Genomic DNA, 288,358 nt, shown 5'->3' with positions numbered 1-288,358 from the left:
CGCAACAACTGCCTTTTCCAGATTGATGTCTAACCCAAAAGTCAGATACTACAAGCATCGAGAGCCATCCTTTCGAATTCCAGCTGCAGTGCAATATAAACAATACGCTCCTTTCATTTCCGTTTCTTCCGGAAAAAGTGTATAGCTTGCACATTGCCGATACTCAGCGCGAGGTATACGAACCTTGGTGACTAATGCCATAACCACTGTGGTGGGGAATTTCGGGCTAGCAAGAAGGTTTTCAATGAAGGCACTTTTACGCAGCGAAAAAAAGATTTATTGTTTGAATCTCAAATGTGCAAACATATTGTTTTGCTCCAACACCAATTTGCACCCAACGTATGTTGTTGACATATCGGCACCGGCGATGGTAAGAACGTTCAGTTCACGCTCGTGTTCTGTATTCATACCTTGATACATCAGTTGTTATTTGAATGAATTTGTTTTTTAGGAATTTCAACTTGCTATTATTTGCCCTGTCGTGGTGGCAGTAAAAACGGAAATTCAACACAAAACTGAGATGGTTCTTGCTTCATTTATAATGACCACTAATTTTCGAGACTTTTGCTAATAATATGACGCGCTTCTGTTTGGGAATAATAAAATGGCTCATTTTCGCCAGAGAACAGTTTAAAGCAGTGGTTCTTGAACTGGGGCGTGAAGGCCCCTGAAGAAGGGGCGAGAAACTGCGGTCAACTGAAAATATTTCCGCTCTCTGCGCGATTTTCCTCCAAACCATGGTTATTGCTCTTCGTATAGTCCAGTGGTTCCCAACGTGGGCGATTTGGCGGCCTAGGGGGGCGAAAATAACGAAGGGGGAGATAGGAGAGCGATAACGGACGAAGGGGGCGAAAACAACGAAGGGGGCGATAGGGGGGTGATGGCGCGTCAAAACGGCTATATTGGAGTCGGGACCGTAACTACCGCACCCCAAACCCCCCAATTGGCGGTGGGGGGCCCGAAATCGAAAGAAGCCGAAAATTATTTCGTGAATTAACATGAATGATAGAGTAATTTTTCAGACATTCATGCGACTTTTTCAAAGATTTTTCGCGCTGCGTGGGATTTCATATTTTCATGTAACTTGTTGTTGGGGTCTCCGACACCCAACAAAAATAGGCATGATTTAGGGAAATGGGAGACTTCGGCGTCGGCCATTACTGCGTCACGACGCACCAAGACATATGAAGTTAGAGGCCATGTAGCATGCGACTCCGAGAAGTGTGCCAGAACGATCAGCAGCGAGAAGACCTTGGCCGAAAAAGAATGCAATTGTGCTGACCGAAAACTTCGATATATATACATATATGTTTAATTGCCCATAGGCGCCTCAATGGCCGGCGTCGAATGTTCCTGTCCTGGCGACCTTAACACTACAGGACAAATGCCATCCCGCAAGGAAAAAATTGTTTGCCAGTAAAGAAATATCAATATGAAATCATGTGCGTCTATTAGTTTGGTACGTTTTGACGATTTCCATATCTTCTGACATAGCAGATATAGGAGGTCACGAAATAGAATCATGTAAAAAAGTCAATATAACAAGATGTTTAATTATTATTTAGGGGTCCTACCTTTTCCAATATACCACATCGACCATATTCACCGATTCAAACATGAATTATATAAATTCGGCGTTTAGGCGAAATACGGTGACTCACCAAACAGTACATGCAATAGGGTATAGCTAATATGTAGCGACAAAAAGCCCACTGGCTGAGGGGGGTCTGGGGTTTGGTTTATCACCATATGGGACCAAAGACCAACATTTTTTTTCGGGGGGGGGGGGGGCGACGAAGTGCTGTTTTTCGGTTCCCAATATTTGGAGGGCGATGATCGGTGTGGATCTTCAAAAGGGGGCGATGAGTCGAAAAAGGTTGGGAACCACTGGTATACTCCTATTATCAGATTTGAGATTCATCTCATCAACAGTCATAATTTCCTTGCCATCAAACTATCCATTGGCTTTGCTAGAAATTTGGTTGCATTTCGTGATATGACGATATGGGGGGAGGGGGTTGAGTGCGCGAAATTTGCCACTATTACTCTGTCTTCCATGACTCCTTGAATTGGATATGTATATCTACTAGGGATGGTGTGAACGTGAGGTTCACGTTCGCGTTCTTTGTGTGAACCTCCGAAATTTAGAGGTTCACGTTCACAAACGAACCTTGGTACTGCACTGTGACCTCTTCCACGTTTCGACACTGAGTCGCGTCCAGCGTGGAGAAAATGTTCAATTAGCATAAATCTGCCCCAAAATAGTATTTTCAATGTTGATTTACAAAATAGATTTGAGCCTACTTAAAGCCGTAAAAATTCCGAACATTTCGAAAATCTGGGGTAGATTCAAATTATATCTTGGATGTCGTCGCACCGTCTTCCGCCACGCAGACATAATGCATTGGGGACGTTCGGACTGTTTTGCCACTCGGACATTATATCTGGTGTAAATTCTGACTGTGATGCGTCACGCGGAATCATTTGTGGTGTATATTCGTCCTGTAATGGCAACCTGGACATCATGACAGGTTATGTTCGGACTGTCTTGGCGCTGTGACATCATGTCTGGGCAGTGACGTGCGGTGAGCTTCATGGCTGGTGAGGCACGGACCCCCCACACACAGCACACACACAAACGCGCACGCACGTTAAGTACCTCTTAGTGTGACCCAAAATGTGAATACCAACAGCAGCGGTTATAGAGAGCATTTTCTTTGCACACTGATAGCCGTTGCAATTCCTTATCCTACAATACATGAAGGACTGGTCACTATTGTGCTAAATGGGCAAGTTCAGACGGATAATAATTCAAGTACCGGTATAAATTATTCGAAGCACATTAAACTAGCGTCCTCATTTATAAATATTTTTTCAGTCAAAAAAAAACACTAGGTTTGCCGAATTTCTAAATAAAATACACTATGTCAAGTCAAAATACACTAGACTAGTGTAAAAATACTGGGAGTGACACCACTGACCACAAACAACGACAACGCAGGTTGTGTAAGTATATTTATCACATACTACAATCAAGAGTTATAGGTAGGGTTAGTTCGGATATCAATAATTTTCACTATCCGGATAACGGATATATCCGTATATTTGGAATTTAGCTAACCGGTTAACCGGATAGTGAATCCTAAGTGAGATAATCGATTTCACGAGGTCTGCATGAAAAATGGATCGCAAAATCATTACACAGTGTAATTGCAGCTCCCTCCTTATAAAGCACACCGCATCAATAGTGGCATCCTGTAGCCGGGACCGAGTTTTGTAACAAAGAGTCCAGACGTATTAAATGCTCTTTCTGCTTCCACAAAATGGGCTGAATTATAGTAAGCAAGGCTGAATATAGTAAGTAGTGCTTGCTTTTTGCCCATTCTTCTGTTTAGGTGTCCAGTACTGGAAGGACGAGTAGCTGATATCGGAATAGAGGCCGACATGCTAGCTCGCTCTAATTCCTCCATGAGAAATTCACATGATCAGGCCCGTAGCCAGCCGAAAAATATGGGGGGTGTTTTAAATAAAACGAGGTGGTTTAGATTTTCTTCGAATTTAGTATCAGCGGAAAACAATTACGCTTGCACGCACGAACATGTTTCCGGAATTCGAACATTCGATGTCATTCAGTTTCGCAATGTCACTCATTAATCACGATCGCTGATCAAAATAATCTCAGCGGCATATTGTCTCCAAGCCACCAAGAGATGGGAGCCAACGCATGCCATGCGCGAGACTATGGTTACGCCAGCGATGATATCGTTCGTACCATGCCTATTGCAGATGCGATTGCGCGGGCCAGCGATAATATCGTGAGCACCAAGCCAATGCAGATGCGATTATGTAGGCCAGTGATGGTATAATGTCCACAGAGTCTATTGCAGATGTGATTCTGCCAGCAGAACTATAGGCTTGTTGAAGACACGAAAAATCAGGCTAGCAACGATAGCCGAGTTCGCGGCAATCAATGACCTAATTTGGGAATCTTCTCAGCGGGAGATTACACAGTGCATTGACGTATCCCGCTAATTGGCCGCACGAAACACTGATAATACGACTTATTGAAGCTTCCTAAAAGTTTAAAACACATTATTAATAATACTATTTTATCCGGTTAACCGGCAGATTTATATCCGGATATCGGATAATAAAAAAACCTGCGGTTTACCGGTTAACCGTTATCCGGATAATCCAACCCTAGTTATAGGTGTTTGCAGTTGAGCACAGCATAAAGACCACTAACAACGACAATGCAGCCTATGCAAGTAGCTATCACATACCACAATTTAACTTAGCTATGGATGGAAAATATGCATAACAGCTACATAAGTAAGGGAATGTCTTTGCTCCGCATTACGCATTGGCCGTCGTTACTATATAATTCCCACATGACTGTTGTATTCCGAAATCGATAGCGCGTTTCACTGTGCTGCGATTGACCAATTGTTAGCGAATAGTACATGAGGCAGATGCGTTTGAGCCTCACCTGGCCATTGTTTCTATGGGATAGCCTTGTCTGTAATAAAGCCGAATGTCACCTTCCTTGACGAATTTTGGGGGTTCTGGCGCTCTGACAATGGTAATATTTTGATTTTCGGAATCAGTGTGACGATAGCAGTTGATTGATACCAGTTATTATGAATTCCGAGCTATTTATGATTACTTGCATCGTCGCAGGTGAGGCACGACCTGCCCGTGCCCCACCTGGGCTCACCTTCATTTTCGCGCTGTATTTTTGAATAATATTTACGCAAATTAATAATGTTGGATGAAAAAAATGTTCAAAGTTAGTTATTCATGCGCATCGATGTAAAATATCAATATAATCATCGACTCATGGAGGGTTTCACAGTTTTCACTTACTCACCCTGACGACAGGTGAGGCAGTGCCTCACCTGCCTCATTGGACCGCACGTCACTGAGTCTGGGGTATGTTCGCACTGTGTTCCGCCACTCGGCCATCATGTGTGAGATGGATTCGGACAGAATTGCCATTCCGAAAGCATGCCAGTCCTAATCCACATCGGATATGATGTCCGAACGGTGGAACACTATAGTGCAAACATATAGTAATGCAGGGGCAGACAACTTCTCCAGTCGGCGGGCCGAAAATTAGGTACTTGGCGGGCCGGATTGCTGAATCGATACATTATTCGCCCATTTGTCCACATATAGACGGAATAATTCGTATTTAATGAATGTATTTTAACGACAGTAATGTCACTTCAAAGCTAATTCCCGCCGATAATGACGACGACGATGTGGATTTGAGAATCATAGTGTCCTATATGGCGTGGACACCAGAGATGAGCGGATTTGAAATTTCTATGTCCTAATCCAACCCAAATCCGAACCTTCAAATCCAAATCCAAAATCTAATCCATAACTTTTTCACATTCAAGTCCATGTCCAATCCTAATCCGATTCCAACTGGAAATTCAGAAAAAATAGTAATTTATGCAATGGAGGGATTCGAAAATTTTCTTTCACAACCAACGATTCACTTGATTCAAGATAACTGAGTAACCATAATTACATTGATAACTGATCTGAATAAAGTTTGTCGCCATTCGCCACACGACATTTCAATCTCCCAGAAAATAAGTAAATCCAATCCAAATCCTATTCCGTTCTGAAAAAAATGTCTAATCCAAATCCAATCCAAATCCGACAAAATTTCACAAATCCTGTTTTTTCAAAACCTAATCCTAATCCGTGCTCATCTCTGGTGGACACAAGCAAATCTCACGGTTCATTGAAATTCGTCTACGTCACACTTTCGATTCGGCTAAAGGTAATTTGACGGTAGTTTGTGACCAGCTTGCTGAGCTCGAAATTTGATAAAACGGATATCAATCGAAAGCTACCGCGGTCTTGGTTCCAAAAGCATAAATTTAATTCTGCTCGTGGCCCTGGAACCCTCCAGAATCATACTCGAATGTTTCATTGTAACGGAGTTTGGTATTTTGACGCAATCATTCCGTCTGGAAGCAAGTGAGAGCAGCGCAAACCGCAAGCGTTTAGGCCTGCTGCGCAACCAATTGAGAATTCACAGTCTCACTCTAGTGCGCACTTGCTGCTGAGATGCACAGACGGTTGCGCCAGAATGTCCAATATACGCTCGTGGTTTGTGATGCTCTTACTTGCTCCCAGACGGCATGGTTGCGTCACAATACCAAACTCCGTTACAATGCAACATTCGAGGCTGATTTTTGAAGGTTCCAGGGCAACGAGCAGAATCTAATTTATATTTTCGCAATCAGTACCGAGGTAGCGTTCGATTGATATCCGTTTTATCAAATTTAATGGTCGGCAAGTCAGTCAAAAACTGTCGCCTAATTTCCTTTATCCAAATAGAAAGTGTGACGTAGACCAATTTCACTGACCTGAGAGTTTTGCTCGTGTCCACACCATATATGACACCATGGTGCAATCCTTAATGAAGATTTCAAGGCGTTGGATAAGCCCGGTACTACAAATTTACCAAGATATGAATTCATTATGGTTGAGTAGGACTACATGGTAAATGCCGATGATGCAAGTCTTCTCGCTTCGACGAACTTACGCGTAAGCTCTACTCTCGCACGCTGCGCCCACACGTATATAATTTGACGTTTAATCAAGTAGTGGGGAATCTTGTCAGACTGGGGCCGTGAGCCACATTATCATGTAAGATGGAATACTGTCCGCGGACCGGACAAAATGCCGTCGCGGGCCGTATGCTGCCCGCGGACAGTTTTCCGCCTTACATGATAATGTGGCTCACGGCCCCAGTCTGACGAGATTCGCCACTTCTTGATTAAACGTCAAATTTTAGTGACTGAATGCAATTATATACGTGACTCCGACTAGCGAAACTCCGACTCCAACTCCGACTTCAACGACCATGACTCCGCAGCCTTGCATAGTCGTCGACAAATATTATGAATGCCACAAACAACAAACAACAACATCTGTTCCGGTGTCATTATAACTGACTTCAATAGGGACATCAACTACTGCAGTCATCCGCAAAATATGGAACTATTAGAAATCGACACCACAGGCTTAACAAATAAAAACATGCCTTTTGGACGATCCAGTCTCGGAGAGCATTGTATGCTTCCGGTTTTCCACAGCAAAATGTCACGATTCTCGCTATTATGGAGAGGATACGATTGTCTGGCAAACTCCACAATTTAGAATTTGCTCGATAAAATGGATTGTTCCGGAGGGTCTTGATCTTGAGACGCAAGATTGTTAGAGCTTCGTGCTAATAAACACATTCAACTCAAGCACCGAGACTACAAGCAGCAGTGTATGGTGAATGAGTAGTTATTGTGAATGAATTGTAACCAATTTGGGTGAGCAAAACCAGTGGTGTGAAAGTGCCTCGCGAAAATAGGAAATGTGTACCGCTTATTTTGAATAGAGCCTACGGTCAAACTTGCGACACATTCTGCGATTTTACACTCTAAAATACGAAGCGAAAATATTATCCATCGCCTTTGAAATTCATGTGGTAAATGAAAGCGCAGAAAAAAGATGAATCAAGGTATAGACCAGTGATTCCCAACCGCGGCCCCGAGGGCCGCATGCGGCCCCCAGCTAGCCTTCTTGCGGCCCCAACAAAAATATTGAAAAATCGATTTATGAAAAAAATTATACCTATAAAATACTCTTGCTTGGCTTGGAGTCTGTAGTTTTCAATTCGGATTGCAGGAAAGTTATGAGTAGACTGCTAAGATTACGTAACTACTGTTTCATGCAATGTGCCCTAACTTTCCAGTTGAACAGGCAGTACCTATAGATATAGGTATTGACAGGACCGTAACTGCCGCACCCCAAACCCCCCAATTCGGGGGAGCGAGCTCGAAGGGGGCCCAAAATTATTCAATGAATTAGCATAAGTCATAAAGTATTTTATGAAATTTTATGCAACTTTTTCAAAGATGTTTCGCGCAGCGTGCGATTTCAAGCTTCCAAGTGCCTTAATTATTGGTTACTCTTCGACCAAGATAAAATACGCAAGATTTATAGAAGTGGGCATATCGGCGTTGGCCATTACCGCGCCACGACGCACGAAGACATATAAAGTTTTAGGCCATGTAACATGCGACTCCAAGAAGTGTGCCAGAACGATCGGCAGCGTGAAAACCATGGCTGAAAAGGACTGCCCTTACGCTGACCGAAAACTTCGTTATGTAGCCTATATTCAAAATACATATTGGTATAATTGACCATAGGCGCCTAAATGACTGGCGCCAAATGTTCCTGTCTTGGCAATCTGAACGTCACGAGAAAAATAGGCTATCATCCCGCAGGGAAGAATTATATGCCAGTGAAGAACTACCAATTTGATATCGTGTGCATCTTTTAGTTTAGTACGTTTGGGCGATTCTATATTTTTTGATATAGCAGGCTGGAGGTCACGAAATAACAAATAACATCATGTAACGAAGTCGTACCAACGGGTCCGCCCGTACGAATATGTTTAATTATTGTTTACGGGCCTTACAGTTTCCAAGACACCTCACTCAGCTCTGCCGGTAAATCTGATTACGTGAGCAGAGAGTACAAGTAATTGATAGCAATGCAATTCCCATTCTTATTGACCTATTTTATTTTGAGTAATCGAAAGTTTTCGCGCTCCACGCTGGCTCACTAAACGGGGATCCTGATTTCGTAGCAGAAGCGAACAATGGCACGGGTGGTCGGTTTATCACTCTATGGGAGCTCAAGACCTAAGTGTTTTGGGGGGCCTGACGAAGTGCTGTTTCGTTCCTGCCAACGGGTATACGCCCGAAGATGTGTAATTAATATTGAGTGGTCCTACCTTTTCAAACACAACTCACTCGGCTCAACCGGTCAATCTGATTACGTGAGCAGAGAGAGGATAAAAATTGATACCAATATATATGCAATTCTCGATTATATTGACCGATTCAATCATGAATTATAGAAATTTTTCGCGCTTGGCGCGATTAGTCGAGAGAAGCTGCCTAAAACGGACACCCGATTTAGATGATAAATATCGGTAAACAGCCATCTAGCCTGAGGGGGTCTTGGGGCTTCGAAGTTCGGTTTATCACCCAATGAGGGGCCCAAGAGAAAGGTTTTTTTGGGGGGGGCTGACGAAGTGCTGTTATGGCTCTGGGTATTGATAACTAATTTACGGATCGATGTGCAACAAGTGACTCACGATTGAATACGCCGAGATGCGTACTGCTTATCCGGCAAAAAGCAGCATAATTGGTAGTCCTATAGCTCGCGACCCAAGCGTCCGAATAATTTGATATGTCGGTGTTTATCGAAAGCAAGTGTCGCACTGATTCCAAAAATACGAATTGAAATCTCGCCAGGGCAATAAAACTACTCCGAAATAGCCAGCAAGTGTTGATTGTTCTGAACAATGGGAGCGCGGCAACACAATGGCAAATGGCGTCAAGCGAATAATCGGAACAATGCCAATTTTTATATTTTGGTGACTATTTTGGGTTCCTTTCATTGCCCTGGTATTCGTGCGGCCCAGGCCGTACTCTGAAATTCTAAATTTGGCCCTGCCACCGAAAAAGGTTGGGAACCACTGGTGTAGACAATTAGATCAGAAGAAATTGTAACGCGGAAGTATAGGTTATGTCAGTGTAACTCGGCCCGAAGCTTTGGTTCAGGTCGGAAAAGTCCATCATGTAGATTCGCGATACGTGCAATAACTGTCGAATTTTATCCATGCTAATGCACTTCCTCATAACACGCAAGCGGTTCGGTATTTTCATAGATCTGTGGACCAAAAATGGTTTGTTTGAAGTCTGCATCGCACCTTTTTGCTTCGTATTCTGTATTCGGAGGAATCGCATGAAGCAGCAAGTTCGAACTGCATTACAAAATTTACAAGCGCACCGGCGTATTGTTCATTACCGCTTTTTAAAGTTTCGCTCTTCTTCACCGTTTCGGAATTGGAATGTATGTTATTTCTTCTTCGCAAACAAGATATAAAACAATACAGCATAGGAAGCAAATTATTACGATGATGGATACAAAGCAAGCAATCATGACACGTGATGGAGTTCCAGAATACAGAAAACGTAACGGATCGGAGACAGTTAATTGAGAGCATGATCGTTCCACTGGCACGTATGTTGTTACGCATATATTGTAATTACCGTAATCTGCTTCGCTTGTCTGTGGAAAAATTGGAATCAGATCAGTAATGCATTCCATTCAGGTCCGATACCGCGTGAATCACTGACAATACTCACAACTTTGATTTCAAATGTATAGATATGAATCGTGTCTGTGGTGTCAAGGTATCATTTCCTGGGAAGCAAAAACGTTATTTTCGCTGAAATGGTAGTTAGTCAAGTAACCAACCTTTGTCATCCTCGATATTCCACCGGAATATGCCGTCTAATGGACTAGCAAAGAATACGAAATGTAGAATGCTCGTATAATTGAGATGAACCGAAGCGAATTCTACCGATAAGAAAAACCTCACCGGCGGGTCTGCAATTGAGGGTTTGGTTAGTTATTGGCCATTTCCTATATTACCTTGTGAGTAGAGGATTGACTGTATTTATTTGTGTCTTGTGCGGTTACACAACTTTAAGCAGCTCACGAAAAATCTGTTGACGGGGATTTGAATTCATATTTAGGCCAGGTGGTAATTACTAGCGATGATGCAGACTTTCGTTTCGGTAACGTTCGTTATGTGAGCTGTGGTGCTTCAGAGCTTCGCGAGCGCAAAACAAATCTGGTTCATTCAATACTGCGAACATTTTACCAATTTTTTTCAAGTAGGTCTACTCATAACATAGTGTTCAGAATTCATGTGTTTACAACTCACTGGTACACTCTGTATCATGGTGAATGCGTGAAAGGAAATTCGACAGAAAACTAAGATTAACTTCTTTCGAATCTCGAGTATTCAGCTCAAAAGATCACGCTTATCTAGATGTGAATAATAATAATAATAATAATATTAATAAATATGATCATGATGTGACTCAGTCCCGTCACTGCTACGCGGTTGACTTGGAAAATGGCTAATATGATGAAATCATGAACCTTTATACATCCATGAAGCGATATGCGGAGTTAGCCACGTCTCATACAACCACGAACTATATTTGCATCAAGTGGTGCAAAATTGTTTGTGGGTTACGATGCCGTCAGCAGGTCTACATTAGTGGGTGCGAATGTGCGGTCCTCGCGGACCCTAAAGTCGGATACATAGATGGATTTTACCATAGACTCGTTATATAAGATCCGTCGTACGTTCGTGTTGAAAGCGAACATTCATAAAAGTTTTTGTTCATACGAACCTGGACCTCTCTGGCGTTCGCACCATCTCTATTAATTACAAATAGGCCTATGAGATGACATGTGTATCAAGTCTTAAAAAATTAGTTATGGGATAATGAAACTTATTACAGTATAGGTATTTTATTTCTCTCATCAAGCTGCTGAGCGAGCAACCAACAAAACGTTTTCATACGTATTGACCAATTACTTCCGTCTATTGGCGTGACATTCATCAGCAGAGGAAGTCATTTCAAAATACATTGACTACATCGCGAGGAAACCATTAGTAAGCACATATTGTAGATAAGCATTGTACATTGAATAGTGTACGATATACGGTATGAAGGGACAGCTTCGGTCATAAATAGCGATCGAACACAAAGAATCAAAAATTATTGCCAAAACAACCGAAGATACTGCTTCATTATATTGGGTATACCCACAGTGAACGATAATATCCTCTTATGGAGATGAAGCGTTTTCGTAGGTTGCCAATGAATAACTTGATATCACTTCACAAGAAAGAGATTTTCCATTGTCTGATGACTTCAATTTGTAATTGCGAGGTAAAGTCTGTAAAGAAAATGCATTATCTTCGGAACCAATATTTTAGAGATATTATCTAGATTCTAGACCACGGGCGTCTAACCCATGGCCCGCGGGCCACATGAAGGATTTGAGTGGCCCGAGAGGCAAGTTTCGAAATTAGTTATATTCTCGAAGATGAATTGCTCAGATTGTGACCTTGCAAGGCGAACCAAAAATTTAATTAGTCTGACCGCGACACTTGGCATGCTGATGACTAAAATATCAGTTCCGACACATTGGCAGATTCAGGGGGACATTATTTTGGGGGACAATATTTAGTAAATCGTCGCACGTTACAATAAAATGAATATTATTAAATTTTTTATTCAAGCTTCGCGTGATTTAATTGTCATTCGATTCCTTCGTTTTAACGTTGGCACCTCCTCCTGAAAATGAAAAAAACACGTCTAATTTACTCGATTAAGTCTAACTATATTTGCAATTATGAGAGAATCTCTCGCAGAAACCTAGGCGCAAAATGATTGTCGCATATCAGCGGAAACCTGCGATATCGATATGTCCAGATAATGAATAGTCCTGTCCTTGGAAACTGAGCCCAGCGGGCGGTATGTAGAAGATCCGCAACATACTCAAGTATTAATATTAGTGACCTGGTTCGTTTATAAACTTTGAAAAGTTTTCGCTCTCAGTGTGGCTAGTGGCTCGCGCACTGTTTTGTCAGTTGCATGTGGCCCTTCAGCCGAACAGGTTGGCCACCACTGTTTTAAAGGGTGAAAATGAATGTCCCCCGTAGATGGCTGGGAAATAAATACCCTGTTTTGGTAGTTAGTATATTGTCCTTACCGAAATTCAGACCACGTTAACGTTGGGACAAAACAATGTTAGGTCGCAAAAAAAAGTGACGTTGAACGGCAAAATCTTCAATATAATTTATGCCACGAATACATGCCTATGTAAAATGCTATCGCGACAGCAATTTAATCCGTTGTAGGCCTACATTCCTTTTATTTACATGTATCCGGCCAAGGCGGGCGTCCAATTGAAAGAGTGCTATTACAAGTTGTTTCGAATCCTCGCTATATTGTTATTCAGTCGCCATCTTGTGGTGTTTTGAGCTGATAAAAATTTTGTAAGACGAATGAATGGATAACTATAGTGATAAATTACTGATATAGGCTACTTCAGTATTCGAGGAGAGTAATATACTTCTTCCTATAGGTAGGACGGCAAAATGATGGTGTTGCGACATAATGTACACAGTGCAACCAACCCGAAAGTCGGTTCTACACGTAGCCTGTAACTAAACGGGCATCGTTGAGTTACAACATGTGATCTAATAACCATGGTTAGCCACGATATAGAGGTACTGATGCAACCGGCTTTTCTGTTCACAAATAAAATTCTGGGTCGATACGGTTTAGACCTCAATCGGTATCGGATTGTGCATGGGAAGCGAGTGCAATGTGCTTAGCGACACCGTCACGAAACAGCTCTTCATTGTTTTTATGTGTCGGCAGTTTCTCTAGGCTTCTCACCGGGGACCTCACTTCAATTGCACTGTCTCAGAATGCATAGAAATTGTTGTGGGTCACGCTATAGGTCGGCAGAAAAAATCCGATGAAGGGCACATGAAACGGTGGGAGACTGATTGAAAGAGTGAGTGAAAGAGAAAAACGTCCTGAAGAAAATTCATTTAACTGTTTCAGAAATGGCATGTTTTGGAGCGCAAAGCCTCGTAAGGCTGCAATCACCACTGTTGTTTCAGATATTATCAATAATAATGATAGTACCATATTGGGGGTCGGAACTTTGGGAATTTCGTAAAAAATATAAGTGCCCATGCCCTGCCCACGCATATTTGTACTTACCACATTATCAATTTTGTAGCTGATATCATGAGCTGCGGGAAAACCATCGGCGTAAGAACAATCGAACGGACTTTGCGATCCAACAGTTCGATTCAATTTAATAGTTGTTAAGTTACGAGGTGCTAAATAGACAATAATAAATGAGCAACTCCTATTTTCGAATTCATTGCTCCCAAATTATGTGATGTTAGTGAACAATGGCTACAGATCCAAGAGAAGTATATTGTTTTCGTCATATAAAAGAGCTTGTTCTGAAAATTTTCTGATCTAATTCAGCTATTCTAAATCCGTTGCCAGTCTGTGACAAGTTTCTTGTCGATCCGGTGCATATACTAGAATTTATTCCCAGTCTCAATTCCAAAATGCAAGAATTTGGGTGCTTGCCATTAATTCGACAAAGAAACATCTATTTGTAAATTTATTTAGAGGTGTGAAACGTATTTCTTACATGGTTTCGCATTAGAGACTTCATGCAGGTCTACTTTAGGCGTTCTTCATAACTGTTCATGTTCAAGTATCATAAGAAACTCTCGAAAAGTAGCCCACAACCCGTTTTTGACAAGTTATATGTGAAAGATACGGAGAATTTTAAATAAATCTAAATTAAGCGACTCTTGGCAGTTTAATAGAGCCTATAGCAAATAGAAAAGTCACATTTCTTTCAAAGGACACCTAACAATCATAATCAAGTTTGTGGTCTTTGACGGGACTTTGCAAACTTCGCTTTGCACAAGCATCAATAGAACCACGCATAAATATATAGTATCGAAAATACATCATTAAATAGCTTTTACAATATCACACTCAAGTGATCGTAATTAAATTTGTGGTGAATTTTCGTTTTGAAGGTTCACCGGTCCACATGACTTGCTTTGGAATTTTACCGGTCCGCGGGTTCAAAAACTTGGAAAACCACTGATCTATAGACTACCACAAGAGACCCGCGACTTATGTATTCTGTCCGTTTAAGTATATATTTGGCAAAACATCAGGGTAGTACGTCGACTTCAGAATCCCTACTAAGCTGTTGCTTCATTGGCTCTCAAGTTAATCGGAATGCTAGCGTTAGGCAGACTGCAATATGTCTATGAGCAATAAGGGATGCCTGCAGGGATGGTGTGAACGTAAGGTTCACGTTACCGTTCTGTGTGTGAACCTCGGAAATTTATAGGTTCACGTTCACAAACTAACCATGGAAGGTTCTAGACCAGGGGTTCTCAACCCTTTCTTGGCCGTGGCCCATTTTCCGGTTTGAAAATGTGCTGTGGCCCACCTCTTATCTTAGAGTCACAATCCTGTTCAATGCGTGGTAGTCGACGGCGCCGATATGCCTATTTATCCAAAATATGCGCATTTTCTCTTAGTTTACTGATGATATTTAAATCTACACCTCTAGAGACATGAAATCGCGCATAGCGCGACGAAAATTTTCGACTTGAATAAATATCCTCCAACAAACGACCAACGAAATAATGTTGGGCCCCTTCGAGCTCCCCCAATTGGGGGTGTGGGTGTGGCAGTTACGGCCCTCACAGATCATAGGCTAAAACTCCCGTGAATATTATGATCGTCCGCTGCTCCATTCGAGTCGCGAAACACAGTGATCAAGTCCCCGCATCCACTGTGTGATTAGGGTTTTAGTTCCACTATTGTGGGGAATAATAGAATCATTCTGGGCCAGCTTCAAACAATTCATTATTGAATGGGGTGCTAGTACTACAGAGAAGTGGAGAAATAGTTATTTAATATGCATGCTGTACAATGTACATGTACATTGCATGTCTTGTCCCAAACCAACTGAAATTGTAATGTCAGAATATTCAATCCAATGATACAATCAATTCATGCGACTCTCAATGATTCATGATTCATGCGACTCTCAATGATTTCCAGGCCGGACATTTTAAACCGACTCCAAAGATTAATGCGCTCCGCTAAATCCTCAATCCATTACGATTCGTAGTGGTGGTGCAGCACACCTTCACCAGAAGTTGCTAATAATTTTCAATTATGGCAATTTTTTGTCTTACAATAATACGACCTCCCGAAGTACAGTGAATCTATACATCATTTACACTTCATTCTGAGTTTATTGCACCCCCTTTCAACGGCATACGACATATGACCCTGCCGGAATACTCGGTAACTTCAACATTACTTTCTAGTTATCATTAACTCGGAATAACTTTAGTTGTTGTTAGCCGTAGGTTGTCATAGCCAGTGGAAAAAGCCGCCGTTTTTTCCTCCCGTTTTCGACTTGTACATGCTGACTCCATACGTGCCACTACGTCTCATCAAAGTCGGATGAAAAGTTTATGAATATATTTCTAGCGTTTAAGATAACAAATAAAACTAAACTTGCATTAATTCTAAAATTTTCCAAATAGCCTTGTGGCCCACCTGAAAATGCTCTGTGGCCCACCAGTGAGCCATGGCCCACCCTTTGAGAACCCCTGTTCTAGACTGTGATCCTTTTCATATATTACAATTCATCACGTCATTATGACGACATCTTTGGTTGAACTTCATTGCATTTCGGCTGCGGGCTACTCTTTGCAGGGTGTTGGCAGCAATAAAAAGCCATACTAAACGAGCATGCAGCTTGACAATCTCAAAAATACACCTGCTTCGTTACAAAAGCTCGCTCGAAATATATCCAGCTGTACCTTAGTAATTATTTCGTGACTCTCTGTTTTGAGTTTGAACCGCAATTACACAACATAAAGAGCAAAACACGCTACACGTAGGTATAGTCAGTGGAAGATACTTTGCTTATTCAACTAATCAATGTAATTGATATCGTTGTCTAATGTGAAAAATCCAGCATACGTACTGGATCCATATTTATTTGGTATGTTTATTGCTTCATAAAAAACAAATTTGTGCGATTTTGGTGTTGGCTACTGCTGTATTGTTGTATAACTTGTTATTGGGAGGCATTTCGGTACCATATGGAATCACGTTTTTGCACTCTGATCAATATATACGTAGCAAGCAATACGTAGTATCGTAGTAATAGTAAGATGCCGAATACATTGTCCGGTCTGACCGTTAAGGCGTAAGCATATGTTCCATTGCAAGTCCTCGTGGAAATTGTAGACAAAGCGACGGAAGATTTGAATTTTATGGGATTATTATATTATCTGATGCCGCAGTTGATACATTTGTGTAGGTACTTCAGCATTGTGGCATAATGTGGCTCGAGTGATCTCTATCGTGTACCTGTACATTAATATATCACTGAAATGTAGGGTTGGACGTAGCAATAAGACGCAACGTGACGTCATGAGGTTCACGATCGCGTTCACAAAAAACCTTTAAAAAAGGTTCGCGTTAATACGAACCTGAACCTTTCAGAGGCTCACACCATCCCTAGATGCCTGATATATGTGTGACGTTCAGGAATCAGTTAAATCATGTGATATTTTTATACGACGGTATACTTATCGAAAATGCGCATCACCTGACCAACATTGAATGTTTTCGCACCCTGACCAGACAGCATTATATGCGCATCGTGCTATTCCGTCGGCTCGAGTCCCATTTAAATGAAACACTATAGTTGACCTTCTGTAATGAACGATGATATGAAAGAGATGTCATGTTATAAACATGAATTGACGATATATAGTACCCACTAACTAACCATTAGCCTATACATTGATAATTACCTTTCAGTAGCAGTGATTGTGTATGTTGCGTTTTGACGGGATCCTACAACACATATGGACGGTTTGCATGCTGCAATAAAAGTAAAGACTGTGATCAATTGTATGACTGCATGATTTGAACATTTGTGTCATCTGGTTGGGTTTTGCGAAAAGATCAATGACGGCGTTGAAAATATGCTCTGCACTGGAGATGCATTAATACATATTTTCGTTGGTTCTTGTATGGATAGCGGCTAGCATAATCCATTTTCATCGATACCTACTGCAAACATATTTTGATGCTGCCTAACAAACAATAAATATTGTATTACTCCTATCTGAACGGCTTCAGCGATGTTGAAGACAAGTGACCGTCGCATTTCCACCCAAGTTTGCATGTTTTGTCGCAAATGGAGGGCCTTTGCTGAAATCCCTGTTATTTGGGATCCGAATTAAAAAAGTGATAAAACGGTTTGGAATTTATGATAAAATCAACCAGTATAGTAATGATGATAATGAATGTGATGTGAATCGAAGAATTATAATTTGATAGTACATACTCACAGGCGGGCAATGCGCATGAGTGAATTATTGCAAGATTTGTTGATTATTGATTATCGCAGATCATTGGGCCCCAAACTATCGCACTCTTACCACCACTGCTACGAGAGAGTTTCTCAGGTTGCACTCGATTACCGTTAACCAACAAGTATCAATCCGTAAATTTGTGAATTGGGTCCACCAAGATAAGTAATAAAATTCGACGTTTGACATGCAGGTATCACGAATAAAAATTAAAGCTATTCTTTACTTGATGATACCAATGTTGTATGGTTGATGATATCAGAATAAGAATGGTCTACTTGAAAAATTGAATTATGATAAAGCATAATCTGGCTGTATTATGTACTGGGAGTAACACACTGGTATCATTTTCAACTGGTATTAAATAGGCGATTTGCAACAGCTGTGATTTCTGATTATGATGACATCACTAGTTGCGCAATTTACTGATATCTGCTTGCCTAAATCGACGAAATCGTCTGCACAACAAGTCGGAGCAGTGACCCTCGAGGTCTTGTGCCTTTTTGGTATGCAAGTAAAGTAAGTTGAGATCCACTGCTTTATATAGTGAAAGATTGAATCAAATACATGATTCTATTTTTGGAAGAGCACGAGAAAATTGTTCAAGAACATAAATTGCCCTATAACATATAATAGGGAGTATGCTACAGTGTAAAAATTATTGCTGTTAATTTATAACAATAAGCCTGGTGATTTCCAATACAGGCTTACAACCATAAGCTTGCAAACTCATTACAGGCTAACAACCATAAGCCTGTAAGCCACGACAACCACAAGCCTGTATACAGCGGTTCTGATCTCGAGGCACCCAGCCGAAGGGATTAATCGTCCGCGACAACCTGGCACTTCAAGTACGCGGAATGGCGAGTGGCATAGCGATACTACGTTGCTAGTGGGCCAATCTATTAGTTGGCATTTCAGAATACATAACAAGCAATACCGGGCTGGTGTAAAATGACCACTTCATAATACCATGAACACTAAAAAACAACGAGTACACCGAGTAAAAGATTTACGAAGAAAACGACTAAAAATAAAATAGAAAAGAGGTCATCCAGCAACTTCATGACAATGTTCAGCTCTTGGTCCAGATATGGGTGACTAGAAAAAATGTTGACACGTTCGGCCAAACCTCAGCTTAACGGCCGAATTGCTTACGTAATGATCTTTTGTTTGGTATGATACTTGGGCGAGTTGCCTGCCATTGAAGGCTGAGGCGCCTGCCTTGGTCGCAATGTTAACAGTGTTGTTACAGAAAACGCCTGCAAAGAGACCCCAACAAGGAATAATTCAAGGAGGATAATGAAAAAGAGCGAAGAACCCCGAAAAAAGAAATATGATCATCGAACACCACTACACCGGACATAAGGCTGAATGGGACGCTGGATGAGACAGTATACTTGGTGATTTTATCATTCTCCTATTTGTTCATTACATCGCATTGTACTGTGTTTTGTCATCGACGGGTGCAAGTAATAGAACCACCGACAATGCCACAGTCATAATTTGGATTCTCTAATTTTTGGTATACGTCGACCTTATTTCCATTTTTTCAAGCCGCACCATTGTGCAATCCAATCGGTATACCGGTTGAGAACCACTGATTGAGAAATGCATACTCTGAAACGGCCACTACTATCTACGTAGAATTCTTGTAACGCTATAAGATTAGGACAGTATTACTCTTACCCAAGACAGTCCATGTTATAGTGTTTGTTATAGTTTCTACAGCTGTATAAAAGCGAGAAAACAACTGGAGTCCGTCGTAACTTTCCGGCAAGCTGCTGAAGTGCCACGTCACATGTCTTGTACGGGGGCCATCAATAACAACATTGCTGGAACGACATAACATAAAAAGTCGATAGCGACTGATATAAGTTTAGTACATTAACTAATTTACTATCTTCGATTTACAAGTACTCTCGGGTCATTGAACCTTTGACTCGTGTCAAGTTAGGTCAATCGATTTTCAAAGCAGACTCAAATCGAGTCAAATCCAGTCACGAGTCAAGTCAAGTCGAATTTTTAAAATACATGGCATGATTCAATGTCATTTTCACTGCTTTAAATACAGATTGAGCCGCGATATATTCCGGATCAAGGAACGAAGATAAAGTTGAAGATACACGGAAAAATGCGTTGAATCGCTTGATCATACGAAGAACTGGTAAACTACGTAAGTAACGGTATAGCCCAGAGATGGGAAAAATACGGCCCGCGGGCCGCATGCGGCCCGCAACACCGTTCTGTACGGCCCGTGAGAGTCTAAAGAAACTCACTAAAAATACTGATAAAATGCGTACTAAAATCGAATTAATGCAGGAACTTGATTAGACTTTTTCTTTACTATATTTCACCATGATAATTCTAAGACAGTGGTCCTCAAACGGTGAGGGGGCTTGAGGCGTGAAAGCATCTGAAGGGGAGCGCGAAGATGAGCTCAACTGAAATTATTTTGGCGCTATGCGCGATTTACCTCAAATTCATATCTATTGCTCTGCATTTAGTCTCAATTTCATATTTAAAAATCTTTCATTCAAAGTCGTAACCTTCCATGCCATCAAACTATCCGTTATAGGTTTGCTAGCCTCCTTGTTGCGTTTTGTGAATGACGATAAGGGGGGGGGGGGGAGAAATCTGTTACCATCATAGGGGGGGGGGGCATGTCCTAAAAAACATCATCAGTCCGAGGTAAGCATCATAGGTAGTTGTCTAAATCAGTGGTTCTCAACCTTTTTCATCACGCGAACCGGTAAAATTTCAAAAAATGTCTGGCGGACCGGTGAACTTTTAAAATTGAAATGAAAATAAAATGTAAAGCATGTATAGCCGTTTTTTTGCAATTACATGGTGCTAGTGAGTCACATTTAGACGGGTTTGATCGTAATTAATTCTCTTCATGATGTCATCCATGGGATTTTATGGTAGCCAGTCTTGAGTCGAGGTCAAATTGCCTTGTCCAGATTAAGGTGCTACCGCGGAGAGTCGTTTACAGTCTTTCGCGTCGAAGACCGTGGGTTTGAGGCAGTCTTTCCCAACCTTTTTCGGTGGCAGGGCCAAATTTAGAATTTCAGAGTACGCTCGGAGCCGTACAAATACCATGGCTATGAAAGGAACCCAAAATAGTCACCAAAATATGAAAATTCGCATTGTTCCGATCATTCGCTTGACGCCATTGGCCATTGTGTTGCCGCGATCCCGTTGTTCAGAACAATCAACCTTTGCTAGCCTCTATCGACTGATCGCTCGAAGCGCGATAAATTTCTATAATTCATGGTTGAATCGGTCAATATAATCGGGAATTGAAAATATATTGGTATCAATTTTTATCCTCTCTCTCCTCACGTAATCAGATTGACCGGTTGAGCCGAGTGAGTTGTGTTTGAATAAGTAGGAACACTCAATAATAATTAAACATCTTCGGGTGTATACCCGTTGGCAGGAACGAAACAGCACTTCGTCAGACCCCTCAAAACACATAGGTCTTGAGCTCCCATAGGGTGATAAACCGACCCCCGTCCCGTTTTTTGCTTCTGCCACGAAATCAGGATCACCGTTTAGTGAGCCAGCGTGGACCGCGAACATTTTCGATAATTCAAAATAAAATAGGGCAATAAGATCGGGAATTGCATATATATTGCCATCAATTACTTGTCCTCTCTGCTCACGTAATTAGATTTACCGGTAGAGCTGAGTAAGGTGTCATGGAAACTGTAGGACCGTAAATAATAATTAAACATTTTCGGACGGGCGGACCAGATGGTACGACTTCGTTACATGATGTTATTTCGTGACCTCCAGTCTGCTATATCAAAAAATATAGAATCGCCCAAACTTACTAAACTAAAAGATGCACACGATTTCAAATTGGTAGTTCTTCACTGGCATATAATTCTTCCCTGCGGGATGGTAGCCTATTTGTCTCGTGAGGTTCATATTGCCAAGACAGGAATATTCGGCGCCAGTCATTTAGGCGCCTATGGTCAATTATACCTATATGTATTTTGTATATACATAACAAAGTTTCCGGTCAGCGTAAGGGCAGTCCTTTTCGGCCAAGATTTTCTCGTTGTCGATCGTTATGGTACACTTCTTGAAGTTGCATGTTATATGGCCTAAAACTTTATATGTCTTCGTGCGTCGTGACGCGGTAATGGCCAACGCCGATATGCCCACTTCTCTAAATCTTGCGTATTTTATTTTGGTGGAAAAGTATCCAATAATGAAAGTAATCGGAAACTTGAAATCGAAAAATTTTTGAAAAAGTTGCATAAAATTTCATAAAATACGCTATAATTCATGCTAATTCACTAAATAATTTTGGGCCCCGTTCGAGCTCGTTCTCCCCAATTTGGGGTGCGGCAGTTACGGTCTTGTCAATACCTATATCTATACCTATATCTATAGGTAGGCTACTGCTCGTAATCCGGCACCGGTCCGCGGACCGACGGTTGAGAACCACTGGTCTAAATGATATAAATATGTGATATAAGTTTCCTAAAATCGTCTGGTTGAAAATAATGCCGAGTGAAGAACCAGCAGAAATAGTACATAGGTACTCCGTTCCCTGTGATCTTATCGCAGGATAATTTGATTAACATGGTCATTTTATTTGACCCATAAGGACAGTATGTGTGCATCGTACAGGGCAATACCGCGTATATAGTACAGGGAATCTGTCACTGTGTATTCATCCATGCATAACTGCATATTTCATCGTGTATAAATTCTTTCACTCGACACGTGACTGATAGACTATATTCAATCAAAATAATAAATTGAATACCATATATAGACATATAGGAATGGTGACAATTGATGGCATGTGGGCATTAAAGTGATTGGGGATTCGGGTAATAACGCCTTATCAAGAATCACCCGAAAGTCCATTTTTCCGGATGTGGTCCTGGATACTCTACATCCATCGGTTATTTAATAGAAATTCGATTGAGAGCATATGTTCTGGATCGACATCACGTCACCACTACCAGAATGATGTAACGCAAAGTTAGTAATTGAGTAAATAAAAAATTATCAAGTTGTTTGAGTTGAAATATTGCCATCTCTTTTTTTAGGCGATAACAAAAGCTAGTTGAGGACGTTAAATCTAGCGGTAGGGATAGTGCGAACGTGAGGTTCACGTTCGCGTTCTGTGTGTGAACCTCGGATATTTAGAGGTTCACGTTCACAAACGAACCTTGGTAGGTTCTGGACTATGAACCTTTTTCATATATTACAACTTTTCATGTCATTATAACATCTTTGGTTTATATTATTTGCATTTCAACTTCGAACAACTCTATGCATGGCACTGGCAGCATAAAAAAAGCAACATTCAACGAGCAGGCACCTTGCCAATCTCAAATATATTTTACTTGCTGTGTTACTAAAGTTCGCTCGAAATATTCAGCTTTCCGTTTGTGGATATTTAGAGAATCTCTGCTGTGAGCTACACCCGCAATAACACAGCATCAAGAACGAAATACACTGCATTTGGGAAGTCAGCCAATGATGGTTATTCAAGCAATCAGGGAAAAGATATAAAAGATAAATCGTTGTCTAACGTAAAAAAAGTCTAGCAGGCGTACGGGATACATCTTGATTCGATATGTTTATTGTATCATAAAAACCGAATCTGCGATTGGGGTGTTGGCTACTGTATAACTTGTTTATTGGGCAAAATCAGTTGCTAGTATATAAACCCGTTTTACACTCTGTTTAACGCCAATGTAGCAATAGTCAGACGCTGAATATATTGTCCGGTCAGGCCAAGGCCGTCAGGGCGTAAGCTTATGCTCCCTTGCAATCGCAAGTCCTCGTCGAAATTGTTGGCAAAGCGAATGAAGATGTTGATTTTAATATAGCATTTGATTACTACAGTTGATACATTTGGTGACGTGTAAAACGTCAGCAAGTACTTAATTAGACATTAAGGCTTATGAGGCCTGAAATGTCGGGCTGTAATTGGCAATATGACGTCACGTGACATTCATTATGTCGAAATGTCGAAAAAGACTTCTGCTGCTCCTATTGATATTTACCGAGTTGTAGTATTTCACGAAGAATTCTAAACCCAATCGTGCACATGGCGCTGTGATCGTTACATTAGACACAATCGTAACGTTAGATCCAATGGAACGAGGCCCTTCATCGACTTGGTAAAAATTGACGCGATGATTTTCTGCCAATACATGAATGCGTTATGAGGTGTCGGTATTGCAACACATGATACAGCAAAATCTGGGAATATCAGCAAATTTAACTACATCAAATAATTTCGCATCCATTTCCTCGACTTCGTCAAAATCATACACGCGTTCTGTGATAGTACTCCTATAGTAACCCAATATCAATATTTATATTGTATGTTTTCGGCACACGCCGCCAAAACTCAATGGTGTGAGTGTTGCCATTGCAGTCCGCAGACTCAGGTATAAATCCGATACCAGGTCCAGGTGAGGTTGCGTCAGGAATGGCATCGGGCCACCTAAAATCGCCAATCAAAGATGTAGAGTCTGTAGCTTATCCGCCCTTTCAATTCTTAATCGGGAAAAGGCGAATGGAAACTAATAAGATTACCTCACAATTTCACTATAAAACAGTGACTTTGCAGTCTAGGCGTTGTGTGTGACGGACTTGCTGCAAGACAGAGCGCAGCGGACCGCGCAACACTGCAACCAATCGTGGTTCTCAATCTCTCATGACGGTACATCGCAGGGCTGTCTCAAATTGGTTTAAATTATTACTAAGCCAAAAACCTGGATGAGCATTGCGTCCTCGTTGATATTGTCAGCCACAATACTAGTTACGCTCTATGTATGATACCGAAAAGTTTCTAAATGATGATGCTGTCGGTGGAAGTTCCCTGCGTTCTGCTGATTCCCCATTCTTGAAATAGCTTCGCCAGCAGAGTTACACGTATTGTGTATGCATATGATAGTTACCGGAAGCAAGATTTATCAAGGGGAATATGTTTTGCTATCTATTTATTATACCAGTTTTTTTCAACCTGTGTGACGATTTGCACTAGTGCGAATGAAAAAATTGCAGTGCGAATGACGCAGGTGGTGAGAATGGTGCGGATGAAAAATCCGGATGACTGCGAATGAAAATCGTGAATAATTGTTAATTTTTTTGACGTGGAATAATTCAAATAAACCTAATAGGAAATTCAAGGGCAGTTGTAGTAGAGACGCAATGGTAAAAACTTGTTTAACTAACGACGCACCACTAATCGTAGCTCTCACAAACCGCAGTGAATAAATATTTTCGCACTATAATAATTACGTAATCAAAAGCATGGTTTAGAAGCTGGTGTAGTGGCAAATATACACTATATCAGCCCCTCTGAGCCTGCGACAGGCTTGACTAATGACGTCAAATTGACTTTCTGTGTTTTTTCGCTAAACAATCATCATACTTTCTTAATAACTGTTCGATTAGCGCGAGGCACGAGTATAGTCGTAAAATACTGTCATCATTACAGACTCACATTTGCAAGTTACCGTAACGCAAATTCTTACACCTTCAAGGTTTATTAAAGTATGGACGGCAAAGGGTATAATTTTGGGTCGGTCGACACGGTTCTAGAGCTATATGTAATATTTGTTGAATTTATTTCGAAAAATCATGCGATAGTTTTTAGATATCCAAGGTCACTGTTTTGGGTACAGTATAGGCCATGATCGAGACACGCAGAAAATATGGCTTTATCATGAGAATTCGTGATAAGTAGGGTGATTTTCATGACATGAAAAACGGAAGATTCCGACCTAAAAAATTCAAAATTTTGACATTTTTTGACCTAAAAAAATCCTAATTTTGCCCAAATTTGACCTAACGTATGCAAATTAGGTGTTTTCCAACATAATGTAATATTAGTACTACTTATCTTCTTCTCTGGTTGGAACTGTCTGTCCTTACGAAGTAGTTTGACCTGAAAAAAACTTTTGTGTCTCACAAACTGACAGATTTTCACATGAAAAAACTTTATTTCAACGAAATCAGGCCCTATAAAGAATTCCAGTATTTACATTACGCATTATGGTGGAAATAATCAAAGAAAATTGTAGTACAACGAAATATACTTTCCTACATTCTCAGGTAGAAAGTGTCTGTCCTTATCAGAATGCCAAGAATGGAGAAAGAGCGTTCAACAGCAGCAGTTGTTGGCTTACAACACTGAAATTGCGCGTACATTGCTGGTGACAAACCGTGTTGCTTTATTCTGGCAATGGTGTCAACTTACAAATTTTCATCATGCGTTTCTTGATATAAGAACTATGCAATGCCCACGCAGTCTTGCTTTAGTTGAGACATTGCGGTACGATGAGCATAACACCACGTCAACCTATTTGTGTGATTTGAATGTTTATGATTCACAATGAGCAGGCAATGGGTCGTCTACGACGGTAGGCCTATAAAGTAGGTTACAAGCTGTAAAGTGTCAAATGATCAGCTCACCAACAGTGCAAAATCGACGGTACAAACGAAATGCAGGCGGCAAAAAAGCTTTAACTTTGTAAACAAGTTTGACATTTTTTGACCCAACGCCACAATTTTGATGTAATTTTGACTTTTTTTGACATGTCAAAAAAAATCGTCCTATTGATAAGATTTGTTCGATTGTTTTTTTCTTTCTGGAAAACATGGTCGAAGACCTTTGAGATGACCTAGTGTAGGGGTGAGCAACGAACGAGTTCGGGCCTAAGACACTCATTCATTTCGAGGATATGCGCTTCTGCGTCGGGGCACATGAAGACGTAACGTTTTGGCCAACAAAGCACTGATAAAATGTGGTCATAAAAACATAATCGGCGATAAAAACCTTAGCCAAAAAATGACCAATGCTGGATGGCCTAATGGAGATGGTCTGTTTTCGGCACGGAATAGACCCGTTCTTGCAATCCGAGTAGACAGCAGTTACAGTAGTACAACTGCGACACGCAGTGGAATTCCACTCACCATAATTTGCGTCAGACATGTTTTGTAGGGCTGTGTTGGGTATAGAATTGTGGTGTGCGCGTTCTGTAGGCCTATGTCATACATGTCCGTAAAATCGCAGGATACTACTGTAATATTAAAAATGAATTCTTTTTCATGGGTGAGACTCAGGTCGTGACATGCCACAAAAACTAAGATTTTGGTGGTAATCTAAAAGCTGCTTTACCGTTATCAAACTGCTATTAATTCTGAAGTTAGAATGAGCTAAAGAGCAGAACACACAGGTTCGTGAGATTATTTGCTCTTCTCATTTACTCGCAAGAAAGAAAATGGAAATCGAATAATAAAAAAAACAGAATATAAGTTGAAGCTACGTATCATAAGGTCGCGAGCTCTAATGTACCTACGCTTCTTGTTCGTTTTGGACCTTATTTTCCAAGACATAGGGCAAAAGTCTCAGAACAAACATGTGACTGTTCCACCTTTTCGACAAACTAGAGCCTTCGGGACCTTTGTGTCAGCTCTCAAAAACGATTTCTGCCAGCAGGCATTATTCACTCGCGAAAAATACGCTGTGTTTTGGATAGGAGTGTAGAACAGATTTTAAGACCTGACCATCCAAGCACTATAGTAGCCGAGAAGGGGTTTAGTGGAATAGTTGAAATCAAAATGAACGAAAAAAGTTTCCTTTTTAATGGGACACTTGATAGCTTTACCTATATAGTAGCCATTTTGTTGCACATCCGAACAAAACGTTGTTAGGTATATTCATCTTCTTTTTGTACAACAATATTCGGTTAGATTGTGCGAATGAAATTTGTTTTCCCAAAAAAGTGCGAATGGAGCTCAGAAAGGTTGAAAAGCACTCTGTTATATGATATGGCAGTGGTTCTTAAACTTTTTAGACCGCGACTCAAATATAAGTTTTATTGGCATCTCACGACTCAAGTTTCGCAGACTAAAGATTCATTTTCAATATTAGTATGATACGATTTTAGGGGGATGTATGACATTGATAACGCGCAGACGACAGTTGTAGGCAACAGAACTCTACTTTTCAAGTCTGATGGACGCGATTTAGAATTGCAAAATTTTCCTCAGTGCTTCGTATTTGTAGTGCATATACTGTCTACTCAGATTGCAAGGGCGTGACTATTCCGTGACGACTAATTAGACCAGTGGTTCTTAACCTTGTCTGCAGGGCCCCCAGTGGGCGATTTGGATTTTGAAGGGGTGGAAACGCTCAGGGGCGAAATGGGGGGCGCTGAAGAAAAATGGCCTCGCAGTATATGGTTAGTAAGAACATATCGTCATATAGTAGACCAATAGTGCTATATATTCCTGAGTTCTCTTTGCAAATTAACATTCGACAAAATCTGTCAAATCATGTTTTTCATTGCGCTCATTGCGAAATATCCATCGACGATATTTCCGTGAATGCAGTGGTTTATTTTAAGTCATGTAAAATGAATCTGGAGTACTTTTGGATTGCTCATTCCCCATTAAAACTCTCCCGTCACGCTAGCTACTCAAAGTCGTTACGACACCTGCCTATCTTCTCATTGTATCGCAGTCTTGTGGTGTTTTGAAATGATGAAAATATTAATAAACTGATGCTTATACTGCTAGATCTGAATATTTTCCACAGAATGTTTGAACTAGATGTTGTATCCTGCAGCGCACTGCGTGTCGATATCGAAAAGACACTGTACTGTACAACTTTTGAGTGTGATGCCCTTTGCACATCGAACATGTTTTGCAGCTTTTTGACCAAAATGATTAACTAAATATGCTTGTATTCGCGAGCTACAAAATTCAATCGTCAGAACATTTCTTCATCGTATCATAAAGGATGATACCAGTGGCGGCTCGTGACAATATCTGGTGGTGGGGCAAGGGCTGCGAGCGACTTTTATCAACATTACGTCACAATGGCGTTTTCCAACGTAAAAAAGTAAGTTTATGATGGTCACATGAATTTCCCGACAACAGTGATTTTAACGTAGGTGCCGCGAGAGGTTTGCCGGTGAGCCGTGACTTGAAGTGTGGTAACAAATGTTTTATTCATTTTTTTCAATCAAAGGATTATTTTACAAAATGTACGTGAACTAAGAATCGTCCCTATGCCACGAATCAATTATCAGGTCATCCTTACGGTCATTTTGTCTAACGATTCCCATCCATGCCAATCAATTACACAGGAATCATGGCATGAAATCTTTCCTGACTCCGAAAATTTTATTACATGTAACATGCTTACGAAACGTGCTCCTATATTTCAGAATTTCGGTATAGCGAAACGAAATCTCCCGCCAGCGCCACGATGGAAAGCAATGAGGTGCTCGATTGACTTGAAAATCGAATCATTGATTAGAAACATAATATATTCCGAAATCGTCAAACGACAGTGCGAACAGTATATTGACGATCATTACGCTGACTCTATAAAAATCTAAACAGACGGGTCAAAGAACGATAACCAATGTGGAGCTGCCTTCTACGTGGACGAGGAAAATCACTCCTGGAACCAGAAACTAATGGGCGCATTGTCGATATATTCAGCAGAGCTTATTGCAATAAGAGCTGCGTTGGACTGGGTTACGGTAAATTGCTTGCCAAATTCTAACATCACGATTTTTTCAGACAGCAAAAGCGCTCCGACAGCAATTAACACGACCAGTACAACAGATAACATCGTCATCGATATACAAGAACGCAACAACGCCTTGGCCTTCAATAAGAAAGCAGTGTCGATGGTATGGATACCTGGACACAAGAACGTTGGTTTCAACGAGAGAGCTGATCAACTGGCGCGAGACGCAGCGAACGATCTACCAAGCAACATAGAAAAACAGGACATATCTACGAACGAAGCAAGAACCCTGATCCACGAATTCTGCAAAACCAAATGGGATAATCACTGGACTCAAATCGACATTGAATCGCAATAACGACGAATTTTTTCAAGCATCGATGATCATACGAACATGCCGCGGCTCTCCCGTAGAGAATCGTCCATTCTCATTAGGATGCAAACGGGGCATTGTCCATCTGTATGGACTTGGACTTCATGAAACGGGACTGTGCGACACGTGTAATCAACTAGAGACGCTTGAGCATTTTGTTACTTCATGCAATCGCTACGATCCAGCCAGGGTCCATCTAATCCAGTGGTTCCCAAATGGTGGGGAATTCCCCACTGGTGGGGAATTCAGTGGCTTCTAGTGGGGAATAGACGCGTTTGTTCAAAATTATCTACAGGACAGTCTTCATATTAACGGAGACACATGCGCATATGCCGTTACAAGTTAACTGTTCGGGAATGTATGTATCGTAAATTATATTGCGTGTTGTTCACAAAACCTCATTTTCAACTCTGGATGGCCAATGATGGCGTCACAAACGCATCCAGCACAACTAGTGAGACGTCTTCTGTAGTCAAACAAGCAAATAGCTGCTCTATGCTGACAAAAGTGTTGAGTAGTGGAGAACAGGACCTTAACTGCCGCATCCCAAATCGAGCTCGAAGGGGCCCAAAATGATTTCGTGAATTAACATGAATTATGCAGTATTTTTTTCGGAAATTTATGTCACTTTTTCAATTATCTTTTTGCCCTGGGCGCGCAATTTAATATTGCCAAATATCTTGATTATTGGGTACCCTTTCCCCCACGAAAATACATAGATTTTATAGAAATGGAGACTTCGGCGTCGGTCATTACTGCGCCACGACGCTTCAAGACATATGGAGTTATAGGGCATGTAACATGCGACTTCAAGAAGTGTGCCAGCAGCGAGAAGACCTTGGCCGAGAAGGAATGCCCTTGTGGTGACAGAAAACTATATATATACAATATACATATATGTTTATTTGTCCATATGTGGCTAAATGGCTGGCGCTGAATGTTCATGCCCTGGCGATCTGAACCCCACAGGACAAATGCCATCCCGCAGGTAAAAATTATTTGCCAATTTGAAATCGTGTGTGCCTTCTAGTTTTGGCGATTTCCATATCTTTTGACATATAAGCAGATATAGGAGGTCACGAAATATGAACGGGTCTGCCCGAAGATGTTCAATTCATATTTAGGGGTCCTACCTTTTCCAACACACCTCACTCAGCTCTACCGGTAAATCTGTTTGCGTGAGCAGAGAGGGGATAAAAAATTGATAGCAAAATATATGCAATTCCGGATTATATTGACCGATTCAAACATGGATTATATAAATTTTTCGCGCTTGGCGCGTTTACGGTCCTGGTGGGGAATGAAGGGTCGGAATAAATCTGAAGTGGGGAATGAAGACAAAAAGGTTGGGAACCACTGATCTAATCTAATTCAATCCGCACATAGACACAATATTCCACTTTCGCTTATTTCACTATTGAAAAGTCCTCACACGCTACAATCACTGTTGGACTTTGTTAAATTGTCCACTAGAGACTTATAGTTGTATTAATGAACAAAAAATGCATGGTGCAAAAGGCCTCAGTTAGCCGAGAAGCACCCCCCTCCCCCCTATACAATACAATACAAGTCATCCTTAGTAGCATGCGTTATGATTTCATGGTTGAGTTAGACATTACGCAAATCGATAGGCCCTAATTTTTCTAAGCCCGTCCGAAAGTGTTTTGTACACGATCCTGGTGTGTTACGATCACTGAGCTGGTGGCCACGCTTACGACCAGGTGATAGGTAACCAAAGCGGAGGTACCCGGCCTACGATTGGATCAATGGACTGGACAATTTCTAGACCTCTAATTTTCGCACTAAAGGCAACTGCGTAAACTACGTACGGAGCAAAGATTCAATACGATTCATGTTCGCACTTGACTTGACCAGACTAATTCCAATGACTAGAGCTCGAGAGATTGCGTAAGCCTAACTGCAAAGGTCAACGAGTTCGGACACATACGCAATTGTTATCTCACAGATTGGGCCTGTCATATTGAATCCAGAACATCAATTTGAACGGTCTTTGAAGAAGTAAGGACGGCAGCCTCGGAACTTCGGTTTCGGAACAACATAGTACATTTTGGCCTTGAAACTGGAGACTTGTGACACAACACATACGGCTTACTGTCTATAAGTCTGCTGCGAAATCGCCGTTGGAAAATATATTAATCAATAAATACATGAATGAAAGCCGTAAACTTAGTATACTGTTACATGAAATCATCGAGAAGTAGCATTCGCAATCTCATAACCCATTCCGGCATGGTACACTGTCAAAATCAATACAAAAAGACGAACACGGAACTTTGAGTAAAATAGATCGAGGAATAGGCTGATCGAATGATCAGCTGTTAGCAGACATCGGAAATGAAATAGCTATCGCATTTGACAGGGGATTGTAAGCAAATGGTTCGAAGGCCACAATTTCACAGTGAAATGGACATTGGCTAACATAAAATTATGTGAATATTTGAATGCAAACCGAGAATATTAGTTAGCTGTTTCATGCGATCATCGAGATGTACCATTGGAAATATCATCACCGATCTCGTTATGGAACGCAGACTAGACTAGCACAGACAGACACCGGCTTTTGCGTGAGATCCGCAATGTTATAGGTAGGCTAAGTATCAGATCAGCGCGCATCTCTGCCATACTCGACCTCGAAAACGAAATAACTGCCTCAATCATTAAGTGTCAACTTTAAGACTTGGCACCGCGTTCGATACTAAAATCAAGACATACCGTGCAAAAGCTCGCGACAGATCTAGGTATGGAACATCGTTAAAATCAATAGAGACCAATAACGGCTTTTGCGTAAATCTGTATGCTGTACAATGTACATGATTGATCAGCACAAACTGAACTTCGGAAACGAAATTACTACCCTTATCTTTAAGTAGCAAGCCTGAAACTTGGAGCAGTGCTAAATACTACCTTCACGACATATCATACCAAGTTTCAAGAATTATCATGGTGCGAAACACCGTCAAAATCGACCTATACAAGCAAAGGTCGACTCAACGCATATTACGGTAACCGAGTTCAGACAAAGATACGATTGTTACATCACATCTCAGGGGCAACCAGGCATAGTTGCCCCACTTGCTCGGCCATTTTACGAATAGGAGCGGGGATATCACCGTTTCCTTATTGTGCGCGGCTTTGAGAGAATAGATAATAAAAGCTTGTTATGAGCGCTACCGGGGCAAGCCCCGGCTAGGCATTCCCAAAGCGAAAACACAGAAGAGAATTCGATTTTCGCAGAGACTTCGTTATGTATGGGCATTTGCAAGCGAAAGCACAAGAAGAACGCGGGTTTCGCTGTGATCTCGGTATATATTGATTGCTGTGCGTCTATAAATGGTTAAATTGTTATTGAACAGAATTTTAGGTGGGGCAATGCCCCAGTTCTTTTACAGGCCGAGCGGCCACTGGATGGTACTGTTTAGTGTTGTTACCCCCATTCATGTTAAAGTTAGGAACTTGGTGCAGTAGGACTGATAAATTTGATATCAGCAAATCTCTACCACATTCTCACTAGATTTAGTAGTCACACAAATCAATAAAACAAAACCCAATACAATTAACTTACCCGTATTGCCAATCGCAGTGAAGAATCGATCCAACTGCAATGAGCCCGTAGGCCTTACCCGATAGTTTTTGTAACAACCTGGATTTGATCCCGAAAATAACACGTACAATTATAGTATACCGTTAAATAGTCGAGTGGTCTAATAGTGAAGTTCCAACCCAGAGTTGCAACAAAGTCACAGGGCTCCGAGTCACAAGTCCATCTCACTTTTGTAGTTTTGTTTCCAGTCAAGTCGAGTCATTTTCAATTCACCACCGAGTCAGGTAGGAGTCCAAGTCAGCGAGCAGAGCACCGAGTCCGAGTCATGGTATTATGACTCGAGTCCGAGTCCAAGTCATTGTTCTGCTCAGTTTCCAGTAAAAGTCTTGTTAAACCTAGCGTTCGGACCCCGGAAAATCCCGATCCCGGGATCCCGGGATTTGAAGCAATCCCGATCCCGGGATCAATCCCGATGAAATCCCGGGATTTGTAAACAGCATCTACCAAGGCTTACGTAGCGTCGTATCTCTTATTTTGGTAATAAAGCAGTGTCACAAACTCGGCTGATTGTCTAAAACGGTGGTCTCAAACATGCGACCCGCGAGAACATTTTCTGCAGCCTGCGTCACAGCGTCAGCATTTTGAAATTTCAAGTATTCGCCAATATTTACCTGGAAATTTCTTATTTCACTCTAAAGCCACTCCAAACACCCGAATCGCTCTCACGTGTCAAATGTCCGATAGCTGCGAAGTTTAGGCGCAACAGTTTTTACTTTGATATGATGCAATTGTCGTCTCGTATGGTGTCTAACAGTGTTGGGATCAAGTCACTACCTTCGAGTCACGAGTCATTGCACATTTCGACTCAAGTCAAGTCAATCGATTTTCAAAGGTGACTCGAGTCAAGTCAACTCACTCGATTTTTGGAGGTCATTCGAGTCAAGTCGAGTCAAGTCGAGTCAAGTTAAGCCAAGTCAAGTCACAATTCAAGTTAAGATGCCTTTTCGAAGTATGAAGCATGATAACGTCATTGCATTTTGCTATCTGTCTGAAATACAGATCGAGTTGTCATTGATATTGAACCGATGAACGAATATAGAGTTATATATAGCCTACACGCAAGAAGGCGCTGTATCGCTAACTATAAACCTCAGTTTATAGTTACCAGCCAAGATAGTGAATAGATACCAATTGATAAGATGCAATACATTACGGTACGCATTTACAAATCGATATGATACAATTCGAGCCTGCGCCAATGGTTGAGGACTATATAAACTATATTCGAATTCAGTTCCAATAAAACAATAGGTTTGGTTAAGGTAAAAACAGAGAACAGAGTTTATGATGTAAGCTTCGATCACTTCGTCTGCGGTCAATTTATTTGTGAGAGAACAATGGAGGCTCAGTATAACGAACGATCAATAAATGATTGGTCGCTCTCACGGGTTACACCATCGTTTGGCGAACAATCCGAATATAGGTAATATACAGCGATTACTTGATGACTTGAAAGTCGACTCGTGCATTTTGCTCCGAGTCACGATTCAATCCACATTTGTGATAGGCCGAGTAAGGTCAAGTCAAGTCATTTTAGCAAAGTGACTCGAGTCAAGTCAAGTCATGACTCGAGTCATCCCAACACTGGTGTCTAACTGTCTATAACTCATTATTTCGACAACTTTTGCCAAGCACAAAAATATTTTTTAATAAAATATTTAAAAATATGACTTTTTCGTGGCAAACGGGAATATTACAATAGTGAACCACATTTTCACAATGTGTATGGACTGCCAGTCTGTGCAAGGTCCGTCAAATAAGGCCTATACTTGGAAATACATATTGTACCTCTATTTTATGCTGCGGCCCGCCGCGTCATCAGAAACTACGGAATTGGCCCGCGATCAAGTTTGTGTTTGAGACCCGTGGCCGAGACGATGATACTCTTGCTGCTCTTATGTTTTGGGTCAATAATACAAGGAATAAATGTTGTTTGTGTAGCTTGTATGTGTATTTTAATACTTTTCCAATCCCTGCAAATCCCGGGATTGAGAAGCGAGAATCCCGGGAAATCCCGATCCCGGGATTTCAAATTTGATCCCGAAGTCCTAACGCTAGCTTAAACCCACTTTTTATAACTCTGTTTTTGAAATAGAATAGTTCGCATTTATTTTACACTGATTTTCCTTACTTTTTGCAGTTTTAGGTCACAATTTCAAATACCAGTACCAACAGACGAAATCCCAGTAGTGTGGCCACTTCACCATTCTCCAAAATTACAATGAAATGTTGATCTTGGCCGTTTCAGTCTCGAGTCATTTCCGTATTTTGAAAAAAATGACTCTAGTCAAGTCGAGTGTTCAGAAAATCGTGACTCGAATCAGTACAGCCCCGTCCCAAACCAAACCAGGACAACGACCACTTACCGATTGTTCTTTTACTAGAGTCCTCAAAATAAGGGGGCGCCAGACCCAGGCAATTTCATTCGAGTGTTGAACGTCGTCGAGGAAGGACGTCCAATCCTAATCAACGGAACGTACGACTGCTGCGACATCGACCAGGGATTTACGTCTCTAAAACCAGGTGTAGTCGTTATATTTGTTGATATAACAGTAGTGAATATAGAAATAGTTCGTCAACTGATATATTTGGCATCAGATGCCTAGCGTAAGCGGCGGACAAAAGCGATCCGCCAGCGATGTTTTAGAAGGTCCTGCGTCTAAAGGGATGGCTAGTGATACTGTAGTCGCGGATGTAAATTTGGCTGCAGTGGTCAAAGGAATAACGAAACCTTTACGTCAGTATAACCCGATTACCATTAACAACGGGCTTCATCGTGTGCTTGGAGGGTCCTATAGTGAAGTCAAAGTTTTGCCATCGGGTGATTTGTGGGTCAAGTGCAGCAATGCCAAACAGCTATCTAATCTCCTGGCTTGCAATAATCTTGGAGATAACGACAACAAAGTAGAAGTTCGCGCCGAACTCCATAAAGTGAGAGCACCAGAGGCTCGTGGAGTTATTGCTAATGTACCCTTGGATATGTCAGACGACGATTTGAAACAGATCTTGAGTGATCAACGCGTAGTGTACGTGCGCCGGTTTTCGTATAGATCCGACGGAGAATCAAAGCCTAGCAGATCTGTGTTGCTTTGCTTTGGTTCAACCATACTATCACTTATAGTCAATATCGGATTTCCTGGATTTAGGACACGTCCGTATAACCCACCCCCGACCCGTTGCTTCAATTGTAATCGTTATGGTCATAAGTCCAAACACTGTCGTAGTGCGCAGCGATGTGCCAAATGTGGGATGAGGCATGTAGATAAGAAATGTTCAAATGAACCTCATTGCGTCAATAGACACTTGGATGACCTTTGACACGAACCAATCAAGTTGCAGCAGAATCTAAACAAAGAACAAGGCCGGGCAAGCTTACTATGAGCTCTTATGGAAAAAGGTTGAAAAATTAAGGTTTTGAGCAAATTTACGTTGAATTGGGGATGACTGGCCTTAATAAATAGTAATAGCGAAGAGCTAGTAAGTAGTTGCAGCTTTTAGTCTAGGATGAACATGAATGGTGGTAAGTACGCATCAGCGTGCTGTGTCCAAATGCATGGTTTTTTGACAACTTTTCGGATTAAGCGATGATTGTTGTATACTATATTATAGGATTGTTGTAATGCATATTTTGTCGATTTCATAGGCTGCCGGTCTCGAGCGAAATTTTCAAACATATCTCATGTTCAGAAATATATGCTATAAAATACAGCTGCTGCCACACATCACCATTTTGGTGTATTGATTATGAAACTTGAAAGCTATGGAGATTCTATCGAATTTCTGGATTTGAGTGGAACAGCATCTTCTTCTAACACCGCGGAGAAAGCTACGAAATATTTCATGGAGCTCTCCGTACACGACATAGGGACAAAGATTGAGGAGACAATCCACTCTTTGTGGAAGCAATATTCTAGTGAACAGCCAATGTTATCGCAACTTGCGGAAAAAAGAGATATCATACTCAATGGAAATACACGTTCTCAGAAAATCCATTATTGATTCGGCTTGCACTTGTAAGACAGGGTAAGTAAGGAAAAAGACATTTCTTCAGAGACTCCTGCAATAGATATTGTAACCGTGATTTATTTTCACATTAGGTTCTGATATATGATCTCATGCATATATGCATTGATTAAGACAATCCAGCACCTGAAGCTACAAGGACTACATTGTGACTTGCATCAGCATCAGTGAGCTCGATCGTGATTGACAATCAATCTCTCGACCGTACGCGCAACCGATCAACTCCTGCCTCAAGGTAGATTTTGATGTATCTGGTGTCTTCAGTTTTATAACATTCCACCAAACACAAATAGTCCTGGAACATTTTCACCTGGAGAATTGTTCATTCAATAAATTGGGCCTCTAAATGAGCTTCAATGCACACCACTGGAGTATAGTATGAATAGACATGCACTCTTGGTACACATTGACCATGTCACCGTGCAATTACGATCCGTAGCATGCTATTAGGCATTACAATATTCACCATGAAACTGAATTTGCACAATTGCCGAATATGTTACGTCGGTCATTTTTAATTTTCAATCTTGAATTAGAGTAAGCAATTAGTCCATATTTGGTTAGTTGATACACTATGCTGCATAGTATGACACCAGACAAAATTTTATACTCCTTGATTCTTCCGATCAGCTGTTCAATATGAATACGTTTTCTCGCCATCTTTCTTGTTGTGGAACAGTCTGGCTCAGGCATTTGACGGTGTGCCAAATCATGTGCAGGAATATTTAAATCTAGATTCAATTTCTTGATTTCAGACTCAATGGTGAATCTCTTTTCTGCCATGATAGCATTTCCTGGTTCACCATAGCTGAACTCCATCATTGTCTTACATTTCTTGTCGAATCCACATATTTCACTAATATTTCGATCTGAAATGGTCCCTGTGAACAGTTCCTGCACAAAAGTAAGTGCACCACAATCCATCAATCCTTTCGAAGTTGTATGTGATTTATTGACAGTCAATAATCATTCTAGTTTTGAGAAATCATGAATGAATGCAAATGGTGTCTTTTTAAGAACCACATATCTACATGGCCAAATCGAAATCTAATGAAGCAGTTATATACGGTTGACCCAATGGTTTAATACTATGCTTACAGCAATACTATAAATTTGACGTCAGTAGGATAAGTCGGGCAATTCAGAAAGAATTAATGTAGTCTAGTGTAACCGCTTGGCTCCGGAGCCATATTGACTCCGGACTATCTGGTTGCAAGACCAGTCATGCGTAGGGTAACATGCGGTATTGAAAAGAGGAAGTGATTGGAGTTAGTCTTTTGTATGTAGTTGGATTGGAGTTGGGTTCGGTATGGAGTTGGTCTTGGATTATCTTTGTGTGGAGTTGTTACTGTGTTAAGTCTTGGATTGGATTGGAAGTATTGATGTGTTTATTGTGCCTGCCTTCGTTGTAATATATCCGTCGAATCTGCAATGTGTCTCTGGATCCAGTCGAACCTGAAGTAATATAGCCGCATTCAGTTAGATAGCGAAGACTACGACCGAATGGCCACAAATGGCGAGCACGCAGCCTGATGCTGGATCCGGTAGAGAGATGCCGCTTGCAGTAGAAGACGGATGCGGTGGACTTGAAGCAAGGCAGTTATTAAAGAGGAAAGAAGAAGTTGCACTTGCACGGTTTTTTAACAAGTTAGCAAAAGGAATGCTTGGGAAGGAAGCACGACAAATTGTGAAGTTATTGGACACTCGTGCTGTTGGAAATATGGATAATGTGGCACGTGGTGGCTTGGAACATGTGTCGGTATGCTCGTCTGTTGGAAACTCTGTTGTTGATGTGACCTTGGAAGAGAAGGATTTTGAAAAACCGCATGTTCAGGAAATCGGTCATAATATGTTGACATGTGAAAGTAAAATGGATTCGGTTTCTGAAGAGACTATTACTGCGCCGGCTGTTGAAGATACTGGATCAGGGATGGTAGTCATGGTACCATTGAAGTCGTGTGACGAGACAAATGATAATGATGTTCATGGGGAAGAAAGAAGCGTGATGGATGACTCTAAGATGGAGGAACAATCGGCTGAGGATTGTGGAGGTGAAAGTGCTACAGTGGCTTCGTCAATTGGAAACAAGGGCTTGGTTGGTAGAGAAGTAAACGTATCTGATATACTTGGAACTTTAAAGCCGTTGGTGATCTGTAAGCTGGCCATTGAGCGTGTCAATGTGAATGTGAAGGAGCCCTCGCACCGTAAAACTTTTACTTCGAGAGATATTTGAGCGATATGATGGGTCATTGGGATTTGTCAGCGGATTTGGACTACGCCCCTGATATTGAGATGTTTGAACTGTTATATTGATTTGATAATGAACTGCGATTGTTGATGGGTATTGACACCTCGTGTTTTTGTTTGTTGTTGGCTTGGTTTTGGCGCACGGTGTTATGTTGTAGGAAACTGTCTGTCGCAAATAGTTGCTTTTACGTTGTTGGTGGATTGAGTATGTTGTTTTGTATTTTGACAGTTGAGTGAACTTTTGAAGATATTGGGATGGCTGTCTTTACGTTGTTGGAGGATATTATGAAATTTTGTATTACTGGCGGTTGTAGGACGTTGTAACTGGTTTTGCATGATCATATTTCTTTGTACATATTCTTGCCACTTTTATACTTATTTTTTATTTGTGCTCCCTCTTGTCGCTTGTGAGTGATCTTTACTACTAGATCACTCAACTTGGGAACGGGGATGTGTAACCGCTTGGCTCCGGAGCCATATTGACTCCGGACTATCTGGTTGCAAGACCAGCCATGCGTAGGGTAACATGCGGTATTGAAAAGAGGATGTGATTGGAGTTAGTCTTTTGTATGTAGTTGGATTGGAGTTGGGTTCGGTATGGAGTTGGTCTTGGATTATCTTTGTGTGGAGTTGTTACTGTGTTAAGTTTTGGATTGGATTGGAAGTATTGATGTGTTTATTGTGCCTGCCTTCGTTGTAATATATCCGTCGAATCTGCAATGTGTCTCTGGATCCAGTCGAACCTGGAGTAATATAGCCGCATTCAGTTAGATAGCGAAGACTACGACCGAACGGCCACACTAGCATAAAATTTCAGCTTCTCCGCATCTTTTGACATTATGATGCTCCTCTGAGAACTGAACTTCACTAGCAATAATTGTCCGACAATGTCCCTGGACGGGTTTCCTGTTTTGCGCTTCTACTTCCAGAAATTTGATTTTCATCAAGCCTGCACAAAATATATAATATGTTTATTTTACAGAGCAACACTGCTGTGCAGGCACCTATCAAGGCGTACTCGTCCGACTCATGCAACATATCACCGCTACCAATTTCAACTATTTATCTCATTATTGAATATATTGCTCTCAACAATTTCAATCCATTACACACCATCAAGCCACAAAACTGGAGTGGAATAAAACGAGACACACACCAAGTCGATTGTGGCATCAAGTGTGACTGCATTTCAGATTGGACTCATTTTGAAACACAGAATTGTTTCATCTGAATTATGTCACGATTCCGTATTTTTGGTAGGCCTACAATAATAGATATGTCATTTTATTAATAAAATGAGAATTCAGATGACTACAAGAAAGTCCACATGCCTTTATCCAGATTTTACATTCTTCCATGCATGTTATTGGCTCTGGGAAGGGTACAAGCGCACACTAGGAACGGACTGGGTAGTCATCTCCAAGTTACACAGGCTATTAGCGCAGTGGTTATCCGGCATTTGTCCTGATTGATTCACTACATTAGCTAGAACAAAAAAATGACGATTTCAGCTGAGAACGGATCATGTTGCCTAACATATATCATATTAATATGATCATTGAATATGCAGACAAATGTCCAGTGTAACAGTAATTTGCTAGATAATGATGCAGACTGTAGACTGTACTATATACGATTTCATAAATAGAACGCTTATAACGCCAAGCCCACATAATGAATACCCCACATATCGTGACTCAAGATTAATCTAATACATGCTTTCGGTACGACAATCCTATTGTGTACGACTAAGGATAATACAGCAATAGTTGCTTCATCCGAAAAGTTGTCAGAAATCCATTCATTTGGACATACCATGCTGATGAGTGCTTGCCACCATTCATGTTTATTGTAGATTAGAACACTGCAAATACATACTAGCTCTACATTATTACCATTCACATAAACCAGCTATTACTAATTCAATGTAATTTTGCGAAAAACCTTCACTTTTCAACCCTTTTCCATAAGCGCTCATAGTAAGCTTGCCCGGCCTTGTTCTTTGTTTACATCCTGCTGCAACCTGATTGGTTCGTGTCAAAGGTCACGCAAGTGTCTATTGCGGCGCGGCTCATTCGGCGAGTTACAGCGGATGTAAACGGTACAAACAAGAGGCGAAGATAAACGCAATAATGACTGATAAAAAAATCAATTATTGCCAGGCGAGACAGCTGTATCTGCGAGAAACACAGGCTCCTGATATCCAATCGCATTCCGAATTTCCCACTTTGCCTGGTTCAGTGTATGAACCTAATAAATACTTTCATCGCGCGAGTGCTTCAACCTCGAACATATCGAACGTTCCGAAATCGCCCCATACTGTCATGAATGAAAGCTCCGCACCTTCACCTCTCACGGTCACTAGTGACGGAAACATCACGATTCCCTTGGCAACATTTTTCAACTTTATAGCCGAGGTTATGAAGAACACGCTACTATCTATAGTGGATGGAAAAGCTCCGCAAATTGACGCAATCATCGCTCAGTCCGCCGCAAAAAATTCGGTATACCGATGCCCACGCCAGTCCACAATGTCGATAAGGGACAAACCAATAATACTACCATATTGTCAGCTGCTAGCCCGCAAATTGCAATGCGACAGCCTCAAGAAGTAGAGAGATTTGTTCCTAGTGAGGCCACGTCATCGCAAACAACGTTCATGCACTCTGCAACTGCAGAAGAAACAAATAATGAATGCATGGACCTCAGTACGAGCAACAGGACAGAAATCACTGCGAGTACCAGTCAGCGTACGCCCTCTTATCTTTAATACAATGGAATTGTAGCGGAATATACCGCAAAATCAACGAGTTCAAGCATTTCATCGAAACTACGAACCCGAAACCAGATATCATTGCGTTACAAGAGACAACCTTGTATCCAAATACACGCCGAAGATTACTAATTATCGAGGAAAGACCGTAATATCCACGGTGGAGGAATCTGTTTCTTTATAAAATGTGGGATAAATTTCAGCGAGATAAACATAGGAGACATTGATCCAGAAGAAGCGTTAGCTATCCCAGTAGGCGTAATTTCCATTATGAACGTCTACATTCCTCCGAATCGAGTTGTATCACGACCGGTCATGCAACGTTGTTTCTCGGGACATAGCGCCAAAAGGATTATCGTTGGCGATTCCAACGCGCTCCACACGCTATGGAGCGCCTCTTCTTCAAACCGGAACGGACGACATCTATATTATATCATAGATGATATGGAACTTGTTGTTAACAATACGACGATGCCTACGCGATTGAACCTATCGAGACGGAACCCTGGTTCCACGTCTCTACTAGATCTTACCATATGCTCAAAAGACGTCAGTCACAAGATATCAACCTCTGTGACGGATAAACTACTGGGAAGCGATCATTTTATAATAACTAGTGAATCCAACTTTCACGTGGAGTGACAAGAGACCCACGTATTGTCTTGGTCATTCCGAAATGCAAATTGGGTCAAATTTAAAGATAATGCACACAAATATTTTTCATCCGCTTCTGACGGGCCTGATGCATTGTCTATTAACGCAGTAACTAAAGCGATCATTAAAACGGCCACTGAAACTATCCCGCTGACTAAACCGTCATCTAAAAGGACATGCGTTCCTTGGTGGAATAAGGAATGTTCAAAAGCTACGCGCCTCAAAAGGGTGGCGTACTTGAAAATGAAATGAACTTTCCGCGACACAGAAATAATTGATTTCCGAAGGAAACGGGCCTTAGCAAGGAAGACGATACTCTCAGCCAAACGAGACTTCTGGCGGAAGTTTTGCGACGGACTCACGAACAACTCGAAGTTATCAGAAGTCTGGAGGACCATTCGATCAATGTCTGGCTCGAAAACATGGAGTCACATTCAATCACTTGACTCCACCAATGGAATACTGACTGTAGACATCGACAAAGCAAATGAGCTCGCTCGCCACTTTGCATCAGCCAGTAGCAACCGTAACCTTGATCCTTCACACATTATCAGAAGGTGCGCGGTTGCATTCCATATAATCGTTCCTCTGCCAAAACAGGGTAAACCAACCTACGCTGCGTCGTCCTACCGACCAATCTCCCTTAGCAGCAACCTTTGCAAAATTATGGAAAGACTAGTAAGAAATGGGTTAAATTGGTGGCTCACAGATAGACATTTTTTCAACATCAACCAAAGTGGTTTCCGACCAGGAAGATCCACCACTGACTGTAATATATCTCTTCACGATGAGGTATACAAGTCAATTTGGAACAAGAGATCAGTATTAGCTGTCTTTGTCGACTTTGAGAAGGCGTACGGTATGGTTTGGAGGGAAGGAGTGATTTTCAAAATGCTTGGGCTATCTGGTAACATAGTTAATTGGATACACTCGTTCGTTAGCAGACGCACTTTCCAAGTTCGCGTTGGTACCTCGTTGTCTGACACGTTTGAATTAGAAAATGGCACAGCTCAAGGAAGCGTCATTAGTCCGTTGCTGTTCACAATCATGATAAATGATCTTCCTGACGTTATAGCATCGAGTGTCAACTTGTTTGCTGACGACGTCTGTTTATGGGAGTCGGATTTACAAATCTCGGAACTCACTAGTAAAATTCAAAATTCACTTGACAGCGTTTCGGAATAGTGCATACGGTGGGGTTTCAAAGTTAACATCAAGAAATCAGCGGCAGTCCTTTTCACCCTGCGGAGAAAAAACCTTGAAATAAATTTACGGCTCTGCGACTCTCCCGCACAAGTTAAAGCGGAATATAAATACTTGGGGGTAATCTTTGACTCCAAACTTAATTACCGAAGCCATTCCCGAATGGTGGTCGAAAAATGCGCTAAGCGTCTAAACCAGTGGTTCTCAACCTTTTTTTAGACACGCCCCCCTTTTTGATAGTGAAAAATTTCGCGCCCCCTTATCGTCATATCACAAAATCCAACTGGGATGCTAGCAACCTCAACAGATTGTTTGATGGTATTGACGGTATTGAATGTTGATGAGAGAATAAAAATATATGAAATTGGGTCCATATAGAGAGAAACACGCGTGCACTGGAGGTAAATCGCGCGGAGCGCGAAATTTTTTTTTAGGTGACCGCTTCTTCGCGCCCCCCTTCAGATGTTTCACGCCCCCCAGGTTGAGAACCCCTGGTCTAAACCTTCTTCGCTCTTTAGCAGGTACGTCCTTGGGTGCTTCAAAGCAGTGCCTGTTAGCTCTTTACAGGTCATTGATTATAGATCAGTTATTAAATACGGACAGGAAGCTTATTTGTTTTCTCCAAATTACGTAATGAGGTCCCTACAAACGATCAAGAATGCTGCGCTCAGGATATGCAGCGGTGCTACGCATAGTACCAGGGCATGGTATGGTATGGTATGGAAGTAGGGTATGGTATGGATCGGTATTTTGGTATGGAATATGGAACAATGCAAGTATGGTATGGAATAGAAGATTTCAATCTATGGTATGGAACGACATTTCCATACTTCCATACTTTACTATTTTATACAGTTTATCGTGATCTATGTGCAAGATTCATGAGGCGTACGTTGTCCGCTGTTCACGGAATACGATCGATTTTGTTATGTGTGAACATGGTGTGAACTATTGAACGATGTGTAGGAACAAGTACACGCTTGTGCAACGGTTTTAGGAGCACTTGGACTGACATGATTTTGTGATGCAATAATGACAACAGTAATGTTGATCCGATATTCTACCGAGTCTAAACACGACATCTCCGAGCATAGTCCATCATGTGACGCAATAATTGGTAATTTGGGCTACTCCAAGTACCTTACAAGCAATCATGCTAATAGCTCAATGTGATTGATAAATACATTTCATCTAAAACATTGATAACGCAATTCATCGCTAATAGCTTATAATTTAATATAACTGATATTAATTTTGAAATTAGTAATTGTGAATATCACGTCCACGGCAGTTCATTTGGCGCCGTAGAGCAGGATGACAATGTGTATTTGAAAACTGCGTTGTGATATGGGCTTCGCCATGTCTGCTATGCTCTTTGAATAAGCACAATCCAAGATTTCGAGTCGGGTACATACAATTCGCGAGTGATATTGACCGCCGGCGCGACAGTAACTCAAATTTGAGGATTTTGAAAAGAGGGGGTTCGAGCCCCTAAAGCTGAAGACGGCATTGTTTTTACCTCTCAAAGACATGTTTATACTGCCACGAGTATAATTATTCTGGCCGTGATGAAAATTGACTAAAACGTCGCTGCAATATTGATCAATTTAGTGCAAAAATATATTGGGCAAAGAGCCATATCTTATACCCAAAAGAGCCATTTATGGCTCGCGAGTCATAGGTTCCCGTCCACTGCCCTATATACGGTACTGAACAATGACATTCATCGTATCAACGATTTCTGTAACAGCGTGATCAAATGATCGGTCTTCCCTAGATGCCTGTTTGGTGTTAATATTCATGTGATGGTGCTGATGATGATGGTGTGATTTGAAGAAGTTCGTTTTTGATTTTGGGAACGAATTATAAAAATAAATCATCAAAAAAGTCATGTTTCAAACGCTCTCGCATTAGGATTATAGATCAGGGAGAGCGATGGGGTCGATATAGTTTGAACTTCTCGCCACGCTAACCCCAACCGAATACTGTACTAATAATCACGCATTTCGCTGCAGTATTTATTGATCGCCTGTAGCTGGGATATTTTGGGGTGCGCATATCTTATAAATTATTTTGCGAATAGTTACTTCAAACTTGCATGTGCCTCATCGAAATGTATCGGAAATGCGATAATATTATTGAGGGTCCTAGACAGACATGGGGTGATTACTTCACGAATGTAATCGATTGCGATTACGATTACTTCTGGATCACGCGATTACGATTACGATTAAGATTACAGCCAAATCATGAAGTAGTCGATTACGATTACGATGACATTGGAAAAGTAATCACGATTACTCACGATTACATATATTTTGCTTCTTAGAACTAATCTTACAAGATATATTGAAGACAATGTAAGGATTGCGTCGAAAAGGCCTAATGAGATAACAAGAACATTCTCACTAAATAATGCGCTATTTGCTTGTTACGTCATTATGTACCCATTGCCCAACTTAATAAGGGACGATTTATCGCATCCAACGATTTGCATTCTTGCCAGGTCCGTAACTGCCGCACCCCAAACTCCCAAGTAGAGTGGTGAGAGCGCGCGAAGGGGACTCGAAAGTATTTGGTAAAACCAACATAAATTATAGAGTTTTTCGTGAGATTTGATGAACTTGAACATTTTTTCGGGCTTCGCAATTTAAACGCCGCTTGATAGCTTGATTTTGAAATGCACACCTCTCACCCTCATGAAAAAAGTATGCATAATTTACAGGAATAAGCATTTCGGTGCCGGTCATTACCGAGCCACGACATATCAAAAGTCAAATGCAGTTTCGGCCAACATGCAACTCCAAGAAGGGTATTACTAATGAAGACCTTGGCCAAAACTTTTACCATATGTCCATTGTCAATAGCCGCGCTGGGTGTGCGTGACTAATAATCCTATCCTTAAAATCTGAGCTCACAATACAAATGCCACTCGGGACACCAACAGTGGAATAAAGACAGGGCACTTATTTGTGCGTGCGTCTCACGAAAGTTTTTCTTTTCGTCATGTACATTTGGGTGACTGCAATATCTTTTGATGTTATATATAACAGACCGGAGGTCACGAATAACAACATACAATAAAGTAATTACAACAACATACCAGATGTTATAATTATGAATTACATGCCCTCAGCTCCACAGGTAAATCTGACTATTGGGGGCTGAGAGAGGCTTAAAAATGAATCGCAGCCTAATATAATGCAATTACTAATATTACTGACGATAGTTTAACTATAAGCACAACCTTTAACCAAACATCAATACATAAGTTACCATTTGCAACTAGGCAGAATGGTGAATTATCCTGCCGCGAGGTAGTGGCGTCCGGCGTGTTGCGATAACCTTATACATCGCACGGCAGGTGTTCTTACAATCACGCTACAACAGGGGTTGCCAACTCAAAACGGGTCGCGGGCCACTTTTCAAATTTCGTAGCGGCCGCGGGTCGCATGACTTCAATATCGATATCAAGTGGGCAACCACGTTTTAAAACTTTACGTCAGTACAGCACTGTGTTACCTAACATATAGCCGATGGGCATAGTGATCATACAAAAAGTAACATTTTATTAAATGAATAAAAACACAACTGAAGATCACTGACATCAATTTCATTTTATTTTGAATTCTGAGCTCACGATACCTGGGAACGCTTTTTGGGGCTAGCGAGAACCTTTTTAGACATGTCCTTTTATGATACTGGAAATTTTCGTCCCCTTGTATTGTCACATCACAAAATGTATCCATAAAGCTAGCAATCGCAACAGATAAGTTTAATGCCACGGATGGTTATGAATGTTGATGAGATAATTCTATAATATGAATTCGGGACTGTACACAGAGCAATAACTATACCTATGAATTGTAGGTGAACCGCGCGGAGCGCGAAAATTTTTTCAGTTGACAGCAGCTCCGTGCCCCCTTTAGTTTAAGAACCACTGCCCTAAACCATTTTTTAAGCGTCTCGATCTTGGCAGTATTTCAAAATGTTTTATTAGCTTTCTTCCGAAATCTCAAATCAAGTCGCGGGCCGCAAAATATGACCACGCGGGCCGCGTGTTGGTGACCCCTGCACTACAATGTACGTCGATTATCTATTTACATACAATGTGTGGATACTTACTCAATCATGAGCGACGCTAATACTTCTGACGCAGTGGTGTTTGTAAATCATACGTTTGTGCTATCATTAACCTGGTATAATATATTTTCCTTGTTCGCGAATGTTGAGTTTATGCCGTAGTCCTTGTACAAATAAAAAGTAATCGCTCTTTCACAAAGAAATCGATTAGATAAGGGAAGTAGTCGATTACGATCACGATTACTTCTTAATTTTTTCGAATGTAATCGATTGCGATTACGATTACTTGAAAATGGTGTAATCGTCGTAATCGATTACGATTACTAATCGCGATTACCTCATGTCTGGTCCTAGATAACAATCCGATGTGGAGGGTCCTAGATAACAATCCGCTGACTATCTTATTTTGCTCGCGGAAGCTGTAGACGTACACGGCACCTCACCACCGTGAACTAAACCTCACCAAAACAGGCCCTGTAAAACTATTACAAGGAATTAGATTCGCATCATGGCTGGTTTAAGCAATAATTAGACCCGAAATATCAATACTACAGGTGCTAGAAAAGGTACTATGCTTATGATATTGAAGTACTTGAAAGTATGGAATATGTATCAAGTATGGTATGGAACAATGTTGGTATGTTATGGAAAAATGCAAGTATGGTATGGAGAGAGTAAGGCAAGTATGGAGTATAGAAAATCCTCGTTCCATACCACACCATGCCCTGCATAGTACCCCTATCTATGCGCTACAGCACCCCTGCAGAGAACAACCCTTAAAAATTCGACACTTGTATTCCTGCCTAAAATATCGGTGTAACATTAGAGCAAGAGACAATCACCCCTGTAGGAACTTGATAATTCAATCATGGCATGAAATTTTTCCGGACTCTAAGCGATTCATCACATTCAACATGTTGAGTAAACTTCGGTGGCTGGATGAGCTACATGTTCATCGCATACAATCCCCGCCTAATCCCCCGTGGGATGATATTTATATATGTGTGATCGACAGCTTGTATTCACAAATTGTCAATTTACACCACCCTATTGCCATTTAACTAACTTGTAACCAGTACATTAATGAAAAATATAGGAGCCACACAAGGATCTACAGTGACGGCTCTAAAAACGACCACGGATGTGGCGCAGGATTCTTTGTCGAGAATGTTAAGTACTCTTTTAATGTCGCTCTCACACAACAAGTGTCGGTATTTACTGCGGAGCTTGTCGGGATATTAAAGGGTCTTTTATGGGCTGAAAACAATCCTCGCTCACAGTGTGTATTAGCTATTTTTTCAGACAGTCTGAGTGCCATTTGGGCCATCGCCAATCGTCAGTATGACAATTTTTTAATCACTCAAATTATTCTGTCTTGCAGAAATCTGTCGCGGGGCAACATAATTACGCATATAATATGGATCCCTGGGCACAGGGGAGTGGGTCAAAACGAGCAGGCTGATCAGCTAGCCAGAAGCGCAGCGTGCCCAACGCCAGCTCGTGAGGTCGAACAAATCTCGCTGTCAATCAAGGAAGTACGATCGCGAATCGCCGGACACTGTGAGCAAAGATGGAATACTGAATTCAAGGAATCAGATGATTATTCGCAATATCGCGAAATATTTGCTTCGCAAACAATCATGCCAAGCTGCAGCATATCCTCACGAAAAATATCATCAATTCTGATAAGATTGCAAACGGGCCACTGTAGACTCCACTGGCACCTTCGCAGTATCGGATGTCACGAGACGGGTTTATGCGATACGCGCGGTATCGACGAGACGGTCGAACACTTTTTAATTGAATGCGAACACTATTCGACCCACCGTGATCACTTGAAGGCGAGAGCGGCTAATCATAGGCATACCGTTTCAGCCCACAAGACTTTTATCAGATGCATGGATTTTGCTGCAAGTGGCTGAATTCGTTGTACTCACCGGCAGACAGTTGTGACGCTGAAGGATTTGTAAGACTCTTGAGACATGGTGTAAAAGGCCATAGTAGCCGAACACGATGTGCACAATACTACTGACAACAACAACAACAATCGAAGCAATTTTTGAAAGGGGTGCCGGAGAAAAAAAGGTTTAAGAACCACTGAATTAGAAGATCACACATATCAATATTGAAGGTTTTTGCCAACCAGCGACGGTCAATTGTGGGCAAAGTTTTAACGCTGTCAATCGTTTTGGCACCGCACTTTGCCAGCCGTATATTTCTGCCAAAACTTCATGTCCACGTGTGTCGCGGCGTGGAAGGGGTTGGCCTTGAAATAACCCTGTTTCACAGCCCGACAACCACTCGTTGCAGACCTAGGCATCCCAGGTCTTCGACGATGTTTACCAGAGAAACCAATGCTAGACTAAACTTATCATGAATTCAGACCAATTGCTCAATACAAAGGTCGGCGGTCGGCACATTTTCATGATCAAGTCAAGTTGCAGTAACGAGTTTGGCGTATGCCTCGCTTATTGGCTATAGTAACCACAATAATGACCTCAGATACGGACAAACTATTCACAGAAAATCAATCGACGCGCGAATAAATTCATTTAATGCCGTCGCTACCCAAAATTACATCTTACACGACCCATACGTCAAGAACTCTTGTGATATAATATGCCACAAAATAGCTTATGACTTCGCGTTTCTGCCTCAAATTCAAAGTAAATTTATTATATTCTATCCCGCAGTCTTACTCAAATTCACGTATTTCCGAATTCTTCACTAAATGTTTGCAACGGATTACCCTAAGTCCAGTGTTGGGATGACTCGAGTCATGACTTGACTCGAGTCACCTTTTTCGTATGACTTGACTTGACTCGAGTCGCTTTGCTAAAATGACTTGACTTGACTCGGCGTATCAGAAATGTGGATTGACTCGTGACTCGGAGCAAAATTCACGAGTCAATTTCAAGTCATCAAGTAATCGGTGTCGATAAAAATCTGTATCTGTAATATGTTTGGATTTTCGCGAAACGCTTGTGTAACCCATGAGAGTGACCACGTTCAATAATCGTGCGTTTTACTGAGCCTCAATTGTTCTCTCACAAATAAATTGAACGCAAATGAAGGTATCGAAACTTATGGCTTACGTTGTCGTAAACTGTAGTAGCAAAGTAATTGAATGACAAAATGTATATTTATGTTCTCACCTTAACCAAACCTCTTGTATTATTGAAATTGAATTCGAATATATTTCATATAGTACCCAACCATTGGCGCAGGCTCGAATTGTATCATGGGTAATGTATTGCGTCTTATCAATTCGTTCTCAATCAATTCTCTATTCTCTATTTTGATTGGTAACTATCAACTGAGGCTATGTAATTACTTACGTAGTTTATCAGTTCTACATATATGTGAGTGATACAGCGCCTTCTTGCGTGTTATACAACTCTATATTCGTTTAGCGGTTCAGAATCAATGACCACTCAATATGTATTTCAGACAGCTAGGAAAATGCAATAACGTAATCATGCCTCATACTTCGAAAAGGCAATTTGACTTGAATTGTGACTTGACTCGTGACTTGACTTGACTTGACTCGACTTGACTCCAGTCACCTCCCAAAATCGAGTGATTTGACTTGACTCGAGTCACATTTGAAAATCGATTGACTTGACTTGACTCGAGTCATAATGTGCCATGACTCGTGACTCGAAGGTAGTGACGTGATCCCAACACTGCCTAAATCTCGCCAACAATACTGACCAAAGCATTCTAATATATTTTCAATATATACTAATGATTAACGCAGCTGTCAACAGATACCAGTCAATTCTGGCATATCTTACTTCCATTTTTTCTCGAGTATTAATACATGAAAAATTAAATATTGGTCGTAGTGTAAGTAGGCTATAGGATGATATGTTCTGCCGCCATAGAGTACGGTACGGCCGCAGCCAAAGAGTTGTAGGCTTTGGTAAAAATCCTCGCAGCCGTTGTTTTCACGTAAGCACTCTCTTGCAATAAGCATTTTTGGCTTTGCAGTTTTTCATTGAACTCAATTTAACACTGCAATGACAGAATTGTCTGTTTTGGTAGAATGTCTAAGTTACAACTTGTACCATGCACGATTTTATTTGGCAACCTATCATTAAGCCCATTTACATGGTCTTGGTCAAGTCGGCTTGAAGCCAAGTCGTCTTGGAGTGACGTCATGAGACGGCTTGCCGAAGTGCTGTAAATCCAACCGCGTTTACATGGTCATGTTTATCGCAACTCGTGTGATACACAGCACTTTGAGATTCAGCTCGAGAATATGCTATGACAGTTGAAATATCCAGAAATACTTTTACGCAATTTTAGAATGGCCAAATACACCTTTTAGTATACTTTCTGATACTGAGTTTTCCAAGTTAAATTGTTGGTTATACTCGCTTCATAAGTTGCGACGCTCAACAAATAACACACCGTGCATATTATAAAACCAGTATTAGGTACTGATAGAGCTTTCATTGTCACCAAGTTGAAATACGCACCGGTTACATGAAATAAGAAATGTTGGTAGATAGCAGAAATAGTCTGGTTTTATTTTCAAGTACCGGTACTGCTCAAGTCGTCTCCAAGCGACTCTGCGGAACGAATTGAGCACAAGACGGATTGAAGCAGTTTGCCTTTTTCTTTTTTAAAAACGTGAGTGTCGGATTGACGAGTCAGCTTCGAAGCTGACCCAAACGGCCATGTAAATGGGCTTAATGTTACAATCACGAAATTTACAATCTTTACCTTTTGGTAAACAAATGTGAGTTATCATAGTGATTTTCATATAAATGCCTCCATCCTGGAATTGATATTCATACGGATGGATGCATTAGGCCCATTTCAACATTAGTGTTTCTAAGACTTTATTAACTTTATTAGCGCGAACTGCTAATCTGTTTTCAGTCGTCGTAGACACAAAACTGCAAATTTATCAGTTCTGATTCATCAACCTTGGCATACATATTGATATTCCTACTACCATAGATATCGACCAAACCGTTATTCAAGACCAATCAATTAGATCATCCGTATAGCACAGCTTCTCTCCAAACTGCGAATACACTTTTTCGTTAGAGAGACTGCGTACCAATATTAAAATTAAAAAGTCGAGTGACACTAAAATACCGAAGAAAAATTACCAGTTAATCAGATCTTCCTACGAATATTCTACTTATTGTTCATTTACGAGGTAATTTCAGGCCCCTCACAAGTTGGTGGTCTTGTATGCTACTGTTACAGTTCTGATTACTGAACTACGCCCAAAACATTACTATTTAATATTGAAACAATTTCAAACTGTTACTGACACGTTTGGTTCATGGCCTTCACTGCCTCACCACTAGGGGCTTCAAGTTTCAATATATCATGAAAACATCCATTCGGCACATGACGTTTAAGAAAGGGTCTGAATCTGTTGAAATCTGTTAGAATGCTAAATATCGATATAATATGACTCTCATCAACGGATTCAAGGATATGCTGATTTCCATCGAATATGTACTTGCTAATCGATGGATAGAACAATCAAAGGATTCAGCGTAGACTCTGTAGCTGTATAGAATACGTATTTTAGCCTTCGATTTTGATCGCCTTCCACGGACCCCAGTTTAAGAGCCCCCGGTCTAGACGGAATCGATCTGAAAACGAAATTCCGTACAGGGAAGTGCGCGTTGATCAGCTGCATCTGCATCCTACTTCATCTACACCTTGCTCTGTGGTGTAAATCGGGAGTACGATTAGTTGTCCTACATTACTGTGTCACGCTACATAAGCTATCCTACATCAATCTGTCACGAAGGTCTTTTCAAACAGTGAAGGCACTACGTATAGTGGCGAGATAGCGTAGTGATATAATCCACAGCTGCACCACTGGTGGGTTGCGGGCTCGAGTCTGACCGTGGTGGACTCCAGAATTCCTACTTAAGTGTTGAAGGTTCATCTGGACTACTCCTTGCAATCTCTTTGGGTTAAGCGGAGTCTTATATAAGCTTAGAAGTCGGCAGTTACGGGATCAAATGTAGATAATTCACCTGGTGCAAATGACCATAGTAGTCGAGAAACACTATGAATAGGCTACCTCAAACAAACTAGGCACTATGTACGAAATCAAAAGTCCTACGCGGAATCAGTTGGACACATGTAATCATGACTTCACATTGCATTGCAGCCGTACGTGGATCACCAGCTACATCCGTCACCAAGTTTCTATTTGTTGCCTGTTTATACATTTATTGTTCTTGATAGTCCTGAAATCGATGGTAATCATCATCCATGCCTCGCTGAGGCATCGCGTGGTACAGGATATCGCAATCCATTATGATTTTATAATGTTCGAATCTAAATGGCGCGGTGTACCTTGCTGCAGTATAAGGAGTTAGGAGTATGTTGTTTCGTGGTGTTCGTGGTGTTTGTCGACTAATTTGATTACATACTTCAGGCCATTTTTTCTACATTGTTATTCAGTATCTGCCGACCTGTAGTACCGGCACGGCCCACTTCTCGTCTTTTTATGAGACACCACTTTCACGGATGAAATGGCGAGGAGGAGCCTGGATTAACCTAGCTGCAGTATAAGAAAGTAGGAATAGCTCGGGTGGCATTGTATATATACAAAGGAATGCAGTAAGAACGCACCTTATGCAAGAATAGAAATAACATTCAATGTCGCGAAAATCAAGAAAACTTTCTGGAATGCTCCTGATGTTTCCATTTGACGAATTATGAACCAGCCTCCCAGAAGTCGATGGTAAATATACGATGGTATCATATCATTTCCATCCAGTATCGATGCCTTAACATATTGTGAAAGCATCATTTTAATATTTCAATCACATGTATCATCATTCACAACCAGTGGCGGCTCGTGACAATATCGGGTGGTGGGGCCAGGGCTGCAAGCGACTTTTTATCAACATGACGTCACAATGGCGTTTTCCAACGTAAACAAGTAACTTAATGATGGTACGGTAACATGAATTTCCCGGCAACAGTGATTTTAACGTATGTGCCACGAGAGGTCCGCTGGTGAGCTGTGATTTGAAGTGTGGTAACTGCGTAAACGGCGTACGGAACAAAGATTCAACACTGTTCATGTTCGCATTAGACCTGACTAATTATCTGCAGAAATGGAAATGACTATAACTCGAGAGATAGCGTAAGCCTAATTGGAAAGGTCAACGAATTCGGACAGATACGCAATTGTTATCTCATAGATTGGGCCTGTCCTATTGAATCCAAAACATCATTGTAAAGGACTAAGAATAGCAGCCTCGGAAATTTGGTCTCGGTACAGCATAAGAGATTTTGGCCTTGAAACTGGAGACTGTAACACGACACATACGTTTTTATTACTGTCTTATAGGTCTGCTGCGAAATCGCCTTTGAAAAATATATTACCGAATAAATACGTGGATGAAAGCCCTAAACTTGGTACACTGTTACATGACATTATCGAGAAGTGGCCTCATGGCCCTTTTCGCTATGGTACACTGTCAAAATTAATGCGAACAGACCAACACCGAATTTTGCGTAAAATTTACTGAGGAATAGGCTGATCAAGTGACGGGGGGGTTGTACGCAAATGGCTTGAAGGCCACAATTTCACGGTGAAATTGACATTGGAGAATATACGATCAAAAAGTAAATATTTGAATGCAAACTGAGAATGATATCATCATCTCACTTAACGTTACCGCAGATACACCGGCTTTTGCGTGAAATCCGCAATGTGTTGTAGGCTAAAGTGTCAGATCGGAGCACATCTTTACCATACTCGACCTTGATAACGAAATTACTGTCCTAATCATTGAGTGTCAACCTTGAGACTTGGCACAGCGTTCGATACTAAAATCAAGACATACCGTGCAAAAGCTTATGACGGATCTAGGTAAGGAGCATCGTTAAAATCAATAGAGACCAATACCGGCTTTGCGTATAATCTGTTAGCCATAAATGACGAGTCAGCTCTCACTCGAATTAGGAAACGAAATTACCACTAACACAGTTCAGTGACAAACTTAAAACTTTGTACAGCGTTCGATACTAACATTAAGACTTACCGTGCCAAATGTCATAACCGATCTCAGTATTGAACACCGTCAAAACCAATGGATACCAATACCGGCTTTTGAGTAAAATCTGTTTGCGATACATGACGGATCAGCACACACTCAACTTCGGAAACGGAATTACTACCCTAAACTTTAAGTAGAAACCCTGAAACTTGGGGCAGTGTTAAATACCACCATCACGACATGACATAACAAGTTTCAAGAGTTTTCATGGTGTGAAACCCCATTAAAATCGACCTATACCAGCAAAGGTCGACTAAACGCATATGACGGTAACAGAGTTCAGCTATAGATACGATTGTTACATCACACCTTAAGGGCACAGAGCTATCGTGCCCCGGTTGCTCGGTAATTTTATGAATAGGAGAGAGTAAATCACCGTTTCTTTATTGTGCGCGGTTTTGAGAGAATAGACAGTGAAAGCTTGTTATGAGCGCTACCGGGGCAAGCCCCGGCTAACATTCGCAAAGCGAAAACACAGAAGAGAATTCGATTTTCGCATAGACTTCGCTATATATGGGCATTTACAAGCGAAAGGACAAGAAGTATACGATTTTCGCTGTGATTTCGGTTTATATAGATAGGTGTGCGTCTATAAATGGTAAAGAATTGTTATTGAACAGAATTTTAGGTGGGGCAATGCCCCAGTTGCCCTATAGGACGAGCCGCCACTGTTCACAACCAATCTCACCTTATCCAGCAAATTCAGGTATCGTTTATTACGCTAGAGCCGCGGAAACAGACAGAGGGCGTAGTGGATGCCAAAATAAACACAGACAAGATAAGGATTTGAATTAAGATAGAATCAATCCCCCGTCTGATATCATACTACATGCAACAATATCAAAATGCACATAGATTAGTCCTCTTGATTAACACAATGCATGGAAGCTGAATCTATCACTCGTATCGTGTCCCGCTATATCAGCGAGCCATATATGGCTCTTTTGGACATAAGATATGGCTCTTTGCGAAATTTTCATTTTTGTGCCTAATTTATCAATATCGCAGCAACTTGTTATTAAATCTTCAGCACGAGAAGTATAATTATTCTTGTGAATTATGAACATGTTCTTGATAGGTTAATACAGTGACGTATTGAGGGTTAGGGGCTCGGACCCCTTTTCAAAATCCTCAAATTTAAGTTGCTGTCTCGGCGGCGACCAATGTCACTCGCAGATTCGATATAGCCGATACGAAATCTTGAATTGCACGATGCATTAATTGATTGAATTGAAAGAGTAGGAGACATGGCAGCGCCTGCATCCCAATGCAGTTTTCAAATATACATTGTCTTTCTGATCTCCGACGAAAAATATACTGCGATTACATACTCATAGCACCCCTCCCCCCGTACGTCTCGCCCCCCCTCCCCACCCAATCTCAGGCCCACCACTCTCAGTGCGAAACCAATAAAATATATATTACTTGCAAAAAATCTATGTAGCTCAAGTTTTGCATACTCATAATTCAAATAAGGCAACCAGCATGATTTGTACGAGTTTTTACTGAGTAATACGGTGCAAATGCCGAATCCCATGTAATGATGTCGAATTTGCGCTACTATGACGTCACAATTTTTCAATTGTGATGTATTAGTAGATTGACATGTATGGCTCTTTGGGAGGTAAAATGCAAAATATCGGGTCAATATGGCTCTTCGGACGAAAAAGGTTCCCGACCACTGCGCTATATAGTGAAGTCTTATATTGTATCAACTTGCTCGCAACAACTGCAGATTCAAACTAGATATCCATTCCAAACGTCAGATAAAGAAAGCAATCATCGTTATGACTCCCAACTGCAATACCACATAAACAATAAATTGCTCTGATTTACCTTTCTTCCTGAAAGAACTGCCTAGCTTGCAATGGCAATTGCTCAGCGAATGTATACGCACGTTGGTGACTAAGGGAATATCCACTGTGGCGCAGAACGTATGTAGTACTTTTATTACTGTCTTCAATGAACACACTTTTACGTAACGAATATTTGATTTATAAAGGAATGTCAAATGAACACAGAGATTGTTTTACTCGAACACTACTTTGCACCTAATGTATGTTGCTCACATATAGGCGCCAGTGATGGTACCAACGAGCGGCTTACGTTCGTGTTCAGTATTCATACCTCGATATGTTAAGGATTTGCGTTAGAAGACATAATTTGAAACGTTCAACAGAGTCAAACGTTATTCCAAAAGTTATTCCAATTTATAGAGTCATTTTACCATCTTTAAATATCAATTATATCTCTCAGATTTATAATCTGATTTGTAAGGTATCACGCTGTTAAAAAAATGTTCTGAATTTTTATTAAAAATTAGGAGAATAGTTAGTTTACATTTGACACTTGCATGTTCAAGTTTTAGGTTTTTCAGTGTCCAGATATCTTGAAGGCTTTTTCTTTGAAATCCTGGTAATCATCGAGTACTATAAGGGTGGTCTTATTCTGAGAGATAGGGTTGCCAGTGAACTTTTGATAAAATACGCTAAGCACTGTCTAAAAAATCCCAATAACACTATTCAGTCTCAATTTCCGAAATACATATATTTGAATAACTAGCTTGATGGTGTATGTGCCAACTGCAAATGCTTCCAAAAAGAGCCAAATATTGAAAACAAATGGCCAAGGGGCTAAAAAGTAAGGGAGAACAACTGCCTCTAAAAACGGACAAATTAGTGAAATTCTGGCGCAAAAGAGCCCGTCTGGCATTCGTGACTAAGCTAGACAGTACTAAAATCACTGCAGTAGGAGAATCATAGATATCGCGCTCCTGTTGTTCTCAAGGTGTTCGTGGCTTTTTCCGGGGGTATCGTGCATTTTCCGAGGGTATCGTGCAGGGATTTTCTTCTCAGCTTGAAGGGGACCTCAAGAACAACATTCACTCGAAGCAATATTACTTTTCCACTAAATCGATAGGTTAAGTCATCGCGTTGTGAATATGTTCGCATTCCGAACGCACAAAATAAAGAGTGAAACTGCACGTTAATCGTAGCATCAATGTGGCGACTAGCACTTTTGGTTCATTTTCTGAAAACATTCGAAACTAAGGTATGTCCGCCAAATGGATTGTACGGTGGGCGTTAAAATCAGGAATGCATCGCTATACAAACCAACACAATCCGAGTAATTGATGACGGTTGTTTGTGGATAGGCTTAGCATAGGCTTTATTCACTTTATATCTATGCAATACAAAATTCAACATATCTTTCAAGAACAACTTTCTGTATCTATGTGGTTGTCAATGTCACCACTTACACCCTCTTCAATTATTATTATTATTTCTTACATAACATTTACGATTAACACACAGTTATATAAGTCAGGGTTGCCAACTGTGGGATGGCTCTTAGAACAATTCTACAATACTGGTAAACACTTGGAATAATGTCAAATTATCGATAATATCCTAAATATCCTAATACATAAAGAGTAATAAGTTTCTGCGGTCTTATTAGGCTGCAGCAGGATATCATAAGACATCCGTCTTGGTGGATTTGATTTTCCTCTGCAAAGAGTGCTCATCGGTAGAGTACGCATTATTACAAAGTTTGTACAATCTTAGCGAAAACAGTGTGTATATACACACCCCAGAAAGTGGTACACGAAAACAGAACCTATCCCACCCGCGGGTGTATATGGCCAGAACTCACCCTATTCGTTGGAGTTGGATATCGGATATATCACCCCAACTATTATAAATGATAAAGTTGTAATTTTCATATATACACCCCACTTGAAATCTTGTATATTCCGGCAAAGGACCTACTATTGCCAAAATATATTGAATGCAAATATTTGATATCAATTGAACCATAATAGCTTCTTCGATGTACAGAACTTCAATATACAATTGAATAGTATATTCATATTGAAATGAACCCGAATATTTTCGGTTGACACTCGTCAGGGGTAATCGTCAGCAACTAGTAGGGATTTGGAAAGAACATTGTGTACCAACAATCGCATCACGAAATATTACGTCAGCAGCATGGAATGAGATCTCAAATCTCAAATAAGAGAGCGTTCGATGTACTATTTTAAGATGGTACACGAACTCATTTTGTAGACAAGCCTTAGGCTGATGTATTTTGATAAAGGTCGACTCAAAGGGACACAGATGAAAGTGTGAGCGGCCACTCCCAATCACGCGAAATCTTTCGTCTCCATGATTTTTCGCGCAAGCTGGATTAAGCTGAGCGTTTAAATTTTATAAATTATGCGATTGGCAAGCATCTGTTGGGTAATCCAGCTTGTGCGAAAAATTATCGAGACGACAGATTTCGCACCAGTAAGGTGCAGACGAGTGCTTGACATTTTTTATTTAGGAAATTTGGCCTTATTTAGACCTCCTTTCGCCCGATTCAATGATTAGTCCGTGACATAACCTTGCGCCCCCTCTTAATTTAAATTCTTGATACGCCCATGGGGTAACCGACTGCGTACTACTTCTGTAACACTGTCGCTGAAATTTAACTCTTTCCAGTATCCCCACTTCTAAATACCCTGAACCTGGATGGTTGTGGTTAGTCTATACATATACACTGAAGCCTTGCAGAATAGGCAAGATTTATTTTGTATATGTACAAATGGGAATCACACGTGGCATGAGATACCTTATTACCTATTTTCGTGACAACTTCACAATGGAGCGTATTTCTCCGTACACTTGAGATACATCTGTCACAAGATAGAATTCATGGTGAAATTTCAGTCAAAGCACGAGTACCTCGTTGTACGATAAATGCGAAGTAAAATATGATCCGCGTTATTAGCTAATATTTATTTAATGTCGATGTAGCACACGAAATAATACAAAAAATGTCTATTTGTCACTGGAGCTATAGGTGTAGGCGAATTTTCATGATTCTAACGGGATTATATGCAAAAATCAATTTCCTTGATTTTTCTGTGATTCCGTATTTTGCATTTTCACAATCCGTGCGAAACTTCATCTCCGAGTAGCGCAGCAGTTTGAAGGATACGTCGTCAAACCACCAAATTCCCTTGTTCTGGGCTGTTTTGTGGAAGTTTCCATTCAGATTGCAGTGGGCGCAGTCCCTATACCACCAGGCTCCTTCGTGGTAAGAAGCGCAATTCCATGACGAATGAACATCGTTATCTGCGTCTTTCGTTGAAAATTGTTGATTGTTGTGCCATGAGAGAGCATCTCCAGCATTCCCGGATTAACCGGATACGTGCAGTCGGTACTTATCCGATTTCGACCCGACGCGGAAATTCCTGGAAATTATGAAAATTGACAGGTTTATAGCAATACGAATTAACTTGTAACCGAAGGTAAATCGGACAAAGACTAACTGCCTGCCACCATCCGATATGTATCTATGATATGCACCACAATCGCAATATATACAATTCATAATCACCTGTATCTAGCAACCCACTTCTTGCCAGTGGTTCTGGTCATTTTGATTTTCAACTTTATGTTCCCTTCCTTGGTCATTTGATGCAATGCTTCCAGTCCTGAAACGAAGTAGATTGTAACAAGGTATAACCTGAGATTAAATTGTATTGAAATTTCGATAGACGGATTAAGTTCCCGCGACTTCTACTTCGTCATTTCCAGTCACTTCCTGGCCTAGTATCCACCAGTTTCCATTTTTCAGGTAGAACTATTATGTTATTCAAATGGGAGGGAAGTTCTAGGAATGTTCACATTATGACGGATTTAGCTCTACCCAAAGTAGCGGGGTTATTCACCTGGTCACTACCACCACCGGGCAGATTGTGACAATAACTAATGGAAATACTCGATGTCGCTAGCAGAATATCGAACTATATAGTCCTCCGGAGTGTAGAGAATATGCAGCTAATAGATCCTTTTATTGAAACCATTGTTCTGCAGCAAAACTGTCGTTTGCACGATATGATACGGGACAAATCTTATACTGTTTAAAATTTATACCTGCTCGAATGTAGCATCACGAACCCATCTCTCTATGTCGCTCGCAAAGCGACAGTTTATGAGAGAGTATTAATGACTATTTCAAAGCTACTCACTTACTTGAGTACCAGTCAAACCTAGCCATGGTCAGTGGTCAGTGGTTACTACAGCAGTATATACCCAATTCAAAGTGCGATACATCAGTGACATGGGACCAGAGGAGGCAAGTCAGGCTGTGCCTCACCTGTAGTCTGGAATAGTGGACGAAAATTGTGAAACCTTCAATTACCAATAATATTTTTATCGATGTTCATGAATGACTGAATTTTGAACGTTTTCCTCCCAAAACTAGACGATTTGCATATTTATTATTTACGCCGTTATCTTCACCTCCCAATGACATGTTTATACGTTCATGAGAATAATTATTCTGGTCGTGATGGAAATTTACTAAGTTGATGCGATAACGATGATAAATCCAGCAGGCTACAAAAATAAATGTTTGGCAAAGAGCCGCATCTTACACCCAAAAGATCCGTATATGGCTCGCGAGCCATAGGTTGAGGTTTCCGACCACTGTTATATATTATATGTCCTCAATATGTAGGCCTACCACATATCAATATTGCGTTTTGGGTTTGTAATCCAAACTTTCCGTAGCGCAGGCCGCGCATGGATTCACACATCGATTCACACATAAAGACTAATACTGATATCATATCAGTTTATCTATTTTAACAGTGTCATAAATATCACAAAACTTCATTCAAGTATAAGACACTTATACCACAACACACGAACAAAACATGAGTCGGCTCAATGTAATTTTTATTTCCAATTTTTGTTTGTAGGGTTTTCATCTGATCGCGGTCATTCTGACTCTACTTTATTGTAATAGATTCTCAATTCCTTCCACGTTGAGCAAAAGTCCGCAAGCGCGGTTATCTCGAAGTCAGTAGTAGTAGTTTTGACCTGATTCGAACATCGTTACTTTTATTCGTACTTGAGTAGAATTTTACAGTTTAAATTATATTCGTTCGAATATAGGGAGATTAGTAATAAATGCCACGAAATATATTTCCTGCTTTTCAACCTGGTTTACCATTATATGTCGATTGGTGCAACTCTGGAGATAGATGCGACAACTAGAATTATATGCACCACATCATACCCAACCAATGATCGCCTAGTGAATTGCCGAATCCATTCACGTAATCATCCCAACCTCTGTAGAAATCGACGTCCCCTTTCACTCTTCGCTGGAAAACCTTAATCGAAGCCGAAAATTTCTCTCATTTTTTTTTCAACAGAAATCGTGGATTCAACTTACGGTCCAGTTTCCACCTTGGTCAGTTACGTCACAGAATACGTTCTTGAATCCAACTGCTGGTATGTACGAGTTGAAAACACCGCCAGAGTCTTTCCGTACAAATGCTGATTCCAAAGTAGCGCCATCACAAATTCTCACGTTGAACATTTGAAGAGCTAATAGTCATAAAATTCGAGTCATAAAACTCACTTTATGAGTGGTAACGATTGAAATCCCACCTTCCTTGATTTTTCTATCTATGCTTTGCTCGATAAGAGTCGAGGTAATTGCCCCTTGGGGGTCTGTAGCTCCAACTGGACCAATTCTACCACGGGATCCAAAGTCGGTGTTCTCACAGGATCGCCGGCACTGATTGCAGAAAAAATCTTTGTAAAGGGAGGGTTGAACGTTCATTGCCCACGCTGGTGATGTGTTGAAGGCAATTGAAAACAGCAAGCAGGGAATAAGGAATATCATCTAATATTGCAAAATACGCAAAACATCAGAAATTTAAAACTAAAAATTAGACAAAAACCACTTAGTCAGACAGTCGGGTGCTTCTGTTGAAGTCACCCAATTGTGCGAAATTGGCAACGCCTATGCGTCATAGTGTATACGCGGGCTGCTAGATCCGGATAGTGTCGCTCAATGACTTGAATCTTGTTCGGGCACTGACGCCCAAACTATCGAACGTGACATTTAGGCATCAGTCCCTCTTTGGTGTGTACAAAGCCGTGTAAGTAGCAGGGGTATCTGAGACACGTGAACTGATCCATATTTGTTTCATACAATACATTCAGACGTCGTCAGTAGCGTCTATTTCTTTGGAAAACTGAAGCTGGTTTTGCCTACTGACACTACTTTCGTGGTTTTCTGTTTACTACCTCATCTATTTTAACATTTTTTAGGAAAACTACTATTTTTATACACTCTGGATTTTGAAATTTATAAAGTGGTTTTAGAATAACTTCGATTCGCGGTTGAGTGACTGCGTGTGAAATCGTCTTAAAATCCGCCATCATAGTAACTGCGGGATACATTTCCGAAGTTTGTAGACTTATGTTTAATGACTTATTTTTAAAGTTATTTGCCCTCTTGAGTAGTTTTCAAAGACTGGCGGCTTCAGAAACCACTATTTGTTTACCCTACGTCATTCAGTAGACTTCTGAGATGCTATACTCTGCACTGATAGAATTGGTTTCACTTTCTCATTACGGACCTGGTACGATGACTTTCGACGCCCACAATAACCCCGGACGCTAGCGACATGGTCTCAAGCAATAACGGGACAATGTGAACAATATTATCGTGCAGAATTGAATTCAAGACCGGCAGACGCGATCGATACTGTGGTTGATTGGTTATCAAGCAAAAAAGATCCATATCCATCCAAGATCGATCCGTTTCCAATGATAATGGGGCATGTAATTTATCCCACGTTGTTCAATATTCAATGTGAAATCGGTTTACTATGTGCAACCCCCGATTTGCAAACGAATGGATTTGACAATGATCGCTACTGTCCGATGCTAGCTCGTCGATAGAACGCTTTCTAATTTCGATTGTCAGATTGCCTTTATATATACACACTTCTCATGTTTTATCTGTATGATATAGGTATAAGATTGGTGCTCAGACAGCGGAATTACCCAGAGTTATAACTATTTTTTTCGGGAGCCGCTATCGCGTGTCTATAAATATATCGTTCCAACGTTCGCTAGGAACATCGTTGTTCTGCGTATCGGCATCGGAACATCGATCACTTACGGAAAAACAATTGCGTATCGGTTTCGCATTACTGAAAAGAACTTCATACAGTCGATGCCAACTGTTCTGTTGTGAATCTCTAGTTGACCGCAGGCGCAACCGCGTATCGCAATCACAGCTTAACGTTGTAGGCAGTCTATATTTTTTACCTTTCGTATGGTATGACAATATCTAGTTACCTTGTACTGTAGCAAATATTCGTGTCAGTCCAGGACCTCATTTATTAAGTGATTACGTGCAATTTGCTTAGCAACCTAGATTATGATTCCTAATCATTTTATCGCGATCGCTACTTTGACGCAGAAATTTACCCATGGTCAAATTTGCACTGAAAAAGTGAATGAGTGTGCATGTTTTCTAGCACGACTTCCTTTCATACTATATTTGTAGGTGATCTATTTCAGTGACGACTTCGCACTAGTGACATAGCTCGTGTACGCTAAGCGTCGGTAAAAGCAGTGAGCGTTGCTACTCAAGTAGAAGTTGAAGTAAAGCGGTAAAGTTCTACCAAAGTACAAGTAAAACTAGCAATTTACAGCATAATTTATATGTGTGCTGTGCTCTATACTGTTCCTTATGTCTGTTGTGTTGTCAATGTTTAGTGTTGTAACTCCATCTTTTGCATCTGACAGCTTTGGCGGGCGGACGCGTGATAAAGTCTATGCAGCAATTTTCGAATCGTGACTGATCAACTACAGACGGAGGTCTTTTATATACACACCATACTTATGAAATTCAATGAGCATTTCGTCATGCATTATATATGTTTCGTTACATATACTGAAATAGACTATTTTTTACAAACATTTTGCATCGGCGGGGAGACAGCGTAATGGTGGCGATACACTCCTTTCTCCCAGGCGGTCCTAGTTAGTTCCACGTCTGAGATTTATAGTTGGACTCCTATTTCACCGTGTCACTGTTCTTACGGCGACTAGAATCCTAGAAAGAACACCCGATGAAATAAAGCACTAACAGTGAATAGAAAGGGCTGGAGAGAGCCGCGGTGGTAAGAGCAACATCAATACGAAGCGGGACATGGGGCACCAGGATGAGGCGGATGCAAGAGACCTAAATTGAGCGTCGTTCTGCATCCTCCTATCGGTTCATTACTTTGCATTGTACATTGTGTATGTCTTGTTCGGATGAAAATAGAAATATTACGATTATTGATTACTGTGTTCAGACTTGTAGAAAATACTGGATTTTCAAAAAGCGCAACTCAATTTTTAAAACTCGTAACTAGAACTACCCGATCCGCAACCAGAACGAAAACTAACCAATTTTCAGAAACCGCAACTAGAACTAGAACTAGTCAGTTTTCAAAATCAGAAACCAGGTCCAGAACTAGAACTATACTAAAAAAACGTTAGTTGGTTGACCATCCACTAACTGAATGGCTAGATAGTACAAGTTTGGCTGACTAACTTTAAAGGTATTTCAACAGAATACAACAAATATGGTATGCACACATGTGGTAGATTTTTGTTTTGTGAGTCACTGAAAATTTGGTATTCCCCAAAGGCTTGTAGATTAGCGTAGGGCAGACCTGGGCTTTTTACGGGTCGCGGACCAAATGAGAACTATACGCGGGAATTGCGGGGAAAATTCGGAAGAAAAATAAAATCTGTCCCAAAAGACCCTATAACATGTTGATTTACGAAATAATTTGGATTCACCTCCAAGCTTTTTTTTGAAAATTTCTGTTTCACTTTTTGCAATAACCGTGGTTATATTAATGCACATCAAATCATTTAGCGTCCAGACTGTCATATTTGATCAGCGGATCACTGGTTTAATCTATATTGAAAATAAAGTCGATATAACATGGCTTAATTTAAGTCTGGAATATAACTGCTCGGAATGGTGACCAAGCTGTAACATCCCATACATTTTATTTTCGTAATAGAAAGATGTGTCCAGGGGTTAGGGTGATTAAAAAGACTTACCAATATTTCTTGTTCACCATTGTTTTTATTAATTACGTGTGATAGCCTATATATTATTCTTGTACTTTCACTCCAAATTTATAATTGCCTTATAGTAACACATCCACCCAGAGCTTGTGTCAACCACGTAATTCATTGATTTAAATCTATAAATTAAAGAAATCAATACACCGCAGATAGTACAAACTTTTGAACTAGCTCGTCAACGTATTTTCTGCCTGTCGTTCTCAGAAAAATAGTTGTCCATATATGACGTATGGATTAACAAGTAAATAAAGGTTAAGAACCGTACAGAACTAGATTTCAATCTCCTGATAAACACATTAACTTTTATTTTATCGGAAATATCATATAGTGAATCGGCATTTCAAAAGAACGGGTTTCGAGTTTGAAAAGGAAGAGATTCGGACCCAACAAAACTACCAGCTCGCTACGCCACTGCTAGCAGTGATGGCTATGAGCGAGCGATGGCTGGACAGAGTACAAACATCATTCAAGAGAACACCGGCATCTCAATTCGCCCAAAACGACGACACATGTTTTTCAGTTGTTCGGAAACCAGCATTTTTTCAAATGCACAACTGGAACTAGACCTGGAACAACGAAATTTTCTAAATCAGCAACTAGAACTAAAGCTACTCAATTTTCAAAATCCGCAACTAGAAATAGAACAACCACTACTCAATTATTAAAACCCGCAACTAGAACTAAAGCTACGAGAACTCAATTTTCAGAATCAGCAGCTAGAACTAAAGGTAAAACTACTAAGAAATTGTTAGTTAGTTGACCATCAACTAACTAAATGGGTAGTTTGTGCAAGTCCGATTGTGTTAGTAGAATGCCAGAGACAGGGATCATTATGGTAATGTGTCGTTTATCACCGGTTAAGGGCACAGCTGGTAACGGCTGGTAAATGGAATTTTGGATTTTAAGGTCAAAAGGTTGGGTGTGATACCGTGGTTGCAGTAGGAGTAGGCCATGGATGAACTCTATATGTGCTGTTTTATATCTGACGAAATTATCGATGAGCTGAACTAAAGGTCGACGTCATATAAAATTTATCGCTTGTGATTTGGATTCGCTACAAGCGCTGTGCACTACATTCACTGATCACCTCGTAATAATAGCCACATACAGCTCGGGTAGTCGCGATATGTTATTGAGCAATGGCTGTGCAACCACGCAAGAACAAGGCATCCATCAGTCGTCGTGCCAGTCTCAGGCTACGGCTTTTAATTCGAGCGTACGACGTTGAAATACCAATGATCAAACGAGGATAGCAATATTTCTTGCGGATATCCTATTGACGCGATAATCATCGAGACCTTACAATGCATCCTCAGCTCTGAAATTCCAGTATCAAGACCAGTGTTGCCAACTCCGGATGGAAGAAAATCGCTAAAACTGGTGTCAAAAATCGCTAGATGTCGCTAAATATTAAGAAAAAAGCGCTAAAAAATAGCGCTAAATCTACATTAATTGATAAAGGTGTTAAATTGAACCAATATATCAATACATTCTTTTCAGCTATATTTCACACGTCTGGGGCCAAAGTCACTCATCATATTTCCAGTTCATAATACGAAATAGTCATCTCTAAGCGGGACAAAACGTGCAGTGCATTTCGATAAAGCAGATTGCTTTGCGCAATGATCGCTTTACGTGACCATTGACCAGGTTTGCAGGCATAACCGCTCACTATATAAGCGTGCCTTGCTCGATGCGTCCGTGAATACGTGATGCGATGTACCGTGGAAATGCGCTTGACTTCTTCTCTTAACTGTGTTGGAGTACTTGAACACGACAAGTGACTTGACACACGTGTACACGACATGCGACTTGACCCTACACAACACGACTTGAACCGGGTTTGCCAGCCACTATAAGTAGAGACATTATGAAAATAATCCGAGGACCAACCCGGGGTATGAAATGTAATTTATCTGGTCTTAAAAGAAAGCTAGTGTCACACTGATTCCGACAATACGAATTAAATTCTTGTCAAGATAATGGAACGACCTCAAAACATCCCCCAAAGTCTGAAAATCGGCATTGTTAGGAACAATACCTGGACGAAATTGGTCATTGTTATGTTCATTGTGTTGCAGCGGTGCCATTGCTGGAGCAATGCCGGCTTTCAAAATTTGAGGGCTGTTTCGGGGTACATGGTTCCATTGTCCGGACGAGATTTTATTTTGTATTTTCGAAATCACTGCGACACTATCTTTCGATCATGGCCAATTATATTAAATTTCAGCGCTCAGGTCGCCAGATGTAGCACTGCCAATTATGCTACTCAGCAAGAAGAGACACTGTTTGCCAATGCGTAACCGCCAGGAGTTGCGTATCTACTATCCAAAGTCATTCAATATGACAAGTCGTCCGAACGTATTTTCACGGAGCGAGAAATGTTGCACAATTTGATGTTATGTCAGCCAGAACTGATCTTTACTGGTTATTTCCGTTAAAAAAGCGCTAAATAATCGCTAAATACTTTTTCAAAAATCGCTAGATTTATCGCTAGGCGCTAGATCCATATTTTTTGGCGCTAAACCGGATGAAAAATCGCTAGATCTAGCGCGAAAATCGCTAAATTGGCAACACTGATCAAGACCGGTAATCGCGTAAGGCCTATAAATAGGAGAGAACATGACATGACCATAAAGTGAATAGTAGGCCTATACATTGTGCTGAAGAACAGCTCAAACGGTTCGGCAATTTCTCCACTCAGAAACAAATTGTACAGATGTTGTCTTGCCAGCTCCATTCGATTGTCGTTCAGTTTCGTTGTGACGAATTCCTTTAATTCCTCTCTCGTCAAATTCCGGACATGCAATGCGCTACAAAACTCTTGAACATCACTGCACAATTTTATTATGCAGACACAGCGATAGGCCCACACTGTGAATGGAGAGAAAAATTTTCTGATTTCACTGCGTTTAGCGTCGTCATGGTGAGCTCCTATATTATTGAAAGGCACGTGAATTCCTCATGAGGACACGAGGATAGGAATTTTTCAGCGCGTTGCAACAGTACTACTTACATGGCGTCTTAATGATCATTGCTGAAATCAGTATTAGAGTGAATGCAAATGGTAAAAAACTGACCGTAATATCATCTATATAAATCTTATTTGAAAAAACATATAATGTTTGGCTCTATACTTCGAATTACCGCAATTACTATAACCTTACCATATTTTAAAAACGAAAAAGGAGGACACTTTTACAGATATCAAAGTGCAGCGGTTAAACTCAGAAATGTCGTCGATTACTATACGTCGCTTACTACGCGTAATAAGTGTGTTATGTGGTCTGTGATGTACGAGTTGCGACTAGACATTAAAAGGGAGTACCACGACAAAAAAGGTTGAAGAGCACTATATGTGGAATTGTTATTAAATGATATTTACTTGGTCCACCCAACTACGGGTCAAATGAGAAATTCCCAAGTAGGTGAATGAGCTTGTTTTTTTTCTTTTCGAATTTCTTTTAAAATTGAAACAGTTGAATACTAGTAAAAGTAGCCTAAAACCGTAGTTACTGTTCCCGGGGAGTAACTCGATAACGCATCACTTGTATATTTTAGAGTACTCAAGTAGGTTTTGCCTGCTTGCATCATACTTAATCAAGTGATTACCTACACTGGGCAACAATTTCGGACAAAAAATTTGTTGACTTTAATTTTGTACCTTATTTAGGCTAATTTTAGCGTGCTGATTCTAAAAATGCCGATGGTTTTATTTTATCACGCCAAGCTTTTGCGCTACGACAGATGCCCAAAATATGCAATTTTTCAGGAATTTGGCCATATTACTTTTCCATACCATATCGAAATCCACACTTATGTCATATAATAACTTATATAGCCAAGGGATCAGTTGAATTATTGGGAAAAAAGGTACCGGTATCAACCCAGGCCAATGCTTTCACCGATTTTTGGATAGAGGATCCAATCATCCAAGGATATTTCAGACACATATTTGATGTAGACTGCGGGATGTGGCAAGTAAAATAAACATTACATTTAGTATCAACTACATGTCCAATGCCCCATTAAGCTTATCCAGTGTAACTTGACACTCCTATCGATAATTTGGATCAAGATGAAGATCTTAGGGATGGCAGGCCTAATGATGAAGATTTTGAAATAGAAGATGATCCTTCAACACAAGTCCTTCAACACAAGGTAAATATCTGCAATAAGCTCTGGGACTTGGAAGAGAAATATTCGGAACTTTTAGCATCCTAGCGGATGGAAAACAAATTACTTGATAACAGACAGGATATAGGCTATCTCACTTTCGATCATGGGGAACGGCGTTGTCATCGTAGGGCTACATGTGACCCTGATACACACATGCCACTGCACTGCCATGCCATATGTTTATGTTGGACAGCAGAATCCCCCCAAAAATAATTAAATCTAAATAATGTACGGGAAAAACTTGGCATAGTCATGGGCAACGAGAAAGTATCCTCCAATATGTGGAGATGCTGGGGTAAGATACCAGAGTAGAATGGAGCTTACACATGTTAGCTGACTATTGTCCGAATATCAAACGAGACAACCCACATAATTATGAGTTATTAGTATAGGGCAAATTTTTGCTGCAGTCAAATCCCCTGAAAGCTGCACTTATTTTCTCACAAAAGTTGCATTAACATGTTGCATTTATTATTCACAAAAGGTACACCACAAAGTTGGATTTATCGACAAGTTCCTTGAAATTATGCGGGTATGAGATACTCATATCGATCCGTAGCCAAGGCACTGCAGGAAAACTCAGTGCTGGCGATTTCAACAAAATCAATAGCCTAGAAAAATTGAACCAGTGAAAATCTATTTTTTCGGCGGTCAAGCCTGATTATACGTTAAATCAGATAGGACCTCAAATTTAAACGACAGTGAAATAATGAAGAGATCTTTTTAAAAACAGTGCCGATTATTTCCAGTAAAAAGTAAGATGCATGAAAAATCGAAAAGAAGTGGCCTGAAATATCGATAATGTTGAAAACCATTGTCTGAAAAAATGGAGAAAAGTTGTATCCATTCGCAGGATTTCTCAAAACAGCTTAAAACACCATACTACATAACTTATGAGTAGGCCTATTTAGGAAGCTGGCGGAAGCTGTAAAAAAGTTGCAAAAGTTGCAAAAACTAGCCCGATGGTTATTAGCGTTAATTTGGAAACTGAAACTCGCACTTTAATTTTCCGGCAGAAGCAATAGCAGTTTGAATCGACCAAATAAAGGAGTACAAATTGTTATTGTTACAACGTCAAATTGAGAACAGAGCAATCACGAATTTCGCGTAATTCCTTTATGCGTTTAGCTACCAACTCCGAAAGCAAGCACAGTTTGTGGTATTTGTACATCATTAATATTTGCACAATTCGCACTTACCTTTTGTCGAAAACATGAAATACTTAGCAACATCTCGAGTCCCGGAGATGAATAATTTTTAAAAAACTCAAATATAGTGTAAGGGAACTTCATCATTAGTAGAAATGTAAGAGTTTAGTATAGGAGCATTTTTCTACATACTTTACGAAATTGGGTGTACTATCTCCAAAATCGGTATGTAACAACATCAAAATCATGACAAATCAATACCGACTTGTGCGTAAATTCTGTTATGCGTTTGACTAGACTTCAGAGCTCATAGGTCGTATGCAAACTATAGATAACTAAGGTAAACCGTAGATGCGACACTAACGGGCGTCACGTGATTTCGCGCTCTGATGACTGTCTACGCAGCTCGAGTTGTTTTGCTGGGCGCTTATGGAAGGGGATGTTAATTTCTGCATTTAAATAGGAATATCTATCCATGAGGTTAGTTTAGCGAGTAGCTACTCCGTGTGGTTACTAACCAAGATTATTGGGTTGATGCTACGTAATCAAAGCTAGCAAAACGAGGAAATGAATGTCGTAATCATTGAATGAATGTGGCTGTTTTAAGTGGTCAGTGGTCTGTGGTCTTCATTAAGCAATAGATCATCCAAGATGACATGACATGAGATGCATACAAATGCCTGCATTTGATTTACATGATGTTTATGTTTTCATAGGATTTCATATGGCATTTATATGTTTGCATATGTTTTTTACAGCAAATTTAGTTACTGCGCTGTCAACTATCAATTATATTATGCCAACGCACTGCGCTCTCCCTGGCTGTAACTGGTCTCGTTCCAGAAAAGAAAAGCGTAGTTTGTTTACTATTCATCGACCTGATTTGGCAAGAACTCCCGGCGAAAGAGCTCACCGGGAACAATTGACAAATTATATTTTATCTTTAAGAGATTACACCCGAGGAGATATTATTAAAGACATGTTGCACAAAGAAACGTAAGTAGTTCGTCTAGTTTACAAAAGTATGAGTGTCCGGTAACGTAAATTGGTAGCCAAACCATTTATGGTTAATCATGATCTTGTCGGCACAGTTATATAGTATGTGAAATGTGATATTGCAGGGCTGCCATTTGCGACCATCACTTTGCTCAAGATGATATCATCTGGACTGGTAAAAGATCGAAGCTTCGTCTTGGTGCTCTGCCGACTAAAAACATCTATAAGGGATCAAACTCCAGCTGCCTTCCCCAGAGAAAAACACCGGAAGTTAGAAAAGCTCTTCCTCCGGCGAAGGTTTACTCTTCTTTGTCAAGTGTAAAAACCGCTGCTAAACATTTGACCTATAATTACAAAGGTAAAATTTCTAGTTGTTCAGCTGTAGTTACTAAGCTCTGATAACTAATATAAGCTTGTATGCATTCTTAGAGTGCTGGCTCATAACCGAGGAGGATGAAAATTTGGTAATACAGAAAAGAAATGGAGTGTTTGATGATAGCATAGTACCCGAATTGAGGTTTGAATTACTATTAGGCTACATAGCCTAGTCTGAGATATTAGTGACATCACGAGTTGACATGAATTTTTATCTTGAAGAATTGTGAAAGGCAGCGATGTCACAATACAGTCTATTGCATGCTATGGCTGACAAGTGCAACCAGAAAATGTACAGCTTCCTCAAATATCATTTTGCTCTCTGACATCATTTTTAGGTAAGTAGACAGGGCCAGGGTTTATTATAGTGATTGGTACAACTGCGAAGTTTTCATTCAGGTGAACTGAACAGGATTGCTGTATGCAAGGGCCTTGCAGGTAATATGTCGGGCTGCGAGAAGCATGCAATTTTAAGTTGGGATGGGAGGAGATTAGTTGCCACGGATGTATTTATATCACCAGGATGTCATATAATAGGCAAGTAGCACAATTACTTTCAGATGATTTTTTTTATATATATAGGCCATCCCTAGCGTAATTTCAGTACATACACTTGCAGGAAAAAGTTTTGAGGCAGATGGCATTTGCATGGCTTGCAGCAATTTTATGCCAATTGACACGTTCCACAATGAAGAATTAGAAATTGAGGAGATAGAATGTGACGAGGAGGTGGTATTGCTGCATCCAGATCAGCTTTATTTATAAATAATGAAAAATTTCAGGAGTCAGTCAGTCAAGACAAATGGCAGAAAATGTTTTCTTCTACTCAGTCGAGCAACAGATCAGCCTATAAAAATACTCGTCGATACCCCACCAATGTAATTCAGTGGGCCGTGGAGCTTTTTTCCAGATCACCCGCGGCATACAAGTTCGTTCAGGAAAGTGGTCTCTTGACATTGCCAACAGCAAGGACGATTCAACGTTTTCGGTAACCTTTATTCCAGGGCCGGCCAACCCGTGGCCCGCGAGAAGGTTTTGAGTGGCCCGCGAGGTAATTTCCGAAATTAGTAATATTATCAAAAATGGATTGCACAGATTGTGAACTTGGAAGGCCTGCCGAAAATTTGATTAGTCTGGCCGCAACACTTGAAATGTGACGACTAAAATTTCAGTTCCGACGCATTGGCAGATCCATGAGCCAGTCACATTTTAGTAGATCTCCGTACCATAGCAATGTACAACGTAGCTACGTTGTAAATTGCTATGTTCGTACACTACAATAAAGCAGAATAATTTGCAATAGATTTATCAAAAGTAAAAAAAATTCTACACGCTTCGCGCAACATGTTGTCAGTCGATTTCTTGCTTTTAATATTCCTATCCCTTTGTGAAAATGAAAGAACGCCTAATGTATCAGATTGAGTCTAAATATATTCGCGATTACGAGACAAAGTGTCGTTCAACATGCGACCTTGCGTTTTGCACTTGCAGAAAGACCGTCGACTATGAAACCTAGACCGAAAATAATTGACGCATGTTGGTCGAAGCTTTTGATATCGATATGTCCAGGCGCCGAATAGCCAAGTCCTTGCAAACTGAGCCCAACGATATACAGCAGGCCCGCGATATAGTCAAATGGCAACATTATTGACCTTTGAACTTCGAAAAATTTTCGCGCTTGGCGCGGCTATTGGCCCGTGCAATAGTTCGTCAATCGAATGTGGCCCTTTGGCTGAAAAGGTTGGCCACCCCTGCTTTATTCATTCCGCTAAGTGCATAATTTTTTACCTGATTATAATTGATTATGATAGGAATAAGATCAAGCCTACTCCTGGTCTCAATATGATTGCAGTCAAGGAAATTGACACCGTGATGAAAAACCATAAGGCTCTTCCGGCATATATTACTCTCGATGAAATGAAAAGTTAGCATCAAGTTTTGTATGAAGATATTAATAATAAAGCTGAAATTGCAACACACATTTTAGGTGAGAAGTGACTATTCCAAGCAGTTTCAACTTGTATTCATGGTTTCTTTTTTCAGTTTTCTATGTCCGCTCCATTCGGAAAGAAATTTCGCTACCATTGGCATGGTATCCGACCCGGTCTCTTCCTCCTGGTGACCTTACGGTATATTTCTGGGAGCTGCTATATGCATGCGAAACCAGGGGGTTGAATATCCATGCTGTGGTAGCAGATGGATTATCCATTAATCGAAGCTTTTTCAAACTGATTTCGGGATAAAAAAAGATTCCACTAGATAAAGCGTTCACAGCACCGAACATTTATGCCCCGGACAGGCTCATATACCTGTGCTCTGATCCCCCGCATTTTCTCAAGGTGAGCATATTTTTTATGGGATAGTCTGAAACGTAAAATTTGTGACACTCTTATTTGCAGACTGCCAGGAATTCTCTGCTCTCGTCGAGGAGAGGGGGATCAAGATACATGAATATTGATGGCAAGAGCAAGTATATATTATGGAGTCATGTTTTAGACCTTTACAAAACTGAGTCTACCAGCCTTGTCCTGTACCAATCTGGACTAACTAGGGCACATGTAAAGTTGAATCCACGGTCAAAAGTATGTGACCGCTCAGTGTTGGATGAATTTCGTTTCGAGTGACCCATGTACCATATTTCGTTTGTAGATGAACGTGGCGCTGGCAATGGGTGTCCTATCTGAAAGAGTAGCTCATGGTCTGAGGCAAAAGGAGCATAATGGAACAGCTGATTTCATTTTAAAGATGTACCAGTATGATGAGTACACAAATTTATTGTGTTTTGTACTGTCAAAAGTAACTTGGATTTTTGACAGGTGGTTCCACATAGTAACATGCAGGGTCAACTATCCTATTTACAATATGGGGGATAGTAGGATAAGTGCCCTTCGTGAGTTTGCGGACAAACTCGAAAATTGGAAAGTAAACTAAATACACTATACCTGTTGATTGCGATTCCAACGTCAAGGATTTTGTTACAGAAGGACTCTGAAGCTCGTAAAGAGCCCAAGAGGATGATGGCCCTGCCAACAATGGAGGGTCTTATTTTCACCTCGCGTAGTTTGATAGGGCTGTGCGAGCAGTTGTTGCGGCAGATGCCTCGTGTGGCTCTTGGCACATTCCCCTAAGATGTTTTGGAAGCATTCTTCGGGAATTTGGTTTGGTTGGTAGCCAACTATGCAATAATATGTTAACAAAATCCTAATTTCTCAGAGGCAACGTGGCAGACGCTGTCAAAATCCCGATATTGGCCAGGCTGCCTATGGCATTATTCACCTTTCACAAAGCAAGGTGATTAAACGATCGGCTATCTTCAACAACAACAAAAAAAGCGAAGTTCTCGAAACGGTAGTCATATCTTGTTTGTTTTTTTATTCGTACCTCATATGAACAATTGAGCAATACAATGCGATTTACAAATATATCTTCTGTCCAATTTTATCCATTCTTGTAAAAGTTTGCGCTTGAGTGTTTAAGATAGGAAGGTGTCGTCATAACTTGTAGCAGTCTTTTCATCAGCAACCCACACTGTAAAAAATCTGGTAGATTTACTGGGAAATCTCTGTAAATTTTACCACAAATTACCGGTCACAGTCAATTACTGTGCGTAGCTTGTCATTTTACATTTTGATATGTAATATTACCTTAATATAGCTGTAAAGTAAGTTACCAAAATTTCTTCGCAAAATTACTGACAGTTACTCGTTACTGCAGTTTACCGGGCTATTGGCAAAATTGATTAGCTTCAAAATCGCTGCAGCCAATGTATACGTAGAACTGAATGTTACTGATATATCATTCTATAGAGGTGATTTGACCTGATTGAACCTCGTTTGCGAGACTGGGGTCTGTCATACCGAAATTGTTGGCCCTAGTATCAATTTAAGCTTAGTAGGGTACAAGAAATAACTGACGATCGTAGCTAATGTGGTACACCGTAGCCATATTATATTATAAGGCAATGGCTGTACGGCCAGTCTCGCTGGTTACATTCGTTGTCACGGATAAGGCTGATAAGTTAGAAAATTAGTTCAGGATGTATAATATTGCTCGGGGAAACTAGAAATATCAGCACCGCATGCTCAGCTAACCATTTGTTAATGGCGGACAAGGCGACCTGTAATAGGTTACATTAGGTGACTGCTTTTTCTGAGATTCGTAGTAAACAACCAACGCACAACTGTGACATCACAAGCAGCGTCTGGTTAGGTAAGTACAGTAAGTAGTGAACAACACATGGAATATACATCAATTTATACGAAATTAGATGAAAAAGGGGGCTATATGCAATGATAAATGTTTCTGTATGGAAAAAACGACCCAGATCAAACATTATAACGTGGCCAGTAAATATTATTGGTGTTATGTGTCAGCGGATGAATACCATTTATTTCGAAATCGTTCGAGTGTCGTCTGGCCAGTGGCCATTAGTGAGATTTGAGCAAAGGGTGGAGCGAAGCTTGTGCTTGAAGAAAGTGAACACGATCGTTGAAGATTCCTAGGAATGCTGAATGGCATACGCATCTTAAAAGGTAATACAGTACTACATAGTATTTGTTACCGTGAATATCTGACTCTACACCATGCAGCCCTCGATGACTTAGATTTCATGATTGATATATTTCATTCGCCGCATTCTCTGTTCTATTTTGGGATATTTGTCGACTTATATAGTGACCACATATACTCCGCTGCGGAGGAGTTGAAACTGTTGGCTTGGTAATGTCATTTTCGGGCCATAGCATAGATATGTTTTCATCCACTGCTGGATTTGTTTGCCACACATGCCACCTTAAATTAGGAACCTTTTGCTTCAATACAGAGATAAAGTCATGAATCTCTGCTATGTCATGTAAAAGGCGGAGCCGTCATCACACAATGTGCTAGTACCGGTACTTCAAAACATGTTATATTTTTGTTAGCCTATTTGTCTTAGTCTTTATAATGTCATGTTCACTGTCCAGGTTAGGAACTTTGCTTTATATAGCTACTTACGCACGAATTCTTTTTAGTGGAACTGCAAGATACTATTTACACAGAGGGAATGAGAACGAGAAAAAGAAACAATCGGAAGTTTGGCCGGTGGTGGAATTAATTCACGTTTTCTTGAGACCACTCGTGTTACTGCATGTCTCCCAAAGAAGAATTAGACCTCCAGCAGCAATATTTTTCCATCGATAACCACTTCATCGTGATATCATGAATGAATATACAGTTTATTCCAATGTCGTTTTGTGGATGTGAAGAAAATGTTGCGATATTTTTGCATCGGGTTGCTTTGCGATAGGTATGGATGTACGTGAATTTACAAGCTGGTATGTAATCCTGATTTACAGGAACAGCATGTAGGTAGGTAGGCGGTAAAATGACAGTCTCGATCGCAAATGTACAGGAGAACATGTAGATTAGATATACCGGAGGTGACTGTAACATTACAGTCTGGCGTGTAAAGTGAGATTACCGGACGAGTGTAAGTTAAATTTACATTGACTAACGGTAATGTTAGATTACCACGAAATGTGGCATTCGAGTGTTGATCGTCGTCGCGAGAGGACGCATTATCGTAGTACCTGTATCGGTAACGTCGATTCAGCCGTATTCGCGAAGACAAGTCAAAGTTTAGGGAAGTGTTTGCAGTTTATCGTCATATCGGTTTCTAGACACTATAGATTCAACAATAACCGCAGCTATACTAGGTAAAACCGTGAAATGCCAGGAAGTGGCGGAGCGCATAAGCGTTCCGCAAATTCGGAGTTGAAAGGGCCCGCGTCGAAGGAAATGGCTTCAGATTCAAATAGAGTTAATGGTGATCTTTCGGTAATCATCAAAGGAGTTAAGAAAACTATGCGGCAATGCAATCCATTAACTATTAATAAGGCTCTGTTCAAAGTGCTTGGTGGCAACTACAGTGATATCAGAATACTGCCTTCGGGGGACATTCTAGTCAAATGCGCGAACAGTGATCAGGTCAAGAAATTACTCGCTTGCGATAATTTAGGTACCACGTCGACACCAATCGAGGTTAAAACCGAACGCCATATAGTCAGACCTTCTGAGGTTAAAGGAGTGATAACGAATGTGCCGCTTGAAATGTCGGACGACGAGATTAGAGAAGCGCTAACAGAACAACACGTCACATTCGTGCGGCGATTCTCTTACAAATCCGATGACGAGGTTAAATATAACAAATCGGTCTTACTGTGTTTCGCGTCTACAATTCTGCCCACAGTAGTGAGGATTGGATACATGCAATTTCGAACACGGGTTTACAATCCGCCACCCGTGAGATGTTTTAATTGTAACAGATTTGGTCACAAGTCGAAGCATTGCCGCAGTGCTCAACGTTGTGCGAAATGTGGGAGTCGACATGACGCTGATAAATGCGATAATAATCCATGGTGTGTGAATTGTGGAGAGTCTCATTCGGCTCGTTACACGGGCTGCCCGAGATACCGCCAGGAAGCTAGAATCCAAGTAATCATGGCTAAAACGGGGGTCAATTATTGGAGCGCCAGACAGACACAGCAACAGAATACTGAAAGTCTTCAGCCCTTCTCGCCTACCGAATTTCCGCCCTTGCCTAAGTCACTCCATGTCAGTAGTGCAGGCAGCGCCGAACAAAGTAATTCCGATAACGCTAGTGCTGGTGTCGCACCTACCAATGAAAATAGTTCGCTCAGTCCTCGTCCAAGTTCCGATGGCAATCTGGTAACCATCCCTCTGGCATCATTATTCAATTTTATAGCGGAAGTCATCAAAAACACAATAGTCAGTTTTGGAGCAGGTCAAGAGGTACGCATAGACGAAATTATTGCAAAATCGGCCGGTGAAAAGCTAGGAATATCGGTGCCAAAAAATTGTTTTGGTGATCAGGCGACTCAAAACTATGAAATGTCGAGGGTATCATCGAACTGTGAAAACCCGATGGATCTATCGGCTGGTAAAGAGAGAACCAACAACCAATCCGCACATGATCATGATCATGGTGACAACATTGTCCTCGAGCATACACCGACATCTTCAATATAGTGCAATGGAACTGTCGAGGCTTGTATCGTAAACTCAACGAATTGAAACATTTTCTCGAAAATTGTATGTTGGAAGCGCCCGAGATCATAGCCTTACAGGAAACACACTTGATTAGCCGATATGTTCCGAAAATTCCTGGGTTTAATTTAATACGCAAAGACCGCAACATCCACGGCGGGGGAGTTTGTTTGTTCGTGAAAGAAAATATACGCCACCACGAAATCGAAGTTCCCAATATTTCCCCGATAGAGGCGCAACTCATAAAGTTGGATGAAATCGCCATCATGAATATCTACATACCACCCAATAAAGCAGTCTCTCTGCAGCTTATGAAAACGTGTTTCTCTTTCTGTGACTCTAAATTCGTGGCGGTGGGCGACTTCAATGCACATCACTCCTTGTGGGGTGCTAAGGATGGTAATCGGTATGGAAAACATCTGTATGAGGTATTAGACGACAAAGATTTGGTAGTCATAAACACCAATATAGGAACAAGACTAAACATATCGTATGACGCTGGCGCAACATCACTGCTTGATTTAACAATTGCTTCCAAAGACATAGGACACAAGATTGAGACAGTGGTCACGGATCATCTTCTAGGAAGTGACCATTTTTTGATCTTCAATCATATTTCGATCTCAGCAAATGTGACGGCGCAACATTGTAAATCTTGGGCTATACACAAAGCAAAGTGGTCCGAATTTCGATGGTCAGCTAATCGGAATCTCTCTCTGCTGTGCAATAAAGAGCACGTGACAATACAAGACATCACAGAAGCAATAATCGCAGCAGCTCGAATCAGTATTCCAGTCACGAAACCACATAGAAAATGTAGCATTCCCTGGTGGAATGAAGCGTGTGCCCGAGCTATCCGTCTGAAACGGGCTGCTTATTTGAAAATGAAGACCTCGTTTCACATTGACCTTGTTATAGCGTTCAAAAAGCAGAGAGCGGAAACTAGAAGAGTGATACAATCCGCTAAAAAGTCCAGCTGGGAATCATTTTGCTTATCTCTGAACAATACAACAAAGTTATCCAAGGTCTGGAGAGCCGTCCGATCGATGTCCGGATCCAGATCATGGAATACGATTAGTAGTCTTACATCTGGAAATCGCATACTTACAAGCAATAAGGACAAAGCAAATGCATTAGCGTGTAGATTCGCCTCATTCAGTAGCGATGATAACGTCGATTCTGAATCTGTGGCCAGACGGAAAGCATTCGAAAGAGAAACGCTTCAACCGATATTGGTACAAACCGATCAAGCTTCAGACATGAATAATCCCTTCACAATGAGGGAATTGAAGAAAGCGCTGAAAGCGAAAAAAAGTGCATCTCCGGGACCAGACGGCGTATGTTATCAGATGATCAACAATCTGGACGAACTCTGTCTCGACCGTATGCTTTCATCGTTCAATGCTACGTGGAGTAATGGAAACTGTCCTGCCAGCTGGCGTCACTCAACAGTCATACCGTTACTAAAAGGAAACAAAAAACCTAGTGATCCGGACTCTTATCGCCCAATATCCCTAACAAGTAATATGTGTAAAATAATGGAAAGGATGATATCTAATAGACTACGTTGGTGGTTAGAGAGTACAAAACAGATTTCGCCAGTTCAATGCGGCTATAGGACTAAACGCTCTACCACAGATTGTATTTTAGCCCTGCATGACGATATCTACAAAGGCATTTGGAACAAACGATCTACAGTTGGAGCTTTTCTAGACTTGGAAAAAGCTTACGACACCGTTTGGAGAGAAGGCGTCATCTTCAAGCTCCACAAACTGGGCATCTCTGGTAACATGCTGAGATGGATTTATTCATTCATCTGTAACCGTACTTTCCAAGTTCGGGTAGGTGACAGCTTATCCGATTCGTTTTCCTTAGATAATGGGATTCCACAAGGCAGTGTTCTCAGTCCGATAATTTTTACGGTTATGATGAATGACCTCCCCGATGTCATCGATACTAGTATCAATCTATTTGCGGATGACGCTTGCCTATGGGAAACTGGCTTAGATGTAATGACAATCTCGTCAAAATTGCAGAACTCGTTAATCAACCTTTATCAATGGTGTAAAAAATGGGGTTTGCGGGTCAATGTCAAGAAGTCTGCTGCAATAATATTCACTAAACGTAGAAAACTACCACCTGTTCAATTTTCAATAGGTATGACAGAACTACCAATAAAGAAAAGTTGTAAATACTTGGGAATTATTTTCGATTCTAAACTGACTTATCGTTTGCACAAAGATGCTGTTGTCGAAAAATGCCTAAAAAGAATGAACTTACTACGTATGCTCAGCGGCACAACATGGGGTGCCTCCACGCCTTGCCTGCTAGCGGTCTACAGATCTATGATCCGATCGGTAATCGAGTACGGATTCGAAGCGTATTTGTTTTCACCCTTATATGTTATGAATTCGATCCAAAAAATTCAGAATACCGCTCTACGGATATGCAACGGGGCAATGAAGAGTACTCCAGCCTTCGCTCTTCAACATTACTGCGCTGAACCACCCATACCAATAAGGCATCTGCAAGCATGCTACAATTATCGAACTGTTATAGCGTCATTGCCGAACCACCCGTGCGCAACAGTAATTGATGATTCTTGGCACGAAATTTTCCCGGACTCGACGCTATTTATGACCTTTAATATGAAAACTAGAAATGCGAATCTCATGCAAATTAATCTACAGAACCAAGTAGTAGTTCCTCTCCCGCCATGGCAGGAAATATGTTGTCGAATAGATTTGCACCTAAAATCAAGAAATGTAAAGTCTGACCTACCCACAATTGCCATGTCAAAGTGTAATCGTTACATCACAGAAATGTACTCGAACCATGTCAAAATATATACCGATGGGTCAAAAACTATTCATCAATGTGGTGCAGCCTTCGTAGTCGAAGAAATTCAGTTTTCTCACAGCGAATCTCTTAGTAAATATTCATCAGTATTCTCATCCGAATTAGTTGCAATTCTGCGTGGCTTAACCTGGGCAAAAGAAAATCTAGGTTCTCGAAAACTCGCCATCCTATCGGACAGTCAAAGTGCCCTTACAGCCATTAACGCCGGCTCTACTAATAACAAACTAATATATGATATTATTCAGTTGTGCGCAGATCTCGACAGAAAAGGAGTGGAGACAAATTTGATATGGATCCCTGGCCACATGGGAGTTGGGCAAAATGAAACGGCTGACGAACTAGCAAGAGCGGCTGCATCCACGGATCACGCAGATGACATTGGAGAATCGGTCGAACTGTCTGTTCCAGAAGTGAAAACGCTCATAGCATCCATATGCCGCGAGAAATGGATTGAATACTTCAACTCGTCACATGACGGGTCAGCATATTACAGAATACACGCACCCATCACAGAAATTCCTGCGCCGCTGAATTTTTCACGAAGGCACTCCTCGATAATCCTGAGGTTGAAATCGGGTCATTGTCGGCTGAATTCGCATCTTTATCGTATAAAGTGCCACGAAGATGGCCTGTGTCGCACGTGCATGGCCGAAGAGACCGTCGAACACTTTCTGATTGAGTGCCCAGTATATGCTTCTCAGAGACAATATTTGAAGAGTGCGGCAAGACGGAACCATGTCGACATGACAGTACGGGCCCTATTATCCAGTCCATATACAATTCAGACTGTTATTGAATTCGTATTAGCCACCCGATTAATCTAATTTTTGCGGATATAATATTTTCGACGTGGTCTGGTGCACAAGACCTTAGTAGTTAAGCACCATAAACCCCACATACAACAACAACAACCACGAAATGTCTGACTACCGTGCTTCCAAACATTTCGCGGTAAATCGAGGTTTTTATTTTTTACAGTGCACTTCGTCTAAAGCAGTGGTTCCCAAAGCGGGCGATATCGCCACCCAGGAGGTGCCAGGTCGAAAAATTTCAAGTGACTGTTCAGTTTCGAGTTTGTTCACTTTTTATAACTCTGTTTGGTGACATCGAATGATTCGCATTGATTTTCCTCACTTTCAGCAGCTTCTGGTAGCAAGTAGCAATTACCCAAAAGCGTGATTTGATTACTTAAATTACAATGTTATGTCGGTCTTGGCCGTCTGAGTCTCGAGTCATATGACAAGGTTCAGTCAACTTGAGTCACTACAAGCCCAGCGATGGCGCGTTAAAACGGCTATATTGGAGTCAAGTCGGAGAAATGACCTGACCTGAGTCTGAGAAATGACGAAAAAGCTTGGGAACCACTGGTCTAGAGCATGTAGCCTACTATTTCTTAATTGGAACTAATTGCATTTCGACTTGGAAAGTTGGGACTCATTGAAAGAAGTAGTACGATAGGCACAGTCTTATATTGCAAGGAAGTGCTACAACGCAAAACAAAATCTAGTCGGCATCTTTTGGAAGGAACAGTAGGCACAGTATCATGTTGCAAGGAAAGTGATACAAAGTCAATAAAATGATCTTGTCGTCAACTCAAAATGTAGAGATTGACCAAGTGTTGAACTTTGTAATGGAAATTTGTGAGAGAGATGCTACCTTCTCATCACCTATTGCGATAGCTGACTGCGGAGTGAAGTGAGTGAGCGGTATAGTCACTTTATCGTACAGACGTTCAAACAGTCTCATTGCGAAGCTGTGTGAAAAAACTCGGATCATCAATGACGTGACGTAAGTGACGAGCTGTCTTATATCCAACTCAGATGCATCCTCAACACACAGGTCGTAAACCCTATGAATAAAAGATTCATAGTACTGACCACTGAAAATGGCGATTTTGGCATTTTCGAAATTGATGAAAGATATGTGACGGTTGGCTTCTTTACAGAATGTCAGATAAACATGTTCCACATAAAACATATACTCTTCTGTAGGATACATTAAACACCCAGCCTTCCTCTCCATAAATGAAATAAAGAAGCTACGCGCTTGGTCGTTGCACAGCAGCTTCACAATGTCGAAACGAAAGCGCTCACGTCCAGGAGGTCCTCGTGCCTTGTTCAAAGTGTACCCAGCAATGTACTCAAGAGTTTCACTCTCAAATTGCTGAATTGAACCACCTTTAGTTTCATCTTCTTTGACCGAACCCTTCATTATCATTAATTTCATTGCGTCTAGAAGAAACTTTGACGCCTCAATCCTAGATGTATTTTCATTGAAGTAGTCCTGTGCGTGAACTGCTTCAGTTGGATAATGCCGTATCACAGTTGCTGATTCTGGTTTCGATACAAATTCGCGCCAAAATCCATCAATCTTCTGCTTTCCAAATTCAGAAAGTGTTAGTGCACTACTGACTTGCTGAATGAAGTCAGCAGGCAGACTAGAATCGGAAAGGATGGCTCTCGTGCGTTTCCCAATTTTGCTAGCTGGTGCTTCATTTCCTCCACCGTCCTCCATGTCATTGTACAACAGATCTTGGATCACATCGTCAGTCAGAAGTGATTCCCAATCAAATTCGCCTACATCAGCCATGTCCGAAAATTTACAACGATACCCACAATTATCCGAATCCCTGTAGAGAGTATATTGTATAACAACAATTCTCATGTAGTCATGTACCGTATAGCCATATTTAATGCTTTAAAATTGTATTCACTTGCCCAACTCTCTAGCACTGATTATGTAGCATCAACCAAATAACCTTGGTTAGTAACCACACGGAGTAGCTACTCGCTTAGCTAACCTCATGGATAGATATTCCTATTCAAATGCAGAAATTAACATCCTCTTCCACAAGCTCCCAGCAAAACAAATCGAGCGGCGTAGACAGTCATCAGAGCGTGACGCCCAGCAGTGTCGCATCTACGGTTTACCTTAGTTATCTATATGCAAACTTGACTTCCATAACTGATTTCTTGATCATCGAATGACAACCTTAAAATTTTGCTGAGTGTTTTGTTGATATGGTCATGCTATAGAATGCAAAATCTTGCTTCCTACTTCGATATCAAAATCAACATAGATCCATAGCAAAATCTGCGGAAAATTCGTTTTGTGGTATGCTAGTTCTAATTCATCTCGCACCTATACAATGTACAATATACATGTACATCATCGAATTAATGTATTTTGGTACATTGAAAAACGTAGATTTCTGACTGCTTCACAAAATTTAGTATACCAGTGCTCAGTGGTTTACTGAGCGTGGTTTTAATTTACAAAATCTATGATGTAAAGGTGTTCAGTAAACTGGAGTAGGTAGTGTTCCAAGGAATAACGTGTCTGCGGCTAATCTATTTCTTTTGTTACAACCGTTGATTCGCGTGCATGCGGTCAATTTCTTTGTAACCTTCGGGATTGCGTACATGCGGCGAATGTGTTTGCATCATTATAACCCTGACAGTCGTGCGCCTGCGTTTCAATTGCTTTATCCTTGGGATAGCGTATATGGGACTAATCTGTTTACGACTTGAGAATCGCGTACTTGCGACTGATTTGTTTCTATCGCTTCAACCTTAGGAATCGCTTGCCTGCATTTTATGAAAATGAATCGTCTAATATGGAGACTACATAGAAACCGGAACCACGATCTCTTCACGCTCAAAATCATAATTATAATAATTAATTAGTTATGATGTATTTTTCAGAGCGCTATCACAACCCTCGCGAACTCCATAGTCTTAATTACACATATAATCACGTTCATCAGATACAGACGGATGAGTTATCTCCGGCAATAGAGTGATATAACCGTGCATAGTTGAGTGGGGTATTGCTTCAGTATATATTCAAATAATCGTTCAGTTGCACTGCGAGCTGAAAATAAGTCGTAAATGTGGAGACTTTGGAAATTGAAACCGCGGTTTCTCTGCCCTCGAAATACCATTATATATTAAAAATTTGTGATGTCATTTCCCAATCGCTATCAGAGGTCTCGTGAACATACATAGTCTTAAATACACATCAAATTATGTCGCCATAAACACGCGCATAGCTCAACGTTGATGAGTGTATTGCTCTAGTGCAGGGGTGGGAAAATATTTTTCCGCGCGGGCCAAATGAAAAGCAGAAAATACGTTGGCGGGCTACGTCAATAATTTTATCTATATTCTGCAACGTATAAGTTGCCGCTGACGATTACCCCTGACAAGTGTCACCCGAAAATATTCGGGTTAATTTCAATATGAATATACTATTCAATCGTGATAATTGTATTTTAAAATTGTAAGCAGTGAATTGCATCGCTAATGTGGATGCATTGATGTTAGGCAATAAGAAAGTGACGGTTGATTAACAAAGAATAATATTTATTCACCGTCACAATATAAAACAATGATGGAAATAATGCATTTTAAACTCTTCTTAATTCCAAGACATGTTTATCTAGTAAGACATTAAAATTTCTTTAAGATACTATAAAGCTTGTCTTGGTCGCTGCCTCTCGAGTAGTGTGCTTGCGAAATTAGCTCTCTCTTTGCCGAATGTCTAACTTCTGGCTTTTTGCCATTATACCGGCTTGCATTATGCTTCACGGCTACCTACTCGCCACAATCTAAAGGGATGGGCGCCTCCCTGACTCCAGTAAAGAAATATCTGGTGCTTAAAATCTTTTTGGACTTTCGGCCTTCGGCCCTCACCGTTCCTTCGTTGGCATGCCCCCGCATGCCCCCGTAATCATGATCAATGATTGACTGGTTTTACGAATTGGGGATTGTACACGTATCACCTAACAATTAGAAGCACAGGGCATGTGAATGTGACAATGACAACGAAAAAGGTTTGAGTTAGGCTATACGAAAACGGTGATTTCTTGAGACTTTAGTTGTTACACTTTGCTACGTTGGCTTTATACTTTCAATATGGAATACTCATGCGACGTATACGTAGCCTACGTACGTACAACTCACATAAACACTCTTCATAGTGAACGAATGCCCGGTTCAGTTTATACAGCCTATAGTTATGGTACACGGATTAACATTCAAAAGTAGGTTTTATGTTCGTAATTTTTTCGTGGGCCACTCAAAAATCGCGTCACGGGCCGCACTTTGCCCAAGGACTGCTCTAGTGTTATCCGACAGCTGATATTATCCGCGAAAATACGTAGTCATAAGCAGAGGGGGTCAGTAACGAAGTACTTCTACTTTTTGGAAGTACTCAAGTAGTTTTCCTCTACTTCTGGTACTTACTCAAGTAGATCTGATTTTCTCTACTTCTACTTCTACTTCGTAATATTTTGTGATCTACTTACTTACTTTTCGCTATTTTCAGTTTGTCAAGTAGAAGTAGTTTAATCTCCCAATACGAAAGATAGCCTGAGGAATTTCGGGGCTGTTTTCATTGAGTACCAACATTTAATTTTCATAAAAGTCAAGTAAAACCCAGAACATTCGTTGCGCTTCGCGCATAGTAGTAATGGAGTGACAAATTTATTTTTATGAAAGTATCAGTGAATATAATTTAGGTATCGGATTTCTTGGTTCCTCTCACACCGCATTGTCGCCCCTATCAAATATTTCATCACAGTAAATATGACTCACCATAACGTTTGGAACTACGTTTCGCAATCTAGCAATTACCTATCATATCGTAATCCAGCTTTTTTGAACGTTACACCTGTTTTAGCAGATCACCTTTGATGTTTTATGGACAAAAGACATGAAATAGGTTTTCCGCTTTTTAGAAGTGGTAGTTGTATTTCACTTTCAATTGCGAGTATCATACTTTGAGTTCTAATTGCTTTCAGTTCTTTTATCTGCAGAACATACATGTTGAAGCTTAAAAGCAAGTGTAGTAATGCCTCTATTTTCCGAAAATAAAGCTACACTAAATATAACATGTCCGCATTCAAGTCGAAATACAAGCAATTTCTTCAAAATGAATACTAGCCAGTCTTCAGGATCACCTGGCCACGACCTAACTTCGACTACGCCCTCCGCCACACGTTACCTCATTTTGTCGCTTGCGTATTATATTCTCTGCATTACTTTTCATCCAGTGTGCATACAAGCCTCTTATTTACTTCGCCTAGGCTAAGGTGGGTGTCTGATCTTAAAAGCTACTCCAAGTTGTTTCGACACCTTCTGATATTTTCATTATATCGCAGTCTTGTGATGTTTTGAAACGATGAAAATATTAATAAACCTGATTGATTGATTGATAACTTTTACGATCCACAATATTTGTTATTAACGTATACTAATCGCGAAAAGTGATGAAACCATGTCCGATACAACTTTCACCTATTGCTCTTCGCCTAAACTTGGGGCCATATAATGTGGGGTAGGGCGCCATGCCATGAGCTTCTCAAAAACGGGGTCTTCTAGTAAACAAAGGGTTAGTATCGCATTTTCATATCAACACTATAATTTGCATCCCATGATGCGAAACAATGCTTATTCCGTCGAAAATTGATACCTCCTGGGATGCATCAATACGAATCAAGCTGTCTGCACCTTCCGCATAGCTCAATTCGCAGCTTTTGACAGTCCATGCGAACGAATTAAGACTGTTTACAAAACTACTTACGTACTTGAGTAGATTTAAAGTCAGTCAATTCTACTTCTACTTCAAGTAGTTTTAGGTAGCTTATTGAAGAAGTACTTATACTCGTACTTGAGTAGATTTTTTCGTCACTACTTCTACTTCTACTTGAGTAGCTTTCTTGACTACTTTCACCACCTCTGGTCATAAGTAGGCTATACAATATCGACATAATAGAATATCTCAGGAAAGTGTCAGCTAACGTATAATACGTGAAAAGTCCGTCTAGCACCGAATAGTTACGTTATGGAACAATGCAGAGACTGTGGGAATTGAATATATATTCTACTGCAAGATAGTCGCCTGAGCCAAGCTCCCTACCCACGTATGACGCCATAAACCGTACGTAGTTCAGCGTTGAACGTATCATGCGAGAGTTTATATTCTCAAAAACAGTACAGTAGAAAAAGTCTGCACGATAGTCTAGCGGGGATCACCGTGAAATTACACCCAGTCAAAGTTAGCTCAAATCCAACAAAGATAGCTTTTAGAAAATGTAACATTGGCGCGTGAAAATTGGCGTGGTAATTAGGATGACGTGGCGCAATTTGATTCGGTAGCAGCTATAAAGCGCTTCATATCACTACTTGTAGTTTCCTATATTTGCGAATCTTATTCCAGGGGAATCCGCATCCCAATCATTAATCTAACCCTGATTTGCCACAGTCTGAAAAAAGTTTTCATCAATTTGAATTTGATCTTAGTGAGTGACATATTCAGTTTTGCTGATACTGTTTCCAGTACAATCTTGTAAAAAAGAGATTTGACGAGCAAAGAACAATAGAGAATTTCCTTTCATCCTTTTCGCTGATAAATTTGTATTAAATAACTGAATATTTCACCACGGGAGAAATTGAAATACGTATTGTAAAATTGCTAAGGCCAACAGGATGCGAAGAAAATGGTCTCGCCCACTAGCTTTCTCTTTGCTGTTGTTTTTGATTCACATCTCTGTGTATCTTTATCATATACTTTACGTGTTTTTCTATTAAGTGCGTGTGGTGGGGGGCGGAGTGTATGTGTGTGTGTGGGGGGGGGGGGGAGGAGGGGGTTAGTGTTTCACAAGCCATGAACCTCACCGCACGTCACTGTTATGGTGCAAAAATCGTTATGTCACCACCAGGAGTGTGGAAGTTTGCCAAGATATTGGACCTCAAATTGATCTCACGTTGTCAAACCCTCAGTTCAGGATCACCGGACTACATAAACTTTGATATGAGCGACCAATATTTGAAATCAGTTAAATCTAAACGCAAACAAGTCGTACTGTCTCATGTGGGCTTCCCTAGACCTCGAAATCATGGTAGTAAATTCGTCAATTGGGGTATTGGAACATATGTTTTACCAGAAACGTTGAATTACCACAGCAATCCAGCCTATCTCCTTTGATGTATATGTGCAAAGTTTCACTTCGCTTATCAAGTTATCTTAGAACTCCTAATAACGGCAAATAACGCAGTTCCTATGCAACACCTTTGTTTTTACATAATGTAAGTTTAGCGGGCTACATTCGGGGCACTCGATATTTCAACTAAACATCGATTGTTAATATTCACTAACCTTTAGATTCCTTACCCTAATCTGTAAGTCTTATTTAGGCGAACACGAAGTTACACATTCGACGTATCATCTAATAGATTACTGGCGCACTAAATGGACTACGCATGAACAGCAATATTACAAGAACAAAACCGTCAAAACATTATTTTCACGCAAAAGGAAAAGATTGATATGAATATTTACAGCAAATGATTATGACTTATTCTGCAGTTCCTTTTGAGATATCAGCTTAGTATGAGAGGCTTCATCATGAAACTGCTATTGTGTTTCCGAATCGCAGCAGAGTGGTACAATTGTCAATTGTAAATTAGCTAGTAAATATTTGAGATAGAATTGGCATTTCAAAAGGATGTTAATATTGTGGGTGTGAATGTAGCCACGAAACAGAGAGGCTGCAAACGAGACGGCAGCGGATGAAGTAGAGTTTGTATTGCGGTAATATGACAAGTGTGTAGTTACTGTTTATGGTACGAACAATGGAAATGAGGATTTAAATTGTTATCTGGACAAAGAATCTCTTCGTAAAACGGACGTGTATCTGCATTGTGTTGGATCGTTTGTGCCGGTACAATTTCCCTGGGTGCCGTGTCACGATTATCCATTTCAAATTCTGAATGATAGAAAACTTCATTAGGGATACAGACATGTTTCCAAAGGAAACCACCCAACTGTTAATATGTTTATCGTTTTCTAGAGAAAATAAAATCTCAAACATTTATTGAAGTTTCGCAGTCATCAATTTTCTCCTAACCTGCGTATGTGGGCTGTTCATCAACGTTTTGATAAATCGGTCGTGCTGCTGTTTCATTTTCGTATATTCTGACACAAACTTTCATTTCTGAATTGAAGTGATCCCGTGAAGCGTACTAAGTCGCAATTGCACCAATAGAGTTATACCCTGATATCCGTCGTTGTGATCCACTGCAGTGTTGTTGGTATTTTCTTCGTTTTCTGTAGCAACATAAACAACGTATGAACTCATCAGTTAAGAACGTTTATAGAAAACAATCAGCTATCGGCATATCGTTCTGTGCCTAGATAACGGTGTTTAGAAATTTACAGCTGTATTCTCAGATATTGTGTCACAATTAGTATTTTCGTATTCTAAATAAAAGAATCATGCTGATTGTTCAGAACATGTAAAGGGTGATGTTGATATATTATCGCGCTTCTGTTATTGTTCGACTTTTCAGTAGCAAAAAATAATTAATGCGAGAAATTATTGTAACATGCTGCTGTTCAAATTTTAGTCACAATGTTGACCTCGCAAGGCTGTTGTTTGTGGTATTCATGGTGTTTGTCGATCACTATGGTCATTTATACCCGGCAATTCTCCATTTTTATTCCGTAGCAGCCAACTCGTAGCAGGGCCCACTTCTTGACATTTCTTAAAATCTAAGACACCGATGAAATGGCGAGGAGGATCCCAGGTAAACCTCCAACTTTTGAGTAGGAATTCTGGAATCAACCTTGGTCGAACTCGAACCCACAACCCGCTTGTGTTGCAGCTGTGGGTTATACCGCTATACGCTATCTCACGATCGAACCTTGCAAGGTTTGTTCGCGGACAAGGGACAACAAACTCGAACAGAGACTGTTCGCAACATCCTCACGAAAGAGTCCGTCGTGAAAGCGAACTGGAATCCGTAATGTCACGTTGCTCTTATTATAAATACCGTTTGTCGGAAACGTATCGTTAGAATCCATGATTCACACAAATCATGATGGTGTAACGGATTGTTGTAACAATTGAAAAATGACCAGGCCGCGGTTGATGGCATGACCGTCTTTACAGCAAAGTAGCCAACAAAACCTAGTATAGCAATTGAATATATAAAGAAAGAATGCGCGACTAACAATGATGATAATGATCATCGCGCAATAATTGAATTCAGATACACGAGAAACCCACGTAACAAGGTAATGCCGTACGCACGCGCTAACAACATAAGCAAGATCACGGAGTTTTAACGTCTCGAATGAATATTACCTTGAATCGTTTAGCAGAGCTGTAGATTAGAGCTAATGGCTAATATCATATTATAGCTTGAAATCTAACAAATGTCCGTGTTTAGTCGAATTGTTTTTTAGTTACTACTCAGTGCCAAATGGTACATTTAAACTTCATTGCTTCAATGATTCTCGAACTTTTTGAGCCTCATACGCACTTTTCTTGCAGAGAAATGTACCTCAATAAAAATTTAAAATCCGTTATTATGTCATATGAACTATATTTCTCTGGGCAACATAGCAACGTATCATGTCTGTCAATGATAAAAGAATTTCATTAATTTTTCTATCTCGCTCGACACGATAGGACGAACCACTCGCGGTTTCGAATAAAATTTGTATCGCGTACTATGAAAAATTGGTTGTGTCGCCTAGCATCTGTTTCCAACAGGAATGTCCAAATATTTGAGGCTCGAAATCCAAAAACGAATTATGGAACCTTAAGGTTGAGGAATCTTTCAGACCCTGCAATTCTCATAATATTTACCTTCGCATGGCGGACTTGGTTCTATATTTTGATAGGTCGGATTCGTTGCTGTTGTTTCTCCGTATCTTGGCCCACGATCATTCATTTCACATTCTAAATGGAGCTGGTTGTCTTATGCAAATTCGTTTTCACGAAAAATTGTTTCAATAAAGAAATAACAAAACCTGTACATTCGCCGTTGCTATCCATTGGGTTTTCATTATTATGTTTTGAATTTACTGTTTGATGTAAAGAAGTTGAATTCACATGGATCTGTTTTGATAATCCGAAACTTTCGCATTGACCTGCGCATCTCTTGATTTTCTTGCGTATCACCACCGACAAAACAACGCCACTTGCCACTACCATCACGACGCTAGCGACATAGATAGCGGTCCAATAAATCGATTGCCCTTGCTTCGGTGTTGGTGATTTGGAAGCTTCGTAAATAGTGAACTGAGTACAGGAACGTTGCTCGGGCTCGGAAGTAGCAGCGCACACAGTGTAATTTCCATAATCTGTAGTGTTGGTCTGCGTCGAAATTCAAATCACGACTCTATCTACTATTATGTTGACATGCCAAAAGTTGAAATCTTACGACGTGTACTTGGAATTCGCGAATATGATGGGTATTTTCCCGCACATAACATCCAGTCCAACTGAGCACGCCTTGTGGATCGGGATTATTTCCTGAAAAGCAGCAACGTTGATATGTTTCCATATTTCATTGAATATATACTTCCCTGTAAAACGCACTTGCATTACTTTCATATTGAAAACTGACGTCGACTTTGCGGTCTGCTGGATTTGCGTCGAAAGAGAAATTAACAGTCGTCGAACAATTGATATCCAATGAAACAGATTCGTTGGATAAATCGAGATCTTCCGGGGGGTCTAAATACGTAAGCATATTGAGTGCGATATCATTGGTAATTTATACCATCCCGATAACCATGTTACGGAATTCATATCCACGGGCCACGGAGCATTATTATTTAACGCGAAACAATAACTTCATATTGTTAATTTATTCGCTAAAAGCTTTTCGACTGACTCTCATCAGTATCGTTACTACCGTATCTTGCCCGTCTACTAGTTGTTTGTTTTTGTTATTATTACGTCATACAGACAAAATAGTTCTTCATTTCGAATTTGATTCACCCTATCACTGACGTTCGCTACTGATGAGAGTCAGTCGAAAAGCTTTTAGCGAATAAATTAACAATATGAAGTTATTGTTTCGCGGTATTCTGAAGTTCTGTGCCACAAATCACTTGTTCATTATTATTTAGGACACCACTGAGATTGAGTTTCAATACTTTTCTGTAGCCTTGGAAAAAGGCCAAGATTCTTTTAGGGACACCTGTGTGCGTGTATGTGTGTGCGACAACCTATTTCAAATGAGTAATATGGTACAGAGTTGGATCAATTGTAATTTGTAATTGAGCTGAATGTAATTAATTACATTTTTCAATGTAATTGTAATGTAATTGTAATTGTAACATTTTTATTTTGTGTAATTGTAATTGTAATTTGACAAAAAATTTGCTTAAATACAATTTCAATTACATTAAATTGCTATTGAGTCCTGACAAGCAAAACATAAAATAATTGACTTATAATGCATTCTCTTTAAATGTCGACAAGGAATTTGGTGGATCCATTCGCGGAAGCCCTTGACTGCGCCCTTGCGGGCGAAGTTTTTTATTTTTACCGCTATGCTGGCCTAGGCTGCCATTGTATACAATTATTAGATTACTAACCAACGGATGGATTCGCAACACGTGACTCACGATTGAATACGCCGAGAAGCGAACTGCTGAACCGGCTAAAAGCAGCAGAATTGATAGTCCCATAGCTGGCGATCCAAGCGTCGAAATTCGATATGTATGATCCTAATCGAAAGCTAGTGTCGCACTGATTCCGCAATAAAAGTATATTTCCAGGCAATGGTACCATCCCAAAATAGTCGTGAAAGTCTGGGAATCGGCATTTTTCTGAACAATCGCTGGGCGTAATTGGTCATTGTTGTGGTCATGCTGCTGCGGCGCTCTCACTTTTCAGAACAGTCGGCCTTAAACGGCTATTTTTGGAGCAGTTACATTGCCCTGACGAGATTTTAATTTGTATTTTCGGAATTATTGCATCAATAGCTTACGATAAAGACCAGATGCATCAAATTTGGACGCTTGGATCGCCAGCTCTAGGACTACAAAGTTTGCTGCTTTTAGCCGGTTCTGCAGTACGTTTGTCGGTGCATTCATCCGTGACTCACATCTTGCGCATCTATCCGTGGGTTGGCAATCTACAATACGATTTCAGTGCACGATGCTGCATCGTTACTTCGTCTGGCTAACTAACCAGACCACTGGATATTATATAACGTCTTATCTGACAAAGCACGGTTTTGTTTTTACTCCTCATACTAATTCCTACGTCCCTCGATAAAAATAATAATGTTTCTTTAATTATATACTATATACGCAAATCCAACACGTGCATATATTATAATACTTTTTTCAACGACATACTGCATACTGAAATAGCTCGAAAACGTTTTTTCTTTTAATTAAGTAACGTGTATTTGCGTATCATGAATGAAACATGAATATTTGAATTGTTGACGACGCTACGGTTGTCAAGGAGCACGGTTGAATTTAAGATTATTCATTTACATGTTCAACAGCAGCAATTGTAATTGTAATTGTAATGTAATTGAAGCATGCAAGGAGTAATTGTAATTGTAATTGTAATTTGATATTTTTAGCATGGAGTAATTGTAATTGTAATGTAATTGAAACATGCATGAAAGTAATTGTAATTGTAATTGTAATTGAACTGAAATAATGTAATTGATCCAACTCTGATATGGTACGTATATAAATGATACCTGAGTCTGAAAATCGACTTTGTTCGGAACAATCGGAGCATAATGACCTTTACAATGTCCAATGGCGTCTATTTCAGGGTGCGGTTCCGTTGACCTTACCAGGCTTAGTTTGTATTTTAGGAATAAGTGCGATCTTAGCTCTAGATTAGTGTCCAATGATTATTAAATTGTAGCGATTTGCCAAATATAGGACTATCAATTATGCTACATTTAACTGGGTCAGCAGTAGACCTCTCTGCACATAAAAGTGGGGATACTGGATTTGCGCATCTATCCGTACGTTAATAATGTATACGTAAACAGCCAATTGTTATTCAAGTGTGCCTAAAAGTTTTTGGTGGTCGCTACATAGAATTGACAGTTTGACGTCATATTGTTTGGATTGTCGCCGACTACACGGTCTTTTCAGTAAATTTGCAGTTCTATGGAACTACGAGCATTCAGGAATTCACCTCCTCGTGTCTGGTGAACGTGGGCATGTTGTTCAATTATAAAGACATTTACGAGAGTGTTTTCGAATGTGCTGAGTTTTGGAGAGAGGTATGGTACAGAATATGATGACATTGTATTATACACCCCTGAAGCAAATTAAGATTTACCTGATTCTTTCTCAGTATAATAGACAGACATGAATTACATATAGTAACACTTTATGTAGTTTAATGTGAGCTATATTTCATTTGCTTGCAGTGTCTATTCACCAGGAAGCTTAGGGAAGTGTTGTTATTAGATTTAACTAACAAATGACACTGTATATTACAGCATTCGCAACGCCTAAGGTAGCTACAATTTTGGTTGGAAAATGTAGTACATAATTGTTGTCAATTGTTGCATCACTGGTGAACAACAAATTCCACGCTACTTACAGTAAACGATGATTTCCTGTGGTGTAGACTCAGCAGTTTCGGCCATTGTCAAAGTGTAATTAGATATTATTTTGCATGAAAAATATTTTCCATTGTCCGCAGATTTCAATTCGTAGCTCCGATTAAGGTCTTTATTCTGCAAAATGAATTTTACTATTGCAGCCGGGCATCTCATGACCTCTTTCAAGGATATTTTCGGAATTTACAGTGATGCCGACCGATAAATACATGCAGTTGGGACATAGGAATATAGTATCGCAAAAGTTGCACTTTACTACAAATTAAATGCTAATTTGCACTCGGCTACCCTCACCAATTACACATACATATTAACGATAGGGTTAGCATATTTTGGAATCTTAAAAGAGGACATTTTTCCAAAATTTTCAGACTTACGATACCGGAGTAAAATCTTGAAGAATGGTACATTAAATTTCCCATACTTCGTGGTCGGTTAACTAAAAAAAATTGATTTTTCTGACTCAAAGCGTCCTCCGAAGACACTTTCAAAAGAGAGGACGTATATGGTATCCCTAATTAACAATAAAATATATAAAATTGTACAATATATTAGTTCTATAGGTAGCTGGATATGTCTAACCGCAGGCCTTGAAGCAAGAAACATGCTCCTGACTCCGCTTCGAAGACCTTCAAATAATAAATATATTGGCGATAACAAACAGAGGACGAGCCAACTTACGTCACTAATAATTTTATACTCGATGTCGTCAGGATCAGCGATGGGAAACCCGTCCGTATAAGAGCAATCAAACGGATACATCGATCCAACAGTTTTGTTCAACTGTATAGCAGTTACGTTGTGAGGCGCTAAATATAGATACTTACGTTAAAACTGTTGACGTCTTTTGATGCGCATATGAAACTGCCGCTGAACGGTGAAGCTAGTTTTTGAATATATCATGTTAACTGGCGGACTAATGTCAAGAAATTTGTCACGAACCAGCATTGGTCCGCCGACCAGAGATTGAGAAAAACTGATTTAAACCTTATTTGTAGGTGAAAAGGTACCAAATGCGTTGATTCATCACTGCTGATCCATAGAAAGAATAGCCATATGTATGCCGCGTGGATGAATAATCTCGAATCATATCAGAATAGCAGCAGTCAGCAGTTGACTTTTTACATACTCTCCGGACTATATGTTCGGGCGTTTTTCACGGGATTTATTGAATATTCAGCCTGATCCATCACGACGCTTGACCGAATTCGGCCATTCTAACAATACGAATTACGAATCATTTAATTATGCCCGCAGACAGCAAACTGGGACTTGGACGAGAAAAGTATTTATTCCTCGTCTCAGACATGGAAATGTGCTTGGACGTCCGATTGGTCGGCATCGCATGGTGATACGGTAGTTACCCCGACCGACCTGGTCACATCTTACGTATCATTTTTATGATTATTGTAACATTTCCCAATTCATGTTCGCAGATGTACGCTTCTATGCATTGTACATAGGCGGACACATTGCGGCCAAACATGAGGAAACCGACTGAAAAGTGATTATTTTATTTTTTAAATATAATCAGTGGTGATCAGTAACGAAGTATTTCTACTTTTCTAAAAAGAGAGAGAGAGCTACTTCTAGTCTTACTTGAGTAGCTTTCTTGAATACTTTGACCATCTCTGTATATAATATCGCTCAATAAAAGCCCGCACCCAGGCACTTCGCACACATCAACATAGAAAACATCTCAAATTTGAAAAAGTCGGTTAGTTTGCAACAGAAAACATAGTCCTATATCGGTACGGAATATACTTGGTGGTTGTCAGTTTTCCGCAATACACCTTGACTTCATCAGCAAAGTTGTCCTCATAAAAATATCGTCAAGACCAGTGTCATACCTGACCAACATTGGAGTTTTTCACAGCCTGACCAGTTTGCATTATACTCGCATATCGCTGTAGTGTTTGCTTCAGTACCATTGGTATGGAACAGAGTTTCATTCTTCCTTGAACAATGACATTCTCCTTTATGCCCCAAGTGCCCACTCTCGGAAGATGTAATATAGTAGGTTGAGTTTTGATGAAAAGTTGAATGTCTTGTGTACGACTTGCATGCTACAAAAACAATGCACATGCGGGTAAATCATAGGTATAGATTCTGGGCCTGTGAACGGATTATATTACTTCCATACAACAGACATTATATATTTTATATATATCGCCTGATCAATGCTGCTTTTGTACGGTACAAAACACAACAAAGTCGAAGTAAGTTCAGGAAATTTGTTTAGAATGGAGCCACGTTTTTTGGGTATTCGTCAACATATTTCGTTAACTACATTTCATTTTGTAGAGATGCAAAATCGAAAAACTCTATATTTCACCACGTCTTATTAGCACCAAGATATAATGAAAATATCGAGATGGAAGGAAAACCTATGCATTTACTGATATGTTTGCGTATTGCATGTACGCATTACATCAGCGTAAATTGCGAATTTTATTGGTCCGTTATTACCCATTCATAACTTGTGCAAAAAAATCGTGAACAGATACTACTCTATTCTTCACCTAGTAATAATTGCATGTGTTTTTGATGCTGCATACGTCACACCATCGCTACATTATGGCGATCATAATCCATTCAGCTACATCATTCTTTTTAATATTCACTCCGTTAATACTGAACGTAATTCTTGGACGTACAGAACTTCAATATACGATTGAATTGTATATGCAAATTGAAATAAGCCGAAATATTTCAGATGTCACTCGTCTGGCGTAATCGTCGGCAGCTCCTAGAGAATTGGAAATAACAATATCAACAATACTTTTGCCCAATATGACGTCATTGGCGTGAAATTTCGAATAATCAAGGCGAGGTAGGTTAGCGTATTTTGATAAAAATTTACTCCGACACTTACAAATAACAGTGTGAGCGGTCTGCATCGACGACTCACCTTGACTCACCCCCCCCCCCCGCCAAAGTTGGTATCAGACAGACAAATAACCATGAATATTACCACAGGGAAACAATTTCGCATAATTCTGTTTGTGCGAAAATTATCGAGAAGACCGATTTCGCGTCGTCGAGAGAGGCCGTTTACACTTTAACTTGTGTGCTTTGGAGTCAACTTTTCTCAAATACAACCGGGCTTCTCAAACTTGGAGTCGCTTGCCTATTCTCGGGGTCGCGGAGACGAAAATCCAATACTAATGACTATTTCAAGAATGCTAATTACGCGGATGATATCGGCCACTCATTTCTGAATATTTCAGTTCTTTTTTCAAAATAGAAGAAAGTGCGACTTCGGTCGAGAATGCGCATGCGCACCCAGTGAAAAATTAACAGATCAATCGAAGCGTGATTTTAAAGCGCCACCTATGTTAAGGTACGTATCTGACCATTACTAGGTAATAGGGACCATAATCAAATCAATATAATGGTAATTTTTCTTCTAGGTAAACTACAAGCTACCAACAGTGTTGGGATGACTCGAGTCAACTATCTCGTGTGACTCGACTTGACTGGTCTCGGCGTTTCAGAAATGTGGATTGACACGTGACTCGGAGCCAAATTCACGAGTCAATCTGAGCACTGCTTTCAAAAAGTACGCTCATGATAAACGTTTATTGAAGCTCGAAAAACTTTTTGAGTGCCACTTATCAAGAGCTACCGCTAAGGAAATTGCAACAGAGTTGCATTCCAATCAATTGAAGATTCAACACTTGTTAGAATTAAGTTAATAAATAAGTTCAAAATGGAGCCGAGCCAAGGAATGTGGATATAGATTGGGCATTTGTTTGGTCCAAATTTTATCAGTCGACTAAGTCGTCACATTTTGTACCCAATTGACAAGTCAATAATGCTATCAGGATAACCATTTTTCGAGGGAATGGATCTAATCCACTCCAATTCCTTAGTCAATTTTCTTTGGGGCAAATCATAGGGTCTCAATGAACAAGAGCGCTAATCAAATTTAATTTCCGATTCTTCGGACAGAAAGAGTTCCACCGGACATAATGTTTCTATACGCTGCATTATTGCTGTGTTCTGGCTCGATTGATGTTATTTATAAATTCGACATTATTGTGTCATTATTCTTCAATTGGATCAATTGGACAAATCTTATCATGAAATCGAACATTTTTTGTTATACAAATGTCCGCAATTACTCATGATCAAGCCATATAGTGTCGTAACCATTTTTTTGTGTTTCCCGTTTATTGGTGATGCTACCCAAAACAATGAATGGGCGTATAGACACCAGCGAAGTATCCACTCGAGACCGCGCGAAGCAGGAAGAAATTTTTGGTTGCGATAAATTCGGCAAATATTACATGCATATTAAATGATCGCTGTAGTGCAGGGGTTCTCAGCCCTTTCTTGGCCGTGGCCCATTTTCCGGTTTGAAAATGTGCTGTGGCCCACCTCTTATCTTAGATTCTTAATCCTGTTCAATGCGTGGTAGTCGATGGCGACGATATGCCTATTTGTCTAAAATATGCGCATTTATCTCTTAATTTACTGATTATAATTAAATCTACACCTCCAGGGACATGAAATCGCGCGAAGCGCGACGAAAATTTTCGAGTTGAATAATTATCCTCAACAAACGACCAACGAAATAATCTTGGGCCCCTTCGAGCTCCCCCAATCGGGGGTTTGGGTGCGGCAGTTACTGCCCTCGTAGATCATAGGCTAAAACTCCTGCGTATATTATGTTCGTCCGCTGCTCCATTCGCGTCGCGAAACACAATGATCAAATTCCCGCATCCACTTTGTGATGAGGGTTTTAGTTCCACTATTGTGGGGAAAAGTATAATCATTCTGGGCTAGCTTCAAACAATTCATTAATGAATGGGGTGCTACTACTACAGAGAAGTGGAGAAAGAGTTTTTTAATATGCATGCTGTACAATGCACATTGCAGGCTATGTCTTGTACCAAACCAACTGAAGTTGCAATGTCAGAATATTCAATCCAACGATGCAATCAATTCATGTGACTCTTACATTATGTTCCAATGATTTCCAGGCCGGACATTTTAAACCGGCTATAAAGATTAATGCGCTCCGCTAAATCTTCAATCCATTACGATTCGTTGCGGTGGTACAGTATACCTTCACCAGAAGTTGCTAATAATTTTCAATTATGGCAATGTTTGTCTTGCAATAATACGACCTGCCGAAGTACAGTAAATCTATACATCAATTACACTTCATTCCGAGTTTATTGCACACCCTCTTTCCACGGCATACGACATATGACCCTGGCGGAATACTTGGTTACTTCAGCATTACCTTCCAGTTATCATATACTCGAAATTACTTTAGTTGCTGTTAGCCGTAGGTTGTCATAGTCAAAAGCCGCCGTTTGTTCCTCCCGTTTTCGACTGGTACATACAGACTCCATGCGTGCCACTACGCCTCATCAAAGTCGGATGAAAAGTTTATGAATATATTTCTAGCGTTTAACATAACTAATAAAACTAAACTTGCATTAGTTCTAAAATTTTCTAAGTAGCCTCGTGGCCCACCTCAAAAGGCTCTGTGGCCCACCAGTGGGCCATGGCCCACCCTTTGAGAACCCCTGCTCTAGTGCTTTCGTGACCCAAGTTTATAACCCTCGCCACCCATATTTGGGTGGCGACCAATGTTGCCTCTAATTTTTGACGATTCTGCGCACACTCACCAACTCACTGCGCAGACCCTTGGACAACAGTGCGCAACGACTAAAAAAAAGGGCATCACATCGGATTTTATGTGCGCAACTGTGCCCAGAGACCGTGTCGGCACTGCGCATATGCGCAAGAGCGCAGCTTAGAGGGAACATTGGTGGCGACCTATACTGTGAGCATCACCCCTGGTATAGAACGTAAATACACTGCTTTGAATATAATACTATTATATTATGCTACCCGTCGTTTGTGGTCAATTTATTTGTGACATTTCGACAAAGGCTCGAAACCAGACTCCGCAATCATTTAATGTTTGGATGCTCACATGGACTTAGTCGTCACCGATTACTTGGTGACTCGAAATTGACTCGAAAAATGCTTCGAGTCACGAGTAAGCTACAAACGGCTGGTCTGAAAGTAGCCAAGTGCTAAATACTAAATACTTAGTACTAGATCACAAACGTAGTTAATAAATTTTATAGAGAACTACAATACTGACCCGAGACATTTAACGTCACTTTCTCCGTATCTTCAGCCTCTTGAATTTTCAATTCACTAATCAAGTCAAGTCCGTTATAATCTTCTGGCAGGTCGCTAAAATACCACGTGGCACTGACTTTTTTGATCATGTTGCTCTGATCCTCTGCGATGCTGAAATGTCATATTCTCAACATAGGACTGACAATCCAATTAATCACGTTTTACGATCACATGAAGAGCGCAGTCAGATTATAATCCATAGAGGTTCATAATTATCATCCACGTCCGTTTTTACGCATACCATCGATATGGTAAGATATAATAACACTTATGTGAACATGATATATTTATTACGATCAACTAGAGCTGCGATCAAAATTGGATCTTTTACCACATATGATGTATTAAAAAAGGGGTTATCAAAGTATGGGTAGTGACCAAAGAAAGAGTATAATTTTGGGACACGGCAGCACCAGTAAGTAATGTAATGATGTATGTGATATTTGTTGAATTTCTCGCAACAAAAATATTGGTCGTGTATCGCGCGATATTCGATGGTGGTTTGTGCATTTCCGAGGTCACTATGTAGGATTCTTTAACACTAGAACGAACAAGTGGTTTTTTGACGCATTTTCATTTTTGAAGAGCAGGCATTCAGTCAAATCCTATACGCTGTTCGGCTGAAACTTCTCGACTTTTATTTATTTTATGTAGCCCACCTTACCTATGATTTTCATCACTCATCTAGTAGAAATAAAAAAGTTATACACATAAGGCATCGCATACACACGTAAGGCATCGCAGTTTCATATTCTTGACAGTGGTTATGTAGGCTATCTGCTAAACGCAGAAAAGTCGTTTGTAACAACGGAACTTTGTTAATATCGACTTGGTCTAACTGTGCTAGCAACAACATCCCTTGTAATAGAAGGCCGTGGATCTTCCTCGTTCCGAGTCACCAAATCTTTGTAATATTATATTTCGGAAGCTCAGCGTGTTACAGGACATGACATTTGCAATGTACCATTAGACCAAGCCGACATCTGTATTGTCCATACTAATATAAGGGTTGTACAGGCAAAGGGCCTTTGCTCTGGTCTACGAGATGGATCTTCGGGGGGAGAGGGAGCTAGGTCTAGTAAATTGAATGCATATGAAGACTGAGGGCATGAGCGCATCATGTTTAGTCAGACCCTCAGACAAACAGGTTTATGGAAGTCATGAGATTTCTATTGACATAAGGAGTAAAAAAGGTGTTGACTCGATAAAGATAATATTGTTTTCGTTTATTACATGGTCGAAATGCCAGCAAATAATTGGGGTAAAATGTCAGATGGTGGACGCTGCTGCTACCAAGCATTTGTACAAGGGCGTCTCATATTTAGGCAAGGATAGGACATGATCCCTCTTCTATAATCCATATATTTGCCAAGCATAGTAATGTGAAGAGTCTGATGTAATCCATCTTGAAACAATGTTACGTGAATGTGGATGTATACGCTTGGAGAAGCAAATGAAGCCCCAATTCACACTATTGTCAAAAGTTGCTTGAAGCTACCCAGGACCAGAAGGAACACAGGCAGCTTCATGTAGCCACACTTTTCAAAACGATCATCTTGTTGATAAGCGTAACGGCGAGATGCCAGTGTAGAGATCGAAGTTGTACACATATAGGCTATATTGAGTTCACTCCAACCGGAGGTAACTGTTTCCGTCAGCAACAACACCAACAAAAAACCAGTGACGGTTAAATGTTATAACGAAACATAACCAGGGGGATATTATTGGCCAGGTTGTAAGGCAGTATTTTATAAGGGTACCAACAAGTCGACGATGGTCCGTGCATATTTTCTTAGAATGTGAATGATCTTCTACTTGCCAAAAGGCCGATACGACAAAAATATGCAAATCGAGGATTAGTTGCGAGATTGCATAATCTTATCTGATAGGCTTTGTGAACTGTCAGCAATAACCAAGAATGGTGATGTGGCTAAAGCGGATCTGGAACCTACTCCAAATTTTTAAAGAACGTGCTTAAATACCAAATGCGCACCAGAAAAACACTTATATGTTACACCAAAAAACGGCGATTTGTTATATAAGTGTTGCACAAAGGTGTGTCTGAAATATTGCAAGTAGCTGTGAGCGCAATAAACAATGGTTTCTGATGCCGCTTGCTGAGATTTGTGCTGATTTTTAGCTCCGTTGAATGCATTTAATCGAAGAAAATTCAACATGCGTCAAAAAGCCACGGTAGTTCTAGGTAGTTCGAAGCGAGAGACGTAGAAATTAGGGATGGTGTGAACCTCTAAAAGGTTCAGGTTCGTGTGAACGCGAACCTTTTTGAAAGGTTCTGTGTGAACACGAACGTGAACCTCATGACGTCACGGGACGTCATATTGCTAATTCCAACCTATCCTTCAATGAAATGATAGCCTATATTAATGTACACGATACCTAGCGACGACTCGGGCAACACTACGTCACAATGCTCAAATACATATTGACGTTTCAAACGTCGCCAAATGTATCAATTGGAGCAATCAAATGATGTAATAATCTCATAAAATCAATATCTTCCGTCGCTTTGCCAACAATTTTGACGAGGACTTACCATGAAATATAAGGGAAGGAAGGGACATAGTTTACTTTTGTCCTTGATGTTCTTGCGGCATATACACCGACTCATGAATACATACACACGATCTGCGTATATGCATACCATGAATAGGCTGCATGATGTGCATATGCCGTCGGGAAAGGAAGATGCAGGTTATAGCCTTGTAGCAGTGTTAGGATGACTCAAGTCAGACTCGGGTCACCTTTTTCGTATGACAGATCGAAAAATGTATTCGGCGTCTGAGTATTGCTACATTGATATTGAGCAGAGTGTGAAACGGGTTTCTATACTTGCTACCGATATTACCCCAATAACAAGTTATACGGTAGTAGCCAACACCTTTGGTTTTAATGATCCAGTAAGCATATGAAGTCAAGATTGACCCCATACGCCTCCTACATTGATTAGTTGAATAAGCATCATTCGCTGACTAGGTAGCTTATTTCGATCGTGATGTTTTGTGATTGTGGGTCAAGCTCGCAGCAGAGAGTCAATAAATATTTACAAACGGAAAGTTGGATATTTCGAGCAAACTTTTGCAACATAGCAAGTAAAACTTTTGAGATTGTCAAGGTACATGCTCGTTTAGTGTTGATTTTTTATGCCTATAGCGCCACACATAGAGTGGCCTGCAGTTGAAATGCAATAAATTTGAACCAACGATGTTGTAATGAAGTGAAAATTGTAATGTATGAAAAAGGTTCACAGTGCAGAACCTACCAAGGTTCTGTTGTGAACGCGAACCTCTAAATTTCCGAGGTTCACACACAAAACGCGAACGTGAACCTCACGTTCACACCATCCCTAGTAGAAATGTCGTTACTATAACATGGACTGATAATGAAAATGTGCCAACCTTTTTATTACACAAATTGGTTTCAATTAACGGTAGGATTGGCCCGGCATTGCTGAGCGGTGATAAAACCTTGATCAAAATTGATCGTCGCTGGCTGGCCAAAACCTCCAATATCGATATGTTAGATCGAAATGTTCGGCCCCAAATAGTCCCATCCTTGCAATCTGAGTAGACACGCAGTGCAAATGTGAGCTCCAGAGGAAACGAATGCACCCCAATATGAAATCGCATGGGTCAAGCACGCTTCATGGAGCTTTGTTTCGTACAACCATTGCCTTTACAAGTCGGTGGCACAACTATGCGCGTTCTTTATGTCATATACATGCCCGTAAAGACAAAGCTAAGTAAGATTTAAAAATTAGTATTTTTGATATGTGAGATTTGAGTCGCGAGATGTCATCTACAATGAGATTGGGGTCGCGATATAAAATGTTTAGGAAACACTGTATTAGAATAATTACTCGTGTCTTTTCATTTGTTTTTAGCGATAATAAGACTGCTCAACAAATTGAAAAAATATAAATGTTTTTCAAAACATCCAGGAGCGTTAGCTGGGGATTTATGATTGCTGATTGCGAATATATCAATAGTTTTGCCAGAGTGACTTTAGTTTGGGAGATACCTATACCCCCGAATAAGCATAAATAACCGTCTGTACCCCATAAATATTTAACCTAGTAGTGAATCCTATATTTTTACCTTTATACTGCGATGTGCGCAATGCGCATGCATCCATAATTAAGAATAGATAAAGAAAGCCCATGTGGTTCTTAGTTATTCAATCAATCTGAACTGGGCCTGGTGGGATATATTTATTTTTCAAAAAAGCAATATGTCAAGCTCTAAAATCGTACTTTTATTTACACAAAGGAAATGTATTTCTCCTGAACCAATTTATAATTCTACTACGACAAAGGTGGAGTAGTGGACTATTTATATTTGAACTAGAAATTCTTTACCACACTTATATGTTTCTCATATCTCTTAACTTTTATATGATCAAATTTGTCCGAAACCTATCTATAACTTGTATCTACCAAGTAGGCTATCCATCTTTCCATCTTTGTGGGAGAGCAGTGTAAGAATCCATCACCGACGCAAGAGTCACTGGCCAGAATAGGCCAGTATTTATGTTTGGATGACCTTCTAATCAATGAGCATTTCGTACACATGGATAGAATTGTCCTTCCTTCTCTGTAGGGGAGGGTGAGACGCAATGGGCTAAAATCACATTTTTAGTCATAAAATATTTTGAATCATAAATACCAATGGACTTCAGTAAAACGATGTATGAATATAAACCCATATCTCCAAAGAAAAATTGATTTAAAAGTACACGGAAACAGTGTTGGGATCAAGTCACCACCTTCGAGTCACGAGTCATCTCGAGTCATTGCAAATTTTGACTCGAGTCAAGTCAAGTCAATCGATTTTCAAAGGTGACTCGAGTCAAGTCAAGTCACTCGTTTTTTTAAGGTGACTCGAGTCAAGTCGAGTCAAGTCAAGTCAAGTCACGAGTCAAGTCACAATTCAAGTCAAATTGAATTTTCGAAGTATGGGTGATGATTCAAAGTCATTTCATTTTGCTAGCTGTGTGAAAGACAGATTAATTAATCATTTATCCTGATCAAATACCGAATATCTAGTTAAATATACATGCAAAAAGACGGTGTATCCGTCATGCACACGTGGAACTGCTAATAAAGTATATGTGAGTAACTGTACACTGTACAGCTACATACTATACAGTCAGTTCTTATCAGCCAAAATATAGGACCTAATACGAAGCTTCGAGAAGTTGAAACAAATTGATATGGTACAATAGCCTACACTACCCATCTACACATTCGTTAGAATATAAACGCACACAATACATTCGTTCGATTTAAATCATACAAGAGGATTGGTAAATCTGAGCAATGGGCAACGTAAGCATTGAGCAGTCTACGAAACAGAGACACATTGCTATTTAGATTAATTTTCTAATCTGCGGTCAATTTATTTTTGATCTAACAATGGAGGAACCTTGTAATGTACAATCAGTGAATGACTGGTTGCTCTCACAAGTGACAACGACGCATCTCGAACAATCCGAACATACACAAGATACAGTGATTTATTCGACACCGCTTACTTAATGACTTGAAATTGACTCGTAAATTTTGCTCCGAATCACGAGTCAATGCACATTTTTGAAGCTCCGAGTCAAGTCAAGTCAAGTCATTTTTCCAAAGTGACTCGAGTCAAGTCATGACTCGAGTCATCCCAACACTGCACGGAAATAACGAAAGCACAACCACGAGAAATGCGTACCTTTTTGTCCCATAGGCGGGGTATACAATAGGACAAGCGCTAGGCAAAATGGCACGGTATCAAAAAATCACAGGCGCGTTAGTTAGCAAGAAACTGTGAACTGTTGAAGAAAATAATGGATTAACAGGTTTCCAAGACCAGTATACGCTTATATTCCAAAGTTTATATTTACATCGCTGCAGTTCGTCGATTCACACTGAATATAAGAGTGGTAAAATAGCCTTACTGTCCTCCATTTGATGCGTGACACTTCAATACATGTTTTAAGGGGGCATTGGTGACGATCTTGTTTCTGTGCACTCGTATGATGATTTTTATATATTTTGCAAAAGCTTCTTTTGCATATCATCGGACCACTATGCCCAGCCAAATTGTCCCAATGTGCCCACCCACATCTCTAGAGCGAAACTACTCGAAAATTTTAAAGCCGCAATTCTGCGGCTAGAAGAACATACAAGGCGACTAATAAGTGCTCTGACTCATCTATGCAGTATTTTCAAGCAAAACACCTGAATTCACCTGAAACACGATCGAAAAGTAGCGATGTTAATCTACGCAGGTTAGCAAATTTAAGAAACTCGTCATTTTCTCGCAAAGGCAGAGGCCCTGGCGAAATCAAACTACATCAAGATCACCGCTGATATGATGCTACTAAATCATTGGAGCGATACATATTTTTCCTGTCAGGTTCTAAAAGTATTCACGTTGTGCCAATGTGACCCTGTATGTGCTTCACCTTCTCTTACATGAAATTAGGATTAAGGATCAGCAGTTAACCAGTGGTTCCCTAGTTTGGGTGATATCGCCCCCAGTGGGCTATTTTGGGAGCCAAGGGGACGGAAATACCCATGGTGGCGATAGGGGGAGAAAATGTTTTAAATAGAGCGATTTTTTTACACGTCAAATAGGTCAAAATTATTTGCAAAGTCGAAAAGGTTCTGCAACCTGCATTTCAAGAGACTCTTTGAGGTAGAGAACATTAACATACATTTTAATAATATATTAATGACAGAAATATATTAAACCCCGAAGATTTTTGAGCTGACACTCTTCAGGGGCAATCGTCAGCGAATTAAGGATTTAAAAACATGCATCTAGTTACGTTGTATGCAACCAATCATGACATCATCGAAACAAACAACATGAAACACAGGCAAACCGCGAGCGCAGCTAGTGGCCAATTTTCAAATTGATTAAAAATTCCTTCTTCTGACACAAGCGCGGTCGGTGAATTTTATTAAAAGTCGATTCCAGTGCAGATGTTTGCACTGTCGCTGAACTTATCATTTGACATTTTACAGCTTGTAGTCTGATTTATAGCCCTACCGTTCTAGATCGCCTAATTTGTCTGACAATCGTGCATCATAAACGGTCTGATGAAACGAATAGGTTGACGTGGTGTTATGCTCGAAGGTGGTCAGTAGCGAAGTACTTCTACTTTTTCGAAATACTCAAGTAGCTTTCCTCTACTTCTGGAACTTAGATATTATTTTCGGTACTTCTACTTCTACTTCGTAACATTTTGTGAACTACTTACTCACTTTTCGCTATTTTCAGTTTGTCAAGTAGAAGTAGTTTAATCCCATAATAAGAAAGATAGCCTAAGGAATTTCGGGGATGTTTTCACGTAGCACCAACGTTTAATTTTCATAGAAGTCCTGTAACACCCAGAATTTTTGTTGCGCTTCGCGCACAGTAGATATGGAGTGACGAATATGTTTTAAGGGATGTATCGCTGAATGTAATTTAGATACCGGTTTGCGTGGTTCTGTTCACACCGCATTGTCGCCTATATCAAATATTTCATCAAAGTAAGTATGGTCCCCATAACGTTTGTGACTACCGTTTCGCAAACCAGTAATTACCTGTTATAACTACCAGCCCATGACGTGTCCTAATCTGGTAAAGTGGACTTTACCCTAGACTGCTCAGGTTGGGGTCAAATTGACCCCAGACGAGCAATAAGGTGAGCCATATTTTCATGTGCGGTCGGATTGTTCTTGCCAGACATGTAATCCTAAATGGTGTTATACACTATCATTTGGAATAAGGCATTAGCTGATTATCGCTAATACCTCGCCGCAATGAGCTATTGATTGCGCATGGGTCAGATTTTGCAGGTATAGTGGGTCTAGACTGCTCAGGTTGGGGTCAAATTGACCCCAGACGAGCAAAAATGTGAGCCTTATTTTCATGTGCGGTCGGATTGTTCTTGCCAGACATGCATCGTTATAACGTCATGCAAGAGGTTATTATACAGCTGTATAGCGAAATTGGTGAGACAAAAAGCATATTAACTGATGGGGTCAAATTGACCCTACCACAGCAATCGTGTAGCGATATCCCACTTGAGCAGTCTAGGGTTCGATAGACCTGTTTTAGCAGACCACCGTTGAAACTTTCTGGACAAAAGACATGACGTATATTTTCTGCTTTTTAGAAGTGCTATTTGTATTTTTCTTTCTCTTACGAGTATTATACTTTGAGTTCTAATTATAGTTTCAGTTCTTTTGTCTGGAGAACATACATGTTGAAGTATAAAAGCATGTGTAGTAATGCCTTATATTTTCCGAAAATGACGCTATGGCCTACACTATATGACGTTTTTACGATCTGCAATATTTTTAATTAACGTATACTAATCGCGCAAAGGTGTTAAAGCCGTATCCGTCACAACTTCTCCGTATTGCTCTTCGACTGAACTAGGGGCCCTATAATATGAGGGAGGCCGCCATGCCATGATAATATCTAAAACGGGGTGTTCGAGTAAACAAAGGATTAGTATCGCATTTCCATATCAATACTATCATTTACATCCAGTGATGAGGACGACTGCTTATTCTGTCAAAAATCGACACATCCTGCGATGCATCAATATGAATCAAGCTCTCTACACCTGCCGCGTCGCTCCATTTGCAGCTTTTGACAATCCATGCGAACGAATTACGATCGTTTTCACAACTCGCACCTACTTGAGTACTCGTTCCGTATTTCAAATTTCGAATATTTCGAACATGAGTGTATTATTTTTCCCGGCGGTGGTATTTACTATCGATGGTAATGGATTATTTAATTCTAAACATTTCCACACCCGAAATGACGCAATTTGCATATTTATATTTCAAAAATGTGGCGTTGGAAGCAGGGCTGCGGAGTCGGTAAATAAGTAAGTAGGGGAGATGTGGTACCGATGGATCAAAAATTGGAAAATGATCTCTGGCCCCGAAATGTTCAGCCAAAAACAGCATATCTTTTGCTGGCTCGACACTTTGATACAAGCTCTACCTATCGCTCACATACACATGAATATCCGTCTTTTCAAAAAATATTTATGGACGTTAAAAATTTGTTGCTCGAACGTGTCATCGGTCCCCACCCGGTGGGTCCAATGGCACACGACCCCGGGACCTATGACACATCAACCCTAAAAAACTCAAATGTGACTACTTTTCTTGCTCAGTATTATAATCTAAGCTACAGAAAGTCAAAGAAGAATGTTTGGTCGCAACTGTCCAAAAATAGAATATATATTAACTCAAATGTTGTCGTAAAATCACGTTTCGATTTAGGCTCGGACTTATAAATTTGAGGGTACATACATATTGCCCAAAAATCGACAGTGTGACTTCCAAATACCTCGTTGTGGCGATAAAACATCATATGCAATTATTACATAAAGATTTTCTGTACGTAGGCTTGTTTCATTTGTTTCATAATTAGTATGCTTGATTATTTTGCTTGATTTGGCTATTGTATCATCGGTCCCCACCCTGCGAATTTCATACATGAATCGAAAAAAAGTCCACTCAAGGAAAGTAATGAGAAAAATAATAGGTGTCATTATATAGCCTGATACAAGCCCTACACTTCACAATAAAAATGATTGATGGTTTGTTCGTGTTGAAGGTTACAAATAAAAATGTATATGTCGATCTAAATTTAGTTTACACCCCCCAAAACAAAAATCATCTGTGAGAGACCCCATAGCTCGCGCACGTCGAATTTTTTTGTATGTGAGGAAAGATTTTGCCAGCATGCAATGGTAGACAAATTCACGGAGTGTAATCATGGAATTATCATAGAGAATTTTCAAAGTATTTTCGGTCCCAGTGATCCATCGGTACCACATCTCCCCTAAGTAAGTAGTGAACAACACATGGAACAAATATCAATTTATACGAAATTAGATGGAAAAAAAAGGGGTATATGTAATGATAGATGTTTCTGTATGAAAAAAAACGACCTAGATCAAACATTATAACGTGGTCAGTGAATATTATTGGTGGAATATGTGAGCGGATGGATGAATAGCACTTATTTCGAAATCGTCCGGGTGTCGTCTGGCAATTATCAAGATTTGGGCAAAGGGTGGAGCGAAGCTTGTTGTGCTTGAAGAAAGTGGACACGATCGTTGAAGATTCTTAGGAATGCTGAATGGGATACGCATCATAAAAGGTACAGTACTACATATAGTATTTGTTACCGTGAATAACTACGACTGTGCACACCATCCGGATGACTGTGATTTTATGATTAAAATAATTCGTTTGCCGCATTCTCTGTTCTATTTTGAGATATTAGCCGACTTATACAGTGATCTGCACTGTAAAAAATAAAAACCTCGATTTACCGCGAAATGTTTGGAAGCACGGTAGCCAGACATTTCGTGGTAATATAACATTACCGTTAGTCAACGTAAATTTAACTTACATTCGTCTGGTAATCTGACTTTACACACCAGACTGTAATGTTACAGTCTCCCGCGGTATATCCAATCTACATCTTCTCCTGTACATTTACGACCGAGACTGTCATTTTACCGCCTACCTACCTACATGCTGTCCGTGTAAATCAGGACTACATACCAGCTTGTAAATTCGCGTACATCCATACCTATCGCAAAGCAACGCGATGCTAAAATATCGGAAAAGTTTCTTCACACTCCGAAAACGACATTGGTACAAACTGTATATTCATTCATGATTCACGATGAAATGGTTATCGATGGAAAAGTATTGCTGCTGGAGGTCTAATTCTTCTTTAGGAGACATGCAGTAACACGAGTGGTCTCAAGAAAAGGTGAATTAATTCCACCACCGGCCAAACTTCCAGTTGTTTCTCTTTCTCTTCCTCATTCCTTCTGTGTAACAAGCAGTTCCACTGAAAAGAATTCATGCATAAGTCGCTATATTAAGCAAAGTTGCTAACCTAGACATGACATTAAAAAGACTAAGACAAATGGGCTAACAAAAATATAACATGTTTCGAAGTACCGGTACTGGTACATTGTGCGATGACGGCTCCGCATTTTACATTATATAGCAGAGATTCAAGACATACTTTATCTAATGTATTGAAGCAAAAGGTTCCTCATTTGAGGTGGCGTGTGTGCCAAACAAATCCAGCAGTGAATGAAAACATCTCTACGGTATGGCCTGAAAATGACAGTAAGAAACCAACAGTTTCAACTACTCCGCGGCGGAGTATGTGGTGGCACAGGTCACTATATAAGTCGACTAATATCTCAAAATAGAACAGAAAATGCGGCGAATGAAATATTTCAATCATGAAATCAAAGTCATCCCGGTGGTGTGCACAGTCGCAGATATTCACGGTAACAAATGCTATGTAGTACTGTACCTTTTACGATGCGTAGGCCTACCCCATTCAGCATTCCTAGCAATCTTCAACGATCGTGTCCACTTTCTTCAAGCACAATAAGCTTCGCCTTACCCTTTGCTCAAATCTCAATAACGGCCACTGGTCAGACGACACTCAGGCGATTTCGAAATAAGTGATATATTCATCCGCTCACATATGCCACCAATAATATTTACTGGCCACGTTATAATGTTTGATCTAGGTCGTGTTTTCCAAGCAGAAACATTTATTATTACATATAGTCCCTTTCTTTTTCATCTAATCTCGTATAAATTGATATTTATTCCAAGTGTTGTTCACTACTTACTGTACTTACTTAACCAGACGCTGCTTGTGATGTCACAGTTGCGCGTTGGTTGTTTACAACGAATCTCAGAAACCCAGTAACGCGTAACGGTAACCTAATGTAACCCATAAAGGTCGCCTTGTCCACCATTAACAAATGATCAACTGCGCGTGCGGTGCTGATATTTCTAGTTTCCCAATCAATATTATACATCCTAAACTGATTTTCTAACTCATCAGTTCTATCCGTGACAACGAATGTAACCAGCGAGACCGGCCGTATAGCCATAGCCTTATAATATAATATAATGGCCATGGAGTAAAACCACATTAGCTACGATTGCCAGTTGTTTCTTGTACCCTACTATATACTATACCGAAATTGGTACTAGGGTCACCAATTTCCGTATGACAGACCCCAGTTTCGCAAACGAGGTTGAATCAGGTCAAATCACCACGAGAATGATATATCAGTAACATTCAGTTCCCCATATACATTGGCTGCAGCGATTTTGAAGATAATTAATTTTGCCAATAGCCCGGTAAACTACAGTAACGAGTAACTGTCAGTAATTTTGCGAAGAAATTCTGGTAACTTGACTTCACAGCTAAATTAAGGTAAAATTACATATCAAAATATAAAATTACAAGCTACGTTCAGTTATTGGCTGCGACCGGTAATTCGTTGTAAAATTTACAGAGATTTCCCAGACACCAGATACTCCGCCGCGGTGGAGTTGAAACTGTTGACTTGTTAACGTCATTTTCGGGTCATGGCATAAAGATGTTTTCATCCATTGCTGGATATGTTTGGCCCACATGCCACCTCAAATAGGTAACCTTTTGCTTCAATGCATTAGATAAAGTAAGTCATGAATCTCTGCTATATCATGTAAAATGCGGCGCCGTCATCACACCATGTACCAGTGCCGGTACTTCAAAACATGTTATATTTTTGTTAGCCTATTTGTCTTAGTCTTTATAATGTCATGTCTAGGTTAGGAACTTTGCTTAATATAGCGACTGACGCATGAATTCTTTTTACTGGAACTGCAAGATACTAGTTACACAAAAGGAATGGGGACGAGAAAAAGAACAATTCCCGGTGGTGGAATTTATTCACCTTTTTTTGAAACCACTCGTGCTACTGCATGTCTCCTGAAGAAAAATTAGTTAGACCTCCAGCAGCAATACCTTTCCATCGATAACCATTTCATCGCAAATGTACCGGAGAACATGTAGATTAGATATGCCGGAGGTGACTGTAACATTACAGTCTGCCGTGTAAAGAGAAATTACCGGACCAGTGTAAGTTAAATTTACATTGTCTTACGGTAATGTTACATGACCACGAAATGTCTGGCTACCGTGCTTCCAAACATTTCGCGGTAAATCGAGGTTATTTTTTTATAGTGCAGCATTGGTGCTCAACCTTTTCCTACTCTCGCATCGGTAAAATTTAAAAAAATATATTTAACGGGCCGGTGGACTTTCCAAAATTGTAATAAACCCAAAATGTAACGTTCAGGACCAATGTTCCCTCTAATTTTTCACAAGTCATCGAACACTCACCAGCTCACTACGCGGTTCCTTGGACAGCAGTGCGTAAGGACTGAAAAAAGGTCGTCACGTCGGATTGTTTGAGCGCAGCTTTGATTGTCTGTGCGTGAGACCGTGTCAGCATTGCGCAATTGCGCACGCGCGCACCTTACTCGGAACATTGTTCAGAACCGTTGTTACCAGCATGTGGCAATAGAGGGTGACGTCTTAAGGGTTTTAATCGTACTTAATTGTGTTCATGATCGCATCCGTATGATTTACGGTAGCGATTCTGCCGAGTCGAGGTAAAATTGCATTGCCCAGATAAGCGTACTCCTGCCGAGAGTCTTTTACAGTCTTTTGCGCCGGAGGCCGCGGATTCAATCGATCACACCAACTCGAATCTTTGTCGACAATAGCGACACCACAAAGCGCTTTTTCTTCCTACCATGCTCATTTCCGACTTCCTTCAGAAGTAGGCCACTCTGATATCTACCACCACACGAAAACACGTGACAACAGTTATACCTGGCCCTCCACTTCGACAGACGGTGATAAATCAAGCTTCTTGGTGGTTTCGTCGCCCCAATAGCCCACAGTTGAATGGATGTTTTAACCAGTATTTGTGTGCACAGCCATATTCTACTCAGAGTAGGAAGAGTTCATGTCATCTAATCTCACCAAGCGATGGAATGTTCTACAATTCCTGACTAAATTGGTCAATAATATTGGTAATTGCATATTTATTGATATGATTTTTTTATTCACTCCGAATTATCAGATTTTCTGTTGGAATAATTACTTCGTTGCATGTTATCATTTCATGATCTACTGTCTGTTATATCGAGAAAAGATATTGAAATCATCGAATGACACAGCTTGAACTTGTTTCCAGACCTAATTTCTTTTGTTCGTGGAGTTTGTCAACTACTATGATCATTTACACCAGGCTGATATTCCTTATTTTTGATTCCGTATCTATCGACTTGTAGCACGGCCTACTTCCAGGCTTTTTGTGAGAACCCGGTTACGCGGAAGAGATGGCGAGGACCTAATGTTTCCTCACGAATTTTGAATCAGTTTATAATTTGATGTTTTTATTGCTTTATCAATGGAAAAGCATTCAACATATTGCATCTTTAAATTGAGGTATAAAGTTGCAATATACCTGGAGGACCGGACCGGCGGTTGAGAACCACTGGTATAAAATACAGCGAAAGTCGATATCTAATGCATTAGATACGCGGTAAAAGCTGTTTGCGCTGTACAAATATGACACTCGTCAATTCGATTTTCATAACGAGTTGCCTGGCGTTCACACGTTTCCTATTTGTATTAAATCAGTCGCTGTGGTAAACAGCTACAATGTTAATATCCTTCAAGAAAGAATTAGCGGGAGGGAAATTTATTCCTAGGAGTATAGCCCAAAATATTACCTGATATTGAGGTGCGGATATTCATCGACTTTAATGGAAGTCTTTTCAAGCTCGCAGTCGTGATATCTCCTTTCTTCAACCTGGAAGTGGGATTCCTTGATTTGATGAGTATGCTTTGAGAGCTCATGGTGGTACGGCATTACGATAAATTGAAAATAGAAGTTCAGGTCCAACTCTTTGTTGAAGAAATGTGACGTCCCTATTGAAACCCGAACATGTACTAATGACATTATAAAAAATATAGCCACGCAACATTAGAGCTTGAATTATTTTAATGTGGATTCGAAATGAGACCGTAATATATCCTATTTCGGATTAAAAATTACCAGTTCCTAAATTCGATATTTCGAGTTTTGCTAAATTCACTTAGCAGATAGGCCAGGCCCGGGCATTGTGCGATCTGCAGACCAAATGCAGCGAAAGGTGCTTTGGAATTTAGACTATAAAATCTGTTTATGAATGTTGATGGTTGGAATAAACTTGTGTGTAAACTGATCCAGAAGTGGGTTTACTTTGAAGTCTAGTGTATCTATGTACCGGTAATACGTAACCTACGTACGTAGTGTGAGTAATCCATGATCAAAATAAAGCAAATAGAGCAAATGATTTCATAACAATCTAAGTTACGATTCTTATGAGCTGTCCCACAGTTCAACTATTACTATAGTACAGTGCTCTTCAACCGGGGTTTTCGTACACCCTAGGGTGTACCAGAATTTTCAAAGGGTGTACCACTCGGATGGGGTGTACAGGGGTGTACCAGATCCGAAATACAATGATCCGATGGCTAGCTATCACAAAGGCAGGTTTATGCGTCAGTAGGCCTACAGGTTGACGCACTGGTTAATGAGCAATATGGTAGTGCTCTTCAACCGGGTGTTTCGTACACCCCACGGTGTACCCTAATTTGTAAAGCGTGTACCACTCGGATTGGGTCTACAGGGGTGTACCAGATCCACATTATGATGAACCGATGACACGATGACTATAGCTATCACAATAAATACGCCAGTTTATGCTTCAAAACAGATTGACTGGATGTGTAATATCCTACAATGTGATGTCATAGGCAAATGTTTCTAATCATTTAACTTTTGGTAATGGACTTAATACTGCCTTCGTGTAGAGTAGGGTAGAGTTAGCATGTGTTCAGCTTGCGATATCTGTCTGATGATTCTCGAGGAAACCACCGCTACAGCACGGACATTTTGAATTGGTGCTTCCTGCGGCCAGCTTATGAATAGCGCAGAATACATGCTTGCGCAGCCAGGGGAGCGAGTTAGCGAACCACTGCGTTAGATGGTGGTCCAGTAACCTACCGATCCCTGATTCGTATTTAGCATTTCCTATACGTTGCAGCCTTGCTCAAATGTTCATTCTTATTTCGGCTAGGCCAGGGGTGCTCAACCTGCGGACGTACGGCCTCATTCAGCCACAATTTCGCGACCTTCTACGCTTATTTAAATTAGGGTGTGTTGGCGGCCGTCATTATGCAACCAATTGTTGCTGGTTCGAGTCTCGGCTCTGTCATGTTTCTATGTGTCGGAGGTTTATCTAGGCTCCTCGTCGCCTACCCCCCTGTTAACGTAGCGTCTTGAAAAGCCTAGAAGAAGAGTGAGCTGAGCTCCAAAGTCAGCAGCAGAGTCCTGAAAGTGGACGCGCGTTAGCGAGAGAGAATGAAGAATGGAAGTGCGCGTTTAAGCGAAAGTCGTTTTTATTACCCAAAGCAAAGACACTAAACTTCAGGAACTGCACTGTCGTGGCGCACAAATTCTAAACAGCCGATTATCGCCACTGTCATTGATGTGTAATAAAAATATTATCAATAGCAATACAAACAATCCTGGTGGGAGGCCAAAAAATAACAACATGCAACTATGTGATTAATAAGAACCGGGAGATGCATCATCATTAATATTGTACCCAATATTTTCGAAGACACCCTCCATCAGCTCTACAGGCTAATCTGATCACGTGAGCTGAGAATTAATAAATTATTGACAATAATATGTGAAACTACCAACAATTTCGATGAAATCCATTCAAGGGGCAAAGATTTCGCGCTCCGCGCGACTACACACATAATTATAGTGTCTTTTCTTGACATTTATACTCGCGATTTTGGTACATATATTATATATTGTAAGCCTGCTGGGGTGTTTTGCTTCTACAATAAGAAAATTTGCGCATTGCATATCTCAAAAGATAAGTGAAGGCACAGAACACCACAAGGGCTTTCCGCGGTGTTAAGTTCCCAGTATCAAATTTGATATAAGCATTTGTCGTCCATGCACCATGGCGACTCCCTGGAATCCGGACGTATTGTATATGTAATCAAAATGCGGCTTTCTGCGTCATCGGTGTATTAAACGGTCAGGGGTGTACGAGTTTTGAGAAAATGTTAAAAGGGTGTACCACGACGAAAAAGGTTGAAGAGCACTGCTATAGTATACTGGCTGTACCTTTGTCTTGGTATTTTCTGCATACAACCAAATCCATACGGTTTTGCCGCACGAAAACGTGAAATTAGTCACGATGGTGACGTTAGCGCCGATCGTACGAATCCCTTCGTCGACCTGCCACATACGGACTTCACCGATATCTGCATATACAATCGTGAGTTTCAGGAAAAGTCCCATCATATGGTAATTTTTGAAGCAAAATTTGAAGCAGAGTTGGATCAATTTCAATAATTCAGTTCAATTACAATTACAATTACTTTCTTGAATGTTTCAATTACATTACAATTACAATTACTCAATGCTAAAAATGTCAAATTACAATTACAATTACTGTTAAATTTGTAATTGATTACAATTACAATTACTGTGAAACATGTAATTGATTCGGTAGAGAGGTGTTCTTTGACAGCCGTAGCGACGTAATTAGCAACAATCTCAAGCTGTTCAGTATTCATGTTTCATTCATGATGCGTAGAATACCCTTTATTTAAAAAGAACCCGAACTTATTCGAACTATTCCTAATCATGAGTACTGAAAACTAAAAACACAGAAAAATGTTTCAAGCGACGGTTAACAACCAAAAGTTTGAGCGACTGACAGCGAATAGGCTACAGGACAGTCAATGAAATGTAATCAAACGATTAGGCTATTCAGAGCTGAGTGAGGATAATGAAATGTAATTGGTAAGGCGTCAGCGATAAGGATGATGCCGATAAGATGTGTAAAATTACAATAAATGCAAACGGAAAGAACCTCCTGATAGCTACGAATTACAACATTTTGGTTCGCATTTACATTTTAACTTGCTCGGAAACTGTTAGATTGCATTTGATGAATATTAGGGGGCGACAAATTCTGGCCCCAGCAGATTTGGCCAAGATTGGAGGTAAAATTGGGATAACATCTCAACAAATGCGTGATCAAGTTTGATGAAGCCTTGGTTGGAAACTTAAATTTCTTTTTGCAATTGTTGCAGCAAGCCTCGGTACTGGTCAGAGATTTAAAAATAAAACTCTGACCGTGGTGGGGGAAATGGATCAGCACAGGTTTCAGAAGAGTTTATTTGCTGTTGATCCATTTTTGAAATATCAAGATTTAGTTTAGCCCACTGGTTCTCTAACTTTTCTAGACACGCCCCCCTTTCTGACAGTGAAATATTTCGTATCCCCCTTATCGTCATATCACACAATGCCACCAGAATGTTAGCAATCCTTACAGATAGTTTGATGGTATGGAAGGTTATGACTGTTGATGAGAGAATTATCCAATATGAGATACCGACTATACACAGAGCAATAACTATGAAATGGAGGTGAATCGCGCCAAGCGCGGAAAAAATTTCAGTTTACCGGAGCTTTGCGCTACCCTTCAGATGCTTTCACGCCGCCCAAGGGGGGCACGCGCGCCAGTTTGACAACCACTGGTTTAGCCTATATTGTAATATCCGCGTTGCTACTGAAGTATGGGAAACAGTTTAGCATGGCTGAATTATCTAGTTATAACGCGGCACGCATCGAACACCAATGTAAATAGGCTAATTATTACAGGTGGCGCCTGTGTACTATTAAGGCCTTGCGGCCCCTCATCCTGGTCCGTACCGGATTCTCACTGGTGTGGCAAATAAATGATTGATTCATTACTTTATGTTGTGATTGTCAGGTTTCCAGAACAATGTAATTGAGATTGTAATTGAGCAAAATTTTCATCAAATTACAATTACAATTACACAAAACAGAAATGCTGCAACTACAATTACAATTACAATTACATGAAAACATGTAATTAATTACATTCAGCTCAATTACAAATTACAATTGATCCAACTCTGATTTGAAGTAGGTGATTTGCTAGAATGCATGGGATCACCGAATTCTCTTTTGTTGCATCGCCTCGATACCTCGCAACACGTCAAATTGTCCAATATCACAGGAGCTGAGTACAAAGTCGAGATATCTAAATTGATATGCAATTACATTGTCATGGATACCAATGGTGATTCACTATCAATCAGGGTGCTGATAACTCAAGCCATGATCCGAGTCATAATTTTATCGTGGTTCAACTTGACTTAATCACCAAGGATTCGAAAACATCCTCGTGCTAGGGCTAGTTGGTCAATGAAGATATACAGAAAAAATACTAAGTGTAGTTTTGGTAGGAGACGACGATTCGGAACTCTTGCTACGTATTTCAAGTTTATTTTTGGATAAGCTCTATGTCGATGACGTACATACTAAGTGTAGTTTTGGCAGGAGTCGACGATTCGGAACTCTCGCTACGTAATTCAAGTTTATTTTTGGATAAGCTCTATGTCGATGACGTACATACTAAGTGTAGTTTTGGTAGGAGTCGACGATTCGGAACTCTTGCTACGTAATTCAAGTTTATTTTTGGATAAACTCTATGTCGATGACGTACATTCTTGTAATCCGTCTGAGTCGAGCCAGGCATTTTCCACGATATCACATCATCTCTTCGATTCGTTTAAGTCAAATAAATGGTGAATTTGTACTTACGATGCTGTTTTGTTATAAGGAGCCGACAACTTGACAGTACAACGAAAATCTTTAAAATATTCCAATATTGCCGCAATTCCATTTCGTTCGAGTTAGCGAGCAAACAATGAGGGTAGAAGACTCCGGCTGTTATCAAATCGACTCATCCAATCCATACAATGACATCCGAATTAGATTATATAGGCATAGGCTACGTATAGTATATACAGATATTCGAGACATCATATATATAAACATTACTATTAAAATTATCAGATCAGCCAATTTCTATTAAAATTATGTCAGTCTTTCATAGTAAGTTTCAAAATCTCAGCACAAACTAAAACTCTATGTAAAAGGAATAAAAAGTAAACAGATAGGAAAATTGGGTGGCAATTGACTAGATAACAGAAATAGCAACCTAATAATCGGAATAACACAAATAAATTCCATGTTTCGTTTCCATTTTTGAGTATCGGGGATGGGTGTATTTATTCATTTGGCACTACGGTCGTCTTCTTGACTGATATACCCGGTTCTTGTTGCCGCATAATTTAAACTTTACATATTTGTTATGAACCACGATTGCTTGCCCTTCATGACACATGATGAATGATCTTTACGATGCCGTTTCCGACCAGATGTGACTTTCTTCTCGATCCGCACATTCATCGCAACAAGATCGCTTCCCTTTATTCAATTGATATACTGATAGTGACAACGTATATTTTGAATTGCAATATTTAAATATGTTCTATTCCTAAATAATAGGCAAGTTTTTCATGTATCTCTATTTACCTTGCGTTATCTAGCACATGCAGCAAGATCGATGGATGGACAGACATTCCCTTGATTTCTAGGGCCAAGTCGGTGTCTGATTATTTTATGGCCGTTTATTACTTATTGCTATATGGTACTGCATCCCACTTGTTTTTCAATCAGCAGATTTCTATACCTTGATAAGGTCTGATATTATTTTCCAATTTTTCCATATAATACCTAAAACACTAGAGTTACATGTAAAACGAATGTTTGAGCGTATAAAGCAGCATATTCCCAAATTGATTCGCTCAAAAACATGCGCAAATGACCTTATAGATCTCGCACGCCACTGCAAATTAGCTGCCAAAACATATTGTTGTTACGACTACCAAGCATATGCTTCGCCGATTGGTCAAAATTTAAGTGAAAACCTCGTCTGTGCACATAAGTCTATTGACAATATGTTCGCTGTCATTGCGCGAGGCAGATCTTTGTTTCATTTAATGATTTAAAAGTGTTGGAGTCTACCATTTTTCAATTGTCCAAGCCTATTTTACGCAGATAAAAATATTTTCTCTATAACTTACAAATTTCTCATTAGTTTGTTTTGTTTCTTGTTTGCAACTGTTTATTTACGAATTGCGCTGGTACTATAGTGCCGTATACTTCAAAGCTTGTTATTGTTGCCATTGTTATACAGTGCAAATTTCATGGTCTGTGGTTTTGAAGTTGCGTAATACTTTGCCTTTTGGGTTTTGCTTTTAAATCTGTTTAAATCCCTTTATTGTGCCGTTAACTCTTGCAAAGAGACACCCGAAAAGTCTTCGAGTTTAATAACTATTCTACTACAATGGATGCTGTATCGAAAACGAATGGTGTCATAAAACACTTTGTTTAAAACTCGTTTTAAACAGTCTTTAAAAATATCTTTAAAAATAGAAATATTGTACTTTTTCTAAACGTTGTAAAATCATTCTATATTTCGATAATACACGCAGTATGACCGTACAGATGATTTGCATCCGATATCGTCGACGTATACGTTATGGAGTGGCAGGAACCCCCGAAACCGTCGTCGTTTGGACAGTTATAGAATGTGGATATATTGTGTCCGTTGAATTTAAACACGTGCAATACTAAAGAGCCTATGGATAGACCTGAACTAGAAGGCTTGCGTATTTTGTTGAAATTCTTATAACCATTAAAGTGTTTCCATTAGATGATTCCATCGCGTCGCCAGTATAGAAGGCATCACCTGATCATGTGAACCCAACTGCCTATATCTCAGTCGTCTATTCTATACTGCAATGCGTGACCCAATAGTCAATTGCCGCTGTGGATCATTCCAGCATCAAAGTCTTCAAATCAGGCGTATATATCATATTGTCAACCATGACGCTAATGAGCGATCGTTAAACTAAGAGACATCTAAAAATGCAATTCCTGAAGTTTGATACACTGACCGGATGTTTCTGCCGTACCAATGCTGAGCTCAATTCAAGACAAATGACCTATTTTCCAACGGTTGTGCGAACGAGTGTGCGGCGGCCGTGTGTCTTCAAATATATATCGCGAAAATATTTGTTCATGATAAGCAACATGTTTATTTGCGGCGGTATTGATATATTATATTCGTCGGCCTCGTTAGGGATCAATTACTCAAAACTAAATGGCTGGAAGAGAAATCATTTCATGATGGATGTCGGAAATTTCTAAATGATTATAGCATTAGATGCGCCAATGCAAAGCGATTATTATCAGCTGTTTCGATGTCAGGTTACAGACGTCATTCAGCAGGTGTCTTATATCGATTTGATCTATTTCATGGTCCTTATTTCCAGTCCTCATTTCCAGTCAGTGCCTAACAATGTGTTTAATCAATTCCAAGTGTTCTGTGGGTTGTGGAATAAAGACATCAGTCTTATCTGTAATTATATATTAATATTAAAATTAGTCTCTTGGTATGTGACCTCATTCAACATCGTTTGCATGATAGGGGCAAGATATGACAACTCAACAAAGGTAACTCCTCCCGTTTTTTTCTCGCCATTGGTTAACAATAAAATATCCCCCACAGTAAACCTATATGCAGAATGCAGACGCTCACTCGATGCTCAATAAAATGCAAAGTGTCCTTGATAAAGTCATCACACGGCGCCGCAAATGAGGTTTTAAAATCAATAACAGGCTACTATTATAATAATCAGCCAGAGATATATAGAACTCCGGGATGGCTGACTTCATTTTGGCCTTTACCTAAGTAGGTCCAGAAAGTTACCTACAATCTGCCTCGAAATATCCACTTTTCTGCAAGCTAGCGATACAGCTGCTTCTAGAATAACGATCCTTAACCTTTTGCGGAATAGTTAGTGAGTAAGCTAGACATTCTTCCCTTATCACAACCTTACTGCTGTATAGCCAACCTAGTAAAGTATGACACTGCTGTATAGCCAACCAAGTAAACTATGACAACTCTGAATTTCAGTAAATCATGAATGTGTTCAATTTCTACACATCATATAATCTGCAACAGGCCATAAATAACAGAGTGAATAACAAATAATATCAGCGTCTTCTACCTATTTACAAGCCATTGTCGGAAACCTTGCAGCTGGGAGGGGGGGGGGTTAATAGGATTGATTAAATCAACCGTTTCAATTCGCTTTAATCGACAATTACCATGGAGTATAGGGTTGCATTTAAAACAAACATGTTTAAAACCAGGCCCTTGTATAAAACATACTTTTTTTAAGCCATGACGTCAAGAATATTCAATAGTGACGTCATATTGGATTGACATTGACAATTGAACATATAGTGTAAATATAGCTCCTTTGACCAAATATCTGTGCTATTGCTGTTGAACCGACTATTTTGAGGGTTCCAGCCATTCCATATCGATATTAGTCGGCTATATCGGGTGGTAATTGTCCGTAGGCTCATACAACACGTATGTTGGAAAGTATTTACACAATTATGGCATAATTTTACAACTTAAAAAGAATTTTTTTCAAAAGGCCTTTGTTTAAAACACTGTTTAAAGCATGTTTTAAACATAGTGTTTCAAACACCGTTTGTTTTAAATGCACCCCTACCATGGAACATTTCCAATAACGAAAAGATAGCACGGCCTGTAAGAACTCGAAATTGTGATAGCAGCATTGTCAGCTTCTATGTCACTCAGGGCGGAGATAATAAAGTTCGATGAGCGGCTAAGTCGATTAGCGCGTTCCTCAGGATTTAGCAACCCAGGAATAAGAACACCGGTTGATCGTAGCGCATAAATTTCGTCCTTAATCTCATGATTTAGCAAACCGGAACAGAGCAAACAGTTCAACGTACGTACACTGCGTAGCATTCGTACTCGCAAATATTTCCGATATAATAACCGTGACGATTGTCTCCTAGGTAATGTGGCGTCACTCAACAATCAACCGATTATGTACGCACAATTGCAGATCGGTGTTTCCATATTCTGTAATCCATTTCGGCGCTGTATACCGTACTGATTAAACACGACTTTAGTTTACGTCACGTCAATCGCAGATAGCCAGAAACAATGGAAGTTGTGGACCTTGTTGACCTGTTGGAAAATCTTGAGGACGAACCCCCGCCAGCTCGCATTACCAAGAAAACATTGGTAGACGTGAAAAATCCGTTCAGCTCGTATGACGAGACAGAGTTTGTGGATAGATTTCGTTTTACGAAGGATCGAGTGTTTTTGCTGCTAGACATAATTCGATATGACAACGACACATTCAATGTCAGAGGCCACTCCTTAGACCCATTATTGCAACTTACGATTGCACTGCGATTTTTTGCAAATGGTCATACCCAAATGACAGATGGGGATCTGATGGGTGTGTCACGCCATACAGCTCGAGGCTGTATTCACCGAATTTCTAGGTGCATAGCGAGTAAGCGCAAGGATTTCATAAAATTTCTTGGAAATAAAGAGTCAGTGAAGGAGGGCTTCTATGCCAGAGCAGGATTTCCACGAGTGATTGGCTGCATCGATGGTACGCACATTCCAATCGTGTCTCCAGGTGGGGACGACGCCGAAGTGTTCCGGAATAGGAAAGTTTTTTTTTTAACTCAATGTGCAAATGGTTTGCAATGTGAAGAGAGAAATCACTAATATCGTCGTCAGATGGCCAGGCTCAAGTCATGATTCACGAATATTCGATAACTCCGTTTTGCGAGATGAATTTGAAAGCAACAAATATGGCGATGGCCTGCTTCTCGGAGACAATGGATACGCATGCAGGAGATATATCATGACTCCATTATTGGAACCAAAGACAAGTCAAGAGCGGAATTATAATCAAGCTCATATCGCAACCCGTGCCTGCATTGAAAATAGCTTCGGAATGATGAAAATGCGCTTTCGTATGTTAACCATTTCCATGCGAATGAAACTTGAGAATTCGATTCCGGCGATCGTTGCAGTAGCCTGCCTACATAACTTTGCTATACAAACGGGACAGAGGTATCTATCTGAAGAAGACATTATTGATTCACACGGGAATATGAGTATTCATGATCCGGATCATGATGACGAAGCCACATCACCATCACCCTCTGGACAAGCTGTTCGAAGAGAAATTATCCTGAATTACTTTTAATTTTGTGATCACTAATATTGTTTTCTTGTTCTAATTCTGATTTATATTTATTCACAGTTATTCCAGTTTTCCCCAATCTTGTTTCCATGCCGATACCGCCCTCTCAAACTTAATATAAAAAGCTACATACAGTTGTACGCAGAATCGATATAATGAAAAGAAATGAAATCTACAAGCAATGCAAATGTGATAGAGAACAACAATTTAAGAACGCATTGTATAGTGATATATATTTGCGTCAATAAAGCATATATATATTTCATGTATTTTGCAGTTTTTCCCTCGCTAATTCCAGTCTGCGTTTATACAGGGCGATTTTAATCTCGTGTGTCTTTTGCTTTCTCGCCTCATCTTTCTCAATACTAGCGATTTCCTCCTTATGGGCCTCTACTTTCAACATATGTTCCTCCTGTCTCCTGGCCTCTTCTCTTCTTCGGAATACGCTTTCTTCATCTAAAGCTTCCATTTGTTTTCTCAAAACTTGAGATTTCAAATCCTCCGTAGATACGGGACCTAAAAGGTTCAGATCAGATTGAGGCCATTTAAAGGTTAGACAAATAGCTTATGCCTGGACAGACTCAGATGGGAGATGACTGCATAGTTCACTCATGCGTTCGAATTGCACACGTCTACTATTGAAGATAAATTGCTGAATACCTAGACTTGGCACGCCTTCTGTACTTTCCTTCGTAAAATCGGCCAGACACGCTGCAACGAATGTACATACATATTTATATACATATTCTATAGTAACGGAAATATCAAGATTGTAGATAATGATACCGTACCAAATCCAGAGTCCGAACTTATGGTTTCCATGAATGATTCAGCTGAAAAGCAATTTACCAAGTGAATTACAGAATCATTGGCCGTCATAATACATTCTGCAACACTGTAGTAAATCGAAATTGTGAACTCACGTTTTGCCGGTAAAGAGTTATCATCTTCGTCTGTCAAAGCGGGACAATATTGATGTAAGGAAATATATAATTATTATGTGAGCAACTTTGAACATTGAACCTTACCAATCACACCACGGTTAGATTCGGTTACATTGTGTCCATCGATGGTCTTGGACATGTCTTGAAAAAAGTGGGAATAACTTAAGGATGTAGTAGCCTAAAGTAAGTCAAGAACATATCGTTGTCAACAGTTCACATTTACCATTTACGTGATCGTCATCCCATTCATGACAGATGTCGGAAATTTCGCGCGGAATGAGAGCTGAAAATTGATTGTATGATTACAAGATTTTCGCTGTACGCACATGCATCTAGTTGGAAATAATTCAACATTCATGTTAACGCACCTGATATTTTCTTACTTATGGGGCTCATATCACCAACATCTGGAGAGCCACCTCCCGTTTGCCTTAGTGAACGTTTGATTGCAGAAAACTGCGTTCGCGCTTTTGCTTTCTGATTTTTCCAGCAATTTTTCACCTGGGTCGTTGTTCGTTTGCTTCCGATCCCATATGCATTCAGTTTTTCCGTAATTATCGCCCATTCCCTCTCACGAGCGACAAGAGAAAGTTTGTCTGTTTTTTTTGCTTATTGCATTCGGATGTGACAACACCAAATCCGCCACCAACTCTTTCTCCCCTCTTATAAAATTCACTCCTCTCTTTTTTTCGGCACTCGTCATTATAAATATATTCACCGTGACAACTCACTCGACCCAGCCACCAAGAAAACGAGAATTCTACCTATCTATTTTATCAGCAGCCTGCCAATTCATCCAACTAACTGACAACTGACAGGCAATTACGCGTTTTCGCATTATGATGCAACAGATATCATCGCATGCATCACTTGATTACAGCCTCGGCCTTATCGCGCGTAACTTTCTGCGTGCGGACTAGCAGTTTTTAATCACACGATTAGCATTCTTCCGGATTAGCTAACTTTATTATCTTCACCTAAAATGGGTCGCGATTAGCGGTTTTTAATCTCACGATTAGCATTCTACGGGATCAGCTAACTTTATTATCTTCGCCCTCAATGAAAGTTGATCAAGAAATTAACACACCATTGATACTCCTCTTCAGGTTCAAATGTAACATCGGGGGGGGGGGGGGGTAGAAGTTTGGTACATATCATTATCAATTTAAGAAGCATTCGGTAGACCTATGGCTTAACGGTACATCACAAATGGGCCTCCTGAAGCATTTCATGCCATTTATCAGTTAAGAAATATTCAGTATCACTGTCTTGCCGATATTCCGATAGAGCGATAGATGATTCCATGTCAAAAAATTATCTCGGTGAGAAGGCACGAGATCCAAATATTCAGATCGTGGCCATCTTTGCCAAGATTTCAATGGAATGTGCCCAGTATAATATATCAGGATTTCCACTGTTGACGTGATGCAAATGCTGGAACATCGCGTTTGTTTTTCCGGAATCTGCAACAAAAATGAACAAATGATGTATTTAGAGACACAAATTAACCTTAAGAATATATATAGATGCATGCAGAGTTGGTCAGTAGTGAAGAACTCCTACTTCATTGCAGTACTCAAGTAGGTGTTGCATATTTTCGAAGATACATCTTGTAATTTTGAAGCAGCCATCTCCAAACTTAAGTACCTTGCAGGCATTTCACTTTCTACAGCTACTTGAGGAAATTTATATATCAGTACGCCCTGGAATACGACTCTTACTTGAGTGGCAATGCAGACTACTTTAACCACATCAGGATTAATGTAAATCGCTCATTTAATACCGTGTCACTAGAATCAGCCAAACTTACCTCGGGCCGACTCAGGAGAGGTCCATGCGTTATTGCGACGATTTGACTAAACCTTTCAAATTGAAAGCAATCTTCAGAGTTTTCTCTTCCTCCATCGTACAGGCCTATAGCCTATAGCAGGGGTGGGCAAACTACGGCCCGCGGGCCGCATGCGGCCCGCGACACCGTTTTGTGCGGCCCGCGAAAGCCTTAAGAATCGTATTTAAAATATTGAAAAAATGCGCAGTAAAGATCTAATTTCTGCAGGGATTCCATCAAACTTTTTCTCATTATATTACACCATGATAATTATAAGTTATGTTCTGGTTACTATATTTTTGTTTCATTGCTGGTGCGATAATAGCCCGACCTCAAGGCCCATGCATTTGAAAAGATTTCAATTGCTAACCATTACAGAAAGTCAAAATATGATTGACTTTCGAATCGCGAGTGTAATTTTACATTGTTGCTGTACTTAGAAAAATCGATTCGCGCGTGTGGTAGGTTGATTCATTCTCTATATGTGCAGAAGTATTTATATTGATAAAATCTATATATAGCATATTTGAAGCTAACATGGTTATAACGCAGTCAGCATTGTGTGTCCTGGGGTTGAGCCAAAAGTAGAATCAGCAAATATATAAACATATCTTTGCTCACAGATTCAAATCTCCATCCTGTTCTAAGAATTTGGACAACCGACTTTCATCCATAGTTTTGAAAATTGGTTATATTGTCGGGTTACCATATTTTGGAAATCTGAACAGAGGACACTTTTTCAAAATTTTCAGACTTACAATACTGATGTAACATCCGGAAAAATTGGTAAATTTTTTCCGACTTTCTAGATGGTTTGACTAAAAAATATAAAATAGAACAGATTTCCGTCTCAAGTCCCGATATAGGCTACCCGTCGGAACGTTACTTGAGTACTGATTTTCTTTATCTCAGCGGAAATTTACCCTATATTTAACCAAAATTTTCAAAACAGAGGACGTTTGGCCGTCCTCCTAGGACATTTTCAAAAAAGTCAAAAAAGACGACAAATCCTCTTAAAAGAGGACGTGGCAACCCTATTATATTGAGGTTGACCAGCAACTTATGAAAGCTCGCCAATGTTTCTGACGCGTGTACCATATCCTCAAATCAATGGTTGGTTGGTTTTAAATAAAAATTCATATAATTTCCACATCATCACTATATAATCACCAGTGTTGCGTTTTGGTTTATAATCTCAATTTTGTATAGTGCGGCAGAAGAATGGATTTAGATGTTGAATGCTCGGTCAACGAGTATTTTTCTTTACAAAATGGTTACTGATGAGGTCGATCCACTTATATATTAGCCTATATTTGGCAGGGGTTCTCAAACTTAGGGGCGTGAAAGCATCTGGAAGGAGGCGCAAAGTCGTAGTAAACTGAAATTTTTTTCGCGATTTGCCACCATTTCATGGTTTTGCTCTGGATATGTCCATATTTAATATTTGATAATGCCCTCGTCTACAGCCATAACCTTCAATGACATCAAACTATGTGTTGGGATTGCTAGCATTCTGATTTCTCTCTTAGATATTTTGTGATATCAGAACAAAGGGGGCGCGGAATTTTTCACTATCATAAAGGGGACGCGGAATTTTTCACTATCATAAAGGGGAACGTGTCTACTAGTTTAAGAAGCACTGCTATATGATTAAATTACAACATTGCCATTTGGCCCATAATCTCAATTTTTTTAATGCAGTGCGGCCCGCCAAAGGATTTAGATGTTGAATGCGGCCCGCAGCCCAAAAGTTTGCCCACCCCTGGCCTATAGGCTCTAAGTGTTTATATGGCAAAGACAGGCCGTATCTCAGGGCCGTATTGTGTCCTGACGATTGTGTTGGCTTATCCATTCAAGGGAGTGGGCATCTTCATGGCTTCAGTAAGAGCAAATGGTCAACAAATGTTGTGGCCATATACTGGGAGTCAGCCATTGGCAGTTCACAACAGTGCACTTCTGTTGAAGTATAATTCCAGTACTGTAGCATTGAGGTGCCGTTCATTAACAAACATATGCCTTCCTTGTTTTACCAGACATGTAACTGATGAATAGTATCTGTAACAAGAGATTGGATTCAACAGTTGTTATGGACACTTACAACTGCAACGACCTTGACGTGCTGTGTTTGTATTAGATTCAAATGTTTGGTTATCCTTAATTGAAATGCCTCTTGAATCTTGCACACCGGTGGCGTACTCAGTGGCTCCAATTCTTACTAGGAATAATCCAGCAATGATCTGGAATACCGGTACGCCTGCAATACCAGCACTACCTGCATATTCACATATTAATCTACAGTACAAGATCTTAACTGACGAAGTCCCTCCTAACGGTCGCCTTCATAGTTGACACGGCACAGTGTAAATGTACACTTGTACTTGTACAATGTACAGCCTTATGGATGGTGACACCATAGTGTCCTGTATGGTGTCGACACAAGCAAATCTCACGGCTCAGTGAAATTGATTCACGTCACAATTTCCATTTGGATACGGACAATTTGACGGTCTTTTTTGACCGGCATGCCAAGCATTAAATTTGGTGAAACAGGTATCAATCGAAAGCTGACTCTGCACTTATTACGAAAATATAAATTTTATTCCGCTCGCGGCCCTGGAACCCCCACAATCAGCCTCTAATTTTTCATTGTTATGAAGATTGGCATTGGGACGCAACAATGCTGTCTAGTGAAACGAGAGAATAGCTCAAGAAAAAAGGACTCATACAGCATTGTTGCGTCTCTCGTTTCGCCAGACGGCATTGTTGCGTCCCAATGCCAATCTCCATAACAATTAAAAATTAGAGGCTGATTGTGGGGGTTCCAGGGCCGCGAGCGGAATAAAATTTATATTTTCGTAATAAGTGCAGAGTCAGCTTTCGATTGATACCCGTTTCACCAAATTTAATGCTTGGCATGCCGGTCAAAAAAGACCGTCAAATTGCCCGTATCCAAATGGAAATTGTGACGTGAATCAATTTCACTGAGCCGTGAGATTTGCTTGTGTCGACACCATATAGGACACTGTGGTGACATACATTCGCATAACATACCGGTAAATGAAAAACATACCGCAAGGCGTAATCAAAATCATACTGCGGATAACAATGTTAACGTTGGAAATTATTCTACATTTTTTATCTTCTCACGATTATCAGCGCAGCAAAACATGTTACATAAGATACTACAGAAGCAGAGATATTCCGAAGGCGAGCAAATGACCGTACCGGTATACCGGTAAATTGCTGCTGAAGGAATAGGGCTAATACCGCAAAGTTTCAGATTACCTGAACATCTCATAACCTAGTTAACCTCTAGCTTTATATAATAACATAAACATGGATATTATATGCCTCTACCGCTCTCAAAAACTTAAAATTACACACAGATGAAGTGGCTGACCGGAACGTGCATCAAAACTGAATGCGCGAATCTGGACCCACTTGGGTAATACCGCGATGACGCAATTGACGCAGTCAGCCATCCCGGAGTTCTATATATCCCTGTAATCAGCATTCGTAGTATACCTTGAATTCGGTTGCGGATTTTCGAATTCTCGCTCACCATATAAATGGAATTACAGTAACCCGCCATAATGTCCAATGTTTGATTGTAGATCAGTGGTTCCCAACCTTTTTCGAAAAAGTGCCCCTTTCCAAGCTCGACACAAATTTTCGCCCCCCAATATTTACGTATCCAAACAAGGAGACATATATACGGGAAATTTATTAATGTAACTCTGAACGCTGGTGAAATGACTAAAAATAGGGTCATTTTCCGAGTAGGTGCTCCGGAAGCCGGTTTGCGAGTCCGTTTTTCGTTTTGTTATGATTATAGGGCGTTTTTTTTCACATGAAAAATGCGAGATTTTCAACTAAAAGAACTCAATTTTGACATATTTTACCTTAAATAACCTAATTTCAGCCAAACTTTGACCTCATGTAAGTAAATTACGTGTTTTCTCACATAATGTTAAAATTGTACTACTCATCTTCATTTGTGGTTGGAACTGTTTCTGGTTGGAACTGTCTGTCCTTCGAAGTAGTTTGGCATGAAAAAACTTATTTGACTTGAAAATTGACAAATGTTTACACGAAAAACACTTTATTTTAACGAAATTGAAGAATGAAAATGAAGAATTCTAGTAGGTAGGCTACATCACGCATTATCGTATAGAAATAATTAGAATTCGTTATATAGTACAACAAAAGACACTTTCCTACATTATCGGGTGGAAAGTATCTGTCCTTACTAGGAAGCTAGCCAAGAATGGAGAAAGGACATTCAACTGGGGCAGATGTTGGCTCGCAAGTTGTGCGTTTACTGCTGGTGACACAGCTTGTTGTTTCATTCTGGCAATATTGTCTACATCACAATTTTTCATCAAGCGATTCTTGACATAAAACCAATGCCCACGCAGTTTTGTATCGGTTAGGATATTGCCGTACGTTCAGCGTAACACTATGTCAACATATTTGTTTCATTTGGCCGTTTATCATTTACGATGAGCAGATAATCTGCCGTCTACAACGGTAGGCCAATAAAGTAGATTACAAGCTGTAAAATGTCATATGTTAAGCTCGACGACAGTGCAAACATTTACGATACAAACGAAATATAGGTGGCAAAAAAATGACTCTGCAAACAATTTTGACAACTTTTTGACCTAATGCTACAATTTTGACTTATTTTGACATGGAAAAATCGACCTACTTATGATCTTTTTTCCGTCAACTTTCGTGTCATATGCAGAATAAGAAGTCTTCACGTGTACTTTTGGCCGTGTTTATCAAATATAGCTCACAGGACGTTGTTACATTTCGTCCCCCATCACCCCCTTTGGCATTTTCATTCCCTTGTTTTTCAAAATCGTCCACTGGTGGGCGAAATCGCCCTCGTTGGCAACCAGAGGTGGTCAAAGTAGTCGAGAAAGCTACTCAAGTAGAAGTAGAAGTAGCGACGAAAAAAATCTACTCAAGTACGAGTAGAAGTACTTTTTCCATAAGCAACCTAAAACTACTTGAAGTAGAAGTGGAATTCACTGACTTCAAATCTACTCAAGTAAGTAAGTAGTTGTGAAAACGATCGTAATTCGTTCACATGGATTGGCAAAAGGTGCAGATTCATCTATGCGAAAGGTGCCGAGCTTGATTCACCTTGATGCATATCAGGAGGTATTCAATTTTCGACAGCATAAGCATTCGTCCTCATCATGGGATGAAAATGCTAGTATTGATATGGAAATGCGATACTAATACTCTGTATAATCGAACAGCACGTTTTAGAAAATATCTTGGTATCGAGCGCTCCCCCATATTATAAGGCCCGCAGTTTTTTCAAAGAGCAATACGGAGAAGTTGTATAGGATACGGTGTAAACACCTTGTGCGATGAGAAAACGTTACTGAAAAATATGATGGATCGTAAAAATGCCATATTGTGTAGCTTTATTTCCGGAAATTATAAAGGCATTACTACACTTGCTTTTATACTTCAACATGTATGCTATCCAGACAAAAGAACTTAAATTAATGAGAACTAAAAGTATATGATACTGGGAATTGAAAGTGAAATATAAATACTACTTCTAAAAGCGGAAATGTATTTTGTGTCTTTAGTCCAGAAAGTGTCAAGGGTTGCATGCTAAAACAGCTATAAAACTAAAAAAGTCAGAGTCCACTTTTCCAGATTAGGTCACGTCATGGACTGCTGTAGATTACGATATGATAAGTAAATGCTAGATTGCGAAACATCAGTTTCAAACGTTATGATGAGCCATAAATACTGTGATGAAATATTTTACATGGGTAAAGGGCGACAATGCGGTGTTAACGGGACCACGCCAAACCGCTACCTAAATTATATTCACCGAGACTTTCGTGAAATCATACTGGTCATACCGTATCCACTGCGCGCGAAGCACGACGAAAATTCTGGGTTTTACTCAACTTTTATGAAAATTAGATGTTGATACTGCGTGAAAACAGCCCCGAAACTCCTCAGGCTATCTTACTGATTGGGGGAATAAACTACTTCTACTTGACAAACTGAAAATAGCGAAAAGTAAGTAGGTAGATCACAAAATGTTACGAAGTAGAAGTAGTGAAAATCAGATCTACTTGAGTAAGTACCAGAAGTCGAAAAAAACTACTTGAGTACTTCGAAAAAGTAGAAGTACTTCGTTACTGACCACCTCTGTTGGCAACCACAGTTGTATAGATCAATGTATACGAACAGGGTTGATGTCCTGCGTGGAACATACTTGCTGGGAAAATGTGCAGCAGGCAAAATGTATGTTGGTATCACACTGATTGGCTGTAAGGCCTGTCATCAAGTATGGTTTGGAATCATAACTATTTTCTAGTGAATTTCGTTCACATTGGCTAACACGATGCAACCATTGCGATGCGGTTTTGTGTTGGTGTAATAAATGATTTTGACAACATTAGTCGTGTGATAGCTAATAGTAATTTGGAACTTGTTACACGTTAAAAACCATGCTCATGATGATATTGTGAGTACAGCCTATATAACATATTATGTCTATAGAACACCGGACCTACCAGTAAAAACAAACGCGACAATGCCAGCTAAATTATTAAGACTATTTATGATATTAAATTAGACTGGTGAACACATATTTTAGGCCGATTAAGTAAGAGTGGTATTAGGGGTTCTAAAGAGCACTGATTTCGAATGTCCTTGGTTTTTTTCAAAATGGCTCTATTTTTGAAGACTACCCATGGGGCTATTTTGAATAAAATCTCCTATTTTTTCCATATGGGCTAGGTCAGTGGTTCCCAACCTTTTTCATCTCGTGCCTCCCTTGGCCGAAATTTGAGCCAAAATTCCCCCCTTAGGAGAAATCTGCCCGATGATTAAAAAAGGTCATTTTTTACCGCGCAATCAACTGTTGACCGAAAAATAAGACCGGAGGTACGGAGTGTCTGTTTCTAGCAGGGCTGTAACAATACTTTGTAGACATCCAAAAACAATGGTCTTGGTCCCAATCAAACAAATTCTGGAAGGCTTGACTCAACAGACCCCCATATACTTACATTTGTGTTTTCGGCTTATCATGCACCAATCGCTAATCCTAATATAACTGCTGTGAAAAATCAGTATGCATAAATTTGCTGGTCTCGCGATTTTTTTCTCAAGTGTGCGTATGCATTTGGCCAATAATATTGGTATTTTCATATATAGCAGGTTTGACCACCTCGAGTCGGTTTCGAGTCAGCATTTTCTGATGACTCGACTTGACTCGAGAGTCATTTTCCCAAAATAGGGAAACGACTCGACTTGACTCGACTCAATGTATTGACTCGACTTGGAGTCATTGTACATGACTCGAACCAAGCCATATGACTCGTGACTATAAGACGGCCAAGACCGACATTTCATTGTAATTTCGAAGAACAGTAAAGTGGCCTTCCTATTGGAATTTCGTCTGTTGGTCCTGGTACTTGAGAATACGATAATAAACTGCTCAAAGTGAGGAAAATTATTATATTATAAATCAAAATCATTCAATATCACCAAACCGGTATAAAAATTGAGTTTAACAAGACTTTAACTGGAAACTGAGCAGTCAACACAAGGAATTGGACTCGGACTCGAGTCATAATACCATAACTCGGACTTGACCCTATGCTCGGTGACTTGGACCGTCGGACTTGACTCAATGGTGAATTGAAAATGACTCGACTTGACTCGAGTCAAAACTATGAAAGTGAAATTGACTTGTGACTCGGAGCTTCGTGACTTGGTTACAGCCCTGATATATACCCTGATATATAACATACACGTGATCAGATTTCCTGCTTGAGCTCATTGAAATTTAGGGCACTCATTCGGTTTCGGCAACATTGCACCAAGTTTAACATGCATTTTTTCGATCGAGTAGCTGTTCACTAAAAATAATGCAAGGCTAGCGATCTCTTTGACTTGAATCGACGACGTTGGAATATTTTGTCACTTTATGAAAGTGTTGACATGAAAATATAAGATAAATACTTTCGTTAGAGGCCTTGTTGTGATAGATTGGGCACGACATTTGCTCGCTTAGAATATATTTGATTGAGAGGTTGTCGCTGGCCTGCAAAATTGTCTTGCGAACTGCAGCACCTCTGAACTAGTTCAAAAAAAGGGCGAACTTGTATGGGAGAAAGAGATTTCAAATAGCATTTGAACACACTTTCAGCAAAAAAACAGCTATACGGAGCATACGCTCTGATATAACTGGTTGCCGACATGACAGTTCGGACATGAACATTTTGGGAAATCCGTTACAATTATGAAGTGGAATTCCTCCCTAAAAATTGCAAAATTCCCCCCAAGGGGGGAATTCCTCCCCGGTTGGGAACCACTGGGCTAGGTAAAAACTCGGCTCAGTTGTAATATAAAGTTCCGAAATTCAATCTACTTGTTATTTTTACACACTGAAGACTGTTTTTTTTTATCAAAATACAGCAACGTCTTTTTATTTCGACGTATTAGATTTATCATAGTTGAAGACTTTCACGGATATCATGTATGATTTTGATCAATAAATATGTTACTTGCATATATGGGGGGTCGCCACTGAATACCACTGGGCTCATTTGGCAAAGACGGGAATATTGGGCGTTTAAACATAGCAATATCGAGAGTCGGAGTCAGGGTCATTTTCACAAACTCCGACTCCAGCCACTATAGTTTTCACGACTCCGACTTCTCTATAGGCGAAAATTAGCCAAACTCCAACTCCGACTTCACCGACTGCGACTTCACAGCCCTGGTAACAGGACATGGAGGTGCAGATCGCCGTACAAGACAAGCCGCAACCAATGTGCGTGAGCAAACGGTCTACGATCTTCCGCTGACAGACCCGACATCCCTGGCATTTCACCATAGAAAGTCCACTGGGAGTATTTGGTAATAAAGTACAGACACGAGTTACCAATCGGCATACCAACCAAACGTCGAAACTACAATTCCAAAAAAGCATCGCTTAGATATGAACTATTGCAATTCCTATCAGGAACGGAGTATTGCCCAATGAATGGACCGAATTCACCGAATACCTGTTTCTGATACGCGTTATACAACGACTGTGCAATGAGCGAAAACGTCAACGATTTCATAATGGATTCGTCCGGCATTGGGACAGCAGCGCCGAATAATGAGAACCACTGCACGAGGAAAGAATATCACATTTATCATCCTTAACTTATTGACTGTCACCAATATTTTACAATATTAATTTTGTAGTTGCATAATGACTCTGCTATATAATTCATAATAATCACAGCTGAATATTATGAAAGCCTTATGATCCTATACTGGTACGAGATACTCAATGAACTTGTGTTGGTTGAATGATGATAATTAACTTGTTGCTGTTATAAGCACTATAGGACCAGGATGAGTTTATGAATCTATAAAAATATTTATATGAGCGAAGCATGTATAGAAATAATTTTACGGTCGCCCATATACCCTAGCACTTGTTCTAGGTTTTTACGGTACACCGATCTCCATATGTCTATATATCTATGGGAGAGATTGGCCACCGCTGCGACAAAATGCCAGACTGTACACAATTGCTCCCAAAACTATGAAGTGAATGCAATTTCAATGTTTCGTCAATAGGATTTTTCGATTGTTATAAATTGGTTTTCCCTCGCATAATTGTAAATGATGCATTTTTTCAATAATTTAATTAAATAGTGGTTATGTGCATAATGTCGTAATGAGGTCATCTATGAAAGCACCTACAATACCACGATGACGTGTCATGAATCATAATGGGACCTTTTAACGGAATATTTGTTATAATTGTACATTTAAATATTATATTTAAACCCATTATTCAAACCTTGGCGTACACTTTACCAGGTCCGTTACCAATCTGAATGCTTCCTAGTCCTACGCCAGATTTAATCACAATCTGGTCGGTTAACAGATTCACGGCGAATGATGTTACAACCAACGCAACCGTGTCAACATTTTTATTATTCACTTCATACCTCCAGTTCCCAGCCTGTTAAGATATCCGCATCATATGCATACATATATGTGAGAGGTACACTGAAATACCTCTGTGATTTCAGGTATTCTAATTTGCAGTGTAGAAAATTCCTTGTCTTCGGTAACATATATATTCTCGTCCTGACATAACAAGGGCTGATCCTCAATGTTTGAATAAAAGCATTCGGAAGGACTGAGAAAGCTGACGGCGTTGTTGTCACACGAGCTGTGCTTTGAGTGAGGCTAACCATCAGCTTTCATATTCTCGTTGACTTATTACTCATAAAAATGTATTGTGGCATGCACACTGCTTTGTCATATATGAATATATATATATATATAAAGCCAACCTAAAGGAGACTTTCATCGTAATAACATCTTCTAGAGAGGTGGACTTTGCTCATATTTTAAAAATATTGATAATATTGAATCTACAAAATTAAGAATCAAAAGTTATTATATTGTAATTTATTTACTTTGTTATCCCGGAATATAATTATAGATGTTTCATGGCCACCATAAGAAAGGCTCCTGGCTCCCCAGGTTGGGAACTAGGGCTGGGACTTCGGGATCAAATTTGAATTCCTGGGTTTTTCGCACCTCAATCCCGGGATTTCCCGGGATTAGCAAAGTAGCAAAATACACATACAAGCTACACAAGCAACATTTATTCCTTGTAATATTGACGCAAAAACACGCTCCCATGAATACAAATGAAACTCGGCGATCGAAAGCCACCCGTATAATGAGCGTTTAAATTCATGTGCCGCCAGTTTCGTGTAGAAGTTGATTTGTCCAACGTGATCGAAAAACGTCCATCAATCAGTCATATTGCCATAAGATCTTCTTCCACACACTTGCGGATTTTTTGCTGTGCTCGATCACGAAGTCCCGAACCCGTTTGTGACATCACGACAAGTCTAGCCGTCAGCCTTGAAGGCCCGACGAATTCGCTCACTTCGGAGCAATTTGTTTAAATGCTAACCCGTCTACACAGTTAACTGGCTAGGAAGTTCATCGTGGATTATGCGATTTATAAAAGAAATCGATCTCCCTCGTCTTCATTTTTGACTGATCTTTCTTTGATGTCCCCCATTAGTCATGCATGATTTATTAACAATCATGTTTACGGACCTTTAATGCGTTACCATTACCAGTCCCTTCGTGCTATACCAGTGGTTCCCAACCTTCCTCGACTCATCGCCCCCTTATCAAGCTCGACACAAATTTTCGCCCCTTCCCCTATCGTCCCATATTTACGGATCCGAAAAAGGGGACATGTAAACGGGAAACTTATTCAGTTAAATTTGATCGCCAAGGAATTGAGTAAATAAAAAGGTAATTTTTCCGAGTAGGTGCTCGAAACACCGGTTTCCGCCGTTAGGTTGGCCATTCTTTAGTTAACTTTGGCGTCGTATGCAGAATAAGCCATCTTCTCGTGCATTTTTGGCCGTGTTGGTTGAATATATATCTCACTGAACGTCCTAACATTTTCACCCCCCAATCGCCCCCTTGTTTCTCAAAATCGCCCACTGTGGGGCGATATCGCTGTGCTGGACCCTGATACAAGTCGCATTTGGCTTTTTATGTAGATTTACAAAGCAAAAAGTTTTGCCACACATCTGATTTTTTCTTCGTACTGACATCTTCGAAATTCGCTACTATCCCGACCTGTATTTCACCACCACAGCACCGCCTTTGCAGCGCTCCGATACTTAGTTACACTGTTACGGTCCGTATAGACTACGACGGAAGTGATTGTGCAGTTCATTGTTATGTCATAGTTTGTTTTAATAGCACATAATGGTGAATTGATTTAGACAATCAGCCGAGTTTGTAACACTGCTTTATTACAAAAATAAGAGATATGGGGCTACGTAAGCCTTGGTAGATGCTGTTTACAAATCCCGGGATTTCATTGCGATTAATCCCGGGATCGGGATTGCTTCAAATCCCGGGATCCCGGGTTCGGGATTTCCCGGGGTCCCAACGCTATTGGGAACCCCTGGTATATACATGGCCTAAAACAAAAGAGCGAAGCAGGAAAGCGATATATTATAATCAATCGGGCAAAATAACTTCTTTATAACCCTTGTTCATTTCCAGTACTTCATCGATATGTGGCGCTTGTCCAGTTTCTTCGTATTTGACTCCATCATGATTAATGCCATATTCTAATATGTAAATGGTATAAATCGTACTGTCAGATACTACTACAACATGGATAAATTACCGGCATATCCGTAATCACATGACATTTCGGTTTCCGCCGCATTTCCTATGTTAAAATTAAATAAATACATGTTCCCATTTGTAAATGTATCAGGTACGGTTAAGGGGGCCTGCAGATACCTGTGTTTTTGTTTTCCCTTGTTTTTTCGTATTTGGCTCCATCATGATTAACGTCATATTCTAATGCTTGAATGTGGTAAATCATATTGGCAGATACTACTACGAAATGAATAACATACTGGCATATCCGTAATCACATGACAATTCGGTTTCCGTCGTATTTCCTATGGTAAAATGAAGTGAATATATGTTACCATTTAAATAGATGGTTCGTGGTACAGCACGTGAAGATAGTTTTCAATACAATATCCATTGTAATAAAAAAAAACTTGCGCAAATGACCGCACGGAGTTCGCACGCCAATGTAAATTAGCTACAAAATCTGACTCTTATGATGATTACACTGGTCGACACATAATTTTAGGCAGACGAAGTAAGAGTGATTTTGAGAACTGAAGGCCACTGATTCCGAATATGACCTTAGTTTTTTCAAATAGGCTCTATTTTTTTGAAGATAATCCATGGGCCAATTTTGACTGAAATCTCACGTTTTCGCTATATGAGATAAAACATCGGTTCAGTCGTACTATAACGTCCCGAAATTCAATATACTTATTATTTTGACACGCTGAAGATTATTTTAAATCAAAATTCATCAACAGAATTATATTTCGGGGTATTAGATTTATCATAATCGGAGACTTTCACGGATATCATGTACATAAATAAACTTCAACCATGTATATAAGTATATACCTAAATACCCAGATAACGTTTCATTATTTGAATCAGTTTTATGTCAACCACCTATTTTGAATTCAAAATATTCAGTTGGAAGAAAATATTAATAACTTATCTTAAAGCAAAATTGGTTCTTGTGCTATTTTCGGTTGTAAGCAATTTAGTGCAGGTTCTCGAAAGGTTCCAGCAATAGTCTGCCATAATATGTTCGTCGCATCTGCACTGATATCTTTCTTTTGTTGTTTTGATGTATTGGTGGAACCTTTCCCCTTTCTATTCCCTCTAATCAACAATATTATCAGAAAATATATCAAGATAACTGAACAGGTTGTAAGACTTAATGCTCATGCGTACTAAACATCGAATTAATGCTGGGACTTGATTAAACTTTCTTAATAGATTTCACCATGATAATTCTAAGGCAGTGGTTCTCAAACTGGGGGCGCACCCCCCTTAGGGTCGTGAAAGTATCTGAAGGTGGGCGCGAAGCTGACCTCAACTGAGAAATTTTTTTCGCGCTCCGCACGATCTACATCTCATTCATAATTATTGCTCTGCATTTAGTCTGAATTTCATTTTGAAAAATCACAGTCGTAACCTTCCATGCAATTAAACTATCCGTTAGGTTTGCTAGCATCCTGGTTGTGATATAACGATAAGGGAGCGCGAACTCTTTTACCATCATAAGGGGGGAGGCGTGTCTTGAAAAGTTGAGAACCACTGTTCCATGGTAAATACTTCCCATATAATTTTTTATGCCTAATTTCTGGCGCGACAGCCCGATCTCAAGGCCCACGCAGTTTCAAAAGTTTTAAACCGGTAAACATCACAGAAATCCTAAACGAGATTCACATAAATCGGATCACTAGTGTGATTTCAGATTGGCCACTCCACATATAATTACTTGTGTGATGTGATTATAAAAAACGATTAGCGCGTGTCTTAGATAGATTCGTTCTCTGTATGCGTAGTATTAACGTATTTATATTTTATCTACACATAGTAGAAGCGTGTTTGAAGCTAACATGGTTAGAATGCTGTAAGCATTCCACTGATGATGACCTGCTGGTGTGAAGCATCTTGAAAACAATGCAGGACTGATTCCCATTGTGGTATGCGAGTCACTATTGGTTCTGATACCATGTAGTGGTGCTCCAACCAGAGTGTAGTTTTTTTTCATCTTTTTGCGAACAGGTTAAACGTTTCCTCAAACCTTCGCTCGAATACTAGCACTACTGGGTCGGAGTGTCTGGCCCCCCTTTTCCTCATTAGCCACCTTTTCCATGAAGGAATTCATGTCACCACGCTCATCCTCAATTCGAAGCAATTTTCATGGTATGTGGATGCTGTTATCAATTGAACCAAGATAAAATTTCAATAGGTAACCACCCAACCATGGAATGACTGGTAAATTGGTTTGCTTTATTATGTATATAACCTTCAGCCAAATCGTAAGATAGACGGTCAATATAGCGACCCCAGAGCGCTGTGTGCGCGATTTAAGAGCGGTAAAGATGGTTTTGAGGTCATTAGGGAATTCTTCAAAAACTGGAAGGAACTCGATCTGTGTGCGCATTTTGCATCGTTAGCGATGATTCACTTCATCCAGCCATTCCAGTTGGAATGTTGAAACTCAGGATCGTAGGCTTCGATAATCTACATCGCTGCTCAGTGCTCATAGTGTGTTACCCGGATAGATGAGAGGCTGAACCATGAGTCAAGGATCAGATATTATGGTGAAACAGAGACGATCCAGGCAGTAACAATCGACTATGAACTCACACCACAATGCCGTGCTGGGCTCATAGTCCCTTTTTTTTACTTCGGTACAATTATACGTCCATCTTACAGAACGGAATGATACAGAATATACTGTTTTAGCCCTTGGTGAATGGCTCAGTAGTGTAGTTGATTTTAAGTCTATATATGTGTGTTTTACCCAGTAATACTATATACAGAATTTGTTGAATCGTTCGTTATCGAATTACTGAAATTTATACTTCTGAAGGTATAACTATGCCATCAGTACCGTTAGTATATTGCGTACATTTTCCACAAAACAGTCTGTGGTAAAATGTAAAGTTCAACAATCAATTGAGAATCTTGAAAAACGATTATTAAACCCATCCTTAGTTACTTGAGGGTGATTAAGATTTTTTTCAAATTTTTATGTTTATTTAATTTTTTCAAATTTGTCAAAGTAAACAGCTTTTTTCTGCGTTTCCGAAAAGAGTTGAACTTCAACATTTTAACACATGTTATAAGAGACTATGACAGACCTATTCGTGAAGTAGGCTAATTGTTTAGGAACAATATAGTTCACAGATTTGTGAAATATTTTACAAAATGCCCTTACCAGCAAGGAAACAATTGCATTCGTCCGGTAAGACGATATTTCCGCCTAAATATGCATCTATACACTGGAATTTCGCGCCCTTATTCCTTCACTCCATATTACTTGTCGTGTTCGCTACGTCTTGATAGAATTGTAGGTAGTTACATAACACTACAGGTTAACGCAAATTAATGTAACTTTGCTCACTTGTATGTATTGAGGTTTAGAATCCCCGTGAAATTAATTACTGAGCAAAGTATTCTTCGCAGATAACAACAAAATAGCAACATCTATATCTGTTCCATATAAACAATATTTATAGAACACGATATTCGGTCGTGGAGAACCAACGATATTCGCCTTCGAAAGATGGATCATTTTGAGCTGTCATAACTCCTTGTCGCTACTATGGTCGGAATTGGATCAAATTTGACCTGCGGCGTTTTCTAGGTAACCTAGCAATTTCCTTACGTAGCTGTATAAATTTGAAAAAGGAAAATGTTCCAGATAAAGACGGTTTTTTGGAGCAATCTTTAATGTAATCTCAGAAGAAACTGCATCCGTCCTACAGTAAAATTTATGTAATTAAACGGCGAAGAAATATATTATTTAAAAAATATTACATGATGTACGGCAAAGGACTATCCATGATCTTGTTATTGCCATTGCAATAGACGTCAGTCCAATTCCAACCAGCATGAGCCTCTTCCAAACTTTACTATCATCGAAAGCTGCGTTATCAAAAAATCCTACAAAACTGTCCTGAAACAAACAAAAGAATGTAAGCCTTCCTAATCTTGCAGAGGAAAGTTACCGTACTTGCTAGGTAGGCCTAATTCAAAGTTCGGAGCGCTTGGAATGTAAATTACTGTGCCTTATGACAAAATGTAAATTGAAAACCGAATTGTGAAGTGCAAGCTAAGTTTCATTATCGATAGGTGGTATGGACTCTCGAGAGCAGATACACAGTACCTCAAGCTAAATGATAATTGCCAAATCCTTATCAGGCCATGTAAAATCGCTTACCCATCCTCCATTTTCCGCTATCCACTTTCGCCTTCTACTACCAATGTAATTCCCGACTGACTATGATACCTTCTATATTATCACCGTGATGCTCATCCTCGTTTTTGCGAGCAAGAATGCTACCGAGCACGAACACAGATACGATCCGACCCCAATTCTCTTGGGTATCTTTAAAAATTTCGTCAGCTATCATCAGGAACATCCGCTCTTCCGCAGAATATTCTTCATATTTTTCGTTGACTTCAACAATACTGTATCGGAGACGTTTAGAGATTGCGTTTACGACAGTTCGATGTCGCTCGAACATTTCATCACTAACTCGCCGTAAGGTTGCCTCCGCTTTCGTATTTGCTTTAACGCTCGGACCGTCTAGTTCGTACATGATAAAATTCCTGGCCAAGGAATATGCCCCGGATATAATTTCATCCCTTTCTTCAGTGAGCGATGGTGATACTCGTAATAATTCCATGGTTTGAAGATAACAGCGAGTCAGAGCTCATTCAGAGATCTAAGCTACTTTGAAAATTAGGATCCAAGGATTTGCTAATTCATTATTATGAGAGAATGATGATGGGGTTGAAATTACGAATTAGAACACATTCCCTGGTCAACGCAAAGAAAATATTGCCTGTTTCACAATGCATACCACATTAATGATATTTTTATGTTTCTCGGACCTTGCATGATAATGTTTCGGATTAATTACTATTCAAGGGACATTCATTAAGAGATTTGCGTTATTTTGAAATTAGTATCAAAGTATTTGTTTATTTATTTTATGAAAAAACTGCCGATGCGGTTGAAATTACGAATTGGAAACCAATTGCGTGCTACCACAAATACAATATTTCCAGTTTCATAATACATACACCATTGATGATATTTTCATATTTCTTCAACCTTATCTATTTATCATAATGTTTCGGACTGATTACTATTCCGGGGAAATGGCTACCAAATTTCGTATCGGTGATATAACTATATTACTGTAATTTCAGTGCTCGCTAATTAAATTTTACTACTCGACTCGAATCATTATAACAAATTAGTCGATTCGGATTTCAGCACTCGAATTAGTGCACTAGGCGCATCGAAGAAATTTCAACTCCTTTACTATCCAATTCTAAATGGTCACTATGGAAAATGTCAGAGCAAATTTCATGTATAGCAATGTGAATATTATGAATATTATTCATTTTTCAGGGATATTTAATCTCGTCATTCGGAATGGATCAGATAACGTGTTGCGATTTAGGTTTTAGGCAAAACTGGGCCCGTAATACTTATTTTCTAATCACCTTACAATCGCTACTTCTCGTACTTGAGTAGAAGTTTACTATGTCATGATAGTTAAATGTTGAAAAGCACTTTTCAAAGACCTTGATAAAAGTTAGCAGTTTATTCTAAATTGTACTATGAATTTTCGCGATGCTGAATGGCTATCGCAAGGAAAACATGACTAAATAAATCGAAAAATATTGCAAAGTTAGGCTATGCGATATTAGAGTTCTGAACATTTCCCTCGACATGAGTCCGTATGTTGGATATTATCGAAAGTAAACGAATATCATTTCTCACTACTATCGAGAGCGCAATGCCGAGTAACGTTTTACTCGGTCGGAAATGGCTATACTTCTACTTTAATTGAAAGGAATTATCGGACATCGTAGCTTCATGTCCTGTTCATATTGCATGTTGTTCATTTATTCCGAGAGGTCGCGATCGGTCACCGATTTTGAGTTACTGAAGAAGTTGATAACGAAAGGTGCTCGATAACGATTTACTCTTGCCTTTATCAAAATATATTCTGGTAGGGCTTGCCTACCAACAGAACTTACTCGAAAGATTATGATTAAAACCAGGGATGAGCAAACTACGGTTAGCGGATCGCATGCGGAGAACATTTTAGTGGCTCACGATAGCATCAAGATATATTTGTAGATATGGATGAAATGTATTCGAAAAATATATAATATTTTATCGACCTAATTAAACTCACTATGTTACTTTTTTTTATAGCTGTTGCAATAACCTGACTTCGGGGCCCACGCATTTTCAAATGTAGTTTATAAACATATCATAAATTCAAAATGGCGATGACTCATTTCGTATCATGAATGTGATTTTAGATTGACAACTCCAGCACGTTTATTACTTTACGCGATTTGTTTGAAATAAGCGATCCATGCGCGTGTTAAGTAGATTCCGCATCTATAGGTGAACTGGGCAGTAGGCACAATATTAACTTATTCATAACTACCGCCACGACTCGAAGCAATCTAAAATGCGACGAGTTGAATATAAACGCTTTTTGCAGTAAAGAAACGATCAAGAAGTAACGTAAACTGTAAGACTTGTAATGTAATGAAGTCGTTGCTGATTTCAAATTATGAGCTGTCACATAAAGTAACCGAATTAATTGAATATTTAGGACATCGGTAAATTACGTTCGTCTACACGGAAGAACGTGTAGAATGCATGTTTTACATAGTAAGACATTAGCTGACGGGTAAGTAAAGGTTGCTTGGTTATGATGCTGGCAGCAGGTAGCATCAACAAATCTATAACCAGATTGTCGTGCAGTTCTAAGAATCTGTACAATCCACTTCTTCACTAATTTCCGCAAATTGGTTATTGAGGATAAGCAGCTTATAAAACTCGCTAAATTTTTATGACGTTATAACGAATACGTTATCGTGAAATCAATGCTTGATTTGTTCTAAATATATATAGGCTAGTTATTATCTCCATGTCCTCGCCTACGCGTTTTGGCTCATCATCCTAAATAGGCTATAGTGCGTAACGCGAATGGATTCATATGTTGCATTCGACCCTCGAGCCAAAACAAGCCGCAGGCATTTTAGTTGCAATTAAATTACCCTTGTTCTCGACCTACAAAAAATATGCTGGTATTAGATTGAAGACCAATGTGTCAGCCGTTGGGAGTTTATCGCATTGGCGGGCGACGATGACACTACAAATAACAACTGTACGTGTGCACAGGTTCGTGTTACCACATATTGTAGTGTTGCGACATAGGCCGGACGCATCAGTCCAAATCCTGAAAGCGAGAAAAGGCGCTCTGATCTTATTTGATGCGGAATTTAACCCTACGGAATCTCAAGTTCGTGTCCACTGGACTGACAGCTGTGTCATAGATGTCTGCGGAAAAGAGCTCATTCGATTTATTGGGGTCGTCAATATTCAACGAAAATCGGGCTACATAATTGTGCGCGGGTCGCATTGTTAAATGCGAATTGGTTAGCATCCAGCTACACATACTGCGCTATATCGATGAAGCATCAATGCTAGTTGAATATGCTCGTTTGTACGTCTATAATGTCGATAGCACACTCGTCGCTTATTATTGCTCATGATTTACAGAGCCACTTACATTGATCGTTCGTTGTACGTCTGTAATGGTACTGGTACACTCGTCGCCTCGCCTTACAATTGAGAGCGCGGGCTCGGAAGCGTACGGTAGCCATCTCTAATTTACTGGTAGCTTTCTTGAGGCCGGAAAATGGACCTGAATCCTTTTCTGAGGTCAATAGGGACCATTATCATATGGATATCCCTAAAAATATATGGTGATTGTCGCACCAATAACAAATGTGTTTTCAATGCTTGCGCCTTATTAGACAAATTTTTTTTAAAACCTTCAACACAGACTGGGATTGGCAGCGAGCGCGATAGTGTAATGGTTACGGTTCTGTTCTACAAGTCGTAGGGTCCTCGGTTCGAGTCAGGGAGAGGAGCCGTTTTCATTAGGCGTTAAAGGTTCAGTACAGACGGATGTTCTCAGCGAGCGCGGTAGTGTAATGGTTATAGTTGCGGTATATAAGGCATGAGGTTCTCGGTTCGATTCCAGGAGAAGGCGTGTTTTCATATTTGAGTCGTGAGGTCCTCGGTTCAATTCTCGGCGAGTAACCGTTCTCATAATCCACTGAAATTCGAGACAAACAATAAAAAAAATTAAAAAGAAATACGCGGGAATATTTAAATTTGAAAGTGGGCGTGGCAAGACACGTGGCGTTAGCTCATTGGCCGGCTATAATAATCTATAACTACTGGCGTCGTTAGAGAGACGTTACATCGCGATCATACAGATAATTCGATATTGGAAGAGCTAATTCAGGTATCATTGATCACTCAGTGTTATCCTGACATCATATTATGATATCAATAGTGTGGCCATTAAATTTGATCATGCAATTTCACTATGAAGAGTACAATACTAAGCCGCCTATAGATATATCCAAAGTCGAAATCTTGATTATTTTGGGGAATTTCTTGTAGGCCTACCCATTAAAAGTGTTTTATCGCAATGAACAACCATTGGGTGATTCCATCACGTTTCCAGTATAAAAGGCAGCACCTGATCATGGGATCCCATCCGCCTGTATCTCAGTTGTCTATTCTTTACTGCAATGCTTGAGCGAGTCAACAGTCGATTGCCAATGTGGATCTTTTCCGCTTCAAAGTCTTCAAATCAGGCGTATATATGACCTTGACAACCATGACGCTAAGGAGTTATCGTTAAACTACTTGACATCTATAAATGCAATTCCTGAAATCCGATACATTGAGCGGATGTTTCTACAGTACAAATGCTGAACTCAATGCAAGGCAAATGACAAATTTTTCCGACGGTTGTGTTAACGAGTGTGAGACGGCCGTCTGACTTCAAAAATATATCGCGTATGTATTTGTACGTGAAAACGAACATGTTTAATTGTGGCGGTTTCGATATATTATGTTTCTTGGCCTCGTTAGGGATCAATTACTCAAACACTAAATGCTTGAAAATTTTTAAAGAATCATTTCATGATCGATGTCGAAAATTACCAAATGATTTCAGCATCAGATGCGCCAGTGCAAAGTGATTATTATCAGTTTTTTAGATGGCAGGTCAGTGACGTCATTCAACAGCTGTCTTATATCAATTTGATCCATTTCATGGTCCTTTTTTCACAGTCACCATTGTCATCTAGTGCCTAGTAGCGTGTTTAAGCAACCTCAAGTGTTTTTTCTGTTGTGGAATGAAGACATCAGTCATATGTACAATTGAATATTACTAAGAAATCAGTCTCTTCTGATGTTACCTCATTCAACGCCGTTTGCTGGATAGGGGAAGAATATGAAAACTTGAAAATGGTATACCTCAACGGAGGTAACTCTGCCCGATTTTATTTCTTTGCATTGGTTAACATTCAAATATCACCACAACAGGACACCGTTATGTAGACACACACTCGATACTCGATGCAACATACAAATTGCCTTAGATAAAGTCATAATTCGTTGCCGCAAATGGGGTTTTAAAGTCAATAAATCGGCAACTATTATATTGACCAGCCACAGTAATATACCTGGAGTTCAGTTGCGGATATTTAAATCCTCGTCTTCTGTAAAATTGGAATTCAAATAATTCGAAATAATGTTCGAATCCCCGTTTGGTTTAGGATCAATCCATCAAAATGTTCAATGTCCTGCGTTTACTTACTGGTAAAATGGACTGCAGGCATAAATGAATGTTGGTATTGTACAGATCGCTTGGAAGACGTGTCATTGAGTATGGTTCGGAATCATATCTATTTTCTATCGAACATGTCTAAAAATTGGCTAACAATGCAAAACATTGCGATGTACTTTTGTGTCGATGTAATGTCTGGTATACCCTGATTTACAATCCTTGAGTGATCGCTCCCTCTTCAAGCGCGATGTACATGTTTCGCATCTAATTCTAAACTGTTTGGTACTTTTCTACCGTAGGCCCTACTCAATTGGTTATCGCATCTTGTATCAGTAGTCAAAATAGTAAATATACTCCGCAAAGTTTCGAAATGACACTGCCCAAGTCTTGCGAGGACTTGTGCCCGGGTCTTGATCCAATTACGGTTGTATTTAATACAAAAATCAATTTAAAATATACATGTTTTTTATGCCATGACGTCACGAATATTTACGAATATTCGTAGTGGATTGAGATTGACAATTGAAAATATATGAGTAAATATAGCTCTCATGACGAAACAGGCTTCCAATTCCTGTCATATACGTCTCAAAAATATCTTTATCCGGGACTACATCGTTATGCAGCATTTTTACGTTCGGTGGTCATCATCATCAGAACATTCATTCCGTAACAATGATCTATATCTACGTACTATAACTGTTGAACCGGCTATTTCGAGGATACCAACCTTCCTATATCGTACACGTCGGCTATATCTGGTGGTAATCGTCCTTAGACTCATGCAACATGTTTTTTGGAAAATATTTACACAATTACGGGATGATTATACAACTTCACAAAAAATCATTTAAAATGCCTTTGTTTAAAACACTTAAAGCATGTTTTAAATGAAGTGTTTTAAACAACCATTTGTTTTAAATGGAGCCCTAGATCCAATATAAGTCGAAATTATGAATCTCAGCATGAATGATTTTGAGCACATTATAGTCACTAGGGATGGTGTGAACCTCTGAAAGGTTCAGGTTCGTGTGAACGCGAACCTTTTTGAAAGGTTCTGTGTGAGCGCGAACGTGAACCTCGTGACGTCACGTAACGTCATATTGCCTATTCAAACCCTACATTTTAGTGCAGTGATAGCCTATATTAATGTACACTAGGGTTGTCCATAATTTGGAAAATCTCAAAAAAGATGCGTATCCATGTCTCATTCTGTAGATTAGTGATAAGAAACGTCAATGAACCTGCAATAAGCTCATAGTAAAGTCGTTAACATTTGTCTAAATGCGTTTGAAAGTAGCTGCCGTAGAGCGGGCGTGTTAGCGACCATAGAACGACGAGAAGACTAGTAATCACGAAATCACGTCTCTTGATTGGTTATTCAGCTATGCCTGAATGATCACGACCACAGCGGCTTGCTGATTATGTGCTTCTATTAGTCCAAGGAGATCGCTAACGGCAATGATTATGTAAGCGCATTGTACATTAGTGATTTAATAATAAAATGAGACATCTGGTCATTGAATGTTTTAGTGTTAGAACTAGGTAACGATATGTTTAGAGCAACAATAGCCTCCTACAGGCATGACAGAGGTGAAACAGCGAATGATTGTGAACTTATAGAACTAAGTATAGATCCAAGAAATTCATATATGATATGCTTGAGACCACGCCAAGTGGTCCTGCTTTTCTGGGTGCAGGTAAGGCATATTAGACATCACCAAACTGGTGCAGCATAACATGTGATATGAATGCTGGACACAATCCCGTATGCCCAGAAGATATGTGGGCCGACCAGGTAGCTTACATTGGATTTCTGAAGAAGAGTGTAACTACCACACCGCTTCAAAAATTCATCCTTTTTTTGTCCATGTCTGGTTTGATTCAAGCATTTGTCGTTATGCAGCCGGTAATGTTCTAACATTCATTAAGGACATGCTAAGCAATGCAAGCAAACTGTCTTTTTGCTGGTCCTACCAGCACAGTCTGTGCTTATCTTTAGACCTCTTTGCCCGGCATCATTGAGGACTTTGACAGCACTTGCGGGTATGATTCATTATGCTGCAAGGATCTGACAAGTACCACGCATAAATGACTGATTCATCCAGCCCTTACAGCATTCAAGACTTCAATTATGTACCACGACAACAGCCTGATAAGATCAGACAAAGTAGTGTCAATGTCAAGCTTTATATTTGTATTCAATGATGGTATATCCCCTCTGAAACTAGAAATTCGTTTGCCACTTGCATAAGCGCCTTTCCAGTATTTTTCCGCGTGTTTTGTACTTTCCATCAATGAAATCAAGGCATACAGGCTACAACGGTTACCTTCACAATAAGCCATCCAGTCATGTATTTAAAGATTGTGAAGCAGCTGTTCTTATAGTTCATCATGTATTTCGTAACCTAACATGTTCTGAATTAATCCTAAATCAGTAGTTGCGGACCAACCTACAGCCAGCCGACAGCCAGCCAGTTGATCAGCCGACTCCTTGACCAGGTGATCAACAAGCCGCCAACGTCGTGATCATTGAAGCATAGCAGATTAGCCAATCAAACGCCGTGATTTCGTGATTAATAGTCTGCTTGCCGTTCTATGGTCGCTGACACGCCCAATCTACGGCAGCTACTTTCAAACGCATTTAGACAAATGTTAACGACTTTCCTGTGAGCTTATTGCAGGGTCATTGACGTTTTTTAACTATAATCTATAGAGTGAGACATGGATACGCATAAATTTTGAGATTTTCCAAATTATGGACAACCCTAATGTACACGATACCTGGCGACGACTCGGGCCACATAATACCACAATGTTGAAGTACTTATTGACGTTTTAAACGTCGCCAAATGTATCAACTGCGGCAATCAAATAATAGAATGATCCCATGAAATCAACATCTTTGCCAACAATCTCGACGACGAATTGCAAGGAATATAAGCTTACACCTTAACGGTCTACGCCAGACCAGACAATGCATTCGGCGGCTGAGTATTGCGACAGTGATATTGAGCGGAGTGTAAAACGGGTTTCTACACTTGTTACCGCTATTACCCCATTTACAAGTTATACAGCAGTAGCCAACACTCTAATGGCACGGATTTTGTTTTTATGATAGAATAAACATATGAAGTCATGATCGCTGTACATTTGCTAGATTTGTTTTTGATATCAGAGAAGGATCAATCGCTGACTACATGTAGTGTATTTCGCTCTTGATGTTGTGTCATTGAGGGTCAAGCTCACAGCAGAGAGTCACTAAATATTCACAAACGGAAAGCTGGATATTTCGAGCATATTTTTGTAACAAAGCAAGTAAAATTTTTGAGATTGTCTAGGTCCATGCTCGTTTAGTGCTGATTTTTTACGCTGCCAGCGCAATGCATATAGAGTGGCCCGCAGTTGAAATGCAATAAATTTATACCAAAGATGTTATAATGAAGTGAAAACCGTAATATATGAAAAAGGTTCACAGTGCAGAATCTACCAAGGTTCGTTTGTGAACGTGAACCTCTAAATTTCGGAGGTTCACACACAGAACGCGAACGTGAACCTCACGTTCACACCATCCCTAATAGTCACCTGCTGATAGCTCCAGCAATTAGGTCTGATAACGATTTTATTAATTTGTTACACATTAAGAACCATTCTTATGATACCAAAGTTATTATAGCCTATATAAAGGTGTTTTGTACAATGCCCAGTACAGCAGTAATTATTAACGGGGTAATACCGACTTAATCTTAGGGGCTAATAATGATATTTAAATAATATAAAGGCCCATTTGCTATTGCGAGAAAATTAACACAATTTCTTCGTTTAATTCTTGGATATTTGTTAAAGACATCTTTTGTCTAGATCAGGTGTCGGGAACCTTTTTCAACCGAAGAGCCCTCTTGACAAAATCTTTTCAATTGTAAATCCCATAGAGCCATAAATGCCAATCAACTCGTACGTCACAATTAAAAATCCGTGACGTATTGGTAGCACTAATACATATAATTCGTAGCATGCACCATATTTTCTCCGCTGACATGCGTAGGTGGAACCAAACATGGACACTATACAGCAGTACATTCCTTAGAACATTCAATGATTATTGGTATTTTCTAAGAATGTTTATAGATGACTAGATTTTGAGCATTTTTACTCCTAAAATCAAGCAATTTTCGAAGTTCGACACAGACGGGCCAAGCCTTACCTCTGATAGCGCAACTCATTGTAAATAGCTAAGAGCTTATTATCACTAATATTAACCGAATATAATTGTTGTTCTGATGCCGAATATCTAAACATTGATCGACTTCTCCAGTATTCGTCTAAGAAACGTTGCGCTACACCCCTACATTTTATCGACCCCTACTTGCCAATCAAGAACATGGATAGCTATGACGTTGTTTTCAATTTGAATTTTTAATTGTGAATGTCACTTCCAAGGCAGTTCAATTCTCGGCCTAGATCAGAAAGAAAATGCGTATTTGAAAACCGCATTGTCATACAAGCGTCACCATGCTCCATATTATCTTTGATCAATCTGTCCAAGTTTTCAAGGCCTGCGATGTCGGGTACATCGAATTCGCGAGTGATGTTAGTCGCCGGCGCGACAGCAACATAAATTTGATGATCTTGAGAAGGTGGATGTACGAGCCCCTAACCCTGGATACTCCACTGTCTTGACATGTCAAAGATATGTTTATGCTGTCACGTGTATAACACTGGACAATATATGTTGGTGCCAAGAAAGTTTCTACGGTTTTAGAAAGATTGCATGTTGCTAAATCCGAAAATGACATCAGTTATTCCGAATTGGCTTCATTTTTTGAGATATATTCATATTTTAGTTTCAAAAAATGCTAATAATACCCAATTTTAACGTAGGTAAAATCGTCTTTTTCTACAACATTGAAGAGTGTAAATATGTCTTCAAGCATGTGCATACCATATTCGTTTAGTTCTGAAGCGATTTCGCTAAACACGCAATCTTTAACACGGAGAGCCTTCTAAACGGGATCATGTTTCATGTGAAGATCAAGCGAAAATTAGGCGATAGCAGTAAACAAAAACAGCTGACGTCAAAGCACAAGCACTACTTTTAGTAACGCTCAGAGTACATTTAGTAATGTGTCAAAGCACCTTACACAGCCATAGAACTACGCTATAGCTACATAGCTATAAAATTAGGGTTACCATACGTCTTCTTTTAGGAGGATTTGTCCTCTTTTTTGACTTTTTTAAAAAGGTCCTCGGAGGACACCCTTTTGCCCTCCTTTTTTAGAATTTTGGACAAATTTACGGCCAAATTCGACTGAGATGCCGGAAATCAGCACCGAAGTATGCTCCAGCGGGTATTTCCGGGAGCTGAACCGGAAAGTTAGCTTTTTTTAGTCAACCACCAGATAATGTAGAAGAACTGTACTTTGGGGACTGAGCGAGAAAGTTGACCTTGAGATATACTGTTTCTTGAACTCGGAATGAGTTTTTTGTAATGTCATAATTGCTTCGTACCATCGATGAACCGATGTTAGATTTTGACTGATAAGTCAGGCGAGTTTTCTTGACATGTAAAAAAAAGTCAAAGTTTTGTCAAAATTGTAGCTTTAGGTCAAACAATTGTCTAAATTGTTTACAATGTCAAAATTTTTTTTGCTACCTGCATTTCGTTTGTATCGTAGATTTTGCACTGTATGTAGACTTATGATTTGACATTTTACAGCTTGTAGCCCACCTTATAGCCTACTTTGTAGACGGCCCATTCTCTGCTCAATGTAAATCATAAACAATTAAATGAAACAAGTAGGTTGAGATGGTGTTATGCTCAACGTACCGCAATATCCTAACTGAAGCAAAGCTGCTTGGGCATTTCATGATTCTTATATCAAGAAGCGCTTGATGAAAAATTGTGATGCAGACACCATTGACATAATGAAGCAACACGGTGTGTCACATTCTTTCTCCATTCTTGGTAAGCTACTTAGTAAGGACAGGTAAGACACTTTCTACCCCAGAATGTAGGAAAGTATCTTTCGTTGTACTACAACAAACTTAAATCATTTCTACCATAATACCTGATGCAGCTACTGGAATTATTCAGAGGACCAGATATTTGTAGAACAAAGTTTTTAAATGTAGAAATTTGTCAGTTTTTGAGTCAAAAAAGTTTTTTCGGGCCAAACTACTTCGAAAGTACTGACAGTTCCAACCAGAAATGACGATAAGTAGTACAATTCGAACATTATGTGGGAAAACACCTAATTGTCATACGTTCGGTCAAAATTTGGTCAGAATTCAGTCTTTTGCGGTCAAGAATGTCAATATTTTGAGTTTTTAGATCGGAATCTTCCGTTTTTTAGGTAAAAAAAAATCGCCCTACTGATAAGGGATATTGCACCGATCAGAAGAGGTCTCTGAATTAGGATTACCTGGTGAATGCGTATAGCTGTTGGCTTATGCTCTAGTAGCACGTCCGTCAATCATCTGTGAAGAGTGTGCATAACGGCCACTATTAGGAAGCGCATTTCATGGCAGTCAAAAAGTACACAATTAAATTATTCTTTTGCCAAATACCTGCGAACCGTAGAGAAAAAATGTCTGTCCCATGAAAAAGTGCCAAGTTTTATTGGCACGCAACGCGCGCGCGTGTCATTGGTTTTAGATTGGCGCGTGAGCTTAGCTCAAGTGATGTTATGGGATTAAACACCAAAATATCTATATGCTACGAACTACCATTGCACATGATTATTTTTGACAAACCAGTCAAGTGAAAATTCTATCGCGTTACCACTTGTATAGTTCGAATTTCATATTTGAGAATTCCTCTCAAAAGTCAAAACCTACCATATATCGCTAATTATGACGTCACACAGAAAATATACAAAGTTAGAAAACGATATATATTTTTAGAAAAGTTAGAAAAGCGATATATGTTGTTGTTGAACATAGTATAGCACGTATGCTGTCAAGCCGTGAGTCATAATAATTAAATCATCATTCCCGTTCAATTACGACCATTCTTGTTTTTACAGGCATGTATTTTCGTGATTCTACAAATAGTAAATATGACAAATAATGTTGATATCGGCATTCGATTAATCGCATCAAAAATGGAAATGCATATTGTATGATTAGTACTGATCAATTTCAGCTCTACTTAACGATAATCGTATTTAAACGGGGCTCTTCCGGGGTGGAATATTCAGACGTGCCTCTCTTCGTGCTGCGATACGGATTCGAGTATGGTTTTGAAGGTTTCGAGGCTTTCTTCATGAAAAACTGGACGACGGTGGCGGTGGATGCTGGAAGTACATTCAGAATACCCATAAATTCTCAACGCTAACATAGCGTGTGCAGGAAATTCAGTTCTGCACATTTTTTCAGATACTCACATTCTCTGAGCGTTTGTTTGCTTGCGGTATTCATGGTGTTTGTCAACTACTATGGCCGTTTACACCATGCCAATTTTTTGTTTCATTTTTAATCCGTAGCTGCCGACTTGCACAGCACGACCTACTTCTAGGCTTTTAGAAGACATCGCTTAAACGAATGAGATGGCGAGGAGGAGCCTAGTATGACCTCCAACACTTAGGTAGGAATACTGGACTCGACCTCGGTCGGACTCGAACCCGCAAACCATTGGTGTCGCACCTGTGGATTATACCACTACGCTATCTCGCCGCACGATTCTCAGAGTGTAAAATATCTAACATGTAGGGACCCTTATACACAAATAATATGATTGTATTTCCTTCAGTTCAATATTCTTACCTATAATAATAAATCCAGCCACTCCACTAAGGATGTACATCCATAGCTCCATGGAGTCTCCAATGACTTGCCTCACGGGCGTAGTTTGCTGTGAAATCTCGTAATCCGACACCGAAGACGCTACGCCGGCAGGAGTCACGGATGTTGTCGTGGGAGCAGTGGGATCAAATATTTGTTCTAATAAATTTATTGGTAGTATGGCAGATGTTTCACCAGAATTTCCGACTTCATCAAAAGCTTTGATTCCGATCGCGAGAAATGAAAATGCGAAAGCGTTTCCGAAAAAGTCCGTGAGGAGCTGTGTGGGGCGTATCACATATGTTTCACGGTCTCCGACAGGTGATGGTTGACTCAGATTTCCTTCCGCAACGTATCTTTCATCCAGAAGCATGTTGCTATCAAAGTCGCTTACCAGATTGACCGGGTTGCCAAATGTATACCTCACCTCATATCGTGACGCTGCAACGGAAACGTCTCAAATATGAAGAAGATATCTATAATTTTCAAAACATGCTAAAATCATAAGGGCAGTTAGTCAGTGTATTCAAATCGCCCACGGGTATGTAAACTACGATCCGTGTACACATCGGAGGTGAAAGGACTATTACTAGTACTACGGGGCCAAGAAAACAGTTCCACTGGAAATTCTATTTGGATTCCCAGAATTCATGTTTGTCATACGTCACGTGTTATTGGTGACTATAATTGGGAATTGATCGGTCCAACTTTAACCTATAATAGCGAAACAACCAAATTCCTAAATATTCCATCAGCACTATCTATTCGAAGTAATGATGGTTGGATCAAGAACCAAGTATTCTCGGTTCTGAAATGTCATGACGTAGAGCAGGGGTCTCAAACACGCGTCCCACGACCACGAGATCATTTTGTGCTGCCCGCGTCGGTGTTTTGGATTTTAAAGTATTCGACTACATTAAACTGCCACATATATCCTTTTAGATTTGAGAACTCAAACTTTGTCCTGAAACTACTTCAAGATCCCGAAACTAGTCATCAAACTTCACTATCACGTCACTTACAAAAGTTACATGAGGTGGAAGATCATCTATTACGTCTTATTACTTGTTTCTGATGGTAATACATGACGCGTTGATGATTTGAGACGGAAAATTGGTATTGGGCGAGACCTTTTGTACAATTACTCAAATTCGCACTGATTAGGGGAAAAAATAAAAGTGAATCGAGTTGAGACGCGTCAAACGTTACAACCAGAGACACTTGTGACTCGGAACACCGTGACTTGGTACAAGCACGTCCGCAACAAACTATCAGATTGTTATGGCGTGTAATCAAAAGGTCGTAGCACTAGCTATCTAAGTAGATCAGTATGGCAATGACAACCATTGGTATTTTGTTACCCTCTTGATATAGTTAGTTGCACCCTGCCTCATCTTAGGTCTCTTTATCCATGTTATTATCCTGAATTAAAGGGAGGAATTAAGGTAGTGATTAGGGCTGGGCAGAATGATTCGCGTACTCGAATCTGAATCGAGTAATTATTTGGAACTAGTGCACTATACACCAACATTACCCGTTCATGGTGATCACTTTATTGACTAAGTACTTTTACACGTCAACCTTTTTTTTTTATTGTTCTCTCGAATTGATATTTCATTACTCAACAGATTTCTAGTTGCGAGGTTTCAGTTTTTTTCCGTTTACGCTCATTACGTAAAATAATTCACTTGATACCTATTATAAACGATGCACTGCCATTCATTTATGCTTCGTTACATAGCTATCTTACCATGACTCACAGTTTTTCCCTTTAACGCCCATTACGTGAAACACGGAGTGCTTGGGACTCATCATAAACGATGCGCCAAGGGATTTGTTTTATACGCATGATACCTATCACCATTTTTCTTAACGATTTACCAAAATTATAACGTTACACTTCATTACTTCCCTATAACAAACTATGAAAATCCCGTATTTACATCTAAATCTTAAACACCCATTCTTACCTTCAGATTTAGTCATTCTCCGTTGTGTTCCGTATTACTCTTATTGCCATCTATTGACTTGTTCCGTTTCGTCTCCTCGTGTTCCTCATACGACTTAAGGTTCTACGTCGACGACACCTTATACAACCTACCCATAACACAATCACCAGAGCTATCAACCCGGTTACCATCATTATCACAGCAACCGGTTTCAGTGTAGGTATCAGTTTCGCACCTTCCATAATCATCCTATCGATCAAGTTTAATCTACTTACCTTATATCCACCTTCCATCATCACCAGTTCGTGCAGCCATCGAGTATAGTTGTGGTCAACGAAATCTGTGGTTGTCTTCCCCACGGTGGTTCTTGATATTCGGGAATACTCAGGAGCGGGTGTTCCCAAACTTCGGGTTTTCTGCCCGGGCTGCGGCGATGTGTTAGCCATCGTTGACTCAAAGGTAATCGTCTCCTGTTGAATACAAAACAGTTGTTTCGGTACTTACCTTGCGGTTGTGGTCTGGGTTTTGGTAGTCCGTTCCGATGTCGGTCCTGCCGTCTTCCGTGGTGTTCTGCAGAGCCTTCGCAGTGGTGACCGGATGCACTCGCGTCGTTGTTGGTGTTTCACCAATGATTTTCTTCATTCCGTAGGTTTGGTTTCACGCGCGAAGAGTTTGCAACTGTTGCTTCCCATAAGTCGCATCAGTTGGTTTGACAGTTTTATACTCCCCCTTTTTGTTAGCCATCGATTTCGATCGTCTTCCTTGCACCAGCCTCGCTTTCATCCGCCATTGTTTTGTTAGGGGTGGCAGATGTTTCAGCGCTGTAGTGCTTGGATCATAGTCTTTCGCCGCTGGAGTTACCCACGTCGGACTGTAGTAAGCGATCATGTACACTTCTTGGGATGGGGGTTTACCTCTGACGTCTGTCTTGCTACTATCGAGTGCGACACGCCTTGTCTTGTTAGTCTTTCATTTATTTTCTCATGAACAACAAAAATAGCCAATTTTCATTCGGCAAAACCTTGTTCAATAATACCAAAATAAGGTATTATATCTATTGCTTCCTTTAGTGCCTTCGCCTGACCCTCCCGCGTCGGGTTATAAGGGCCAGAAACGAAAGGCTTAGTCGATGGGTCCTTACGTCCGATGTCGCATTGGTATTTCATGGATTGGGGGGCGCTGAGTTGGCCCCGCAGGCTATCAAGTTCGGAAGCAAATGGATCATAAACGGCTGTCAAGACTCCTTCAGGGATGGCGATTTTTTCTAGGCCAGTCAAAAGTCAGGAGGTTTGTATGACAGTTTCGCCAGTGCTACCGATTGTGCACAGAGACTTTCGAGTTCCGTCTTCACGCTGGGACTGGTGTCTTGTTGTAAGGTTACATAGTAATTGGGCCAGTTATTGGCCCAATGCGAATCTCGTTATGAACGGGGTTTTGGTGTTGGTGGAGAGAAGGGCGAGGTTCTTCGTTGTCAGCGGGGATTCCCAACCTATTCAATCTGACCTCTGATCTCGGCGTGTGCCCACGCCTACCGTCACGCCGGCGGATTCAGTCGCCGCCGGGGGCCCGTTTCTGGGGAGACGTGCATCTTAAAATCCCCAGACTCCTTGCCGGTCATGACCGGACATGTGTCCGGTTAGCCGGTAACAGCTGCTTTGTTTGGGAAATTACTCATAACTGTGGCTGTCGTCATGCATCTATGGGCCGAATTGTTACAGTTATTCGGACAAGTGCATCCACGAGAGCTTTCAGGACCAGTTTTCTCGTGCAGGTCCTTATTTACGTCAGCCGGGATTCCGCGCTCGACGTCTTCATTATTGGTGCCGTCAGGGATTCCTGACTCGACACATCTTTAGTTAGTGCCAGCAGTGCTAACTGACCCGACACTTTCTCGACTAGTGCCAGCAGGGGCTACCTGACCCAACACTAGGGATTTCCCATATTTTTTTGACCTTTTGGGAAAGAAGGTAAGACAGTTGCCGTCGTTAGATCGGCGTATTTATGATTGGTGCCAGCAGGGATTCCTAACTCGACACATTTCGCGCCAGTGGTGATTACCATCTCGACACTTGCGCCAGCGGCAACGGCCTGCGGCGACACAGACAACGTGCCGGCTCGACGCTTATCTGGTTTGCAGCTTCCATCAACCCATCATCGGTTACAGTGTCGCGAAGACTGCTTCCGACTTTGGTTCCGTACCGTTGATCACACGAGATCCCGCCATGAAGCGTTACTAAAGACAACCCTTCGTTTGCATTAGGCGGAGATTCAAATTCAGTCGCTATGTTTGGTAATTGTTGTACATGATCAATCCATTTTAGACCTACAATATCGAGAGGTCTCCTTCCTCGATCGCAAATGGAGCCGATAGTCCGTCGAAATTGATTATTACTAAGGAGTCAACGTGGGAGGAGTCACCTATATCACGTAGTTTCATGTCTATAGGTTGTCGCTCCTCCCAGCTTGGCGGGTATTAGGTTTCTACGACGTTTTTCAATTTGAGGACGCTTCCCGTGTCGGCGCAGAAAACCCCAGTTGTGATCCTTCGACGATCTTTTCTTTTCATAGATTGGCGTTCGCAGATAGTAAGGAGGTAATCGATGTGTTCGTCTTCAGACTCTCCCCCGTCCACTGAAATTGCCAAGAAATGACGCTGAGCCCCAGAAGACCAGTTGGTGCCTCCATTTGATTATAGTGTAGCTTCATGGCGCTTGCCATACAAGTATTCCACACTTGGTTCGATTTACTTCACAGAGCTCAACCCCATCTCCTGGCTTTTCCACATTTTTCCACACCCCTTATACAACCCGGTTCTGTCGACGTTGATTGAAGCATTGGTTGTAGATTGATCGAACGAAGCAGTGACCTTGGAAGGTCCAGCGGCTCAAACTATTCATACAATAGACAAGCCCCTTGGCTTAACACAACCAACATACTCCAATAATTATCATGCAGACAGAAATGAAGTATCTATGCAAAACTCGGTTAAGTTGGCACACGGAACATACGTCAATCACTACCCGAGTCAAGATTTAACCTATTCATATTCATGCACGATTAATAACAGTTCAATACTCCAAGGTGTGTTTACACCATAAATGTGACGGTATTTCCTGCCGACAATATACATGCATATAATATACAAGAAATATGCCAATCGATGCCACAAAAAAAACAATACCACACAGAGTTCAAGTTGACCAATTTGCCGACCACCTTGTTTATAAGAGTTCCCCAATCTTCCAGATGCAGATATCAAACCGCAATTAGTCCAGGAACCGACCCCTTGTTTGAGTCGTTACTACTTAGGGTCATCAAATAGCCTACTTGCGTGCTGTCGATTCGGAGATCGGGCATTCCAAGTCCAACAGAACGCGGGGTTTGTTGAGGGTTCGTTGTAACGATATTCCGAATGCAATACCTCTATGTTCTTGGCTCTTTCCATTTTAGCCCATCGGCTTTATGGAGCGATTCCAGCAAATTTAATCGAGCTTCTTCATTTATGTATACATTGCAATTTCGGTTAGCAGTCGCTCCCATTTCATCGCACTGCTTTATTTCTGTATACTTTGCAACTGCGGCAAGCAGCCGACCCAATCAATAGCATGTCAAGATTTTTCAGAGGGACATCGGAACATCACCCTTCAAACTCAAAAGACGTCAAACCCTTCCGCAATGCCTCCGTCAATGTCCGGTTTTCTGGATATAGTCTGCTACTGGATGCTTCGTTTGGGGCTCTGTTTCAGACTGGCGAATTTACATTGGCATAGAGTCACAAGTTCGCCGAAACTAGCGGACGCACCGATGTCGTCTTTATATGCAATAATTGGATACTACAACTGAGTGTACAATTCATGTGGACATCATACATGGCATAGATATGCCTACATATATCAGTCATACTTCGGCTCACTGTAAAAGCTCGCATACATGAAAAAATGGTGGCGCCATTTTCGGTTAAGCAAACTGATGGTATAGCTAACACTTAACATGCATACGACACAGTCCCAGATAAGCACAAAATGATACCATCTCACTTATAATAGTCATATGTGAACCAATATCCCAATTGTAATCATGCTATATTCCTTAATTTCCAGTATTGGTGTGCTTAAGCTTTTTTATTCATTCGTATATATCGTGCTTCATAGGCAATAGACTACGCTTATCGCGAATTTCGAACTCACATATGCTCCAATGCCTTACCCCGAGAGGTCTTTAAATACCCATATTTCTATTGTCCTATGGTCCATTACACATCAAATTTTCAAACTTTTGTCCCGTTGGGGTGAAGGGTCCTGACACTAGTATAGGGGCGGGGTCAGTTATGACGCCTTATTAATACCTACAGTTGTAGTACTCGCTATTAAATTACTGCAGTAACAACCAACTATTCTCATATTAAATGTTCATAACTTATACCTATATTTAAGACATGTTAGCGTCATCTTAAAGCAATATGATGGTAAATGTCAAAGATTAGGTAAATGCAGTACTTGAACAATATAAGAAAGATAGGCGTCACGTTGCAATAATACGTCATAGTAAACCCTCCCATGAAAATACCCTTTTGCAGGTTGATTTTTGCCAATACAGTAAACTTCATAGTTCATACACGTCATGATTGCAATACGACAAAATGGCGCTCGTCAGGCGCATTCACTTCGTAAAGTGAATACGCGGACAAAGCGGGTTTTAGGCTAGTGTCATATTCCATCATCGACACATCAGTTTCGAAAAACGAATGTGTGGATAAGTTCAACCATGGGTTACTTTTCTAAGGTCTTTATATTAGCAGTACTGGCCTGAAGTATTCCTAATGTTATAGGCCTAGTAATTCCGGTTGTATAATATTTCTGTATTTATTGTAGTTGGTGCCTAAAACGTTTTGGAAAGTCTGTCGATATCTTGGTCTAAAGACCAAGGTATCGATCCATTATTTTAGTAGCCCTAATCGTTTTGGAAAGTATATCGGTCTTCTCCAGGGTCTACCACCAAGGTACCGAGGTAGCAATTTGATTGAGTCAGACCCGGACAACTAGAAAATTTTCAGCTTTTCCTAATTAGATGAGATTTAGAGCTACACAGCTTTTCCAAATTATGTTAAAATTAGAATTAGAGCTGCGCAACTTTATCCAAATTAGATTAGAATTAGATTACTTGCATTTCGTTCTAATTCAGTGAAATTAGACAACTAGAATTATTTAGTTGTCCAAGCCTGGTTCGAGTCGCCTGCTTGCAGTACCAATAATAAATCCAATTTGACTTTGTCCTTGTTATTACTTAATGCGACAAGTGGGTATATTTCTGAAGCTATTTTTTAGTTTTTGCGTTTCATCTTACGTCAGCGAGGTAAATTGTCCTCAAAAACACTAAACAAGAATGCTCTAAAATGCTGACAAAACCATGGAATATCTAGGTACAAAGGCACCCGCCTTATTGTCGGCATGAATATGCACAGCGAACGGCACATATTTATTGACGCACTGCGATACTACACATTTGCAACGCCGCAACATACCCTACGGAAACTTTATCGCCGCTAGTGATTATTTTTCATCCTCACTAATTCTTGGTCCTAGTTCGGCCTATGTAAGCTTACACGAAATCATAGGGTGTTTTTCGGCATATTCAAATCTTGACTGGAGTCAGGCTCACTTTCAACTAGACACTTTCATCTCGCCAAATCTGTCGCAGCCAATTACTACACGCGACAGGATAGTTAGTACGACTGCCCTGGATCGCAGTTTCGTGTTGTTTTGAAATGATGAAAATATTATTAAAACTGATTGACTAAACGCGGCATAAGCACTCGTCATTTCCTGCTTTTATATCTCTGGACTTTAATTCAACTATACTAACTGTCCTACTCAAATTTTCGCGTAAATGAATTACATACTTTTCATATTGATTATTCGAGCGGGTTTCTGCAGATATGGATCAATACCGTTAAGCATGATCCGTTTTGAATACTATCGATAAAACGTGTTAATATGGTGTAGCCTTCTTTGTTTCATCCATGGCGACTAGGACTATATACCGCGCATGTTTGAGAACAAACGGCAATATTCGCGAAGGATTTCATATGTCATCACTAGGGCCATTTAAAGTCATATCTTTTTCTATGCATCAGTAAGTCGTGAAATCAATTTTAACGCAAAAACCGCATCCATATGGGGTATATTAAGAAAGTTATAAAGTCATATAAAGTCATATTTTCCTGGTTAGATCATATTTGAGTTATAAAGTCATATTGTTGTATACTTTAAATAAAAAGTGCCAAATGAAACAATTACGCACTAAGAAAGTAAGGCAATTTCCGATTGAACGAAGGCAAACTGTAAGGTTAGCCTACATAACAGTACAGTCGCAGACCTACGAGGTCACACATTGCATTATGAGGTCACACATTGCATTGTGTTGCTACATAATCTGTTTTACTTCTGTGCACTGAAGTGGGACGTCATTTGAAGTTCAGAGACTTCCACAAGTGAAAGAAATAGTCAACGCATGGGAAGCTGAAGGAGTTTTTATAAAGAGCGTCAAAGATTCAGTGAACGAGCCAAAGTGGACGAGTTAACAGAAATATGCCTCCACTACAACAATATTTCAAACTTGATACTGAAAATGTAACGTACACTATCAAAGAGGCTCATGCTGATCTAAATGCCCTCGAATTCGCAAAAAATCCGCTTGAGCTCAAAAATTACATTAAGAAGCGATTGGACAAAAACGATGTGAAACAAATTATGGAGCTACAAAGACAAGACATTTCACCAGCGCTGTATGCAAAACTGCAAAGTGTCAACCCACATCAGCGTCTGTGGAGCGCTCATTCTCCTTACTAAAGTAATTTTACGTCCAATCGTAACTTTAAAGTCTCCAACATTCCACACTACATGAAACTACTACAAAAGTGGTTTAAAATAAAAATGGATGCGTATTACTGTTATGTTGTTCATGTCTTACTCGTCAGTTCCATGAGTGACGTTGGTTACATGTAAAAATACACGATTTTCGCATAAAGTCATATAAAGTCATATTTTCACCCATTCGAATTACAACAGAATATGACTGATATCCAGAGGTGGTTGGTCACGAAGTACTTCTACTTTTTGGAAGTACTCAAGTAGTTTTCCTCTACTTCTGGTACTTATTCAAGTAGATCTGATTTTCTCTACTTCTACTTCTACTTCGTAATATTTTGTGATCTACTTACTTAATTTTCGCTATTTTCAGTTTGTCAAGTAGAAGTAGTCTAATTCCCCAATACGAACGATAACTTGAGGAATTCCGCGGCTGTTTTCATGGAGTACCAACATTTAATATTCATAAGAGTCAAGTAAAGCCCAGGAATTTTATTGCGCTTCGCGCATAGTAGTAATGGAGTGACAAATATGTTTTCATGAAAGTATCAGTGAATGTAATTTAGGTACCGGATGCTTGGTTCCTCTCACACCGCATTGTCGTCCTTATCAAATATTTCATCACAGTAAATATGGCTCACCACAACGTTTGAAACTACTGTTTCACAATCTAGCAATTGCCTATCATATTGTAATCTAGCAGCCCGTTACGTGTCTTGATAATCTGGAAAATCCAGCTTTTTTGAACGTTACACCTGTTTTAGCAGATGACCTTTTAAGCTTTGTAGACAAAATACAGGAAATATATTCTCCGCTTTTTAGAAGTGGTATTTGTATTTCATTTTAATTAACGTATAATAATCACGCAAAGTGATGTAACCGTATCCGACACATTTTCTACGTATTGCTCTTTGCCTAAACTTGTGGCCTTATAATATGGGGTAGGGCGCAATCCCATGATATTCTCTAAAAACGGGGTGTTCCAGTAAACAAAAGATAAGTATCGCATTTTCATATCAGTACTATAATTTGCATCCCATGATGCGAAACAATAGTTATTATGTCGAGAGTTGATACCTCCTGGGATGCATCAATACGAATCAAGCTCCCTGCACGGGCCGCATAGCTCAATTCGCAGCTTTTGACAGTCCATGCGAACGAATTAAGACTGTTTTCAAAACTACTTACTTACTTGAGTAGATATAAAGTCAGTTAATTCTACTTCTACTTCAAGTAGTTTTAGGTGGCTTATTGAAGAAGTACTTCTACTTGTACTTGAGTAGATTTTTCCGTCGCTACTCCTACTTCTACTTGAGTAGCTTTCTTGACTACTTTGACCACCTCTGCTGATATCATCCACAAGTCAGTTTTTCTTTTCTTTAGCAATTGTCATACAATTCGAACCCTCTCTGTCTTTCAGCGTTCCCTTTCTTTGAATTCAAATCGACTAGCACTTTTTATACAGTTGCACTGTGTTCCAGAATAGCTATAACCATAAACTCTTGTGACCTCAGAACAGTGTGGAGATCAAACCACTACCTTCGAGTCACGAGTTACCTTGAGACATTACACATTTCGACCCGAGCCCAGCCAAGTACCGTCAAGTCATCATTCAAGTCAAATTGAATTTTCGAAGTATGCATGATTGCATGATGATGCAAAGTCACTACACTTTGCCAACTGGGTGTAGGACAAATTAATTGGTCATTTATCTTGAATCAAATACTGAATAAACTTAAATTTACATACGCTCTGATCTTCGATGACGTAACCTCGGTGCAACAATGCCAGCCTCGTCCGTGCGTAGATGCGGTCTGTCTATAAGCTTCAATTCCTCCGCTTCGTGTTGGAGTCCGAATTGGACTGGATAGATGGTGATTCGAGGCTGCTTATATGCATTTCTGTTTCAAAAACAAACAAGGTCTTCCCTGCCAAGAGCTGGCTATAAGTTTCGGGCCCAGTTCGTGATGAGTTATTTTCTTTTTAATCTTTTTATGAATCACAGTTCGTGCTCCATCCGCGGCCATTAACTAATTGTTTTCGGCTCTACCAGCTACCAAAATGGCACAGCTTCGTGTGCGAGTTAATCTCCCTCATCATTATAAATGACCCATTATAACGACTTCGTGCACGAGCAGAAATGACTAAGTGTCACGATTCGGCCTCGGCTCCTTATTTGGATAGAAACATCGGTCGCCCTTTTTGATTTTGTGCCAAACCAATACATTGCAGTACCTCGCTCGCTGCAATCACCTTTCCCTCACTCAGAGAAATACATTACCTTTGGGTTGTCAGTCCTTTTACAAGCTTACTCAGCAACCCACACACAACAACGTCTAACAACAAGAATTCTTCAATTCGGGTTTTCATGCGAAGCCTAGCTTGAACTCCGGGATCCTAGTATTTTTAGGCGTCAGAGGCATACCCTGTACGACCTTAGCTTGGCTGGCCCATAATTGGTCGAAGCGACGACCTAGCGCATCACAAATAGCCCCCCTTTTTTAATAAAAGGGCGACTTTTGTTCATATATTTCTTTAGGTCGCCAGCGGGCGCTGTTGTTTCATTATGCGCACACGAAATTCATTCGAGGTTCTCCTAAACTGGATTATAGCATAGAGAGTACCGCACGAATAATTTGTATCTTCTTTGTACGGGCGAAACCAGAATACATATATTCTTGCGCGCTGTGTCAAATACATGCGACATCATATGCCAACGATTGTTAACACACGGCGTTGATCACCCGAATTTAGTGCGAGTTTAGAATCCCGGACTATTGTTGATTTTCCTGAGGTGAATTTATTGAAATTCAACGTCGAGTTAACTTTATGTTTTCTTTCACCGAATAGTTGCAAAATTGCGGAGTTTTAAAAGGGTCAAAATACAACTACAGGTCACATTACTTTGGTATAGATACAGTATCACGTCAGATATATCTTCGCTTGTATATTTATATCGGCCGCACGAGATACGTAGCTGGGTGTTTACCTTAGATGGATTGTTCTCGAGTTTCACGATCAAAAAGTGGTAGGTTCACGCGGGTTTTCACTACGCGGCCATCCATATGGTAATCTCGTTATCATGTTGCATCACCAACCAGCAAGCCAGTGTCGAAAACGTCCGTTCAGCAAAACTACTTGAACTAATTCAGAACTCGCACCGCCGCGAATCTCGCGCCTCATCAGCACCTGACAGCACAACCCAACGCCAAGCACCGCATAATGCACTTCTGCACAGTATTAATTACAGAGCAAACGCTTACCATACTGACCAAGCGATCAATTGTACAAAGCAGATGAGAATTAACATCCATCATGCGGTATATACGGGAGAGCACAGATAATAACGCGCGAATGATCAGGCTATTATTGTATCTCCCCTATAAAGGTGAGATCATAATTCACATTTTCCTACGTGCTATGTCAAATACCCGTGACAACGCATCCCCACGATCGCTAACACACGGCGCTTTTCACCCGCGTGAATGGAGATTCAAATTGAGTGTGAATTTAGGATCACATACAATTGTCGTTTTTCTGACGTGAGCTTACCGAACTAATTTCAACAATAATTCCAAAGGTCATGTATTCCCGTATGTATATAAAAAAAACGCAACTACAGGTCGCATTAATTTGGTAAATTAAAAGTCCGCTGCTCGCCGTCATATTAACTTTGCCGCAACGATAGGTCTTCGCATCTCATTCGAGTTATACCATATGGCATCGATTATGAAATTTGAACCTTTATAACTTCCTGAATTCGCATCGCCCATTAAGCGATAACAGTTATTCACTCTACCAAGCTAGATTTAAATATGTTGTTGCCGCGATTCACTGACTATACAGCCGGCGAGTTCACATTTCGCCTCAATTAAAATGGCCGACAGATTATACCTCTGATCGTTAATGTTCGTTCCTTGTATTTATCCTCGGTACACGAATACTACATTAATGCCTTCAAGTTCAGATTACTCTACACTACATTTCTACCCCTTTCTTTACGCTTACACGTCAATTTTTGGTGGGGTTAAGTTCATCTGTTCCATATGAGTTCAAATAAACTTCAATAAAATATATGCTTCGTCATATTACACTTCTTTTACAACCATTCTCTCGAATTTCAAACAGTGTTCTCCGTGTAACAGAGGGTACTAGGTATATGAGAACCAATTATTTTAATCATTCGGGTCGAGTAATAAAACTCGATTTTTTTTAGGTACTGAAATTATACGTTCCTAGCAACCCAAAGCTATTTTATCTACTAGAATAACGGTTTCGCTACTATATTCCACCGTTGAAGCCTTGAAACCTTGATTGGTCGTATCCCAGCATACGCAACATAAACGAAAAATTACCAAAATATCTTTAATGTGATGGATAACAGGCATTATATTCAATGTTGTGGCATAAAATGTACACATTCGAACTTTGACATAGTACATTCTGTTATGACCTCAAATTATTGATACTCCAATACTCGACTCGACTCGACTCAAAGCTTAATATACGTGATTCAGAATCGAATCACTCAGGTACTCAATTTTGCCCAGCCCTAGTAGTGATACGCTCCTTCGCTGTAATACCAATGGATTCTTCGGCGATTGGACAGTTTTATTACGATGGAACATCAATGATTATATTCAAGTTGTTATCGATCTGTTCCAATATTAGTTGGTAAATCTAAATCTTGTTTAATTTGACTTAGGTAATGACATAATCAATAGCCAAGTTATCACCGTTATCAGTAGCATGCCCGAAACCTGAATTAGGCTGTGCTGCTACTATTAGCGTTGCATTCAAAACAAAAATAAATTTAAAACAAACATGTTTGAAACAAGGCCCTTGTTTAAAACATGTTTTTTATTATAAATATAGCTCCTATATGACGAAATATCTACTTACTATAGCTGATGAATCGACTATTTTGAGGGTTCTAACCAACCCAAGTGGTATATGTCGGCTATATCGGGTGGTAATCGTACATAGGCTAATACAACATTTTTAATGGAAAGTATTTACACAATTATGGCATAATTTTACAACTTATAAAAACACAATCTTTTCTTTAAAGGCCTTTGTTTAAAACACTGTTTAAAACATGTTTTAAACTAACATTTGTTTTGAATGCAACCCTAGCTACTGCTCTGGTAGCAGATCAATCTTTGTTAAATTGTCTAATATTCTACCTATAATTGTGACATGTCAAATGTCCGCTAGCTGCAAAATTATAACTCGCTACAGCTTTTACGATGACATGCTGCACTTCTACGCTCACACAGTGACTTGAACAAACTATGCCTAGCACATTCAATTCAATTCATTTGATTTTATCCGTGAAGACGTGAATTGGTAATCTTGAATCACATTTTCACGATGTGTTAGGAATGCCGGTCTGCAGGGTCCGTCAAATAAAGCCTACTTGGAAATACATTGAGAGAGAGGGAGATATGGTATTCTTTTTCGCCTGCACCATCAAGATGCTTTGACGACTGAGTTGCGATACGGCCGTGAGGTCATCTAGTCTGCGCCCCCGTTTTTGTTTCTCCTCCATGCCATCCGTGATTGCTGAGCGCCTAGCAGGATAGCTGCGGATACTAATTTTCGAGTCTTTAGTATGACCCGGCCGGGGATCGAGCCCACGACCTACCGATCGAGAAGCCGGACGCATAACCATTTCGCTATCTTACACTATTTTAGTGCTGCGCCCAACAGCGCCATCAAAAACCATGAGATTGACCCGCGCGAGCACATACACCCCTGGTGTAGAGCGTGAACCCTCGTGTTATTTCTGATCCGAGCGATTTCACGCCAGCGTTGCAAGGGTGTGGAATGTAGCCTATAAGCTAAATGTAAAGCATGGTCGAATGTGTGTCATGACCAAATCTGGATTTGGCGAGGGGACTGTAGGTATCCACCACACGGATTCTGCAGTTGGCTAGCAATTGCACAATGTTATGAAACTTAATCATTTACTAAATGTCGGGTGAATGCGGTTCCGTCTATGGGGTTTGAACAAGCCAAACACTTCGCTGAGCCAGTCTCTAGAGTTCGCTGGAGATCAAGCCACACTCATCCAACTCAGATGACGGACACAGTTTTGGCCATCGTTGACTGCGAGGGATTGGGCGCGATCAGTAGCCGAATTGTTACCGCTGTGGTGGTGCATCGTGCACAGTTGCGTATACGCAGATGAGAGTGGGTTTCGCAATCGTATCTGCTTACTTTTGTAATGCCTGTCTGTAATATTCGGGTTACCATATTCTGGAAATCTGAAAATTTTTCTAACTTCGTAGTCGGTTGACTAAAAAAAAGGTCATCTTTCCCGCTGCGCGCCCAAAATACAGTTTTTCACTTCACATTTTCAGGTGGTTGACTATAGAAAAAGGGTCATCTCCGGCCCAGCTCCCGAAATACCCGCCTGAGCGTTACTTCGGTGCTGATTTACGGCATCTTAGTCGATTTTGGCCGTAATTTTGACCTAAATTCTCAAAAAAGAGGACAAAGGGGCGCCCTCCGCGGACGCTTTAAAAAAGTCAGAAGAGAGGACAAATCCTCTTAAAAGAGGACGTATGGCAACCCTAGTATGTATTAGTTCATATTCAATTCAGTAATTAGTATGGAGTATATAGTGTCCTATATGGTGTGGACGCAAGCGAATCTCACGGCTCACTACGTTTGCTGTAGGCTACGTCACACTTTCCATTTCGCTAAAGGTAATTTGACGGTGATTCTTGACCGGCTTGCCGAGCATTAAATTTGATAAAACGGGTCTCAATCGAACGCTGCCGCTCTACTGATGACGGAAATGTAAATATTATTACGCTCATGGCTCTGGAACCCCCACAATTAGCATTCAAGACTTCAATTATATACCACGACTAGAGCAGTGGCGGCTCGTGACAATATCGGGTGGTGGGGCAAGGGATGCAAGCGACTTTTTATCAAGATGACGTCACAATGGCGTTTTCCAACGTAAACAAGTAACTTGGTGGTACGGACCAGGGTTGCCAGATTGGCCCTTTCGGGGCCAAATTCCGCAAATTTGGCCCTTTCTAGAGGCAGTTGGGCCCCCAAAATTAATTTGGCCCCTTAGCCCTTTATTTTCAATATTTGGCCCTTTTTGGAAGCAGTTGAGACATACCATCAAACTAGCTATTCAAATAAATGCATCTCGCAAATTGAGCTGACAATGTTTTTGCCAATGTCAAAGATTCAGTGGAAACACAGTAGAAGATGAAGATTTGGATTTGTTTTTTTAGAATGTAGACTGTGTTGAAATTGTAAACACAGATTTGGAAACAGGTGGACGAAAAAGCATCGAACATGGCTTGGAGCTAAGTAGCAGAAATAGTACTTATTGATTGTAGAAAGTTCAAAGAAAAAAAACTTCAACATAACCGGAGAGTTTTTCGTGAAAAACCTAAAACTTAAGTATATAAGTTGGATAAGTTTCATCTGTACAGAAACTATTCTCTCAATTTTAAATGAAAATTCATAAAATTTAATTACTCTCATATTATTGCACAAAATGTTTTCTTTTACGATTTTATATTCAGTTGGAAACGGCTTGAAATAATAGCAGTTATTGTGGTTGGATCCAGTGTAGTTGTAGGTTGTTGATTTGGTGTCCTAATAGAAATAAGACTGGAAATCCAGGTGATTGACAAAAGCACTGTGGCTAATTTTTCAACGTTATTAACGTTATTGAACAATTTGGCCCTTTTTGGCCCCTTTTCCTGCGCTGTTTGGCCCTTTTTCTCGAAAGATGTCTGGCAACCCTGGTACGGACTACGGTAACACGAACTTCCCGACAACAGTGATTTTAACGTATGTGCCGCGAGAGGTCTGCCGGTGAGCTGTGACTTGAAGTGTGGTAACTGCGTAAACGGCGTACGGAACAAAGATTCGACACGGTTGATGTTCGCACTATACCTGACTAATTATCTGCAGCAATGGAAATGACTATAACTCGAGAGATTGCGTAAGTCTAACTGGAAAGGTCAGCGAGTTCGGACACATACGCAATTGTAATCTCATAGATTGGACATTTCATATTGAATCCAAAACATTATTCTGAAGAACTACGGATAGCAGCCTCGGAAATTCGGTCCCGGTACAGCATAGGAGATTTTGGCCTTGGGGCTGGAGACTGTCACACGACACATACGGCTTACGGTCTATAGTGTCTATGTGTCTGCTGCAAAATCGCCTTTAGAAAGTACATTACCGAATAAATACGTGGATGAAAGCCGAAAACTTGGTACACTGTTACATGAAATCATCGAGAAGTAGCCTCATGACCGTTTTCGGTATGGTACACTGCCAAAATTAATACGAACACACTGTAAATTCTGAAGTGTTGCTCAACCCGGAAAATTGAACACGAAACGTGATCCAAAAATTGAACGCCTAGAAGTGTTGCGAAGTGTTTAAATTAAAAGTGTTTACCTAAAAAGTGTTCAGCCTCAAAGTAGCTGGTTGACTAGTCACCGGAACGCAGGGCTCAAAATAAAATCAGATTTTATTGATTCATGAATAGATGACGCTTATAATACCCAACCTGGGTGATTAAATACGTGCAAACATTGAAATTTCCAATAGCTGCTGTGACAGGGTTTCATAAATTCAGATCAGCAGTTGAAACCGTTTCCGGAATAGTCCATGAAATCACGAACATCCCAAATGATCAAGAGCAAACTCACTACAAATATCATGCAACTCGTTCAATCATGAAAATGAATGCATAGGGAATTAGGGATAGTGATAACAAAATATCATTTAGTATCTTCAACTTTTGTGACAATGGCATGGAATCAAATTCATTGGTTACGTCCGTTAACGGAAAACATGATCAACACAAATCATTAAAACATATTTATAATTGATCAAATTATAGCTTGTAAATTTCTAATTTTATTGTAAAAAAACAAACAATGTATACATCAGTTTCACTACCACTACCACGATAAACAAGTAACAAAGTATTTTTTTACTCTTAATGAAATTGGGCCCGCTAACCAGGCATCAAAAATATTCTTGGGCTTGCATTACAAGGATTTATATCAGGTTAAGGCCAATCACTTTTGTTTAAATAACAAAGAAATCGTTTCTTTGAGTCCATACAAATTTTGCAGATTTACAGAATAGATTTTGTTGTTATTTGCCAGTCTGCTGCAAAATATGAAATCTGGAAGTCATTAGGGCACTGGTTCTTGAACATATTTGGACACGCCCCGTTATGATAGCAAAAAAAATTCACACACCCCTTATCGTCGTATCATGAAATTTAAAAAAAGCAACCAGAACGCTAGAAATCCCAACTGATAGTTGGATGGCAGTGACGGTAATAGTTGTTGATGAGAGAATATTCAAGTATTAAATTCTCACCATACACAGAGAAATAAGTAGAAGCTGCCATGTGCGAAAAAGATTTTAGTTGACAGCGGTTCACGCCCCTTCAAATGCTTTCTCCTGTTTGAGAACCACTCCTTCAGGGTATGACAATCCAATGCATAGTAGCTCAAAACGTCAACAATGTTTCTGAATACTTCATTTTCACTGAAGCAGTTTTATATTCTTGGCATCAGCTGCAATCCAGGATCGGTCAATCTCTGATTCGTGGCGTGCCATGGTGTTTGCTTCTTTTCTACTGGTCGACTCCAAGTTGTGCTCCTTGAAAATGTGATTAAATTCCAAAGTTTTGAATATGTCAATGAAAATTCTAAATTTTATGCAGAAATAAATATAACTATTTTACACATGCAGGTTACACAAGCGCAGGAAAGGCGCTCGGGTACATGTGAAATCCTATCACTGAGAAGGACTAAAATTCGCATAACGACTAATAAAAAATATCTTGAATTAGGTCTGCGCTTTTTTCAATTCGGCCATTTTGACATTTACATTGACATTCAGACGCACAGGCCACAGTGAGAATGCAGAACTGTAACTCAGAATGAAATTTATAGCAGAACGTCTATGTGTGTCTACGAACAGTCTATGTAAATTTGTATGGTCCACAAAACAGAAAGATTACGATACCTGTTTCAATAAGACATGCGCTTGGGTCTTGGATTGTATTAGCTTGTCTCTCAATTTGGCTTGGAGAAGAAGACAGTTGACTTCATCAACCTCGTTTTGCTGAAAATGTAATTGATTACAAACATGATCCGAAAATAAATATAGTAGAATCGTTATTCCTATGGGTTTGGATTTCCATTACAATAATTGACCAGACAAAGGACCCATTGATTGTCTTTAGTACAAAAAACTTTGTGACATCTTATCGAAGGTGTTGAATACTTTTCCTTCATTGCAGTAATTGTAATTGTTCTCAATCTTTCAAAATACTTCCTTCCTGATTAAATTTAATAACGAAATTATTTGGAATTAGCACGACATGGGAAATGATCTCAATTTGATGTTTCAAGTATAGTTCAGTAAGCAGTAGTTTAAATACAAGTTACCCCAGCTCTTTACATTCAAGAACACCTCTGTTCAATGTACACAGATCAAGCCTCTCTTCAGCTCATATGGCATATATAGATAGTTATTAAGAAAATTAGGACTGCAAAAACCAGCACATTACATGATCAATGTTGATATATGAAATAAATAAATAGACTTACATGATCACATGTTTCCATGGGTTCTTGAGGCAAAAGTATTATCGCAAAAGATGACTGCACCGGCACAAAATCCGTTCAGATGACTCCTCACGTCACTATCAACATTGTTTGTTAGCACAGGCACGGTAGAACCAGGGGGTCTCTTCGAAGAGTCGACACCAGTTGGATGAATTTGAAGATCAATCCAAGACTGTTGAAAAGAAAATACTTGTTTCAAAAATTTGCAATACAAGGGAACTATTCAATATTCGAACAGCTTCTTCGAGGTGCAAAACTTCAATTTAAAATGGAATAGTATATGAATATTGAAATGAGCCCGAATATTTTCGGCTGAGACTCGTCAGGGGTAATCGTCAGCAACTAGTAGAGAACTCGAAAGAACGTTGTACATCAAAAATCGTATCACAAAATATGACGTCACCGGCATTCAGTATTACGCAGATATCACACTGGATACATTTGTATGTGACAAAAGGGTGTCTTTCATAGAACAAATAATTATTGTAATGGAAAGTTAAAGTTGCAGCACGAGTAGCATACTTTCCTGGATTGTTAATCATTTTAGTGGAATTTTACCAGCAAACATTCATAAAAATAACCGAATGCAGCAGAATCAAATTCATTATCTAAGGATATACCAGTTTACTTACGAAATACCGCGATGCTTACCAGTATTTTAAACAACAAATGCATTTCAAGAAGGTGCCAATTGCAATACATACTACCTGCACATTAGGGCATTTTTCATATTCTTTCCATCAGCCGCAACCCAGGCTTGATGAGTCCCTGATTCGTGGCGTGCCATGGCGGATCTTTTTTTACTGGTCAAATCCAAATGCTGCTCCTAGAAAATACGAAACATTACAAAGGAAAATTGTAAATTTGATGCAGAAGTAAATATAAATATTTCACACAGATAGGTTACAGAAGCGCAGGAGAGGTGCTCAGCCCCCCAGGTTGAGAACCACTGACCTAGCCCATTATAGTTCAGTAAGCAACAGTTAAAGTACAAGATACACGAGCTCATTACGTTCAACTACATCTCTGTTCAGTGTTCAGTGTACACAGTTCAGGGTACACTGTACTGTACAGTGTACACAGATGAAGCCTTTTTCAGCTCATATCGAATAGCCCGTAAGCTACTCTGCGAGATAGTTCGTGAGAAAAGTAGGACTGCAAAAACCAGCAAATTACATAATCAATGGTGATATATAAAATGAAAAAATAGGCTTACATAATCACATGTATCCATGGGCTCTTGAGACAAAGGTCTGTATCACATAAGATGACTGTGCCGGCACAAAACCCGTTACGAACGACTCCTCATGTCACTGTCAACATTGTCTGATAGCGCAGGCACGGTAGACCCAGGGGGCTCTTTTTAAAGAGTGGACATCAGTTGAACGAATTTGAGGATCAATCCAAGACTATTGAAAATAAATATTTGTTGCCAAAATTCGCAATACAAATGAACTGCTCAGTAATCACGCAGATATCATACTGGATACAGTTTTTTTTTCTGCAATAAGTTGTGCGTGACAGAAGGGTGTATTTCATAGAATAATTGAGTAATGGAATGGGAAGTTGCACATGACGTTACCACCAATTTTACTCTGGCACAGTTAGTATACTTCCAGGATTGTTAACAATTTTTGTGAAATTTTACCAGCAAACATTCATAAAAATCTTTATCACAAAGATAACCGATTGCAACAGAATCAAATTCATTCTCTAAGGATATACCAGTTCACTTACAAAACACCGTGATGCTTACCAGTATTCCATACAGCAAATGCATTTCAAAAAGGTGCCAATTTCAATACATACTAGCTGCAAAATAGAGTTTAGTTCAGTTACCGTATCATAATAAACTCAGGAAAGTCAAATTTGGGGATTGGACAAAACAAATACTACCCCTTGTGATCTATGGTATATTGAAAAGATTGTTTGTTTGGCTGTGCCATTATCAGGGCGATTTTGTGGACCTAAAACAGGAAGATTTTGACCGAATGATACAAATTCACACATATTTTGACGATAAAAAACTTAATTTTGACCCCATGTACTTAAATTAGGTGTTTCTCACATAATATTAGAATTGTACTACCGCGTCGGTACTTACCTTTATTTCTGGCTGGAGCTGTCTGTTCTTCTGAGGTATTTGAACTGAAAAAAGATCTTTTGGCATGAAAACTGACAAATTTTCACATGAAAAAGAACTTATTTTATCGAAATCTGGACCCATGAATAATTCTAGTATTAGTTACATCTCGTATTATGGTAGAAATAATTAAAAATTTGTTGTAGTACAACGAAAGATACTTTCCTACATTTTCGGGTAGAAAGTGTCTGTCCTAACTAAGTAGCTTGGCAAGAATGAAGAAAGAATGTTCACCAGCTGCAGTTGTTGGCCGGCAACACTGAAGTTGTGCGTACACTGCACTCTCTCTCTCATTATGACAAAGTTGTCTACATCGCAATTATTCATCATACGGTTTCTAATAGAAGAACCAATGCCCACGCAGTCTTGCTTCAGTTAGGATAGTTGATTATTTGTTTCATTTGACAGTTGATGATTCACAATGAGCAGACGATGGTCCGTCTACAACGGTAGGACTATAAAGTAGGCTACAAGATGTAAATTGTAAAATGATAAGTTCCTCGACAGTGCAATCATCTATGATACAAACGAAATGCAAGTTGCCAACAAAATTTTGATTTTGTAAAGAATTTTGGCAATTTTTGACCTAACGGTACAATTTTGACAAAATTCTGACCTATTTTGACATGTCAAAAAAATGGCTTTAGTTAACACCTTACCACTTGGAATAAACAGTAGGCCTACAGTGTAAAATGTGTTGCAGTTGAAAAATAATCAAAACCGTTGCATGACTGTCATACCGGCATTCAATTGCTGACATTGCAGTACTTGTCCACAATGGACCACAATATCGCCTGCATAGTGATATTTCACTGTGGATAGAGAGAACATCCCTTTATCCATATGTCAAAAAATTTACTTTTACAGCAGCTTCCCATCAGTACCGTAGTACCGGACCTGGTCGCAGCCTGGTATATTATCAGATTCGAAGCTCGATCATACAGCAATAATATCAGACGAATCATATACTACAAAACATCTAAAGAACATTCATATGAATAAGGGATATCAGTAGCCTGCCAAAACATCTAAAACAAACGACGTTAACTGCAATGTCAAAGCGAGTTAATTTTATGACTATTCTCACATTACATACATTCAATAACATTTACCGCATTTCCATACCTTACAGTACATGGATGTTATGATCCTTTACGCCATCAGGTAGCAGAAACTGCTTCAATATATCCATTTCGCCAAGTTTTTTCGTGTACCCTACTCTCTGCCTGAAGCCTGTGCCTGAAGCCTGACGAACCACCAATAGACACTTACGTGACCTTTGACACGAACCAATCAGGTTGCAGCAGGATGTAAACAAAGAACAAGCCCGGGCAAGCTTACTATGAGCTCTTATGGGAGAAGGTTGAAAAATGAAGGTTTTAAGCAAGATTACGTTGAATTGGGGATGACTGGCCTTAATGAATAGTAATAGCGTAGAGCTAGTATGTGGTTGCAGCTTTTAATCTAGGATGAACATGAATGGTGGCAAGTACGCACCAGCGTGCTGTGTCCAAATGCACGGGTTTTTGACAACTTTTCTGATTAAGCGACGATTGTTGTATACTATACTATAGGATTGTGGTAATGCATATTTTGACGATTTCATAGGCTCCAGGTCTCGAGCAAAATTTTCAAGCATATCTCATGTTCAGAAATATATGTACTATAAAATATAGCTGCTGCCACACATCACAATTTTTGTGTATTGATTATGAAACTTGAAAGCTATGGAGATTCTATCGAATTTATGGATTTGAGTGGAACAGCATCTTCTTCTAACACCGCGGAGAAAGCTACGAAGTATTTCATGGAGCGCTATGCACACGATTTAGGGATAAAGATTGAGGAGACAATCCACTCTTTTTAGAAGCAATATTCTAGTGAACAGCCAATGTTATGGCAACTTGCGGAAAAGTGAGATAACACACTCAATGGAAATACACGTTCTCGGAAAATCAATTATTGATTCGTCTTGCACTTGTAAGACAGGGTAAGTAAGGAAAAAGACATTGTTTCAGAGACTCCTTCAATAGATATTTTAACCATGATTTATTTTCATATTAGGTTCTGATATATGCTCTCATGCATATGCATTAGGGCTGTTCATAAAATCACCTTTTTTCCTGAATCTTGCTGGTTACTTGATTAAATTGTTAGGTTGCCTTAAAAAACGACGCACACCAAATTTGAATTCATTCCAATCAATATTGGCGGATTTCGTAGAGTTTGAAAATTTTGAATTTGCCTAAAAATGCAACAAAAAAAAATTTTCAAATTTTTCTGCCAACCCCATGAAATTGTTGCGCTGTCTTCAAAAACGATGCAAAACAAATTTGACTCAATTCGAAGCCGTAGAAGTGGAGTTATTTCAGTTTTTCTTTGATTATTCTGGGATTATCCTTGATTGGTGGATCATCCCAGAATTATCATCAAAAAACTTGAATAACTCCGCTTCTGCAGCTTGGAATTGAGTGACATTTGGTTTCCATCGTTTTTGAAGACAGCGCAACAATTTCATAAGGTTGGAAGGAAAATTTAAAAAATATATTTTGGGCATTTTTAGGCAAATTCAAAATTTTCAAACTCTACGAAATCCGCGAATATTGGTTGGAATGAATTCAAATTTGGTGTGCGTCGTTTTTTAAGGCAACATAACGATTTAATCAAGTAACCCGCAATATTCAGCAAAAAAGTTTATTTTTGAAGAGCCCTAATATGCATTGATTAAGACAATCCAGCACCTGAAGCTAAAAGGACTACATTGTGATTTGCATCAGCATCAGTGAGCTCCATCGTGATTGACAAGCAATCTCTCCACTGTACTCGCAACCGATCAACTCCTGCCACAAGGTAGATTTTGGTGTATCTGGTGTCTTCAGTTTTATAACATTCCATCAAACACAAATAATCCTAGAACATTTTCATCTGGAGAATTGTTCATTCAACAAATTGGGCATCTGAATGAGCTTCAATAATGCACACCACTGGAATATCTAGACATGCACTGTTGGTACAGACTGACAATGGAACTGAATTTGCACAATTGCCGAATATGTTGCGTCATTCATTTTTAATTTTCAATCTTGAATTAGAGTATGCAATTAGTCCATATATATTTGGTTAGTTGTGATACACAATGCTGCATAGTATGACACCAGACAAAATTTTATACTCTTTGATTCTTCCGATCAGCTGTTCAATATGAATACGTTCTCTCACCATCTTTCTTGTTGTGGAACAGTCTGGCTCAGGCATTTGGAGGTGTGTAAATCACATGCAGGAATATTTAAATCTAGATTCAATTTCTTGATTTCAGACTCAATGGTGAATCCGTTTTCTGCCATGATAGCATTGCCTGGCTCACCATAGCTGAACTCCATCATTTTCTTACATTTCTTGTCGAATCCACATATTTAACTAATATTTCGATCTTAAATGCTCCCTGTAAATAGTTCCTGCACAAAAGTAAGTGTACCACAATCCATCAATCCTTTCAAAGTTGTATGTGATTTATTGACAGTCAATAATCATTCTAGATTTGAGAAATCATGAATGAATGCAAATGGTGCATTTTTAAGAACCACATATCTACATGGCCAAATCGCGATTTAATGAAGCAGTTACATATGGCTGACCCAATGGTTGAATACTATGCTTACAGCAATACTATAAATTTGACGTCAGTAGGATAAGTCGGGCAATTCAGAAAGAATTTAATGTAGTCTAGCATAAAATTTCAGCTTCTCCGCATCTTTTGACATTATGATGCTCCTCTGAGAACTGAACTTCACCAGCAATAATTGTCCGCCAATTTGTAATTTTCCTGGACGAGTTTACTGTTTTGTGCTTCTATACTTCTTCCAGAAATTTGATTTTCTTGCGTTTTATCCATCGACTTCCTCTTTCTGCAGCTTCATAAAAGATATCCAACAAGCCTGCACAAAATATAATAATAATATGTTTATTTTACAGAGCAATACTGCTGTGCAGGCACCTATCAAAGCGTACTCGTCGACTCGTACAACGTATCACCGCTACCAATTTCAACTATTCGTCTCATTATTGAATATATTGTTTTCAACAATTTCAATACATTACACACCATCAAGCAACAAAACTGGAGTGGAATAAAATGAGACACACACCAAGTCGATTGTGGCATCAAGTGTGACTGCATTTCAGATTGGACTCATTTTGAAACACAGAATTGTTTCATCTAGATCAGTGGCTCCCAACCTTTTTGACCTATCGCCCCCTTTTCAAGGTCAATACCGATCATCGCCCCCAAATTTTGTGTACCGAAAATTGGGCATACAAACCTGTAATCACCGGCGGGTTGACTAAAAAAAAGGGTCAAATTTTCGGCTCGCTGTCTAATTTGACACACTTTTGTAACTAAATTTCCGTGGGTTGACTAAAAAAAAAATTAAAAAAAAATGTCAGCCGTTTTGACGCGTCATCGCCCCCTTCGCTATTTTCGCCCCCTTTGTCCATTTTCGCCCCCTTCGTCATTTTCGCCCCCCTAGACCGCCAAATCGCCCATGTTGGGAACCACTAATCTAGATTCTAGATTATGTCACGATTCAATATTTTTGGTACAATAATAGATATGTCATTTTCTTAATAAAATGAGAATTCAGATGACTACAAGGAAGTCCACATGCCTTTATCCAGATTTTACATTCTTCCATGCATGTCATTGGCTCTGGGAAAGGTAAAAGCGCACACCAGGAACGGTCTGGGTAGCCATCTCCATGTTACGCAGGCTATTAGCACAGTATTTATCCTGAAAGATACAATACACGAGCTAGAACAAAAAATGACGATTTCAGCCGGGAACAGATCATGTTGCCTAACATATATCATATTAATATGATCATTGAATATGCAGACAAGTGTCCAGTGTAACAGTAATTTGCTAGATAATGATACAGACTATAGACTACTATATACAAATGTCGATTCCATAAATAGAACGCATATAACGCCACATAATGGATACCACACATATCCTGACTCAATATTCCTCTAATACATTCTATTCGCTACGACAATCCTATAGTATACGACTAAGGATAATACAGCAATAGTTGCTTCATCCGAAAAGTTGTCAGAAATTCATTCATTTGGACATACCATGCTGATGCGAGCTTGCCATCATTCATGCTTATTGTAGGTTATAACACTGCATATACATACTAGCTCTACGTTATTACCATTCACCAAAGCCAGCTATTCCCAATTCAATGTAATTTTGCTAAAAACCTATATTTTTCAACCCTTTTCCATAAGAGCTCATAGTAAGCTTGCCCGGGCTTGTTCTTTGTTTACATCCTACTGCAACCTGATTGGTTCGTGTCAAAGGTCACGTAAGTGTCTATTCAAATCCAAACTGAAATCGAGCGCGCTCTACCGTAACGAAGGTTGTGACCCCTCTGCGTCTCAGGGAAATATGTATATTTCATTGAAATATTACCCTTAAACTTAGTGTTGGGTCAAGTGAGTAATATTATTTTACATATACCGTGATTTAATGTGATCTCCAAACGTAGCGATGGTTTATGAATGCAAAATTGATGATAAATTACCAAGTATTTATTTTCTTGAAAATAGCCGCAGTGGCAAAGTGTTACATGTAAACGGAGAAATACGCAGAAGCATTGCGACGATAATGGCCCAATGCGTTTATATGCCCAAAAAGTGTGTCTGTACGCAGAAAAAAGTGTTATGAAGTGTTCAATACGACCTTGCGGATTTACAGTGCAGACCAACACCGAATTTTGCGTAAAATTTACTGGGGAATAGGCTGATCAAGCGATCAGCTCTTAGCCGTCATCGAAAACGAAACAGCTATCGCGCTTGACAGGGGTTGTAATTGTAAGCAAATGGCCTGAAGGCCACAATTTCACGGTGAAATTGACATTGGAGAATATAAAATAAAAGTAAATATTTGAATGCAAACCGAGGATGTTAGTAAACTGTTTCATGATATCATCATCTCATCACCTATCTCAGTATGGAACACAGTTAGCGTCAACACAGATACACCGGCTTTTGCGTGAAATCCGCAATGCGTTAGGTAGGCTAAGTGTCAGATCAGCGTACATCTCTACCATACTCGACCTTGATAACGAAATTGCTGCCCTAATCATTGAGTGTCAACCTTGAGACTAGGCACAGCGTTCGATACTAAAATCAAGACATACCATGCAAAAGCTCATGACGGATCTAGGTAAGGAGCATCGTTAAAATCAATGGATACCAATACCGGCTTTGCGTAAAATATGTTTGCGATAAATGACGAGTCAGCTCTCACTCGACTTAGGAAACGAAATTACCACTAACACAGTACAGTGACAAACTTGAAACTTGGTACAGCGTTCGATACTAACATTAAGACTTACCGTACCAAATCTCATGACCGATCTCGGTGTGGAACATCGTCAAAATCAATGGATACCAATACCGGCTTTTGAGTAAAATCTGTTTGCGATACAGGACGGTCAGCACACACTCAACTTCGGAAACGGAATTACTACCCTAAACTTTTAGTAGAAACCCTGAAACTTGGGACGGTGTTAAATACCACCATCACGACATGACATACCAAGTTTCAAGAATTATCATGGTGTGAAACATCATCAAAATCGACCTATACCAGCAAATGTCGACTAAACGCATATGACGGTAACCGAGTTCAGATATAGATACGATTGTTACATCACACCTTAAGGGCGACTAGGCTATGTTGCCCCGGTTGCTCGGTAATTTTCTGAATAGGAGAGAGTAAATCACTGTTTCTTTATTGTGCGCGGCTTTAAGAGAATAGACAGTGAAAGCTTGTTATGAGCGCTACCGGGGCATGCCCCGGCTAGGCATTCGCAAAGCGAAAACACGGAAGAGAATTCGATTTTCGCAGAGACTTCGCTATATATGGGCATTTACAAGCGAAAGGACAAGAAGAATACGATTTTCGATGTGATTTCGGTATATATAGATTGCTGTGCGTCTCTAAATGGTAAAGAACTGTTATTGAACAGAATTTTAGGTGGGGCAATTCCCCAGTTGCCCTATAGGACGAGCCGCCACTGGACTAGAGCCTAATAAGATCAGACAAAGTAGCAACATTGCTAAGTTTTATATTTGTATTCAATGATGATGCATCCCTTCTGAAACGAGAATTTCCTTCGCCCCTTGCATAAGCGCATTTGCAATATTTTTCCACGTGTTCTGTGCTTTCACTCGGTCACAATAAGCCAGTCATGCTGTAATATTTTATGTGAAGCAGCTGTTCCTTGTTCATCATCATGTATGTAGTATAACTCAACAAGTCCTGAATGAATCTTAAATCATTATCCGCCAACCAAGCAGACTCCTTTATCAACCAATCAGCAAGCCACCACCGTCGTGAACATTGAAGCTAGCCCAGCGAGAGCCGTGATTTCGTGATTACTAGTCTTTTTGTCGTTCTATGGTCGCTGGCATGCCTACTCGTCGGTAGCTACTTTCAAACACTTTGCAACAAATCTTAACGACTGTCCCGCGAGCTTATTCCAGGCTGTTTTTTTATCACTAATCTATAGAATGAGACATTGATACCCATCAATTTTGCGATTTTCAAAATATTGGACAACCCTAATCTACGTGCACTTACAGTAGTCAAGTATTACAACTATTTCCAATTTTGTCAAGAAGGAAGCAACGTTTGGTTATATGTACATAAATTTACCAATTTTACAAAACCAGACGATATATTTAATCTGTCACAGTATCGTGGTATAATTTCAAATATTGCATCAATTTGAGACTGCATCGCTATAATGTATTGCGACTTTCTATGCAACTGCATTGCAATTTGCTAATAATGTCCAATTTCAGCAATATCATTACTAATAACAGTGCTTGATGGTGCATAAAAATCCTACCCTAGTTATTATCAGTAATTTAAAGATACATTTGAACGCAATTGTTTTAATAATAAAGAAGTCAGAGTCGGAGTCAGGGTTATTTTCACAAACTCCGACCCCGACTCCAGTTAGTATTTTTCCATGACTCCGACTCCAGCCATTATAATTTTTACGACTCCGGCTCCGACTTCAAGGCGTGCTAAAAAGACTCCAGTAAGCGAAAAATTGCCAAACTTCGACGCCACAACCCTGGTAGTTTGTGTTGAGATTTGCCGAAGGCTTGCAAATTACAGCAACGGCACGCCAGATCAGTAAAAGTTAATAACCACTGGCCTAAATTTGTAAATATTATCAATTATATTTACTTGACTGACCTGTACCGCTTTCATAATCATCTCCAGTAGCTGTGAACTGCATCACGATGCCCTTTGTGTAATCCTCGAAGTCATAAAGGCGCAATCGTACATCAGTTATCTTTCCCGGTGGGAAAATGTCTGGTGAACTGGGGTTGTTAACATTAACTGATCTAAAACGAATATGTGGATTGCTGTTGTTGTTTTAGAAGATAAAATTCATTATCTCCTCAAGGAATCTAATTTTGGTGCTAGTCCTTCCATCCATACTCAAACGATTCGACCCTTCTCAGGGTTAAGCGGGCAGAAATATGAAAATCTGAGCCATTGATAATCTCGAGGCTCAGCGTGACCTTTTTCTTGCCTATCGTTATAGTTATTCTACGTGAAACTATAGATTACTAACCTACGGATAGGTACTCAAGTCCCGTCGTTACGCTCCGGCAAGCAGTTACACTTATTGCTGAGCAATCTAAAAGCAGCATAATTGGTGGTGTTATAACTTGCGACCCGAGGGGTGAAATGTAATGAAATTGGTCTTAATCGAGAGCTACTGTCGCACTGATTCTGAGAATACAAATTAAAATCTTGCCAAGGAAATGGAACCACGTCAAAACATCCCTCAAAGTATGAAAATCGGCATTGTTCTGAACAATTGCTTGACGAAATTTGCCATTGTTATGTTCATCATATTGCGGTGGTGCCATTGTTGGAATAATGCCGATTTTCAGATTTTGAGGGCTGATTTAAGGTGGTTCCGTATTCCCGACAAGATTGTAGTTTGTATTTTCGGAATCAGTGTGGCAGTAGCTTTCGATTAAGACCAGTTTCATTACATTTCAGCCCTCGGGTCGCAAGCTATTACTCCACTAATTATGCTGCTTTTAGACTGCTCAGCAACAAGTGTAACTGCTTGCCGGAGCGTAACGACGGGACTTGCGTATCTATCCGTAGGTTAGTAATCTATAGTCAGCACCGTAACTGCCGCACCCCAAACCCCCCAATTGGGGGGGGCCCGAGCTCGAAAGGGGCCCCAAATTATTTCGTGAATTAGCATAAATTATAGAGTATTTTTTGAAAATTTATGCAATTTTTTCCAAAATTTTTCGCGCCGCGCGCCATTTAAAGTTGCCAAATATCTTCATTATTTGGTACTCTTCCCCCAAGAAAAAACACGCAAGATTTATAGAAATGGGCATATCGGCGTAGGCCATTAACACGCCACTACGCACCAAGATATATAATGATTTAGGACTTATTACATGCGACTCCAAGAAGTGTGCCAGAACGATCGGCAGCGCGAAAAGCTTGGCCGAAACGGACTGCCCTTACGCAGACCGAAAACTTCGCTATATATACAAAATAATAGGTTGAATTGTCCATAGGCGCCTAAATGACTGGCGCCATATGTTCCTGTCTTGGCAATCTGAACCTCAGAAGACAAATACCATCCAGCAGGAAAAAAATATATGCCAGTGAAGAAATACCAATTTGAAATCTTGTGCGTCTTTTAGTTTAGTACGTTAGAGCGATTCTATATTTTTGATATAGCAGACAGGAGGTCACGAAATAAAATCATGTAACGAAGTCATACCAACGGGTCCGCCCGCCCGAAGATGTTTAGTTATTAATTACGGGCCCTACAGTTTCCGGTAAATCTGATAACGTGAGCAAAGAGGACAAGATATTGATAGCAATATATATGCAATTCCCGATCTTATTGGCCGATTGTATCATGAATTATCGAAAATTTTCGCGCTTCGGGCTGGCTCACTAAATAGTGCAGCTAATTTCTTGGCAAAGGGGGGGGGGGGGGCTGACGAAGTGCTGTTTCGTTCCTGCCAACGGGTATACGCCCGAATATGTCTAATGATTATTGGGCGGTCCTACGTTTTAAAACAGACTTCGCTCAGCTCTACCGGTAAATCTGATTACGTGAGCAGAGAGAGGATCAAAATTGATAGCAATATACATGTAATTCCCGATCATATTGCCCGATTACATTCTTGAATTACTGAAATTTTTCGCGCCTCGCGCGTCTAGGCGGGAAAAGCTGTCTCACCTACCGGACACCCAGTGGAAATGTGAAATAGCGTAAAAAAGCGGATAGCCAAAGGGGGGTCTGGGGGGCGAAGCCCCCCAGAAGTTTGGTTTATCACCCCATGGGGGGCCCGAGGCCAACGTTTTGGGGGGGGCTGACGAAGTGCTGTTACGGCCCTGTCTATAGTGCAGTGCTTTTCAACCTTTTTGAGCTCCGTTCGCACTTTTTTAGTAAAATAAATTTCATTCGCACAAATTAATCGAAAATGATTATACAATAGATAGGCCTACTAAACAACATTTTGTTCAGATGTGCAACAAATTGGCAACTATGTAGCTTGCGCTAGCAAGTGTCTCATTAAAAGGGCAACTTTTTTCGCTCGTTTTGCTTTCAATTATTTCACTAAAACCCTTCTCGGCCAAACAATGTTGTTGGGAATTTGTACAAAATCGTCTACTTAGGGCTTGGAGGGTCAGGTCTTAGAATCTGTTCTGTACTCCTATCAAAAATACAGCGTATTTTTCGCGAGCTGGCACAAAGGTCTCGCGAGGCTCCAGTTTGTCGGAAGGATGAAAAACCCACATGTTTGTGTTGAGGCTTTTTCTTTATTTCTTTGGACCATAAGGTGCAAAATGATCAAGGAGAGTAGGCACATTGCAGCTCGCTACCTGATGATACGTCGCTTCAACTTCTGTCTCGCAAGTTTATGTGAAGAGCAAATTAAGTCACGATACTGTGTGTTCTACTCTTTAGCTCAATCTAACTTGAGAATTCATGACAGTTTAATAACGATAAAGCAGCCTTCATATTACCATACCAAAATCAGAGTTTTTGTGGCATCTCGCGACCCGAGCCTCACCCATGAAAAGGAATCTATTTTTATTATTACGGTTGTATGCTACGATTTTGCGGGCATGTATGACATAGCCGACAGAACGCGCACACCACAATACTACTTAACACAGCTCTACAAAACATGTCTGACGCACGTGATTTCAAACTAGGGCGAATTAAATTCCTCTGCGTATCGCATTTGTAGGCTACTACTGTCTACTCAGATTGCAAGAACGGGACTATTCCGTGCCGACAACGGGGCATTTCTAATCCATCTCGAAAGGTTTGGCCAGGGATATCTAGAAACTAGATATCCCTGGGTTTGGCCATCCAGCATCGGTCATTTTTAGACCGAGGTTTTGTCGCCGCTTATGTTTTTGGCACCGCATTTTATCAGCGGTTTGTTCGCCTAAACCTTACGTCTTCGTGTGCCCCGACGCAGAAGGGGTTGGCCTCGAAATGAATGAGTCTCATATGCCTGAACTCGCTCGTTGCACACCCCTACACTATAATTCACCCCAACGGTCTTCGATCATGTTTTCCAGAAGAAAAAAAAACAGTCGGACAAATCTTATCATCAATTCTCATGATAAAGCCGTATTTAATGCGTGTCTCGCTCATTGGCTACAGTATCCAACACAGTGATCTTGGATGTATAAAAACGATCGCAAGATTTTTTTGCAATAAATTCAATAAATAAAACAGACATATTAACAGATAGCTCTGGAGCCGTGTCGACCCAAAATTATACCCTTTGCGGTCCATACTTTATTAACCCCTGAAGGGGTAAAAATATGCGTTACAGTAACTTGCGGATGTGAGTCTGTAATGATGGCAGTGTTGGGATGACTCGAGTCAGACTCGAGTCATCTTTTTCGTATGACTTGACTTGACTCGAGTCACTTTGCCAAAATGACTTGACTTGACTTGACTCGGCGTATCAGAAATGTGGATTGACTCGTGACTCGAAGCAAAAATCACGAGTCAATTTCAAGTCATCAAGCAATCGATGTCGATAAAAATCACTGTATCTTGCAATCGGATTGTTCGCGAAACGTTGGTGTAACCCGTGAGAGCGACCAATCATTCAATGATCGTGCGTTTTACTGAGCCTCTATTGTTCTCTCACAAACAGATTGACCGCTAACGAAGTGATCGAAGCTTACAGCTTACGCTGTCGTAAACTCGTATCGTAAAGTAATTTAATAGCAAAATGTATACCACTGTTCTCTGTTATTACCTGAACCAAACCTCTTGTGTTATTGAAATTGAATTCGAAGATAGTTTATATAGTCCTCAACCATTGGCGCAGGCTCGAATTGTATCATATCAATTTGTAAATGGGTAATGTATTGCATCTTATCAATTCGTTTCTCTATTCTCTATTTTGGCTGGTAACTATAAACTGCATGAGGCTGTGCAATTAGGCCTACTTGCGTAGTTTAGCATTTCTACGTATATGTGAGCGATACAGCGCCTTCTTGCGTGTATATTCAACTTCATATTCGTTCATCGGTTCATAATCAATGACCACTCAATCTGTATTTCAGACAGCTAGCAAAATGCAATGTCCTAAGCATGCCTCGTACTGCAAAAAGGCAACTTGACTTGAAATGTGACTTGACTCGTGACTTGACTTGACTTGACTCGACTTGACTCGAGTCACCTCCAAAAATCGAGTGACTTGACTTGACTCGAGTCACCTTTGAAAATCGATTGACTTGACTTGACTCGAGTCAAATTGTGCAATGACTCGAAATGACTCGTGACTCGAAGGTAGTGACTTGATCCCAACACTGAATGATGGTATTTACTACTATCATTATGCCTCGCTCAAATCGGACAGTTAGTACGAAGATATGATGATTGTTTAGCGAAAGAAAGCAGAAAGTCAATTTGACGTCATTTTCCCAGCCTGTTGCAGGCTCAGGCGGGCTGATATACTGTATGTCTGCCACTATAGAGATTGTAGAGATCTCTATACTGCCACTACACCAGATTCCAAGCCAAGCTTCTGGTTGCGTAATAATGAGAGTGCGGGAATATTAATTAGCTACGGCTTGTGAGAGCTACGATTAGTGGTACGTCGTATCAAGTTTTTACAATTGCGTAGCAACGACAAAAGTTACACTGATCTTAAATTTCCTATTAGGTTTATTTGAATTATTCCACGTCAGAAAAGTTAACAATTAATCACGATTTTCATTCGCACTTGATCCGGATTTTCATTCGCACCATTCGCACTACCTTCGTCATTCGCACTGCAATTTTTTTCATTCGCACAAGTGCGAACCGTCACACAGGTTGAAAAGCACTGCTATAGTGAAACAGATCGATTTGGTACCTCGGAACATGGCGTCACTAGGTTATACCATATATTTCGCGATACGTATAAATATATCGGCTATATACATCCGGTTTTAGTGTGCTTGGGAGAACAGTCTTAGTTCTTCGATAAAACCTGGATATCTTATGTAAATTTCAACCAATTATCATTTGCTGTAACTAGCGGGATACACCACATTTTAAATTGTAGCGTTTCTTCACAGCTCCCAGCCAAACTTTCATTTTCCGCTGGTTATACGTTACTCAAATACGCGATTCAGAGGATCGCCAATTATTATTTTCATCCAACTAAAACTGGAATATATATTTCACGGATATACGTCCAACAAATGACTTCTCATAAGATTTGGTGTTGTGTACATAAATAATGTGCATAAACTCGAAATTGCCATGTTTATGTATTGGTTCAACACGGTCGCTGCCCTGAAAATTTCATGACTTCTTTACTTCGGTATCAAAAGTGCACCACACGCGCGTCAACGTCGTCCAACTACCATATGGTCGACGCAAAATATCATCGCTCATTGAAATATACCGAACCTGCAGTGTGGAATAGTATTTCGCCGGATATTCGACAGTAGTCCAGCATGTCCACATTCTAGTCGAAATACAAACAATTTCTATTAAATCAATACTAGTCAGCGATCAAGTTTACCGGACCACGACCTGACAAATCGATCTAGCTTTGCGACACATGCCACCTTTTTTTATCGTCTGTTCTTTTTTGTTATCTTCTTTTACTTTCATTCGGTGTACATGGCTCCTCTTTACATCGCCTTGGCCAGGGAGTATCTGATTTCGAATACTACTCCAAGTCATTACGACACATTCCTATATATTTCTTTGTATCGCAGTCTTGTGGTGTATTGAAATTATGAGATTGTTAACAATAAATTGAATTGAACTGGATAAGACTCTCATGAATGTATAATAATGGAGTCGTTGGAATATTATACTGGCTCACCCTTTATAATCAAAGGCACCAGCGTTGTCATGTCTTGTGAAATCTCCCAACTCGTGAGACGAAATTCCATTATGTTTGGAACCTTCGTTCGATCTCGCCCCATTAGGATTAACGTGAAGATGTCCTACATGAATGATATAAACACGATGCAATGTTGCAAATGTAGGTGAATAACGATTTATGCGATACGGACCTCCTTTTGAGATGAATCCCGGACAATAGCGGGCATGTGATCCCGATTTCCGAAATCTCGGAAGCGTTTGCATTGGTGGGCCGCTTTTAACATTTATCTTAACGCAATTGAAAACTTAATTTATAGTATGCAGTTAAATGTTTTTTTAATGTAGTGCCACTAATCCATTTACAACAGTTACACTTAAAAAAGTCGTTAAATGTACTTGCAGATTGGATGTGAGCGCCATTTTGATTGGTGTTGTTGGCTCATATCACTGTCTTCGACGAAGATGAGCAAACAGGGATTTTAGCTTGAAATAAAGTCGCTGATATCAACGTTATGATTTCTGTTCGCGGTAAGCTTTGTACCTTTGAACCTAGCAATTCAGCAGTAACTCTCTCACAAGGATCAACACAATCTCGATTCTGCTGAAGAAGGATCGAGCACAGGCACACAATAAATCAGCAACGCCATATCAATTTCTCTTCGCTACATCAGATCATCAATTTTGTTATTGCGAAAGTGGCAACGGAGTCAAAAGATCACTGACCTGCACGGAATATCTGCCTTCCCCGGTGAACTCTGTGAAGTATCGTGAATATATTCCATCGTTTTCCACAATATCAGATCCTGAACGTTTCAAACGATGGTAAATGCACGGGAAATCCAAAATCTATGAATATACCTGCTCCATTGTCGTAAAGCTCAACCAGTTTTGTAGAATCCACGGGACCTTTTATTGTGGCGAGTACTTTGGCACCCAAAATTGGCACATTTCCTTTACCCAGCTTAATTCATAATTGAAATGCGTTACATCGATGAATCAATTATTTAACAGATTGCCTTGGTGCAATACGGGCCATCGAGAATAATCACGCAACTAATGTGCGTGAGCCAACGATCTACAATATATACAGCTGAAACACGCGACAACCCGAACATTACAAGTCAATCTGAAATAAGCAGTACCAAAGTATAGACACGGGAGTTACATGCCGGCAATACCGACCATACATCAAAGGACAATACAAAAAACAAGCATCACAATGGAATGAATATTTGTTATTGCGATTAGGAACGGGGTATTACGCAATGAATGTGCATGTGCATTACGGGTGTTCAAATATAAATTTTGTAATCAGATTTTAATGGCTCTGTGTCGTTTTTTCTAGACAGCCTAACAATTTCATGGGTTATCTAGTAATATGTGAAATTTGAAAAACTTTTCGTATTATTTGGTACCAAAACCATCGGCGATAATAAAATATTGGCCGAAATTGACCGTCGGTGGTTGTCCAATACTTTGATATTCATATGTCCGGTCGTCAAAATGGTCGACATCGAATAGTCCCATCCTTGAAATCTCAGATGGCAGTAGTAAAAATGCGACCCCACAGGACAATAATGTACCCCAGTTTGAAATCGCGTGCGCCAGACATGTTTCACAGAAATGCATTGCGTACAATCGATGTATGCACGTTCTCTATGTCATGTATGCCCGTGAAAATGTCGCATACTAACATTAAAATTATATCTTTTTGATTTGTGAGGGTTGGGTCGCCAAATGCCATTAAAACTGAAATCTTGGTCGCTGTCTAAAAAGTTCCAGAACAACTGATTTAATAAATGAAATACTTTTTCCTCCTACAACAATGCGCTTCTATAGGTGGGATATTTGGCCAAAGTTGATACCGTTATGGGCTCTGTGACGCCATTATGTACCGACTGTGAAAGGTGCAAAAGCATCAATAATGGCCTGATAGATTTATCTGGCACTGGAACAACAGCGCCAGATACGGAGAACCATTGCAGAACGAAAGAATATCCCACTTGATGTGGATAAGTTGTTGACTAACACCAATATCTTACAATGTCGGTTTTGCGGTTGCATCAAGTCTGCGTGTGCAATTCAAAGCAATTAGCTCAGTGGCTCCCAACCTTTTCCCATCCACTTACCATTTCGAGATTTTATGCAGTGCTTGCGTACCACCTACATAAGTTACGGGCGCAGAAGGTGGTCAAAAATGTTTCCACCGAGTTGAGCTGCCGAGAACAGCGAAACAGAAAATGAACTGCCCGCATTTTAAGGCGGAGTATAATATTTCTGTAGTGGATCCATTTGAAATTCTTGTGGTCAAATATATTAAAATGGAATTTGGTTACGTAAGAATCCCAATGCTTTCCGACTGGATCTCTTTCCCGTAGGCCGTCATGGGTGGGATTGCCTCTACTCACGACGACGGCCGTACAACGACGACGACGGCTTAAAAACACTCTATAGCAACCCCACCTCAACTAATAACTCCCTTCGGTTGAAAAAAAGAGTCAACTCGCGTACCACCTGGAAGACCTTTGCGTACCATAGTGGTACGCGTATCACAGGTTGGGAACCACTGAAGTACCTGGATGTTATGAAAGTCTTGAGTAGGGTATTTGCACGCAATATTTAAGGAGCTTGTGTTGGTTGATGAAATTAATTAAATTAAATTGCAAAAGACATCCCTTTTTATAACACCATGATAAGATTGAATATTAATTATTAGTAATATTTATTTGAGCGAAACAGATAAAATTGATATTTCAGTCGCCCATACGCAAGCACATGCACAAATTTTACATGGGTATGATATATAGAAAGAGGTGTGAATGACCGCGAATTTGTCCTCTTTTTTGACTTTTTTGAAAGTGTCCTCGGAGGACGCCCTTTTGTCCTCTTTTTTGAGATTTTGTCCTATTTTTTGAAAATTTAGGTCATATTTAGAGCAAAATGCGAGTGATATGCCGTAAATTAGCACAGAAGTGACGCTCCGGCTGTGCGAAAAGTTGACCTTTTTTTTTTAGTCAACCACCTAGCAATGTGTAGACAAAAACGGTATTTTGAGCTCTGAGCGGAAAGTTGACCTTTTTTAGTCAACCGATCACAAAGTGGGAAAAATTCACCGATTTTTGAGAATTCTTCTCCGGTTTTGCAAGTCTCAAATTTCTGGAAAAATGTCCTCTTTTTAGATTTCCAAAATATGGTAAGCCTATCACAGCAGCACCAACAATATGTGCTACAACACTTAGACGTGTTATGAGTCAAATCATCACATTTTGTCGAAATATTTGTTATAATTGATTTGTTTGTAAATAAATGTTTCAAACCTTGGCGTAGAGTTGACCAGGTCCGTTATCAATCTGAGTGCGTCCTAAGCCAGATTCAATCACTATCTGGGCGATTGAATGATTCACAGCGAAGGATGTTACAACCAATGTAACAGTGACGACGTTATTGTTATTTACTGAATACTTCCAGTTCCCAGTCTGTTTAAAATATCCACAATATGTACCTTCATATATATATGAGATATACCGGACTATACCTCTGCCATTCCCGGTATTCGAAATTGCAGTGTAGAAAATCCCTTGTCTTCGGTAAGATATACAACCCGGTCGTAGCATGAGAAGGCATGGTCCTCAATGTTCGAATACAAGCAGCCCGAGGGACTGAGTAAACTGACGACAGGTAGATTGCCATTGGCCCCAGTAAAAGTAAAAGTTGTACTTTTTCCAATAGTCGCATCAATGTATATTGATGAAGTAGCTGCACGTCTAGTCATCGCCCCGAAGGTGTTGCTATGAATCTTGAAAATTGATTGTATTTGTAGGTTATAACAAGGTCATAGCTTCCTTTTACAGCGTCAATACAGTAGAGCTGGCAATGAAGCGGAGACGGATGGGAAACCCACGACCATAACTATCAGATGAAGCCTGACCTTCCAACATAACGTTATCTTGTCTTTATGGTCAATATTAAGACCATGTAACACTAAATCTGTCCAAGAGTTAAAACTATTATTTTCTGATTTAGTACGGTTATGACTCGTTAGTATATACCTATGACATAATTTTACAAAATTCATCATGTCAATTTCAGTATATGTCTTGGGGACATAGGATAAACTAGGACCGGATTTTCACTGGTATCTTGGTGTTGAAAAAATGTTTGAGACTCAGTGAATTATGTTGATGTCGTCGTCATAAAAGACCGTCAAGAACGCGTATTTTTACACAGTAAACACAATAAGGTATTGGCTGAAGCGTATTTAGAGGTAACATGGCTATGATGCTGTCAGCATCAAGTGACCCGAAGTTAATCCAATAGTAAGAATAGTTGAATCAGCAAGTCCATGAAGAGATCTCAATTCACAGATTCAGATTCCCTACCTGTTCTGAGACTCAACACAACCGAGTCCCATCTTCCATTTGGAGAAATTGGTTATTAAGGATGGCAATTGACCAGTTTATAAAATTTACAGTTAATGATTATGACGGGCGTGCGTTATCAACAAAATAATATTTGAGTTGTTTTACATATATATGCATGGATAACCATGCGATTATTTATTCACTTCAATCATCGTAAAATTCTCCCTATATATGTCACTCTCACCATCTCTGCTGAAACAATCACCATATCCAAAGAACGTGAAACACAACGCACAAGTCATTTCTAAAATTTAAGGCGTGGCTATATCGTTAAGTTTACAATGTCCGCACACACTCACGATAGTTTCGATTGTTCATGACTGCCATGTACATATCAGTATAGAGTCGACATAACTAAAGATCTTCGAAATCACATATTTGAACCGCTTAATGCACAATGCTGATTGATAAAGACCTGTAGCATATCATACAAACACTGACAATAAAATCATATCAGGATATCAATTCTGACAACATCTCCAGAAACTTCTTGTAAATCTGCGAGATTTACTTGTTGGGCAATTTCTTCTATGTTCTCAGCTTTACTGATCTGTGTGAAAATTTCTTGTAGCTGGATTTGCGACGAAGCAAAGTAATACTTCCCTCCACTGTCTTCGGCCAAGTTCTTCAGGTCGATATTATTATCGGTAATAATAAAAACGGCATCGACAATTATGCCCTGTTTATATATTGCATACGATTTTTAATAAAAAAGATACATGTAATTGCTTCTAACCAACCTTTGATAAAACCATTTTACTAACGTTTCTAACAGGATTAGGAAGTCCATAGGATTCCATGCCATCGGTAACCACAATTATTCTCGCACCAGATGCACCACTCCCAAGAACCTGGAAACAAAACCTGCCGAGAAGGGATCATCAGCTAAATATACAGGAATCTTACTTGTATTGCTTTCAGTATGCCACACCCGATGCAAGTGGATCCCATTTGGGCGCTTAGGGTGGTTATAGGACTTAAAATATTATGTCGACTTGTTGGATCGTTGCTGATCTCGATCATGTCGCTCATATTTACAGCGGTAGTTCCAAATGCAACAGTCCCCACCCGACTGCCGTGTGGCATTGCAGTGGTGACAAACTGATACACAGCGGATTTCGTACAGTTAGTCATCGTTGTATCGCCGCACTAGATTGACAGGATCATCTAACCCGTGTTTCTGAATGATTTTTCTATGTCGATGATTTTACCTTCCCACCCATGCTTCCTGAGTCATCCAACACAAGTACATAATCCTGATTCCTTGGAGTTATCAATACATCAAACTTCGGAATAGTCTCCACCATACTTGCGGTATCATTCCTGCTCCATGCTGCGAAATCTGTCGATTCCTTGATTACAGACCAGGTGCTACGCATTGCGCATAATCTGTTGTGTTTATTGGGGGCATACTTATTGTGAATGTTAAGGAAATCGCCCTCGATGTCTTCCATATCTTTGCAGAAGTTGACAACCTGAAGCAATCACTACAATAGCAAAACTCAAAAATTGGTCATCGATGAAATTTTTCTTACATTACTTAAACATTGGTAAGCCATCAATGACGCGTTGGTATGCTGTTCGTCGAAAGGGAAGAACACACAATCCTTCGAATAAGAATTCGTAATGCTATCGATGTCATCAGACGTACAGGTCTTATAATCCGACTTGGTATTCCGTATTTGTCCACGCAAATCGACGGGGCAACTGAATCATAGATAGTGAATGGTTTATTTGGAGCTTAGGCCTATATCATCGACGTGGCAGCTGGAAAGGATATAGGAAGTGTGAAAACATGCACGGAGTGTCATAACAGTGAGGCATTCGTTCATGCTTCTATCCGCCGCAATAATTAGAACCAGAGTTGACTTGATAAAAAGCATAAAAGCAATACAATTACGTATCAAATGCGATATATTCAGACACATCTATTCGCAAGCCATTTCAATTTTATCCAGGACCTGAATTTGCAAACAATACCAAGTCAATAAACCCAGAGTCAGCCCTCGAAGTGCGCCATATACATGCTTCAATACTTCGTCTGCGTCATCTCAGCGCGTTGGTAAATCACTTTGCGCGAAAGGAAAAATTATTCCCCTCTCACGTAGTTGGTGTCGGTCCATCGTAACTGCTGTAGTTTGAGTTTTCCCAGTAGAATGAATCTTCATCTGAAGTTTCATCGAACACTCCCCAACGATAATGCGCCCATTCATGGACCACAGCTTTGCCTTTGAATTAAAGAAGCATACCGATCAACAAGTATTTAACGGCAACCCTCTTCATATTCGTTCATGATTGTAGTTTCTCATCTTAACCCGAACCTATACGACTGTCATCCGAAGCTAAAATTAGTTTTATTAGATTTTATAACGACTCACGAAATGCAAATCATCTATAGTGGAATATTGCAACCAACTATGTAAACAACCAACAGCCCACCGGATATACAATTTGTTTGCTGACGTATGATTATTATCATGATTAATTATTATCATAAGTTACTAACTTTGTGATGGTTAAGTCAGCGTGTGGAATATAATTTGATTTCGCATTATCAGAAATACAGGCAGTAAGAGACAGACACTCGGCGCGGCAGAGAGAGCGGGACCGGGAGACTTGCTATAACGAATGTAGCAAAACAACTAGATTATTAATCAAGCTACACACAGCGCGGGATGCGGCGACCAAGACCAGCTTTGTAATATCTCAAATACATTTTGGTATTACGTGATGAAAAGAGGGGGAAATGTTTAGCGTTTGCCATTGTTTTGAATAATATCACTAAATATTTTTTGGTAAATAAACTTAAACTAACTTCTTGATTAGCTAATATTATCACATCCAAGCAGCTTGTGCTGTAACCCACTGCCTAAACTTTAGGATTGAAATTACGGCAAAACGTATTTTCTATTTCTCAGTTAGCCCGTCGAAAACAAAAACCTTATTGCTAACCGCTGTTGTAAACACGTTAGACCAGGGGGAAGCGAGTGGTGCAGTGTGCTAAGCGACACCGTCACGACACCGATGATTGCTGGTTCGAGTGTCGGTTCTGCTGTCGTGTTTCTATGAGTCAGAGGTTTATCTAGGCTCCTCATCGCTGATCCCGTTGTAAATGCAGCGCCTTCAAAAGCCCAGAAGGAAGAGAGAGCCCAACTGAAGATAGATGGCAGCAGAGACCAGAAAAAGTACGCAATAAAACGGGAAAGACCTCAAAAGCCACGAACTTATGAAATTACTGTGCGGGCGCAAATTACCCAAGTATTGATAAGCGCCAATTGTGGTAATAAAACAAACACTACACCAGGGGTGTCAAACAGAACTTATTGTATCGCAGGCCAGATTCAAACAATTTTATCGCTCGCGGGACTGACCAGTCAATTGATGCCTTGAAATCATACTGTATTCTTCATGTAACTGTTATACTATTTATGTAACTCAACACTGCAGTCAGTATGCAGTGTCTTAACTCTTGAAGGATTATGTATGAGTCGAGGTATTTCTCACTTAAAATCTCAACTTTTCTTAGAAATGTGCTGGATAATAGTATAATTTTTGCATTTGCTCATAATTGCTTCGCGGGTCGGATGTCCCCCGTGGGCCGTATGTCTGACACCTCTACACTAGACTGCTGTTCATGGTAATTTATGTTATACATCAACGGTATACCGTGCCAGACGTCTCAGATAAGGCAACACCATAACACAACAGCAGCAGAAAATTTCTATTATGCTTCTTCAGACCTCTCTTTCCGTAATTTTCGACATATTTATCCTCAAGAAGGTATGATGGCGTGAAGTGACTGCGTATTCCCATTTCACCACAACCTCCATATTGAACTGTATACGGTTCATTTCCGTGCGTATCATCGGCTGGCGAAATTACAACATCGGCCTGAGTTTGAAGATGAACGGAAATGTAATTAAACGTACAGGACAAAATCTTGCTGTTCAATATTTAGGCTTACTAGTTCATAGTTTTCATTGCCAGTCGCCAACTTGTAGTCACCTCCGTTCCAGGTGCTGGGCAGTAAGATAGTGATTTGCTTAAAGTACGCACGATTTCCAGTTGCTATATAGAGATCGTAGGAGGCATTGGTCCACGTCTCCTGCCAGTAAATAGATGCGCAAACATTGAAAGAATAGCTGCATGTATAATATAATAGATATGTAATCGATCGTGATGATTCGTGTATGCAAATAATTTCCTGCGTATGTCTTACCATTTTACTCGCACACATAACAATGAGCCAATACACCGGGATTACGCAACATGTGCGAACTAGTAGCGCTAGCAATATTGCAGTTTAATAGGCTATTCGGTTATGTCAGTGAATGCTAGAATTAAAACCGTTTGATATACGACTTGGTATACGGAAATTGGCGACCATGGTTTTAGGTTATCTCGTAAGGAATATTTTACTGTGGAACCACAAGAATAAGAATTGAAGGCTCATCCGACCAACACCGGCGCAACTGTGGACAACCGGAAGTACAAGATAACTGATCAGCCAACTATCACAACCTTGGGCCATCGTGCCAAATACGGCACGCAGAAGAAAACTTCAACAGCTCACCATGAATTACCGATTTTAAATCTAGTGTGGTCCGTGTAATTGGTTTTTACTTTACCTATAGGTTCGACTCACACCTTAAATGGGCTGACAGAACGGGAAAAAATACTGAAATCAATAAAATATGCATATACTGACTTGCATGAATATATTTTACAGAATTTATTCACTAACCTTACATATTTTCGCGTTTCGAGTGATAGTTATCAGCTACTTACGACTGGTATGTGAGGTAGTGGGTGGGCTTTTAGCATAGGGTTACGATAGGTCCTCCTTTAGGAAGATTTGGCCTCCTTTTTCAGGTTTTTGAAAATGTTCTCCTTTTTTGCGATTCGTCATTTTTTACAGCTGTTACAGCTACGATAAAGGACTGGTTCGAGTGAAAATGGGCATAAATGACACGAAATAGCAAAGAAGCGGGTAATTCGTGGTTCGAACGAAAGTGACTACTTTTTTTAGTCAACTAACCAAATTTTACAGCTAAAATAGCAAAATTGACTGATTTCAGTTTTGATTAATTAATATCTTCTGATTTGGTACAATGCCGTGCTTTCCCGAATCTAAAATATGGTAACCCTATTTTAGCAATATTCCTATATATGCCTGTCGTCGTAAGACATATTGAGCTGCTTTCAAAAGCATGTTCTATATTCACACTCCAGGACTAGAATATTTAGGACGTTAATGTTATTGTACGAGATTCGAATAACTCTACCAGTAATTCTTTACGCATCGCATCATTTCTATGGATCATACTTCTGTTGTATCCGTATCTGGCTTGCGTCGTCAGATTAAAAATCCCTATTCATTTCTAGTAGCATTTACGTGGTGTATCACATTTCAAATCATGAATCCCGATTCGCTAACTAGGCCTTCTCAATATATTGAAGTAAGTTATTGAATACGTCGAGAAGGTGTGATCCGGGGAAGGGGATGTGTGAGTAAGGAAAAACGATAAGATGGAATTTATTCGAATCATTTGTTGGAAAGCGAAAAAAGATGACTTTCATTTGTTAAGAATCTGGACTGTGTATGCTTGCCTACATATATCCATCAACCAGAGGTTTGTAGGCCTCTCGTCTGTAGAGGTAATTAAATATAGTCATGACTGGGGTAGCCAAGCCGTAGACAATGAAATAGTTTCTACATACAAACGAACGACAGAAATCTCCTATAGTAGCCTACATATCATGTAGCATCATAAAATGACTTATCGTCTATTTTTATAGGCAATATTGGCATCGTATTTTGTACGGCGTCTACACTATCATTAGGGTTGCATTTAAAACAAATGGTTGTTTAAAACCCTTTGTTTAAAACATGTTTTAAACAGTGTTTTAAACAAAGGCCCTTTCAATTTTTATTCTGTAATTTGTATAATTATGCCATAACATGTTGTATGAACGTACGGTCGATTACGACCCGATGTGGCCAACGTATACCATGTGAGATGGTTGGAACCCTCAAAATATTCGGTTCAAAAGCTATAGTACGTAGATATTTCTTCAAAGGAGCTATATTTACCCTATGTTTTCAATACCCGCTATGACGTCACAATTGAATATTCGTGACGACACGGCTTAAAAAAACAAAACAAAAAACAGTAAAAAACATGATTTAAACAAGGGCCTTGTTAACATGTTTGTTTTTAATTGATTTTTGTTTTAAATGCAACCCTTACTATCATATTATGACATCGAACACCAGTCGCTGCATCGTGTTTAGTGGAACTCAGGGGCTAGATAAGAATTTTCAGTCATGGAAATGATGCCAAGTCAACCTACCTTAATCGCGTCGATTAATCGAGCGTCTTGTTCCACTCCAGGATGGATAGCGATAACAACGCCTGTGTAACCATTTTCCAAGATAGAAACCGCAGAGTATGAAAGACTACCGAAGGCAAACCGACAGCACATTGCAAGGCACGTAAATAAGCAAGACAACAGTTGCATTACGGTACAATTGAGGCTAAGTCCCCTTAATAGCAATAATCAACCTTCACGATATGCTGCAACATTAACATTCTTTATAATATACATCAGACAAGCTATTATATAAGTCGTTATGGTAAATAGTAGAGCCGTGCCATGTGCAGCTATGTTTACCTGCCGTGTTACGGTGTATTTATGTAGAGCCCAGAAGAAACGACTCACAATGAATTTAGCTACATCGAGAATGAAACCAAATTTTACACTATTACATTTCTAAGCAAATGTATACACCGTCGTGGACTACGTATGGAGTCAGCCGTATTGTGAAAAACCCGTATGTGAATTAGGAGCTATACGTGTATATTTATCATTCATCCCTGCCGAAGGCGGTAAAGGAATTTATGTAGGATATGAAAGTACCACATCTGGTCAGGCAATCTGCTCTTATATATTTATGATGAATAGAATAGAGTCGGTGTAATTTCCGATATTAAATTTTACCAGCCTAAAATACCGGTAAAACCAATTTATGCACGTTAATCGTTTTTATGCTACAATCCCATTTGGGATAACATAGCCAATCCCACTCACTCACCCTGAAGCTACCTTAATTAAATGCTTTTAGTCAATGCGATATGGCAGTATATGCGAATGCTTATACATTCGATGTGTAAAGTTGCTTAGTTTTCCTACTATCAACACGTTTCGAATCATCTATTTCAATATTGCGATTCGATTATCCGAAATGATTAGTGCATTCCTGAAACAGTATTGAAGCAGGAATATGATGACCTCGTGCTGATACTCCTGTTACGTTTCAAAGAGCAATACGAAAGCATATAATCAGTGGTAATACTGTTTCGTGGAGTCTCAATTTGCTGTATGAACACGCTGTATGGACTGTAATCCAGGCCAAGAGGCCCCCAGATAAAAGTGATAGAGCCGAGCCTAGAAACAACAACGTCTGCGTCAATGACGATGGTGTGGTTCGATTTAATTCTTCAGACGTGGCCCTATATAGCTATACTAAATTTCTTTTGAAGCTCAATTAAACCGACATTACTAGGAAAAGTTCAAAAACCAAAAAAATAAATGAACGGTCAGTAATTTTACTTATCACTTTTTAGTGAGATATGTGTTGCTGCTTCATAGCGTACAGCAGTGGAGATGATTTATTTTCGTCAATACGTGGAAGCTTCTCTATAATAAATATAATGGGTCTTTATGCATGTACTCAACTCTAATGAATTCATACTCTAGTTAAATTTGGAAAAAAAACTTCAAAACACTACCCTTTCTTCAACTTGATAAGCATCTGACACTGTTTTGAGACGCCGAAGCCTATTACTGACTAACAAAATTATTTGTCGACAATCGTTCTTCCCAAAACAAATACCGTAATGCCACATTCCAAACTGACAGTGTACTTTGAAATCTGTTTTTAAAAACAGCGCTGTGGCCCGACGAACTTCGTACCCTTTGATGTTCAATAAACCCTGGTTGAAAACACTTAATCAAATCAATGACTCGGCGTATGACAGCGTACTAAGAGTGAAGGGTCATTGCCTGATACACGATTGTAATGTTGTGCGGGTGTCGGTCTTTTCTGGTACACCTTAAGAATCGTGAAATGGTGGGTCCGACCGGGGGCTAGTATTGTGAGACGTGTTAATATCATTGATGGAAGTCAATTTTTCATCAGACATTCCCATCGCAAAAATCACAATTCTATATATTTGAGAGTCCAATGAGACTATTGTAATCACCCACTCGGCAATCAACCGCATGGTGAGGCGCGCGAGCAGCGATAGCACAGATGTCGGGTATGAGTGCTAGTGTACTAAAATCTAGTTTTGTTTCGACATTTACAATCTTGTAGTTTTTTTAGCTACTGATGTTATCCAGAAACCGCGGATCATTTTATAATTAGTTGTTCAAGATATGATTTTCATCGAAAATTTCTTATCGACACCGCGCAATTGAAAGGTAATTTTTGTATCTCCGATTCACTCACTGATTTTCAAATAATTCTGTATGTATAGTTGAATTTGTTTTATCGTGTGAACGCTATTTGTATCTTCAGTATCTTAGGCTATTCTGTTATTTGATCGATATTACTCCATTCTGATATGTGTCATTATTTCATACGACTTCCTCGTATCCTTTACATTATATTATGTCTTCGACTGTGATGCAGAGGGCCGTTAGGCGATAAGCGACACATCTTTTTGTTGCATAAACACAACAACCACTTGGTCGCTGTTACTATGCTATCAAATGAAGCGCATCTATAAAGGAGACTCGGTATGTGTCGGTTCTCAATAGTGCGGTTATAAATGATAGTGAGGGGCGGATCGACCAACCCTTATCCTAACCAAAATTGTAACTTTACCTCTAATCCTATTTCGCACTCAACCCTCAACCGAACCCAATGCTAACCATACACCAACCCTTAGGCTTACGTGCCACATGCTATTGTTGAACAGATAATATGTTCATTTGCCAGAGTGATGACCGATAAATACTTTTCTGTTGCATGATCCAGAAAAGCATTCCTGGATCTGTACTTCGATGTAGCGTTTGCAATGGGAAAATCCTGCTGATACCCGAAAATATCCTGTAGGTCGTGGGGTCAATCTCCAGCCGGGTCGGAGAAAAGAACTGAATAAAAACATTGCTATTCATGACTTTACCGCTTGGTGCTCAACATTACCGGAATAGCATGGAGATGTGGTGCAAGACTTAGAAAGTCTTACAATGCCTTTCCTTGTCCAGCGGCATATTCACATCATGCACTTATGGTATGCATATGCACAGATCGTGTGTATGTCATATCAAGAGTTGGTGTATATGTCGCAAAAACACCAATGACAAAAATAAACAGCGTCCTATTTCTATTCCTGTTCCCATTCCTATATGCAGAGCATGGCATGGTTGAGAATTGTAATGAAGTATGGTATGGAACGAAAGTTCAACATGGAATATGGAAATTAGCAAGTATAGTATGGTATGGAATTTTTTGCCATACTTCCTCACTTTTTCTATACTGGACAGTATTGCCAGAAGAACCATGACAGTGATCCTGTTATCGATTTGTCAAATCGATGGCATACGTCAGAAATCGCTCGCGGTCTATTTTCATATCTCCAATCGCGATTCATGACTCGCCCATCCCAGACATAATCTGTTTGAAGACAACAAAGTCGCGCAACGCATATATGAAGCAAAATAATATTAATGACAATTATGCCAATCTGAACATCATAAACACGAATTATATTCGATCGCTGTCGCGTTGCAACTCGCATTATGCTTATCGTAACTTCCACTCCGTACCCCTAAAATCGTAAACTGTAAGAATGTAGCAGTTGCATGAATATTTATATCAACTTGTTGAACTTGGGAATAATTTCCTGCGCTTTGGTCGGATGATCATCACGCAATATCTATAAAATAATATATCAATGAGATGTATGGCAGCATATTGTTTACCAGAGGTTTATATTCATTGCTTCGTTTATTTCAAAGGATATTTTCAACTACATCTCGAAATGCTTGAACGATCTTGCTTTTCTCGCAGTCATTTTCTTGTCAAGTGCTTTACAAAAGATTGTCAACATTCACGCACAAGCAAAGAGAACCTGCCACAGAAAAATACCGTGAAAATCGTTCATGCCCTTTTCTCGATGAAGGACATCGTTCCCTAGTTTTAACCTTGGAATCAGAATTTCCGCATTTGATTTAGTGAGTCCCAAATAAATCATTAAGTTCGTATTGGTTCGGAATGTGTGATTCTGGATTTAGCTCCATATGGGAGATGTTGAAGTCGTCATCGGAGTCATTTTCTGTATCTTTAAGCCTGTCGAGTGTTCTTGGAGCTTTTTTGCTAGGTAGTCTCGGCAGTGAAAACTGACTGTAATGCGGAACAGCGGTGCTTAAGAGGAGAAGGCATATAGAAGGATATGCAGTGTCAAGTCATTTTTTAGTTAATCTGAACCTTGGAATGTCACCCATACAGAAATAACAGTCATCTATAAGGTTTCCAATTTCCCTTCAGATTCTTTATTAGCAAATGGCATTGAATACCGATCTCCCCTTAGCCATCCATCCATATTTCATCGTCATGTTTCGAATATTACATGAAATGCCCAGTTTTCAACTTTGTCTCCAATCTTCATGCCAAAGTAAAGTTCATAAGTATAAAAAACCTTACTTCTATCTATAATTTGTACTTAACTTGTTTCAAACTGATATACAGACCACAGATATATCAAAAAACAGCCAGCAGGCAGATTACATTTGTGATGTTGATAATATTGACGAGATTATACTCACTAGGTCCACAATCAGTGCATTAACAGAACAAAACGATAAGGAATTTGAGATTGCTTGCTGTAGCCAATGCTGACTAACTGAGACTGAGATGATGTTACTGACAGGCAACTATTATGAATTGAATGATGGTTCAAAGTGACGTCACAGTTAATAGGAAATTCAACAGAGGAGCTTAAAAACATGGTACCGGAAGTATAAAAAGCTTAAAATGACATTTTTAAACGACACTTGAGGCAAATGAATGCCAGAAACATATTTTACTATGGAATATGGTATAGGAAATATAAAAAAATCGGTTCTTCTAAATTTTTGTTACATGGTGCTATCACCGCGCGGATGACGGGCACATTTACGTCGCATGCCTGACACGAAGGTATAACGTTACGAACTGACTTTTCTGAATCACGACAAGTCAAACCACAACCAGATTTTATATTTGTGCGCAATGGAACATATACTTTTCGCTTGTTAGAAATAAATCTCTCTATATGGCTGTCACATCCTCAGGCTGAGTTGACTGGGTCGAAGCAGTCCAGGAAATCCTTGTAAATCTTGACGGATCCTCGTAGAATCTCCAGATTTCCCAAAGCCACCTCCATATCCAAATCTTTGTCTTCGGCCTTTATCGATTTGTATGTGGACGTGGTCATCTTCAGATGAGCATCCAGTACGGTATCATGGGGTATGGGCGAGAACACATCGCACACGCTGTTGCGCAATGTAGCCACGTACGATTCGTTAGTATCCGAGTAATCAAGTCCAATAGAATAATTCTTGCATTGGCATTCGAGACCGTTCACCTTCGAGCTTAGCATACCCAAAACTGTACGCACCGACGATGAATTGATTACGAACGCCCTGGCTGCTTTGGTGCGCTGTAGCGACAAGCCAGTCTCCAACTCGGTGGCGGAGGTTAAATAATAACTGCGTCCGTTGGGGCTGATTTCTTCCGATCCAAGTGCCCGTAGTGTACTAATCCTGATTTGTTTAGCCGTGTTAGCGTACGGTCCTTTTACCGCATTTATATCTGTTAAATACTCCGCGAGTTCGAGAGCCCACTTATCATCAGCGATGATATGCCGTCCCATCTTACTGTATTGTTTCATTGACCTCTCGTGGGAAAATTGAGCTTCTCGTAATATCGTCAACGCCGGACTGGCGTTGCTCATCTTTGAGCGTCTCACCAAGCGTACGAGACGCGACGCGCGTTCCTTATCCGTCATGGGATGCAGATCTTTTGGATCGCCGCTAAACCACCCAAGGTAGTTGGTGAAGATTCCACGAATCGACCAGGCTACCGTTCCGTAGTGCTCTTGGAGATGAGGATGTTCGCCGACTTTGTCAGGAAGACGCAAGACTTCGATTATCTCCGTGGCGGTGTATCCTTTGTTAAGAAGGCGTAGCGTCTGGTCGTGTACGTACTTGATTGCGTCTCGATAGATGAGAAGGGTATCGTCGACCACTTCCTTGCTGATGACCGGTCTGGTGTGCGAGCCGACAAGGTACTCGGCTTTCAATTCTCTTACGCGGTCAAGGCTTCGGTACCACTGTTTTGCGTTGCGGGCTGGGCTACCTCGGATGGTATACAGGTTCGGGAAGGTTTTGTAAAGATTGTCTCCGGGAAGCGCAGTTTGTAGTTTGGGCAGCCAGACTGTAGTTTGGTCGTTGGTTTCCCCGGGAGTATGTATCAGTTCGAACTCGATTCCTGAAATAATACTGCCGTATAAAAAGCGGAGCATGCCAGTGTGTCCGTTTCTAATATTGCCGTGTCAGGAACATATAATAACTTATAAAAATTATAATATATCATCGTATCGTTTCCATTTAAACCAGGGTGTCAAACAGACGGCCCGCGGGCCTCATCCGACGAACCAGATAATTTCATGAGGCCCGCGAGGCAACTCTGAGTAGATTGAAGAATACTTCCATTATCCAGCACATTTGTAACAAATGTTGAGATTTTTAGTATGACATACTTCTATAAATAGTCCCGCAAGACAGCACATGTCGAGTATGTTTACAGGCTACATTATAACCACCCGACTGTTCTGTTATGGTTTTGAGTCACCATTAGGAGCAGGTCGCAGACGTTACCACCCAATTGCAAGAAGGCAAAAAAGTGCGTATATTCATTCCAGTCTTTTATAGAAAAACTGACCAAAACTAGTTATTCACAGAAAAGAAAACGCCGATGCGAAAACCTTATATGCAGGTTACATAATAGAGACCTCCAGCGTCGAGAGAAACCCGAATCGCGATATGATAATGTGAAGCAAATTCCAACGACTGCGCCAACTTACATCATCGTTAGAGCCACTGTTTTATCGCCTTATAACTGTAGTCAGCCACCCAATCAACGTATTATTGCCAATTCCATTTTTGCGAATAAAGGTGCAGCTAAGAACCTCAATGACTCGTTAATGTAAAATACTGCTGTGTATATAGGCTCGTTAATGAAGTATTTAAATGAGAAACAAGAAAATGGATGTTGAGGTATTTTGGGATTGGGGAATTTTGGTGAAACCCGCGAGAATATGATGTGTTGAATCCTGCCCGCGACGTCCGTTGAGTTTGACACTCCTGATTCAATAATAAAATTGCATTTTAACCCATTACGGATTTATCGCGATCATGATCGAATATTTGATAATCCAGAAGAGTCGTGTCATGTACGACATCGACGCAGTATTCATGGAAGTGGAGCTATACGCCTGTTACGCGATCCCTTGGAAAAATGCATGAAAAAAAATGTGATGGTAGCAAATTAAGTAAAGTAGCATATGTCCCATAATTTAGTGAAGCGAATCCATAATAATAATTACCCAACTTACCGGCCACGCTGAAGCTTTTGCGCCCCACATACGTTATAGTAGGCTTTGGTATGATTAATTCGGAATCGGTGTTGACCAAAAGTTCTGGGCCAATCCCGGCACCAGTACGAAAACTGTCGTTCTTGGGAATAAGGGATCCCAACATTCTCACTCCTCTAGCCAGTCCAATCTCGTAGGTGTCCGCTAAAAAGTAACGCAGCTAAGGGTATAGATATACTCTTAAAGAGGCACAACGCTCTGAATACGATGTCGTCTAAAATGAAAAATAAATTCGGGAAAAATATTTGGCCATTTTCTGCAGAAATCCACAGAAAAGGAACTGCAGTTAAACGAAAATTCGAACTATTCCTAATCCACTCCAGTTGCATAATAACCATTTTTATGGTTGCGCGGCTGCGAGTCCCCGCTGCTTAAACCCTTGCGTGATATCTTCTTTTGCAATAGCTCTATCCAGTTTCTCGACGCAAAATTTCTATTCTAGTCACATCATTTCGTTAGTTAGTACGTGGAGCTGACATGATGCGTAATCATCTATATTAATTCCCCGTCAGATCATAAGGCATGGCATGCAGTACCGGTAACGTACATCCTGCCATCGAAGAGAATGGTGATTACTGAATAATGATTATACATATGAATAATAATGCATATTTTGGGAGTTGACATCGAAGTTCGTGCTGCTGCATCATCAGCAAAGTGAATACCTGATGTCTATGATAATACATCAGGGGCAGTGACGTCCGGTGAGGTTTGTGGCTGGTGAGGCACTGACACCCCTCCCCCCAAACACACACATACACACACGTAAAGTACCTGATAAAGATACAAAAATATATGAACAACAGCAGCAAGAAAAGCAGCGAGGCGAGAGCGTTTTCTCTGCATCCTGTTAGCCGTTGCCATTATACATTCTACAATAGATGTTTGAATTATTTCCTTTAGTGAAATATTCAGTTATTTAATACAGATTGCTCACCGAGAACCGTTAAAAATATGTTATTTAAGGTCCTAATGTCGGTTTTATAGTCTCTATTGCCATTTGCTCGTCCAATGTCCTTTTTTACAAGATTGAAATGGACAATGTATTAGCGAAACTAAATATGTCACTCACTAACATCAAACTTGGTTGAAGATATCATTCAGACTGCGGAAAACCAGTGTTAGATTCATAATTTTGATTGGGGATGCCGATTTCCGTGGAACAAGATTCGCATGTATATAAAACCTACAAAGTTAGGTGATTGAATTGGCGTCCTGTTTCTTATCACATTAGCCATCTTCAGACACAGGTTATCTATAGGCTACTGCTCGCCATAAAGGCCACAAACAACGACAACTCAGGCTATATGTAAGGAGCTATCACATACCACGATTTAACGTAGCTATGGATGGAAAATACATAACAGGTAGGCTACATCAGTAAGGGAATCTATTTGCTCGGCATTACGTATTGGTCGTCGCTATTATAAAATTCCTAGAAGACTGTTGGTTTCCGAAATCGATAGCGCGTTTCACTAAAGATAACCAACCTACGGATAGATGCGCAACACGTGATTCACGGTCGAGTGATTTGACAGTTGGCAGATTTTTTGTCGCTGCATAGCATGAAACGGCAACGTAATTGATAATCCCATAGATTACGACGCGAGCGCTCAAATTAAATAAAGTTTATCTTATTTGAAAGCTACAGTTGCGCTGATTCTGATAATACATATTAAATTTCCATCAAGGCAATGGAACCACCCCGAAATAGCCTTCAAAGTCTGAAAATCGGCATTGTTCTAAACCAGGGGTGTCAAATTCAGCTGACATCGCGGGCCGTATTCAACACTTCAGATCGCTGGCGGGTTGCAGCAAATATTCCATAATCCCAAAATACCTCAAAATCACTTCTTTTGTGATACATTTGAACACTTTATTAACCAGTCTATACACAATAGTATATTACATTATATTACGGATCTTAGGAGTTCTATTCTAGCTCCAGATTTATTCGCAAACAGTGGAATCGGCAATGATACGGTGATTGGGCGGCTGATTACGGTTATAAACCGATAAAACAGTGGCTCTAACGATGACATCAGCTGGCTTATTTCTATGCCCCTTCGTTTTAGTAATATATTGGCATTAACCTTGCTATTGCGTTGTGAGGATGCAAAAGATTTAACCGTAAACGCGGACATTGGAATTTGCTTCATATGATTATTTCTCGATTCGGGTTTTCCTCGAGGCTGGTGACCATGTAACCTGCAGAGAAGGGTTTCGCATGATGCGCGTGGGAGAACACAACCAACTGGAAGATAAAAACATCAGGAAATCAGCTAGTCGTTCGCATGAACCCTTCGGAAACTATGACACACAGTCAAACAACCGCCTTGGTCAAAATAATATCAGTATACAAGCAGGCAGTGTGGAAGGGACGGAATTTCAAGAAAAAAGAAAAGAAACACATATACGGAAACTGGATAACCACATCAATTATCAGGAGATTGGAAAGAAGAAGAAAACTTGAAGATCAAGAACAAGCAGAAAAAATTCACGACAAGCTACGACAACAGCTTGAAGAAAACCAATAATGGGTGTGATGATAAAGCAACAACACAATAGATACATGAAAAACAACAGAAGAAGTGTAACCCCTGACGCTCCTATCTCACCCACAGTAGGGTGATTTGTGGCCGGCTTGGGACACAATAAAACCTCAAATGTGAAGGGTTTCGCATTGGCGTTTTTGCTTCTGTTACGAACTAGTGTTTGGTCAGTGAAATGAATTCACACTTTCTTGCCTTCTCGGAATTCGGTGTCAATGTCAGCGACCCGCACCTAATGATGACTAAAAACCACAAAACCGCCGTTGGGTAGTTATAATTAGGGCTGGGCACAATGATTCGAGTACTCGAATCTGAATCGAGTATTAATTTTAATGATTCGAGTCGAGTAGTAAAAGACGATATTTTCGAGTACTGAAATTACAAGCTCCCCGCTACTGAAAGTTAATTTATCAACGACAATTATAGTTTTGATGCTAGTTTCCAACGTTGAAGGCTTAAAATACTGATTGGCCGCATCGAAGCATAGTACAAAGCTACAAAGCTTACGTGAAATAACACATTTTCGAAGTCGTAATCATCCCATAACCTTGTCACGAAGTGCAATGAAATCGCTATGGTCGAAAAAATATCAAAGCATCTGTAAAGTGATGGATAACAGGCATTATATTCTTTGCTATGGCATAAAAGGTACATATTTGAACTTTGACATATTACATTCTGTTATGACGTCATAATGTGTGATACTCGAATACTCGACTCGACTCGAAGCATAATACGTGATTCAGAATCGAATCACTCCAGTACTCGATTTTGCCCAGCCCTAGTTATAATGTGGCCTATAAAGATACTCGTCGTGTGTAGGGAAGCGAGATGGCGCAGTTGGTTAAGCACCAACGTCACGACACCAGTGTCAGTAGTTCGAATCCCGGTTTGGACCAATTTCTACAGTTATCTGATCATCACCGATCCCGCTGTACTAACAGTGTATTGAAAAGCCCAGAAACAGAGGATAAACCACGCCCTTAAAAAAAGTCGGCCGCCGACACTCGGAGACGGACGCATGCAAGAGGATATGCCTGAAGAGTCAATGAAAGAATGATTGAAAGTGGTCAAGCTGAAGATGAAGATGCGTCACTGTACAAATTCAATGCATCTGAACTGTACAATATCTGTGTTGTGACGCGCAAGGCCTCAACGGCGATAAGCGTCACTGTTGATTCCGTGTGTAATAATAACAACACGCTACGTGTGCTGTCTTGAAAGACCATTTTATGGAAGTATTTTCTCAACATCTGGCGGGCCGTATGTTTGACACCCATGTTCTAGACAATCGCAACAACGCAGCACAATGACTAAAACAACGGTTCCACAATTTTCTCTAACTCACCCTGACGACAGGTCAGACACTGCCTCACTTCCCTCATTTGACCGCACGTCACTGATCACGGGTCACCAACCGTTTGCAACCAAAAGCTGCTCCTTGCCTGCTGGTTAATGCGATTGGCTACCAGATACTTCAGCCGTTTTTCCGTGCTCAGTTGGATTTCTTAAGTTAGAGGGTTTAGAGACATTCAGAGCACTGCCCAGGGTTTCCGCCACTTACTCTCACTCACTGGCACTTACACCAACGTCTCCGTGCTCAGTTGCGTTGCTACACTGCGCGCCGAAGCGCAAATCTCCGCAAAGTCACAATTTGCTATCGCATACCGTTATTCATGATCACGGGCAGACATGGGATAATCGCGATTAGTAATCGTAATCGATTATGACGATTACAGCATTTTCAAGTAATCGTAATCGCAATCGATTACATTCGAAAAAATTTCTAAGTAATCGTAATCGTAATTGACTACTTCCCATATCTAATCGATTTCTTTGTGAAAGAACGATTACTTTTTATTTGTACAAGTACTGTGATATAAACTGAACATTCGTGAACAAGGAAGATGTATTATACCAGGTTCATGATAGCACAAACGTCCGATTTTTAAATGTCATTGCTCATTATTACGTCAGAAATAGCCTATTAGCTTTGCTAGTCATTGCGTAAGAAGTATCCACAGTAAAAGCCGTGCTGTATATCAGGTTATCAACACGTTCCACACGCCAGTACCCCGCAGCAGGATAATTAATCACCACTCTACCGAGTAACTTGAGTAATAATGTTTGGTTATGCAAACGCAGTTCGACCGTTGCTGCTTAGCGAGCAGTAGGCCTATATGTAGTAGGCTACGTATACGTACGTACACCGGATAGATATTTGAAATTTTGTACTCGTCAAATAAAACATTACGGTTTCCACAACGAAGCAATAAAAATGAACAGCTGCCGATATATATCATAACCGAGCCGTTTTGCCGTTTCTCGTAGCGGTCGCTTGCAGTACATTATATGTATTAAGTTGAAGGCAGAGTTTTATGTTTTCTTCATCTTCTTCGCATATGACTCTACTCGAAACAGGCGTCAATCGTTATTTCATAATTCTTTACTCAACATTGCGACCTGCCGCCATAGCCATGAGCTTATATATCATATTAGCGTGGGTTTTAGCTAGAATCAGGACCAAAACAGCAATTCGTCCCCCAGTCCAAACGTTGGTATTTGGCCACCATAGGGTGATATTTTTAAGTTGAAGACTGAATTTCGTCAATAATAGCGGTTATTGCATTACCGTATATTATTAATAATTTTTAATCCTCATTTTATCTCTGCTCCCCGATGGTCAGATTTACCTGTAGAGCTGGGGGTACATAATTCATAATTATAACGCCTGTTATCTTGTTATAATTACTTTATCGTATGTTGTTCATTCGTGACTTCCGGTCTGTTATATAATCAAGATAATGTTGTATCCCAAACGTAGCAGACTAAAAGAAAAACTTTCCTGAGACGCACACACAAATTGTCATGTCTTTAATGCTCTGTGGATGTACGGGGGGCATTTGCATTGTGGGCTCGGATTGGAAGGACCGGACCAGTAGTCACGCCCCCCCCCCCCCCAGCGTGGCTATTGACAATGGACACATGCCCTAAGTTTCGGCCAAAGTCTTTTAGTAGCACACTTCGCGAAGTCGCGTGTTGGTCGAAATTCCATATGTCTTTTGGTGTGTCGTGGCACGGTATTGACTGAAACCTAAATACCTATTGCTATAAAATAGGGTTGCATTTAAAACAAAAATAAATTTAAAGAGAGCATGTTTACAACAAGGCCCTTGTTTAAAACATGTTTTGTATTTTATTTTATTTTATTTTTTTAAGCCATGACGTGACGAATGTGGATTGACATTGACAATAGAAAATATGGGGTAAATATGGCTCCTTTGACGAAATATCCGTACTATAACTGTTGAACGGACTATTTTGAGGGGTTCCAACCATCCCATATCTATGTACGTCGGCTAAATCGGGTGGTAATAGTGGAAAGCATTATTTTTACACAATTATGGCATAATTTTAAAACTTAAAAAACACAATTTTTTTAAAGCCTTTGTTTAAAACATGCTTTAAACAGTGTGTTTTAAACAGCCATTTGTTTTAAATGCAATCCTAAATTATGTATGCGATTCCCGTCTGACCGTCGTTGAGTACGGAGGTCTCTCGTGAAAGAGCAATTATCGCTAGTCTTCGCTTGCCTCATTAGGTATCGATACTCCGCGAGGTCAGGTCTTTACGTAGTGTAGGCGCAGACGTGTCTCTTGGGATCTTTGTCAGGTAGTAAGTAGAGTGTATACCCTCACCGCCTTAAAAAGGGTAGGTGATGGAGGGTATAACCTCTAATCTCAAACGTAGAATGGAAGATCCAGATAGCGATGAGGGAGCTGTTGGATCTTGCGGGAATACCAAGATTCCGGCCAGGAAATTCGCGATCGTAGATAATCCCAACGCTACGACGACTTCTCAGCCATCGTCTAGTCAAAACTTTGATAGCTCTGCACCGACCATTATCCCGAGTGCATCATTGGCAACACCGGTGTCAAGTGGGGGATCCGCATTCGTGACGGATCTCGTCAATAGTATGACCGTTATAATTTCGGGCAGAGATAGGGTGATGACACGATATCACCCTGGGAACGTTAACAGAGCTCTATACGCTATCATCGACAGCTATGCTGGTATCAAGCCACTCCCCTCAGGAGATCTTCTCCTTACCTGTTATAATCACAAGCAAGTGACTAAAATGTTAGAATGCGTTTCATTAAGTGACGCGACCACAAATACTAAAATTGCTATCTCAGTTACACTAGGCTTACCATATTTTGGAAATGTAAAAAGAGGACAGTTTTTCAGAAATTTGCAAGATGCAAAACCGGAGTAGAATTCTCAAAAACCGGTGAATTTTTCGCACTTTGTGATCGGTTGACTAAAAAAAAAAAAAAGGTCATCACTTCCGCTCAGAGCTCAAAATATCGTTTTCTTCTCCACATTGCCAGGTGGATGACTAAAAAAAAGGTCATCTTTTCGCTCAGAGCTAAAATCACCGTTTTTCACTCCAAACTATCCGCCGGAGCTTCACTTCTGTGCTAATTTGCGGCATATCACTTGCAATTTGCTCTAAATCTTACCTAAATTTTCAAAAAAGAGGACAAAATCTCAAAAAACAGGACAAAAGGGCGTCCTCCGAGGACACTTTCAAAAAAGTCAAAAAAGAGGACAAATCCTCTTAAAAGAGGACGTATGGCAAGCCTAAGTTACACCTCACACCGCACAGAAGCCATACGCCGGTCGCGCAGTCATCAAAGGGGTACCCTTGGAAATACCGGAGAGTGAGTTGTTAGAAGACCTGACTGCCAGTAGTGTGTCGCACCTCAAACGCCTGAAACGGAGGGCAGAGAAAGGGTTTGAGCCAAGCCTGTCCGTCTTGCTATACTTTAGTTCAACAGAGGTAGGCTACCCAACTACGTTACGTTCGGTTACCTACGCTTCCGCGCGAACACTTACAATCCACCGCCAACACGCTGCTTCAGATGTATCAAATTCGGCCACACCTCTAAATCTTGCCGCGGAAAACCGAGCTGCACAAAATGTGGCGACATGGACCATACATACAATGAATGCAAAAATAACAGAAAATGCATCAATCGCAATGAAAATCATAGTGCCGCTTATGGCGGGTGCCCCGTCTATAAAGAAGAGGCAAAAATCCAAATTGTCAAAGAGAGGGCAAACCTCTCCTTCCCTGAGGCAAGGCATCAAGTACGTACACAGGATCTCGTATCGGACTCTTCGACAACGCCGCAGGATTCCATTTCTGCTTCGTCGACAATGCCAAAGAGTCCCACGTCCATAAAGTCACCGCCAAAAGCAAATCATTGAAAGTCAGAAATCACCTAAACAGAATTATACCAACCACGCCATCACCCAATAACGGGGACTTGAGACAACTACAGAGAAATCAATCAGAACAATCTGCGTTACGAAACCCCACCGCAACACAGACTGATGATACCGCAGACAACACGACAGTTCACTTGAAACAATTAGAACCGATGCAACTGCTGGTGATGGTAGCAGAAATCGTCCAGGTTACGATTTCAGCTTACCAAACTGGCAACGGAAACATATTTACCATCGTCGCAGAAGCGTTTGGAAAGTACTTTGGACAGCATATCGACTCGACCTTGTTGCAGAAAATGTCGAAAAACGCATACAATCAAAATTCGGAGGTACGAAATGAAGCCACGGTCCCACAAAATCGCGATGGACAATAAACCGCTAACCATATTACAATGGAATTTCCATAGTATATATAAAAAATTGCCGGAGTTCAAGCATTTTCTATCGACCCTAGATCACAAACCAGACGTTATTCTTTTGCAAGAGACTCACCTAATCGACAAATCAACGCATCGCAGCGAGAAACTGCTCTAGCGGGTACGACACCCCGATCTTAAACTAGGTCGTCTGCGAATGATCCGGCACCTCGCCCGCGCGAAAAGTGCTACCGTCGTCTCGGCCGGCCCGAGTTTACGGGCCGGCAAAGGGTCGACCGCCACAGGCTCCGTCGGCGCCGGGGCAGGACCCCGGCGCCTAGCCGCGCCTCGCTCGCCTCGAGGCACCCGGGACATCGTCGCTACTCAGGCGGGATTCCGACTTAGAGGCGTTCAGTCGTAATCCCCCAGATGGTAGCTTCGCGCCATCGGCTTGTCAGCCGAGCGCATGAACCAAATGTCTGAATCTGCGGTTCCTCTCGTACTGAGCAGAATTACTGTCGAGACAACGCTTCATCAGTAGGGTAAAACTAACCTGTCTCACGACGGTCTAAACCCAGCTCACATTCCCTATGTTGAAATTACGGGGTTATCGGCTTTTTCGACGCGACAAGACGGTTCACAAGGGTGGTCTGGCAGCTTTGGTTGCAGAATCTCTGAATTGTCGCGAGGACGTTTCCGTGGCATCGAATTGCTTCGAGTTGATGTGCCTGAGACTTGCCAACATAACTATATGCAACGTCTATATACCTCCCGATTGCACTTTGAGCCAAGACGACCTCTCTTTTTTGTCATCTTCAGAGTCGCGGTCACTCATTTGTGGTGACTTTAATGCTCACCATTGGGCATGGAGCCATCGCTCAAACCAATGGGGTAACCGACTTTATGAGTATATTGACAGGCATAACTTTGTTTTGCTCAACACTTCGCAACCGACGAGAATCAACCTATCCGCAGATGCCATACATCGCTCATCCCTGATTGATATAACCCTTGCGTCACCAGACATTGCGGCTTGTTGTCACACCAGCGTGTCAGGTCACCTCATTGGCAGCGATCACTTTTTAGTGTCCACGACATGTCACTGCAATGTGGCACGTTCGCCAAAAATACCAAGATGGTGTTTTAAAAAAGCCAACTGGCTGGATTTCTCGCAGAACGTGGACCGTGCCCTCAGCAGCCCTATGCCGGAAAATGTACAGCAACTCAATACTGCTCTCACAAATACCATAGTCAATTCCGCCAAAATCACAATTCTCCGGACGCGAAACACCAACAAGATCCCTGTGCAATGATCCCTCTATGCTGCGCACGTGCGCAAATGCGCAGTGCTGAAGCGGTCTCTGCGCACAGAAAATCTAAGTTGCGCACAAAAATCCGAAGTGATGTTTTTTTTTATGTCGTTGCGCACTGTTGTCCAAGGGACCACGCAGGCGCGCAAACTCGCGAAAAATTAGAGGGAACATTGCCAGGGGCAAATAGTGTTTATCGCTGAAGTCTTACACCGAGGTACAAGTGCGGCCCGCAAAGGTAAATATTGCGCTCCGTGAAGAAATGAGACTTTGCAATCACGAGCGCCTAACGAAAAAACTTTTCTTTTAGTATGGTCTCGTACGCGTGAGCGATACTGATATCATTTCAATAGCGCATTATTTTCTGGGAATGGCGAAATAAAATGGTTTAACAAAGTTATAAATAACAATGGGCTAGCTCGAAGTTAATCTGCGAGAAACTAGCGCCTAGTCTTCTCCGCGTGTCATGAACATTGCGTAAGATTTCCTCAGGACCGTAACTGCCGCACCCAAACCCTCAATTAGGGGGCCGAGATCGAAGGGAGCCCAAAATTATTTCGTGAATTAACATAAATCATGGTGTATTTTTTGGGAATTTTTCAAAATATTTTTCGCGCCGCGCGCGAATCAATTTTGTCAAATATCTTGATTATTAGGTACCCTTCCTGTTATGTTCCTGATCTTGTTTGAACAATAACTCAATGCGACGAGGTTGCAATACAGAATCAGTAGGCTATATTATCAGCAGAATAACTTTACGGCAGCGACACGATCCAGAGTGTAGTTAAATGAAAGACCACGAGACAACAGAACACAGGATATAAATACAAGCACGACACACGAGGAAGTAATGATTGGCGGTAATTACTAATCCTATAGAAAGAAAGAGTTGCACGACACTAAAACGTAAATACACGAACATAACAGTCCTCCCCTATAAGTTGAGACGGTTGCCCACATTTACGTAGGTTTGTAGAAATCGGTTGGCTTTCTGTCCCTAAGAGGATAACGTCTACCCGACGTATGGGAAGGATTAGCTGCAGGACCTTGTGCCCTGTTCCTAACCAATGGTTGCTCAGCTTGCGACTGCGGAGGCTGAGCAACTTCCTGTGTGGCTGTATTATTATGGCCAGCTGAAATCAAGCGTGGTTGGAGTTGGTTTTTGTGCCTCCTCCAATACCCATGATCCATCGGTACGTAGCGAGAAGCGTTTGGAGCGCGAAGTTGAGATCTTTTCCCCCGTCGCAATGTTTTATCAATCCAACTTTCAAAGTCTGGACGAATCGCTCCGCTTCCCCGTTCGAGGCAGGGTGAAAAGACGGTGATACGATATGGCTGATTGCCAAATTAGAACAAAACGTATCGAATTCATTCGATGTGAATTGCGGCCCGCCATCCGTGACAATTGTTATGGGCAAGCCTTCGATAGAGAAGACTTCCCTCAAAGCGTTGACCACACACGAGGTTGTGGTAGAACCGACATTCATTACTTTAACGAAAGGATATTTCGAATGCGCATCGACGATGACAAGAAACATTCTATTGTTCATTGGATCTGCGAAATCCAAGTGAATTCGTTCAAAGCTTTCAAGACGTTTTAGGCCATTCGCGATACTGACGATCAGGCGCTTTCATTACCTTACGGCAAGCGTCGCAACTCTTCACGAGATTTTCAATGTCGCGATTAATGGAAGGCCATGTGATGTAACGTCGAGCCATCTGCTTCATTTTCGCGATACCCCAATGTCCTTCGTGCAATAATAAGACTCGCGAGCGAAGTGACTGCGGAATTACTACGCGCTGAAAACCATCAATATTGAGCATGACTACGTCTTCGTGCAGAGAAAGGGAGTGTTTGCGAGTCGAAAACCAAGAAAAATCGTCAATGTGCGTCTTTGTAGATTCCAATTACCATGCGTGACAGATAATTTTACTAGTTTCATGGTTTTGTCCTTCAGCGTCGCGTCGCGAATTTCATTGCGAGTTATCGGTAAGCCATCGAATGCCATATTAATAGCGTGAACGATCTCCGCGTTTTCACGAATTTCCAGTTCGTCAAACTCGGGGTCTGGACCCTTTGGTAGGCGAGATAAACCGTCGGCGTTTCCGTGCTGATTAGTCGGTTTATAGCGAATATCGTATTGGTAAGTCATGAGCGTTAGTGCCCATCGCTGTAAGCGTTGCGCTGTAATCACGGGAATTTTCTTGTCTGGCGAGAAAATAGCTAAAAGCGGTTTGTGGTCCGTTACGAGCGTAAATTTTCTACCATACAAGAATTGACGAAATTTCGTGACTCCGTAAATGATTGACAGAGCTTCCTTCTCTATTTGAGAGTAGGATTTTTGCGAATCGGAAAGCGTTTTCGACGCGTGTGCGATCGGTCTCTCTTCGCCATTGTGCTCAATTGAGAGGACAGCACCGATTCCGAATTGAGAAGCATCCGTCGACAAAATGAGCTGCTTGTTTATATCATAATGAGCTAACTGCGTACCGTCGATTACGTCGTTTTTGAGAATGCGAAAAGCTGCGTCACAGTCCGTATTCCAAATGAATTTCGCGTCTTTTTGAAGAAGGCGATACAAGGCAGCGGCTTTATTCGTGAAATTAGGAATAAACGCGCGATAATAATTGACTTTGCCCAGGAATGCCTGTAGCTGGCGAACATCCTGAGGTTTAGGCAACTGTTTGATTGCTTCAACGGATTTGTTAGACGGGCGTTTGCCGTCCTTGTCGATTATGTGACCAAGATACTCGATACTACTTTTGAAAAAATCACATTTAGCGAAGTTGACGGTGAAACCGTATTCGGTGAGGCGCTCAAAGAGTAGCGATAAGTTGCGAAAATGATCGCGTTCATCAATGCCAGTAACGATTATGTCATCGATAAAACTAGCAACAGCGGGTAAGCCGGCGATCATGGCATCAATACAGCGTTGAAAATTTGCGGGACTAGATGCGACTCCGAAACACATGCGTCGATAACGGAATAGACCGAATTGCGTGTTGATGACACACAAATTCTTCGCATCATCATCTAATTCTAGCTGAAAATAAGCATCGGCAAGATCAATTTTCGTGAATATACAACCACCCTGTAACTTGTGAAGAATTTCATCCAAGGAGGGCAGGGGATGTTGATCTACCTGAATTTGTTGATTCAATGCTTTGAAGTCACCACAAATGCGTACTGAACCATTTGATTTAGTGACGGCAACAATTGGTGCTGCCCAATCACTGTAATTGATTGGTTCGAGAATACCTTGATTGACTAATCTATCCAATTCGGTTTGAACAGCGATTTGCCTTGCAAACGGCAAGGGACGTGGCTTGTTAAATACGGGCTTGGCATTAGGTTTCAAGTGAATTGTAACCTTTGTCTTGGTGCATCGTCCTAACACATTAGAGAAAACGGAGGGAAATTTGGACTGAAAAGATACCAATTTGTCGTTCGAATCAGAAATGGCAATAGTGTTACATGATTGCGATTTGACCATCTGCGAGGAAATTGCATCCAAAGCAGACGTTCCCTTAGCGGTCATGGAGAAAGCATCGCTCCAATCGAGACCAAAAATGTTTTGCCCACGGTGTTCGTCGAGAACCACCAATTTTAAGCCAACTCGAACTTCGCAACCCACCTACACGGTTACAGTGCAAATACCTTTCACTTTCAGTGGCTTGTCGCCGTACGCTACGAAAGAGCAATGGTATGCTGAGAGTTTCGGATAGCCCAAAGTTTTGTACCCAGTCAATCCCACCATGGCGGCGGGTGCACCAGTGTCCCACTGTGTCGGCATCGGAATGCCGTTGATGCTGGAGTTGATCCAGAGCTGGTTTCCTACGCGTCGATATAGTTGGTCGATGTCGAAGGAGAGGAGTGGCACTGAGCAGAAATTGACGGATGTGACCTGTTGAGTGACACTAGGTTTGGTAGACATGCACACAGGTTTGATATGACCTTTACGATCACATTTCTGACATACTGAATGTCGATATTGACAGTCTTGTCTCTGGTGATCGATGAAACAGCGGCTGCAGGATTTCAGTCTTTCTGGGAAGTTGCCTTGGTTGGATTTGAAGGTTTTTTCCCCTTCTGATAACTTCCCGTCATTTTGTTGACGACGGAAGTGTCTTTACCGCTACTCTCGCCTTGGATAACCCTATCAGTTTCCAGCGTTCTCACGTATGTTGCGGCTACTTTGAGAACGTCGTCGAGGGATGGATTGGTTTGCGTTAGACAATGCCGTCTCACATCCGCGTGCGGCGTTTCTTTAATGATGAGATCGCGCATTAGCCCATCAACGTAGCTCTGATCACAGCCATCTCTTGAGCATATGAAGTTGCAATCCTTGGAGATTCCGCGTAGAGTTGCAATCCAATCAGCGTATGACTGTCCCGGCTGCATTTTGCAATTGTAAAATTCGTACCTGGCTGCTTGCACATGAATGGAGTCTTTGAAGTGTGTAGACAACTTCTCAGTCAACGCGTCGAAAGTTTGCGCACTGACATCAGCAGAACCAAACAAATTACGTAGGAGCGAGTACGTTTCAGGTCCAACCCATGAGAGTAGACACGCTTTTCTTTTCTCTATGTTGGAAATGCCGTAAATTGCTAGGTGATGGTTGAATCGTTGCAGATACTGGTCCCAGTTCTCCTTTGATTTTACAAACGAATCGAACTTGGGAGCGGTAGCTTCAGATGTTGATGCACCGGGATTCAATCTCTGCGTTAACTGCGCCATCTCTGTCATGACTTTTGCCATTGCATCGTCATGCTGCCTTTGTTGCTTCGCCATCATTTCTTGCTGCTTCTCTAGAAGCTTCAATATAATTGCTTCCATGATATATGTTCGTCGTATGAATAACTATGAATCCGACTTCTGACACCAATTGTTATGTTCCTGATCTTGTTTGAACAATAACTCAATGCGACGAGGTTGCAATACAGAATCAGTATATTATCAGCAGAATAACTTTACGGCAGCGACACGATCCAGAGTGTAGTTAAATGAAAGACCACGAGACAACAGAACACAGGATATAAATACAAGCACGACACACGAGGAAATAATGATTGGCGGTAATTACTAATCCTATAGAAAGAAAGAGTTGCACGACACTAAAACGTAAATGCACGAACATAACACTTCCCACAACAAAAAATACGCGTGATTAAGAGAAATGGGCACTTGGGCGTCGGTCATTACCTTGCCACGACCCACCAAGACATATGAAGTTATAGGCTATGTGACATGCGACTATATGCTGACCGAAAACTTCGATTCATATACATATAAGTTTAATTGTCCATAGGCGCGTAAATGGCTGGCGCTTAATATACATGTGCTGGCGATCCGAGTCCCACAACAAGACAAATGCCATGTCGAGGGAACATTATTTGCCAGTAGAGAAATACCAATATTAAATCGTGTTCGTGTTTTAGTTTAGTACGTTTGAGCGATTTCAATGTCTTTTGACATAGCCGATAGGAGGTCACGAAATAGCATCTTGTAACGAAGTCATTATACCAACGGGTGCGCGCGAAGATGTTTAATTAATATTTAGAGGACCTACCTTTTCTAACACACCTCACTCGATCAGCTTTACCGGTAAATCTGATTATGTGAGCAGAGAGAGGATAAATGGATAGCAATAGATATATGCATTTATGCAATTCCCGATCATATTGACCGATTCAATCATGAATCCTATGAATTTTTCGCGCTTCACGCGTACACGCGAGACAACCACCAAACCGGCCCCCGATGTAGATGGTAAGTATCGGCAAAAAGCGCAGAGCACGACAGGGGGGTCTGGGGGCGAAGCACCCCAGAAGTTCGGTTTATCACCTTATGTGGGGGGCTGGTTGCGCACTATTGTCCAAGGGCCTGCGCAGTGAGTAAACGTGTTTGCGCAGACTCGTGAAAAATTAGAGGTAACATTGTCCCTGTGCCTTGGTGGAATAAGGACTGTAAAAGGGCCGTTCGACGCAAGAAAGCTGCATTCTTGAAAATGAAAAGATCTTTCAATTACCGTGACGTGATCTGCATTAAGCGACTGAGGTCGGAATGCCGCAAAATCATTCTGACTGCGAAGAGGTCGTGCTGGGAAGAGTTTTGCGATTCTATTAACCGAAAAACGGACTTCCGCAAGGTGTGGAAAATTGTGGCATCGATGTCCGGGGCCTCCGCACCTCGCACAACACCGATACTCAATGTCAACAACACTACATTGAAGGCCGATCGATCCAAAGCCGAAGCCCTCTCGGCGGCTTTTTGTAAAGTTAGTAGTGACGCGAATTACCCAGTGACCATCATGCAGTCTAGAAATGAAGTCGAAAGAATTCAAATGTCCACCGCAAGTTCAAATCGTATTGGAGGTGAATTGAACATACCCTTCAGTATGTCAGAGTTGGAATGCGCAATACGCTCCCGGAAAGACACGTCTCCAGGGGGCGATTCAATCTGTTATGCAATGTTGAAACATCTTTCCGGCAACTCGCTGCAGCATCTACTACGCCTCTTCAATGCATCCTGGGACAGCGGAGAAATTCCCTCCGGCTGGAAGCATTCTATTGTAATCCCGATTCTCAAGCAAGGCAAAGATGGCACCGATCCCAAGTCATATCGACCAATTTCTCTTACGAGTCATCTCTGCAAAGTGATGGAGGTTATGGTCGCAAATAGAATACGCTGGCACTTGGAGGCCAACAATTTGCTACATCCCTCTCAGTCAGGATTCCGAAAGGGGAGATGTACTCTTACCTTACTCAGTGCTCAAACTCACTTTGCGTCAAAATTGCGTAACAATCGGTATTCAGAGAGCGCAACTCGAGAATGAGTTTGAGCACGGCTGGAGACGGACTTCGCGGTCTGTCGAGCTCGACTTCGAGCTGTTTGGTATTCAGAGACGATGCGCGATAGCTGGCGAGCTGAGAATTTGGCTGTCGAGTGTGCGTTTTCCGAGTCGAGCCGGGGGCAGTCTCAAGGCTTTACTCGAACGCTTTGCACTGCCTTTTCTGGTAGTATGCTGCGGGATGATGGGCTGTACACATATATTAATCATATTTATGATCTTAATGGTAAACTATACCGGTATAGAACATTGTAAAGTCCACAGAGTTCGATCATTTTCATGTAATATCTGTCTTTAGTAAGCTGTATAATATCTGTCTTTAGTAAGCTGTATAATAGTGTACTGTGTATCAATGTAATGGTAGTTGTGAAGTATGGCAGTGATGTGGTAGTATTCATACAAGCCTTGCTTTTTCGCAGTTTTCTCGATGTGTCTGCCACATGATAATGTTTAGGTAAAGCAAACTATAATGTTGGATTTCAACAGAAACATTTTTCCAGTTACAGTTACAGTATGTCAAAATTAAGGTTTAGTTTGGCTGACAAGAGCCGCCTTATGACTCTTGTAAGCGCAAAGCTGGATGTACTTGAGGATAAAAGAAATGATGGAAATTCTATCCAAAGGAAAAATGCTGCATGGGAAGATCTTGCCGTTCAATACAATTCCTTCCCGGATGCTCAAAAGGTATCATCCAAGCAGCTTAAAAAATGTTGGAATAACATGAAGGCGAGGTAAGATTTTTGATGAAATTCTAGGAATATGCCGAGGCCAGTTCTAATGCGTAGCGTATGCATTTCAACAGATCGAAAGAAGATATAACAGGAACGTGCCCACCTGGCTGCAACTGGCGGAGGTCCTCCAACCAAGGCAGTACCAGAGATGTCACAGATGATCCATAGCTTGATACCGGAAACAACTCGAGCCACTCCAGAATGATTTTGATTCTGACCAAGTGGTGTTTGTGGACGTTTCCGTAGCATCGACATCTTCAGGTACGGTATTCCATAATAATGGACACTTCATTGATAAAAGCACCATATCAACTCAGTGATCCCAACTATTAGTAGTCAACGGTATTCGCTGTTGATATTTGAGCATCGCTGACTCTGGTAATGTAGGTTTTGCTGCGTGTTGGGTTACCGCTTAGCTGCGACTCCTGTACATACCAAATTTGTGCCTTACCTCCAAAATCGCTCCGAATAATAACTGTAAAACCTTATATTCGCAGACCCGAAAGCTAACACTGACCAGAATTAGCACTGCGCATTGATTGATAGTCATGAGGTTGAGGACTATAGCCAGTCAATGGTGATCAGGGTCTGGGGCATATCCACGATGTGATGTTGACATCGATATTGTTTATTATTAATGAGCGTTAACTAAAATCTGTGTAAATATATACAGATACATATATGTCATGACTAACATTCTGAGCAAAGCTTTATAAGCATATATAAGTTATTTAGAATTTATACGCATTTGCTATGCAATGAGTGCTTTCTATATCATATATCCCAATTTCAGATGTAAGTTTCACGACTGCAACTCCGGCTTCAAGGCCGGTGATGAAAGAAACGGAAAAGACAGAGATGCCAAGAAAGAAACCAAAAAGAGCTGAAGTTATCAACTTCATATCGGATGCCATGTTCTTGGAGCATGAGTTGAAAAAAGAAAAGATTAAATTAGAAATTGACTGCTTGCAACAGCAAAGGCACTTAGTAGAGAAGCAGCAGTCCGTTGCTGATCTGCAGTCGGTACTTGTGACCAAGCAGCTGTTGATAGCAGATGCAAGGCAAAAGCTTGAAGGCTTGCCTTCACCAGTCCCACTAGAAACTGGTCTACCTACTTTATAAAAGCTTTCAATTTAAGATTCATTGCTTCTGCTTGCAGCACCGTGATGCAAATATTTTTTTGTGTTATTTACCTGCGCATTATTGATGTTACTATGCTTGTACTTGCAGCAATGTGACATGAATGCTTTCCTTGTGCCATACCCATTTAACTGTTAATTATTGATAGTTACTATGCTTGTACTTGCAGCAATGTGACATGAATGCTTTCCTTGTGCCATACCCATTTAACTGTGGATTATTGATAGTTACTATGCTTGTACTTGCAGCAATGTGACATGAATGCTTTCCTTGTGCCATACCCATTTAACTGTGGATTATTGATAGTTACTATGCTTGTACTTGCAGCAATGTGACATGAATGCTCCCCTTGTGCCATACCCATTTAACTGTGGAATATTGATAGTTACTATGCTTGTACTTGCAGCAATGTGACATGAATGCTTTCTTGTGCCATACCCATTTTACTGTGGATTATTGATAGTTACTATGCTTGTACTTGCAGCAATGTGACATGAATGCTTTTCTTGTGCCATACCCTTTTAACCGTGCATTATTGATAGTTACTATGCCTCTAATTGCAGCACCGTGACATCAATACGTTTCTTTTGCTATGCCCGTTTAACTGCATAAGCCTTGACTTGCAACACCGCACCGTGATATTTATGCTTTTTTCGCTATGCTCATGTAACCGTGGATTATTGATAGTTACTGTTCCACTTCTTTTCTTTCTACACTGTACCATTTCGTTCGGTTCCATGCAAGTGATACCGTAGTTTCTTTATTTGTGATAACAAATTAAATTTCATTCGTAAAGTGGGTTTCTACGATCCGTCGTCTCCGAGCTAGGCCTCTCAGGGAGCCTCGTACATCTCTCGGTGCCTCTACAACTTCTTATGGGATGACAGAGAGATTTGTTTTATTGTTGATGATGCACCTAAATTTGAAGGGAGTTAAGCGCTTGATATTAAAAAAATCAAGAAATATATTACCTGTTCTTTCTGGCATAGTTGTATAACACTGCTGTGAACATCAAGCACAGTCATTGATGTGTCGCCCGTAGACCCAGTGATAAGCAGGGGAACATGCTCTTCCACACTCCAAAAGTCCTCTCTATAGTTATTCTGGAGGATATTAGAAGCTTGTTCGGCAGCTGTTTGTCGTAAAATCGTGTGGCCTCATTGGCTGCGACTTCACCTTGTGGGAATTTGATGTATGCTGAAGCTGAGCTTTTATGAGATGGCAATACTGTCCAGCTGCATCAATCCACCAACCAACGGTGAGCTGGGACACATGTTCCAGTTCCCCAGCAGCAATAACTTGTAAGCTTCCTGTGGCGTAAAAGCGCAAAACAACAAGGAACTTCAATAAGGGGGGCAGGGGCAGGCCTTTGTTCGTTGGGCTGGTAAGGTCATGTAGGATCTCCATCATCCACTAACACCGGCATTCGTAAGCATATAGCGATCAGAACACAGTTCCTCAGTGATATATTCCACGGGATTATCAAAATCTGTAAGGTACTTCCGTACTTGCTGCAGCCTGTTTCCATTCACTTGCATGTAATATTCTAACATATCTATGTCAATAGCTATTTCATCTGAAAGGAATGAAACACGTACCGTATACCTATCTGCCAATATGGATCGGTGTCTCGTGCACACTAAACATTCTACTAACTGTCCTCGCGGTGTGATACTGCACACCAAATACATCACTCTAAACGTACCGGGATCCCAACCCGGCATCTTAACAGTTCATACCGAGCGAGCGCACAGCGCACAGTTGCGAATGATGCCAGACGTGTCGAGTAAGACTCGAAACTGAGCAAAGCTAGAAAATGTCTTTGAATACCAAGGAGCTACTCCAATGGAGTCGAACTCAGCCTTTACTCCGTCGAGCAAGCCTTGAGTTTGAGTTCGAGGCGTCTCTTTGAATACGGGCCCATGACTCGATATACAAGTCTATCAATAACCAACGCTCAACGATAGCCGTATTTCTCGATATTGAACGCGCTTACGACATGGTTTGGCGAAAAGGTTTACTATTGAAGCTATCTCGGCTTGGTATTGGTGATAAAGCGCTATGCTGGATCCAGAATTTCCTAACAAATCGAACCTACCAAGTGCCAAGTGGAGATGCTAGCTATCGCTAATGCCCTATTAGTCCTGTAGAATTTGGGTTCAACCTAGAAAAAATTCTTATAAAGACGTATTATATACCGTTGGAAAGATAATTTTATCAGCTTTTCAATGATGGGTTTTGTCATTTTTTTTACCTTGGGGAAAAATAGTTATGACCAAAAACGTGCCAGGGGATAAAGCACGATTTTGCCTAACATTATAATACAATTATAAGCTAAAATACGATGAATACGATACCTTAATAACAGAATACAACAATATAAATTGGAACATTGGTATCAGCAAAGCAAACTAACAATCGGACAGCAAAAAAATGAAACATAACTTTATTAAGAAGTATTTATCACACGTTTAAGGGGGTAAAAGTTGACCGATACGGAGATAATAGGCGAGATTTCACCGAAACAAAGGGTTTTTCTTCTATAAGCAAGGTCATAGTTAAACCAACTATAAAGATATAAAAACGATATTTACAGTTATAAGTTCTAATCAAACATCAACACATTTCCATCAAAATCATGCAAACTCATCCGTACAATGTCTCTCTTCTTCCAATTCGTCATCAAACACGACTGTAGTGATTGTGCATGTCATTCCGCAACATTCCTTGCATGACGATGTGCATGTTAATCCTGCTTTCCGACAAGAGCAGCGTCTGTTACATGATCCCTTGCAGCTGCATCGAATGATTTTCAACACATCTTCTGGTGCAGCAGCTACATCCGTCATCACTGGAGAAAACATGTCATCCTTCTTTCGCCAACCCCATGACAACGGGTTCAAATCTGAGTTGCTTAAAGTTCTCTATACTCTAAGGCCATGGTGATATGCAGCTCGTGGTGATGGTGGAAGGAGAGCTGGATCAACGTGAGAACGATTAGACATGACCATTTCCCCGTACTTCTGTTTCCTGATTTGCTGTAAAGCAGGGCCGGTCAACCCGTGGCCCGCGGGCCACATGTGGCCTGCGAAAAGGTTTTGAGTGGCCCGCGAGGTCATTTCCAAAATTTCTAATATCATCAAAAATGGATTGCACAGATTGTGAACTTGCAAGGCCAACCAAAAATTTGATTATTCTGGCCGCAACACTTGAGATGTGATGACTAAAATATCAGTTCCGACGCATTGACAGATCCATCAGCCATTCACATATTGGTATATATATCTTCGTACACTACAATAAAGCAGAATAATTTGCGGTAGATTTATCAAAGGTAAAATTTTTCTACAAGCTTGGCGCAACATGTTGTCACTCGATTTCTTGTTTTTAATATTGTTGCCCTTTTATGAAAATGTAACAACACCTAATCCTAATGTATCAGATTGAGTCTAACTATATTCGCGATTACGAGACAAAGTGTCGTTCAATATATGCGACATTGCGTTGGCGCTCGCAGTAAGAGCGTTGGCTATGAAACCTAGGCACGAAATGATTGACGCATGTTGGTCGCATCTTACGATATCGATATGTCCATGCTCCGAATAGCCCTGTCCTCGCAAAATTAGCCCAGCGATGTACAACAGGCCCGCAATATAGCCAAATCACAATAATATTGACCTGTGAACTTCAAAAAATTTTCGCGCTTAGCGCGGCTAGTGGCCCGCGCGAAAATTTGTCAATAGAATGTGGCTCGTTGGCTGAAAAGGTTGGCCAGCCCTGCTGTAAAGTATACGTAGACGAGTCTAAAAGTTCGAAGAACCGTATCGAAGCCCTGTCAACTTGGTCTGGAGACGTCGTCTTCGTAGAAAACATCGGCAACATTTCGCAAGCTGGTTGATTTCAACTTCTCAAATACAGATATCTTGCCGAATTTATGAACTGCTGAAGTTGTATCGCAGCCCGTAAATGCATGCGCGAATAACAAGTACTCCAAAACAATAACATCTACCTTCGCAATAATATCTCTAACTCTGTAGCACCGTCTTTGCTGGCAGTTTTTCCCTCTTGTAATGTTTGTCAAGAAGATATCAGGATAGTCGCGGTGCATAGCATGATGCACTAGCAAGCAAAGGACATCAGTATCGTCGGAGTACACAGTTACAGGTTTCCCACCTACCGAATCAAAAGCAACTTGAACGATTGTTGTATCTGCATCACTATAGGGCACAAATGAACTATGAAACCATTCAACTCCAGTTGTTTCGATAAAGCCACCACGAATCTTTGTTTGTTTGTATAGTTTGAGAAAAAGATGTTCCTTTCAGTTGGGCATGGATTTTGATTATTTAATTCAACAGTTTGAGACGTCGTACCAGAGCGTTTTTGATGGGTCGAATCTTTGGTTTACACCCTGTAGCCATCAAAAACAATAACATTGGCGCTCAAATGCTGAAGAAAACCAATGTATTTTTTGAAAATCTCATGAAACTTCTCATTATTCTTCCAGTCACAACACCACAACAAGGCACCGCCATCAATAATTTTTGCACAGTCCGGTTCTTTAGTCATTTCCACTTTGTCCAAGCCGTATGACTTTAGTTTTGATTTTTGCGCAGTTCGTAGAACTCCATCTTTGAACAGTGACAATGGGTACGATGATAACTCGTAGAAAAAGTAGTCTGCAATTTCGTTTTCTGGCTTTCTCTCTACGACAACAACCAATCTCAAAAAGAGTATTAATGGATCAATGGTGATAGTATCATGGTCAATTTTCACACGGTAATTAAGGCTCTGTATAGTACGTATTTGCTTCTTCTTCTTGAAGGAACAGTTGGTAAACGTTTTACCATCAAGTTCAGCTTGCATAGACGCCCCTATCTCCTCAGCTCGGTCACAGGTCACACTGCTGTTGCTATCAACCAACCCTGAGTCTAGAGCCATAAACTGAACTCCTACTTTAAATGGATTGTGTGAACGAAACCAGGTTTGTACTTTTTCAAAATCCTCATTATCGCGTTTGATTCTTCCAGCAAATGCCTCTTTGTGTTTATCATCATAATTTGACAATGACGTGACTGTACTGAGTGCATCTGTCACTTCTGCACACCTGTGCATGGTTTTAGTCCACACCCTTAATACATTATCGGTGATGCCCTTGCCGATGACTCCGCCTTTTCCCTTTAAAGATTTCATGAGAATCTGTTCAATAGACAAATCAGTCCAGATTCCAGCCAATTGTTTGTTAGAACGCCTGACGGTGTGATTACCGTGCATAAATTGCTGGTAGACATCTGGGTGACTTGTTTCCAATTCTGCAAGTGTTTGAAGATACACGCGACATGTTTTTGCATAATTGTTGTGGCCTGTGGCAGCAAATAGGTTCAGCATGCTTTTTGACGCATATATGTGTAGTAGGGCTGTTCAAAAATAACTTTTTTTCCTGAATCTTGCTGGTTACTTGATTAAATCGTTAGGTTGACTTAAAAAACGACGCATACCAAATTTGAATTCATTCCGACAAATATTCGCGGGTTACGTAGAGTTTGAAAATTTTGGATTTGCCCAAAAACGCAAAAAATTTTTTTTTTCAAATTTTCCTGCCAACCCCATGAAATTGTTGGGCTGTCTTCAAAAACTATGCAAAACAAATTTGACTCAATTCCAAGCCGTAGAAGCGGAGTTATTTCAGTTTTTATTCGATAATTCAGGGATTATCATTGATTGGTGGATAATCCAAGAATTATCACCGAAAAACTGGAATAACTCCGCTTCTACGGCTTGGAATTGAGTCAAATTTGTTTTGCATAGTTTTTGAAGACAGCCCAACAATTTCAAGGGGTTGGCAAAAAAATTTGAGAAATTTTTTTTTTTTGCGTTTTTGGGCAAATCCAAAATTTTCAAACGCTACGTAAACCGCGAATATTTGTCGGAATGAATTCAAATTTGGTGTGCGTCGTTTTTTAAGGCAACCTAACGATTTAATCAAGTAACCAGCAAGATTCAGGAAAAAAAGTTATTTTTGAACAGCCCTAAGTGTAGTAACCAGCCGCTTGTTCTCTCTGCTCGAATAAACTCCTGCACAACTGAAACGTAATTAATATAGCTCAACCACAGAGCTGTTATACGTGATTCCTTTGTGAGCTGCTCCTTTTTTTCGTGACGAATGCCAACATCTTATGCGCAATGTCGTCATTATTGTGATCAGAAGGACGGTCTGAGTCATGCAATTTCTCCAAGGCACTCTGCTCTCCGGGCGCCAACTCACTCCAAAATTCTTCCAACAAAAGGGACAGAAGAGCTGCTGCGCATAGCAGATGACCTCGAACAGCGCGGGAGAATGCCTTCCCTGTAAACATGTGCCTTACAGTTACAGGAACGTATACTGTTTCAAGAGCACTTATACTGTTTCAAGAGCACTTTTCAAGCCACTGCCTTCCATAAGGGGACCAATTGATCCCAAAAAACTCATAAGCTGGTGAATACCGCCCAATCGAACAACGGCGCTCATGTTCTTTGACGATACAATGTCGTATGCTTTTACATAAAGCTGTTGGTCGAAGGTTACACATGGCATTCGGACATTCAGTTTTCGGCACTGATCGGCCACAAACAATAGAAACGAGTATAAAGCTGCTAAATCTGTGGCGTGTAAGTCGATCACAGGCAACATGGTAACAACAGATTTTGGATTAGATTGTGATGTTGTTTTAGCACTCATGTATCCAGACCAACAACGACAGCTCCACTGGTGCCCCCCTCCCCCACCCCACCCCCACCCGTCTTGCTCACTCTTTCTCCCTGAAACAGATATATCATTCTACTGTCATTTTCATTGATAGCTTCTGCATCTCTATCCTGCTCTTCTGTTGATAATTCATTACTTTCTAGCCTTTTGTTCATGTTTATGTCAATTTTTCCCTAATTTCAATTTCTACCCCTTCGCACGTTTTTGGTCATAACTTTTTTCCCTCAACGTAAAAAAATGACAAAACCTATCATTGAAAAGCTGATAAAATTACCTTTCCAACGGTATATCATACGTCTTTATAAGAATTTTTTCTAGGTACACCCATTTTTAGACCAAATTCTACAGTACTATATCGTGGATAATCAATCATGGCAGTTGAACCGATAAATATGTTATTCCGACAGATTGTCTTAGTGTTCTGAACACAATCGCCACCCCGAACCGCACACCGAGCAGAACGTTCAATAAGATTTTTCCTCTCTTCCTGCAGATGGTAGGGATGGGGATCGACGTTGCCTTCTCCTGGGTTCCAGGACATAGTGACATTCCCGGCAATGAGGTTGCAGATGAACTTGCACGTTCCACCGCCTCTTTCGCATTTGACAGTCAGGGAATACCTCAAATTACCTATAGAGATGTCAAGAACGAATTACGCAAATACGTCCGGACTGAGTGGCAGACCGAGTACCATTCAACAGAGACGGGAAACCACTACAAACGTTTCCACCAAACGGTACAAACAACGTTTCCCTCGATGCACAGATCGTGTTTGTATGAAACGATAATATTCCGTCTCCGGTCCGGCCATTGTCGCCTAAAACGGCATTTATTTAAAATAGGCTGCATCGACACTCCTTTGTTTGACTTATGCCTCGTACCCGAGAATGTGGATCACTTCCTCCTCGCATGCCCAAAATACGATTGGCACCGAGCATATTTGATTGATTTCTGCTTGAACTTGAAAGTTGAGTTCACCGCATATAACCTTCTCGTACGACCAGAATTTCTCTCGCCTCTCGTCGAGTTCGTCCTGGCCAGCAATGTTTTGATTTGAACAAATTTTCTTTAATGTACACGATTTGCGATAGGTAATACGACATTTCTGTAGTGGCGCACCAGACCGATAAGGTGACAAGCGCCACAATGTCCCATTTTCAAAATTAATATTAATAATAAAAAATTATGTATGCTTTTTGTTGAGGGGGAGACGTATGCATTCCAAAATCAAGAGGGAATTTTCAAGTTAATTAAATATTTCGAGAATACTCTATAATTTATGTTGGTTTACGAATTACTTTTGAGTCCCCTTCGAGCTCGCTCCACTCCCTATTGGAAAATTTGGGGTGCGGCAGTCATGGACCTGGCAAGAATGCAAATCGTTGGTTGCGGTAAATCGTCCTCTATAAAAATCGGCAATGGGTACATTATGACGTAACAAGCAAATAACGCATGGATTTTAAAAAGAAGTTTGTTATCTCATTAGGCCTTTTCAGCGCAATTCATATATTGTCTTCCAATATAACTTCTAAAATGCAAAATAAATGTAATCGTGAGTAATCGTGATTACTTTTCCAATGTAATCGTAATCGTAATCGACTACTTCCTGATTTTGCTGTAATCGTAATCGTTATCGTAATCGCGTCATTCGGAAGTAATCGTAATCAAAATCGATTACATTCATGAAGTAATCACCCCAAGTCTGATCACGGGTATATCAAAATTATTAGGACTCTTATAATAAGGGTTTAGGTCCCTAATTAAAAGGATTCAGCAATGATTGCAGTAGTCATGTGGCTGGTTCCGAATCGTGTCCGGACTTTAATATGTATTATGAGATCTATTCATTTTAGAAGGATACATGTATTGTATAGTATTACTTACAAAATCCAAACATGAGGTCTTCAGTAGTTTCGTGTGCGTATATTTCAATGGTCTCATTGGATGTCGCTTCCTCAGCTTCGATGATCGCGTTGGCCCCAGTGATATGATCTGCATGGATATAATAGGTGGGTCCTTTATTCCGGGCTGTCAAGCGAGTCATATTAGTCTATTTCCCAGTAAGCACGCCTACTTGGGTACCACAAGGTATCAAGGTGAGATGAATTGTGGTAACCAGCTGGGGAAACCAAGCGGGAACCGTACATTTTTGGCCCCATATTACAGAGGTATTTTCTGGGGGACCATGTGGGTAACCCACTTAGCTGGCAGCGAAGACAATATTACGACCCCGGTTCTTGTAGAAGTGGAAGTAGCAGTGTATGTGGGCCGAGAAGTTGACGTAGAGATGTGCTAGGCGATGTTAGGTAAACCCTACACGTTAGTTAACTTAACATTGTATACTGTACAGTACATACCTGGAACCTGCTACCTCCAATCACGCAAACCAATATATACGGTAATCTGAGTATATAATAACCTTTACGGTGGGTGAGTGAGGCCGTCATCACTGTTTAAGTGTAATCGTTGGGTTATATTTTCAACTGAACAAGACACACACAATGTACAATACGATAAGATAGAAAGCGATGTAATGAACAGATAGGAGGATGCCGACCGACGCGCAGTTGCCGTCTTTTAGACTGACATCTACCTCGGCTTAGAGTGCCCGCCGTCACAGTTACTCTCGAAGTTGATCATTTTCGAGGCCAGGGCCCTTGCTAGCGATTTCCATAACTTGTGTGTGAGTGCATTCTTTCGTCGAGTCATTCTCGGGTCTCATGTCGCAAGAAGATGAGCCTGGACAAACCTCCGACGGGAGTCGAACCGAGGCCGCCCGATTCTTAGGCGCTTATCGTCACCAGTACCCGAACTCAATTCATATGGAGGTGGAATTCAATTTGGAAATGTCCCAGCGACCAGTATCGCAAATGAATAAATCGGAAACCGATTATTATATGACTTTACTATATAGATGAACGAACCTTGCTGTAGGAAAATATAAAAGAAGCATCTATTTCGGAAAACTACTCGGTCACATGTGGGAGCCGTATGAAAAGTCGACCATTCTTCATTGACGAAAAGAACAAGTTCCAATTATTTGATCACAGAAATTTTACGAGTAAAATTAATCCTGAGTTAAAAATAATAGATACAGATAAGGGATAAAGGTAATGGGATCTACGCAAGAAAATTATAACGCACGCTGTGAGGAATTGAGTACTCTAGCAACGGAAATTTAAGTTCACTTCAGTGTGACAAACGGTCAATTTTAAATAGTTCAAATCAGATGGACGAGGAAAGCATGGTAGGGGTTTTAATGTTCGAGGTTCGAGCAACCAACAGGGATAGCATAATAGCTAGAAAACTTTACTACATACGGAACCACCTTTATTATTCGATGAAATAAACCAAATAACATTGATGGAAAATAAGGTTGGTTCCTGTGTGGGTGATATATGGGAAATCTGAGCTCCTCTATAAGTGGGTTTCTCATGTTTCAAGATTGCTGCCATGAAACGATCAGATATTCTATAAGTGTAACGCTATATACAGTAGGGTTGTTCAAAATTTGGAAAATGTTTGGAATTCTGCGTGTCCATCGCTTATTCTGTAGATTATTGTTAAAAAACAATAATGGGCTTGAAAGAAGCTCCCAGGAAAGCCGCTAACATTTGTCTAAATGCGTTTGAAAGTCGTTGTTGAAGAGTGGGCGGGCAACCGACAGCAGAGGCGGGCAATCACGAAACCACGGTTCTTGATTGGGTAATCGGCTAAGCCTCACTGATTACTGCCACAGCTGACTCGGATTCGGGAGCTTCGCTTTACTAAATTGAAAGTCTGTTTTGCTGAGGTAGAGTCTGTAGTAGCGGTTGTGGTTCTGTGCAAGCGCGTTGTGGGTTGATGAGTCATTAGTAGTACTGTAACACGTGTTCTTTGAATGCTTCAGAGTCGATAGCAGTAGTTTATGATTTGGAGCAACAATAGTGCAGTCATGGCAGAGGCAAAACGGCGAAAGATTGCACACATGCCGCAGCGAAGAACAAGATCCAAATCTGAGCAGTACTTGGTCGGATATACTTGCGATTACATCTGTGACTCAAGATTACCTACTATACGAGAAGTAATGAGTTACTTGCTGTATCTGAAAGAGCATTGTCCTCAGTCAACCCCTACTCATGAACTATGTACTGTGGTGGTGGATGATGTAATGACAGTGTGGAAAATGGCGAGAATTGCGACAATGCAGAAATCACATGTGGTGCGATCACTTCAAAACCTGCACGAAAGATGGCGTGATATGAAGAAGAATCCGACACAGGAAAGTGATCCCAAGAGTAAGAGGAGAAAATTCACTAATAATTTGGACAAGCTGTGGGATATTGGAAGTAGAGATGCCATAACGACAATAAAAAATGACATTTATCTATCACATGAAAGAAAGCTTGAAGACATTGCATTTTATGAAGATCAACGGCAATCTCGCCAGTCAATAATATTGGGAAGAGACAAAATTCTGGCTAAAGACCTCAAAAAGAAAACGGCAGCCATTGCAGATCAAACTGTTGAAAACGTGTCACACGACTCAAGTTCTGACGATGTTGTTTTAGCATCATCGTCATCTTCAAAAAGAGGGTGACAGTTTGAGTTCAAGTTCTGACTATGATGCTGATGTTGGACTTGGCACCTCGACCCAATCCATTAAACTGATGGCACTTAAAAATATTATGAAAAATACGCATGTGTCCCAAGCTCTGGATCGATTGCAAGTAACTGACAACGATGCAACGATGCTGATGGAAGCATTTATTAAGGCTTGTGGAGGAGATATAGCCATGTTCTCCCTGTCAAGATCTTCAACGAAGAGAGCCAGGGAAACAAATCGCCTGGAATTATCTCAGGACATTTTGGAAAAATTTGCCGAAAATAGACCACAGCATGTTGCCATTCATTGGGATGGGAAGCCAAGGAACAGCTCTTGGTTTCAAATAGGTTGTTGGAAATTGACATATAGTCTTCAGGGGTAGTGATGAATATAAGTTGAGCTTAACGAGGTGTGTTGAGTCAAAAAAGTATGGGAACCATCGGTTTGCCATATTCCAAACTTAAGCATATCCATGTATAAATGCAGTGTACTCTTGAGATTGCGATTTCCCCACCTTACAGTCGAAAAACCAAAATGAAAAAGCTATAGAAAATTGTCTTTGTCACCAGCTTTCATATGATACCCTACTCGCTTGAATATACTTATAAGGTTTTGCTCAATTCGCATTCTAAATTGTGTAACGCTTGACCGATTTCAGACCATCGACCAAGTTTCGCCTCAATTTAACGTCTAACACTACACCGCATGGCATTCAATACCACATGGGAATATAGACCAATATACTAGCTACTCAGAAAACCCAGTATCAAATCTCAACTGTAATTCAACATCTGTTTACACCTTTTTGAATTTTACATTGATAAACCTGAATGCTGCAGAGTTGAAATGAGCAAAAAATCGTCAATTTTTCAAAATGACTTAACTTTTGACCCCGGGGATCAATTTTCCTCCAATAAACTTTATTGTGTTCGAAATTAACTCATCTATGCATGTACCAAATTTCAGAAGATTTGAGAATGTGGTGGTTCCAACTTTTGTTGTCCAGGTAGGGAATGGCCCTCCGGCGTTTATCGAATCCATGAGCTATCAATGGCCCACTCTAGTAGTCATGACCCCAGAATTCTGAACACATTGTCTTGTGCTATCTTGGCCTATATGAAATCTATTATGGAGTCAGGTAGTATCCGGAGGTGGGTCATTATTTTACTCCGTGGGAAAATGAGAAGCATAAAATACGTTGGCGCTCCGACTCAATAATTTTAACTGTATTTTCACGCATATTAATTTTATCTATAAATTAAAAGCAGTGAAGTATACTGTTTATAAATGCTGCTCAATGAATGTGTCGATATTATGGAATGAAAAAAAGTGACTGATATTAATAAAAATAATATATGTTTGTCGTCATATTTCGATACAGTGTTAAACGTGATATATTTTGAACCCTCTGTAAACAACTATTCGCGTTTGTCTATCCATATATTTCAGTATTTCAAATACATTACATTGATTATAATGTATTTGGATACTACAAAGCTTATTGTCTTGGCCGCTGCCTTCGGAACAGTATGCAGCTTTGCGCAATAGCCTTGTCGTTGAGCTAAGCTTGCAGCTCTTCTGAAATTCGCCCTCCCTTGACTGAGTGGATGCCCGGACTGCTTGGACATAACTATTTATATGGCGGATTTACCCCTGACTCCAGCAACAAATATTTAGTGGTCCAAACCTTCATTCAATGTCAATTTTCGGCTTCCTTTTTTATATGCCCGTTCATTCTTTACGGGTGATGATGACTGAATGATAGTCATCAGGGTACTTACACTACTTACTGACGCGTTTTACGAATTAGGGATTTGGAAACATACCATGTAACAATTTGAAGCACAGATCATGGAATGCGTAATGTAACATGGCAACAAACAAGGTTTGGTGAATCCTTGTGACTTTAATTGTTACGGTTTGCTACATTAACATCATTTTGAATCTGGATTACACATGATGCGAGGTGGCGAGATAGCGCAGTGGTATAATTCGCGGCTGCAACACCAACGTGTTGCGGGTTTGAGGACGACTTCAGAATTCCTATACATAAGTGTTGGAGCTTTATCTATAGGCTCCTCCTCGCCACCTCATCCGTGTAAGCGGTGTCCTACAAAAAGCCTAGAAGTGGGTCGTGCTATAAGTCGACAGTTGCGGAATAAAAATGAAGACTTGTGAGTAGTATATACGATCGCTCGCATGACGCAATGGGTTTCTTATGGGCCCGCTGGTGACTCGTATTGAAAACTCGTGTTGGTGATGGTACCCTTTTGACCCCCCCTTCCGCTCGTGATGTGCCATGTGTTCTTATGGGATCTCTGGTGATGGTACCCTTTCGGGTATAGGCTGCATCGGTGATGTGCCATGAAAACTCGTGTTGGTGATGGTACCCTTTCAGACCACCTATCGCTCATGATATGCCATGTATTTTCACGGGATCTCTGGTGATGTGCCATTGTTTCTTAAGGGATCTCTGGTGATGTGCCATTGTTTCTTATGGGCCCGCTGGTGACTCGTATTGAAAACTCGTGTTGGTGACTCGTACTTTTAGACCCCCCTTCTCGCTCGTGATTCGTAATGGGTTCTTATGGACGCGGCGGTGACTCGTACTTTTGGGTATAGGCTGCGGCGGTGACTCGTATTGAAAACTCGTGTTGGTGACTCGTACTTCGGGTATAGGCTGGGGCGGTGACTCGTATTGAAAACTCGGGGTCGTGATTCGTACTTTTGGGTATAGGCTGCGGCGATGATGTGTCTGTCATGTATTCTTACGCGATCTCTGGTGATTCACCGTGTGTTCTTATGGGCGTAGCGGTGAATCGTACTTTCGAGTATAGGCATCTCTCGCGAGGTGTTGAATATGTACGAGTCACCAACAATAACCGCACAAACGGAAACGTGGCTTGTAAGAGGATTTACGCAGTGCGACCTATATTTCGAATGATCTGCGTGTGGGATTGTTTCCCGGCCAACTGCGTGCTACTATCGAATATTACACTATTCCATTCAGTGCGAAATAGTTTGATCGTAAATTATTATATATGATATCGTAGTTTAGTCGTGTCAAATGACCGATCGTGTTCTCTTTCCTCGCTATTGATTGCTAGCTGAATAATACTTTCGGCTTATTCACGCCGCTGTTTCACACCTATAGAATCAATACCAACTAACTAAACAAGAATCAAGAAATCTCAAGTATACACATATAATAATTGTATTTATTTCTGAGAAATCAAACGCCTAACAAAAACACGCAACTTATCATTTGGCCAACTCTGGCATTACCAAAAAATCTAGGTATTGTTGATTGAAAACCCTTGAGTCCTTATTATCAAAAATGTTATAGTGTGGCGTCGGAATCCATTCGCGAGATGTTCTATAGGTAAATTGAGGTAATCCAAAATGAAATATCTCGACTTTGACATAGTCTAAATTGAAATAGATTGACAAACATGACTACCAACTTTCCCGCAGCTCCATTTCAATATTATACGCACATTGATTTGAAACAAGTAATGATACCTTACAACTCTATTCGCGATCCGGCTTTTCGTTTGTCAAAGCGACATTTTAACATCTTACCATACTCAAAAGAATTATTCACAACATCACCAAGTGTTAAAAATCTACTTTTCACTTACTTGATTATATCACTGCAACTCACAAATTTGAATTAATTCATTCTGGTTGTATTCGTATGATCGGTCTTTTTTTTTTTTTATTCAATTGTAAAGGTCGTTACTGTTCTGAAGACAAAGTAAGCTATTTACTAATCGACACATATACGACTTGACATAAACATATTATATTTTGAGTATACGAGATTTGAATGTCTGAATAATAACCGAGAAATAATTTATCACAATAAAATCCGTACATTACAGCGTAAAAGATGTTGGAATGTCAGCAACTCTGTACGGTCAACCCGATCAACTCGTCATGATCATTCCTGAAATCGACACGAATTCGACCACTGACTTGAGTTAACCACAAAACAGCATCAAGTTTTAAATCCACTTGTAGCTTACGGCTTATTCGAATGCTGGTTATGTTTTGTTGTAATTGAGTGTACGGAAATAGTATTACATCTCGACATCTTACCATCTTACCATATTCAAAGAGTCAACCACGAAAACATTGCCAAGTAAATCCGTTTGTAACTTACCCAACCAACTCAACAGTATCCTTATGAAAAGTAGACAAGACTACGCGAGTAATCACCACAATCCGAAATCCATAGCAAGTTCAGTTGTATTCATAGTCCGCCAACTCGTATTTTTTTATTCAGCTGTAAAAGTCGTTACTATTCTGTAACCTAAAGTAATTACTACTCGGCGCGCACAACTTGAGATTAACATAATATGTTTGAGTATACGAGGTTTGAAAGTTTGACCAACGTAGTTGAGAATTTCATTTCTTACAATCGAACGCAGGCGTTATATTGAAAATTATAATGATGTAAACATAAGGTTCGACACATTGATTTGACATATGAGATTTTGTAATGCTCGACCATGACTTGATTATTAAATTATTCGCGTTAATTAGACCCGGCGTTGTGGTAAAGGTTATTATGACAGCAACAAACTTTTCAGTACCGTTGTTATTAACATATTGAGTTGTAAAACTATGCGTGTCTGAAATGTTCTTTAATGGAAAATTATTCCACCTTGGTACATATCACCCTGCGTATCGCGGATATCAGAAAATATTTTACAAATGTAATTGTCTCCACTAACCAAGACTAAAGATGAAACAACAATTTCCTTTGTTAAACAATAACCGGTACAATACTTTATCATCGTAATCAGCAGTGAGAATTGAAACACTTTCGCACATTATCCAGTGTCAAGATATCACACTGGGTGAATTGACATGCAGCCGCTTGATTAATACCTAATCCATTCGCACCATTTCACATACTTTGATCATTACAAAAGTAAATTGGAATATGTTTGCTAGATGCATTCAATTCAGTTAGAAATATCTGGTACACAACAATCGTAATATCAAGGAAGTACTTGCTACGCTGTAATCCACTTAACGTGTTTTGCATTGTTGTTCATTTGTAGTATTGATTGTTTTGAATCGCCTGAAATAATTGTCGTCATCTAACCAGACTACTGAAAGTCGTTGCCATCACAAAAACAATTTGCATGACGTTTATTAAATGTGTCCTATAGTTAGAATTATTTGTAAAACACACACACAATCAGAGAAATTGAAAATCTTCCTAATTTCATTCGTCAAAGTAAATGTCATCACAATACTCAGTCACTAAAAGACCTTACTTGTACGGGATTGAAGCACCGATAATTAACTAGCTAAACCGAACTCCAAAGAAATTTTACTCACTCGACGGATATGAAACAGCGTCGCTTAATCGGTCTATATCTTTTTTCTAAATGCAAATCATATCCACCCAGCAGAAAACAATTTTCACTCGCTTGGTAATGAAACCGAAGTCTCCATTTGATATTTTATTTTTGGTCAAATACTTTGCAATGAACACATTTGAGTGGCTGAGCTTTACATCATCAAGCTGTCATCTGTAAATCAAGATTACATCCAACTTGTAACTGTATCGTTTAACTACCAGGTTGCATCAGTTTGCTATTTTTGTCATTCAGTGACTGCTGAACATACCAAACGATACACATTCACTTACGAAATACTGTGTTGATCGTAATTTCCATCATCGTGATAATCGCAGTACATTTGTTTCGAGTTCATAACAACCGACTACTTCTCTATGACATGACGAATTTTTGAAAAGTTAAGCTTAGAAGATTGGTGCATCTCGCGAAAAATAATATACCACTCATATTGATACTGTTACTCCATTGACCGGTATTTTCAAACGAGTCGATTTTCAACCGTGCAAAATTTATTACTTGAGTTGTCCCGCTTACTATATTTAAATGTAAACTCACCCGTCTTTCAACAACAAACAATGATAAAAAAGTACACAAGCAAACACAACAAGTTTTACTTTTGTAGGACACTAATTATTATTCCACGCATCTCATTTCACACTAAGTGTATATGAAAGATATTCATGGTACACGAATATATTCGCTCATGCTACGAACATACGCAATGATTGGTGACGCTTTCACACTATTTCGATTTAGTGTAACAAAAACAACAACAACAATTTTCACTCTCTTGACTTATGAAAACAACAGACGAACCTTCATTCAATATTTTGTTTTTGTCAACTAGTTACTTTTTCATGAGACCCCCACTACTCTTACAAAAGTACGAAAGATATTTACATCACACAAAGTAATCAACTTTACTCGATATTCCCACATTACGAAACTAAAGAATGGTTGGTTTGGCTCTACAAACTGTTTCGTTACCTCAAGACCTTTATTGTCTGAATGGTTGTTCATGTGTCTTAAGAACCGAATAGTTCAACACAGCACTAGTATTAACAGAAACACCAGAGTTGTTTACACAAAAGTTGTATGTATGCAGTATACAAATATCATGTGTAAGTCCAGCACAATTGTGGTATCCATACGAGTTAAGTTAACACAATTTACGACACCGAGGTCGCCTCATCTTTCGTAAGACAACAAACCAAGGCTTCAGGATATGTCCATGTCATAACAATAAATCAGCTACGCCAACAACAGAGTACATATGTTTTCTAGTTACGGTGCTTACATCTTACACACAAATCGACCTACTTTGCTAACGAAAAGTGCTGAGTCATCACATGGTTGTCCTCACAACAATACAACTAAAACATATTATCATACAAAATGATCGTTATAGTTTGCACACCAATGGTACATCGTACAAGTAACAAGTCTCGAGAATCCAGTTATTCAAAAAAACGTGAAAGTGTTCCTACGCCAAGTCGGTATGTTGACGAAAGCATATACCGTAATATCATGATCGATTTACATTCGTTGGTCACAAAATGTCACTACTCTAATTATTTTTCGCTCAAAAGCCTACTTGTCACCATTCGTTTCATCAAGCACGAGTTCAAGAAACCTGCTACGATATGAATTGTTATTTTTATGTTGTGTAAATAGGTAATAATTTTAGTAACATTATATCAACATCATCGAGTTGTGCGAATAGATTTACATGTGGTCTTGTGGTTTTCGTCGAGACATACAGCACGAACTAACTGTAGACTCCTCTCTGTTGTACAGCTACTCGGTAATCGAAATGCATTAACATGTAAACAGCGATCTTGTTTCGTCGCACCAAAAATATGTTCACTGTCGCGATAATCCTTTTCACACTCGTAATAGTGTACCAACGTCAAGCGATAACGTTTAACAAGACCAACGACACTGAACCCACGACGTTTACCTATGTAAAATTACCACTTTCACTTGCCAGTCCCTCGTTTACCTGACTAAACATATTATTTTCCTTTGGAGATCTGACGTTTACCCAGAGTAAGAAACCATTTTCACTTGTAAATATTTTTTTCCTCAGCTAACAAACCTTTTTTCACTTGGAAATATATTTTTTCTCTGGTTAACAAACCTTTTTCCCTGAGCAACACACCATTTTGAGTTGGTGGTCGTCGTTTACCCGAGTAAAAATATCATTTTCTTTTGGAGATCCGGCGTTTACCCAGTGTAACAATACATTTTCACTTGGCCATCTAGCTTTACCTAGAGTAACTAATCATTTCTCCTGGGTAACAAACCCTTTTCGTCTGGAAAACTATCATTTGCCTGAGTACCAATACAGTTTTCACTTGGAAATCTATCTTTCACCTCGGTAACAATACCATTTTCGTTTGGAAAACTATCATTTACCTGGGTACCAATACCATTTTCGTTTTGAAAAGTGACAACTACACCGGTCAATTTGATATTTTTTGTATATTGTTACAACAGACAGTGACAAAATATACACCAACAACGACTCCGATACATTTGTGTAATCAAATATTCACTTGCTCTGATGCATCCCATCAAAATCATTGGTTACTCACATACAATAACAATGTGCTGTTGTACATCGACATGTATGTTTTCGGAATTGGCGAATAAAGGGGTTTCTGATATGTCCGTGATGTCCGGGTTCGTGCTTTGGATTTTCCAGAGTCAAAATGTCTGAATAAAACACCTCCTTGACGATGGTTGGTATGTGGATAACGGTGTTCGGAAAACGGTTGGATTTATGTCACCCATCGCGATAACAACTCCAGGTCGAGTTTTCCTCCCGCATGTTTACTATATTGTGTCTTTATTGGTCAATGTATGTCTCGACATTCAGTTTGAAATCGGAAACCCTGATAAAGTACGTAACCGGATCCGGATATCAACTGTGAATCGATAAACCAATGAACAATATTCAAAGTAAACATGTTACACCCTGTGTTTCCACGAAAAAATACCTTCCAGACATACGTCGCGCTTGTTTGCCCACACCAGTATACGCGCAAATGGAGGTGTGTGACATTGCATGCAATGTGTTGGTATACAAACATCGATCCACAGACATTATCATAGCCGGTAGTTTTGATGTAGATCGAATGTCACCTGATAACAATGTCATACCAATAAGCCACATTGCAATGAGTCCGCGCTATTACATCGATATTTCGACACCGTTCACTGATTTACTCGATGGTTTTATCGCGTTGTAACATTACAAGATAGTTATGGCCCTATCTCCGGACAGGTCACCCAGACCAATTGGATACATCGGTCAATGTGTTGTCGACACCGAAGTTTTCTGCTGCAGCGTTTGATCTAGGTGAACTATCGAAGTGGTGCTCGAAATGATTGCGATCAGTCTTTCAGTCACGATGCATGGATGTCGCTACTCCCACATAACGACTCCAGATAAATATCGCGAACAGTGATTATGCAAATCTCGGACTGATACTGTGATCCAATAAGGTGTGTTTCTGTGAAGACTGCAATCGTACACCACAAATAGAACACTACCTCGTGATTTCACACACAATCATAAAACACATCATCCTAAGGGTCCATTTCGTCCGGTGTCATCTCGAAACGGGCATCGCTACAAGAGATCGGGTTGGTCTCGTCATATCGGTAGCATTTTGACACTGTCATCACCACGAGGTTATTGACATCGATTCAGTTGGTCATGTCAATCCGTTTCACAATCTGTCGTTTTTCAAGTCCCAGCACCATAGTGTTACGACACAGACAAGAAGCGTCGGTGGAAATGATAAAACACGGAAGGCACACTTTGGTGTTATTTGATATGGATTTTACACCAGACGAACCTCACATTCGAGCGATGTATTTGAATGGCGATTGTATTATTGATATCCAGGGAAAAGAAATGTATCGATTTATCGGTTTCGTACATATCCAACAAAAACCTGGGTATATGATTGTGCACGGTTCGCATATTTGACTGTGATCACAATATTGGTATGTACTGTACAGTTCACTCTCCCTGTCAAAGGTAGTCGTGTGAATACCCATGTTACGGTTTCTATGTTTGTGTGTCTGTATGTCATGCTTCAGATTGACTCAGAGTCATTGCAATGTGGCTTATTGGTATGACATTGTTATCAGGTGACATTCGATCTACATCAAAACTACCGGCTATGATAATGTCTGTGGATCGATGTTTGTATACCAACACATTGCATGCAATGTCACACACCTCCATTTGCGCGTATACTGGTGTGGGCAAACAAGCGCGACGTATGTCTGGAAGGTATTTTTTCGTGGAAACACAGGGTGTAACATGTTTACTTTGAATATTGTTCATTGGTTTATCGATTCACAGTTGATATCCGGATCCGGTTACGTACTTTATCAGGGTTTCCGATTTCAAACTGAATGTCGAGACATACATTGACCAATAAAGACACAATATAGTAAACATGCGGGAGGAAAACTCGACCTGGAGTTGTTATCGCGATGGGTGACATAAATCCAACCGTTTTCCGAACACCGTTATCCACATACCAACCATCGTCAAGGAGGTGTTTTATTCAGACATTTTGACTCTGGAAAATCCAAAGCACGAACCCGGACATCACGGACATATCAGAAACCCCTTTATTCGCCAATTCCGAAAACATACATGTCGATGTACAACAGCACATTGTTATTGTATGTGAGTAACCAATGATTTTGATGGGATGCATCAGAGCAAGTGAATATTTGATTACACAAATGTATCGGAGTCGTTGTTGGTGTATATTTTGTCACTGTCTGTTGTAACAATATACAAAAAATATCAAATTGACCGGTGTAGTTGTCACTTTTCAAAACGAAAATGGTATTGGTACCCAGGTAAATGATAGTTTTCCAAACGAAAATGGTATTGTTACCCAGGTGAAAGATAGATTTCCAAGTGAAAACTGTATTGGTACTCAGGCAAATGATAGTTTTCCAGACGAAAAGGGTTTGTTACCCAGGAGAAATGATTAGTTACTCTAGGTAAAGCTAGATGGCCAAGTGAAAATGTATTGTTACACTGGGTAAACGCCGGCTCTCCAAAAGAAAATGATATTTTTACTCGGGTAAACGACGACCACCAACTCAAAATGGTGTGTTGCTCAGGGAAAAAGGTTTGTTAACCAGAGAAAAAATATATTTCCAAGTGAAAAAAGGTTTGTTAGCTGAGGAAAAAAATATTTACAAGTGAAAATGGTTTCTTACTCTGGGTAAACGTCAGATCTCCAAAGGAAAATAATATGTTTAGTCAGGTAAACGAGGGACTGGCAAGTGAAAGTGGTAATTTTACATAGGTAAACGTCGTGGGTTCAGTGTCGTTGGTCTTGTTAAACGTTATCGCTTGACGTTGGTACACTATTACGAGTGTGAAAAGGATTATCGCGACAGTGAACATATTTTTGGTGCGACGAAACAAGATCGCTGTTTACATGTTAATGCATTTCGATTACCGAGTAGCTGTACAACAGAGAGGAGTCTACAGTTAGTTCGTGCTGTATGTCTCGACGAAAACCACAAGACCACATGTAAATCTATTCGCACAACTCGATGATGTTGATATAATGTTACTAAAATTATTACCTATTTACACAACATAAAAATAACAATTCATATCGTAGCAGGTTTCTTGAACTCGTGCTTGATGAAACGAATGGTGACAAGTAGGCTTTTGAGCGAAAAATAATTAGAGTAGTGACATTTTGTGACCAACGAATGTAAATCGATCATGATATTACGGTATATGCTTTCGTCAACATACCGACTTGGCGTAGGAACACTTTCACGTTTTTTTGAATAACTGGATTCTCGAGACTTGTTACTTGTACGATGTACCATTGGTGTGCAAACTATAACGATCATTTTGTATGATAATATGTTTTAGTTGTATTGTTGTGAGGACAACCATGTGATGACTCAGCACTTTTCGTTAGCAAAGTAGGTCGATTTGTGTGTAAGATGTAAGCACCGTAACTAGAAAACATATGTACTCTGTTGTTGGCGTAGCTGATTTATTGTTATGACATGGACATATCCTGAAGCCTTGGTTTGTTGTCTTACGAAAGATGAGGCGACCTCGGTGTCGTAAATTGTGTTAACTTAACTCGTATGGATACCACAATTGTGCTGGACTTACACATGATATTTGTATACTGCATACATACAACTTTTGTGTAAACAACTCTGGTGTTTCTGTTAATACTAGTGCTGTGTTGAACTATTCGGTTCTTAAGACACATGAACAACCATTCAGACAATAAAGGTCTTGAGGTAACGAAACAGTTTGTAGAGCCAAACCAACCATTCTTTAGTTTCGTAATGTGGGAATATCGAGTAAAGTTGATTACTTTGTGTGATGTAAATATCTTTCGTACTTTTGTAAGAGTAGTGGGGGTCTCATGAAAAAGTAACTAGTTGACAAAAACAAAATATTGAATGAAGGTTCGTCTGTTGTTTTCATAAGTCAAGAGAGTGAAAATTGTTGTTGTTGTTTTTGTTACACTAAATCGAAATAGTGTGAAAGCGTCACCAATCATTGCGTATGTTCGTAGCATGAGCGAATATATTCGTGTACCATGAATATCTTTCATATACACTTAGTGTGAAATGAGATGCGTGGAATAATAATTAGTGTCCTACAAAAGTAAAACTTGTTGTGTTTGCTTGTGTACTTTTTTATCATTGTTTGTTGTTGAAAGACGGGTGAGTTTACATTTAAATATAGTAAGCGGGACAACTCAAGTAATAAATTTTGCACGGTTGAAAATCGACTCGTTTGAAAATACCGGTCAATGGAGTAACAGTATCAATATGAGTGGTATATTATTTTTCGCGAGATGCACCAATCTTCTAAGCTTAACTTTTCAAAAATTCGTCATGTCATAGAGAAGTAGTCGGTTGTTATGAACTCGAAACAAATGTACTGCGATTATCACGATGATGGAAATTACGATCAACACAGTATTTCGTAAGTGAATGTGTATCGTTTGGTATGTTCAGCAGTCACTGAATGACAAAAATAGCAAACTGATGCAACCTGGTAGTTAAACGATACAGTTACAAGTTGGATGTAATCTTGATTTACAGATGACAGCTTGATGATGTAAAGCTCAGCCACTCAAATGTGTTCATTGCAAAGTATTTGACCAAAAATAAAATATCAAATGGAGACTTCGGTTTCATTACCAAGCGAGTGAAAATTGTTTTCTGCTGGGTGGATATGATTTGCATTTAGAAAAAAGATATAGACCGATTAAGCGACGCTGTTTCATATCCGTCGAGTGAGTAAAATTTCTTTGGAGTTCGGTTTAGCTAGTTAATTATCGGTGCTTCAATCCCGTACAAGTAAGGTCTTTTAGTGACTGAGTATTGTGATGACATTTACTTTGACGAATGAAATTAGGAAGATTTTCAATTTCTCTGATTGTGTGTGTGTTTTACAAATAATTCTAACTATAGGACACATTTAATAAACGTCATGCAAATTGTTTTTGTGATGGCAACGACTTTCAGTAGTCTGGTTAGATGACGACAATTATTTCAGGCGATTCAAAACAATCAATACTACAAATGAACAACAATGCAAAACACGTTAAGTGGATTACAGCGTAGCAAGTACTTCCTTGATATTACGATTGTTGTGTACCAGATATTTCTAACTGAATTGAATGCATCTAGCAAACATATTCCAATTTACTTTTGTAATGATCAAAGTATGTGAAATGGTGCGAATGGATTAGGTATTAATCAAGCGGCTGCATGTCAATTCACCCAGTGTGATATCTTGACACCGGATAATGTGCGAAAGTGTTTCAATTCTCACTGCTGATTACGATGATAAAGTATTGTACCGGTTATTGTTTAACAAAGGAAATTGTTGTTTCATCTTTAGTCTTGGTTAGTGGAGACAATTACATTTGTAAAATATTTTCTGATATCCGCGATACGCAGGGTGATATGTACCAAGGTGGAATAATTTTCCATTAAAGAACATTTCAGACACGCATAGTTTTACAACTCAATATGTTAATAACAACGGTAATGAAAAGTTTGTTGCTGTCATAATAACCTTTACCACAACGCCGGGTCTAATTAACGCGAATAATTTAATAATCAAGTCATGGTCGAGCATTACAAAATCTCATATGTCAAATCAATGTGTCGAACCTTATGTTTACATCATTATAATTTTCAATATAACGCCTGCGTTCGATTGTAAGAAATGAAATTCTCAACTACGTTGGTCAAACTTTCAAACCTCGTATACTCAAACATATTATGTTAATCTCAAGTTGTGCGCGCCGAGTAGTAATTACTTTAGGTTACAGAATAGTAACGACTTTTACAGCTGAATAAAAAAATACGAGTTGGCGGACTATGAATACAACTGAACTTGCTATGGATTTCGGATTGTGGTGATTACTCGCGTAGTCTTGTCTACTTTTCATAAGGATACTGTTGAGTTGGTTGGGTAAGTTACAAACGGATTTACTTGGCAATGTTTTCGTGGTTGACTCTTTGAATATGGTAAGATGGTAAGATGTCGAGATGTAATACTATTTCCGTACACTCAATTACAACAAAACATAACCAGCATTCGAATAAGCCGTAAGCTACAAGTGGATTTAAAACTTGATGCTGTTTTGTGGTTAACTCAAGTCAGTGGTCGTGTTCGTGTCGATTTCAGGAATGATCATGACGAGTTGATCGGGTTGACCGTACAGAGTTGCTGACATTCCAACATCTTTTACGCTGTAATGTACGGATTTTATTGTGATAAATTATTTCTCGGTTATTATTCAGACATTCAAATCTCGTATACTCAAAATATAATATGTTTATGTCAAGTCGTATATGTGTCGATTAGTAAATAGCTTACTTTGTCTTCAGAACAGTAACGACCTTTACAATTGAATAAAAAAAAAAGACCGATCATACGAATACAACCAGAATGAATTAATTCAAATTTGTGAGTTGCAGTGATATAATCAAGTAAGTGAAAAGTAGATTTTTAACACTTGGTGATGTTGTGAATAATTCTTTTGAGTATGGTAAGATGTTAAAATGTCGCTTTGACAAACGAAAAGCCGGATCGCGAATAGAGTTGTAAGGTATCATTACTTGTTTCAAATCAATGTGCGTATAATATTGAAATGGAGCTGCGGGAAAGTTGGTAGTCATGTTTGTCAATCTATTTCAATTTAGACTATGTCAAAGTCGAGATATTTCATTTTGGATTACCTCAATTTACCTATAGAACATCTCGCGAATGGATTCCGACGCCACACTATAACATTTTTGATAATAAGGACTCAAGGGTTTTCAATCAACAATACCTAGATTTTTTGGTAATGCCAGAGTTGGCCAAATGATAAGTTGCGTGTTTTTGTTAGGCGTTTGATTTCTCAGAAATAAATACAATTATTATATGTGTATACTTGAGATTTCTTGATTCTTGTTTAGTTAGTTGGTATTGATTCTATAGGTGTGAAACAGCGGCGTGAATAAGCCGAAAGTATTATTCAGCTAGCAATCAATAGCGAGGAAAGAGAACACGATCGGTCATTTGACACGACTAAACTACGATATCATATAAAATAATTTACGATCAAACTATTTCGCACTGAATGGAATAGTGTAATATTCGATAGTAGCACGCAGTTGGCCGGGAAACAATCCCACACGCAGATCATTCGAAATATAGGTCGCACTGCGTAAATCCTCTTACAAGCCACGTTTCCGTTTGTGCGGTTATTGTTGGTGACTCGTACATATTCAACACCTCGCGAGAGATGCCTATACTCGAAAGTACGATTCACCGCTACGCCCATAAGAACACACGGTGAATCACCAGAGATCGCGTAAGAATACATGACAGACACATCATCGCCGCAGCCTATACCCAAAAGTACGAATCACGACCCCGAGTTTTCAATACGAGTCACCGCCCCAGCCTATACCCGAAGTACGAGTCACCAACACGAGTTTCAATACGAGTCACCGCCGCAGCCTATACCCAAAAGTACGAGTCACCGCCGCGTCCATAAGAACCCATTACGAATCACGAGCGAGAGGGGGGGTCTAAAAGTACGAGTCACCAACACGAGTTTTCAATACGAGTCACCAGCGGGCCCATAAGAAACAATGGCACATCACCAGAGATCCCTTAAGAAACAATGGCACATCACCAGAGATCCCGTGAAAATACATGGCATATCATGAGCGATAGGTGGTCTGAAAGGGTACCATCACCAACACGAGTTTTCATGGCACATCACCGATGCAGCCTATACCCGAAAGGGTACCATCACCAGAGATCCCATAAGAACACATGGCACATCACGAGCGGAAGGGGGGGTCAAAAGGGTACCATCACCAACACGAGTTTTCAATACGAGTCACCAGCGGGCCCATAAGAAACCCATTGCGTCATGCGAGCGATCGTATATACTACTATTGTGGCCTGGTGTAAATAACCATAGCACTCGATAAAAACAAAACAAAAAACAAAGAAACATGATGCGAGGTATGTGGGCTGCGTAATCACGGCATATTCTTGAACAGACTTGGAAGTAAATGAATTTTCGTTTCAGTTTTTACAGCCTTTGGTTATAGTCCACACAGCAACAATAAAAAAAGAAGGTTTTCTGCATTGAATTCCGATCAACTTTTCGCAGACTGCTCAGAACAGCTCCGTGGGCCGCACTTGTCCCGCAGGCCGCACTTTGCCAAGGCCTGATATAGCCTTATTCTTCATTACCATTACTGGGAATTACGTTCATTAATAGGTCTATATAATGTAAATAAATTCAAGCTTACTGCAAACTTATGAAGCATATTGAGTACCACGACAGTCACCACAATTTCCATTACCTGTGTGGAAGTGCGTGAAAATGATCGCTTTCACGGGCTTGCTTGATATTTTACGAAATTCGATCAGAATTGCTTTCATACTATCTGGGCTTTCGGTCGTGTCTACGATCAGTATGCCGTCGTCACCTGTATTAACACATGTGTAATTTCATGCCACAACAGTACACTCTAAATTCGAATGCGTGCAGAGGAACGCAAATTTACACGCCAAATCCGGTTTTTTTTCTAACTACCACACAACGTGCTGGAGCCGATGTGTGCCTGGCTATCCTGTGTTTAGTGGTGGTGTGTTCATGCTGACTGGTGCAGAGCTCGAAATTAATACCACCCATCCATGAATTTTTACTCAGCTTAGGCTCAAAAAAGATTTTATTGCAACGAAAGATGAATACAGAACATTCATTTGCAGACGAAAATGTGTGAATTTCTAGCTTGCACAGTTGAAAAATTCAAGCTTTTCCAAATAGAAATAAGAACTACAGCTACAAAGTTATCATAAATTAGATTCTAATGAGAGCAAAGAAACGTTTCACTAATTGGTGTAGAATTAGAATTATAGTGACACAGTTGTTTTCGCAAATTAGATTCTAATTAGAGAAAAGAAGCATTTTACAAATTGGTCTAGAAATAGAATTATAGCGACACTATTGCAACCACAAATTACATTTGAATCAGAGCAAAGAAACATTTCACAAATTGGGATAGAATTACAATCCTAGCGACACGGTTGTTTCCTCAAATCAGATTCTAATTAGAGCAAAGAAACATTTCACAAATTGGGATAGAATTAGAATCACAGCGACACAGTTGTTATCACAAATTAGATTCTAATTAGAGCAAAGAAGCATTTCACAAATTGGTGTGGAATTAGAATTATAGCGACAGTTGTTTTCGCAAATTAGATTCTAATTCGAGCAAAGAAACATTTCACAAATTGGGATGGAATTAGAATCATAGCGACACAGTTGTTATCACAAATTAGATTCTGATTTGAGCAAAAAACATTTCAAAAATTGGAGTAGAATTACAATCCTAGCGACACGGTTGTTTTCAATAATTAGTTTCTAATTAGAGCAAAGAAACATTTCACAAATAGGTATGGAATTAGACTTATAGCGACACAGTTGTTATCACAAATTAGATTCTAATTAGAGCAAAAAACATTTCAAAAATTTGAGTAGAATTACAATCCTAGCGACACGGTTGTTTTCAATAATTAGTTTCTAATTAGAGCAAAGAAACATTTCACAAATTGGTATGGAATTAGAATTATAGCGACACAGTTGTTATCACAAATTAGATTCTAATTACAGCAAAAAACATTTCAAAAATTAGAGTAGAATTACAATCCTAGCGACACGGTTGTTTTCAATAATTAGTTTCTAATTAGAGCAAAGAAACATTTCACAAATTGGTATGGAATTATAATTATAGCGACACAGTTGTTATCACAAATTAGATTCCAATTAGAGCAAAGAAACATTTCACAAATTGGAGTAGAATTACAATCCTAGCGACACGGTTGTTTTCAGTTTCTAACTAGAGCAAAGAAACATTTCACAAATTTGTATGGAATTAGAGTTATAGCGACACAGTTGCAACCACAAATTACATTTGAATCAGAGCAAAGAAACATTTCACAAATTGGGATAGAATTAGAATCATAGCGACACAGTTGTTATCACAAATTGGATCACATTTCAAAAATTGGAGTAGAATTAGAATTATCGTAACACAGTTGTTTTCACAAATTAGATTCAAATTAGAGCAAAGAATCATTTCACAAATTGGAGTAGAATTACAATCATAGCAACACAGTTGTTTTCACAAACTAGATTTTAATTAGTGCAAAAACCATTTCCCACATTTGAGTAGAACTACAATCATAGCAACACAGTTGTTTTCACAAATTAGATTCTAATTAGTGCAAAAAATATTTACCAAATTGGAGTAGAATTAAAGTCATAGCGACACAGTTGTTATCACAAATTAGATTCTAATTAGTGCAAAAACATTTCAAAAATAGGAGTAGAATTAGAATTATGGTAACACAGATATTTTCACAAATTAGATTCTAATTAGATCAAAAAAACATTTTCCAAATTGGAGTAGAATTAGAATTATAGCGACATAGTTGTTATCACAAATTAGATTCTAATTAGAGCAAAAACATTTCAAAAATGGGAGTAGAATTACAATCATAGCAACAAAGTTGTTTTCACAAAATACATTCTAATTGACGCAAAAATATTTCCCAAATTGGAGTAGAATTAGAATCATAGCGACACAGTTGTTATCACAAATTAGATTCTAATTAGAGCAAAAAAAAACATTTCAAAAATTTGAGTAGAATTAGAATTATGGTAACACAGTTGTTTTCACAAATTAGATCAAAAAAACATTTCCCAAATTGGAGTAGAATTATAACGACACAGTTGTTATCACAAATTAGATTTCAATCAAAGCAAAGTAACATTTGAAAAATTGGAGTAGAATCAGAATAATTACTGCAGTATATTTTCTGAATTAGACTAGAATCCAATTAGAGGTAGTTTTTATTTCAAATTAGAGTAGAATTAGAAATATAGCTATGCGGTAGTTGTTTTCTAAAGTAGATTCAATTGAGAGCAAAGAAACATTTCACAAATTAGAGTAGCATCAGAATTTATAGCTACACAGCTTTTTCCAAATTAGAGTAGAATTAGATTTGTAGCTCGTTTTTTTCAAATTATAGAGTAGAATTAGAACTATAGCTACACTGTTTTTCCAAATTAGAGTACAATTAGAATTATAGGTTCAGTTGTTTTCACAAATTAGATTCGAATGAGAGAGACGAAGCACTTCACGAACTAAAATTATAGCTAGTTTTTTTCAAAATTAGAGTATAATCAGAATTTTAGCTACACATTTTTTCACTCTAATTAGACAACTAGACTAGTACTAGAATTAGTAGTATTAGAATTAGTATAGTTGTCCAAGTCAGCAAACGAAATCAAAATCATTACTGGGATCTCTGAAATCTGTTCATAAAACAGAGAAGCTTGTTTGATTGAAACCCAAATTTTTGTCTCCAATCAGGATATACTGTAAAATTGACAGTATCTAGAAAACTTTTGGATATGGGGGGTCACAAACATAATAACACGCGAGAAGATCCAGCACCATCTCAAATGGTTTCGATATATTGTGAGACGATCCCTTTATGCGGAAGCCATTCGCCACGATCCATGACTGCAGGTTACCATTTTCCTGGTGCGCTGGTACGAGATGTCAGCTTTGTGGCCGTTAATTGGACTGAATGGGCCTGGAATTGAAAGAAACATGTTAAGTAAAATTATATTGCCAATAATCCCTGGGTGAATTGAAAGCATAAGATTTAGATTACGTAGAAATGCCTTGATGGAACTTCTGCATAATGAATATTGAATAAAAATAGAGCTGAATAGGTCAATATAGGTTTTTGTCAATATGGTTTAACAAGCATAACTCATGGAAACAAGTGATAGCAAATTCTGTCGTCACGATATGCTGTCTAGTCGTCGACATGTATGGGTTTTTCCACATAATCATCAGTTTACTAACCTTTAATGATCCATTCAGATTTGATCAGTATACCATCATACAGGTTCCTTTTGGAACGGCACAAGTATTATGTTCACATTCACTGATTCTATGCACTATATCCATGGTAGCCATCCTTATGGACTCGAAGTCAGGAAAACCAAAAATTACATTAGCAGCAGAAATGATTTTCCATGGTGTGGGACGAAAACGAATTTACACCAGCTCATTCTAACTTAGATTTAGCATTATCAAAAAGAATGATGTAATTGAAAAGCATTTAGTAAACATTTATTTTTGGAGGCCTTTTTTCAGTTCGAGTTTATTGCACCGTCATAACGTAAAAAGCGTCAATCAAAACATAGGCCTACCATATTTTCAGCACCCAAAAACAATTGTGCAACATTTTGGCGGCACACGTCTGAGCTCAACAGACCCTGAATTAGAACACATGTTTGTGGCGCAACTTGGAAATTAACAGACCCCCGAATTAGAACCAACTCTACAGGCGCGCATGTTAAGCCATAAAATTTTCAAACAACTAGCTGTACTTTTGTGACGGTCTGTTAAGTTCGAACTTGTGCCAGATAGTGGCATGCAAAACGTCCAAGGTGTTACGGAAGACGCCGAACAATGTTTGCCGAAAAATCAGGACAAGAGTCGAAATCAGTACAAATCTGACAAATCAGGACGTTACGGTACATCTATGTTCATTGTTCACACAGTTCCAGGTTAAGCAAGCAGCAAATCCTGCAACTCACCTGATGAAGCGTTATCGCCCTCAAATCCTGTTGTGATTCTCTTTTCAGTTACTGCATTTCATAACTCCATCAGGAGAATAACCGCAGCGGCTTCTTTTCCCCACAAATAAATATACTGATAAATACAAATAATGCAGAAGATTTGGTTGAAGGACATTCCACTTATTGAATTCCGGTTGATATGAAGGCAAGAGTTCTGCCACAACCATATTTAATATATAAAATTGCAACAAAAATAAACAGGATCATCCCAACTAATAAATTCATTTTAGAATAGTTGAATAATACTAACCTCTTCATCTGTCTCTAGCTCTACTTCAAATATTTCGACATGAGTAGTAAGTATTTCGCTTCGACACTCCTCGGAACGACCATTTGAAACCCCGCTCTGATCTATTACAAAGGCAAAGTGTTACTATAAAAGCAGCTATGTAGTGAGTTAAGCATGCACTGCACACACACTTCTATGTGTTATATAGAGGGAACTTGATATGAATATAATAAGATTTATCTCACTGGATAATATTAACAATAATTATTATAATAGGTTCATGAAAGAAATGTTATGTTTTCAATCAATGAAAATGTCATGTAATTGGAAAAACAAGTGAGTTAACTGCAAAGCAAGATGTCTATAACTTGGTCAAGAATTCTAGTTGTAAACCCACATTGCATCAAGTTAGAGGATTAACTGACATTCTGAAACTCAGTTTCGATGCTACTGCAAGTTGATCTAAAAGGCAATCTACTAATATTTCTCACACTGCTGCTTGCTGTAGGAACCCTCTTGACAACTTACCGGTAATCATAACATATCGCATGTTGATATTCTTGAACGAATTACCTTCAATTAAAGCAATGTGTTCTCTCGTAATGCCGTGCGCAATCAACATCTTCTCCATTCCTTCCGCTATGATGAGACTAGCAAATAGCGACACGTTCATCCACATCCACAAAGTCATTGTAATGCGACTTATCGCTCCGTTTACCGATGACATTTGACCCTGACTGAGTTCCCGCCGTTACCGAGAGATGTGAAGCGTGAATGAGAGAGAGAGACAGAGAGGGATAGCAATAGAGAAATATGTAGATGTTTATTCAGTCAACAGTCAAAAGCAGAATGCACTGATAATAGCCAGGTAACACTAAAGATTACTAAACAACGTACTTCAAAATTACATGGTGATGACAATGATTGTTTGATGATTGATTATTTCTTGATTGCTATACTGCTGATATGTTAATGATCAATAATGGGGAAATATATAATGGAAGTCATAGTCAAGTCAGACAAGCATGTGGTTGTAACAATGATATATATAATTGGGTTGAAATGATCAATTTCTTCTGCCAGTTTTGTAGGTAAATAAAATGAGAAGAGAAACGTTAACAAAACCTAGTAAATGCAAGAAAGAGACACACTAAAATAATGGAGCGACAGTGATGAAACAGCAGTCCACTTCATGGCTCCTGAGCAATGTGCCCTCTTAGGTACGCACGTGTGCAATTGCTTTGAGCTGACAGGTGTTTGCTCACATAAAATATAAGTTGTGCACAAAAAATCCGAAGAGATGACTTTTTTTAGTGGTTACGCACTGTTGTCCAAGGGACCGCGAAGTGAGTAGGTGAGCGCTTGCTGCAGACTCGTCACAATTAGAGGGAACATTGCTTCTGAGCTATATGTAAACGGGGCTAAATACACGCATTACTCACACCAGAGTCGTTAATACCGTTCAACATCTATTATAGAAATGCTGCATCATTTGAGAATCTATATCTTGCAGCTTAATACCTCCCCTGCAAATAACCCAGCGGGAGCAAACGGACCCCGGGTCATTGGTTTACCGATGACGTCATGATCGGCACTCGAGTGTACCCGTACCGTACCTTACCTTGGCAGAGATGAGCATTGGATTGGACTTGGATTGGACAGGATCAGGATTATGGGTTATTTTCGTCGGTACCGGATCGGACCGGATTGTGATTTTGAAAATAAATGTCGGATCCGGATCGGACCGGATTGTGATTTTTAAAAAACAGGTTGGACTTGGATTTTGAGCATTTCAAAATCCGGACTCGGGCCCGCTGGTTTCGTAACCAGAAGTGAGGGGCGGCGGGAGAGAAGAATTATTGCCAGTGTTGTCAATTGACGCATTTAGAAGCCAAATTACGGAATTTTGGCACATTTTCATGCTGGTTAGAACTGCTGTTTCCGCTGTTCCGTCTTTTAGGGATGCCCGTATGGCACATTGACAGTTTCGAATTTCTTCAACCAGAGCAATGTACATTTGTTAACAGTACATTAGATCTTATCAGTCATCATCATCATCATTGGTTTATTAGCAATTTTATCAGTTTAATACACCACAAAAAATGCGATACAATGAAAAGAAAGGAAGATGTCGAAGCGACTATAGGAGTTGTCTATGGAATCGGACACCCACCTTGGCCTAGGCAAGTGCTGTTTACATGAGCATCTAAGGTAGTATTTGATGTTAGAATTGTAGAAATATGGAATTGATGTTCGCATATGGGTGCATATCAAAATATTAGGTCGAGGTCACTGTATCTGCTGCCAAGGTGCGCACTGTTTGTATAATGTTAACAATCCATCGGCATCTGGGCTACTACCTATTATATTTCTCTTTCTTGGACACATGGATTTAGGTCGAGTCGAGATACTCCTAGGTTCGCTGATCCATAGGAAAAGTTTGCCTAGTTCGTATGCTATAGGCTATTCGTGCCACTTTTGCTGTTGTAGACTTCTTGGTCTAACTTGAGTTGAATTCAACCCTATAGTAGAAGAGCACGAATTCTACCAAGTCGTGGTGGTACAATCTTCTCTCTGCAGCCTAAAGTACCGTAAGCTTGATGGTAATGCAATGCTTAACGCCTACTGCAACTCATCACCGTACTCGAGATAATTTGGCACTATTTTGTCACCAGGTGCTACCATCTGCTTTTTCATGTCATCATTCTTACACGTTTCGTTCATGTTGATCGTTAACGTCTGGCGCAGTATTAGTTGCTAACCTAAATATTGCATTCCGGCTGGTTCTTTCGTCTATAGTGTTCTATGTGCTCATGGAACAAACTACTATGGCAAGTTTGTTGTATAGTAACCCCTGAAAGTGAATATGTTAGTCATTTGTTTTGTATAAGTACATTCGTGTTGGATGGAAATAACTTCTTTTTTCAAATTTACTGGCTGAAGATGCTACTGGTTGGATTCCAACCGGTGTAGGTGTAGTGTTGAATAGTATATTCATATTTGAATGAACCCGGATATTTTCGGATAACATATTTTCGCCTGTCATATTTTGTGATACGATTGTTGATATACAAGGTTCTTTCCAATTCTCTACTAGTTGCTGACGATTATCCCTGATGAGTGTCTGCCGAAAATGTTTGGGTAAATTTCAATATGAATATATTAGTCAATTGTATATGCAAGTTCAGACCTCCAAGAAGCTGTTCAAAATAGGGTTGTAGCTCTATAATTATTGATGAAAGAATTTCCCACAGTAAATACAACGATTTTCACGCTTCTATTGGTTGGAATTGAATCAAACTTGTAATGCACCAATTTCTTACAAAACTTCATAGGGACGGGCAGCCACTATCAAAAATGTGTATACTTTTTAGTATATTGAAAATTCTCGTGTTGTAATAACTTCGCTTCTACAAGCTGGAATTGAATCGAATTGGATGTGCAGTGTTTATAACCACCCTAACATGTCCTTCTGTTTTTTCAGTTTTAGAATTGGACTTAAGATTTTGAATTTTTTTTTGGATCAGGATGGACTTGGACTGAAAATCTGGCAATTATTTTTGGATCAGGATGGACTAGGACTGAATTGAAAATTTTCAGGACCGGACTTGGACAGTAAATTTTGAAAATATTTTTGGATCAGGATGGACTAGGACTGAATTGAAAATTTTCAGGATTGGACTTGGACCGAAAAATATTACAGTCCGCTCATCACTGTACCTTGGATGATCTGGTCATTTACCAGTGACATTACGATAAGTTCCAGCAGCGTTTCCAGCGTCGACCTCACAATCCCCCTCAATCTTACTGATCTCACAACTCGTGCGGCAACTTACCGGACTATTAAAATGTACACGTAAACTCTTTCATAGTGATCAAAGCCGGCGACAGATGATAAGATGTGAGAAAAAGCACATATTTCGTAACTTTATCTGATGAAGTGTGAGCTTGCACATATTATGACACCACTGCGGCGAAAGATTTGGGTCGACTTTATGTGTTTGTCCCATATTGCATCTTTGAATGCACAATTTTGTGTCTAAATCGATGCTTTCGATTTAGAGTGTAATAATGAAAAGTATTGCATTTCATTCAACATTCAGGCACCAAGAGAGAATAATTCCGCATCGGAAGCTGTTGTAGGCCCCAGGTATAGTTATGGTTAATTCGTAGCCCGATCTCGTAACATATTTCAAATAACACTTTCTTTGTCTGGGTATATTTAATATTTTAGTATCCCGGAAGTCAAATTAAAAACGACTAATAAAAACTCTCATATATCGATTCGAACTGTATTTGCAAGTAAGAACTTTATATTCCTAGTATCCCGTTAAGTTGTCTCCTGAAATGACCGTGCCATGTCGAAGGCTTCCAGAGAATATATGCTAGATATATACGCCGTAAGCAGGCCACTTAGTATAATGATAAGAATACTGCTGGTTCTGATTCTGATCGCGAAAGCGACAACGACACAGTATTCCTGACTTAAGAGCCTGTCCCAGATGACTTACTAGAGCTGTCCCAGATGACTAACTGGACCAGTGAATTTCAAACTGAATGCCGCCACCGATTATATGGTGTGCCGCGAGTCTTTCTGGGATTTTGGAGGAACACCGTAAAATATTTAATATAAGGCATGTATTTATGCGTAATGCTACTTGAAAACGGTCTAAATTATTCAACAGGCTGATAAATCTGCACATGTAACCATTGTGCAACTTTGCATTTATTCATAGGTTATGTACCGTAATAAATGATCAAACTGAAATACAAAAGAACCGTTGCATTGACTAGCCTAATCCCTATCGCTCCAACAACTCACAAGACGTGGGTGCTGATACATAATACATACACGCACGTCGCACAATCACAACATAGTGTCCTATATGGTGTCGACACAAGCAAATCTCACGGCTCAGTGAAATTGTAATACGTCACAATTTCCATTTGGCCACAGGCAATTTGATGGTCGTTTTTGACCGGCTTGCTGAGCATTAAATTTGGTGAAACGGGTATCAATCGAAAGCTGACTCTGCACTGATTACAAAAATATAAATTTTATTCCGCTCGTGGCCCTGGAACTCCCACAATCAGCCTCGAATTTTTCATTGTTATGGAGATTGGCATTTGGACGCAACAATGCTGTCTGGCGAAACGAGAGAGTAGCTCAGAACGCAACAATGCTGTCTGGCGAAACGAGAGTGTAGCTCAAGAGAAAAAGAGCCAGACAGCATTGTTGCGTCCCAATGCCAATCTCCATAACAATGAAAAATTCGAGAATGATTGTGGGAGTTCCAGGGCCACGAACGGAATAAAATTTATATTTTCGTAATCAGTGCAGAGTCAGCGTTCGATTGATGCCCGTTTTACCAAATTGAATGCTCGGCAAGCCGGTCAAAATTGACCGTCAAATTGCCTGTAGCCAAATGGAAATTGTGACGTGATACAATTTCACTGATGCGTGAGATTTGCTTGTGTCGACACGATATAGGACACTATGATCACAACAACAAGAAGACGAGATCGCTCATGCGTTTGGGGAAACTATCAGAGAGAGACATAGTAGTAAGAGATAATCGCACAACCATGTCCTTAAAACCAACCACAGGGCGTTGCCGATGACTACCTTTCAGAGATGAGCGGATTTGAAATTTCTATGTCCTAATCCAATCCAAATCCGAACCTTCAAATCCAAATCCAAATCCTAATCCATAACTTTTTCATATTCAAGGCCATGTCCAATCCTAATCCGATTCCAACTGGAAATTAAGAAAAAATACTAATTTATGCAATGGAGGGATTCGAAAATTTTATTTCACAACCAACGATTCACTTGATTCAAGATAACTTAGTAACCAAAAGTACATTAATAACTGATCTGAATAAAGTTTGTCGCCATTCGCCACACGACATTTTAATCTCCCAGAAAATAACTAAATCCAATCCAAATCCTAATCCGTTCTGAAAAAAATGTCTAATCCAAATCCAATCCAAATCCGACAAAATTTCACAAATCCTGTTTTTTCAAAACCTAATCCTAATCCATGCTCATCTCTGCTACCTTTATGCTCACATCATGATTGCATGGGCTACTATACTTATCGAGGAAATAGTTTGATTCGCTTTGAATCAACTTAAAAACAAGAAATAGCCCCGCAAATCATGAGCACACTGGATGGGATTCAACTAACACTTCAACAATATTTGTCAGATTTTGCTGCGAACAAATATATGTAGGTACTACTAAACCATTCGAAAGCCATAAATCAAGCAATCGTTAGCAGCAGGTGGGCAGCTCATCAATTCACGAAACGAAACGCCCCTTTTTAAACCTTGATTTCACGAAAGGTTTGAAAGGTTGGGTATCTCCTTCCAATTCCTATTTCATGTTGAATGCAATCATAATGTTATTGTCATTTGAACCATAATGGGTATGTGAGCATGCTTATTTTTTCGTTTTTACTGAAATTAAAAGCCGTATCCGAGAGACGCTGCATGGAAAGTGACGAAATGCCTGTAAAGTGTGTCCACGATCTAACATAGTTTTCGTCAAATATAAGTTTGTATAAACAAGCATAGCCATCATATTAACACGTTATCAAATTTTTAAGTCACTTTCTTTCAAGTGTACCGCGAGCAGTTTATAATTTCTTTTAGTGTGCCACAAGCACAAAAAGTTTGGGAACCACTGTACCAGAATATACTTACTAAAATCTGCAGAGGTGTCAACAGGACCCAACGCGGATGAAACCGACGAGGCTCATAGTTAGGGCTGGACAAAATGCTTCGAGTACTCGAATATGAATTTAATTTTTAAATATAATGATTGGGCTAGGGTGAGGAGATATGATTTTCACGAGTACTGGAGATGTACGCTTCTTGTCACTGAGTATTACTCTTTTATCCACCCTGGCAGCTTTGAGACCTAGATTGGTTGTTTCGCAGCATGTACGAGACATGTATTAAAAGCTACGCACATCAGTGTAAATGACATATCTGCGTGGAGTCGTGATCAACCAATAGCATTGTCACACACAAAGTCCAATTAAATAGGCATGATCGAAACATAATGTCAAATTCTCGCATAATATTTTCAGAGGTAGTATAAAAGGTAGGCCTAAAATTTGAACTGCCCACATTTTACATACTGTCCGATGTTTTACTAATTTTATTATACTGATTTTCATGTGGAAAACCGATCCTATTCCGACAAAATAAAAAAGATTGAGTTGCATCGAAATGAAATCTAGTCAACTCTGTTTTGCTTGTTTGATTGCAGATATTTAATGGCCGTTATTATTTCTAGTTCCATTTCTAGTTGCTAGTTTTGAAAAGTGAGTAGACTAAAAATAAATGCTGACTTGGTTTTCACACATTAGCGATTTGGGTGTGTTGTAAGCCGATATACAGAAACTGACCAGTCGCTCATTGATGCGTGCTACTGATCTTGGTTCGCTACGGAAAGTGTGCGTTTATCAGTGAATTGTATGTATAAAGGGTAGAAGTGAAATTACTCGTAGGGATGGAGCTCAAGGGGTTAGAAAAGTGATGTTACGCCATTGGTTCATCCTCGGCTATATACGGATCAAAGATTGAAAGATTCTGCGAAATGATATCACGAATTCAGCCACAGGGGTTAATAGTTCGGGCTGGACCAAGAGGTTATAAGTCGGTATTGATAGCGCGCATGTAACATCACAAATTAGACCAAAAGCACAATGAAAGCCCGGAGAAGCAATGGAGAGGGCGTTACATATTTTTGACAGTTGCCCGACATATGAGCATGCGACGCAATTAAAAACGACAATTAAGCATGCGACGCTGTAGCATGGTAACACATGAGGATATGGACAGATGAGGATGGGGACACATGCGCATGGGGACACATGCGCATGGGGACATACCAGCATGGTGACAAATGAGCAAGGGGACACATGGAAATGGGGACTAATCAACACAATTACAGAACCATTTGCTGCGGAGAAAAACCGCACATATAGTTGTGTTGACGTCGCCAGAGAGTCTCCATCCTGTTCTAATATCAGTGGTTCTTTATCGGGACGCAAACCCCATCTGCACGTTTCGCAAGCAATTGCATTGCACTAGCCTATAGCCTACATTATTTCTACGATATTTTATATCGATTATAACGTTTCGCCAGTGTAAGTAGATATTTTAAAAACGGGATAAACAAATCATGCATGTAATGTAGGGCCTACTATATGGCGATAAAATGAATATGATACAAACTCAAATATTGATAACATATATGCTTCAAATTGCTTTACGCAAATGATAAGATAGCGGTAAGCAAAACTATGGTTTTATCATTTCAGTCTCTAGTAAATTATTATCAGGTCAAGTGAAGTAAACGAGAAACATTCCACAAGCAAACATGGACGAGGTTACTTACAGAAAATAAACCTGCCCCTGACGGGGCTTTATTCGAATGGCTTGACTTGTCTCCACTCTCCAGTCACTACGTGAAAATATATTGATTTGACTCGGACTAAATATGTAATAAATCGTGACTTGAATTCAATTTTAGCGAGTCAATTAGTAATTCACAAAATGTTTCACTTCCTGAGCATTCTGAACCTCTAGGGTTGCATTAAAAACAAAAATCAATATAAAACAAACATTTTTAAACAAGGCCCTTACATGTTTTTCAATATTTTGTAAAGCCATGACGTCAGGAATATTCAATTGTGACGCCATAATGTATTGACAGTTAAAGATATAGGATAGATATAGGTACACTGACGAAATGTCTGTAGTATTGCTGTTGAACCGACTATTTGGAGGGCTCCAACCATCCCATATCGATATACGTCGGTTGTATCGGGTGGTAATTGTCCGTAGGCTCATACAACATGGTCTTTGAAAAGTATTTACACAATTCTGGCATAATTTTACAACTTAAAAAAACAAAAACAAATTTTTGAAAAGGCTTTTGTTTAAAACACTGTTTAAAACGTGTTTTAAACAAGGTGTTTTAAAACACCATTTGTTTTAAATACAGCCCTAGCCACAAAGAGAAGTTACTACCTCATCAATACTAACTCTTTATTTACTGGATTCCTTCACAATATTATTCCAACCACGCATTAATCAATTCCATATATATGGTCTGCGTGAAGCTTTAAGGTCCCGGCAATTTGAATCCGTAACCACACATTTCTGAATATATATTAGGCTATGCGACACATCAAGGGAAAATTTATTGTGAAGATTCGCGATGACTTTACTTGAGCATAGACACTTGGAAAATTAAAGCGACTTGACTCGGCTTAAATGAGATCCAAAGTAGCAGGGACTCGAAATAACTTGCTACGTGATCCCAAAACTTCTGTAGATTGGAGCGCAATATTTCATGATCCACGGTAATATTGATGGAACAGAAGCAGATGCGTCGTAAGGGCTGCTAGATCATGAGTATTAATGAATGGGCTATAACAGTTATTCAAGGTCCTAATATGGAAGCCTGGTTTACTAGTTCCAATTATTGGGATTTATAAATACATTACCTTCAATCATTATCGAATTCGCAAGAGCCCATCCAACAGCAACGTAGATGCGTTCCCCCACTTTCAAGACTTCCTTTTTCAGAAATTCGGTCCTCGTGAATTCGATGAGCTTGGAAGTCGCTTCAGTAGCGTCGGTAACTTTAGCGATCGGTGCATCGAGATACTGGAAACCCCGTTTTCCTCTCTTCGATTTCGATTCCTGAGCGTCAACTGCTGCCAAAGCTCCCAATAGCGTGCATATTAGGATGTGAGCAAATATTATTTTCTCCATGTTCATTCACTGGAGTAGTTCCCTGCTAATAATTCTCGCTGTGCCAACCAGCGCGTTAAAAAGATATTTTATCCCGCATTCTTACTTATCTATGTCAGAGTCTAATGCTTTGCCCTGCGGGAATAAAGGAGTTCATGTTCGTACTCTGATTCAAGTTCAATACAAGTTCGCCAACGTAGATGTCACATAGATGTCTGTGAATGCCCCTGAATGCCTTATCTGTATGTGCCAGGGACTAGAATCGGAAATAGCTGGCCCGCCTAGCATGTTCTGCTATTCACAGTTGCCACCATCCCCGTCGCCAGTAAAATGCACCTAATCATCATTACTATACATTAATTTTAGTTTTAGGTAAAATTTACAATAATTATAAAAATGCAGGTAAACATTTATATGACCAAGTACCAATAAATTTAATCACTCTTCATCATAACCTTATCATTACTTATTCAGCAATGAAGGTTCAAAATATAGGCTGAACCGATATACAAGAGGTCTTTTAGGCAACATTCCACGCATCTAAAAATTCGTTCAAATAATATTTCCTAGTTTATAGATAGTCCTATACTAGTAGTAGCATCTCCAGATATCGGGAGAACGTGATTTGTTATCACGATTTCGACTATTACAGAATTTTGAAGTGGTCGCGGTCGTAATCGATTGTTTTACGTATATAATCGATTACATTGTATACAATACAAACGGTACAAATATTTTCCCAACGTGCCTTGTCGCGTAGTCGGCAGATATTCGTTCTTCGATATGCTTCTTGGATAGCATGATTGCGAAAACCACCACTCCGCCACATGTCTGGTCATCAACCAAGAATGACAATCACCACCCTCGTTGGATGAACACTTTTTGAATCATGCTAGCCAAGAGCATCGATATTAGTGAAACTGATGTTTGGTTATGCTCACCAGGTAAACTCAAACTGACCGTTGCTGCTAGGCCAAGACTAGCCTATGCTAATAATTCAAATCTGAACAACTCAGCGGTTGCTAATATACGTTGTAAATATAACCTTTGTGTAACCCGCAATAGCGGCTCGAAATATCCGTGTTGCCGGAACCATTATACGTTATGGAAGAAGTTCCATTTCATTTCGTCCTATTTTCTGATGACCTCCCACTTAGGGAGCACCGGCTATCATTCCGCCAATCTCATGAAACTGCGGCCGTCAGTAGCTTATTATTAATATTAATATTATTATTAATAATCCTAATAATATGAGATGTAACGTTGATGCTTACAACCGTATGAGGCTTTGTACTCCACAACATGACATTTTTGAAACAGTTCAATTCATTTCTTCGGGTCGTCTTTTTCTTTCACTCTCTCTTTCGCGAATCAGTCTCTCTCTCTCTCTCTCTCTCTCTTCCAGGCGCCCGTCATCAGATCTTTGCTGCCGACTTATAGCGCGGTCCGCTGTAATTTCTGAGCTTTTTGGACTCACTGCAATTGCAGTGAGGTCGGAAAAATAAATTAGCGAAATGTATTTGTTGTTCTGTTGGTCATAGCAACTGGAAGAATTGGCATTTCTTAATTCCTGCCGAATTCTTTAAATTACGGTTATAATGTTGTGAGAGCGAGTCAAGAGCAAGGTTGTGGGGGCAATGCATATGCGAAATCTGTACTTTATAAAACTCATGTTTGAAAACGCTGACTTGTTGTACTTTGTTTTTCTAAATCAACGATAATATATTTGGTTTTGTCATCTCACTCGTTATACTGTTTCTAAGATATATCAGGATCAAGTTCTTGCAAGCAAAATAAATTTATTCGTGAATAATTGTGATTACAGTTTACATATGATTGTAATCGAATTCTTAGCGATTTTGTTGTAATCATACACGTTTCAGAAGTGATGGTAGTAGTAATCGATTACTTTGATGCAGTAATCGCCCCCAAAATTAGCATATATGGTAGGCTACTATGGGTGGGCTCAACGTTGATGCGCCCTGTAACTTTATTGTAAATTTAGGATTTATAATTCTATATGAAGCAATTAAGACTTCAGGTATGCAGCGTCACGGCAATTTTAAACATGAAAAATTAAAATCCATCTATTTCGTGCACTGGATATTTCGACATCAGCTTGTTTGTTGACGGAACAGGTACAGCGGTCTATATCGGTATGTTGCATGGCAAGAATATCATATTGCGAGAGAATATCAATGCAGCTCGTATTACCGGCTACAACTATGCTATAATTATACTGGTGATATCATTTACTGTTATGTATTGGTAACAATTTTATTAGTTGCCAAAGGCAAGGCTTTATCCGGTCAATGAACAGTTGATATGCGGTAATGTAGCGGCATAATAACACCGAGGCGTCTAATACGGTGTTGTATATATTTACGATCAGTGAATATGATATTTATTATGGCTGAGATCACTTTCTTTCAGTATGGTGTTTTTAATCAGTAAATATCGAGATACTGTCCATCAATGATATTTATATTAAGCTGACGTTAAGTCATCACCAATCATCTCAAATATGCACAGAGAAGTAATATAATCAAGCAGCAGCCAATAGGAACAACACTGTATCGGAAACAAGATACAACCGACTTAGTTAAATTCGGACACTTTGGTTCTTGTCAGTTTTAGCCGAATTAAGCCGAAAATCGTCTTTGTCCTAGTCAAGTGGAAAATCAATTATCCGTTGCAATGTCAATGCGTAAAAGCAGGCAGCGCATTGAAAATACTGTTCTGTGTTGCGTATTTAATAGGGATGGTGTCAATGTGAGGTTCACGTTCGCGTTCTGTGTGTGAAGTGAACCTCAGAAATTTAGCGGTTGACGGTTACAAATAACTTTGGTAGGTTCTGCACTGTGAACCTTTTTCATATATTACAATTTTAACTTCATTATAACATCTTTGGTTGAAATTTGTTGCATTTCAGCTGCGGGCCACTATATGCATGGCGCTGGCAGCATAAAAATCAACACTAAACGAACATGCACCTTGACAATCTCAAAAATGTAGGTACTTTGTTACGAAAGTTTGCACGAATATTTAGTGACTCTCTGCGGTCACCCGCAATCACACAACATCAAGAGCGAAATACACTGCATGTAGGTAGTCCGCGAATGATGCTTATTCAACCAATTAATGCAATTGATATCGTTGGCAGTCATCGCGTAAAACGTACAGCACTTGTACCCTCAAGTTAGTTATATTGTTACAGTATTCGATTTCGATACAAAACGAGTCAACAATTACTACGTACTATTTACCAGAGATGAGCGGATTTGAAATTTCTATGTCCTAATCCAATCCAAATCCGAACCTTCAAATCCAAATCCAAATCCTAATCCATAACTTTTTCATATTCAAGTCCATGTCCAATCCTAATCCGATTCCAACTGGAAATTCAGAAAAAATATTAATTTATGCAATGGAGGGATTCGAAAATTTTCTTTCACAACCAACGATTCACTTGATTCAAGATAACTTAGTAACCATAAGTACATTAATAACTGATCTGAATAAAGTTTGTCGCCATTCGCCACACGACATTTCAATCTCCCAGAAAATAGTTCAATCCAATCCAAATCCTAATCCGTTCTGAAAAAAATGTCTAATCCAAATCCAATCCAAATCCGACAAAATTTCACAAATCCTGTTTTTTCAAAACCTAATCCTAATCCATGCTCATCTCTGCTATTTACTGTGTTACTGTGTGAAACACACACATTGTGGTTAAATAGTAGCCTACAGTAATTTTTCAAGGGCCGGAAGACTATTTTCCCTTGCTAAAAGTACTCCAAAACAGCTGGAAATTAAAAGCAAAAAGTATTTAGGTATTTAAGATTACTAAATAGATACATTAATCGCGTATTTATCCACCTATACAGGAACAAGTAGTCTTTAAGGTGATCTTTAAGACTAAAATCTAGTGCTGAGTAACTAGTATGCGCACTTGCGCAGCAATGAATTGCAATTTGCGGGGATCCACAATAACACACGGTCGAATTTGGAACTCCAATTAAAAAGACCAACACGAAAATCCCTCACGAATTATTTTGGACACGGGAATGCAACGCTCATGTGTGCAAATACAATATCATTTAGAGCAGTGGTTCTTAACCTTTTTCCTCCAGCGTCCCCTTTGAAAGAATATCGTGCTCCAGCGCCCCCCCCCCCCACCACATATCGTAAGGACTGTAATAAAGGCAATGGGTGGGCTACTATGGTAGGCATATTCGGGCGTGCCTGTTGGTACAATTAGGTCGTTACATGTTATTTTGTTACCTCTTTTCCGCTATATAGTCAAAAGTTATTGAGACGCATAAACGTATTAAACTAAAGTAAGCAAACGATTCAAAATTGGTATTTCGTCACTGGCAAATAATTTTCTCTGATGGATGTTATTTGACCTGTGTGGTGCAGATTGTGACGACATGATAATGCAGCACGAGCGATTTAAGCGCCTACGGACGATTATATTTTTATATAAATCGAAGTTCCAGCTCAACATAAGGACAATCCTCTTCAGCTAAGGTTTTCTCGCTGACGATGTTTTTGACACATTTCTGGAAGTCACATGTTCACCGGAACTTCATATGTCTTCGTGCACCGTGACGTGGTAATGGTCGATACCGCAATGCCTATTTCTATTTTCTATAATTATGTGTATTCTTCGTGGGCGAGTCGTAAAAATATGATGATTAATTTATGTTCATTCACCGAAATAATTTGGGAGACTCTCCGAGCTAACCGATTGGGGGTTTGGATTGCGGCAGTTTCGGTCTTGGCAAGAGGTCAAAGTTCAGTCGGTCTTTTTGGGACTTTGGTATTGGAAATATTGCATGCTTTAATCCCGCTCGAGGATCATTCGACTATAATAAACCATATAATAATTGTGAAGTGTATATTCAGGGTCAAATCAAGGTCGTTGTATCAACAATCGGGTATGGCCAAACACCCTGTGGTTCGAACGTTCCTGAATTCACATCGGCGATTGGCAATGCGGGGAAATTAATGGTATTGGATTTTGTCTCAGTGCTTTGTGTAACTATAAGTAAGTCAACTGAGAATTGGATGCATATCTGCTCACATTGAATTTAGTACTGTACCCAGTTATTAATTTTAGCATGAATGTATTCCAAACAAATCAACTCATATTATATAACGTTCATGCGAGGTTGTGAACCACAACACGAGATGGTATCATCCTTTATGATACGATGAAGAAATATTCTGACGATTTAATTTTGTAGCTCTCAAATACAAGTATATTTAGTTATTCATTTCCTGCACAAAGCGTCAAAACTTATTTTATGTACATGGGGCCCTCACTCTCAATCAAAAGTGATATACAGTGCCTCCTTCTTCGATTTGCACACACTGTGCGCTACGGGATATATAAATACCTAATTCGAAACATTTTGTTGAAAATAACCCTAGCAAGGGTGACGGCAGTGTTTTAAATAAAGGGAAATTGGTGATCTAAAAGTACGCGTAATTCGTTGTATATGAATTATAATAACCCACTACATTTATGTAAACATATGTAGCAAACATCGTCGCATTGCGTGACCAAAAATTTCGTGGTTCGACATGTTTTGTGGAATGTTAATTTGTTCGGAACACTCATTAAGAATATGTCCTACTACCACATCATCTACGGCATTTCTCTTCAGCGCCCCCATATCGCCCCCTGAGCGTTTCCGCCCCCTTCAAAATCGCCAGCGCCCCTTGGGGGAACGCTGGAGGCAAGGTTAAGAACCACTGATTTATAGAAAGGAACGCGAACTTGCTTGACCGATAAAGAGAGGACATGGTGTTTCTCAGAGCACTCGGGTTGAAATCGACGTTTCTAAGGAGTTGGCGTCGCTTCGTTTGATTACGACTTACTGACTACAAATATATGATGTACATTTGTACATCTAAAATGGTCGTCAGCTTGGCGAGTGCCTTCTGCGAAAATCATAGTGATAATTTTTTCAAACGATAGGTGGATTTTTTGTGCAGCGGCGCAGATTTTCTGAGCGCGCAGAGTGTGTTAACAGTGCGCCCTAGCGCACACGCGCAGCTTAGAGTAGGGGTCACCAACACGCAGCCCAGGGCCACATGCGCACGTGTGGTGATGTTTTGCGGCCCGCGAACTGATTTGAGATATCGAAAGAACTCTTAGTATACTACAGTTCATTTGGAAATGCTTCAATTTATTTCAGTTTCAAACTTTTGTTGTTGATATCAAAAAGAAGGTATTCTAATGTGCCCAACATCACTATACCTCACTAGCTGATACGGGTTCCGCGATGGTAATAGCATGGAGGAAGAATTAGCTGATATGCATGGGCGTATATTGCCTTCGCGTGCAATAGCCCAGATACGGCCAAGACCAAGACGCTTAGAAAACGACTTGAGGCTTCCCCACAAGACCAACCTTTAAGAAGAGTTACTGTTACAGCAAACAGCATATATAGCTAACCGCGATAACGACTCTTCAGTCGCTTGAAAGTGTTGTCGGGTGCGCTGCTCATAGTTCAAAATATATGGAAATTGGTGATCATGATATTTTTGTTGTATTTGAAAATATGTTTATATCTTTTGTAGCAACTAGGCCAGTCGTCCATGTTATAGAGCACAACATTGTACTGAGGTAAAGTTTCAAAAACGTGGTTGGGAAACTGTATGACCTATTTTATCACGGTATTGAATTCATGTGGCCCGCGGCCTCTACGAAATTTGAAAAATGGCCCGCGACCCGTTTTGAGTTGGCGACCCCTGGCTTAGAGGGAACATTGCTCGAAACCCCTTTGTTGTTGTTGTTGTTGTTGTTGTTGTTGTTGTTGTTGTTGTTGTTGTTTTTGTTGTCATATAGGGGTTAAGGGTGCTTGAATACTATGGTCTTGTGCCGCACTGAAAAAGGTTGGGGACCACTGATATAAACGAGACGAGATCGATATGAATAGAGATATATTTTACTTTTGATGACTTCTGAAATCCCTTATATTGCATGCACCCTTTACTGCATATATATTGTATACAGAGTATAAATCAGGGTGTTGTGTCTTCCTACCTTTTTATGGCGTGGCCTCCTTCGAAAATTTTGAAAATTCAATTTCATACATATTTTCAACTTTTTCGAAAAATTAAAAGGAATCAAAAATGTAATTTCGTTATTCTCATACGAGCTATGCTTGGAGTGAGGATAACGCTTCATCTTTCTTATTTTCATTGGATGAATAGTCACATAAAATATATTGTGGCTTGCATGCCCCTCTGTCATGTAAAGTCATGCTTGATAAAACTTTCGTCATAATTCCTTCTTCTAGAATAGGTGACCTTTGCTCTAATTTCAAAATTATTAATTTATCAATTAATTAAAAACAAAGAAAACAAACTCAAGTTCGAAAGTTATTTATTGCAATTGGTTTATTTTATTATAGTGGCGTATAATTAGAAAAAGGCTTGTGGTCCCCCAGTTTGAGAACCTGTGGTATGAACATATAAATATGCATAGACTGTACATCAGTGGTCGGGAACCTTTTTTGTCTAAAGAGCCATTTTGACCCTATTTTTTTCATTTTAACTCCTAAAGAGCCATACATGTGTATCAGCTGTTACGTCACAATTGAAATTCCGTGACATCATGGTAGCACTGATTCGAACTCACTACATGGGATTCGTCGTGTGCGCCACATTTTCTCTGTGAAAACTCGTACTAATCATGCTGCCTTATTAAACTACGAGCTTGAAACTTGAGTAACGAGAACGTAGGTTCGTCGTTATATGCTCCTTTAAATGCGAGAACCCATGATCACATGCGTAGGTGGACCCAAACATGGTTACTACAGCAGTACATATTATGACCCACTCTAAGCTGTGATAGATCAGTTACGTCGGGTCAGGGAAGGCAAGTAAGGCAGCACCTCATCTGTCGTCCGTATGAGTGAACGAAAATTGTGAAATGTTCAATTACTATTGGTATTTTCTATCGATGTTCAGTTCATTAAGGACAAGATTTTGAACATTTCTTTTCCAAAATCTCACAATTTGCATATTTATTATTCCAAAATAAAGTGCGAAACGAGAGGTAAGCACTAACGGGCCAAGCCTCACCATTGGTAACGCAATTCATCGTAAATAGCTTAATGTAACTGTAACGATTCCGAAAATCTAAATACTGGTCGACTTCTCCATTCTCAATGTATTCGGTGGTATAAATATAACGTTGCGCCACACGTCTACATTTTATCGCCAGCACTGCAGAGCTGCTTACCAATCAAGAACGTGGATAGGTATGACTAGGGTTGCATTTAAAACAAAAATCAATTTGAAACAAACATGTTTAAAACAAGGCCCTTGTTTAAAACATGTTTTTTATTGTTTTTTTTTTAAGCCATGACGTCACAAATATTCAATTGTGACGTCATAATGGATTGAAATCGACAATTGAAAATCTAGTTTAAATACAGCTCCTTTGGCGAAATATCTGTACTATAACTGTTGAACCGCCTATTTAGAGGGTTCCAACCATCCCATATCGATATACGTCGGCTATATCGGGTGGTAAGTGTCCGTATTGGCTCACACAACATGTTTTTTAGAAAGTATTTACGCATTTATGGTATAATTTTACAACATGAAAAATAAACAATTTTTTTTCAAGGCTTTTGTTTAAAACACTGTTTAGAACATGTTTTAAACAAAGTGTTTTAAACAACCATTTGTTTTAAATGTAACCCTAGATATGACGGTGTTTGCAATTGTGAATGTAGCGTCCACGGCAGTTCATTTCGCACCGCAGATCATGAAGACAATGCATCTTTGAAAACTACGTTGTCATATGCCTCGCCATGTCTGCTTTTGTCTTTGATCAATCATCGAAGCGTGCAATCCAAGATTGCGAGTAGGATACATCGAATTCGCGAGTGATATTGGTCGCCAGCACGACAGCAACTCAAATGTAAGGACTTTGAAAAGAGGGGTTCGAGCCCCTAAACCTGAAAACAGCATTGTCTTTACCGCCCAACGACATGTTTATACTGTCACGAGAATAATTATTCTGGCCGTGATGAAAATTTACTAACAAGTTGCTGCAATATTGATCAATTCAGTACAAAAACAAATATCTTGCAAAGAGCCATATCTTGTACCCAAAAGAGCCATATATGGCTCGCGAGCCATAGGTTCCCGACCACTGCTGTATAGTATATGCATATATAACAAAAATGCGAAACAGGCAAACGATATATCATGATCAACCGGGCAAAATAACTTCTTCATAGCCCGCGTTCACGATGGGTACTTCATAAACATGTAGCGCTTGTCCGATTTCTTCGTATTTGGCTCCAGCATTGTTTATGTCATATTCTATAACGTAAATGTGATGAAGCATATTGCCAGATGATACTACAAGATGAATGAATTACCGGCATATCCGTAATCACATGACATTTCGGTCTCTGTCGTATTTCCTATGATCAAATGAAATTGATGCATGTTACCATTTATAAATGTATAAGGTAGATCATACAGATACCTGTGTTTTTGTTTCCCTTCCGTCGTATAATTATACATGCAGCAAAGCTGATTGTGGCTAGTATTATGAAACCAGATACGGATGCACCGATCAGGACACCTTTTGATAATATGAGTTCAGTTGGAGTTTGGATCGATTCAGTTCGGGTGTGGATCGGTTCAGTTGTAGTGTGGATCGTATTGGTGGTCATCGGATTGGAAATAGTCAGTATAGAACAGTCTTGACCGGTTGGTTTAAATGTTGACGCACAAACGGAATAAATTCCATAATCGTCAAGTGTAGACTGCGGTAAGATGAAAATCAATGTTAGCCATAAATTGTAATCATATAGGAACCTACAACTGTTATCTTGAGTTCCTTAACGTGATGCACATCTGACGAGTAACTTTTATTCCACGAAAGTACTGCCGTCGACGAGGATGACATTTCTGAAAATAGGGAACTCCGTCATTTCAACCTGGATTATGTGCAACGCATTTTCATCTCACCCTTCTTTGAACTCAATGAAATATTGCCTCCAGCTGGGTTTGCATAGAATGAGAAATTTAAATTCATAGACGAATTGACTTCAATCGAAACGAAGTTGTTCGATAAAATAGTGTCTTTCGGAGGATCTGAAAATGAACGCTATAATTCAATATGTAACATTGCAGCCATAATGTAGATTGCTTTGTAGGAATTGCAGCCTTGTGCATATAACACTGGTCAACACATATTTTAAGCCGGACTAAGTAAGAGTGGTTTTGCGGGTTCTGAATGGCACTGATTCCGAATATGACCTTGTTTTTTTCTTCAAATTGGCTGATGTTTTGGAGATAAGCCATGGGGCTATTTTGACCAAAATCTCCCATTTTCGCTGTAATGGCTAGATAGAAAATCGGCTCAGTCGTCCTATATAGTGAAGAAATTCAATCTAATTGTTACTTTTCCACCCTGAAGACTGTTACAAATCAAAATACAGAAACAACAACTATATTTAAGGGTATTAGATTTATCTTAGTTGGAGACTTTCTCGGATATCATGTAAATAAATAAACTCCAGTCATGTATATAAGTGTTTACCTAGATACTCAAATAACGTGCCATCAATTTAATCAGTTTTACAACAACCACCTACTGTAAATTTAAAATAATAAGTTAGAATATAATAATAATAGTAATAATGAGAGAAACGATATGGGAGTCGATGCCTCTCCATGGACAGCACAAGAAGTTAACTTCACAGCCCCATGTAGACGAGCTTTCACGGACCTGGCTATCCAGCTCTGGCCTGAAACCGGCAAGCGAAGGATTCATTTTCGCAGCACAAGACCAATCGCTTCCTACAAAATACTACCGCAAAAGAATTCTAAAGCAAAACACGGATGGCAAATGCAGAATGTGCCACAACCAAAATGAAACTGTAGCACATCTCATGTCCGGCTGTGGTACACTTGCAGCTACCGAATACACATGGAGACACAATAGGATTGGTCACTACATTCATCTTGAATTATGCAAACACTTTAACATCACCACTTCGACAAAATATTGGTACGATTACAGCCCAGCACCAGTGACAGAAAACGAACAAGTAAAAATTCTGTGGGATACCAGTTATAACTGACCGCGAAATCAGGAGCAACCGCCCGGATATAATCGTCCAACTAAAAAATTAAAGATAATGCTTATTCATTGAACTGGCTGTCCCAACTGATCACAACTGCAAAAAGAATCAGAAAAACACTCCAAATACGCAGACCTCAAAATGGAATGTGAGAAAATGTGGCGATGCAAAATAAACATTGTACCGATAGTAATTGGCGCTACGTGGGTTGTAAGCAGAAAACTCATGAGACATATCCAACAAATTCCTGGTAACGTTCGATTCGACATGATCCAAAAGATCACATTATTGGGCACTGTACACATTCTTCGGAAGACCTTGAATGCACCACTGGACTAAAATTACACTTGTGAATCACAGCATAATTTTTGTAATTTCGATTCTTCATCTTCAATCATCTTTACCTCTGCTCTGTAACCCTTGCGAATTATTCATCTGCTGCAATTCTGCAATCTGACTTCTCCATGTATTGCATAGGAACAACAATTTGACTGTATTACTGAGATTTTAAAAATTTACTCCTATCTCGCCATTTTCCTTTGGGGGCAGGTTGCTCCCCGGATTATGTGTGTATTTACCAATTTCATCGTGAATAAAGAATATAACAATTTATGTTAGAGCAAAATTGTTTCTTGTACGATTTTTGCCTGTAAGCAATTTTTTGCAGTTTCTCGAAAGGTTCCAGTAATTGTTTGCCATAATATGTTCATCTAATCTGACCTGATATCTTTC

General features: G+C 40.0%; 6 protein-coding genes, 6 long non-coding RNA genes and 2 pseudogenes across 14 annotated transcripts in view; 4 read left to right on the top strand and 10 right to left on the bottom strand.

The window, feature by feature from the left end:
• Nucleotides 1-7,181: 7,181 nt before the first annotated feature.
• On the bottom strand, nt 7,182-17,614 carry LOC145446666 (uncharacterized; annotated as a pseudogene).
• A 19,151-nt stretch (nt 17,615-36,765) lies between these two features.
• On the top strand, nt 36,766-40,895 carry LOC145445743 (uncharacterized). Its single transcript, XR_013917105.1, has 3 exons — nt 36,766-37,489; nt 37,564-37,724; nt 40,719-40,895. It is a non-coding gene; the product is annotated as an uncharacterized LOC145445743 (long non-coding RNA).
• A 21,881-nt stretch (nt 40,896-62,776) lies between these two features.
• On the bottom strand, nt 62,777-65,156 carry LOC145447165 (ficolin-1-like). The gene is made up of 3 exons (XM_080325579.1): nt 63,964-65,156; nt 63,746-63,900; nt 62,777-63,683 (listed from the first exon to the last, which is right to left on the bottom strand). Exons 1-3 carry the CDS (start codon nt 64,199-64,201, stop codon nt 63,567-63,569), a joined length of 510 nt encoding a protein of 169 aa, XP_080181705.1. The 5' UTR covers nt 64,202-65,156; the 3' UTR covers nt 62,777-63,566.
• Nucleotides 65,157-77,688: 12,532 nt separating this feature from the next.
• On the top strand, nt 77,689-79,425 carry LOC145446442 (uncharacterized). The gene is made up of 2 exons (XR_013917288.1): nt 77,689-78,697; nt 79,178-79,425. It is a non-coding gene; the product is annotated as an uncharacterized LOC145446442 (long non-coding RNA).
• Nucleotides 79,426-91,021: 11,596 nt separating this feature from the next.
• On the bottom strand, nt 91,022-124,899 carry LOC145446430 (uncharacterized). 2 transcript variants are annotated; one of them, XM_080324718.1, is made up of 15 exons: nt 124,283-124,896; nt 121,766-121,905; nt 119,304-119,383; nt 104,613-104,764; nt 100,333-100,548; nt 99,164-99,291; nt 98,464-98,599; nt 95,464-95,601; nt 95,306-95,397; nt 95,013-95,238; nt 94,893-94,946; nt 94,729-94,821; nt 93,129-93,182; nt 92,983-93,069; nt 91,022-92,841 (listed from the first exon to the last, which is right to left on the bottom strand). In XM_080324718.1, the coding sequence occupies exons 1-15, from the start codon at nt 124,362-124,364 to the stop codon at nt 92,687-92,689; spliced, it is 1,833 nt and encodes a 610-aa protein (XP_080180844.1). In that variant the 5' UTR covers nt 124,365-124,896; the 3' UTR covers nt 91,022-92,686. The 2 variants fall into 2 exon arrangements, with proteins under 2 accessions (XP_080180844.1, XP_080180843.1); XM_080324717.1 differs by having other exon boundaries at nt 94,893-95,238; nt 124,283-124,899.
• Nucleotides 124,900-128,207: 3,308 nt separating this feature from the next.
• Nucleotides 128,208-131,640, bottom strand: LOC145447343 (uncharacterized). Its single transcript, XR_013917537.1, has 3 exons — nt 130,958-131,640; nt 130,813-130,872; nt 128,208-130,730 (listed from the first exon to the last, which is right to left on the bottom strand). It is a non-coding gene; the product is annotated as an uncharacterized LOC145447343 (long non-coding RNA).
• A 29,607-nt stretch (nt 131,641-161,247) lies between these two features.
• Nucleotides 161,248-209,718, bottom strand: LOC145446880 (calcium-activated chloride channel regulator 1-like). Its single transcript, XM_080325252.1, has 18 exons — nt 208,904-209,718; nt 206,514-206,654; nt 206,290-206,440; nt 204,654-204,777; nt 204,085-204,256; nt 203,761-204,024; nt 203,456-203,698; nt 203,290-203,400; nt 203,061-203,228; nt 201,664-201,924; nt 201,446-201,604; nt 198,987-199,089; nt 198,852-198,931; nt 198,320-198,416; nt 198,127-198,250; nt 191,963-192,114; nt 162,060-162,518; nt 161,248-161,590 (listed from the first exon to the last, which is right to left on the bottom strand). The coding sequence occupies exons 1-18, from the start codon at nt 209,069-209,071 to the stop codon at nt 161,442-161,444; spliced, it is 3,126 nt and encodes a 1,041-aa protein (XP_080181378.1). The 5' UTR covers nt 209,072-209,718; the 3' UTR covers nt 161,248-161,441.
• Nucleotides 179,396-184,074, bottom strand: LOC145446726 (uncharacterized). 2 transcript variants are annotated; one of them, XR_013917334.1, is made up of 6 exons: nt 183,295-184,074; nt 182,755-182,947; nt 182,246-182,364; nt 181,521-181,710; nt 180,934-181,032; nt 179,396-180,564 (listed from the first exon to the last, which is right to left on the bottom strand). It is a non-coding gene; the product is annotated as an uncharacterized LOC145446726 (long non-coding RNA). The 2 variants fall into 2 exon arrangements; XR_013917333.1 differs by having other exon boundaries at nt 182,246-182,947.
• LOC145446725 (uncharacterized) lies at nt 184,953-187,829 on the top strand. Its single transcript, XR_013917332.1, has 3 exons — nt 184,953-185,671; nt 186,390-186,531; nt 187,654-187,829. It is a non-coding gene; the product is annotated as an uncharacterized LOC145446725 (long non-coding RNA).
• A 2,586-nt stretch (nt 209,719-212,304) lies between the features above and the next one.
• On the bottom strand, nt 212,305-213,660 carry LOC145446044 (uncharacterized; annotated as a pseudogene).
• A 137-nt stretch (nt 213,661-213,797) lies between these two features.
• Nucleotides 213,798-276,690, bottom strand: LOC145446034 (linear primary-alkylsulfatase-like). Its single transcript, XM_080324219.1, has 5 exons — nt 276,245-276,690; nt 262,125-262,250; nt 243,120-243,227; nt 216,217-216,399; nt 213,798-215,090 (listed from the first exon to the last, which is right to left on the bottom strand). The coding sequence occupies exons 1-5, from the start codon at nt 276,519-276,521 to the stop codon at nt 213,889-213,891; spliced, it is 1,896 nt and encodes a 631-aa protein (XP_080180345.1). The 5' UTR covers nt 276,522-276,690; the 3' UTR covers nt 213,798-213,888.
• LOC145447084 (myb/SANT-like DNA-binding domain-containing protein 3) lies at nt 232,533-235,285 on the top strand. Its single transcript, XM_080325507.1, has 3 exons — nt 232,533-233,350; nt 233,422-233,611; nt 234,144-235,285. Exons 1-2 carry the CDS (start codon nt 233,133-233,135, stop codon nt 233,516-233,518), a joined length of 315 nt encoding a protein of 104 aa, XP_080181633.1. The 5' UTR covers nt 232,533-233,132; the 3' UTR covers nt 233,519-233,611; nt 234,144-235,285.
• LOC145447085 (uncharacterized) lies at nt 235,090-235,747 on the bottom strand. Its single transcript, XR_013917447.1, has 2 exons — nt 235,462-235,747; nt 235,090-235,406 (listed from the first exon to the last, which is right to left on the bottom strand). It is a non-coding gene; the product is annotated as an uncharacterized LOC145447085 (long non-coding RNA).
• A 9,007-nt stretch (nt 276,691-285,697) lies between the features above and the next one.
• LOC145446610 (uncharacterized) overlaps nt 285,698-288,358 on the bottom strand; it is an 11,532-nt gene continuing 8,871 nt past the window's right edge. The window contains exons 2-6 of the mRNA XM_080324955.1: nt 286,509-286,634; nt 286,360-286,448; nt 286,021-286,303; nt 285,911-285,955; nt 285,698-285,851 (exon numbers count right to left, since the gene is read on the bottom strand). Coding sequence (XP_080181081.1) covers nt 285,739-285,851; nt 285,911-285,955; nt 286,021-286,303; nt 286,360-286,448; nt 286,509-286,634 — 656 coding nt within the window. The 3' untranslated portion in view covers nt 285,698-285,738. The remainder of the gene's footprint in view (nt 285,852-285,910; nt 285,956-286,020; nt 286,304-286,359; nt 286,449-286,508; nt 286,635-288,358) is intronic.

Source organism: Botryllus schlosseri, chromosome 9, assembly GCF_051294905.1.
Source record: "Botryllus schlosseri isolate E-star chromosome 9, Bs_hap1, whole genome shotgun sequence".
Classification (NCBI taxonomy): domain Eukaryota; kingdom Metazoa; phylum Chordata; class Ascidiacea; order Stolidobranchia; family Styelidae; genus Botryllus; species Botryllus schlosseri.
This window is presented reverse-complemented; position numbering and strand designations above follow the sequence as displayed.

What these genes read in the sequence shown, in the direction of transcription:
- LOC145447165 (XM_080325579.1), bottom strand. Translation starts at nt 64,201, where the DNA reads ATGATATTCCTTATTCCCTGCTTGCTGTTTTCAATTGCCTTCAACACA. An exon ending in AGATAGAAAAATCAAGGAAG is followed by an intron (nt 63,901 to 63,963) that starts GTGGGATTTCAA and finishes TATGACTATTAG; the next exon opens with CTCTTCAAATGTTCAACGTG. An exon ending in ACCAAGGTGGAAACTGGACC is followed by an intron (nt 63,684 to 63,745) that starts GTAAGTTGAATC and finishes GCTTCGATTAAG; the next exon opens with GTTTTCCAGCGAAGAGTGAA.
- LOC145447084 (XM_080325507.1), top strand. Translation starts at nt 233,133, where the DNA reads ATGTCAAAATTAAGGTTTAGTTTGGCTGACAAGAGCCGCCTTATGACT. An exon ending in TGGAATAACATGAAGGCGAG is followed by an intron (nt 233,351 to 233,421) that starts GTAAGATTTTTG and finishes GCATTTCAACAG; the next exon opens with ATCGAAAGAAGATATAACAG.
- LOC145446034 (XM_080324219.1), bottom strand. Translation starts at nt 276,521, where the DNA reads ATGAACATGGAGAAAATAATATTTGCTCACATCCTAATATGCACGCTA. An exon ending in TTTCACGCACTTCCACACAG is followed by an intron (nt 243,228 to 262,124) that starts GTAATGGAAATT and finishes ATATCCATGCAG; the next exon opens with ATCATATCACTGGGGCCAAC. An exon ending in CAAAAGCTTCAGCGTGGCCG is followed by an intron (nt 215,091 to 216,216) that starts GTAAGTTGGGTA and finishes GTATTATTTCAG; the next exon opens with GAATCGAGTTCGAACTGATA.
- LOC145446430 (XM_080324717.1), bottom strand. Translation starts at nt 124,364, where the DNA reads ATGGAATTGCGGCAATATTGGAATATTTTAAAGATTTTCGTTGTACTG. An exon ending in TATCCGCACCTCAATATCAG is followed by an intron (nt 104,765 to 119,303) that starts GTAATATTTTGG and finishes ATGACATTTCAG; the next exon opens with CATCGCAGAGGATCAGAGCA. An exon ending in ACCAAGTCCGCCATGCGAAG is followed by an intron (nt 93,183 to 94,728) that starts GTAAATATTATG and finishes ATGTTGCTACAG; the next exon opens with AAAACGAAGAAAATACCAAC.
- LOC145446880 (XM_080325252.1), bottom strand. Translation starts at nt 209,071, where the DNA reads ATGCAACTGTTGTCTTGCTTATTTACGTGCCTTGCAATGTGCTGTCGG. An exon ending in GCAATGAAAACTATGAACTA is followed by an intron (nt 206,441 to 206,513) that starts GTAAGCCTAAAT and finishes CTTCAAACTCAG; the next exon opens with GCCGATGTTGTAATTTCGCC. An exon ending in CAGGAAGCATGGGTGGGAAG is followed by an intron (nt 203,699 to 203,760) that starts GTAAAATCATCG and finishes CTGTCAATCTAG; the next exon opens with TGCGGCGATACAACGATGAC.